Genomic DNA, 288,358 nt, shown 5'->3' on the forward strand with positions numbered 1-288,358 from the left:
GCATGATAATTAAACACAACATCAGATCTTAGATGGGCTCTTGGAACAGAAAAAGGACATTAGTCAGAAAACTAGTGAAATTTAAATAAAATGTAGAGACTGGTTAATAGGAATGTACCAACAATGATTTCTTAGTAATGTAAGATGTTCACACGGGGAAAGAAAGTGAGGAGAATATGTGAACTGGCTGCACTACTGATGCAATTTTTCTATAATTCTAAAACTATTCTAAAATGCTTAGAGGCATCAATATAAACTCACTTTTAACTTAATATAGATACACAAGGATAGTTATAGAAATGCAAATGTGTGTATATGCACAGCTTAATTATATATACATTTGACCTTTCATATCCACAGGTTCTACAACCACAGATTCAGCCAACCTCAGAATGAAAATATTTGGGGAAAAAAATTCTAGAAACTTCCAAAAAGCAAACTTTTAGTTTGCTGTGCTACAAATTTTTACATAGCATTTACATTGTAGGAGATATTATAAGCAATCTAGACATGATTGAAAGTATGTATAGTATGTAGAAGGATGTGTGTAAGTCATATGCAAATACCACACCACTTTTATGTAAGGATCATGTGCATCCTCAAATTCTGGGATCTGCAGGAGTCCTAGAACCAATCCTAGGCAGATACCAAGGGATAACTGCATATATATTTCCTTGCTGTGTCTGCTGAAAGAGTTAGAAACAATGATATCTCAGTAATGATGAGCATACCCAGTGTTCATTTTTATTATTTATTTTAAAATAATTTATTATTTAAATTTTATTAAATTTATTATTATTAAAAAAGAAAGGAAGAAAGAAGTAAATGGGTTTCTTTGACTAAGAGGCTTTGAGCTTCCCAACCTATCCAAGCAGCAGTCCAGAATTATCCAAAATTGGACACAGACTTGTAGGGGAGCAAAATTTGACACCCCAAAATGTCTCTTCTGCATGTAGATTACTTCCAACTGAAAAAATTAAGGCCTTGAAAGACTCGAAATGAAACTTTGACTTTCACCTTAAATGCCTAAAAGAATTTAGTTCTGTTCCCAGAAAAGAGCTATCACTAGAGAATACTGCAAAAATATTATCCAGGGGTGGTGGGGAACCTTTAAGCAGGACCCAGAGTTTAGAGCCCGCTCTGTGTTCCATCGTCTCTGTGTGGGTCCAGCCAACATTTATTTACCAAACGTTTGCCTTTTCATTGTCATGTGCATTACCTTCTTCTTATCCAAATTTCCAAACCACTACCCCAAAATCATCCTTTGTCTTTAGTCGAAGGTGATATTTAAGGGCTATCAGCCATTTTCTGGGCTCTCCCATGTATACATGTTATTAACTTCTGTTTGATTTTCTCCTGCTCATCTCTCTCATATCACTTTAATCCTTAAGTCAGAAAAATCTAGAAAGGCAGAGGAAATTTTCTTCCTCCTGGACAAATTTAACTAGCTCTCCCTGTGTTTAAGTAGCAGGCCTTATCCACAGATGCCTAAAGGGTGTAAAACACTGTCAAGAAACACAGAGCTTTTTATGGAGGGACCCTGACTTGGCCTTTTGCTCCAAGGCTATGTTGAAAGTAGGTCTAAATAAATTATTTCGCGCCATAGAGATAAGGACCATGCCACCTGATTCCTGATAAACCGGCGGTTCAGCACTAAAGTAGCTGAGAAAATGAATTCATACCCTTGTGAGTGCAACAGTAGAATCTGCTGGACTCCTTGATCCTGTGTGTTTTCTTGCCCTGCCTCACACTGTATCATGCCCACTGTAGCCTCTTACCCTCCTTGCAAACAATACTCTGAAAGTAACTGGCAACCCCCTGGCTTGAAGTAGGTACCCCCGCTATCCCCGGACAGACCTCCACTGTTGCATCCATGCACGATCCCTCAACCTAGCTGTGACTCAAGATGGAGCTTATGCATCTTAATTATTAGGCCCAGGGCATAATAGGTTCTCAATAAATGCTTAGTGAATGAATAAACCAAAGAATGAATGAGTAAACCTTCCAAACTGCAAAGGGAAAGGGCTCTGGAAATGTAATTAAACAAAGTAGTTTATACAGACAGAATGCCCAGCTCTTTAAAAATGCAGTTTCCCAGACATGGAGAATAGATTTATGGACATGGGGAGAGGGGAGGAGAGGGTGAGATGTATGGGAGGAGTAACATGGAAATTTACACTCAGTGCAGTTCAGTTCAGTCGCTCAGTCATGTCCGACTCTTTGCGACCCCATGAATCACAGCACGCCAGGCCTCCCTGTCCATCACCAACTCCCGGAGTTTACTCAAACCCATGTCCATAGAGTCGGTGATGCCATCCAACCATCTCATATGTAAAATAGATAGCCTATGGGAATTTGCTGTATGGCTCAGGAAACTCAAAGAGGGGCTCTGTATCAACCTAGAAGGGTGGAGTGGGGAGGGAGATGGGAGGGAGGTTCAAAAGGGAGGGGATATATGTATACCTGTGGCTGCTTCAAGTTGAGGTTTGACAGGAAACAACAAAATTCTGTAAAGCAATTATCCTTCAGTTAAAACATAAATAAATCTTTTAAAAAATAAAATAAAGCTGCTATAAACATCTGGAGGGAAAAAAAACTCAGTTTTCTTCTTTTGCTTCCTCTCTTTCATCTCTCTGGCCAAGGTGCCAAAGTTTCTAAAAGGAAACAAAGTGAGTTCTGAGCAGAGATTACTTTGCAACTGTGGTTACAATTTAATCCTGTCACTCAACCACCACCCATCAGTTGGGATTATGTGAAGCTTAGTATGGGTCATGCTGTTCTAGGTAGTGATCTTGTGACTGATAAATAAAAATACACATTTTGATCTTCCTCCATGTCTGGCATGGAGCTTCTGAAACCCTTGGAATTTCAAGTGATGAGTGGATAAATATGTCTTTTGTTATTTTTCACAAGCCTCTTTCAAACTACACTACCAATAACCTCAGATATGCAGATGACACAACCCTCATGGCAGAAAGCAAAGATGAACTAAAGAGCCTCTTAATGAAAGTGAAAGAGGAGAGTGAAAAAGTTGGCTTAACACTTAACATTCAAATAACTAAGATCATGGCATCCATCCCCATCACTTCCTGGCAAATAGATGGGGAAACCACGGAAACAGTGACAGACTTTATTTTCTTGGGCTCCAAAATCACTGCAGATGGTGACTGCAGCCATGAAATTAAAAGATGCTTGTTCCTTGGAGGAAAACCTATAACAAACCTAGACACCATATTAAAAAGCAGAGACATTACCTTGCCAACAAAGGTCCATCTAGTCAAAGCTATGGTTTTTCCAGTAGTCATGTAGGGATGTGAGAGTTGGACCATAAAGAAAGCTGAGTGCTGAAGAATTGATGCTTTTGAACTGTGGTTCTGGAGAAGACTCTTGAGAGTCCCGTGGACTGCAAGGAGATCCAACCAGTCAGTCCTAAAGGAGATCGCTCCTGGATGTTCATTGGAAGGACTGATGCTGAAGCTGAAGCTCCAATAATTTGGCAAAGAACTCACTCATTAGAAAAGCCCCTGATGCTGGGGAAATTGAAGGCAGGAGGAGAAGGGGATGACAGAGGATGAGACAGTTGGATGGCATCACCGACTTGATGGACATGAGTTTGAGCATGCTCTGGGAGTTGGTGATAGACAGAAAGGCCTGGCATGCTACAGTCTATGGGGTCACAAAGAGTTGGATATGACTGAGCAACTGAATTGAACTGAACTTTCAAACTACAGCTGAGTTTGTGTTAATGAGATGAATTTTGGAAAGCCCCAGGAGGTGGTGGGGGGTGTGGAATTAACCAGGGGAACCAACCAGGATCAGAAGGTTAGAACTGTCAGCCCTACTCCCAACTCCAGACCTCAAGGGAGGAAAGAGGGCTAGAGATTGAGTTCAGTAAGCACAGGCCAATGATTTAATCAATCGTGCCTATAAAATGAGCCCTCCGGGGGAAATCCAAAGAACAGGGTTCAGAGAGCTTCTGGGTTGGTGAACACCAGCGGTCCTGGTGGCAGAATGGTGCGCCCCGCCCTGACAGGGCATGGAAGCGCCATGAGCTTTGCCGTATTCCTTGTCCCTTGCATCTCTTCCATCTAGCTGCTTCTGGGTTATGTCCTTTTATAATAAACAGGCAATCTAGCAAGTAAACTGATCTCCTGGATTCTGTAAGCCAATCTAGCAAATTAATCAAGCCCAAGAAGGGTTCAGGGGCTGTCTGAGGTGTAGCCAGCAGTCGGAAGCACCGGTGCCAGCGCGGGGGACGTCCTGTGGGACTAAGCCTTGACCAGGGGATCCCACACCACCTCCAGGCAGGGTCAGAGCCGAGTGAGATCCACCTGGTGCCCCAGAATTACCTGGTGTGGGGAAACAACCATGCATTTGATGACAAGAATGGAAGCATTCAGAGCACGGTATGGGATAGAGTGAAGGAAATCAGTGAGTGTTTTTTCTCTTTATAAGCATAACACACAAAAACCCTCTAATGGTGTCTGGGATCTTTACATAAGCTGAATCATTCCAAAGCCCTTTTCTTGTGTGGTCATGCTTGACACTAAAACAGGCACATCACATAGTCCGAGGACAAACAGTTATCAGCATTTTACCGAGGGTGACACCGCGGGTCAGAGGTGGTTGCCCAAGATGAGGCAGCCACGAGGCTCAACTTCTGACCCCAACCTGAACTTTTGACTCCAAGCCCACGATTCCTTCCATGAATCTGCTTAAGCAGACACAGGGGAAAGACCCAGAGGGCACAGTGCTACTGGCTGGACTAGTGAGGGGGGCTGCAGAGGAGAGGAGCCGGGCCTGGGCAGAGAAGAGGCCTTTCAAGGCAGAGGGGACAGCAACATCAGAGGAAGGAAACAGGACATCCTGGGGCCTCGTGGAGGCACCAGAAGGAAGCCAGGTAACAGAGATGGTGGCATGACCCTGCGCATTCCTGGGGGCGGGGGGCTCGTCTACTTGTCAACTGGGATGTACAAATCTTCCCACAAAAGCAAAGCTGAACTCCAGAGCCAAAGCACCTTTGACCAGCATGAGGTCTCAGCAATGGTTTTACCCTCTGACATATTGCTGGGCTCAGATCATTTCAAGAATTTACTAAGATTATTAAGAAGAACATCCTACATTATAAATGGAAAAAAGTAAGATTGAAAAAGAGGTTAAAATGATAAGAAAAGGATAATGTTGCACACTCTAATGACTGAGTCCTGTGACAATAGAAATGAATCCCCAAATTGAAGAAAATTCCACCATGTGTGAGGTGTGGGAACATTGCAAATGTCTGACAACCAGCAGGACCTGAAAGGAGATGAATAAAATGGCCAGCTTCTGAACACACAGCTTGAAGATTAGCATGAACTTAATACACCTTAATAAATGAACAGTATGAAATGGGAAAAAGATATGACACTGAAAGATGAACTCCCCAGGTCAGTACGTGCCCAATATGCTACTGAAAAAGAGTGGAGAAATAACTTCAGAAAGAATAAAGAGGCTGAGCCAAAATGAAAACAGCGCCCAGTTGTTGATGTGACTGCTGATGGAAGTAAAGTCTAATGCTATAAAGAACAATATTGCATATGAACCTGAAATGTTAGGTCCATGAGTCAAGGTAAATTGGAAGCAGTCAAACAGGAGATGGCAAGAATGAACATTGACATTTTAGGAATCAGTGACTCTATAGAGTCAGCAAAAACAAGACTGGGAGCTGACTGTGGCTCTGATCATGAACTCCTTATTTGCAAAATTCAGACTTAAACTGAAGAAAGTAGGGAAAACCACTAGACCATTCTGGTATGACCTAAATCAAATCCCTTATGATTACACAGTGGAAGTGACAGATTCAAGGGATTAGATCTGATAGACAGAGTGCCTGAAGAACTATGGACAGAGGTTCATTACATTGTACCGGAGGTGGTGATCAGAACCATCCCCAAGAAAAAGAAATGCAAAAAGGCAAAGTGATTGCCTGAGGAGGCCTTACAAATAGCTGAGAAAAGAAGAGAGGCAAACGGCAAAGGAGAAAAGGAAAGAAACACCCATCTGAATGCAGAGTTCCAAAGAAGAGCAAGGACAGTTAAGAAAGTCTTCCTCAGCAATCAATGCCAAGAAATAGAGTAAAACAATAGAACAGGAAAAGCTAGATATCTCTTCAAGAAAATTAGAGATACCAAGGGAACATTTCATGCAAAGATGGCCACAATAGAGGACAGAAACAGTATGGACCTAACAGAAGCAGAAGAGATTAAGAAGAGGTGGCAAGAATACAATACAAGAAGAACTATACAAAGAAGATCTCCATGACCCAGATAACCATGATGGTGTGATCACTCACCTAGAGTCAGACATCCTGGAATGCGAAGTCAAGTGGGCCTCAGGAAGCATCACTACGAACAAAGCTAGTTGAAGTGATGGAATTCCGGATGAGTTATTTCAAATCCTAAAAAGATGATGCTGTTAAAATGCTGTGCTCAATATGCCAACAAATTTAGAAAACTCAGCAGTAACCACAGGACTGGAAAAGGTCAGTTTTCATTCCAATCCCAAAGAAAGGCAATGCCAAAGAATGCTCAGACTACCACACAATTGCACTCATCTCACATGCTAGCAAAGTAATGCTCAAAATTCTCCAAGGCAGGCTTCAACAATACGTGAGCCGTGAACTTCCTGATGTTCAAGCTGGATTTAGAAAAGGCAGAGAAACCAGAAATCAAGTTGCCAACATCCACTGGATCATTGAAAAAGGAAAAGAGTTCCAGAAAAATCTACTTCTGCTTTACTGACTATGCCAAAGCCTTTGACTGCATGGATCAGAACAAACTGTGGGAAATTCTTAAAGAGATGGGAACACCAGACCACCTGACCTGCCTCCTGAGAAATCTATATGCAGGTCAAGAGGCAACAGTTAGAACTGGACATGGAACAACAGACTGGTTCCAAGTTGGTAAAGGAGTATGTCAAGGCTGTATATTGTCACTCTCCTTATTTAAATTATCTCCAGAGTACATCATGCAAAATGCCAGACTGGGTGAAGCACAAGCTGGAATCAAGATTGCCAGGAGAAATATCAATAACCTCAGATATGCAGATGACACCACCCTTATGGCAGAAAGTGAAGAGGAACTGAAGAGCTTGTTGATAAAGGTGAAAGAGGAGAGTGAAAAAGTTGGCTTAAAACTCAACATTCAAAAAATGAAGATCAATGGCATCTGGTCCCATCACTTCATGGCAAATATGGGGAAACAATGGAAACAGTGACAGACTTTATTTTCTTGGGCTCCAAAATCACTGCAGATGGTGACTGCAGCCACGAAATTAAAAGACACTTGCTCCTTGGAAGCAATGAACGTGAGTCTGAGCAAGCTCTGGGAATTGGTGATGGACAAGGAAGCCTGGCATGCTGCAGTCCATGGGGTTACAAAGAGTCGGACACGACTGAGAGACTGAACTGAATCCACCTTAGACTAAAGTAATTAGATGTAGACTAGGACTTCCGTGGTGGTCCAATGGGGAAGAATCCACCTCCAATGCAGGGGACATGGGTCACATCCCTGGTCCAGGAAGATCCCACATGTTGTGCAACTAACCCCATGAGCCACAGCTCCTGAGCCCGCGTGCTGCAACTACTGGCACCCAACCACCAGGAGCCTGTGCTCTGCAACAAGAGAAGCCACCTAAATGAGAGACCCACGCACCACCACGAAGAGCAGCCCTGCTCTCTGAGACTGAGAAAGCCTGCGGACGGCAGGGATGATTCAAAATATTTTAAAAGTAAGTTAGTGGTTCCTTATTCAGTCACCCCACAAATATTTGTTGAGCATCTACTATGTACCAAGAGCTCTTCTCGATACTGGGGGTAGAGCATCGAACAGTTAAGCCCCTGCCCTCTGGAGCGTTTAGCTAGTAAGGTGAGATGAATGACAAACATACATATCAGGTGTTGTTAAGTATTATGGAGAAAATCAAGAGAGCAGCTGAATCAGGCAGTAATGGTCTGCACAGAGCAAAGACTCGTGGGTAATCAATCAGAGGGCGGGAAGACCTCTCAGACACGGTGGCTTTGATCACAGACCTAAAGGAAGTGAAGAAGTGATTGTTTGAAATCTACAAGTTTAAACACAAGAAAATGCTGCCAATAAAACTTCTTGAAATTTAAAAGCTTAAACTAAGTTTTCACTAAATTTTGTGAGGTTTTTATTAGTTTAGTTGGGGTGGGTGGGTAGTGGACTTAGGCTGAAAGACACAGAAGTCCAGTAGGTTCAAAGCCCCAGGAATGTTGTCACATCAAAAAGACCTAAATAAACCACAACATGGGTGGACCTAGAGAATATTATGCTTAGTGAGATGTCAGACAGAGAAAGACAAATACTGTATGATGTCACCTACATGTGCAATCTAAAAAATACAACAAAATAGTGAAATAGCAAAAAACAAGCAGACTCACAGACAAAGAGAACAAACTAGTGATGACCAGTGGGGAGAGAGGAAGGGGGAGGGGATTAAAAGATACAAATCATGACGCACAAAACAGATGAGCAACACGGATATATTGTACAGCACAGAGAATTATACCCACTGTCTTGTAATAACTTCAGCTGAAGTATAATCCATGAAAATAGTGAATCATTGTGCTGTACATATGAAACTCATACAATACTGTAGGTCAACTATACTTCAGTGAAGAAATAAAAAATGACCTGTAAGCAGTGGTATGGACATGATAGCTGCCAGAGTTTTCTCACGTTCACAGAGATTCTCAGGGAGCAAGGGGTCTGACTTGCTTTGCTTCTGCTCTGTCCCACTGCCAATAATGAGCAGAATCAGGCTGGTCTGGAGAAAAGCAGCACAATGATACAGCCATCACTGAGATGACAAGTGTATCTGATTTTAAAGCTTAAAATGAACTCACATTTCCATCAAGTGCAAACCATCTGGGAAATAACAAACAGAAACACCTTTTGTCACTTTCTCCAAAACCTTCGTCACTGAGAATGGTAAATGGTGATAATTTCTTTCTTTCTCATTTAGTCTGCAGAAAACAGAGGCATCTGCTTTGCCTTACAGGGGTTGCTGATAAACCTCAAATGTTGGTGTTTTCTGGAGCATCCCGTGAGCCCGACGTGCCCTAAATGTAGCCCATAGGGAGAACTCCCTCCAATCTGGAGAGGGTCTTTATCACGCTTCGTGTTACAATGCTGACAGCAGCCTGCTGTAGTAACTCTCATAACTCAGATCCGGTGGCCTTGTGTGACAAGGCAGCAGCAAAACAAGCAACGCTCAGAGGGAAAACGAAACCAGCCCAGCTGCCAGCCCAGATGACCTGACTCACATCCTTCATGCCCAGAGCAAGTTGGGTTGGCCTCTCACGAACCTCTTACAGGCCAAATCAAGCTCTCTGAGCTGGACTGTTCGGGGAGGAAACTGGGAGCTTGCCCTTTAATTACTTAATATCCTACAAAGCTCCAGAATCCAGGTACACGTCACAGTGCAGCCCCGAAGAGTCACCTCTTATGCCGAGAATGCCAGAAAGCACAACCACCCTCCACGGCCTGCGTGTGACGGACACCCGTCTAATCAGCCCAGGAAGGCCAAGGTGCATGCATAACTAAAGTACAGCATGTTGCGGTGACGAATAGGAAGAGGCATCAAGAGTTGTGACTTCCTGGGACTTCCCAGTGGTTAAGACCCTTCCATTGCAGGGAGCAAGGGTTCAACCCCTAGTCAGGGAACTAAGGTCCCACATACTGGCAGTGCGGCCAGGGGGAAAAAAATGAGAGTTCCTGTCCAGACAGTGGCTCTAATTAACTGAACTCAAGCAAATATCAAGCTCTCTGGACCTTAGTTTCTTCATCTATAAAATGAAGAGATTGAACAAAGTGGTCCTTAATGTCTCTTCCAGCTTTTCATTTTAAAAGTCCTAGAGAAAAAATTCTAAAGACCAAAAGAGCTATGCTTAGTTGCTTAGTCGTGTCCAACTCTTTACAACCCCATGGACTGTAGCCCGCCAGGCTCCTCTGTCCATGGGATTCTCCAGGCAAGAATACTGGAGTGGGTTGCCCTGCCCTCCTCCAGGGGATCTTCCCAACCCAGGGATCGAACTCAGGTCTCCTGCATTGTATTCAGTTTCTTTACCACCTAAGCCACCAGGGAAATTAACTGTTACTCAGCCATAAAGAAGAATAAAATAATGCCATTTGCAGCAACATGGATGGACCTAGAGACTATTATATTAAGTGAAGTCAAAGACAAATACCATATGATACCGCTTAAAACATGGATTCTAAAAAAAATGACAAAATGAACTTATAAAACAGGAAAAGACTCATAGAAAACAAATTCATGGTTACCCAAAGGGAAAACAGGGGTGCGGGATGAATTAGGAGTCTAGGGTTAACAGATACACACTATTATACATAAAACAGATAAACAAGGACCTACTGTACTGCACAGAGAACTGAATTAATAACCTATAATGGAAAGAATCTGGAAAAGAATACACGTATTCCGAATCACTTTGCTTTGTGCCTGAAATATTCTAAACTTACTATACTCATATAAAATATATGAGTGTATATATATATATATATATATTTTTTTTTTTTTTTAAGCATTATGCTAAGTATAAGAATCTAGATGCAAAAAAAAAAAAAAAAATGTTTAGCCGTTTGAAAGCCTGAAAATGCCAAATGAGAAGGCTAAGGTATCACAGAGATAACAAGCGCAGATGTAGTCAGCCCCTGCGGTGGGGAAGCGAGAAGTGGGTGTAAAGGCTGAGATGCAGACGCGGAGGAGCGGCGTTCGAGGCGGGGCCAGGCCTCTGCGGAGAGGGCGCGGACTAACGCGGGCTGACGGCCGGGCAGGCAGGCGGGCGGCCGTGAGGCTGACGGCGCGGGCATCAGGAGCGCTGCCAGCTGGAGTCGCTTGCCGCTGTTGGAATAAACCGGCCCTGGCTGGTGGAGAGGCAGCAGCGCTGCGGCAATTCTGAGAGGCAGCCAGAGGCAAGCAGAAGGGCCGTGTCTGCGTCCCTTCCACCTCTTCCAGTCTGCCTCCAGCGCCCCCTACCGGCGCTACCAGCCGCGGCTTTGCAGAAGGTGATTTTACAGAGCCCCAGTGTCGGGGCCAAGTATAGAAAAGTGTACTTGAAGCTCGGAGACAATAGGTTAATAAGTGACACAGTATTTTGAAACTAAAAAAACACTGGGTTTGTAATCTATTATACATAATGAACTTTTTTTAAACTTCTCCATTGAGAAACCTAGAGCATCTTTTATTTATCTTTAATGGATCTGAGTTCTTACACTTAAAGTTATGCTTTTAAGACCAGTAAATAAATGCTCCCATAATACCCGGAAGGTGTCTATTTATCACATTTCATTCAGTTCAGTTCAGGCTCTCAGTCGTGTCTGACTATTTGCGACCCTGTGGACTGCAGCATACCAGGCTTCACTGTCCATCACCAACTCCTGGAGTTTACTCAAACTCACGTCCGTCGAGTCAGTGATGCCATCAAACCATCTCGTCCTCTGTCATCCCCTTCTCCTCCTGCCTTCAATCTTTCCCAGCATCAGGGTCTTTTCCAATGAGTCAGTTCTTCACATCAGGTGGCAAAAGTACTGCAGTTTCAGCTTCAGTGTCAGTCCTTCCAATGAATGTTCAGGACTGATATCCTTTAGGATAGACTGGATGGATCTCCTTGCAGTCCAAGGGACTCTCAAGAGTCTTCTCCAACACCATAGATCAAAAGTATCAATTCTTCACTGCTCAGCTTTCTTTATAATCCAACTCTCACATCCATACATGACTACTGGAAAAACCATATCTTTGACTAGATGGACCTTAGTTGGCAAAGTAATGTCTCTGCTTTTTAATATGCTGTCTAGGTTTGTTATAGCTTTTCTTCCAAGGAGCAAGCATCTTTTAATTTCATGGCTGTAGTCTCCACCTGCAGTGATTTTGGAGCCCAAGAAATAAAGTCTGTCACTGTTTCCACTGTTTCCCCATATATTGGCCGTGAAGTGATGGGACCAGATGCCAAGATCTTGTTTTTTGAATGTTGAATTTTTTTTTGAATGCTGAATTTTAAGCCAATTTTTTCACCCTCTTCTTTCACTTTCATAAGAGGCTCTTTATAATCACGTTTCATTATGTGCCCAATTATTCTGTCACCCAGTAAAACTATTTGAGCACTTATCCTGTGTCATCTGTTATTCTGGGTCCTGCGTTCTTAGTTATGTGATTTTGGGTTGCTGTTATTCAGTCACTCAGTCATGTCCAACTCTGCAATCCCATGAACTGCAGCACTCCAGGCTTCCCTGTCTTTCACCATCTCCTGGAGCTTGCTCAAACTCATGTCCATTGAGTCCATGATGCCATCCAATCATCTCATCCCCTATAGCCCTCTTCTCCTCCTGCCCTCAATCTTTCCCAGCATCAGGGTCTTTTCTAATGAGTCGGCTCTTCACATCAGATGGCCAAAGTATTGGAGCTTCAGCTTCAGCATCAGTCGTTTCAATAAATATTCAGGGTTGATTTCCTTTAGGGTTGACTAGTTTGATCTCTTTGCTGTCCAAGAGTCTTCTCCAGCACCACAGCTTGAAGGCATCAGTTCTTTGGTGCTAAGCCTCTTTTGTGGTCCAACTGTCACACCCATACATGACTACTGGAAAACCCATATGAATCTTTGTTGGCAAAGTAATGTCTCTGCCTTTCAATATGCTATGTAAGTTGGTCATAGCTCTTCTTCCAAGGAGCAAGCCATCTGAAATGGAGTTCCTCTGGTTGGATCATGAAGGAAAGGGTAGTTTCTCCAGAAAATATAATTAAAATGTTGACTTGAGCTGGCATGTTGGTTTGTCCTCTACCCCTCTCCCAACACTATCCACAACCCTTTCCTCATATGGCCCTTACATTCACATTCATCCACCCGCAAAACAGCTTGTGGGAACAAGAGATTCGAATATACCCATGTCCCTAAGTGAAGAAAGCAAGGTTAATGCAGCTTTGTAAGAAGCTGAGCCATTAGTATTTATACCCAGGTGCTCTGATTTAATGTTCAGGAGTCTGCCCACCACGCCAGGATGCCGTTTACACAAATGACTTCATCAGATTGGCTGATGGTGTAGACTTCCTGGGGTAAACTCAGAAATTATTCTGTACAGACCCCAAGCAGGCACAGGGCACCTGTAGCCCCACATCAGTGCACACAGCCAGGCAGGCCATCTCTCTTGGCTGCAGACAGATGGCATCTCACCGGAAATCCTGCAGGAAGGCAATGCTGGGCAGCCTCCTAGCAAACTAAGGACAACAGAGAGCCTCACCATGTTCACGATGAAGAAAATCTGAGAACTCTCTGAAAGAACACCCAGGCTTCCTTGTATCAACAATGACACTACTCAGCCAATAGAAACAGTAAATATATATACATATATATATGTATATATATATGTGTGTGTATATATTGTATAGATTATATATGATATAGATTATATGTATTATATAATGTATAATGTATAACAATATAATATATATTATACAATATATATAATCTATATCATATATAATCTATATATTATAAATGTACATATGTAATCTATCTAACCTTGGGCAAGTAAGTGCCGTGGCTTCTCAGAGATGCATGGAATTCTCCCAAGCATTGGCCTCAGAGGTGCAGACCCATTCATTCCCAGACTGGTTTCTTGAGAGTTTAACTTTGGTCCAAATGCCTTGCTCAGATTCACAGACTCCTCAGAGGACCATTCACTATAGCATTTAATTTTGACCTCTTTATGTTCACTATAGCACTGAATTTTTACCTCTTTAGAGTTGATAACATCATTTTTGCTCTGTGTTTGGTTTTTATCACACACCCGAACACCAGCACACACACACACTTGCCCCTAGCGCTAGGGACTCCCATGCATTGACTATTACAAGCTCTGAATGCCATGAAAATACAAAGAAGAGCACTCTAGTCCTCTGTTTCTCACCCCGTATCCCTCCATGGCACCTCACAGTTGCAGAACCAACTAACAGAAAAGGGGATTGGCTCAATGAAGAAAGCCAGAGCCCGTGAGAAAACCCAGATGACCCCCGTCTACACTAATGAACGAGATGACTGTAGAGATCCCTCCCATTATACACACAGGGCACAGGGTTCAGCAGTGGGGATAGCACACCTCTGTGTGGTGTCACACATCTTTGATGTTCACAGATTCTTTAATTGCCCTGCATCCCCAATAGCAGACAAACAGATCAATGAGAACTGGCAAAACTCCTTGAAAAATGGGCCATTGCCTTTCATCTCATAAATTTCAAAGACCCTTTGCAAACGTTCATTAGGCCCAACCCCATTCCATAGGCAGCGGGTGGAAAACCCAAGACAAGCCATAAACTGAACTCTGTATCTCTTCCAGCCCACTCACACAATCACCTCCTCCCAGTAGGATCTGACTAAGTATTTTTGTCTACTCCTTTACTGTTTCTTCTTTTCAGCCCTCAGGGGAGCTAGCCAGGTGCCATCTTCAGGAAGCAGCGTGGTCCTGCGGAGTGGCCTTCTTTTCTAAGGAGTCATCCCAGGGTGATCTGTGGGGGAGTAGAAGCGGACTCAACAGGAAAAGTAGCAGATACCGACGACCATGCATCAAATAGGCGGACAGCAAGGCCCTGCGGCACAGCACAGGGAGCTATGGTCATATCTTGTAGTAAATGATACAGAAAAGAATATGAAAATGTATATATGTGTGTGTGTGCGTGTATATACATGCAACATTATAAATCAGTTATGTTGTTGTTTAGTCACTCAGTTGTGTCTGACTCTGCAACCCCATGGACTGCAGCATGCCAGGCTTCCCTGTCCATCACCAACTCCCAGAGTTTACCCAAACTCATGTCCATTGAATCAGTGATGCCACCGAACCATCTTGTCTTCTGTCGTCCCCTTCTCCTCCTGCCCTCAATCCTTCCCAGCATCAAGGCCTTTTCCAGTGAGTCAATTCTTCGCATCAAGTGGCCAAACTTTTGGAGCTTCAGCTTCAGCATCAGTCCTTCCAATGAATATTGAAGATTGATTTCTTTGAGGATTGATTGCTTGGATCTCCTTGCAGTCCAAGGGACTCTCAAGAGTCTTCTCCAACACCACAGTTTGCCAATTTTGGGGCACTCAGCCTTCTTTATGGTCCAACTGTCACATCCATACATGATTACTGGAAAAACCAAAGCTTTGACTATATAGACTTTGTCGGTAAAGTAATATCTCTGCTTTTTAATATGCTATCTAGTTTGGTCATAGTTTTTTTTCCTAGGATCAAGTGTCTTTTAATTTCAAGGTTGCAGTTATCGTCCACAGTGATTTTGGAACCCAAGAAAATAAAGTCTGTTTCTATTGTTTCCCCATCTATTTGCCATGAAATGATAAGACTGGATGCCATGATCTTTGTTTTTTGAATGTTGAGTTTTAAACCAGCTTTTTCCCTCTCCTCTTTCACCTTCATCAAGAAGTTCTTGGGTTCCATTTCACTTTCTACCGTAAGGGTGGTGTCATCTGCATATCTGAGGTTATTGATGTTTCTCCCAGCAATCTTGATTCCAGCCTGTGCTTTATCCAGCTTGTCATTTTGCATGATATACTCTGCAGATAAATTTAATAACCAGAGTGACAATATACAGTCTTGACGTACTCCTTTCCCAGTTTTGAACCAGTCCATTGTTCCATGTTCAGTTCTAACTGTTGCTTCTTGATCTATACACAGATTTCTCAGGAGGCAGGTAAGGTGGTCTGGTATTTCCATCTCTTTAAGAATTTCCCAGTTTGTTCTGATCCATGCAGTCAAAGGCCTTAGCGTAGTCAATGAAGCAGAAGTAGATGTTTATCTGGAATTCTCTTGCTTTTTCGATGATCCAACAGATGTTGGCAGTTTGATCTCTGATTCCTCTGCCTTTTCTAAATCCAGCTTGAACATCTGGAAGTTCTCTGTTCATGTACTGTTGAAGCCTAGCTTGAAGGATTTTGAGCATTACCTTGCTAGCATGTGAAATGAGTGGAATTGTGCAGCAGTTTAAACATTCTTTGGCATTGCCTTTCTTTGGAATTGAAACAAAAACTGGCCTTTTCCAGTCCTGTGGCCACTGTTGAGTTTTCCAAATATGTTGGCATATTGAGTGCAGCACTTTCACAGCATCATCTTTTAGGATTTGGAATAGCTCAACTGCAATTCCATTACCTCCACTAGCTTTGTTCGTAATGATGCTTCCTAAGGCCCACTTGACTTCGCACTCCAGCATATCTGGCTTTAGGTGAGTGATCACATCTTTGATAAAAAACAAAACAACTTTTAAACAGAGTAGCACAGACAGGTGAGTCTCTGGCTTTTATCTTCAGAGCATTTGTTCACCCCCCAAGGCTAAGGCAGCATCAACCTCACCACACTCTGTATATTCTCTTTCTCATGGTAAGTAACTCATTTTGAATACCTACTGTGTTCTCGGTGCTTTGCACACTTCATTCCATTATCTGGCTAAGAGTTTACCTCTGGAATCAGAAAGATGTGGGAACATGCGTTTTCCTCACAAAATAGCTATAGCTAAAATAGGTATTTGACCTTAAATAAGATTAGTTGCCCTTGGAGCCTCAGTTTCTTCATCTGTAAAATGGAAATAATAATCCTATCAATCACAAAGAGTTGTGAGAATTAGATGAGTAAACTCATGTGAAGCAGTTAACATATGCCCAGCACCATTTAGATGCTCAATAAATATTAACCAATATTAAAGTTCACCACAACACCATGAAACAAGTATCTGAGACCACTCGGACTTCCCAAGTGGCACAGTGGTAAAGAATCTGCCTCCCAATGCAGGAGACACAAGAGATGTGAGCTCAATCCCTGGGTCGGGAAGATCCCCTGGAGAAGGAAATGACAACCCACTCCAGGACTCTTGCCTGGAAGATAACATGGTCAGAGGAGCCTGGCGGACTATAGGCCATGGGGTCACAAAGAGTCAGACATGACTGAGGACAGCACAGCAGCAGATCCTCTTTACAGATGAGGAAATAAGATTCAGAGATCAAGTCATCTACCAAGGCCACCAAATGTAAGAGACAGAGCCCAGACTCGACAGACCTGTGACTGACCCAGATCCATGCTGGTAACCACTGCCCATATGGAGGGGCTCACGGTCACCACCCCAAACTGGCCAGGCCCAGCCTTCCCGGGAGAGACGTGCAGGGCACACTCCGGGCAGTGGGAAGCAAAGGCGAGCAGACGTGGTTGGCCGATGCATGAAGCTCATGGTCACAAGTCCTGAACATCTCGCAGACACTTGGGTCTTGTTTTCTTCAAGATCTGGAACAGGATCCGTCCAGACTGTTGAGGGGAGAAGTGCATTTCAAACACCATTTTATGCCCAGACATGAAGCTAGCTTCAAAGTTCATCAGGAAGACGGGTTTTACCTTGTGCTGAATGGCCAAGGCCTGGCTCGGGGAGGTTTCCCAGGGCACCTTCTCTTCTCCCTCCCCTCCCCTCTTCCACCAGCTACACTCAATCTTTCCTCCCAGACAGCAGGAGGAAAACAGTCTCCCATCTCTTCACAGCATGGGTGACTCCCACGACCGCTCACTGGGGACTGGCACTTCCTAGTCTCCACTTAAAACAGAGAGACTAAGAGAGAGAAAATTAACAGGCAAAGCCATAGAGACAGAGCGGAATAGTGGTTACCAAGGACTGGGGCGAGGACTGATGGGGAGCTACTGCTAAATGCATATGGAGTTTCAGTTTGAGGTGATGAAAAGGTTCTGGAAGTAGATAGTGGTGATAATGGCAATGGCTGCACAACAGTGTGAATGTATTTGATGTCAGTGAGTTGCTCAGTTCAAGTGGTTAAAATGGTAAGCCACTGTTATGTAATGTACTGTACATTGTACACAGCAATGTTATGTACATTGTACTACAACTTAAAAATGCATCGATTTAAAACCTCATTCATTAAAATACATTATTAATTTGAAATAATTTTATTCAACTCAGCACTTCCTGGTAAGATAGTACCTTGGCGCCAGTAACAAGAAGACCACCTCTTCACTATCTGGGCCATAGGAAGGAAGAAGGCAATGAGAGAGCTAAGCCTCTGGATTCCAAGATATCAAGCTGGTGGAGGGGCAAGTGCAGAGAACTTGTTCTGCTTTAAAGGACAGAAACTAGGGAGAAGCACTCTCAAAAGAGTTAACTCCTTGTGATGTTGTAAGTAGGCATAATGCCATCCTGTTAGCATGACATCTTAAATCCCAATGGTACTTCTCCAGCTTTCCTGGGAGATAAAATATGGCAACTCATCCAACCAAAACACTGTCCAGAAGAAGCTGTTACCACCACAAACCGAATCCAGCCCAAAGGGAAGCATGATAAAACCCATCAGGGCCTTCCCTCTAAGGACTAGTTTGGGCCAACAGAAGCTGGTCTATTGATGACATTTATATAAATTCCCCTTTGCCCTTTCCCATTTGAAACAAACTGGGCAAGCATTCCTAGAGCTAGTCAGGGTCTATGCTAAGCCCTGGGCTGCATTATGAACTAGTCTTGCCCTCGTGTTGTTTACAGTCCGTTGATACTCAAGAGCTCTAATGCCCCGAGTCTCTGGCCTCAAAGCTCTTGTTCTCAGGTCGATTCTCAGGACCTGTAAAAGGCATTTGGGTTTGGTGGTGTAGGCTGAGACTTAGAGCAAATGAAATCTGAGTTCAAATTCCATCACTTCCCAACTGAGCTACTTTGAACAAATGTCTTAACCTCCCTGAGTCTTTCTCATCTGCAAGATGTCGATGGCAATCTCATTAGCTACTTGTGGTTTCTGGGAGAACTGAATGAGGTCGTATATGCAGAGTATTTTATATGGCGCTTGCCACTGATTGGAGTAGGAAATGGCAACCCACTCCAGTATTCTTGCCTGGACAATCCCTGGACAGAAGAGCCTGGGGGGTGCAGTCTATGGGGTTGCAAGGAGTGGACGTGACTGAGGGACTGAGCATGCACACCACATGCCTGCTGTCAATAAATGGCCACTGTTACTGCCAATGAGAGTAATTTTGATCCCCTAACTGTGAATCTCTTTGGAAAGAAGTAAGGCCCAGTAGGAGATACAGACCTAGGTGTCAGGGAGTCCCAAGTATGGTCTCCAGCTGCATCTTCAGATGTGTGTCAATCTTATGACCTCGGTCTCACCAGATATAGAATAGAAACAACACTTGCTATCTCCTAGAGCTCTTGTCAGGATATATTAATTACTTTTTGCAAGACCCCTTGAAGCTGAAAGTGCTGACTAAATATTCCAAGATAGAAAATTGAAAAGTATAACATTTGTAATGAATAAAGAAGATGTGGTACGTATATGCAATGGAATATTACTCAGACATTAAAAAGAATGAAACAATGCCATTGCAGCAACATGGACCGACCTAGACATTGTCATACTGAGTGAAATAAGTCAGACGGAGAAGCAGAAACATCGCTTGACATCCCTTATATGAGGAATCTAAAAAGACATGATACAAATGAACTTGTTTACAAAACAGAAGCAGACTCACGGAATTGCAGAATGAACTTACGGCTGCCAGGGGAAGGATGAGGGGGAGGAGATAGGGAGTTTGGGATGTACATGTACACACTGTTGTATTTAAAATGGGTAACCAACAAAGACCTACTTAGCACCCAAAGTTATGTGGCAGCCTGGATGGGAGGGGAGTTTGGGGGAAAATGGATACATGTATATGTATGGCTGAGTTCCTTTGCTGTCTGCCTAAAGCTACCCCAACATTGTTAATCAGCTATCTGCCAATACAAAGTGCTATGCTGAGTCACTTCAGTCACGTCCGACTCTGCAGACGTGGACTGTAGCCCGCCAGGCTCCTCTGTCTGTGGGATTCTCCAGGCAAGAACACTGGAGAGGGTTGCTATGCCCTCCTCCAGGATGGTCTTCCCAACCCAGAGACTGAACCTGCGGCTCTTATGTCTCCTAGCAGGCAGGTTCTTTACCACTAGGGCCACCTGGGAAGCCCCCGATACAAAATAAAAATTTAATAATAATAAAAAGGAATCTTTCTGGAATGAGCAGTGCCTTTTTTTAAAAAAAAATTATATCATTTCTACCAAAACATTTCTAGGCAAATGCTTCTAGGCAAACATCTCTAGGCAAAATATCTAACTGGTGCCTGCCCTTGTCACCAGGGATATAGCCCCTGCAGCAACATCCCTCTTTGACTAATGCTAAGTGAGATCAATTCAAATAACACCACAATCTTCCCTGGTGGCTCAGACTGTAAAGAATCTCCCACAGTGCAGGAGACCCAGGTTTGATCCTTGGCTCGGGAAGAACCCCTAGAGAAGGGAATGGCAACCCACTGCAGAATCCTCACCTGGAGAATCCCATGGACTGAGAAGCCTGGTGGGCTAGAGTCCATGGGTTTGCAAAGAGTCGGATACGACTGAGCGACTAACAACATATGACACACTGCCATCCATCGCTCTCTTCCAGCTCAGGTGCAATGAGTATTTCAAACAAATTTTTTTCAATGTGCTTTCAACTTTTGGCAAAAATAAAAGAGTGCACATGCATCCTAATATACCCATGGCCATATTGCAGTGAGTGCTCTATTAGGTCAAGTTTCTCCAGAGAAACAAGACAAACAGGAATGCCTAAAAAGAGAGAATTCGCTCACATAATTATGGAGGCTTGGTAAGCCCTGAATCTACAGGGTGGACTGGCAGGCTGGAGATCCAAAGAAGAGTTACAATTCAAGGCTGAGGCCATCTGCTGACAGAATTCCTCCTTCCCTCAGAAAGACTTTCAGCTAATCAGAAGAGGGTAAATACCTGCCAATGCAGGAAAATTAAGAGACGTGAGTTCAATCCCTGAGTCGGGCAAATCCTCTGGAGGAGGACACAGCAACCCACTCCAGTATTCTTGCCTGGAGAATCCCATGGACAGAGGAGCCTGGCGGGCTACAGTCCATGGGGTTGCAGAGTCAGACATCACTGAGCGACTTAGCATGCACGCACCCACATTATGGAGGGTACTCTGCTTTACTCAAAGTCTACTGATTTAAATGTTGTTATCACATGAAAAAGCTCTTCAGATTCTCCAGGGTGGGGCTTAGCAATCTGCTTTTTAAAAGCCTATCAGGGGATTCTGACACACACTCAAGACCACTGGCTTAAGAGCAGAAACAAGTCCAACAGGTGCCATAGGAAACAAGCTTCTGGGCCCAGCATTCCGCTTGTTTTCCAGATACACTCTGAACCATCTAGTGAATGCCTGTGAGATTCCACCTATGAAATTTCAGGGTTGGTTTCTCAGCAAACCAGAGTTTTTCAAAATGTGAATCCCACTTGCTATATACCAGGTACTCTTCTAAAGTGGTTTTTTTTTTTTTTTTTTTTTGGAATAAAGTGTTTTAATGACATGCGTTCAATTTCATTTAAAGTGATTTCTTCCCCTAAGTTTGTAGTATTTATCTTTGTGAAGACAATATGGCTTAAAACTGCACTAAGACATTTGGAACATCCCCTATCAGCTCCTTTCATCCTTATAAATCCCATAAACCAAGTATGATTATTATTGTCACTATTTCAAAGATCAGGAAACTGAGATTCAAAGAAATGGAGACATTTTCACGGAACCTGGCTCCAGAGTCAAACCCCCACTACCATACTGCTGGTGGGGCCTTCTCTTAACTTATGAGCTGCTTGGGCCTCAGTCCTGAAGGCTAACTGGACCCACGATTGACTGAGGTGTCCTCCAGGGACCATCTAGCTTCACTGGCCCCCACTGGCTGTGGCTTGCTGGGTATGTTTGCTTCCAGAGTAATTCCCCCAGGGCCTGCAAGCCCTCAGAGGTATGTTGCCAGCATCACTAAACCAAGTAATTTGGTCAAACTATTTCAGCAGCTCCCACCTACACTGATCTAAGAGGTCAAGGGAATTGTGGATTGCTTTTAGAGTTTGCATTGACCCCACTTTCCAACCTTGTAGAACATGGTACAAAATATTAACTATTAAGCTAATATTTAGTAGCATTTAGTACAAAGCATAAGCAATCACCACTGTTCTCACTAACCAAGAGGTCTGGTTCATGGAAAATTGCCATATGTCCTATCCACGGATAGTTCATTGAGAAAAATTCCAGAATCATAAAGCATATATTTTGGAGATTTGAAAGAGACCTTCTGATTTAAGTCAACACACCTTCCCTGGGTCGTCTGATCATGGTCTTGGTCAGTCATTCATTCAGACATTGACTGATGGGAATCCATCCCCACGGTTGTCCATTCCACATCAGATACTAGAAAGATCTTCATTCTTATGGGCCAAGGGCTATCTCTCTGAAGCCTCATCCTTTGACCCCTGGGTTTAATCTGTCCTTCACTCTCACACACTCAGGTGCTTGAAAACAGTGAGCATGCCTTCCCCAAGCCTTCCTTCCAACTCTCAGCTCTGCCATTCCTTCCGCCAGCTGAGCATCGTCTCCAAGGTCACCCTCTCAATGTGTGGTAACCAAAACTGAGTCCATATTCCAGGATAGGTCTGATCAAGAAGAAGAACAAAGCAATCCCCTCCCAGCTGATGGACTGGGATACGAATACAGTTAATGCCATCACGATGTGCTTTTATAGGCACAGAAACAGAGTTCATTTTTTTTAACTTTTTTTTTTTTTTTGGCCATACAGCATGTCATTCAAAATCCTGATTCCCCAATCAGGGCTCAAACCTGTGCCCCCTGCAGCGAAGGCATGGAGCCTTAACAACTGGACCACCAGGGACGTCCCCAGAGTTCACTTCTGAATACACACATATAAATAAACTCTAAATACACAGAGTCTATTAAATGGTAAAAAAAAATTTTTTAATAGTCAAAAAAGCTTTTTTAGACAATTTAAAAACACATGGCTTTTCCTCACCTTTCCCAAGCTCCTCCCTGTCTTCCATTTCAGTTCATGTCATGAGCATGGCAGCAGCTGATTGAAAGAGTCTGGGATTCCAGAGACCCTCAGGGCCATGACAGGAGCTGCCCCAAGTCCTCCTGCCTGAACCCAGGGATGTCCCTCCCCACTGGGGTACTGGGCTGGGAGGCAGGACTTGCCTCACTCTGTGACACAGAGTAAGGACTTTGTGTAGATGAAGCAGCGACAGGACTCAGCCTCTGGGAGCAGGCCCTGAGCTCAGACCTCCTGGGCGCTGGCTCAGCCGCTTTGTGAAAACAGAGTCCACTCTCCTCGGGGGAAGAGGGCAGGGAAGGAGCATGTGCTGAGCTCTAGTGTACAGCGGGCACTGTGGGGCTTCCGTGCCTTCTGTCTCCTAGAGCCCCCCGCCGACCTCTGAGGGGTGCATGCCGTCCTCAGAGGGCTCGAGTGGGTATGTGAGGCCAAGGCCCTGCAGCTGGTTAGAAGCAGGTGAGAGGAGAACCCTGCTGCCCTAGGTCACGTCTTCCTAAGACAGGCCCACCAGGGAGACTGGGTGGTCAGCACTTCCCATGGCAGCCTGCGCTGAACCTTGTGCTCTGTGAGATAAGGCTGGGGTGTCTAGTGGGAACCTCCAAACAGGCCCCTTCTCAGGGGCAGAGGCCCTGAGGCCCAGGAATCCAAGGACCCAACAGGGTCTCAGCCCTGCCCTCGAATAAATCACTTTTCTCCCCACCTTGGGAAATGGGTCCTCGGCTGGCTCACAGGTGTCTGGGTTTTCTCTGTGGCCTGGGAAAAGCTTGCACCACTGCTAAGTCAATCAGTGCTTATTAATTAACAACAGTGAGCATTTTTCTCTCCCCCTCCCCACCCCTTTGCACTTAGTGAAATGCCTGGGATTAAGGAGATTATTCATGATACATAAAACTGCCACTTTTCAAGTCAGATCTTTCTGAAGGTATGTCCCAAGAAGGTGGATAAGAGAGATTCAAATCACTTTCAGGAGTTCTTCAGAGTCCCAAGGCATTAAAGGTCTCTTGTGGGGCCAGCCTGACGGGTATAATGTCTCTTGTCTGCATGGGGAGCTAAGATGCAGTTAAATAAGTTAAGAGGGGCATCTCCCAGTGTGTTCGAAGGAAAAAATACCATTAATCATGATGGGTATTTACATGGGGCCTTTAATCTGTGCCTCTCAAAGTATCTTAATCACTATTAATTATACCTCCCAGTATACCTCTGAGGCAGGTGAAAACTAATATACCCATTTTACAGGTGAATAAAGGACTACCTGGGGAGGAGGAGCAAATTATCTGGGGCCACACATAAGTCAGTGGCAGAGTAAGCAATTTCAGCCCCAGGTCAGGACGTAGGCTACCCTGTTTTCATTGGCGCTTCCCTCTGAAGGACTGGGCTCTGGGAGAGAATCAAAGATGCTATTGTGGTACCACTTCTAAGGGCCAATGGGATTGATTGCTCTTAAAAAAGAAAAGTGCCCTCTTTATGGAAAGCATAAAAGCAGAATATTATCATGCTTTGGACATTGTCCCTCAGGCTAAAGGTGGCCAGTGACTGTCGGAACGTTTGAGACACATCTTAGACTATGACTCAGTTGTCCTGAGCCATGACAAAGATGCTCCTTTCAATGGAGTCACAGCATGGGGTGTCCAAGTTGATCTGAACAAGCAGATGTTCTGTAGCAGCTCCTCCTTATGTCCAGGGCTCCCTCTTCTCCCTCTGTGCTCCTCAGCTTTGGGTCCCCAACCCCACACCATAGGAGCACATAGCAGGGATGTCTGATCTAGCCTTGGAGACTGAAGGAGAGTCCAAACGAAGAGCATGAGCAAGTCGGCAGAGGGGGTGGGGAGCACTAGACTTGCGAGAGCATGAGTGTGAGGAATGCAAGGAGCTTTTTCTTCTCTGGTGCACCAGGTGTTAGTTGCAGCATGCGGGTGCTGTGGTGGTGGCACGTGGGACCTAGGTCCCTGGCAGAAACAGATCCACAGACATTGAGAACAAACTTATGGTTACCAAAGCAGAAAGCGAGGGACAAATGAGGACTATGGGATTAACAGAATACACACTACCGAGCATAAAAGAGATAAGCAACAAAGACTTACTGTATAGCACAGGGAACTATATTAAATAGCTTGTAATAGCATATAACAAAACATTGTAGGCAAAATCCCAAATTTCTGGACCATAAAGAAGGCTGATCACCAAAGAATTGATGGTTTCGAACAGTGGCCTGGAGAAGACTCTTCAGAGTCTCTTGGACAGGAAGAAGATCAAACCAGTCAGTCCTAAAGGAAATCAACCCTGAATATACGTTGAAGGACTGATGCCAAAGCTGAAGCTCCAACACTTTAGCCACCTGATGTGAAGAGCTGACTCACTGGAAAAGAGCCTGACTCTGGGAAAGATTGAGGGCAGGAGGAGAAGGGGATGACAGAGGATGAGATGGTTGGATGGCATCACCGACTCAATGGACATGGGTTTGAGCAAGCTCCAGGAGTTGGTGGTGGACAGGGAGGCCTGGCCTTCTGCAGTCCATAGGGTCGCAAAGAGTTGGACACGACTGAGCAACTGAACAACACCTGAAATAAACACAACATTGTATATGAATTATATTTTAATTTTTTTAAGTAGGCTTTCTTAGAGAACTATATAAACTGTGTCTTTTCAATGGGACTAGCATGATACCTCGCACATAATTGTTTGAAAGAAGGAGGAACAGAAGAAGGAAGGGAAGGAGGGAGGGAAAGAGGGAAGGCTACCTCCCTGGGCCCAGTCACAGGGCTGTTACCACCCAGGGCCAAGTCACCACCTCGTTCCTGGATTTGGTCACAGCCTGCTAACTGGTCTCCCAGTTTCTGTCCTTGCACCCTATGGCCTATCTTCAGTGGGCACCAGATGACTCCCGCTGAAATGGAAGTCAGACCCCTGCTCCTCTACTGGAACCCCAGCAGCCCCACATCACTGACAGTGCAAGTTGGAGCCCAAGCTGGCCTCCGAGGCCCCACTTGACCTCGCCCCGCCTCCTCTCTGCCCTCCCCTCCCACCCGCTCCCCTCACTCAGCCTTCTGGCTATTCTTTTCTCAAGCAACCCTGCTCGCGTGTCATGGCCTGCTCCCTCACCAAGCTCTAAAATATAAGGTTAATGAAAGCAGGATTCTTACCAGTTAGCTGTGTTCTCTACAGTGGAGCAGGGCCTAGTACATACTGGTGGTCAATGAATATTTTTTTTTAAAAGTCACTTAAACAGTGCCTTGTGCAGGGAAAGTATTAGCTAATTAAAACTGATTCACAAAAAAGATATAAAGATCATTATTGAACAAGTGGGAAATCTTGAATATGTATTCTGTTATATAATATTACTGTACCAGTATGAAATTTCTTTAATGTAATTATGTGAGTTATATAGGAGAATGTCCTTGTTCTTAGGAGACAGAGGCTGAGTGTCATGATATCCACAACTACATTCCAATGTTTCAGCAACATATAAATACTGAGATATGAGTGGATCATAACAATTAATGAGTCTAGATGAAGGGCAGGCTGGTGTTCATTGTACTGTATTTTAAAAATCATCTTCACTTTGAAATTCTTTAAAACAAGATGTTGATGTGTTTGGTTTGTCATGTGCCAACTTGGCTCAGCTGAACTATATTTCCCAGAAATCCTTTTCCCGTGCGATCCCAGTACGGACGGGCCACAGGGAGACTCCGGTGCACGACATGGAGGGTGGTGGTGAAGCGGCGGCCGTCTCACACTTGCCCTCCTGGTCACTTGTCTGTCGGGTCACCACACTGGTGTGAGGCAGCAGTGTCAGCTGCTCCGCCAGCCCTAGACTCCCTTAAGATTCTCTGACTCCTGGGCCAGGTGTGTGGTTTGGGTCCATGAAGAAGAGCCCCAGCTTCTGCAGGACATCCATGCCATAGAGACCAAAGGCAACAGGTACTCCATTGAGCAGTCCCGCATTGTGGGTCCAGCTTCTGTGAGTGCCGGCCTTTTCCCCCCGCTTAAATCCATCTGCCTGTCCTCCCTGCCTGCCCTGAAGACTTCAAGCAAGAGCATCCAAGGCAAAGGATCCTCACAGACGTCCTTACAGGGATGGCTTAACTAGCTCCCACAACTGCATACAGTCATGTTCATACAACAGATTCCTTACACACACACACACACACACTCTGAACTTGGTATCAGGAGTAGGGTTTACTCCATTAGTGTAAAAAGCCACACTCACAAATCTCTTTGAGATGAGTTCTTTATCTTTGGCTTCTATTGAAACCATTGCACAACCATACTCTTAAACTTCCTATTGTTTGGTTGAGAGGATCTGTAAGGCACACTCTCAGTCTTTCTAGAGGGCCTTTGGCTTGATAAAAAGGTACTGTGAGGCCCCACCTTTGCTGTTTCTACTGCCATAACCAAAGTTTTATGGTCACACCCTTGGCTTCACCATCAGGTTTTCCTGGCAGTGTCCTGGATCTGATCTCTGCCTAGAAGCCATTTCTTAGCTTTAGCACCATATGACATCTGGAGAGGCTGAGAATCTTCCAACCCATCACATCCCAGCTTTTTTGGCCCTAATAGTCCCTCCCCTGATTTTCCCCTCTCCTCAAATTTCACAACAAGCAGCCAGGAAAAATCAGGAGACACATCCCTCTCTTTACCTAGAAATCCTTGAGTAGATCACCTACTTCATTAAGTATATTTACTAGTTTCCACCTTGCTGCTGAAAACAGTGTTGCTAATGATTTCTGCTACTACATAATGAAAATCTCCTTTTCTCTTTAAGTTTTCATAAGATTTTTCTTCGTGTGCCCACTCATAAATGCACTGAAGGTGCATCACTTCTGTAATATTAATGCATAACCCGCTGAATCAAACCCAGATGGAGGGATATTCTACAAAATGACAGCCAATATTGTTCAAAAGTGTCTACGTCATGAAAAACAAGATAAGATTGAGAAATAACAGGTAAATAAGACTGAAGAGAAATAACAGGTAATAAATGCAATGTGGGATCTGGACTGGATCTTGGGGCTAGAAGAACATCAGTGGGAAGGGCTTAGAGTTTAATTACTGGTATTATAGCAATGTTAACTTATTTCCTGGTTTTGATCATTGTATTATGATTATATAAGTTGTTAACATTGGGGGAAGCTAAGTGAAGACTACTTAGGAACTGTTTTGCAAATTTTTTGTAAGTCAAAAATTATTTCCAAATAAAATTTAAAAATCTCTATGCTTGAAGAATTCTCAAAAAAAAAAAAAAAAAAAAAAGAAAAAGACTTTCCTTACTTTAAGCCCTAAATTCTACAAGTTGTGTGCACCTAATGTTTCACTAACATTCTCTTCAAAACCCATAGCCTACTTCCAAAGGCACATCCATTGTAGGGCTTTTTATGGCAACACCCCATTCCCAGGAACTAAAATCTGTATTCCTTATCTACTGCTTTAGAACAAATTACTGCAAATCTCAGCACATTAAAAAATGAGCGTTTATTATCACACAGAGTTTCAGACTGTCAGGAATCTGAAAGGAACAGGGTCTCTCGCAAGACGCTAGTTACACTGAAAGCCCAGGCTACTGTCACCTGACTGGCTGAGGCTGAACTGGCCCCCAGGTTCATTCTCATGGTTGTTAGTAGACCTCAGCTCCTCACTGGCTCCTGGCTGGACGTTTCAGCTCCGTGCCACCTGGGTCACTCTAGAAGGTATCTCACAGCATGGCAGCTGTCTTTTCTCAGAGTAAGAGATTCAAGAACGTGAGGTGAGGTGGAGGAAAACAGAGTCCTCAGATTTCCTCCATCCAGCTAGTTTAAGCAGAAAAGAAATGTTTGTTACAGAATGACTTATAGAGTTATTTCAGGGAGACATAGAATTAAGCCTGACTGCTACAAATTCAGGACAAGTCATCCAAGAGATACACACAACTACAACGTGAGACTATTCTTGTAGAAACCCCACTGTTGCTTCTGCCTGCCTTTTGCATCTATGGAGCAGGGACCAGAGAACAGATGCTCCACCACAGTGTCCAGGAACATCCAGCCTCTCCACACAGCATCCTTCATCCAACACACGCATTCTTCACCCACGACCCATGTCCCTCACCCACCGCCCATGTCCCTTACTTGCCGCCTGCATCCCTCACCTGCTGCCCGCATCCCTCACCCACGACCCGCATCCCTTACCCACGACCCGCATCCCTCAACCACGGCCCGCATCCCTCAACCACCACCCACGTCCCTCACCCTCCGCCTTCATCCCTCACCCACCACCTGCATTCCTCATCCACCACCTGCATTTTGTCATCCAGGTCTCTGAAGGCATGTCTAGGTCACAGGCAGAATCCTAACTACAGAGAAGTCTGTAAATTACTAGTAGCAGAGTCACTGCTGCTAAACTCAGAATCTATGTCTGAAGAGGGACAGAATGATGAGAGACGTCAGCAGGTGCATTCTATGACTGTGGGTGTCTGAGACTTTGAATATTCCAAATAGAACACCTTTGAGCCACGAAGTCAAGAGACCCTGGAATGAAACACAGAGGGCAATAGAAAATTGGAGGAAGGCAACACTTTAAAACAGAAAAAGAATTAAGGACTCTTTATACTCATATGAAGGGTGGCCCATTTATAGGGGAAAAAAACAACAGTAAAGCTAGAATGTTCTCAATTCTTCCCAGTTTCAAATATTCTCTCCCATAGTCAACATATTACACATACTCTTTGCAGACATTGTGCCCTAGTTGTTTTAATAATATTTTTACACCTCCAATTTCTACATGGTAACCCTGCCGCTACTCTTTGGGGCAGACTCTCTTCTTTGAATTCTTCAGAGAATGAATCTACAATCTTCCTCACTTTGTGGATGCACCTGGAATCTAACTCCTGCTTAAACAAACTCGTAGCCAATTCTCCAATGCTTAGCCTCACATTTACCCCCTCTCTCCAGAAGGACTTGGTGCCACCCCTGTCTGAGTCTGTAAAGGCTCCCAAGGTGTAAATAAGCCCTTGACTTTTCCCCAGAATTTCTCTTCTGCTCACCCAGAATTAGACCCATTCCATTCCATCTTCCAAAATTTTGCTTCTATCATCTCTTTTCTCCTCTATTAATCCTTAAGAGTGTATGCTTTTTTAAAAAATCCTCGTATCATTGTTAATTTAGAGAGGTTTCAAGAGGGAACAGATCTGAATGGGTATGTTCAACCTGCCTCCTTCAATCAGAAGTCCAGGCCTTGGGTTTTGCTCCCCATTTTAAATAAACTTCAATCACTTTATCACTTCTGGTTGAGCATGAGAGTGAAGTGATAAGCGTTAGTCACCCAGTCATGTCCAACTCTTTGTGACCCCATGGACTGCAGTCCACAAGCCGCCTCTATCCATGAAACTTTCCAGGTAAGAATACTGGAAGGGGTAGCCATTCCCTTCTCCAGGGGATCTTCCTGACCCAGGGATCGAACCCAAGTGTCCTGCATTGCAGGCAGACTCTTTACCATGTACATTTCCTTAAACTTGTCTAGGAGTCTTTCATACTCTAGACCTGGGTTTGGAAGCAGAATGGATGGTGTTCATCATCTGATAAATGTGACACCTGTCTCCACCACTTTCCATGAGGATTTCAGGTGTTACCCCAAAAAGGACTTGCCTTTAATGGTCCGCACTTTGGAAAAATCCTTTTTAGGCTAAGTATCTGTCAAATCCATGTTTAAGCACAATACTTATCAATCAAATGAATGGATTGAATGAGCAGTGAAGAGTGGGACTCGGTTATCTCTCTATGGGGAGTTGTCTAATGCAGAGACTCAACACCCATCCACAAGTATTTCTGCCAATTCACAACAAAACAAGAAAAATAGGACATTGTATTAATGTCTATTCAGTGAAATACATTCAATGTATAAGGCTACTTTGTTGTTAATCCTTCCCACCTTAATGTTGAATTATTTTAATGCCATGCTGGAAAGAGTAGATTTTAGAGTTTATTGTTTTGCTGATTTTTGTTTCTCAGCAAAATAAAACATTGTTGACCTTCTGTTACTTAATTGTTAAAATTTTCACATTTCCATGAAATTCTTGAGCCTGGGAGCTCTGGGTGCAATAAGAGTTCTCAGTGGAAAGGACTTTTGGAACCATGGAGGGGCATGAATGGGGCCAGCAGCAGGTGAAACAGTGGCGTCAGTGAGCTGTGGTTTGAAGCCTTCCCACAGCTGCTCATTCTTCTTCTCCACTCCCATGCACCCTCTCTGGGGTCACACCAGCTCTAAGCACCTTACACACCACACTGTCCAGACTGAGAACTGCCTGCCTCCTGTGAACACTGTGGTATGTTGAGGGGTGTTCCGGGAAAGAGGCTGGGGGGGCCACTCATCACTGTGTGTCAGGTTTTATTACCTGGTCTCTCACGGGGGTGTTTTTGCCTCATCTTGGCCCCACATTCTGGGACTTCCTTTCTACATATGACAACTTGACACATTCTGGCTATAAAAGGCAATGTGACACAGGAGAAGGAACTCTGGACTCAGAGCCAGAAACAGGACCACTTTCCAGTCATGTGACGGGGGCAACCTCTCTGACCTAAGTTTCCTCATCTGCAAAATAAACATAATGATGCCACCTTCACAGACTTGTTGCAGGAATTAATTATTTTAAGATAGGTTTTAGTCCATTTGGGGGGCTATCGCAAAAGTACCATAGACGGGCTTGAACAACAACCATTTATTTCTCACAGTTCTGGAAGCTGGTTAAGCCCAAGATAAAGGTATCAGCAGATTCTGTGTCTGGTGAGAGCCTCCTTCTTGGTTCATGCATGTGTGTGCTCAGTCACTAAGTCATGTCCAACTCTTTGCAGCCCCGTGGACTGTAGAACACCAGGCTCCTCTGTCCATGGGGTTTTCCAAGCAAAGAATTCTGGAGTGGGTTGCCATTTTCTTCTCCAGCAGATATTCCCAACCCAGGGATCAAAACTGCATTTCCTGCATCTCCTGCATTGCAGTTGAATCCTTTACCACTGAGCCATGGTTGCCTTCTTTCTGTGTGCCCTCACATGGTGGAAGGGGCAAGGGAAATCTCCGGGGTCTCTTTTATAAGGTCACTACTCCCATTCAGTTGGGCTCCACCCTCATTACCTTGTCACCCACCTCCTAACACCATCACATTGGGGGTCATGATTAAGCACATGAATTGGGAGGGGGCACATACACTTGGAAGGAAAGTTATGACCAACCTAGACAGCATATTAAAAAGCAGAGACATTACTTTGTCATCAAAGGTCCGTCTGGTCAAGGCTATGGTTTTTCCAGTGGTCATGTATGGATGTGAGAATTGGACTATGAAGAAAGTTGAGTGCTGAAGAATTGATGCTTTTGAACTGTGGTGCTGGAGAAGTCCCTTGGACTGCAACGAGATCCAACCAGTCCATCCTAAAGGAGATCAGTCCTGGGTGTTCATTGGAAGGACTGATGTTGAAGCTGAAACTCCAATACTTTGGCCACCTGATGTGAAGAGATGACTCATTTGAACAGACCCTGATGCTGGGAAAGATTGAGGGCAGGAGGAGAAGAGGACATCAGAGGATGAGGTGGTTGGATGGCATCACCGATTCAATGGACATGGGTTTGGGTGGACTCCGGGAGTTGGTGATGGACAGGGAGGCCTGGCATGCTGCGGTTCATGGGGTTGCAAAGAGTCGGACATGACTGAGCAAGTGAACTGAACTGAACATACATCAGTCTATAGCAGGTTGTAAAAGCAAGCATGGTCTCTGGCATCTCAAAAGTGCTCAGCAAATGTTATTTGAATCTGATGGTAAGAAAATAAGAGCTGAGAGCAGTCTTCCCCCCACATTCCAATTCCCATAGGAGGGAATATTGAGGCAGAAGAAGTAGCTGCTGGTGAAGCTGCGAATGTGGATTGCATGTTGCTACTAGGGAGCTCTGAAGCAGATCCTGACTCCTCAGCTCCTGCCCTTCAGCCAGGCCTAGTGTTCCCACTCTCTGCTCACAACCTCCTCACCCTTGAATCCCTCAGTCACTGACTCAGTTGGCTTCCCTCTCAAGTCTCATTCCTTGTTTAAAATATATATGTGTGCATATATTTATGTATTTGAGTGCACAGGCCTTACTTGTGGCACGTAGGATCTTCGATCTTCAGTGTGGCATGTGGCATCTTTAGTTGTTGTTGCATGTGGGATCTGTTTTTTAAATGCAGTGTACAAGATCTTTAGTTGTGGCATACAAACTCTCAGTTGTGGCATGTGGGAATTGAACCCAAGCCCCCTGAGTTAGGAGAGTGGAGTCTTAGCCAATGGCTTGCCACGAAAGTTCCTTTAACACTCATCCTTATGTTGTAACACCCGGGATTTAATAACTGGATCATGGAGCTGCTTGAAAACCCACTGGGCCTTGCCTCTGTTGTTCCCAGAATCCCTGGGTACCACATGTCTACTCTGACCCACCCAGTCTCCCCTCTGCTCCCCATCCACACCCTATGAGAGCAGCTGAACCACACACACATGACAAACCCAAGTCACCAGCCGTCTGGGGGGTCTTCCTGCCTCCACACCCAGCAAAGCCCTTCTTTGGGGTCAAGTAGGGCCTGTCCCCAGGCTTTCCAGGTGGCACTAGTAGTATAAAGAACCTCCCTGCTAATACAAGAGACATAAGAGACTCAGGTTCAATCCCTGGATTGTGAAGATCCCCTGGCGGAGGGCACGGCAACCCACTCCAGTACTTTTGCCTGGAGAATCCCATGGACAGAGGAGCCTGGCAGGCTACGGTCTGAAATGTCACAACAGTTGGACACAACTGGAATGTGTCCAAACGCTGACCCCACCTCAGAGAGCACAGCGCAATGCAGGGTCTGTCCCCAGGTAAAGCTGACTCTGTCAGACAGCACTGCCTGCCCAAGTGAGTCTGGTCTGATTCCTCAGTCTACACTTGAGCTATCACAACTAGCTGGTGAGGAAGATTTATCAGTTTTAGGAACTAAAAAACCATGTCTTCTTAGCACATCTCATGTAGCATGAAAACGTTGACCCCACCTCAAAGAGATGGTGGGTTATTCACTTACCACTGCCTCTCCTACTGGACCTTGTCAGTTTTTCTCACTATTGCATTCCCAGAGACTAGCACATAATAATAATTAAAGAATTTTTTGAAGAATGGATAAGTGAACAAAAATGAAAGAATGAAAGTGGGGGGTGAAAGAAAAGACATCTCTTCTATCAACAGCATCATGAGAGGAGAGCACAGGGCGATAGGTGGGAATCTGGGCAAATTCAAAGGGACAGAGCTAGGAAGCAGAGTTAGTCTCCACAAGATGTCTCTTTCTTTATCTTGAGTTGGGGGTGAGGGGTTATCTCCTGAAAGGGAGGGGTGGCAAGAAACAGAGAGAGGATTGCGGACAGAAGGGAAGGTTTGAAACAGTTACTGGGGGGAGTGGACTAAGTGTCCACTAGAGCCTCGTGGAGGGGTTCCTGGGCAGCAGGGAGGCCTGGCCAACTGTGATGCCATGGCAGCAGATGCCATCAGCCCCGAAAGGGAACAGAGGGGACAAAGCCTAATTCTGAGAAGAGTAATGAAGGGTAAGACCTGCAGATAGAGCTAGTCAACTCAGGTCAAGAATTTGTGAGGCTCCTACTGTGTGCTAAACCTGCTCACTGAGTACAAAGGAAAACTGGAGAGCTCTAGACTTGGAAGAGCTCAAAAATGCTTCAAGTACGGGGGAGTCATAAATGCCTAAGTAAAACCACAGGAAGTCTCAGACTGCAGCTCCATCATGAATGCAAAGGATGCAAAGACCAAAGGTGTTTTCTCTTCTCCCTTTTCATCCTCCTTTTAAACCAAAACTCACATCCTTGTCTTCATGTCTAGAATTCTTTTTCAGCAAATATGACCGACACTCAGTAGTCCTGGAATGCCACCTGGTGGGATTTCAGTGTACAGTGTTCCTCACTCAGTTGTGTCCAACTCTTTGGAGCCTACAGACTGTAGCCCACCAGGCTACTCTGTCCATGGAATTCTCCAGGCAAGAATACTGGACTGGGTTGCCATATCCTTCTCCAGATGGGATTTCAAGGTATTATATATTTAGCTTCCAGAGGAAAAGGTTCTATTCATAATTAAAAGACCAGGAGAATAAAAGTTCAGCAATATTTATTCCCTACAACTCTGTAACAGTCACAAGAGATACAAACAGGTACCTTCAAGTTTCTTCCAACTTAATAAGAGGAAAATGTAATAGCTTATTAGGACTTATATTAATTTATAAATTGAAAGTGTATATGAATTCAAATTTAATAAGAACTAAGACCTGAAGACCTGATGACTGAATTATGATTCCTTACAGAAGACAACACAGTGTCCACTATTAAACAGAAAATAAAAAGTCTAGTCCATCCATGTAAACCGGTTTGGTGTCTGAGCCTGCTCTCATCTCCTCCGGCTCCCCAGATTTCACTCCAGCCAGATATGACAAAACCCCACATCTTCAAAGGTGCTGACAGGCGAGGCAACTCTAGGCAGAAGAAGGAGAACCAACTGAAGTTAAAAGTCCTGAATTGAGCTAAATAGAGAACAGTGAGCTGGAGTAAGTCTCTTTCAGCTGCCCTGAGTGCCACTGTGACTGTGGGCTCAGTAGTTGGGCATTCGGGCTTAGCTGTCCCCTGGCATTTGGGATCTTAGTTCCCTGACCAAGGGTTGAACCTGTCTCCTGTACTGGAAGGCAGATTCTTAACTGCTGGATTACCAGGGAAGTACTGAGAAAGTCTTTTTATGTTTCTGAGCTTGGATTCTTATTAGTGAAATGAAAATTAAAATATTTACTTTTGGGGATGGTTACAAGGATTAAATAAGGTCATAAGGCAGGAAACACACTTCAAAGTGCTTAAAATTTGCTTCATTCCATAAAGGAAAAATGCATCCCTTTCTCACTGACAAGCTATCACTGACCCAGATAAATGAGGGAAAGATGAGGTCAATGCTGTGAACATCTTATCAAAGATATTTTGCTAATTTATTTAGTTTAATTAATTAATTAATTTTGACTGCACTGGGTCTGTTTCTGCTCAAAGGCTTTCTCTAGTTGCAGCGAGCAGGAGCTACTCTTCATTGGAGTGCATGGGCTTCTCATTGCTGTGGCTCTTCTTGTTGTGGAGCATGGGTTCTAGGGTGCACAGGCTTAGTAATTGTAGCACATGGACTTAGTTGCCTCATGGCATGTGGGATCTTCCTGGACCAAGGAGCGAACCCATGCCCCTTCCATTAAAAGGCAAATTCTTAACCACTAGACCACCAGGGAAGTCCTAAGAATGTTTGCATTTCACACAAAAAAATCAAAACTACATAGAAAAATTCTATGTATGGCAGGCAGATTCTACCTTTTATAATCACATCAAAAATATGAAACACCTGGGAATAAATAAAAGTTGTGCAAGGTTTTAACAAAGAAAATTACCAAACTTATTGAGACACGTTAAAGATAATTGAATTAAATTAAGATAGATCATGTTCATGGATTGGAAGATACAATATTGTAAAGATGTCAATTCTTTCAAATCAGCTATAGAATTGATGCAATTCCAGTCAAAATTACAGCAGGTTTTTTAATAACATTTGACAAGTTAATTCCCAAATTTTTGTGGAGATGCAAAGGGAAAGGGACAGGCAAGATGCAAGAAGAGGAAGGAGGAGGAGGAGGAGGACAGCAAGAGCAAGAAGAGCCATAAGAGGGAAAAATGGAGGGCTTGGACTACCAAGTGTCAAGGCTTGCTGTGAAGCTATAATGTTTAAAACAGTATGGATTGGTACGTGGGTCACCAGACAGACCTATACAATAAAATCCAGAAAAAGGACTTTATATTATATGAGCACTTGATACATGGTAGAGGCAGGCAAAAGACAGTTTTTCAGTGAGTGCTGCTGGGACAATTAACTCCCCATATAGATTAAAGGTATAGATTGCACTTCCCTGCTGGCTCAGCTGGTAAAGAATCTGCTTGCAGTGTGGGAGACCTGGGTTCGATCCCTGGGTTGGGAAGATCTGCTGGAGAAGGGAACAGCTACCCACTCCAGTATTCTAGGCTGGAGAATTCCATAGACTGTATAGTCCATGGGGTCACAATGAGTCAGACATGACTGAGCAACTTTCATTTCATAGGTTAAACAGAGATCAATTCCTGGTGTATCCAAGTCCTTAAGGTAAAAGGCAAAACTATAAAGCTTTAAGAAGATAAAAATAGGAGGATAGCTCCATGACTCTGGAGTAGGAAGCTTTTTAAAATAAGTATAAAGTAGGTGTGTGTGTGTGTTAGTCACTCAGTCGCGTCCGACTCACTCTTCATGGCCCCATGGACCACAGCCTGCCAGGCTCCTCTGTTCATGGAATTCTCCAGGCAAGAATACAGGAGTGGGTGACCATTCCCTTCTCTGGGGAACCTTCCTGACCCAGGGATTTAACCTGAGTCTTCTACATTGCAGGCAGATTCTTTACCATCTGAGCCACCAGGGAAGCCCTAACTGTTAAAGAAAGCACTGATAAATTTTGACTATCTCAGAGTTAAGAAGTTCTATTCATCAAAATATACCTTAAGAGAATGAAAAGGCAAGCCACAAATATAAGACATACATAACTAACGAAAGGATTCATATTCAAAATAAAGTACTCCTTCAAATCAGTGAGAAAAAGAAAATCCCATAGAAAAATAGTAAAGGTATTGGTGTGGAATCAGTATTTTTAAATATATATATATATATATATTTAATAACATTTACAGGGAAACCCTAGATTATAATGACAATGATATAATACTACAGACCCACCAAATAGGCAAACATTTCTAAAGTTGGTATTATTCAGTGTTGGGGATGTATAGCAACTGGAATTTTCATACACTGCTGTTGGGAATACAACTGGTACAACTGCTTTGGAAAAATGAGTTATCTACCAAATTTGAATGCATGTATATTTTATTGTATATCTAAATTTGAATGTATGTATATTGTCTTGGCAGGAAAGTTATGACAAACCTAGACAGTGTGTTAAAAGCAGAGACATTAATCTGCCAACAAAGGTCCATATAGTCAAGGTTATGGTCTTCCCAGTGGTCACATACAGTTGTGAGAACTGAATCATAAAGAAGGCAGAGCGCTGAAGAATTGATGCCTTCGAACTATGGTGCTGGAGAAGACTCCTGAGAGTCCCTTGACTGGAAGAAGATCAAGCCAGTTAATCTTAACGAAAATAAACTCTGAATATTCATTGGAAGGACTAATGCTGAATCCGAAACTCCAGTATTTTGCTCACCTGATGTGAACAACTGATTCATTGGAAAAGTCCCTGATGCTGGGAAAGATTGAGGGCAGAGGAGAAGGCCTCAGAGGATGAGATGACTGGATGGCAGCACCGATGCAATGGACATGAACTTGGGCAAACTTCGGGCGATGGTGAGGGACAGAGAGGCCTGGTGTGTTGTAGTCCATGGGGTCGCAAAGTCTCCCATGACTGGGAGACTGAACAACATGTATATTTTCACTCTTAGATAAATTTCTTAGAGAAACATATATACAACTTTAGCAGAAAACATGTATAAGAATATTCACAGCAGCATTTCTCAGGAGTCAAAACACTGCAGACCACTCAAATACCCATTAAGAATGTAAAAGAAAAGTAAATGATGGTATATTCATATACAGCTAGGTTCAGAAAAACATTTCCTGTGAAGGGTCAGAGAATAAACATTCTAGGCTTTGTAGGTCTGTGTCTCAAAGTCTTAGTATTTTTCTCCCCAACTTTATAAATATAAAAAAGCATTCTTAACTCATGGGCCATGGACCATAGGTTGCCAACCCCTGATGTAGAGGAAAACTACACAGCACTGAAAATAAATGAACTACAGCTATCTGCAACCCTGTGAATGATTCTTACAAACATGACACTGAGCTAAAGAAAAACACAAATATGCACATATATACAAATCATATATAGAAAATCGTAAACAAAACCTACAAAAATAAACTTCGGTTCACATAAAACAAGCACAATGAGACTATAGGATTTAGAAATGCACGAAGAGGCCTTAAAACCACAAAGAAATGCAGGAAAGTCATTACCATACACATCAGGACCACGGACACTTACACGTGAGGGAGGGAATTAAGACCTGGAAGGGGCCTCTGGGCTCTGCAAAAATTTTATTTCTCAGCCTAGATGATGGTGACAGAGGTGTTGGCCTTATCATTATGTGTTAACTCATGTGTTTGTGTTTGTTAATTCTCAAACTGTGTGCTTATGTTTTATGCATTTTCCTGTGGATATTGTGTTCAGACAGTATCAACTGAGCTTGAAGTTGAGGTTGACAAAGACAACAGTACAGGAAAGAATCAAAGAGAAACCTACAGTCAGATGACCTACTGCTCAAGCAACAAGGAAGAGGAACTGAGAGGAAGATGTCCCTGAGGAAACAGGAGGCTGGCCGTGTCCAAACGTATGGAATCCAAGGGTCGGGTATCCATTGGGCCAGAGAAGCCCTGGTTAGAAGCAGCACTGGGCGGTGGCAAGAGGGCTGCCTAATTTTTCTGGTCCTGATGGGAACTGGGACTGGAAAGTCACTCTCCAGATTCCACCAGTTACAGACAACAGATGGGCTGGAAGGGCCACTGGAAGGAAAGAAGAGGGTGGGACAAGGCAACTTGGAGCAGCCTGGACAGTGGGAATGGTGAGCAGTTTGTACACTCTCTGTGCCTCACTTTCCACATTCCCTCCTGGGCACAGGGAAGCATGCAGGAGAGCTTGTGCAGAGGGACAAACATTTTAACATGCATACTCTTTTCTTCCCTACTTTTGGATGCATTGTGTAGCATGTGGCTCTTAGTTCCCTGACCAGGGATCAACCCCATGCCCACGGCAGCGGGAACATGAAGTCTTAACACTAGACTGCCAGGAAGTCCATAAAATACATGTGAAAGTGCAAGTGTTAGTTGCTCAGTCATGTCCAACTCTTTGCGACTTTTTAAAAATACACAACGGAATATTACTCAGCCATTAAAAAGAATACATTTGAATCAGTTCTAATGAGATGGATAAAACTGGAACCCATTATACAGAGTGAAGTAAACCAGAAAGATAAACACCAATACAGTATACTAATGTATATATACGGAATATAGAAAGATGGTAACGATAACCCTACATGCAAGACAGAAAGAGACACAGATGTATAGAACAGACTTTTGGACTCTGTGGGAGAAGGTGAGGGTGAGATGATCTGAGAAAACAGCATCGAAACATGTATATTATCATGTATATTATCAAACATTATTATCAGATCTCCAGTCCAGGTTGGATGCATGAGACAAGTGCTCAGGGCTGGTGCACTGGGATGACCCAGAGGGATGGGATGGGGAGGGAGGTGGGAGGGGGGTTCAGGATGGGGAATACATGTAAATCCATGGCTGATTCATGTCAATGTATGGCAAAACCACTACAATATTGTAAAGTAATTAGCCTCCAACTGATAAAAATAATTGGGGGAAAAATAAATAAATAAATGCACTAAAAAAAACCCTACTTTTAAAGTTTGTTGTATAGATCAAGAAACTGAGAATCAGGGAAGTTAAGAGATGTGTCTAAGGTGACAGATTAGTAAATGGTACAAATGGGATTGGAGACTAGGACCTCAGCTTATCAATGCTGTAGTCAGCATTCCTCCATGCCCCCCACCAAAAAACAAAACAGAACAAATAGGGGAGGGAGAGAGACAGAGACAAGGACAGAGAGACACAGAGGGACAGAGATTGATTTTAAGGGCCCTGGGGCTGGATGCTCAAGCAGGATTTCTGTGTTTCAATATTGAAGCAGAACTGCTTCTTCAGAAAATCTCAGTATTTGCTCTTAACGCCTTCGACTGATTGTGTGAAGCCCACCCACATTGTGAAGGGCAGTCACCTTTACTTAAAGTCAGCAGGTTATAAGTGTCAATCACTCTCACAGATACCTTCACAGTAACATCTAGCTTAGTATTTGCACAAGCTGGCATCATACTCTGGTGAAGTTTTCTGTGGTTCTTTGGTTGGGGAAGCGTGCTCTATGGCTTGTGGGATCTTAGTTTCCCAACTAGGGATTGAAAGCCCTGAGTCCTAACCACTGGGCTGCCAGGGAAGTCCCTGTAGCCTAGTCACATAAAATTAAACATCACAGCTGGACATGAGTACCCTCCACTGACAGACTGGCCTAACATATGGTGATTGAGTTAACTTAGGCAGGTGTCTCAGGTAGGAAGCATGGCCACATTAGTGTTCCCACCATACAGCCAGGAAAATGAGGCAAGGCCGTATTGACTGACCTGTCCCAGTGAATTAGCATCAAGACTGGGTCTGCCCCTGTCTCCAGATTCCCACGCCTGCCTCTTTCCCTCCAGCCACACCCTTCTCTGTAACTGCTCCTCACTTTCCCTCTGCTCTAGGGTGGCCCAGGCACTAAGCCCAAGCTTGCCAGATGTGGGCCTTGCAGCCCTGACATGTTTCACCCTCCTAATGAGAACACTGAACTGTGTTGGAAATTAATTTATTTTTACTAGACCATTCAGCAGAACTATACTGGGGATGTTTAATGGTAAAACAGGCAAACTCCTGTACCAAAAATGGCCTCCCCTCTCTCTGGGCACAAAAAAACCACCAGTCATCCTGTGGCTCGAAGGTCTGCAGAGAGAAGCCTTCTCTCCCACTTTTCTCATGGCCTGGTGAAGGACAGGGGAGCCTGGTGTGCTTCAGTTGATGGGAGTCACAGAGTCAGACACAACTGAGCAACTGAACAGCAACCTGTGAAGGAGAGTCCCTTGCTTAGAAAAGCTAAGCCACACCCACTTGTGGGTTCAAACCTAGCAAGCATGTTTGGGCCACTGTTGGTCAGGGACCAATTTCATATCAGGAACAAACTGCATCTTGGGAAACGGTTCATCCTAATAGAAGAACCCCTCATATTTGGGGGCAGGCGGTTCAGCAACAATGGAAAGAGACATGAATCTCAATGTCGGGTGACACCTACCTCTCAGATCGTACAGTGGGAGCTGTGATGAGGAGTGTGGACCGAGAAGCCAGTGAGTGTTGTGTCTAATACCCCTGTAGGACATCTGCTCTGTGGCCGGTGCAGGAAATGCCATGCAGCGCCAGTGGGAGTGAGATGTGCTTGTCCTCTTGGAGTGAGGGCCACAGCTCTTAAGGGCATGAAAGAGAAAAGGTGATCGATGGTCTCTTCCAGAGAGAGATGGCTAGAAAAGGTTAGTGGCTCCCAGGTCAGTTCTGATCAGATCAATTCCCTTCTATGTACCAGCCCCGGAGGCACACAGATGAACAAGACACAGCCCTTGTCTTCTCAGAACGGAAGGACTAGTGGGGGATATAGACAATATCAATAAGAGTAAGTGCTGTGAGAGAAACATACTCAGGGCGCCATAGGAGCCTGGTGGGGGACACCCCATCCCACAAAGGGGTCTGGCTACCGGAAGGAATTGACACTTGAGCTGATTAAGTATGAGCAAGAATTTACTCTTGGAGAGCTTCCCTGGTAGCTCAGTGGTAAAGAATCTACCTGCCAATGCAGGAGACATGGCTTTGAGCCCTGATCTGGGGAGATCCCACATGTCATGGAGCAGCTAAACTTGTGTGCCACAACTACTGAGCCTGCACTCTAGAGCCCAGGAAGCACAACTCCTGAGTTCACATGCCGCGACTACTGAAGCCTGTGCACCCTAGAGCCCACGCCCTGCAACAAGGGAAGCCTCAGTACAGAGGAACCCACGCCCTGCAGCGAAGAGGAGCCCCATTCTTCGCAACTGGAGAAAAGCCCGCGCAGGAGTGAAGACCCGGTGCAGCCAAAAATAAATTAATTAATTTTTTAAAAAGAATTTACTCATGGAAGAAAGTGAGACAAACAACGGTGTAAGTGAAGACCCAGAAGCATTAACAGCAGGGGTGAGTTAAGGAAACAAGCTGAGAGTTCATAGGTCAGAAAATAGGAAGATAGAAGGGCAAGGAGCTAAGGCCAGTAGTGAGAGGGAGGGGCAGGCTCTGTGATCAAACTAGTAAACAGGTTAGATTTTATTCTATAAGCTATAAGGAGGCCCAGCAGACTTTAAGGAGGAGTATGGCCCATTTATAGAGTTCCAAATTGCAATAGGTATCAACAATTTCTATATGAGCGCCTTCAAACCACTAGGTTCCAGAGTGGTCTTTCTAACGTACAAATCCAATGACATAGTATGCATGAGTGAATGAATGAGAAGACTTATTCTAGAACAAAGTGAAAAGTTGTCAAGCTACATCAAGGATCCCGCTGAGATGAGAAATCATGAATTTGCAACGGCGTCAACCTACACCGCTGTGTCATTTTCTCTAGTAAGAAGCAGAAAAGTCACATCTGTGAGATGGATACAGAGTCGGAATTTTGCCATGTCAGACCTGAGAGTGAAGGGTGTTGCTGACAGAGTAACTTTAAAAAAATTTTATTGATTTATTTTATTTATTTTTGGTGGTGCTGGGTCTTCATTGCTTCACGGACTTTTCTCTAGTTACAGAGAGCCGAGGCTCTAGCTGCCACGTGCAGGCTTCTCATTGCGCTGGCTTCTCTTGTTGCCGCGCTGGGCTCTAGCGAGCTCAGGCTTCAGTAGTTGCGGCCCGTGGGTCCATAGTTGTGGCTCCCGGGCTCCAGAGCACAGACCCAGTGGTCGCAGTGCTCGGGCTTAGTTTCTCTGCCTTGTGGGATCTTCCCAGACCAGGGATAGAACCTGTGTGTGTCTCCTGCGTTGGCAGGCGGATTCTTCACCACTGAGCCACCGGGGAAGCCCCTGTGAGCCAGTAACTTTGAGGACTCACCACAAGGTGCAGGTTGGGGAAGAGGGAGCTTAGCGCAGCGCCTGGCACGTAGTGGGGCTCAGTACATTGCTGCGGAATGGTGAGTGGAGGGGTAAACGGGTTTAACTCCCAGGGACGGTTCCCCTTCTTCTAGTAAGACACGCCCACTCTCCCACAAACGTGACCACGTGATCTCAGGCTGACCAATCAGTGCTCCCCAGCTCCCTTACGCAGGGACACGCCTGAGACGGCCACGTGACCACAGCAGGCCTGTCGGTGCTCTTCCCGGGCTGAAGCGGGGTGGCTGGAGGCTGGCCTCAGGCCTGTAGAGTTACGCCGGGAGGATGAGAGGCTCGGGCTCCCCACAGCCGTCTTCCCCACCACACAGAGAAAGCCCCTCGACAGCAGTGGGGACAACAAAGCAGAGCTGAGAGCCGAGTGAAACACTGTCCAGGGAGAGCCAAGACTACACAGCAGCTTCGTGTGAATTAGGGAAACGCACCTTTACCACGGGTTTAAAGAGCTCTTTGTACATCCGAGTCCAGGGGAATCCCTGGTCGTCTAGCAGTTAGGGGTCAGCACTTTCACTGCCGTGAGCCTGAGTTCCCCTGGCTGGGGAACTAAGATCCCCCAAGCCTCGCAGAACTCAGCAAAAATAAGCAAATAAATAGATATCTATAGATATCAATACATAGATACCGATATCAGAATACAACCTGAACAACCCTAAGTCATAGGCCCTGGAAATAGGAACAAAGGTGAATGCCCTCTGCCGTGCTCAGGAAGCCTGGTCGTGGCCACTCTGAAGGAATGTTCCAGGCCCAGTGGTCTTCCTGCCGTCTTAGGAAGGCTGAAATTGGAGAGGAGAGGGACAGGAACATGCCGCTGAGAGTCACAGGTGAGAGAAGCAGCCGTTGAGGAGGCAGGGAGTGGTTGGGTTAGGGCACAGATTGCACTTGTGTGCACATATTCTCCTGAGCTTGTCAGGGCTTCCTATGCCAATGTGGCTTTATTAAAGAGGAGATTCTCGCTCACTGCTCCAGGACTCAGCTGAAACTGTCTCACCTACCTGCAGATCTTATATAGGTGAGTATGTGAATGACATGTGTTTCACATACAATGCCATGGGGATGGTGCTTCCTTAAGATGTGGTGCCCTTGTGCAGTGCACAACCTGAACAACTGTATGCAGGAACCCTGAGTCTGACAAATTCCTCTGACCCTATTGTACCTCTGCCATTTCCAGTTTTTAAAAAAAACATCAAAACTTCTTCTCTAAACAAGCATAAAATGGGTTCCTACACTGGACAAGCCCTATTGATACACACTGACAAACGAAGTGTAACCGAGAGATCGGGGCCAACTGCAGGCTCTGGAAGTAAGAAAGTCATTTAAAATGTCAGAGGTAGAGTTGGTCTTGGTGACAGCAGAGTCAGAGATGGGCCCTGGGAGTGGAGTCTGAAGCAGATGGAGGGAAGGGAAGAAAGTTAAGCTTTGAGGCTGGGACACGCCCACAGATACTGAAGTTCCCCAAGTGGATTGCCTGCAAGAGGTAGAAAACCACCTCAGAGAATTATGAGTAATGTTTTTTTCCCTCAAACCCCTCCCCACTCTCTCCCACTTAAACTTGATTGGTTGGTTTGTCCCTAAATGTGCCTGGAAGCCCAGCTGCACGATCTAATGAGGATTTCCTACTCTTTCTATCTCTGGGGGTGGCAGGAAGCCAAATAAAATCCAATATGTTAACTCCCAGGGCTTCCCTGGTGACTCAGGGGTAAAGAACATGCCTGCAATGCAGGAGACCCACCTTCAGTCTCTGGGTCGGGAAGATCCCATGGAGGAGGAAATGGCAACCCACTCCAGTATTCTTAGTTGAAGAATTCCATGGACGGAGAAGCCTGGTGGGCTACAGTGCATAGGGTCACAAAGAGTCAGACATGACTGAAGTGAGTTAGCATGTGCATAGTATTATGAGGAAACAAATACAACTGGGCTTAGAGTAACTGATATTGCAAACAAGTTTTAAAAATTATTGCTTTTGGACAAGGGGAGACTGGAGTTTTCAGACTACCCCCAAAGTCTATATTTGGCTTGGTAGAGTATAGACTAGGGATGGCAGCGCCCACATTTGCCACATGCCTTGACCTTGGCAGATGTTACTGCTCAACTACCACCCTGCTCCCATAGAGCCAAGATATAGCCTCATAATCCCTTTCATCACTCTAGATTCATTAATCTTCAATCAAGTTGAGATAATGGGGTTTCCGTGGTGATTCAGAATGGTAAAGTAGTGGTGAAGAATGGTAGCATAGTGGTAAAGAATCCACCTGCCAACCCAAGAGTCATGACTTCAATACCTGATCCAGGAAGGTCCCACATGCTGTGAACTGAACTAGGCCCGTGTGCCACAACTATTGAGCCTGAGCTCCAGAACCTGGGAACTGCAACTCCTGAAGCCCGGGCTCTGGAGCCAGTGCTCCACAACAAGAGAAGCCACAGCAATGAGAAGCCTGTGCACCACAATGAAGAGTAGACCCTTCCTGCTGCAACTAGAGAAAAGCCTGAGCGGTGATGAAGCTCCAGCATAGCCAAAAATAAAGAAAGAAAATTATGTTTTAAAAAGTTGAGATAAGGAATGGACTTCTTTACATCCTTGTTCTAGAGCAATGGTCCTCCACCCTGGTACATGCTGGAATCACCTGGGAGGAGGGGTAGGCAGATTTCAAAGATAGCCCTCAATGAGCCCCACTTCCTGGTGGGCATGTCCCCCGTAATCCTCTCCCTTCTACTGTGGGCTGGACTAGGTAACTTGTTTCTAGTGAATAGAATATGCAAAAATAATGGAGTGTCATTTCCATGAATGGGCTAGAAAGGAGCGTGACTTTCGTCTTGGAAGTGGACATTGCTCAGCTGAGCTTGACTGAAGCCTTCTGAGAGACTTTGGGCCAACACCTTGGTTGCAACTTTGTGAGAGACCCTGGAGCGGAGGCTCCAGCTGAGCTATGTCTGGACTCATGAATACAGACACCGTAAGATAATAAATGCATGTTCTTAGAAACCACTAAGTATTGGGGTAATTTCTTATACAGCAATAGATAGCGAAAACAAGTGGGAATGGTTTTTTTTTTTTTAAATACATACTACCACTAACTAGTTAAATCAGGATTTCTTAGAAATTTCTCCAAAGAAGACATATGGCCAAAAAGCATATGAAAAGATGCTCTACATCACTAATTATCATAGAAATGCAAATCAAAACTACAAAGGGGTACCATCTCACAGCAGTCAGAATGGCCATCATCAAAAAGTCCACAAACAATAAATGCTAGAGAAGGCATGGAGAAAAGGGAACCCTCCTACACCATTGGTGGAAATGTAAATTGGTACAGCCACTATGGAGAACAGTATGGAGGCTCCTTAAAAAACTGAAAATAACGTTAACATATGATCCAGGAATCCTACTCCTGAGCATATATCCAGAGGAAACCATAATTCAAAAAATACATGCACCCCAATGTTCATTGCAGCACTACTTACATTAGCCAGGGCATGGAAGCAACTTGAATGTCATCAATAGAGGAATGGATAAAGAAGATGTGGTACATATATACAATGGAATATTACTCAGTCACAAAAAGAATGAAATAATGCCATTTGCAGCAACATGGATGGACCTAGAGATTATCATACTAAGTGATGTCAGACAAAGAAAAACAAATATGGTATCACTCATATGTGAAATCTAATTTTAAAGTGTGAAATAAATGAACTTCTTTACAAAATAGAAACGGACTCCCAGATATCAAAAACAAACCTATGGTTACCACAGGAGAAATGTGGGTTGGGGGAGGGGTAAATCAGGAGCTCACACACTGCTCTCTGCAAGTTAGATAACCAACAAGGACTTACTGCAGAGCACGGGGAACTCAGTAGTCTATGATAATTTATGAGAAAGAATCTGAAAAAGAATGAATACATGCACATGTGAAACTGAAATACTTTGTGGTACACATGAAATTAACATGAAGTTGTAAATCAACTATATTCCAATAAAATTAAAATTTAAAAAATAGGATTTCTAAGGTTAGGACCCAATCATTGGTAGTTTTTACATCTCCCCATGTGATTCTAATACATGCCCAGACCCCACTGACTAGGCTTCTTCTCATACAGTAAAGTGCAGAGGAGTCATCTAAATATTTTGTCAAAATGTACACATAGGGTGGAGCCTAAGGTTTTGCATTTCCAACAAGCTCCCAGGTTATGCTGATGCTGATGGTCCCCAAGACTACACAAAGCAGCAAGGCTCTAGAGACTCTAGACACAGGACAAGACAGGCCTGGGCTCAGCGTATGGCTCTGGAAATAGTGTGCAGCATGAGGGTGCGAAGTACATGAAGAGATGTTCCTCAGGTCTTGGCAATCAACTGGGCTTGGAGGGTGGAGGCAAGGGGGGTAGCTATCTTAAGCTTTGACGTCCAGAGGACTGGGAGGAAGCTGGCATTTTTAGGTGAGATGAGAAATTTTAAAAGAAGTCTCTTGAGGAGAAAAAAATAATCCATGATGGAAGCAATCTGTTAGAGATGATCAAGACATAATTTATGGGACCCAGTATAAAATGAAGATGTGGAGCCCCTTGTTCAATATTATTAAGAATTTCTGCAAAATCTAAAATATGACACAATCAAACTTATCTGCTAAACAGAAACAGACTCAGAGACATAGAGAACAGATGCATGATTGACTGGTGTGGGGGTGGGGTGGGGGGAGGAAGGATGAATTGGGAGTTTGGGATTAGCGGATGCAAACTATAACATTATATATGGAAAGGATAGACAAGGTCCTACTGTATAGCATGCGGAACTATATTCAATAACCTGTAATCATGATGGAAAAGAATATGAAAAAGAATATAAATATATATGTACATATATAACTGAATCACTTTGTTGTATACCAGAAACTAACACAGCATTGTAAATGAACTACACTTCAATGAAATTTTTTTTTTTTTAATTATTGAGAATTTCAAGGGATTTCCCTGGTGGTCCAGTGGCTAAGACTCCGTGCCCCAAAGCAGGGGACCCGCGTTTGACCATGGTTGGGGAACTAGACCCCATATGCTGCAGTTAAGACCCAGTATAGCCAAATAAATAAATAAAAATTTTTTTAAAAGTTCCAAGATGGTGAGAGCAGAGCATTAATTCAAGGGTGGGAGGCCCTCTGAACATGGGTCATACACCCTGGGACAGATTTGTCAAAAGCAGGACTTACCTCCTCCAAGAAACTCTCTTTGGTGACCTTGACACCCCCGTCCCAGCCCCTCTGCCTTGCTCTGTGCTCGGGGCTCCCTCCCACCTTCTCCTCCCACAAGGCACTGGTCTTGCTGGCTCCTGTGGCTGCTCCTCAGTGAGACTGGAAGCTGATGGAGGGCAGACACTGCCTTGCTATCCACCCCACCCCCCCCACCCACCAGGTCTCATAGCAGACTGGGAGTGGCTTGTTCAGTCCCGCCAGGGTGCTAGCCTGGCCTGGGTCCCTGTCCTGCACCTGCCTCCCCTGTGCCAAGGCAGATCGGTGCTGCCTTGAACTACAGCAGCCTGCTTTCCCTCCCTCGGTGCCCTCCCTGGATCTGTGGGCCTCTCCCAGATCAGCCAGCCCAATAACAGGCTACGAACAGAGTTCACAGCCTGTAGCTCCAAGGATGTTCCTCAATAGTTATTTTCAGCAGAGTGTTTATGGTTTATATCAGAAAAGGCTGTTCCCAGAGGTAGGGGGCTGGAGAATTGGATGAGGTAGTCAAAAGGTACAAACATCCAGTTATAAAATAAGTGTTAGGATGTAATGTATTATTATCAATGTGCTGTGTTGTGCTAAGTCGCTTCAGTCATGTCTGACTCTTTGCGACGCTATGGACTGTAGCCCACCATGCTCCTTTCTCCATGTGGATTCTCCAGGCGAGAATACTAGAGTGGATTGCCATTTCCTCCTCCAGGGGGTCTTCCCGACCCGGGGATCAAACCTGCATCTCTTGTCTCCTGCATTGGCAGGTGGGTTCTTTACTACCAGCGCCAATACAGCATCACTAATATAATTAGCACTGCTCTATGTTATATATAAAAATTACTGAAAGGGGAAATTCTGAGTTCTCATCACAAGGAAAAAATATTTTCTCTTTAATTTTATATCTGTTTGAAATGGTGGATGTTCACTACACTTACTGTGGAAATCATTTCATGATGTATGAAGTCAAATCATTATGCTGTACACCTTAAACTTATACTGTATGTCAATTATATCTCAATAAAACTGAAAGAAAGAAAGAAAGAAAGAAAAGAAAATAACTGTTCCCTCCCTGAGGCTCCTGGTTGATCATTTGACATCAATTGTTTTCCTGTGGTTGCCTGAGAATTGCTTACAATGCTAACCTGGACACCCTCATGATCAGATACCACTCTCAGGCCAGCCCCTAGATTTGCCTTAAAAGGAACTAGGAACTCTCCTTTTGGGCCAAAGTATGAACAAAAATTCATAATGTACTGGAAAAGTATGTAATCAAACTCATCTACTTGGCAAACTTACTATCCTGCAAGTGCTTAAATCAGGTCTCATGAGATGCAAGAAATTGAAATGTCCAGAAGATGAAAATAATGCAGTGTAGCAGTCTATGGTCTTCTCTGGTGGCTCAGATAGTTTAAAAAAAAAAAAAAAAATCCACCTGCCAATGCAGGAGATGCAGTTTTGATCCCTGGGCTGGGAAGATCCTCCGGAGAAAGAAATGGCAACCTACTCCAGTATTCTTGCCTGGGAAATTCCATGGACAGAAGAGCCTAGCAGGCTGCAGTCCATGGGGTCGCAAAGAATCACACATGACTAAACAACAACAACAAATCACAGTCTACAAAATTCCTTTGAATTTTACCTGCTGCAACTTTGTGCATATGGTCCTGAAATTATAAGTAAATGGTGAGATATTTGGCATCTTGTTCTGTGACTTCATACTTAAGAAAGAAGGACATGAATATTTACTGTGAAGCGAGTATGAGTCAGATACTGTGCTGGAACTAGATCCCACATGCCACAACTAAGAGCAGGCACAGTCAAACACATAAATATATATTTTCAAATGTTTCTTATCTGTGAACCAGGGCTTCTCAGGTGGCACTACTGGTAAACAACCTGCCTTCCAGTGCAGAAGACTTAAGAGATGCAGGTTCCATCCCTGGGTGGGGAAGATCCCCTGAAGGAGGGCATGGCAGCCCACTCCAGCATTCTTGCCTGGAGAATCCCATGGACAGAGGAGCCTGGTGGGCTACAGTCCACAGGGTCGCAAAGAGTCGGACAGGACTGAAGAGACTTAGCACATATCTGTGAAATGGTTTGAATGATAACAATAGTATTTTCCTCATGGGGTTGATGAACTGACTAAAGAAACAAATCAATTATTATTTATAAGGCACTTAGGACAGCACTGACTTTCCATGGTTAATAATCTACCTTTATATTGTACAACCTTGTGAGGTAGTGTGATAATGCTCAATTTATAGATGAAGTAACAGAAAATCAGACATGAAAACAATTTGCACAAGGTCACAAAGCTAATGTTGCCAGAGCTGATATCTGAACTCAGGAATGCGCCAAGTACAGCTCAACACTGAAATTCCTGGCATTATTCATTTCCGGAGCGCCTGTCATGCATCAGGCACTGCAGATAAAGTGGAGAACAATGCTGTGTGTGCTACGCTAAGTAACCTCAGTCGTGTCCAGCTCCTTGTGAGTGGGCTGCCATTTCCTACTCCAGGGAATGGCAACCCTACAGAAAAAGTGGAGAACTGGAAGAGGTTTCAGCTGGGGGAGAAGAGAGGAGGCAAACACCACCAACAGATGAAGAAGGCAGTTTCAGGCAGTGACAATGCAGTGAAGATAGTGAAACAGACTGACGTCAATAGGCATAGACTGAAAATAACCTATGTGGTGAATGAAGACACAAATGGCAGTAGACCCATACAACGTGGCATATAGGTCACCTTAATTTTTTTTTTAATACGATGGCAAACCATGATTTTTAAAATATGACTACTAAGTTTTCATCATACCTATTATATTTTTTAAGTTTTATTTTTTATTAATCAATTTGTTTACTTATTTATTTACTTATTTATACAATTTATAAGATCCAGCTATACCAGATCTTAGTTGCAGCATTTGGAACCTTCAGTTGTGACTCATAGGATTTTTAGTAGCAGCATGTGAACTCTTAATTGCAGTATGTGGGATCTATTCCCCTAATCAGAGCTCAAACTTGAGCACCCTACATTAGGAGCACAGAGTCTTAACCAACAGACCACCACGAAAGTCCCTCATCATGCCTGTTTTAATTTCCTTCATTGTGGCCTGACTTTGTGGCTTTTTCATTGACTTTTATTGAAATTAGACTTGACTAGGTCAATTCCCATCCTGTATGTGAGATATCCAGCTCATCCTGGTACCTAACAATGATGTTAGATCCTGCTAGTCAACTAGCTCAAAAATGCTAACTAATTCAGGAAAGCTGTTATTTGTTTGTTTTTCTAATCTATGTGTTTGTTTTGTTATTTTTGACTGAAAACCTCCTGCAGATCATATTCTGGAATCAAGCACATGGCATCTGCTCCAGACCTTGTACTCGATGGCTAACCCTTCATTTTTACCAGTGAAGGAACTGAGACCCAGAGATATGAAATCATTTCTGTAATAGAACCGCTAAACTAGGATCAGACTTTTGCCGTCCACCACATATCTGTTGAACACCTTCCTTATACTGGGTGCCATGCAGGAAGAGACAGCCCAGAGAAGATGTGGGAGAAATGACCTCTGCCTTTGAGGAGCGTTAGGCAGTTAGAACAGGAAAAAGGAGTATAGAATGGTGGTGGCTAAAAGACAAAGAAGGGCAAAGCCTGTGAAAATAGAACAAAGGACGGTCCAAGGATCGGAGTGAGAATCTGAGGTACAGCAAACACCCTCCTGGCTAGCCCGCTTTACATAGGGCAGGCTCAGGGGGAGGAGAAAAACATAAAAAGAGGAGCCAAAATTGGGCTTCTTGCTTCTTTTCTCTTCTCTTCATGTCTCTTGGGTCGGCCCGCCCTCATGCCTTGAGGATGTATTTTCCTTTGCTTACCAAATAAAACTGAGCTGTAATACCGAGCTGTAACACTGATCCATCCGTCACTTCAAATTTTTGCTGCGGCAAGACAGAACCAAGGAAATTACACCCTCCCCCGACAAGAAGTATAGTCTTAGAGATCAAGACTAAAAAGCATGAACCCACCAGAGAAACGTGTTCAGTGGCCAAGCACCTATCATCACAGCGCTGCACGCTGGACGCGGTGATAATAACTGACGTGAATCAGGGGCTCCCCTGCAACCATCCCACTTCCCGGCTGCGTTTTATTTGACTCTCCCAGCAGCATTACTGAGTACGAATATCAGAATCCCATTTTACAGAGAAGGAAACTGCTGGAAAGAAATTCTAAACAGCTTGCCTGAGGTCACACAGCTAGAAGTGGAAAAGCTGGGCTTTTCCTGCATCTGTCTGACTCCAGAGCCAGAGTTCTTACCCAGTGCTCCCCAGAAGCACTATTATCATGTAGAAGAGATACTAAGAGATTAAGTTTCGGTATTCATCCCTAAGGGGACCATAAGCTAACAGGGAACAAGGCTTGTCTGCATCACAACTCCACAACTCCTTGTCATAGAAGCTAACACAAGCTGTGTGGTATAGGCAGTTTGGACCAGCCAAGTTCTCAAGGGAGAAAAAGAATTTCATTTTGGATCTACCCTCTTAAAAGTCTTGGCCTACATGGGGCTTCAGGATGACACGGGGAATACATATCAGCTCAGCTTAGGAAGCTTAAGACACCATAAAAGCTCAGCTCAAAGCAACCAATTTTAATAAAGATTTGTAGAGGTCTTTCATACTGCAGCATTCAACACAATTCCCTCCCAGCTCAACCACCTGCCTGGCACCCTAATACCATGTACACAATAAACAACAATATTTTCAAAGCAGACCAAAAAACAAACAAACCCCAGAACTTACAGGTTATCTGAATGTGATGACCAATTTTTCAGAGCCAAACATGAAGATATGCGGTCTCACAAATTCATATGTCCTTACAGGAACAACAGAATAGTATATTAAAAATCAGATCTATCTCTGAACATGAGAATTGTTTGAGGATATATGGCTGTCATAAAGCTAGGTCACTATAAACACACATCATTTGCTTCTCCTGGAAGTGAAGAACGGCTCCTAAGATTTTGAGAAAATAAACTTTGGTGGGTTTTCTTTTTAAACCAAGTGATTGATTGGTGAGAAGAATTACCAAATACCTGAAGGATAAAGTATATGTCAAAGATCGCAAAGGAGAAGACTACATTTCATATTCACTATGAATCTTGAATTATATCCTTATAGAAAAAACAAGTGTCCTCAGTATTGGTATGTGTGTGTGCCTAGTCTCTTCAGCTATGTCTGACGGTTTGACTGCCAACTGTAGCCCACTAGGCTTCTCTGTTCATAGGATTCTCCAGGCAAGAATACTGGAGTGGGTTGCCTTGCCCTCCTCCAGGGGATCTTCCTGACCCAGGGGTCAAACCCATATCTCCTGCATCTCTTGCATTGCAGGCAGACTCTTTACCACTAAGCCACCTAGGAATCCCCCAGTATCAGTATATAGACCTCTCAAATCTTAGTCCCAACATGCTTTTCTAGTTTTCTTCCCTATTCTTCCTCTCTGCCTCAACCAGATTTATTGCCATGCCTGGGACCTTGTAGGCACTTAACTAATAATTGTAAAAGGAAAAGAAGGTAGGGAAGGAGGGATGGAGAGAGAGAATGAACAAATGAAACAGCAGATATAATCATGGCTTAAATGAACTCATGCTATCATGCTCTTCCCCTCTATGAAATCCTACTCTAAGTAAAGGATCTGATAGATTCAGATCAAAGTGTCATTAAATATGACACAAGAAGCTTCTAACTAACCTAGAGCAGTGGTTTTCCACTCTGGCTGCACATTAGAATCATCCAGTGAACTTTCAAAGAACAGTAATGCCGGGGCCCCACCCCAGAAAATATGATTGAATTGAACTAGAGTGAGGCCCAGGTCGTAGTGCTTTTTTCCTACCTAATGTGCAGACAGGGTTGAGCATTTCTGCTACAGCCTGACCCCTCCGAGGGGCAGAGAGCAGATGTTACCTCTCCATGACCAGAGAGCTGGTGGGTGACAGAGGTAGGACTGGAACTCAGAGCATCATGAGTCACTCTAGCCTCAATTAGCCCTCGATCTAATGACATTCTTCCCTCTCTCTTATATCTCTCAGACTGCAATTTTTCTCATTCATATTAAGCACCAGCCATGAGCTAGGTGCCAGGTAAACGGCAGTGAACAACACAGCCAGTCTGCTCCCATCTCGGCCTCAGAAGGAAGAGCTCATCTATCTGGAGGCCTTTCCCAGTCTGGATCATACTGTCTACTTTGAGTTTCTCAGGACCAGGAGCCATGAGTCATTCATCTTTGGAGCTGCAGGGCCTACCACGTAGCCTGGAACAGGGGCAGAGGTGATGGAAGTTTAATGAATAAGTAAATGAACACAAGTGATGCCTGAATCCCCTCACATGGAATGAAAAAGAACAGAAAACTGTCAAGAAGATCCCTTGTATGAGTCAGGACGATTTAAGTTTTATGTCACAGAAATCCAACATTAATTTTTTGAGGCAAAAGAGGGTATTTATCTGTTCATAACTGGCAAAGGCAAGTGTGTAGAATCCCAGAGCTCAAACCACGTCACAGGGCCTCTATCTCTCTTCTCAGCTCCCACCTTAGTTTGTGCCATCTTGGCTTCATGCTTAAGTCAGGGCCTTTCCAATATTCCCAGCATTCCCAGGTTCATATCCTCTGATTTTAACAATCCCAACAATGACCACATATCATTCCCACGAAAGACTCTGAGGGCTCAATTCACCCATCCCTGCACCAAACACTGGTTGGTTGAAAGTATATTCTGATTGGTCAGCCTGGCTCACAAGCCCACCCAGGGACAGTTGGCAGGGAACCACAACGGTCAGCCTCACCAATAACATGTGAAACGGGCGAGGAATCCCCCTTAGGAACCAGAAGAAGGAGATAGGAAAGTGTGCCAGACTGCCATGGTCTTCTATCTTTCCATCTTTTTGCTCCATCATCGTACTTGGCAAGATGGCTTTTGTCCTCATCCATGTAACTTCACGGCGGCTTCTCAGTAAGGAATCTGCCTGCAATGCAGGCAGGTAATTATTCTTGCTCTGAGTCTGTGTAGCCTCCTGGGACTCCTGTGTCATCAAAGACACAAATGCTCTGTACAGCAATTGTTTGTTTTTCTAGCTCTTACCTCTTGCTAGGATTTCTAAAGACTTCTATATTGTTCATGGTTGTATTCCCAGCCTTTTGCACACCATCAGTGTTTTATGAGTATTTACCATGTGTTAATGAGTTTTAGTAAACTCCGGGAGTTGGTGATGGACAGGGAGGCCTAGCATGCTGCGATTCATGGGGTCACAAAGAGTTGGACACGACTGAGCGACTGAACTGACTGACTGAACTGACCACGTGTTAGGCCCTGTGCAAATAAATAGGTTCTCGGTGAACACATCTTGGATGCATGGATGAATGGAGGTGTGGATGGTGGCTGGATAAATAGTGGATGGAAGAGTGGCGGGTGGGAGATGGACAGATGGATGGATGGTGCTCAGATGCATGGACGGTAGCCGGTGGACAGCTGTCACCACTGCCCAGCGGCTCCACCCAGAGCAGCCTGAGGCTCCCTCATCCTTTTCTCATCCCTTTCATTCCAGACTGTCATTCACTTTTCTGAAAGCCGCCTCGTTTCACATGGAGCCATTAGACGGTCCCTCTAGGCCCTCAGGCAACAGCTAATAGTTTCCCTCCCTTCTGCCGCCCAGCTGAATCCTGAATCAACACCAGTAAAGTGGGTGTGAACGTAAGGAGACTACATAATTTGCTATGATTTACCCCGAGTGTGTGCATTCCTCTCCTCCTTCCCTCCCCCCTCGCTCCTCTTCCTTGCCCGCTCCCAGGGAACTGGTTCAACCGGAGCACGGCCAGAGCCCGGCATCTGCCTCCGGGGCCGGCGGGACGCAGCCGAGGAGGCGGGGCGCGCGCGGGCCGCGCCTTCGCGCCCGGGACGCCGGTGCGGGGCGGCCGGCGCGCTCATGAGGCCGCCGCCGGGCGGGAGGACGCGGAGCCGCGGCCTCTCGCTGGGAGTCCTCGCCCTCTGCGTGGCCGCCGCCCGCTGTCTGCAGAGTAAGCGCGGGCCGGGCCGGGCGGGCCGTCCCGGGTGGGGGTCGCGGCCACCGGCCGGCGGGGCGGGGCGCGGCCTGGAGCGGGGAGCGGCCCCGGGGCGCGATCGGAGCCGGAAGCCGCCGGGGGAGAGCCGGCTGCCGGTGGCCGTCTCCGCGGCTGCGTTCTGTATTTTTCTTGGAAGAACCCGGCTGCGGCCCTGGCATCCTTGACCCCCGGCGCACGCGCGCCCCGCCCCTGCTATGGGGGCCCCTCTCCCTCCGCGCCTTCTCGGGTCCCCAGCGCTGGTCCCTGGTTCTTTAGGCCCCCTACCTCTTAGAGGAACCCCCAGCAGACCCTCTCAGAGAGGAAAGGGGTTCGGGGCTGGGGTTGGGGTCCGAACTCCTCAGGCTGTAGATGGCCCTCGCCGCTCCTCCGCGGGCGGAGGGTTCGGATGGCTGCACCCCGGAGACCCAGACCACAGATCAGAGCGCAGCTGCACCTTCTCATTTAGTCATTCCCCTTATGATCACTCCCATTTTACAGATTACTCACCCGAGGTTTCCAGAATGACCGGCGCAGGGCCGCGGGCGGGGGAGGACCTCTAGGCAGAGCCGGTGCTTACTAAGCATCTTTGCGCTCACTGTCGCCAGGGCTTGACGGCACGTCTGTCATTGAATCCTCAGTGCCACTCGTCTTATTTTCCCTTGATTTTCACTGGAGTGTAGTTGCTTTACGCCGTTGTGTTAGCTTCTGCTGCGCAGCAAAGGGAATGAAAAAGTGCCGCTCTCATGCCTGTTTCACAAGTGAGGAAACTGAGGCACAGCTGCCGCCACCTAGGCAGTAATAGAGTTAGTATTTAAACCCGGGTTAACGTGGCACGGTTGACCCTCCACCTCTCCGGCTACAGCCCAGCTTCGAACGCTGCGAATCCCAGGAACCCACAAAGACCAGTAGGGGCCGCGTGCCTCTGGCTGTCTGTGGAGGAGGAAGCAGGTTAGTCCATCAGATGAGTGGGTGCGTCTGGCGTCGCAGTGACCTTTTCTATCATTTTGCACCCCTCCAACATGTTTCCAACCAGACATTCTCATGTAACATCTGTACAGCTGTCCCTGACGTTCAGGGCTCAGCCGTTCACCGCAGTGCGGAGTCCATTTATTCACTCATTCATTCACGGCCCCCTCTGCTTCCAGGAAGCAGGCCACAGCGGTACTGGGGGTTCTGTGGTTCACAGTGTTGCTCTCAGACAAGCAAACAGGAGGGCTGGCTGGGAGTGGCCAGTCCTGAGAGGCAGGGAGTGCCAAAGTTCTGGAAGCTCTAGAGGCTCAGATCCCAGACGTGGGGAATTAGACCAAGGCTCCCAAAGGGAGCTGTGCCTACCCAGTGACAGATGGACAGACCGGCCGGGAATGGGAAGCGGGACACAGGCATCCTAGATGAAGGGGAAACGGATGCAAAACCGGGAGGAAGGGTCAATGTTTTGCAGTTCTCCACTGAGGAGCGACTCCTGCAGAGCTGTAAACTGCAGGAAGGCAGGTCCCTAGCACTTGCCCAGTGCCGGCGCTGTCTGCCCTGTGCCCCTGCCTGAGGGGGCTATGTTTCCAGGCCAGCCCCCATGACGCGGGGAGGGGGGCTCTGCCCTCTCACCAGCTCCCTCCATTCTCTTCTTCTGCAGCCTCTGTTCAAAGCCTCCACCCAGAAAGCCAGATACGCATCACTGACACTGAAGCCTGCTCACACACACACACACACACCCTGCACGTGAAGCCTTTTCTCTGTGAATGCACCGTTATGGACTGAATGCTTGTGTCCCCGAAATTCCCATATTGAAACCCTAACAGCCTTTGGGAGGCATTAGGTTTAGAGGAGGTCATGATGTTGTGGTCCCCACCGGGAGGAAGAGTCACCGGAGAGCCCCTCCTCTCTTGCTGCCTCGGGAGGACACAGCGAGACGGCAGCTGTCTGCAGGGAAGGAAAAAAGTCCTCCAAATCTGCCGGGACCTTGATCTTGGCTGTCTCAGCCTCCAGAGCTATGCTCCTTAAGCCACCCAGTCAATAGTATTTTGTTACAGCAGCCCAAGCTAAGACAGAAGTAAAAAAGGGCTGATGTCATAAATACCTCCAAAATGTAGAAGCAGCTTTGGAACTGAGTAATGGGGTAGAATTCTGGACGAGTTTTGAAGTACATGCTAGAAATACAGACTCTAAGTGCTGTTCTGGTGAGGTTGGAAATGAGGAACAAATTATTGGACAATAGGGAAAAGGTGATCCTTGTTAGCAAGTGGCAAAGAACTTGGCTGGGCTGTGTTCATGGTCCAGAGTTCCCATTGAAGGTGGAGCTTGGGAATGATGAAATTAGATAATTAACTGAGGAGATTCTTTTTTTTTTTTTTTAATAATGTATGTGTCTAGATGCATTTTTTTTTTGTATGTAGATGTCCGATTTTTCCAGGACCACTTGTTGAAGAGACTATCTTTGCTCCATTGTATTGCCTTTGCTTCTTTGTCAGTGATCAGTTAACTATATTTAAAGGGATATATTTCTGGGCTTTCTATTCTTTATTTATTTATTTATGTTACTTTACAACATTGTATTGGTTTTGCCATATATGGCGGACTTGAATCTGCCATGGGTGTACATGTGTTCCCCATCCTGAGCCCCGCTTCCACCTCCCTCCCCATCCCATCCCTCTGGGTCATCCCAGTGCACCAGCCCAGAGCACCCTGTATCATGCATCAAACCTGGACTGGCGATTCATTTCACATATGATAATTTACATGTTTCAATGCTATTCTCCCATATCATCCTGCCCTCACCCTCTCCCACAGAGTCCAAAAGACTGTTCAATACATCTGTGTCTCTCTTGCTGTCTCACATACAGGGTTATCGTTACCATCTTTCTAAATTCCATATATATGCATTAGTATACTGTATTGGTGTTTTTCTTTCTGGCTTACTTCACTCTGTACAATAGGCTCCAGTTTCATCCACCTCATAAGAACTGATTCAAATGCATTCTTTTTAATGGCTGAGTAATATTCCATGGTGTATATGTACCACAGCTTCCTTATCCATTCGCCTGCTGATGGGCATCTAGGTTGCTTCCATGTCCTGGCTGTTATAAACAGTGCTTCGATGAACATTGGGGTACACATTTCTCTTTCAATTCTGGTTTAGCTGAGAAGATTCTTAAGCGAAGTGTTGAAGGAGCAGCTTGGTTCCCCTTGTCTGCTTAGAGTAAAATGCAAGAAGAGAAAAATGACTTGAAGAAGGAATTCTTAACAAAAAGGAAAAGGAACTTAAAGATGTGGAAAATTGGCCACCTGTCTGTGTTATAAAAAAGAGAGCATGTTCAGAAGAGAACACAGAGACTGTGAAAAACCACTGTTTGATAAGATTAGCCTGGGTGTGAACCATGGGCCTAATCAGCCCCCCAGCAGGAACAACTCCAGAGGGAAGCGAGGGGAGGCCGTCAGACTTGATGGATCCTGCAGGGCTGACAGTATCGCTGTCTGGCTGTGTATGCTATTTTTCAGAATAAGAAAAGAATGAAGGCAATTCAGTCAGCATCAGAGTTGTCTCCTTGGTTTCAAATGTGGGGTGAGGGGGCGGGGTATTGGTTTCAACAGGCAAGGCAGAGGCTTTGCTGAGCCCTCCGGAGGGCCTGGAGATGTCCAGCAGAGCTGCAGGGGTGAGGTGACCCCTGCCTCAGTGGGTCCTGAAGGCAGAGCCTGGCACCACAGAGGATTATGAGTGAACCTTAAGGGCTAATGGATTTATCTTACTAGGTTTTGGACTCACCTGGAACCTGTCACTCCTTTCTTCCTTTTGATCTTTCCTTTTTTGGAATGGGAGTTTATATCCTATGTTTGTTCCACTGCTGTGTTTTTGGAAGCACATAACTTATCTGGTTTTACAGGTTCTCAGCTGAGAATAATTTTGTTTCAAGAAGAATCATATCTCAAGTCTAACCCAGTCTGATTTATTATAGATGAGACTTTAGATTTGAAGGAGAAATGAGTTAAGACTTTGGGAACTGTTGGGATGGAATTGATATATTTTGCATGCAGGAGTTCATTGCATGAATTTTGGGGGACCAGGGACAGAATGTTGTGGACTAAACGTTTCTGTCCCCCCAGAAAGCCATTATGTTGAAGCCCTAACTCCCAATGTAATGGTATATGGAGGTGGGGCCTTGAGGGGGCAGTTAAGTTTAGAGTTGAAGTCATGAGAGTAGGGCTTCTGTGAGGGGTTGGTGTCTCTCTAAGGAGAGAGAGACCACCGATCCCGCTCTCTGCATATGACAGCGCAGCAGGAAGGTGCCCGTCTACAAGCCGGGAGGAGGGCCCTCAGCGAGAACTGAGTCTGTTGGCACCTTGACCTTGGGCTTTCCAGCCTCCACAACTGTGAGGAGTAAATGTCTGTTGTTTAGGCCCCTAGTTCATGGTATTTTGTTATAGCAGCTCAAGCTGACTCAGACAGGGCCTTAAAAGCCTTGAAAGCTGGCAGGTCACCTGCACCTGGCCAGGTAGAGTGCTTTTCCAGGACCTTGTTCATCTCCTTTCTCAGCTCTCAGCACCGGAAGTTAGCCATCAGGCCTCTGAGTATCAGTGCCTGCTCGTCTGGATGCAGATAATCCAAGACTCAAGTAGGGATGCCTTGGGTTTTTTCGTTGTTGGTTGGTTGTTTTTAATTGAAGTACAGTTGATTTACAATGTTTTGCTAATTTCTGCCATACAGCAAAGTGATTCGGTTTATACATATATATACATTCTCTTTTAAATATTCTTTTCCATTGTAGTTTATCCTAGGATATAGACCTACATAGTAGGGCCGGTTGTTAAGTAGAACAATTTAGTTGGTGGCCTGAACCAAGTCAGCTTGCTGCCTGCGTTTCAACCCCAGCTTCTAGAAAGCAGCCTGCTCCCCTAGCACGCACCCACACCCACTCACACATGTGCACACATGAACATACACACAAGCATTTCGTATCCCCGCTTTCCCAGGGTGGAGCCGGGGTGGAGGAGCTGGCCCTGCTGAGTCGCTCCTGGCCAGAGCCCTGGAGAACGGAGGAGCAGCAGGGGCCGGAGCTCGGCCTGGGGACCGGCGGGGAGGCCGAGGCGGCCACAGCCACATGGAGCCATGGTTCCGGCTTAGCTGGAGGTGGCGTGGAGCGGGCAGGATGGGAGGGCCGGCCCAGGGAGAATCCCCTGGGGAGACCCTAGGATCCACCGCAGGACACGGCCCCGCTGGCAGCTGTTCGGCCGTCCGTGTTGGCACACAAGTATTGTTACTGAGCACGTAAGGTGCGCCCCACTGACCCAGGCAAACCTGACCGATGAGGTGTGGGCTCTCAGATTTATAGACAATGGTCTTGCATACCTATAAACATACCCACCCACAAGAGTGGAGCTTTGGTATGCTTTTAAAAAATGCAGTAAAAAATGGAATCATGCTGTGCTTGTTACTCAGCAGCTTACTTTTCACAGCAATCTTTTTTTTAGCTCTGTCCACGTTGATAGCCGAGATCTTGCTCATTCCTCTCAACTATTAACACCATACGTATGTCGTATCCATATCTACTTTCTCCTTAGCTAGCCCGTCCCGAGACATGGCATCTTGCGGCTGGCAGCCCTTCCCGTGGGGAGAGCAGAGCCCTGTTACAGGGTGGATGCGGCGCTGCTGACGTGACATCATATGGAGGGTGAGCCGGGCTGACAGTGCCCTCTCCTCATGCGTCCGCTGGGGGTGGTGCTCAGAGATGCCTGGGGCTTACACTGCAGTTGTTGAGGGAGGGGCAGCGTCACCAGAAAGTCACCCTAATGGCTTCATCCCTGGTCTCCAAGAGAGTCCTGAGGCTACTCCATGCTGGGCTGGGAAGGGGCTGCAGTCAGGAGACCCTCCTCTCTCCATCGTCCCCGGGGCTTCAGGCCACTTATTTCCTCCATCTGCTCTCAGGCTTTTCTTCCTTTCAGTATTCTGATGTATCTAAACTCACGGTGCATATTATAAGTCAGTAGCTTTGCTGTAATCTCTGTGGGCCTGGACTGAAGTTGAGTTCTTCCCAAGAGAATGCGTGTTGCTTCTGTCCATCACGGTCGGCAGGAAGCGTCCTCCTCTGTGGAGGGTGGGATGGAGAAGCTGAGGTTGGGTCTTGAAAGATGAGCAAGTGCATACAGCAGGACGGGGTGGAGAAGAGAGCTCCAGGCATACAGCAGGTGCTCAGAAGCTAGGAGGACGATCCTCATGGAGCCTGACACGGTCTGGGCATGCCAAGTGACAGAAGCAGTAAGGTTGTTGCCTCAGCAAGCACTTACTGGGGATTTAACTGGTCCCCCATCCGAGACCCACTGATGCTGCATCCCCATAGCCTGTGCTCTCAGGACCCTCGTCTGCCTGCACCTGGGTTTTTCCTAGAACATAGGCTCGGGTTAAGAAAGTATTTATCTATCTGGCAGAAATGGGAATAGGAGAGAGGCACAGTTGGCAAGTATAACGTAGGGCAATGATTTTCTTCTGTAACTGGTTTGCCGGGCTGGGAAGGCACCGGTCAGCCCTGTGGGCAAAGGGGAAGGGACATGCCAGACCATCAAATGAGCACAGAATATTCCTGCTGCTCTCTGTGGTTCAGGAAGCTCAATGGCCTGCCCCTGCGGAGGCACATCCCTGGGGGCAGCTCAGGCTGATACCATCTGGACCCCAGAGGAAGCCCACGGCTCTGGAGCCTCCAGGAAGTCCCCTGCTGGGAAGGGTAGGGCCGGAGATCTGGTCCCAGTGCTGGCAGTAAGCCTTGTATATTGGGTCACCTTCCTTCTCTGAGCGCACAGGGCCAGGAGGGTGGGTTCCCAACCGGGGTTGCACATAAGAACCTCCTGGAAGGCTTGTAAGACCTACAGATGCCTAGGCCCCCCCCTTCTTGTCTCAAGGAAACAGCCTGGCAGGAAGTGTGTGCCCCTCTCCCACCTTCCATTCTCAGAGCATCTACCACTGTGGCAGGAGAGTCTTGCTTCTCCCTTACTGGTAGTGTAATCCTGACAAACCCACAGACACTCTGCCTCCAGGCTTAGGTCAGGAGACTTTCGCTTTGAAGTTTGGTTTGGTTTAGTAAATGGTTGCTGAACACCTAGTGAGGAGGGGGCACTGTGCCAGGAGCCAGGGACAGCGAGCATGGTCCCTGCAGCGGGAATCATGTGACCCGGCAGGGAGGGTCGGGTCCTGCCGGGATGATCAGCGGTCAGATGCCCGGGGAGTATGAGAGAGGCATTCAGCTGAGAGCTGGAAGGAGGCTTCTTGAAGCAGCAGCCTCGAAGTCACAGTAGGAGGAAGCCAGGCGAGCGGGAGGAGCAGGTTCTGAGCAACAGGAATAATGGGCGCAGACACGGCAGCACCGTCTTCTCGTCCTTGGGGCCAGTAGCCGGTGGCAGTGCCTTAGTTAAACCAGGTTTTTCAGCCCTGGTCAGTTTCTTCAAATTCAGTCTGATAAATTTTCTAGAGAAATGGGATTGGGAGAGTCTTGAATCTTGGGTGCCAGAGTAGTTCCTCTGAGAGACTTACAGCAATGCCAGGGGTCAGATGTGAGTCCTCCGCAGCGGACCAGCCAGGGACCCCGTGGGGCGCCCCGGCGGTGTGCCGTCGGGCCTGTGGCAGCGCTCCTGGCCCAGGCTCACTGTGGGGCTGGGGTGCATTCCTTTTGAAAGCCGGTGCCCAGAAGCGGGGCACCAGACCCTCTCTCTCACCATCAAGCAAGCCCTCCACATGCTTTGGGATGGGTGGCCAGGAGTCCTTCAACCACCTTCAACCAGAACTGGCTCCTTTATGCAGGTAGACTGTCAGCTCAGCTCGAGCACCTCAATCTGAGTGAACCGTCCATCACGTCGCACCCTGCCGGGGTGCCGGCGATCCAGACCGAACTGCATGCTCGCCTGCTCCTTCCAGCGGGGGCACTCCCTCTCCCGGCCTGAACAGAAGGCCCACTGGAAGCTGCGCTGTGTGGGCTGATTGGGCCTGGCAGAGGAGGGGACAGTCAGAATGGACCCTTCCAGTGAGCAGAAACCTGAGTACAGGGAGGGTGATATCAGCCGAGTTACAGAGGCAAGGCTGCGGGGGGAGTGGGCCACAGTCTGTGCAACAGCAACTGGGGAGAGGTGACGAGTCTTGGGCAATGGGGCAGGAAAAGGGGGTGAGGCCGGGTTTCTTGGGTCTTTCAGAGGAGACACAGCCAGGTGGCTTTAGAGAGATTACTAACAACAGCCTCCAGCCAAGAAGAGAAGAAAAACCAGTACCTCCCAAGTGTTTACAATTGTTTTTTAACAATGAGACCACAGGCGCCATACCTGTGACTATTTATCGATCACATACTTTGTGCCAAGCACTGTTAACTGCTGCCTTCCATGCATGCGTGCATGCATGCTAAGTCACTTCAGTCTCATCCGACTCTTTGCCACCCTACTGACTCTACAGCCCCCCAGTCTCCTCTGTCCATGGGGATTCTCCAGGCAAGAATACTGGAGTGGGTTGCCGTGCCCTCCTCCAGGGGATCTTCCCGACCCAGGGATTGAACCTGTGTCTCTTATGTCTGCTGCACTGGCAGGCTGGTTCTTTACCACTAGTGCCACCTGGGAAGCCCTCTTCACAGTAATCCTGCCAATGGGGACTATTATAGATGGGGAAACTGAGGCTCAGAGAGACTGAGGGACTTGCCTAACGACCTTCATTCTTTCATCATGTGTTTATGGGAAGTCCGCAGTGCCAGGTACTGTGCCAGGCTTTGGGGATCCATGGAAAACAAGGTAGACTAACCCCCTGGGTTTGTAGCTGACAGCTGATCTAGGAGGATGGACCATTAATCAAGAGCAATTACAGTGGGGATTTCCCTGGTGGCCCACTGCAGGGGGCGCAGGATCGATCCCTGACCAGGGAAGGTCCGCATGCCATGTGACGTGGCCAAAAAAAAAAAGAAATTACAACGGACTGGGTTAAGTTGATAGAGAGTAACACGGAGCTGTGGCAAGCCAGAGCTGGAGCCCCCTGGTGTTGAGCGACTGCAGAAGGCTCCCTGGAAGAACTGATGTTTAGGACCTGTGGGCTGGAGAGGGGCTGGCCTTCAGTCTCACTGAAGGAGAAGCTGTGTCCTCTCGCCAGAGTACCCAGTCACTCGTGCGTCTGAATTGTCTTTTGATCACTCTGCACCCATCTCTCAAGTGCCTTCAGGCATCCTGGGAAGTCCTCCCGGAAGAACTGTTGGAGGTCAGCACCTCATTTCTGCCTTCATGCTCCTGTTTGCACACACGTTTCCACAGAAGTGTCCGAGGAGGCGCCCCGCTCCCAGTTTCCCAGGCCGGCCCCTGGCTCAGGCCCACTGTAAGTCCTGCAGCCCAGCTCTGCACCTCACTCTCCACGGCTGGGCAGGGGCAGGCAACACCTCCGCCATACCTGGCTTTCTTGACCACCAAGTAGAAGCATAGCAGTGATGTGACTGTAGCCTGTGGCTGTCCCAAAAAGTGTTCAGTTTTCCAGCAAGGGTGGCTCTTGCTTAAGTTAAAAAAATTCCAGAAGGAATTCCACAGGGAGGAAATTCAGGTCACCCAATTCTTGCCACACTTCTGCAAGTGAATCACAGATTTACAAATGTTGATTCAAGTTCTAAACTTGTTATGCAATTTGGGCTGGAAGAATGAGCCTCCTTCACTCAACACTCCAGCTCCCAGCCTCAGCTTTACTGCTTCAGTCCCTGGTACAACTCCAGTTTCTGTTTACATACCCCTGAGGATGGGGAGCTCACTACCTCAATAAGCAATTCAGTGCATCTTCAAAGAATTCTCTTTAATAAAAGAGAAATTATCGTTAAAGAAGATAATATTCACTTTAATATTATTGAATCATCACCAAGTGTTAGAAACTATGATAAGCTCCTTATATGTATTGACTCCCTTAAACTTCATTCAGACTTCCCAGGTGGCTCAGTGGTAAAGAATACTCCTACCAATGCAGGAACAGCAGGGGACGCAGGTTTGATCCCTGAGTCAGGAAGATCCCCTGGAGGAGGAAATGGCAGCCCATTCCAGTATTCTTGCCTGGAGAATCCCATGAGCAGAGGAGTCTAGCAGGCTACAGACCATACAGTCGCAAAGAGTCAGAGTCGGAAGAGACTTAGCCACAAACAGACGTTGGGAACCTTTGCTTTACAGAGTTGCTTAGCTCACCTGCTCTTCCTTCCTAACCCCAAGCATCTCTAGAAATAGGACTGGACACAATCAAATTTGACTGATGCCAGAAAGAGTCCATTTCCCCCAGAAATCTTGCTGAGACTGTCACGGGGTCTCAAGCATTCCTTTTCACACAATGGCCCTTCATTCTTTTGGTTTAGGCATTGTTAATGCCCGTAGGAAGTGGGTCTGCACTTCAGCTGCTAAGCCTTTAGTGTGGATTCGCTCAGTGGTTTTCAGTTTTGGCTGCACTCTGGGATCACATAGGGACTTTTAAAAAGCACAGAGGCTTTGGTCTCACCCCTAAAAATTCTGAAATCATAAGTCCAAGGTAGGCTTTTTAAAAGCTTCCCCAAATGGTCTAATATTCACAGATTGATAATAACTAGATTAGATCAGGTGGTTCACCTGGGTTCAGCCTCCTGTGACAGGGGAAGTGGGTTTGCAGGCCCTCTCTGCGGGGCTCTGAGAAGAGGTTGGGTGGCGCTGTTTGGATGCAGAGTAGTTGATTAGCCATGTAGCGAATGGTGAACTTGGGTGTGGCGTGTGTGACTCTGGGTTGGTGCTCCATCAGTGTTAGACCCCTTCACTTCCTTCCCAAATGCTTGTTGAATGAGAGGAGACCGGATTAATTTTGGATGAAAAATCACAAAAGGGAGCTCCCCTGCACCCATGGGATTATTCCTGGTGCTCAAGCTCCCTCAAGTGTGTGGGCTTTTTAAAAGACTGAAGCATGTTGTGAAGTGATTGGCCTCCAACTAATAAAATAATATTAAAAAAAAAAAAAAAGAAAAAAAAAAGAAAAGACTGAAGCACTGAAGCCAAGCCGTGATGATCCTTAGTTACAAATGAGGAAGGGATGCTCAGAGAGGGAGGGGATTTGCACAGTGGCCCAGATAGGGCCTGGCGCAGCCAAAACAAGACTGGGGTCTTCAGATTCCAGGGCTTCCCCAGCCAGTCTCTTGCACTCCTCTGCCACCCTCTGCCCCCACAGGCAGGTGCGCCTTCTGGGCATCTGGAGAGAAGGGCAGCATTTCCACTCTGCAATCAAGATGGAACTGAGAAGAGCCGCAGGTGAATACAGTGGCCCAGAAGCCACAGGGCATTTCAAGCAGGAAAGGGTGTTCTGCAGTGTCCCAGATGGACAAGGTTATCTGCTGGGAATGAGGAGGAATTTGGAGGTCTGGAGAGATTGGGGGAACCTGCTCATAATAATCATAGAGAAAGGAGGCGTGAATTTACATGAGAAGTGCAGTAAGGCAGTCTGGAGGGCCGTCTCGAGGGTACACTGTGCTCCGTTGCCCTGGAGACTGTCTGCTGTGGACTCTGTCCACTGTGTTGACTGCTCAGGCCTCAGTCTGGGCAGAGAGGAAGTGAAGAACGGTTGATCCAGGGTGGGGGTTTTGCCAGGCACAGGTGATGAAAAGAGAGAGGCCGCTAGAGTTTGAAGAATCTCGGCCGAGGAAAGGGAGGAGGTTCTTGTAGATGAGGGTGCTGGAGGCATGGGGGCTGATGCCGGACCTCGCAGCAGATTTCCGTCTGCTGGAAGAATGAAGAGGAAAGTCTGGGGGAACAGAACACTCACATTGATGAGGGTGGACCAAACTCAAAGGCATAGGATTTTTCTGGAGAGGGTGGAGGAGTGATGGTCTAAACCAGTGGTATCCAAAAAAATTATAATGCAAGCCGCACACACACAAGCCACATATGCCATTCTAAATTTTCTGGTGGTTACCTTAAAAAAGAAAGAAAAAATAAGAAACAGGCACAGTTCATTTTAACAATATATTTTGTTTTACCTAATATGTCGAAAATATTATTTCAACATATAATCAGTATAAAAATTATTAATGAGCTCTTTTACATTTTCTTTAACATATCTTAATACATTAAACAGAATCTTCAAAGTCTCCCAAATCTGGTGTGCATTTAACATTTAGAGCACATCTCATTTCAGACTGGCTAATTTCAAGTGCTCAGTAGTTACTGTGACATGTAGCTCCTGTCTCAAAGCCCAGGCCTGGACTCCTGCTTCTCGTTACATCTGCCTCCTAAGTCTGTACCAGCACTGAGTGATGTGCTATGTTGGAAAACGAGAGAGTGAAAGCCTCCACCTCCGTAGCCCAAGTGCCTGATCTTATTAGAGTAAGCTGTGGAGCAGTGAAGGGAGGGCTGGGCTCCAGTCCCAGCTCTGATCTTCTACTTCGCAGGAATTTGGACACATAGCATGCCTCATCTTTTTCTTTTTAATGAATAAATGTACTGCTGGTTTAATAAAATTCTGCTCTAAAACATTCTGATCACAGACTGTCTTTTAAATTGAGGTATAGTTGATTAGTTTCAGGTATTATGATTCAAAACTTTATAGATTATATTCCAATTATAGTTTAAAATATTGGCTGTATTCCCTGTGCCGTACAACCTATCTTTGTAGCTTATTTATAATAGTAGGAATTGTATCTCCCCTACCCCTGTCTTGCCTCTTCCCACTTCTTATTCCCACAATAACCTCTAGTTTATTCTCTAATATCTGTGAGTCTATTTCTGTTTTGTTATATTAACTAGTTTAAGTTTTTAGAGTCCATATATAAGTGATAACATACAGTATTTGTCTTTCTCTGTCTTACTTATTTCACTAAGCACAATACTTTCCAAGTTCATCCATGTTGTCACAAACGGCTAAATTTCATTCTTTTTCAAGGCTGAGCAATTTTCAATATAAACTGTGTTTATACCACATATTCTTTATCCATTCATCTGTTGATAGATACTTAGTTTGCTTCCATATTGCACATAATGCTTCAGTGAACATGGGGGTACACATATCTTTTCAAATTAGTGTCTTTTTTTTTTTTTTTGATGCATACTCAGGAGTAGAATTGCTGGTTCATATAGTGATTCTATTTTTAGTTTTTTGAGGAACCTCCATGCTGTTTTCCATAATGGCTCTACCAGTTGACATTCCCACCAACACTGTACAAGGGTCCCCTTCTCTCCACATCTCACCAATATTTATTTATAGTTTTTGATGAGGGCCATTTGACAGGTGTGAGGTGGTAGCTCATTTTGGTTCTGATTTGCATTTCCTTGATTAGCCATGTTGAGCATCTGATTTTCATGGGCCTGTTAGCCATCTGCCTGTCTTCTCTGGAAAAATGTCTATTCAAGTCTTCTGTATACTTTTTAATTGGATTCTTTGGGTTTTCTTTTTACAGTGAGTTGTGTGAACTGTTCATACATTTTGAATATTAACCCCTTATTAGTTATATCATTTGCAAATATTTTCTCCCATTCAGTAGATTGTCCTTTTACTTTGTCAATGGTTTTCTTTGCTGTGCAAAAGTTTTTAAGTTTTATTAGATCCTATTTGTTTATTTTTATTTACTTTACCTTAGATTAAAAAAATGTTGCTACAATTTATGTCAGAGTGTTCTATGTTTTCTTCTAGAAGTTTTATAGTTTCAGGTCTTACCTTTAGGCGTTTAATCCATTTTGAGCTTATTTTTGTGTATGGTGTGAGAAAATGTTCTAATTTCATTCTTTTACATGTATCTGTTCAGTTTTTCCAGCACCATTTACTTAAGAGACTGCCTTTTGTTCATTGACCATAGGTGCATGGGCTTATTTCTGAGCTCTCGATGCTGTTCTGTTAATTTTTGTGTCTATTTTTGTGCCAGTACTACACTGCTTTGATTACTGTATCTTTGTAGTATACTTTAAAATCAGGGTGCATGATATTTCCAGTTTTGGTCCTCTTTCTCGAGATTGCTTTGGCTCTTCAGGGTCTTTTGAGTTTCCATACAAATTGATGCTTTTGAGCTGTGGTGTTGGAGAAGTCTCTTGAGAGTCCTTTGGACTGCAGGGAGATCCAACCAGTCCATCCTAAAGGAAATCACTCCTGAATATTCATTGGAAGGACTGATGTTGAATCTGAAACTCCAATACTTTGGCCACCTGATGTGAAGAACTGGTTCATTTGAAGAGACCCTGATGCTGGGAAAGATTGAAGGCAGGAGGAGAAGGGGATGACAGAGGATGAGATGGTTGGATGGCATCACCGACTCAATGGGCATGAGTTTGAGTAAACTCTGGGAGTTGGTGATGGACAGGGAAGCCTGGTGTGCTGCAGTCCATGGGGTCGCAAAGAGTCAGACACAACTGAGCGACTGAATTGAACTGAACTGAACTGATCTGAACCAATTTTAAAATTATTTGTTATAGTTCTGGGAAAATTGCCATTGTTTTGACAGGGATTGCATCGAATATGTAGATTGCTTTGGATAGTAGGGACATTTTCATAATATTAGCTCTTTCAGTCCATCTTATGATATATATCAAAAGATATTTGATAGGATTGTTTCCTTAATTTTTCTCTGATAGGTTGTTGTTAGTATATAGAATTGCAACAGATTTCTGTGTATTAGTTTTGTATGTGCAGTCTTATCGGATTCATTAAGGAGCTCTATAGTTTTCTTGGTGGCATCTTTAGGATTTTCTATGTATAGTATCACATCTTTTGCAAACAGTCACAGTTCTGCTTCATCCTTTCCACTTTGGATTCCTTTTATTTCTTTTTCTTCTCTGATTGCTGTCACTAGGACTTACAATAGTATATTGAATAAAAGTGGCAAGAGTGGACATCCTTGTCCTATTCCTTATCTTAGAGGAAATGCTTTCAATTTTTCATCGAGTATGATTTTATTTGTGGGTTTGTCAATGTATGACCTTTTTTATGTATGTATGACTTTTTTATGTTCAGGTTTGTTCCCTCTATGCCCACTTTCTAGAGAGTTTTTATAATAAATGAATGTTGACTTTTGTCAAAGCTTTTTCTGCACCTATTGAGATGATCATATTTTATTCTTCAATTTATTAATGTGACATATCATACTGATTTTCTAATGTTGAACTGTTCTTATATCCCTGGGATAAATCACAGTTGATCATGGTGTATGATTGTTTTAATATATTGTTGGATTTGGTTTGCTAGTATTTTTTTTGAGGAATTTTGCATCTGTGTTCTTCATCAGTGATATTGGCCTGTTTCCTTTTTTTGTGGTATCTTTGTCTGGCTTTGATATCATGGTGGTGCCTGCCTAGTAGAATAAATTCAGAAGAGTTTGTTCATTTGCAGTTTTTTAGAATAGTGTCAGAAGGCTAGATGTTAATTCTTCTTTAAATGTTTGGTAGAATTCACCTATGAAATCATCTGGTTCTGGACTTCTGTTTGTTGAGAGTTTTTTAAATTAATAATTCAGCTTCCTTACTGCTAATTGCTCTGTTTATATTTTCTATTTCTTCTTGTCTCAGTCTTGATTGTATGTTTCTAAGAATTTGTCCATTTCTTCCAGATTATCCATTTTGTTGGTATATAGTTGTTAGTAGTAATCTCTATGAGCCTTTATATTTCTGTAGTATCAGTTGTAATTTCTTTTTCATTTTTGACTTTATTGATTTGGGCCCTCTCTTTTTTTCTTGAGGACTCTATCTAATGGTTTATCAATTTTTTTGTTTGTCTTTTTAAAGAACCAGCTCTTAGTTTCATTGTTTTGTTTTTTTTCTATTGTTTTTTTAGTCTCTATTTCTGCTCTGTTGTTTGATTTTTTTCCTTCTAATTTGGGAGAGGGTTGTTATTCTTTTTCTAATTCCTTTTGATACAAGGTTAGGTTGTTGATTTGAGATTTTTTGTTTGTTTGTTTCATTGTTGATTTGAGATTTTTTTTCTGTTTCCTGAGGTAAGTTTGTATCCCTATAAACTTCCCTCTTAGAACTGCCTTTGAACTGTTAAAAAAAAAAAAAAAAAAAGAACTGCCTTTGCTGCAACCCATAGAATATGGATCATATGTTTTCTTTTTTTTTTTTTTTGGTTTTCGGGTTTTTATTTCTTTGATTTCTTTAGTGAACCATTGGTTGTTTAGTAGTGCATTGTTTAGCCTTCATGTGTTTGTGATATTTGCAGTGTTTTTCACATGTTGTTGATTTCTAGTGTCATAGAGTTGTACCAGAAAAGATACTTGATAGGATTTCACTTCTCTTAAATTACCTGAGGCTCATTTTGTGGCCTAGCATGTGATCTATCCTGGAGAATGTTCTGTGTGCACTTGAAAAGATGTGTATTCTGCTGCCTTGAGGTGGAATATTATTTATATATCTATTAAGTCCCTCTGATCTAATGTGTCATTTAAAGTCAGTGTTTCCTTATTGATTTTCTGTCTGGATGATCTGTCTATTGCTGTAGTAGGGTTTTAAAGCATCCTACTATATTGTGGTACTGTCAATTTATCCATTTATGTCTGTTCATATTTGCTTTATATTTAGGTGCTCCTGTGTTGAGTGCATATATTTAGTGATCAAATAAGCAAGTACCTGTGAAGGAAAAAGCATGGATCCTTTACCCTAATCCCCTGCCTGCCTCACAGGTTGAGATAGTGCTTGTGAAGTACTTTGTGAATTGTACTAATATAAATGTGAATTGCTAACATTTTCAAATGTGAAAGATCTGGGACTCTGACCCAATCTTGGCATGCATTTTGTTTATTTATTGTTTTTATTTAAATAATACATATGCTCACTAAAATATTCTAACTGTTCAAAAGGATATAAAGTGAAATGTAAAGTTTTCTCCCATCCCAGACACCCAGTCCTTTCCCTGAGGACAACCAAAGACACCTGATTTTTAGAATACTCTTGGGGGATATTTGTGCATGTTATGGATAAATGTGCATATCTGTGTGTGTGCACATGTGCATATATACATATCATTGGTTTACTCAAATAGAACCATTTGTACACACTGTTCTGCTCTGTGCTTTTTCATTATTTTTGAGATTATCTAACGTCAGTGCTTACAGATCTATCTCATTTTTAAAGTGCTGGTGTAATATTCCAAAGTATGCATACTGATGATTTACTTAATCAGTTGTGACATAAGAAGAAATACGTATTTGTTTTCTGCTTCTGATTCTTGAACATCTAGTAATTTCCTGGGTGAGATCAGTGACAGAAACTTCTGTTTTTTTGCTGTACCATATGGCATGCAGGATCTTACTTCCACGACCAGGGATCAGACCCATGGCCCCTGCAGTGGAAGTGCAGCGTCTTAACCACTGGGCCAACAGGGAAGTCCCAGGACCATTTTTGTTACCATGTTTGGTCTATTCTCTGGTTCCTGACATATAAGCTTCTAAGACCCTTGGATTCTCTAGAGTCATGAATGCTTTTTTGTTTGTTTGTTAATGATGCGACTCTTGGAAGATGAGGGCTTATTGGCAGGGATTAGAAAGTTGGAACTTTCAAGGCTTCCCTGGTGGCTCAATGGCAAAGAAGCCATCTGCCAATGCAGGAGACAGGGGTTCAACCCATGATTCGGAAAGATCCCACATGCTACAGAGCAAGTAAACCCATGTGCCACCACTACTGAACCTGTGCTCCAGAGCCTGGGAGCTGCAACTCCTAAGCCCATGTGCTACAGCTACCAAAGCCTGTGTGCCCTAGAGCCTGAGCTCCACAGCAAGAGAAGCCACCACAATGAGACGCCTGCTTACCACAACTAGAGAATAGCCCCCCGCTCGCCACCGCTAGAGAAAGGCCCACGCAGCAACAAAAACCCAGCTCAGCCATAAGTAGTAACTTTAAAAAAAAAGGAAAATCTGAACTTTTAGCCTCTACCTCTGAAGGAAGAAATGCTGGGGATTAAGTTAATCACTAATGGCCAATGATTTAATCATGTTTACGTCAAAGTGAGAGTGGAAGTCGGTCAGTCGTGTCTGACTCTTTGTGACCCCAGGGACTGTAGCCTATCATGCTCTTAGTTCATGGGATTTTCCAGGTCAGAATACTGGAGTGGGTTGCCATTTCCTTCTCCAAAGGATCTTCCCGACCCAGGGATCAAACCCAGTTCTCCTGCATTGTAGGCAGACGCTCTACTGTCTGAGCCACCAGAGAAGCATGTCATGGGACCTCCCCCTAAAACACTAGCTGAATAAGTTGGAAGAGAAGAGCTTCTGTGCTGGTGGACAGATGTACGTGCTGGGAGAGTGGTGTGGCCAGAGAGGATATATGAGCGCTCCATGTCCTCCTACATACCTTGCCCTGTGGCATCTTTTCCGTGTGGCTGTTCCTGAGTTGTATCCTTTATAATACAGTGCTCATAGTAAGTAAAGTGCTTTCCTGAGGTCTGTGAGACGTTCTAGCAAATTATCAAACCTGAGGAACTGTGGAAACCTCCAGTTTACACCCAGTTGGTCAGAAGTCAGGAAGCCTGGACTTGTGATTGGTGTCTGAAGTAGGGAGCAGTCTTGTGAGACCGAGCCCTTAACCTGTGGGATCTGCACTAACTTCCGGTAGTAAGTGTCAGAAGCATTCTTTGTGGGGTAGGAAACAGTTTTCCTCTACTGGTTCCTTACCAGCTAACACATACGTTGTCACCAGTCTTTTGCTACTGCAATTGACTGTACTATGCTTCAGTGACAATATCTACACTTGTATCTTTGCATCTCTGTGCCCTTAATACTTGTAGGATAAGTTCCTAGAAATAGATTTTCTGGGTCAAAAGGTATGTACTATTTAATATTTCTATAGGTTTCACCATGTTGCCCTTCAAGCAGGTCACGCCCACTTATAATCACCACAGTAATGATTCGGTATAACTTCTACACACTCCTGACAACACAATGTTATCAAACTTTCTCACTGTTCCTAGTCTGATAGCAGCCAACTCAATCAGCTTTCCCAGCCGAGGTTTCACTGGACTGTGATAAATGTATATGATAGGTGGTACTTAATGAGTGTTGCCACTAGAAATGGTGGCTCTTGCTGTTTTGGAGTGATTTTTCTGGTTGGGGTACAAATACAGGAATCTGAAGGAAAGCAGCCTGCCAGCCTTGATCTCAGCTTGCATCTATTTTGTTTGGGCTTGGCTGACATCTGGGTGAATTCCCAAGGCCATTCTATAGCCATGTCAAGGCGATGGGAGGAGCTCCCTCAGGGAGGAGCTGAGCTTTGGTCTCTGAGTAATCAGGCACCAAGCTGGGGAATTACTACCTGAGCTAACAGGAGGGATAGGTACCCTATAAATTATGTGTGGATGTCAATCATTAACACCATTCAGGGCATCTAAACCAGAAAGCCAGCATTTGGGGTTGCTGTGTTGGCCCCTTATGAAACTATGTTTCTTAAACTCCAGGCTTGCTTGTTTCAAGAATGAAGGGGACATGCATATTTTAGTTCCAACTTAAAATTGTGCTATTTCTTGTCTTAGCTATTTGACTCTAGTGGGGAAAGGAGTCTTGTCAGGATCTCCCTCAATCAGAACTGTTACCTCCTTAGCAAAGGTCCAACCCCACACTCTCCTGATCTTTCCAAATGGGCAGCAGTTCAAGCAGCAGGGCATGTGTGTTTATTTATCCTTTATTTGTTCTTTCCTACGAGTATATTGTGAGAACCTACAAAGTGCCAGGCCCTGTGCTGGGCACTAGTATTTCTGAAATGAACTGGAGATGAGTTATCCCAGCAGAGGTCTGTCCAAGGCAGCTCTGTCCTGTCTGCATGCACTTCCTGCCCCACCCCCACTGCTGTCTCCCCAGTCCTGGTCAGAGGCGGGTCCAGGTCTATCCACCCTCAGCATTGCAGGGTGCTCCCAACTGGGCTCCAGCCACGAGTTCTCCTGAAGGTGCACAGGACAGGAACATGTGGTGGGCCCAGGGCAGTGCAGATGAGGTGCATAGATGATAAGATCGTGGATTCTGCAGCCAGATTGCCCTTCCTGGAGCCCAGTTTAGATATGTCATGCAGATGGCACTAGTGGTAAAGAATTTTCCTGCCAGTGCAAGAGACATAAGAGATGCAGACTCAATTCCTGGGTTGGAAAAATCCCCTGGAGGAGGAGGTGGCAACCCGCCCCAGTATTCTTGCCTGGAGAATCCCATGGACAGAGGAGCCTGGTGGGCTACAGTCCAGGGGGCTGCAAAGAGTCAGACACGACTGAGCAACTGAGCACACATTTCCTCTTGAACACCATCCTAGGGCCTCACTGCCTGCAGATAACACATGCAGTTGATCCCAGCCTGTGACAAGATTCCTGCTTCTTATTCACCAGGCCTCAAACATAAGCACCCATCATGCCCCTCTAGGTGGGCTGTTTTCTCAGCTGGGATTGCCCTTCCTCTCTTTCAAAACTTTAGTCTTCAAGTCTCAGCTTTAATGATGTCTTACCTCTTCCCAGCTCCTGCAAGTACCCTGACTTATTACCAGGACAGTTGAAGAATACCCCAGATTTCCATCTCTGCTCTGACACTTAAACTGATATTGCACAAATTACCTAACTTCAGTGACTTTCCTCCTCTTTAAAATGGGGATGATGGTTATCTTTCCTCCAGGCCAACACCTACGAGCCAGTGCCCGGCGGTGGAGGGGGCATGGGGAGTGCAGGGCTGGGCTCGATCACTTAAAAGGAGATGCAATGAGATTGCTAAGCCGTGGAGATGCCTTTGGGAGACAGAGGTTACCGAAGAATGACTTGGGACTTACCTGGTGTTCCAGTGGCTGTGAACCTGCTTCCCAATGCCTGGACGAGGATTTGACCCCTGGTCATGAACTGAGAGCCCACGTGCTGCAGGGCGGCTGAGCCCACGTGCTGCAGGGCGGCTAAGCCCACGGCTTCAGCTGGAGAAGCCAGGGCACCACAGGTACTGAACCGTCGCATCTGGGGCCCACGCCCCGCAGCTCAGCACGGCCGAGAGAGCATAGGGCAGAACGACTCTGTCCTGCCTGCCTAGAGCTGGCTGCCCTGTACCCACTGTCGAGCCCCCGTGAGCGCCTCGGGAACCAGCGGCTGTCTGTCTGGTTTACTCTTCAGTGTTTCTGTGAATCTCAGATAGGGTGACCGGCTGTCCTGTTTTGCCCATGACCATCCTGATTTTAGCCCTGAAACTCTTGAACCTCGGAAAACTTGTAGCCCTGGGCAAACCAGGAGTCTTGGTCACCCAAGGCCATTGACCCACTGATGGGGAGGGGAGGGGCTGCTGCAGGCTCTGGGCAGGCTCCATGTGCGGAGTCCAGCTGGGCCTCGCCCATGCTGTGCTGCCTCATCCTTGCAGCCCTCCTCTGGAGGTGTTCCAGTCCTCATTCCACAGCAGAGGAAGTGAGGCTCTCAGCAGTGAAGGCTCTGTCTGCAGGTCTCACAGCTAGGAGGTCCCCGGGGTGAACTCTGTAGACCCGCCCACGGCAGGTGTCTCCACCACACCTCACCACACCTGGAATGACCTTTTCGTGACAGGACTCATCACTTCACCACCCTGCTCCAGTCCGTCCAAGTTAGGACTCCGAGACTTGGCTTTCTGACTCATAGTTTAGCTGCATACAGTCTTTTTTTAAATGTAATTTTATTTATTTTTAATCAGTTAGTTTTAGTGTTGCTGGGTCTTCACTGCTGCATGGCTTCCCATCGCAGTGGCCTCTGTTGTCGTGAAGCGCAGGCTCCAGGGCACGTGGGCACAGTGCTTGTGGCTCCCAGACACCAGAGCAGAGGCTCAATAGTTGTGACACATGGATTGGTTGCTCCAAGGCGTGTGGGATCTTCCTGGATCAGGGATCACACCCATGGGTCCTGCAGTGGCAGGTGGATTCTTTAGCACTGAGCCACCGGGGAGGCCCCTTAGCTGCATACGGTCTTGATGAGGAGGCTCATGACGATGATGCCTGTTTCCTGGGTCTCTCCTGGTGATCACACTGGCTGGACAGGTGGCTTTCCAGATGAGTGAGGTGGAAATGAGCTGTGGTGATTAAGGCACATCCTCCGTAACGGGTAGTATGTATCTCCCCATTAATTCATGTTCTTATTTCCCAAAACTGTGGCCCAAATACTAAACAGCATTATCCTGTATTGTGATTTGGCTTGGCTTTCTCACAAGGAGGATATATTTAAGGGGATATATCCTCCTTAAGTAATCGATTTTTAAAGGCAGCGAAGCACCACCGCTGTACTTTACTGGTAGGAGAAGGGTCCCGTCCTGCGTGTTATACTCCAACCTGCTGTTCGGTAGCTGGTGGCGCCTGCCTGGCGCTTTCTCTGGCTGGTCTCCGGTGGGCGTCAGCAGCTCGGGACACCAGGTTTTCAGGGAGCCCCTCGGTCCAGGTTCCAGTGGCTTCTGTCCTGCTGATGTCTTCAGTTCACAGCCTCTTCCTTAAAGGGAGCATCTGCATCTATCTTGGAAATCGGTAGAATATAGTTCTTTTCTTCTCTCCATATAGAATTTGAGTAAATATGAAGAGCAAGGTAAACGTTTAAACTTTGCTCACCAGATTGTTGGGTCTAATCAGGAGAACTTTAAAAGATTTCTTAAACATTTTGTTATGAATTTAATTCGTGTGAAAATTAAAAATGATATAAATGTACAACTTTAATTTTCTGTTGCCATCCAATCTCTAGTGCATAATCCCTATTAAGATAGCACCTATTACTCCAACATTTTTCTGTACAGAATATATAAATATTAGCACTTATTTGTGCATATGTAAATAAGATCATAGCATAAAAGAGCATTTTTTTGGCTGTGCTGGGCCTTCACTGATGTGCGCGGGCTCTCTCGAGGTGTGGTGGGTGGGCTTCTCGTTGCTGCGGCTTCTCTTGCTGCTGAGCATGGGCTCGAGGGCATGCGGCCTCCGTAGCTGTGGTACTCAGGCTCAGGTGCCCTGAGGCATGCATACTGTTCCCGGATAAGGGATGAAACCGTGTCCCCTGCATTGGCCGGCAGGTTCCTAACCACTGAACCATCAGGGAAGGCCTATAAATTTATTTTTTAACTGAATACCACGTCATAGATATCTTCCTTGGTCCACATAAAATTCATTCTTGTTCATGGCTGCCTGGCCTCCATTTTACAAGTGAAATCTGATTTACTGCATCAGCTTCCTTGAGTAGAACATTTGAGCCAGGTCTGAATGTTGGCCTGGCCACTCAGTTCCTCTGGACTTGTTCTGGAATGATTTTGGCATATGGTGCAGGGGTGGTTACTCATTAATTCAACTTTTTAAACAATTGACAAACAGTTTGCCTTTAAACACTTAGAACTATTAATTTTCCTATTAATCTTTGCCATAGACAGTTTATTCCTAATTCTATGTATCAGGAAGTGGAGGAGCTCTTTGTTCCTTAAACCTAATTAAATGCCTGATTCATTTGTCAGATTAGGAGGAGGTTTCTCTGGTCAAAAAAAAAAAAAAATACAGAAACTAACAAGGACCAGTTGGCCAGTTTCCACCTGCGTCAGCATCTGAAAAACTTGGGCTTACTATTTTTGTTTTTCGGTTTTGCTGTTTCTTGAGCCAAAGTAACTGAAAGGCTCAAAATGGAGGTTCCTGAGGTCCCTATTAAAGCGTTTCCCAGGTGACTCAGATGGTAAAGAATCTGCCTGCATGCAAGAGATCTGAGTTCGATCCCTGGGTCTGGAATATTCCCTGGAGAAGGAAATGTCAACCCTCTCCAGTATTCTTGCCTGGAGAATCTCATGGAGAGAGGAGCCTGGCAGGCTATAGTCTATGGGGCCAGCAAGAGTTGGACACAACTGAGCGACTAACACACTTCACTTTTTTTCTATGTGTTTAGAAGCTCTTGTTTGTTGCTGTTGTTTAGTTGCTAAGTCATGTCTTTTGTGACCCCTTGGACTGTAGCCCACCAGGCTTCTCTGTCCATTGGATTCTCTAGGCAAGAATACTGGAGTCGCCAATACTGGAGTTGCCATTTCCTTCTCCAGGGGATCTTCCCAACCCAGGGGTCAAATACGTGTCTCCTGCATTGCACACAGATTCTTTACCACTGACCACCAGGGAAGCCAAACCACCCAAGCAGCAACATTTCTATGAGAACATTTTAACAAGGCTCACCTCCTTGTTCACATAATTATTAGTCGTTCACTTACTCATTCAACAAACATTTATTGGCCAACTGCTGAGTGTCAGGCCTTATGCTGCGTACAGGGAATACTGAGATGAAGAAAGCACTTACTTCCTACCCTCCAAGGGCTGACTGGAAACTTAACCTCTGTTTCCTTCCTGAGAGAGAGAGAAAGTGAATGTGGCAAAATGTTAGTAATTGGTGAATTTAGTAGAGGGTGCATAGATATTAATTATACTTGTCTTTCAAACTTTCTGTGAGTTTAACATTTTTAAAAATGAAGTTGGGGAGAAAATATTTTTCTGTTACTTGGCAGCTGTAATTTTTAAAAGCCATTATTACCTCCCGGTTTTTCAGTGTGGATCCTACTGATTATCCCCAGCCACTTGGCGAAGATTTAGGAGAGGAATGGTAACAGGATATTCTGGGGATATGTGTGCATGTGCTAGGTTGCTTTGATCGTGCCAATTCTTTGCAACCCCATGGACCCCATGAGCCGCCAGGCTCTTCTGTCCCTGGGATTCTCTAGGCAAGAGTCCCGGAACGGGTTGCTGTTTCCTACTTCCTACTCCAGGTGATCTTCTGGACCCAGGGATAGAACCTGAATCTCCTGTCTCCTGCACTGCAAGCAGATTTCTTTACCCACTGAGCCCTTGGGGAAGCCCATATTCTGAGGATAGGGGAGGACGATGAGAAAAGTCTGGATACGTAACAGATGTGGTTACCTGGAGCCACACAGCAGGAGCCCTGAGGCAACTGGACACCCAACAAGGAAAGGGGTTAAACAGGAAGGAAGTGGAGGTGGAAACCCAGGCATGGGCTCCAGGCCCGAATCCTGCCCTACCCCCTCTCCAGCAAGACCTGACCGTTCCGTGTGTGTGTGGTTGGTGGGGAGAGGAGGCTGGTACAGTTTTGTCACATTCTGTGCCCTCCACTGGCAACCACTGACCTTTGACTTGAGCATAGAGGTTAAATATTTGAGCTTTGGAGTTGGCAACCTTTGTGAGAATCTCAGCCTTGCAGGGTGAATGGGACCAGCTAGTGAATCCTGTTACAGCCTGGATAGACTTGCAGGGGGTTATGTGATGCTTTAAAGACACAGCTGTGTGTGAAGCAGTTAGCACAGGGCCTGTGCATGGCACCTACTTAATAAATATATCATGACATGTACCATCCTAGCCAGTGATCAGCTGTTCATCTGCATACTCACGCAGAAGTCTCTGCTTGATGCCTCTTTGCCTCACCCACCCCACAGCTGTAATCAGCAGGTTCTGTCCTCTGCTCCCACACACATCCTAAGTCAGACCCCCTCATTCTCCAAGGCTGTCTCCAGTTTTAGCTGCTGCAGCAGCCGCCTGACTGTTCTTCCTGCCCGCACACTGGCTCCCTCACCCCCAGACGTTCTCCATGGTGGGCTTTCTCAAGCTCAGTGGAGAACGTCACCTTTCTTCTCAGCCTTCTCGTGGCTTCCCATCACCCCGACTCTCACATCATGACCCAAGTCCCGCCCAGCCCTCCAGCCTTGCCTCCTAAACCCCCCCAGCTCCCTGCGCTCTACATTCTGACCTCCCTTCTGTCCCTGCCTTGCCGGTTCACTCTCACTTCAGTCTTTCAGTTGCCCTCTCTGCCTGAAACACGTCTTCACATGATTGCCTCCTTTTCCTCTCTGTCCTTTGGGTCCGGTTCGTTTCCCCAGAGAGCTTCTCTCTGGCCATCCTGCCTGATGTTGTGTACCACCACCGTCCCCACCTACCTGTTTCATTATCTTTAAAGCATCTATAAAGTGATCTTGTGTGTTTATTTAACTCTTGCATGTCTCCCTTATACAATGGAAACAGAGTGATAACCTTGTGTTTTGTTTAGTGTTCTAGCTTGGGATGCCATAACAAAATATGGCAGACTGGGGAGTTTAAGCAACACAGATTTATCTTCACAGTTTGGAGGCTATGAAGTCTCGGATCAAGGTTTTGGCAGGGTTTGGTTTCCAAGGAGACCTCTCTTCCTGGCTTGCAGACATCTGCCTTCTCACCGTGACCTCAAATGGTCCTTTCTCCATATGAGAGAGAGACTGTTCTTATAAAGACACTAATCCCTGAGGACTTTCCTGGTGGTCTAGTGGTTAAGATTCCACACTTTCAATATAGGGGGTGTGAGTTTGATCCCTAGTAGAGGAAATGAGATTCCATATATCATGTGACATGGCAAGAAAAACCCCCAAAAGCCAAACCGCTAATCTTACTGGAGCAGGGCCCCACACTTATGACCTCATTTAACCCTAGTTACCTCCTTAGAGACACCACTTCCAAATATAGCCACCTGGCTGGGGCGGGGAAGGGGACTATAAACATTCAGTCCATAATATTCACCTCTGTAGTGTCAGCATTAGAACCCAGAAGACAGCCTGACATGTAATGTGTGCTAAGTCCCTTCAGCTGTGTCCAACTCGTTGTGACCCTATGGACTGCATGTAGCCCCCCAGGCTCCTCTGTCCATGGGACTCTCCAGGCAGGAATACTAGAGTGGGTTGCCATACCGTCCTCCAGGGGATCTTCCCAATCCAGGGATTGAACCCATGTCTCTTATGTCTCCTGCACTGGCAGGCGGGTTCCTTACCACGAGTGCCACCTGGGCAGCCCTGACACGGAACAGGCGCTCAGTAAATCCTTGAACGGACGCAGGATGAAGCTGACTTCCCTGCGAGCCGTGTAGGTGGCCCACCTCTAGCGCTCCATCCTGCAGGTCAGGGCGTATCTCTGTACATTCCCCAGCCAGCCATCAACGCCACGGTGGAAGAGGACATCCTGCTCTCAGTGGAGTACTCCTGCGACGGGGTCCCCACCATCGAGTGGAAGTACACGTCCAGCTGGGGCGTGCAGAAGATCGTGGAGTGGAAGCCGGGGACTCAGGCCAACATCTCGCAGAGCCACAAGGACAGGGTGTGCACCTTCGACAATGGCTCCATCCAGCTCTTCAGCGTGGGCGTGCGGGACTCCGGCTCCTACATCGTCACGGTGACCGAGCGCCTGGGGAGCAGCCGGTTTGGCACCATCGTGCTGCACGTCTCAGGTGAGACGCTCCCGGGGACCCCAGTGCCTCTAGAAAGTTGGAGTGTGTGGGAGGCCAACTTGATATTCAGGGACGTTATCTACCCCCGCCCCCAACCCTGTAGAGATCCTCTATGAAGACCTGCACTTTGTCGCTGTCTTCCTTGCTTTTCTCGTTGCTGTGGCCGCACTGCTGATCAGCCTCATGTGGGTTTGTAATAAGTGTGCCTATAAATTCCAAAGGAAGAGAAGACACAAGCTCAAAGGTAATTCCCCGGGCCTGTCACCTTCTTCTCCCCAGGAAAGCACCCCCACTGAGTGGCAATTCACAGTCAATGTGTCTTTTGCTTTGCAGAAAGCACAACGGAGGAGATTGAGCTGCAGGACATAGAGGACATAGAGTGTTAGCCAAGGCCAGACCCAGTGACATTCCTACCTCAAGAGGAAGATGTGATTTTCTCACGAAAGGAAGACATGCGGCCTGTCCCGCCCGAGCCTCTTGTTCTGCCGTAGCCACCCGTTGCTGCTGGGGTAGCTGCATGCTGACGAAGCTGACTGCCTGGAGCTGGACTCTGGATTGGACCACGTTAGTCCCAGTGGCATGGAGGTCAGCGAGGAGGAGGGTGGTGCTGTGGGCCGGCGCCGTGCCCAGCCGTGGGGCCGCAGCGGCCCAGTGCCCCATCTGCTTCCTCACTGCACTCTGCTCCGGTGGGGCGGGGGGCAGTGGCGGGGTCCCTATGCCTGTGTGCCCTGTGCTCAGGCATGTCTGAGTCTGTGACCCCGTGGACTGTGGCCCACCATGCTCCTCTGCCCATGGGATTCTCCAGGCAAGAACACTGGACAGGGTTGCCATTTCCTCCTCCAGGGGGTCTTCCCAACCCAGGGGTCGAACCCAGGTCTCCTGTGGCTCCTTGCCTTGTGGGTGGGTCCTTTACCTCCTGAGCCATCGGGAAGCCCCGTAGCAGAGGCGGGAGTGTTTCCAGACCAAGCGTGCAGCGCTGTAACACGCTCTCTGTGCCCTGGTCTTCTCTGCCTGTGGCCACTTCCAGCTTCTCCCTTGGGGACTGCTGTGAGCACCTCTCAGAGCAGGGAGAGCACCCCCCTCCTCCCTGTGGCTTGGAGCTTTAGGGAGAAGAGCTAAATTTGTTCTGGGGGACCACCATTGGGAACAAGGGACAGGGAGAGAATCGCCTTTCTTTTCCGCTCTCACTCCAGCGTTAATTAGACTTTCCCTCCTGAGGCCCCAGGGGAGGCCACTGTGAGGAGAGCGGCTCATCTCCACGCGGGCAGCCCCCTGACAAGCTGGGGATGCCGCCTATGTGAAGGCTGTGGCCGCAGGTTGGGCAGGAAGTCAGCGTGGGCTTCGAACCTGCCCCCTCAGTCACTCAGGCTTCCCGGCACGCCAGGGCCTCACTGGCTCCCAGCGGGCTGGGGAAACACCTGGCCCTCAGCTACCTCACCCTCAGAGTGTCAAGGGAAGCCCACAGTAGCACAGAGCACTCCGAGCAATTAAAGGAAGCTGTGAAGACTCTTCCAGAGCCTAGGATGCAATGAGCGCTATGCCGGGTCCTGGAGAAAGTCAAGCGCCCTGGAGTACCGGGGCTCCAGGTGCCACTGGGGATTGGTCACAGCTGGCCCCGGCCCTTAGCCTCCGAAGTCACTGGCCACCGTGGGTACCTGTATCTCTCCATGCCAGCTTCCTTTCAGCAAGCTCTAAAGCAGGCCTGAATTTATCTTCCATTCTCCTTTTCCTCTCCAATATTCTTAGCTACAAATCAAAGGTACCACTCCATTTATTGGTGGAATTTGACCTTAGTACCTGTGTCCCCAGCCCTTGCTGCAGATTCACCCATGCACACATGAAGGAGACCTAGAATATTGTCTTCTCCCTCCCTCCAAGTCCCCAGTGTCCACATCACTTCCAGAAAGTTGCCTGGAGACATTAGTATGAGGCTTTTGCCTACACACTGTCTCCAGGGTTACAGGAAGGAATCTTTTGGGGTTACAGGAGCTATCATCTATCCAAAGGCATTACTTGATTCAGAATGCCAGAGAGCAGCTAATCTGCATGACTGGCTTGTAGCTCAAGTGCATGACAGACACGGGTCACCTCGGGCCAACTCTCAGTCACAGAGGTGTACACAGACACACCTGTGCCCTTTCCCCATGCAGCAGCCTGTGGAACCAGACCTCCACCATGGAGAATGGGTTTCTTGTACTGGTCTCCAGCACCATTAAGAAGCAGGATGAGACATGTCAGAAAGGATCAAGGATAACCTGACCTTTTTTTTGCACAGAGAGCCCATCAGCAGGAAATCAGATTAAATCTAGTTAGCTGCCAGAACCTCTGTCCTCTTGACACCTTACCTGCTTTCCAGAACTCTGCCTCTCAGCTTCTCAGAAGTCAGGGGTGGTAATCTTAATAAAAGGAGAAGTGGAAAAGAATACCCAGCGAGAGGTACCAATCCAGATATAAATTAAATTTGCTCCCCTGCCTCAAATCTTCATCAAAGGTTGTTCCTTCAGCTTTCCATGTCTAGTTTGCACTTTGAAAGCTCCGCCCAGTTTGAATATTCCTGTGGAAAGTTCTTGAGCCTGGGAGTTCTATTTTCCAAAAAAGAAAATAGTAAATCATAGAGGTTTAGCCACTGAACATGTTAAACTGTAAGTTATGTTTCAAGCTGTGAAAAAAAATAAACTGTTTTAAAGGCTGAAATAAAACCTGAAAATAAAGCTCTGATCCTTTATTTGTGAGCCTAGCCCTGCAGAGAACTCAGAGGCCTGGAAGAGGTTTCTGTCAGCTGCAGACAAGCAAAACCCTCAGCCAGAGCCAGGGGTCTGGCAGAGTTTTAAATGACAGTGGAATTAATCACATTGATTCTAACCATAAACATTTTTCAGCAAGTCAGAAAAACACCATTATTCTCCCCTACGTTATAACCAGAAGACTAATTTGAAGCTCTTGCTTCCAGAATGTGACTTACAATTCAGTAGAGCCCTTCCTGCTTCTGGAAGGGGCCAAATCGTGGATGTGACAGGTGTATCACCCAGTCAATGGTACGTAGGATGTGGGACAGAATGTACGTGCTCTGTGGACAGAATGTCCTGTCTGAAACTGTGATCTCGGAAACCCAGAAAGCTTGTGCGCTTCTCTCATTTTATGGTGTTCAGGTGGGCGAGGGTTGCTGCAAGAGAACCTCGGTCCTGTGGAGTCCGAGGGAGATACTAAACACCCCGCCGGACTTCATGCTCCTGAGTTGAAATCGAATCACACACAGCTGAGGAGCCCAGACAGTAAGAGATAGGAGGGTTATCAGCATGTCTGGCTCAGTTCAGGGATACAGAGACAAGGACTGAGAGAGGATCAGGTTCAGAAAGGCTAGCTGTCTGTAATGAGGGCAGAGAAGAGGTGGCAGACTAGAATGCTAGGAGATGGAACCACGAGGAGCTGATGTGATGGAGTGAAGCTGCAGGGCCCTTGGGTGAAGGAAAACCTTCTCTCCATCATCAGACTTTATATATCCAGCTTGTTTCCAGGGAAGATCAGATGCTTCTAGTTTGCTGAAAGATATGTCCTTGTGATTACGGGCAGTGTGTCTATCCACAGCTCAGCTTCTGATAAGGAACGACGTGAATCTCCAGCACGTGCGCCAGCACATCAGCTGTCCCCACTGTAAGCTTTTCCAACCCTTGAGAACACAGTTACTGTGTCCACTATTTATACTGCTTTTAATTAAAATAAACTTTTTATTGTAGTGTAGTGATAGCTTACAGTGAACGATATCAGATTTGTGATCTTCGAAGATTTAGCTTCGGGACCAGGGACCAGGCTTGATCACTCAAGAGCTTTTGTGTAGCAGAGTTTTATTAAAGTATAAAAAGGCATAGAGAAAGCTTCTGACATAGACACCAGAAGGGGGATGGAGAGTGCCCCTCTCGCTAGTCTGAGCAAGGGAGTTATATACTTTTTAATTAGCTATTACAGTAAATAAAGAGTGTCTCAAGGTTGTAAAGATCTTACTAGACCCACTCCCATAATTTACATTTTGAGAGAACAGGGTTAGAGGAAGGAGGAATTGTCCTCAAGCAGGGTACATTGTTGCTATATCATCCTTAGTAGACTTTAAACCGAGTTGTTTGTTGTGTAATCATCAGTTCTGTGACTAAGACTAAGGAATGTAGAGGGGAAAAAAAAGATGTTTGTCCTTTCTTCCTCCTTGAGAATTCCAGACCCTGTGTCCCCCAGATCCCTCTCTCCTCCTCAAGGACTCCAGACTTCTTGTCAATCTGCCTAGGAATTGACTCTCTCAGTAGTTGATTTACAATGTCTGGTTAGTTTCAGGTGTACAACAAAGTGAATCTGTTATGTATCAGTTATATATATATACATATAGTTGCTCTCTTTGCGACCCCATGGACTGCAGCCCGCCAGGCTCCTCTGTCCATGGGATTTCCCAGGCAAGAATACTGGAGCAGATTGCCGTTTCCTTCTCCAAGGGATCTCTCTGACCCAGGGATTGAACTCTAGTCTCCTGCATTGGCAGGCAGAGTCTCACAGGTGAGTGTGTGTACGTGTGTGTGCGGGCGTGCGCGCTTAGTCACTTCAGTCATGTCTGACTCTTTGTGACCCCATGGACTGTAGCCCACCAGGCTCCTCTGTCCATGGGCTTCTCCAGGCAAGAAGACTGGAGTGGGTTGCCGTGCCCTCCTCCAGGGGATCTTCCCAACCCATATTCTTTACCATCTGAGCCACCAGGGAAGCCCATATACATATACACCCACTCTTTCTCAGATTCTTTTCCCATCTACGCTAGTACAGAAATTAATGGGCTCCCTGTGCTGTACAGTAGGTCCTCATTAGTTTTTTATACACAGTAGTGTGTGTATCAGCTTCCCTGATGGCTCAGATGGTAAAGCGTCTGCCTGCAGTGCGGGAGACCTGGGTTCCGTCCCTAGGTTGGGAAGATCCCCTGGAGAAGGAAATGGCAACCCACCCCAGTACTCTCGCTTGGAGAATTCCATGGACGGAGGACCCTGGCCCATCTCCTAATTTATCCCTTCCCTCTACATTTCCCCTTTGGTAACCATAAGTGTGAGATTTATGAGTCTGTTGCTGTTTAATAAATAAGTGCACTTGTGTAATTTTTGAAATTAGATTTCACTTGTAAGTGATATCTCCACTACCTTTAAAGCATTAGGTAGGTAGTTCACAAAGGAGATAAAGCCTTTAAAATTAAAATGATATTGAAGTCCATATATAAAGAAAAAATCAGTCCTACTCAATAAACTCGTGTATTCTTCTAGACCTGCTATATATGAACATATCTGTCTATATATACACATACTACAGTATGCATATTTAAACTATTTTCTCTTTAGGCAAGTGGAATTCTATTATACACATTACCTTACAACTTGCTTATTCTCCTTTAATCTTTCTTGGGCATTATTTCATGTCTCTACCTATTCCTAAATATTCTTAACTGCCTCCACAATGCAATTCGTAGCATGGATACATTATAATAGTTTATTCACTTAAGAATTTTTATTTCAAGTGGTATATACAAAATTAATATCTGGGGCAATCTATTATATCAGACTTGTTCCTTCTGCCGAGATGGCTTCCTCTTGTTAACTAAGGTGTTCAACTATCACCTATAAATCACTTCCTCTTAGGAAATTCAATTTTTTATGATTAAAAAAAATTTTTGAAGTATAGTTGATTTACAATGCTGTTAGTTTTAAGTGTACATCAAAGTGAGTCAGTTATACACACACGCACACATATTCTTTTTCAGATTCTTTTCCACAATAAATTGGGTATTACAAGAAATTAAATACAATTCCCTGTGCTATACAGCAAGTCCTTGTTGTTTACCTATTTTATATATAGTAGTGTGTGTTTGTTGTTGTTTCTTTTTAGTAAGTAAGTTCATTTGTATCATATTTTAAAGTCCACATTTATGATACTTTTCTTTGTCTTATTTCACTTAGTATTATCTTCAGGTTCTTCCATGTTGCTGTAAATGGCATGATTTCATTCTTTTTTTTATGACTGAGTAATACTCGGGTGTGTTTTACGTGTGTGTCTATACCATAGCTTCTTGATCTATTCACCTGTTGATGAACACTTAGTTTGCTTGCATGTCTTGGCTATTGTAAACAGTGCTGCAATGAACACTGAGGTTCAAGTGTCTTCAAATTATGATTTTCTTCAGATATATGTCCAGGAGTACAACTGCTGAATCATATGGTTAACTCTATTTTTAGTTTTTTAAAAAACCTCCCATACTGTTCTCCGTAATTTCCATTGGCTGCCCCAATTTACATTCTCATTAACAGCATAAGAGGCTTTTCTTTTCTGCACACTCTCCAGCATTAATTTACTTGTAGACTTTTTGATGATGGCCATTCTGACTGGTGTGAGGTGATAACCTCTTTCTAGTTTTGATTTGCATTTCTCTAATAATTAGTGATGGTGAGCATCTTTTCATGTGCCTGTTGGCCACTGGTACATTTTCTTTGAAGAAATTTATTTAGGTCTTCTGCCTATATTTTGATCAGGTTGCCTGTCTTTTAATGTTGTCTAATATTGGTGGGGTTTCTGTAAAATTTAGCAAAGATTGAGTGTTGGGAGAGAGAGAAAGAACACTACTAATGTAAAATCAAAGGATTTAGCTTCAGATTTGACCTTATCAAGTGCACCCATAGGTCCGTTGATACAACAGACCAGTGGTTGTTCAGGAAATTCTGTCTCTAAATATGCTAAAAGTACTTTTCCCTCAGGTACCTCACAGTTTGAAAGGACTTTTTCTCACTAAAGTGAACTTATTCAATAATTCAGTTTTCTGTTTTTATTCAACAATGATATACAAATGCCAATTAGAATTTCTGGTCAGCATGAAATTATCAGGACTCTTCACTTTGATTTCATGGTGTTCTGGCAAAGAAATCTGATGGTGAAGTTAGAGGATAAATGTACGATTTCTGTGGCTGGTTACCACAGACCACAGCTCTCTCCTTGGGTCTCAAGGGAATCAGGATGGGACTATGTGTACAGAAGGTTAAAAGAGAGGTCATGAATCGAAGTGAGTGGAAGAAGAGCTCATGCCACTGGCCTCATCTTGGTGTATCACTAAGTCATCAGGAAGTTTTCCAGATTGTATGTTACTTTTCTATCTCAAACTTCTCCCTCATCTACCAGATTTCAGGTCAAGTATAGCCTAAAACAATAGCTCAAAATCACTAAATCGGGAAAGGAAGACAGCATAACATGGAAGTTTCTCTGGTGCGGAAGCAAGGGAAGTCAGAACATCAGCAGGAGAAAAACTCCTCAGTCATTCAGTACAAACGAGTGCCTGCCTTTGGGACCCCTGTACCATAATTTTAGTCATTATTTCCAATGTTTACATTGGTCTCAGTTTTTCACTTTTATAGACTTCCTGAACGATCTTTAATGATCTTTGTGAAGTATGACTATAAACAAATTTCTGGAAGTGACCATGCAGATGGTTAACAGCAAACTTCAGGGCAAAACCCAGCTCTGGTCACTGACTTTTGAGTATCACTGGAGTTACTGTGTGTTTTTTCCAGTAATCATGTATGATGTGAGAGTTGGACTATAAAGAAAGCTGAGTGCCAAAGAATTGATGCTTTTGAACTGTGGTGTTGGAGAAGACTCTTGAGAGTCCCTTGGACTGCAAGGAGATCCAACCAGTCCATCCTAAAGGAGATCAGTCCTGGGTGTTCACTGGGAGGACTGATGCTGAAGCTGAAACTCCAATACTTTGGCCACCTGAAAGAAGAGCTGACTCATTTGAAAAGACCCTGATGCTGGGAAAGATTGAGGGCAGGAGGAGAAGGGGACGGCAGAGGATGAGATGGTTGGATGGCATCACCAACTCGATGGACATGGGTTTGGGTGGACTCCAGGAGTTGGTGATGGACAGAGAGGCCTGGCATGCTGTGGTTTATGGGGTCGCAAAGAGTCAGACAAGACTGAGGAACTGAACTGAACTGTGTTACTGTGCTTGCTGCTTTGAAAACACGAGAGCTTTCTCTGTGGTGAACAGATTTTCATTCCCATCCTAAAGTGAGATATAAAGAGAGTTGACTTTAGCTCCAAGTATTTAAGGCATCAACACAGAGCAGGAGTAGGAAAGTAAAAGTCAATGAAAGACCAAGGCAGAGGGTTGTGAGGAGAGGTCAACCAGAGAGATGGGCTTTAACAATGGACATGGAAAAAATAAATCTTCCACCCACAAATGTGCTGTCTTTACCGTCTAGAAATTTTTCATACAGGACATGCTAAAACGCCTAAAACACCTTCTCCTACTGATGAGTAAAATTAGAACTGGTTATCTGTACCATCCGACTTGTAATTGCTTTCGGGTGGCCTCGGCCTGCAATGGCTTGAAGCAGGGCCTGGGTTCCCGGCCAGAGATCGAGGCTGGGTTGCAGCAATGAAAGCACCTAACCTAGCCATTAGATCAGTGACCAGTGACAAGGGCTCTGGCCCTGAGGCTTTGCAGAAATGAATTTCCACAAAGAAAGTAGTGAAGCAAACGAAGTATTTATTAGGAGGAAAAAGAGTACAGTACTTGTGGATAGACACACGGGCAGACTCAAAGGGAGAGTCCCTGAGTTGTGCCCTCACTTATATGAGATATTTCTTACCATTTTCCCTTGGCCAATCATTTTGATTTGCCTCATTTACAGTCCCTATCTGGTATATCTCAGGATCCTTTTGTGTGTACACATCTCTTAGCCAAGATGGATCCTACTGCAAAGGCATTCAGGTAGAGCATCCCTTGACATTGTAACCCCCTTGGCTTGCAAGGAGACTTTCGGTGCATGTGTGATCTGGGGAAGTCTTCTGACTTCGTGAATGAGAAGTATGTGGTCTGGGCAGGGCCCAGCCTCCTCCGTTAATCGTCGAGCTGCTCTCATCTTGGGAGTTTTGGTCAACAGGGGATGAACCTCCAACTGCTTTACCCTGGCGGGGGAGGAGGGTACATCTGCCTCCTGCCTCATAATTAGTTGGATTTTTACAGTTGCTTCATGTTTTACATTTGCACATCTTAGAGTTTAGTATCTATCACCAACCATAACTAAGCTTTTGAACCACCCCTGCGGTTAGCAGAGGCATTCCTCCTTCCCATTTTATGTGCATGGAAACAACTCAAGAGAGGATAACACTGGCAGGCACACAGCTAAACAGAAGTAGAGCCAATGTTCCAACACAGCTCTTTTGCCAACTGTTAAACACTTGGTGAGGGGCTAATTGGTTTTCTCCAACCTCTCCCCCTAAGATCACAGCACATCCTTCCAACTGTGGGTAACTCAGGTTGAAACACTGCTGCCACAGCAACTGACCAGCCAGCCACTTTCCCATGCTTACCTTAGCTTCCATTCCTCTCAGTCAGGAAGTGACTGATCTCTGAACGTGCCTTAAAATAACGGGGCGAGAAAGGCCTTTGATCACCCCTGTCCATTCTGATGACGTGTACGTGACTGGGTGGTAATTATGCACGTATTCTCATCCGTTCTACTCCAAGACTGGTCCTTTTACTGGTTTGTGACAAGATAATCATAGAAACAAAATAAAACATTCAAACATTTTTATATTTGACATTCAATTTATGTCCATTATAATAAAGAGGGGGCTTTCACCTTGTATCTTTTTAGATTTGTCTAGTTAATTCTATTTTTAATAAACTCTCTATATATATTTGGCTGCACTAGGTTCTAGCTGGGGCTCACAGGCTCTCTCCAGTTGTGGCACGTGGGTTTCTCTTGCTGTGACCAACGGGCTCAGCTGTGGCACACAGGCTCCGCAGTTGAGACACATGGGCTTAGCTGCCCCTAAGGATGTGGGATCTTAGTTCCCTGACCAGGGATTGAACCCACACCCCCTGAATGATTCTTAACCACTGGACCACTGGGGAAGTCCCTCCAGTAATTCACTTTACTGTATTTTACCAAAAGTATCAATCTGCAAAGGATGGAAATTAAAAAAAAAAAAAAAAACAAACTAGTCCTTTGCTGAAAGTTGAGATTCATTGCACTGCACTTTGAGCCTTCATAAAAGACTCCATATGTGAGCACATGTGTACCGCTTACTACAATTTACAAAGCAACTTTTGGGATACCATAACTTAGGAAGCACTGGAAATTTTTAAAATACTTGCAGATTAACATTAATCTTTTAATTTCCATGGACAGAAAGATGCAGAAGCTTAATCAGAAAAGGAAAAAAGCACACAAAAACACAAAAGTATTATAGTATTGCATGGCTTACAAGTTCCACTTACCTTTTTTTTTTTTTCCTCACCAATTTTATTTACTTATTTTTTTTTCAGTAGGTTTTGTCATACATTGATATGAATCAGCCATAGAGTTACACGTATTCCCCATCCTGGTCCCCCCTCCCACCTCCCTCTCCACCCGATTCCTCTGGGTCTTCCCAGCCCACCAGGCCCGAGCACTTGACTCATGCATCCCAGAGAAACACAAAGGATTTTTAAAGTTACTTCAGTAATAAATTATTAAGATACTCATCTTTTAAAAATTGAAAGCCTTCCTCATAAGGAAACTATAGATTACTTAGATTATTTATAGTGGCACCAAAAGGCCCATAAGCCCAAATTTCTTATTAAGGGAAGTTCTTCAGACACGTTTTTAGGGCTGGATACTATTTCTAAATTCACGTTATCTGTTCTTTGCAAAATGTATCTCATTAATCCATTAGTATTTTCCCTGGGAAAATGCAGAGACCTAGTGAAATAAGATGGAACAAATATTTAATCAGAAGAAGCAATCCAGGGTTGCTGGCTGAGGCTGGGGACTGCCAAGGTCAGGGTAAGGCAGAAGCGCGGCAAGGCAAGTGAGGTCCTTCAAGGGGGAAAAAAGACCAAGGAGATACCGAGGAAACCCTAAAGATACAATACTATCTGCCTTCTAAGCCTTCAGGTGGAGCTCTAAGGAAATTCTCAGCGGACATGCATAACAAAGACAATCAGAGGGAAAAGTACTTTATCCACTAACACAAGAGCTGGCTTTAATAGGTGTGGTGGGGAGGGCAGGACAGGCTCCACTGGTTGGAAAGTACTTTGTTGCACTTAAGAGAAAGGATCTGCTTCTCTCATTGTGAGGGAATTCCTGTATGAAAGCTGGGTCTTAAGAGTATTTAAATATTCTTAAGCAATAACAAACAATGGAATGATATGACATATTTCATTTAGGTTAAGAGTTCAGAGTGTCTGGAATTTTTAACCATACTTTATTTGATGTCAAAATCAAAGGGATATTTTAAAAAGCAAATGTCAATCCATGTTAGTAATATTTCAAGTCAACTGCATAAAAAAAGTACATCTCTCCATGTTTGTATACCCTATAACTGTACATAAAATTTTGCATTTTAAAGCACTTGTCACTTATAAAGTGAAAGGTTTCAAAATGCTAAGTAAACATTTGCTAATTATTACTTTTTAAAAACAATATTCCTTTAGAAGATTACTCTTCTTTGTGCTTATCGTTGATCTTCAAACATTCCTCAAAGTTTCTGGAAACTTCTCTGGGGGAAAAAAAATCTGGAAACTGGTCCAGAAAAAAAATCACAGTAGACAAGGACTAAGTGCAGACATAAGCAGCTCCATTTTATAAACAAAGTTTCGGCCTTCCATTTTATTCCACTGAACTTCTTTGAATGGACCACGAAGATGATTCCATTTGCTATCTTGTAAAACATCACTTTTTGGAAGGTCTTTACACTGGTTACGGGGAAACTGAACCATAATCTTGCTGCCACTTTCAGGGCCATTACGAACTGTGGAGCAAAACCAAAATATCAATATATTCATTTTCCAAGCTAGAAACAACAAAGATCACACAACTTCACTTTCCACGAGCATAAAAAGCCTTGTTTGTCTACCAACTTGAAAGTGCTTATTTAAAAGTACTTTTCAGGTTCAATATGCTAAAATAAAATTTACTAATTTATAGATATTGTGTGTTTTTGTGTGTGTGCTCAGTAGTGTCTGACTCTGCAATCCCGTGGACTGTAGCCAGCCAGGCTCCTCTATCCATGTATAGTTTTCCAGACAAGAATACTGGAGTGGGTTGCCATTTCCTACTCCAGGGGATCTTCCCAACCCAGGGATCAAACTCAAGTCTCCTGCACCGGCTGCACTGGCAGGCAGAGTCTTTACCACTGTGCCACCTGGAAAGCCCCTTAGAGATACTAGGCTGGTATAAATATTTATGAATTAACATTTGCAATATAAAAATGTGGCAAAGATGAGTGTTGGTTTAGGAAAATCAAATGTTCTATATACTTTCAGATCATCATTTTTTTTTCTAAAATACTTGATAACCTAGTCATTTAACAACTTCGTTAATATACACCCACAATGTGAAGAAAGTCAAACGTTCAAAATCAGAACTGGAAGGGATGGATGAAAGATTATTCTGAATATGAACTTCAGGTTTTAATGAGGCTTTATAACTCAGGCAAGAAGAAAGGGTATTTAGAAATTCTTATCAATAAAGGTCTCACAATGATCAAGCCTACAGATTCACAAGCTGTGATCCTATGGGGAAGAATGTCTAACTACCTACTCTTTCAAATATTTAGAGCAAGTATTAAAGAAGATCACACTGAAATGATACATAATTGTCAACAAGACAAAATGTATACACGCCTATCAAAGTGCCCCATTCATGGTAGGTGCTTCTCAAAACACCTCTCTGTTCTATCCCTTGACCATCTTTAGGATCAGATACTATTCTTCCTGTATGTTTGCAGCAGTATATTTATAAACTTAAAAAAAATTTTTTTGGCCCCATCATGCAGCATGTGGAGTCTTAGTTTCCTGACCAGGGACTGAACCTCGGTCCACAGCAGTGAAAGTGAGTCCTAACCACTGATCAATCACCACGGAACCCCCCAGCAGTATATATTTTAAAAAGCATTTATCCACTGAAAGTTCTGAACTGCAGGAGTAATAATGCTGATGGCATTTTTCAGCTAATCTCCTAGGAAAATGTGTTGCCAAGCAAACATCTTTTATAACTACTATAAAAAGACGTAATAACCTGTTGCTCTGAATATTAGCTATGATGAGATAAACACTCCACATAATTAATAAAGGAACTCACCTACTACAGAGGTTAAGTTACTCTTAAGTATGGTAACTACTAAAGTTAAATGAAAAGGCCGAACTCCCAAAGGTCTCTTCACATTCAGAGCAGCAGAACGTACCTGAGATAGCATAGTCACCATTCGGGGAGGCCACGGTTATGGCGGAGGCATTGCCAATGCTCTCTACAGGCCCCAGTCCCACGTGATTACTGAAGCTCAGGACCTGCCAGCCCATAACCTTGGCTAGCTGCTGAACTGCGTGCACCTGATGCTGTGACATCTGTGAATGAAAAAGGAAACTTCACTGACAATCAGAACAGGTATTTACTCGGCAGTGACTTGACATCATGACTGTAAAGTGAAATTTCGTTGGGGATTTCACTGCCTAGCAAAGGAACCCTATCTTATGTTTGAGGAATTCTCCTCTGTGTGGGGCAAGGGAACAAGATCCCACCTTCCACTGCAGAAGCTAAAATAGCCTGATACTTGCTTTCCTGTACACTGGCAGCGGGAACACAGCCCACAAGCTAAACTTGGCCAGCTGGAGCCTCTCACCTAGATCACTGAGTTTGGAGGAACATTAAAACAGCAGCAGGGTGTGTGGCTGAGTATCTTCCACTGGCCCCATCAAGTCCACTCTCCACCCCACCTTGTTCTGGGAATCTGTCACACTAACAGCTTTTGTATCGATCCTTAGTAAAGAGACAACCCTGAAAACACCCTGAAAGACCCTGACTGATACACAGGGCAATTCAGAGTGCATCTGCCACCAGCAAGGAGGGTGGTGGTGCTGGGATGGCAGCAGCAGGGGCCCTGCCCTGCCTGTGGTTCTTACATCCAGCTTCCTTTGATCCTGAGTCATTTGCAAGCCTTATTCTCTAGACTTCTTAGCAATTCTGGAAGCTCTTTAACAGGTTTTCATTACACTTCTGCATGTGTGCAAACCAAAGCTATTTTAGGTACAATCAACCAAGAGGTGCCATACCTCACAAATGCCCTTTAAATAAAGGCACCATAGAGGCAAATCAGTGTAATAGATTACTGCTTCTGAGATGGAAAGGGTCAGTATTTTTGTAAAAATTTATGTGAAATGTGTTTCATGTGAAAGATATATTAGCATTTCAAAAATCAACCCTTTATCCCATAACTCAGTATTTCAATGGATCATCACAACTCCATGAAGAAGGTAGGAAAAATACTGTTCTTACTTTATAGATGAAAAAAAAAAAAGGTCAAAATATTTGTCCAGTGTCACAAAGCAAGTCTGTGGTATTAGCTAGGTACTAGAACTCAACATTTTCCATATTGTCCCTTACTATGAGGAACACTGCCTTAGGGCTTACGCATAAAGTGTTCCATTCATCATTATGGAGCATGGATACTATAGTTTTGTATTTGACCATCCTTTCTCTGGTTTTCTTGGATTAATACTTCACGTTCATGTGGTCCTGGAGGTGCTGTAAATCTCAGCTAACAGGAGAAATAAAAAAAGTTTGGTAGTCTCAGAACTGGTCATGCATCTTAAATACAAACCAAGAGTAGAAACAAATCTAGAGATCGCTTCTCGGCCTTTTGGCTAAGATCAAGTGTAGAAACAAATCTAGAACAGTATCAACATTTTCTATTAGTCAAAAGGTGGTAAATGTGCACTAGAAATCATTGTTGTTTAGTCACTCAGTTGTTTCTGACTCTCTGTGACCCCCTGGACTGTTGCCCTCTAGGCTCTTGTCCATGGGGAGCCTCCAGGCAAGAAGACTGGAGTTGCCATGCCCTGCTCCACCGGATCTTCGTGATCCAGGATCGAACCCACATCTGTTTGTGTCTCCTGCACTGGCAGATGGGTTCTTTACCACTGAGCTACCTGGGGAGCTCTGCACTAGAAATTAGTTGGCAGGAAGAAACGGCTTTTAAAAAGTAATGTTACTTCTTATTGGCTTTGTTCTTTCAATGGGTAGAGTGGAAGGGGCTCAGGAGCTGTGTTACCTGGGATAGAAGGAAGTCCTGCAGCTCCTGGCCCTCATGAGACAGTGTGATCACCCTCCCATCTCTGTGCACGACCCGGATTTGCTCAACTCCAATATTCAACTGCAGCTGAATGGACCTTTATAGACAACACACACTAAAAATCAGAAATGTCCAAAATTACCTTATACAAATATCAAGAACCTTTAGAGCAAAGAAAAAGAATACAACAGTTTTGATAATCTACACCAAGACCCATGGGGGGAGAGTTTCCTCAGGTTCAGTGAAAACTATCAGACTCACTGAACTACTGACACCATAGGCCACGGAGCGCCAGTCTACTCAGAAGGATGCGGGGCAGGAAGCACAGCTTGTCACCCTGCCAACAGCACCTGCTCCTCTTCTCCTGAGGGCCCTGAGGCTGTCAACACAGCAGCCACACACCTGTGTTAAACAAGAAGAGATGTGCGCTGAGAGCATGTGGGGCCTGCCCCGACCCAAAAACCTGGGTCCTCACAGGAGCCACGCACTCTTGTAACAGCTTCACAGGCCCACATTCCAGGGTCCCCGCAGGAGACTCGGCCCACTGATAAAACTCACCCACCCTGGGACATCCAAAGCCACCCCCAGCAAGGGCTTGTAATTTCTCCCAGACCAGAACCATGTTACCAACTGGGGATCATTGTTGCCATAAGCAGTGTTGCCTAGTAACACACATGGCATCTTTCCTTATCAAGTTACTAGGTAACTAGAGAGAGTTAGCCAAAGGTCAAATTCTCATATAGAAAGGAAAAACAGTTAACTTTTCACTCTCTTCTGAAATAATCAGCTAAGAAGTCAAAATACATATGCTCTACTAACTCAGCTTAGGTCAAACAAACTCATAAAATAGCCAATGAATATATATATACAGGTCACAAATCTCTTCCAAGTCAGTTCACAAATTTTTAGCATATGACATGTACAAGAAACACAAAACTCCTCAAATAATCCAGATGAACAAATGCAGAAAAAAACAGCATTATAGCTTTCCACATCTTATAGTAACTCTTTTTTCCTAACTTTGCTTTTACAGCAAATATTTAAGAATAAAAAATTTTGGTAACTATATAAAACTGTAATTTTGATGAATTAAAGTTTATATATTCCTTTTGAAGGAAAAACAAACAAAATTCATAAGGCTTACAGAAGAAAAAGACTTATAAATCTAACCACATTTCTGAATTCTCCTTTTTTAAACAAAGGTATAAGGAAAAAGAAATTTGTATCACTATTGGTGGGCGCATACATATGGCAATTACTCTGAAAAGCAAATTAGGGGACTTCCCTGGTGGTTTAGGGGTTAAGAATCTGTCCTCCAATGTAGGGAACTAGGGTTCAATCCTTGGTCAGGGAACTAAAATCCCACACGCTGTGGGGCAACTGAGCCCACGCACCACGACAGGAGAGAACCTTGCACACCACCAGTACCACCACAGAAAGGTCCTGCGTGCCGCACAAAGGCCCCAAGGGCCACAACTAAGACCCAACGCAGCCAAAGAAAATTTTTAAAAAGGAGGAAGAAAGAAAAGCAAATCAGTAACATTAATCAAAATTTTAAATGTCCTTATCTTTTGACAAAGCAATTACACTTGGAGGACTTTATCCTATAGACATGTTTGCACAAGTACAAATCACTGTTCTGGCATCCAACTAAAATAAAATGTTCAATGACAGGAAGTTGGGGGGGTTCTAAGAAAGAGAATTACTTTCAATTTTAAAAAGTGTAAGATGAAAAAAATAAAAATAAAAAATAAAAAGTGTAAGATGACCCTACCAGCTACAGAAGGTGGGTAAGGACATTCTATACTTTCTTCTACTTTCTCTCCTGTCCTGACACTGACCTCTCTTCACAGAAGTTTAAAAGGTGTATGCTGGATTCAATGCCCATAATCCCACAGTTTTTTCATCTTAGTTGTAGATGCAAACAATTCTAAATTGATCAATTTTTTCTTTTCCTCTCTTTAGTGCTGTACCTTTTGACCACCTTCACCAATATCCCACTACTGAAAACCACCAGTCTACTATCTGTGTATTAACTTGTGATTTATGAACGTAAATCAAGTAGACAGCTTCTCCAGGAATGCTGGGGACAGAAGTCATTAAGGGCACAATCATGAATTCAAATAGACACAGGGGTTGTTTTAGACTAAACATTACGGAAAGTATGGGCTCTAATATAAACGACCCTCTTCACTTCAAATACCCCAGACTGGCCATGGCCTCCAGGCAAGAACTGAAGTGGATCAGTGTCTGAGGAAGCATGGCAGCTTTACAGTCAGTGCTGGGGTTCACTCCTGACCACAGCTCAAATATGCAGCATTTACGTAGAGACTATGTAAATAGTCTCTATGACTAGAGACTATGTAAATAGTCTCTATGACTAGAGACTATTAAATAGAGACTATTTTGGACATTCTTACCTGTCATTTTCTCTTTTCTTTCCTGTATATTTTGGCCTCACCACGTGGCATGCGGGATCTTAGTTCTCCAACCAAGGATAGAATCCATGACCCATGCAGATTGGAAGCATGGAGTCTTAATCACTGGACTGACAGGGAAATCCTTATCTCTTACTTTTAAAAACACTCTACAGCTCAAATAATTTACTGGAATGTTATGCTTCCCTATCAAATAAAACCCCAAATCTTGATGTAATCACTCTACAAACATCAATACATAAAAAGCAACTTAATGTATTAAACAACTTCTTTTCAATACTTACTTGCAAAAAAAAAATACTTACTTGCATATCTGTTCATAGCCTTGGGATGTAATTAAGACTTTCACACTAGATTCATAAACATCATTAATATTTGACCAATGAGCCTGTATCTGAGGATCTTCAATGCGACTTGCTAAGCTGTCAATGGTTGCAGCAGTCCTTTTAAAGCAGAGAAGTTAAAATTTTTATAGTCACCATATAAAATAATAAGGTAAAAAACTGCTTATCAGTTTTATGGCTATTTGAAAACAGATGGTGACTTTCTGAAAATACTACTATTTGAAAAGCAAAGATTTTAAAGAAAAGTCAGATGTAGCTCTGATGTACTGGTTCTCAACTTCACATTACAACACATTTTCAGGTCACACTGATTTCCTTTTAACTTCATTTGTTTTCTGCCACTCAGAAAATCTTACCAGAACATAAGTAAAAGGCATACTTCTAGTATACTAATCTCATCTCTAAAAAGAATAAAAATTATTCATAAATATCAGTATTTGATCCCTGGTAACAAATAACTTGGGACATACCCATATTTGAGAACTATTACTGTCATGGAATTAGCATTTTCAAGAAAAGCTAGGGAGATTTACTGTACAATTAAAACCTATACCCCAAGAAAGAAAAGTATAAGTGAGAAATAAGATTTATCAAGTGATGATTATGTACCAAATACTATATAATAAGTGCTTTCATGAATTATTTTAACCTTACAAACAACAAAAGTAGACACTACTATTATTACCTCCATTTTTCAGAAGGAACAAAAGCAGTTTAGCAATGTGTAGTGACTTGCCCAAAGTTTGAAGCTGTTTGGGGCACAAAACCTGGAAGTCTAACTCCAGAGCCAATAATCTTTCCTTTACATTTTATACACACTAATGAATAGCCACTGCCTAGAAACAAAGCATAAATTACAAATCAACAAAACTACTGAGATCCTCAGTGTCTAAAATCTGATGTTAGCACTTTATTGAGAGAAGGAAAAGGCATGAGGAAATGGAAGAAATGAGAATAGCTACTGAGGACAAGGGATTTTTATATCAATTTTTATATGCTCTTGTATCCTGCTTCTGCTCTAGTACTGATTTCTTTCAGTCCATTTTTAACTTTCCCTTCTTCTTTTGTGATTTGTTTCCCTGGCAGTGCTTCAAGAATTTTTATGGCAGATAAATATGTGAGAGTTTTCACCTCAGTATTAACATATATCAACAAATTAGAAATAAAAAGATATATAGCAATTGAGAACTGGTAAAAGAAATTATGGAATATTCACACAATGGGCTATCACATAGCTATTAAAATATCTTTGAAGGCAGCGTTTAAAATTTTATGATACCGTATTTATTAGAAAAAACAAAAACAAAAACACCCTGACACATATACTGTTGACCCATGAACAATGGGTCTGAACTGCACCTGTATACTTAAAAGAGCTTTTTCACAAAATAATTACTACAACACTGCACAATTTGTGGTTGCTTGAATCCAGGAATGGCAAATCTGGGAAATGGAGGAACTGCCTGTTTGGTGGCTGAGCACAAGTTATACTTGGATTTTCAATACAGAGGGTTGGTATCCCTAACTCCTATATTGTTCAATGGTCAAATGTATGTAAAAATATATGAATGTTAACTGTATGGAATCACAGATGGGTCAATACACTTAGAACATTATTTCTATACCTAAGGGGAGAAAAGGGAACATTTTTTAAAGTTTTGCTGCTTCCAAGATTACAACTACTATTCTGAAACTTTTGTTAGCTGCTCACGCGTGTCTGACTCTCTTCGACCCCATGGTCGCATGGACTGTAGCCTGCCAGGCTCCTCTGTCCATGGAATTCTCCAGGCAAGAATACTGGAGTAGGTGGCCATTCCCTTCTCCAGGGGATTTTCCTGACCAGGAATCTAACCCAGGTCTCCTGCATTGCAGGCAGGAAGATTCTTCACTGCCTGAGCCACCAGGGAAGCCCAATTCTGAAATAAAATCGTTCTAAAGATAACTTTTCCCATGCCCCTCATTTATTTCAGGGAATATTTACCTTTATGGTTAATCAGAAAATTGCAACATTAACAACATACTCAAATTAATTAATAGCTTTTATACTTGAAATGTACAAATGGAAAGTAACAAGTCATCTAACATAGTATTCCTACTGTTTATAAGGAACCTGGGTATCCACTATTCAATTTGACCAGAGTCCTTTAACCCCACAATTGAGAGAGGATTAGATATTAAGTAACTTGCCCAAAATTACTCAGCAAGTGGCTGAGCCCTGGCAGAAGTGTATCTTTCATCGTGAATTCCTTACTCCTTTCAATGTATCATGCTGTTGTCTCAACATGTCTTCCTAATTCATTTTACTGAAAGTTTCCATCCTGAGACCAAAGACTAATATAAAACCATGACAAATAAAGCTATAACTGTATTAACAGGAAAAATAAATTAAAATTCAAAGTAAAATGTCATCCACAAAAACAGTGTGCCCTCACCTGCTGAGTACCATCAAGGCACAATCACTGAAAGAAGTAAAAACAAACCTCTTCGCCAACTGCCAATAATGAAACAGAAGGGCACCCTGTGGCATTTGGAAAAGACTTTGTTTAGGTCCAATCATGTCAAGTTCTTTAGTAAATGATGTATGGAAGAAAGAAAATGAGAGGGACAGTTCCAAGATGGTCGAGGAATAGGATGGGGAGACCAGTTTCTCCTCCATAAATTCATCAAAAGATCATCTGAATGCTGACCAACTTCCACAAAGCAATTTCTGAATGCTGGCGGAGGACCCAGAAAGGCAGCCCATTTTCACTTCAAAAGGAGGCAGGACAAAATATAAAAGACAAAGAGACAAAAGAGTTAGGGACAAAGACCTGTCCTGGGGAAGGAGTCGTGAAGGAGGAGAAGTTTCCAAACAGCAGAAAACCCTCTCACCAGCGGGTCTGTGGGGAGTTTTGGATGTCAGAGGGCAACATAACTGGGAGAAAAAAAAAAAAACCACAGAATACACACCTAACCGCAACTCCCAGCGGAGAAGCAGCCCAGATACTCGCCTCCACCACCAGCGAGCAGGGGCTGGATAGGGAGGCGCGGGTTCTAACCTAAGGTGCAGCCTGGCCTGCTCATAGAACAAAGGACTGAGCGATCACCAAAGGAGAGCTGGCTGGCTGCAGACCGGCCTCTCCCCGCCCCAGAGGCAGAGAGGCAGGCGGGCGACAGTCAGAGCCAGAAGCCAAGGGGCAATCTCGGCCCCAGGCCTGGCATCCTAGACCAAATTGTGAGCCGGCTCCCAGTTGCTAACCATGTCCTCCTGGGGTCCTGGATGGCTGACACTTGACAGGAGGGTCGCAGCCTGAGATTAGCTCACCAGACGACACACACAGCACACCCAGGAAACTGAGCGTCCAGGACCGGGGAGGTGATTAAGACACACGGCCCACCTGGTGAGAGTGTGCTCACCAAGCATCTGGTCGCCAAAGCTGCTCGGACCTGGGAAGGGCACAAAACGCAGGCACAATCGAGTCTGGGCCCTTGCAGAGTACCCAAGAACCTGAGCAGCTTAGACCTGGGAAGTGCATGCAACCCAGGGCCTGTGTTAGACTGTTCCCCTGCAGAGCACCCTGGAGCCTGAGCAGTGTAGACGGGGAAAGCACACGCCATGAGCGGGGGCACACCCAGTGTGGTCCACACACTGCACGCGCTCCCCACACACGCCAGTGATATCTGTGTGCAGCGTTCCTCCCTTCCCGCAGCACAGTTGAACAAGCGAACCTAAACAAGGGACCACTTTCACCCCCTTGTGTCGGGGCAGAAATTAGACACTCAAGAGACCTGCAAACAGAGGAAGCTAAATGAAACAAAGAGGAGGGAACCGCTCTGGAAGTGGCAGGTGCAACAGACTAAAACCCTGTAGTTAGCACTGACTAAGAACTGGAGGGGGCCTACAGACCTTGTGAAGAAGCACAAGCTGTAACAAGAAACTATCTGAAACTGAACTGACCCCACACTGCCCCCAACAGCTCCAGAGAAATTCCTAGATATATTTTTACTATTATCCCTTCTAAAATTCTTTAAGTTCTTTATTGCTCCTTTAATTTTCATTTTTATAAACTACTATTACCTTGCAAAAAAACAGACCCTATTTCTAAAGCAAATTTCATACATATATTTCTTATCATTTTTTGATTGATTTTGTTTTGTATTTTTAATATTGTATTTTTGAGACTCTAAACTCTACTCTAGATTTTTAATCTTTGCTTTTAGGTATTTGTTATCAATTTTGTACCTTTAAGAATCTAATCTCCAGTATCCATTTTCACTTAGGGGGGGTGTGATTACTGACTTGATGGCTCTCTCCCCTTTTGACTCTCCCTTTTCTCCTCCTGGTCACCTCTATCTCCTCCCTCCCTCCTCTCTTCTCCATGTAACTCCATGAACCTCTCTGAGTGTTACAGGCTGTGGAGAGCACATAGGGAACTGATTACTGGTTAGACTGCTCTCTCCCATTTTGATTCCCCCTCTTCTCCGCCTGGTCACTTCTATCTCCCTCCTCCATCTTCTCTTCTCCATGTAACTCTGTGAACCTCTCTGGGTGTCCCTCACTGTGGAGAATTTTTTCACCATTAACCCTGATGTTTTATCATCTGTGCTGTATGGATAGAGAATTCTTGAGGCTACTGTAAAAATAAGACTGAAAGCCAGAGGCAGGAGGCTTAAATCCAAAACTTGACAACTCCTGATCCAAGGGAACAAGAGCTCATCCAAAACCCTCCATACTGACACTGAAACCAAGCTCCACCTAAGAGTCAACTAGTTCCAGAGCAAGACATACCATGCTAATTCTCCAGCAAAGCAGGAACACAGTCCTGAGCATTAAAAGACAGGCTGCCCAAAGCCATGCCAAACCCACAGATGCCCCAAAACTCACTACTGGACACTTCATTGCACTCCAGAGAGAAGAGATCCAGCTCCACCCACCAGAACATAGACGCAAGCTTCCCTAACCAGGAAACCTTGACAAGCCACTAGTTCAACCCCACCCACAGGGAGGAACCTCCACAATAAAGAGGAACCACAAACTTCCAGCCTACAGAAAGGGTACCCCAAACACAGCAATCTAAACAAAATGAAAAGGCAGAGAAATATTCAGCAGGTAAAGGAACATGATAAATGCCCACCAAACCAAACAAAAGAGGAGAAGATAGGGAGTCTACCTGAAAAAGAATTCAGAATAATGATAGTAAATAAATCTTGTAAACAAAATGGAGTTACAGTTGAATAGACTAGAGACAAGGATTGAGAAGATGCAGGAAATGTTTAACAAGGTCCTAGAAGAAATAAAAAAGAGTCAATCAATAATGAATAACACAATAAATGAGATCAAAAGCACTCTGGAGGTAACCAACAGTAGAATAACTGAGGCAGAAGATAGAATAAGTGAGGTAGAAGATAGAATGGTGGAAATAAATGAAACAGAGAGGATAAAAGAATTAAAAGAAATGAGGACAACCTCAGAGACCTCTGGGACAATGTTAAACACCCCAACATTTGAATCATAGGAGTCCCGGAAGAAGACAAAAAGAAAGGCCATGAGAAAACACTTGAGGAGATAATAGTTGAAAACTTCCCTAAAATGGGGCAGGAAATAACCACCCAAGTCCAAGAAACCCAGAGTCCCAAACAGGATAAACCCAAGGCGAAACACCGCAAGACACATATTAATCATATTAATGAAGATCAAACACAAAGAACAAATATTAAAAGCAGTAAGATAAAAACAACAAATAATACACAAGGGGATCCCCATAAGGATAACAGCTCATCTTCCAACAGAAATTCTTCAGGCCAGAAGGGAATAGCAGGACATACTTAAAGTGATGAAAGAGAAAAACCCACAACACAGATTACTATACCCAGCCAGGATCTCATTCAAATACGAAGGAAAAATCAAAAGCTTTACAGACAAGCAAAAGCTGAGAGAATTCAGCACCACCAAACCAGCTCTTCAACAAATGCTAAAGGATCTTCTCTAGGCAGAAAACACAGAAAAGGTGTATAAACTTGAACCCAAAACAACAAAGTAAATGACAGCAGGATCATACTTATCAATAACTACCTTAAACGTAAATGGGTTGAATGCCCCAACCAAAAGACATAGACTGGCTGAATGGATACAAAAACAAGACCCCCATATATGCTGTCTACAAGAGACCCACCTCAAAACAAAGGACACATAAAGTGAAGGACTGGAAAAAGATATTTCATGCAAATGGAGACCAAAAGAAAACAGGAGTAGCAATACTCATATCAGATAAAATAGATTTTGAAATAAAGGACGTGAAAAAAGACAAAGGACACTACACAGTGATCAAAGGATCAATCCAAGAAGACTTAACAATTATAAACATATATGTACCCAACATAAGAGCACCAGAATAAGTAAGACAAATGCTAACAAGTATGAAAGGGGAAATTAACAGTAACACAACAATAATGGGAGACTTAATACCCCACTCACACTTATGGATATATCAATCAAACAGAAAATTAGCAAGGAAATACAAACTTTAAGTGATACAATGGATACAGTTAGACATAACTGATATCTATAGGACATTTCACCCCAAAACAATGAATTTCACCTTTTTCTCAAGGGCACACGGAACATTCTCCAGGTTAGATCACATCCTGGGCCATAAATCTAGCCTTGGTAAATTCAAAAAAATTGAAATCATTCCAAGTCATCTTTTCTGATCACAATGCAGTTAGGTTAGATGTCAACTACAGGAAAAAAAACTATTACAAATACAAACATAGGGAAACTAAACAACATGCTTCTGAATAAACAACAAATCACAGAAGAAATCAAAATATTCACAGAAACAAATGAAAACACGACAAACCAAAACCTATGGGATTCAGAAAAAGCAGCGCTATGGGGAGGTTCATAGCAATACAAGCTTACCTCAAGAAACAAGAGAAAAATCAAATAAATAACCTAACTTTACAACTAAAGCAACTAGAAAAAGAAGAAAGGAAGAATGCCAGGGTTAGTAAAAGGAAAGAAATCATAAAAATTAGGGCAGAAATAAAAGAAAAAGAAATAAAGGAGCCTATAGCAAAAATCAACAAAACTAAAAGCTGGTTCTTTCAGAAGATAAAATAGACAAACTATTAGCCAGACTCATCAAGCAAAAAAGGGAGAAGAAGCAAATCAACAAAATTAGAAATGAAAATGGAGAAATCACAACAAACAACACAGAAATACAAAGAATCACAACAGACTAGTATCAGCAACTATATCACAATAAAATGGACAACTTGGAAGAAATGGACTAATTCTTAGAAAAGCATAACCTTCCAAAACTGAACCAGGAAGAAATAGAAAACCTTAACAGATCTATCAGAAGCACAGAAATAGAAACTGTAATTAAAAATCTTCCAACAAACAAAAGCCCAGGACCAGATGGCTTCACAGCTGATTTCTACCAAAAATTTAGAGAAGAGCTAACACCTATCTTACTCAAACTCTTCCAGAAAATTGGAGAGGAAGGTAAACTGCCAAACTCATTCTATGAGGCCACCATCACCCTAATACCAAAACCAGACAAAGATGCCACAAAAACAGAAAACTACAGGCCAATATCACTAATGAACATAGGTGCAAAAATCCTTAACAAAATTCTAGCAAACCAGAATCCAACAACATACTAAAAAGATCATATATCATGATCAAGTGGGCTTTATCCCAGGGATGCAAAGATTCTTCAATATTCAAATCAATCAATATGATACACCACATTAACAAATTGAAAGATAAAAACCATATGGTTATCTCAATAGGTGCAGAGAAAGCCTTCGACAAAATTCAACATCCATTTATGGTAAAAACCCTCCAGAAAGTAGGCATAAAAGGAACATACCTCAACATATTAAAAGTCATATATAATAAACCCACAGCAAACATTATCCTCAATGGTGAAAAACTGAAAGCATTTTCCCTAAAGTCAGGAACAAGAAAAGGGTGCCCACTCTCACCACTACTATTCAACATAGTTTTGGAAGTTTTAGCCACAGCAATCAGGAAAAAAAAAAAAATAAAAGGAATCCAGATTGGAAAATAAGAAGTAAAACTCTCACTGTCTGCAGATGACATGATCCTCTACATAGAAAACCCTAAAGACACAACCAGAAAATTACTAGAGCTAATCAATGAATATAGTCAAGTAGCAGGATATAAAATTAATATACAGAAATCCCTTGCATACTAACAATGAGAAAACAGAAAGAGAAATTAAGGAAACAATTCCATTGACCATTGTAACAAAAAGAATAAAATACTTAGGACTAAATCTACCTAAAGAAACAAAAGACCTATATACAGAAAACTATAAAACACTAATGAAAGAAATCAAAGATGACACAAATAGATGGAGAAGTACACCAAGTTCATGGATCAGAAGAATCAATGTAGTGAAAATGAGTATACTACCCAAAGCAATCTATAGATTCAATGCAATCCCTATCAAGCTACCAATGGTATTTTTCACAGAACTAGAACAAATAATTTCACAATTTGTATGGAAATACAAAACACCTCAAATAGTCAAAGCAATCTTGAGAAGGAAGAATGGAACTGGAGGAATCAACCTGCCTGACTTCAGGCTATACTACAAAGCTATAGTCAACAAGACAGTATAGCACTGGCACAAAGACAGACATATAGATCAGTGGAACAGAATAGAAAGCCCAGAGATAAATCCTCGCACCTATGGACAGCTTATCTTTGACAAAGGCGCCAAGAATATACAATGGAGAAAAGACAATCTCTTTAACAAGTGGTGCTCGGAAAACTGGTCAACCACTTGTAAAAGAATGAAACTAGAACACTTTCTAACACCATACACAAAAATAAACTCAAAATGGATTAAAGATCTAAATGTAAGACCAGAAACTATAAAACTCCTAGAGAAAAACATAGGCAAAACACTCTGACATAAATCACAGCAGGATCTTCTATGACCCACCTTCCAGAATATTGGAAATAAAAGGAAAAATAAACAAATGAGACCTAATTAGGCTTAAAAGCTTTTGCACAATGAAGGAAACTCTAAGCAAGGTGAAAAAATAGACTTCAGAATAGGAGCAAAATAATAATAGCAAAATAATAGCAAACGAAGCACCTGACAAAGAATTAATCTCAAAAATATACAAGCAGCTCATGCAGCTCAACACTAGAAAAATAAATGACCCAATCAAAAATTGGGCCAAAGAACTAAACAGGCATTTCTCCAAAGACGACCTACAGATGGCTAACAAACACATGAAAAGATGCTCAACATCACTCATTATCAGAGAAATGCAAATCAAAACCACAATGAGGTATTATCTCATGCTGGTCAGAATGGCTGCTATCAAAAAGTCTACAAACAATAAATACTGGAAAGGGCGTGGAGAAAACGGAACCCTCTTAAACTGTTGGTGGGAATGCAAACTAGTACAGCCACTATGGAGAACAGTGTCGAGATTCCTTAAAAAACTGGAAATAGAACTGCCATAAGACCCAGAAATCCCACTGCTGGGTATACACACCAAGGAAATCAGAACTGAAAGGGACACGTGTACCCCAATGTTCATCGCAGCACTGTTTACAACAGCCTGGACATGGAAGCAACCTAGATGTTCATCAGCAGATGAATGGTTAAGAAAGTTGTGGTACACATACACAATATTGGATGTTGGAATATTAGTCAGCTATTAAAATGAATGTATTTGAATCAGTTCTAATAACACGGATAAAACTGGAGCCTACTATACAGGGTGAAGTAAGTCAGAGAGAAAAAGACCAAAACAGTACATTAATGCAATTATATGTAATTTAGAAAGATGGTAATGATGACCATATATGCAAGACAGCAAAACAGACACAGATGTATAGAACAGTCTTTTGGACTCTGTGGCAGAAGGCGAGGGTGGGATGATTTGAGAGAATAGCATTGAAACACGTATATTACCATATGTGAGATAGATCACCAGTCCACTTGCGATGCATGAAACAGGGCACTCAAAGCCAGTCCACTGGGACAACCCTGAGGGTTAGGGTGGGGAGGGAAGGGGGAGGGCGGTTCAGGATGGGGGACACATGTACACCCGTGGCTGATCCATGTCAATGTATGGCAAAAACCACTAAGATGTTGTAAAATAATTAGCCTTCAATTAAAATAAATAAATTTTTTAAAAAAAGAACAAAAATGAGCTTTGAAGTTAGGCCTGAATCCTGACTTTGCTAATCTTTAGTTGTATAACCTTGAGCAAGTTGCACAACTTCTCTGAATCCCAGTCTTACCATCAGTAAAAAATGTGCTCACACGACCTGACCCAGAGCTAAGGATTAAATAAGTCAACATATAGGAAAGTGCCTTCCAAAATCCTAAAATGCGGGACAACCAAAAAATATATGGAAAGTTTCAAAAAAGGTTTCAATCAGTTCAGGAAAAGTAGCTCATGGATGGGTTATCGCAGAACGTTTGGTGTTCCAAGTCACATTCCTAGTCAGCTGTCTTTCAAAACTTTAATGCCAAGTGTTGGAAATAAAAAAATTACATGGGCAATAGATCTAAGACTTCCCCAAACTTGACAGGGCCATCTACAACCATAAACTCTTATACCGCAGTCACCTTCCTCTCCCTGGGAAAAAGGATTAAAGTATGCCAAAAATAATGTCCATAAAGTAACATAAAGAAAAAAAGGACTGCAGTTTTAAAGAAAGATAGTAACTTTGTCCTTACCTACTCCTCAGAAATATATGCTTTGCTTGTTTAATTATTTTTTCCAGAAGTCCTTCACTTGACTGTATGGAATTAATTTCATTTTTATCAAAAGCTTGAGGACCAGAAAGTCTCATTCTCTTGTGGCCGAAAGGTGCACTTGCTGGATGTGGCATCATAATGGAACTCAAGGTCTGTTTATGAAACTGTAACAAGAACAGCCATTTTCAACAGCCAGTACCCATATATTAACTACACAATGCTCGATCATGGCTCACAGTTTGGAAGCATGAAAGCAATGGATTGGAAGCACATATAAAGGTAGTCTAGGCACACAGATAACATGTTAACATCTACTGCTGCTGCTGCTGCTAAGTCGCTTCAGTCGTGTCTGACTCTGTGAGACCCCACAGACGGCAGCCTATCAGGCTCTGCCGTCCCTGGGATTCTCCAGGCAAGAACACTGGAGTGGGCTTAACATCTACTAGGCTATGCTAAATGTAAGTTAGTAAAGAAAAGGTCTCTCTCCAGCTGTCGTTCATTTTTATGTTAAAACTTTAATAAAAAACAAAAATAAATATTCTTCAGTAAGTCCCATTGACAGAACACATGCAATCAGTAGATACTTATCCTACCATATCCTGGATTAGAGGTTCTAAAACCTGGGTACAACAGAACCACCTTAGGAATATAAAAAAATACTGATCCTTGAACCATCACAACTAACTAGACCAGATCTGGGGGTGAGGCATGGGCGGTTGGAATATATATTCCTATTAAAAGATTCTCAGGACAGTTCTAAATGACCTGTAAGTAGAATGTATCCTGAAATAATTCAAGTAATCCTATTCACAGACACTGGCAAGACATTTTCCGATTACCCAATCAGAATCAACCTTTAGCATGTGTTTCTTACACCTCTCTATAAAACCTGTGTTAGAATAGAAGCTATGCTTGGTCACAGAGACTATACTTAGATTTTCTCTGTATTCCCTGAGGCCATAACAAGATCTTTCACAGCACAACTAGTGAATGTCATTGCTTTATGAAAAATGAGGACTCAGCAGTGGGGAGGGTGTGTACTTTCACTGCTGTAGGCACGCTAACCACAATGCAAAGAAAACATTTATTACATTACCTCTCTAATCAGTAGATGCAAATTATGCTCTAGAACATAAAGATGGTCCTCTGGACTTTGCTTCTCGGTAGTAGATTTGGGGGATTTCTTATCATTTGAAGAATGGCACAAAGAAATAGATAACTGCAAGCCTATTTATAAAAATAAGCAGGACAGACATAAATAACCTACAATATGGAAAAGCACAAACTATTTTCATAAAGTATTACCACAGCCCATTCTCAAAAGATACATTCTGAACTCAAAGAGGAGGTTTTTGTGATTAACATTTTTACACCAAAATGACTACCCATGAATACGATAAACTACCATGCATTCAATTTCTATTGACTTACAATGAGGCTGCTGACCTTCAGCTATGGCTAAAGACAGGTGAACAGAAACTGTAATTTGCTACTTCTAGATTTTAAATTAAAAAACAAAACAGTTAATATCTGGTATTACTGATTAGAAGACGTTCCCTGTTCCCATGAGAATCAGGATGAAAATTTTTCACTCTAGAAACCCATTCTCTTAGCAAGATCGAAGAAGATACTCAGAATTTATGTAAAATAACAAGTGGAGCTAATTAAAAATTGATCTCTTGGTAAATCTAACTGCTTCTGAAAAATATTTTAAATCCAATTTCCACAAATTTAGGATATTATGGATATTTAATTAAGCATTTTCTAAATAGAAACACTAATTGAAAAAGATACATGCACCCCAATATTCATAGAAGTATTATACACAATTGCCAAGGTATGGAAGCAACAAATGAATAGATAAAAAACATGTGGTATATAAATACAATGGAGTACTACTCAGTCATAAAAAATGACATTCTGCCACATGCAACAACATGGATGGACTTAAGAGAGTACTATGCTAAATGAAATTAGAGAAAAACAAATACTGTATGGTATCACTTACAAATGGATTCTAAAAAATAAAACAAACTATTGAATATAACAAAAAAGAAACAGACACAGAGAACAAATTACTGGTTACTAGTGGGGAGAGGGAAGCAGGGAGGGGCAACATAGGGGCAGAGGATTAAGAATACACAAAAGACCTTGAAGGACACATCGAACGGTAAAACTACTTGTGATTATGAAACAGTTTTTTGCTTCTTGTCTTTTTTTTAGTTTCCTATTATGCACATCTTAATGTTTAAGAACTAAATGTTATTTTTAAAATTTAAAAAAAAGTAAAAACTATGTATAAAATAAGTTACAAGGATCTATATTTTATAATAACTATAAATGGAATACAACTTTTAGAGTGTAAATCACTATGTTGTACACCTGAAACTTACACATCAACTATACCTCAATAAAAAAATTTTTTTTTAATTAAGCATTTTCTAATTGACATCTCATAAGAGGACCTTAGGAAATCTTCTACAAATAGTGTTGGCATAGACACCTCAAAGCAACTGTTACCTAATAACAGGTTTGCCAGGGCAAACTTCAACAGATATTGTTTAAAGCCCAGGAGTGACACCACTGAGGACACAGGACAGTCGGCAGTGCAGACTGGGCTGCACGCTTTGCTGGCTGTTATGGCTGTTATTAGGGACTGCACGCTACTTCTCTGCTGTTACCATTCCTTCAACACACCCAAACAGCTACCCTCTGTGTCCTGGCCCCCAAATCACAAAGTTTTAATTATCACTCAATAGGGTAGGCTGCACTTACTTGGGAAGGGCTGAGAGATAATCTGATTTTTCACCACAATGTGAGGGATCTGTGATTTAATTTGAACAGCTTCCCGGGAGAGCTGTGCAAAAATTTCTTTACATAAGAGAACATTTTGTGCTGCTTCTAATTTTGTCTGCCAATGTGGGGAACCTGAAAGACAGGGAACACGCATATATATTAATTACCTAGTTGTTATTACTTTTTTAAGATTTTTGTTGCACTAGGTCTTTGTTGCAGCTCTTGGGCCTAGCTACCCTACAGCATATGGGATCCTAGTTCCCTGACCAGGGATCGAATCCGTGTCCCCCCTACTCCCTATCACTGAACCACCAGCGAAGTCCCTTAAACCTAACTATCTTAGGCATTAATTAGCTTAAATGATGGTCTAAATACATACAACAAAAATTCAGAAAACTAGGTTATTACAGCATACCCTTTCCAAAATATAGAATTTTTTACTTCTTCAACACAGAGAAAACTGGTAAATAAGTTCAACCTTTCAAAAAAGACTGCACAGGAATTCCTTTGTGATCCTGTCATGAGGATTCTGCACCCTCACTGCTAAGGGCCTGTGTTCGATTCCTAGTCAGAGAACTAAAATTCCACAAGGTGCATGGTGTGGCAAAAAAAAAAAGACTGTACAGCTATTCACTAATAACTGATTAACAAATAATAAAGTCATATTTCCAACTGCTCTTATTTAAAGTACCTATTTTTCCCAACTATATTTACTTTTAGTCAGGGCAGACAAGACCAGAAGTTAGAGAACAGAACTATACCTGGTTTGGATTTAGGCAAAGGTCGTTTGAAGAGGTTAACTGTGCCGAGGTCACCTATGTCTGGAGCCTGTTTTTGAATTGAAACCTATGTGAAAATTATAACACAAAAATACGTTAGCGAATTAGCTTCTGGGCTATTAATAAGAAATTACTTGAAAAATACTTAGACAAATACCCTGATATATGCAGACCCTTCTAAATCACTAGGAATCTGGACATCAAGGGGACAGTAATCTTCAGGTATCTTCTTGTCTAGATCAATATCTGTATTCTTTATTACTTCAAATGTACCATGATGGGGAAACAAAGACCCTAATGGGATATTAAAAACAGGAAAATCAAAACAGTTAACATGCTTATTCAGTTAACATGCTTATCTCAGTGAAGCATACATTAAGTTCCCACCAAAAATGTGTATTTCAGCGGGGTGGGGAGGGAGAGGCATGGTAAGCAAAAAGAAGAAAGGAAGCAGGAGAAAACAGCTATTTACCTTAAAAAAAAAATAACATGTCTTAGTCTAATGGTATCATTATATCCAAACTGTTTTATTTCAATGGAGTTTTGATAAAATGAATATAATTCTAGACTATATATATATATATATATGTATATTCACAGTAATATAAGTAATATAATCTACTTACACAGATTTAAACCTTGGAGACTAAACACTTCTGGAGCTCAGCCTCTGTAATAAAGGTTGCGATTGAAGGATTCTGAATTCAACAAGAGAAGGACAAAAAGATAGCATATACACCACTTTTTGTCAACCAACTCCTAAACCTTATGTGATGTCTTTGTATGTAGTACATAAGTTTGAGATAGCTGCCCTGGGCTGCTGAATTACTTGAGGAGGGCGTAGATAAATGTAACTGCTATGTGATAACAAGAAAAGATGCTCAAGATTTTCTTGCAATTAAAAGCATTATGTAATCAAATCTTCTTATATCACACGTAACCATTTTAGGTAAAGTTCTTATGCATAATTATTTGTTGAGAAGAGCTTACAATGTCCAGAGCCAGAAAGTACTGCTTCTATAAACTATCTATTAAAATGTAAAAATGTCTTTGTCATCTTAATTCATCTTTTGATGGAACTTTACCATTAGAACTCAAAATTTCCCAATTCACATCAATACTAAGGCATGCAGGTCCTTGAGTTAAACCACTGCAAATTATATTCCTTTAATTTGAAGATACTCATGGCTTGCTCTGGCAACTGAATCCTTTTCAAAATATCACTCCACTACTGTTATCTCAGTAATTACAGCCAGGGCTCCTTGCTTTTTTTTATCCCTTGACACTGAAGAGCTTTTACCCCACTGAGCTGTGAATCTTACAAACTTTTACTGTATAGATCCTCTGAATATACTTCGGCAGCTTAAAGACATTGCCACAATTGCTTTGAGAAACCTGCTATTACATATTATAGCTCAACAACAAAGAATTTATACCAGAAGATGTGAAGTCAAGACATCCAACTTTGTTATATACTCCAACAAAATATATTCCTTAAGTTAAGGTTGCAGCCCTGGATGAATGGAAAAAAGGTGAAGAGTTTTCACCATTGTATCTCTTTACCCAGGAGTTAACAACAGCTTACCAGATTTAAGGAAGAAAAACAGAATAAGAAAGAATAGAAATGCTTCTTTTTTTCTTTTATGCTCAGTGTTTAAGGGACTGATCAAACTTCCCAACTGAGGAGTCCAGTCCTGCCTGCTTATTTCTGACTAAAACATCTATTATGGTTCAGGGTGTGCTAGCACATAAACTCTATCACTGAACTTTCTGTTAAATGAACCTAAATTTTTTTCAAATTAACTATATATCTTTATATACAGCTGACTTTCCAGGTGGCGCCAGTGGTAAAGAACCTGCCTGCCAATGCAAGAGACGCAGGAAATGCAGATTCGATCCCTGGGTCAGGAAGAACCCCTGGACTAAGAAATGGCAACCCAATCCAATATTCTTGCCTGGAAAATTTCATGGACAGAGGAGCCTGGTGGGCTATATAGTCCTTGGGGTTGCAAAGGGTCAGGCACATATAAAACAATCGACATTTATAGTTTTTAACAAACTATTGTTAAAAAGCAGAGTTTTTAACAGTTATCTATACCTGCACTTCTGTAGCTCAGATCTCCAAGAATTTTATCTCCAACTTTTCTAAGCTTCCAGTGTTGCCTCAATCTCAAAAGCTCAGAGTTGAAGTCTCTTTGTAGCTTATTTTCTTGGTTTTCAGTGACTGATTTTGTCAGTCTCTCTGCTCCCTTCAGTAGGATCTGTGCTGCTCCAGCAAGTGACTTCTTTTTAGATATTAACTGCAACGTCTGAGGATTCTATCACAAACAATCCAGAAGTGTAGGGCTGTATTATTTTTAAATGATTTTTTAAAATGATACATTTCTTCAACAAAAATACCTACTCAAGGGAAAATTAGAAAAGGAGAGGGGAGAAAAGCACATAATAATGTTTAAAAGAATAATAACCTTAACCCATTTCTTTGGTCACTTGATAAGAGACTTATGCTAAACTAAAACACTACACCATCAGAACTTAACACTGCATAAACCTGGCCCAGCCTAGGTTAGGCTCCCCTCTCTGCACTGCCATTCCTCTCCTCATGTATGCCACTCTCCACGTCACCCACAAGAACACCCTTTCAAGGCACTCATTTATACTTCAGAGAAAAGTCTATAATTGGAAAACTGATGAGAAATCAAAACCTGTGTATTATATATACATACATAAATATCCATAATCACTATCAATTCATGTACTATCAATTCCAAAAAGCCAAGTTTAGTAAAAGTTTTCTGGCTGCATAAGAATCAAAATAATAAAGGTTCATAAAAATGTCACAATTTTTGATCACATTACAGAACACAATTTTGAGTTTTTGGAGAGCTTTAAGACAGTCTATAAAACTTCATGTGGACTTAATTTTGCATCTAAGGAGAAGGAAACAATACACACAGCCTAAAAGATGGTACTGAGACTTAATAAAATGGCACCATTATTCAATCAAAGCCCACAAATACCTGTTTTGGAGGAAGTGCATCCTGAGAGACAGGATCAAGAGTCATAAATTTTTTATCCCTAACAATACTAAGAACATCATAGAGAACACACATCTCTGTCAGGGCACTTCTCAAATTGTTCCTCACTGAATCCCAAGGCCAAAGGGAGGGTTGAAATTTCACCAATCCTAAAAAGTGAAAGAAAAAAGTAAATACCCAATATTAGTTATAGAAAACTCACTTAGCGATTCAAAAGTACTAAAAAAAAAAAAAGAAAAAAAGTACTAAAAGAAGAAATAATGAATTCTTTTTCAAATTGCTCCCTCTTTTATCCCATTCACTCCACCCTTTCTAGAATCTTTGTTAACATTTAAGTTGGCATTCCTACAATGGCAAAACAAATACGGTATCTAATTTCCTAGAAAGTTAAATCTAACATTACAGCATGATAGTAGTCATTCAAATCTTTAAAATCTAAGCAAGCCTTCTTAATAACCCTTTTTCCCTTCCAGCTTTTAAAACCTGAAGAATTGTTGAGAATTTTCAATACACAGAAAAGTACAAAACTAAAAATGACCTATAATGGCAGCATTCTGATAGTAAACACTATTATCTTGCAACCTCTTAACCACTTTTAGGAATTAAATTTCACCATAGAGAGTTCAAACAACAGAAATACAGAGTAAAAAGTGAAAGCTTTCCTTTATTCGCCACCCCTAATTCTCTCTCCTCCTGAAAGGCAATCACTAGTAACTGTTGGGGTATCCCCACCCAAATTTTTTTTTATGTATTTATATACATATACTCCCAATTTTCCATTACTTGCTTCCCCCGCCCCTCAATATGTCTTAAAGACACCTTCACATCAGAATATAGATCTACTTCATTCTTTTAACACTCTAAGATATTCTGGAGCATGCACTGTGTTCTCAGTTGCTCAGTCGTGTCTAAAGCATAGATATACAGTAAATTCAAGAATTCTCTGGCAGTCCAGTGGTTAGGACTCTGCTGTTCCACTGCAGGGGGCCCAGCTTTGATCCCTGGTAGGGGAACTAAGATCCCTGCAAGCTGTGCGATGTGACCAAAAATAATAATAACTGAACAATGTACAGTAAGTTTAACCATTTGTGTGTAATGGGCACATAGACTGGTTCCAACAATGCCAGTTTGGGCCTATTTTTTCAAAGAACTGTCTTCTTTTCAGTTTGAAGGAACTCTGAATATGAGGGCTATTAACCGTTTGTGTGTCATATGTGTTGTATATACATTCCCCAGCCTGTCATTTATCTTTTTACTTTGTCTGTGGCATCTTTTTCCATTGCTATTTTTAAATTTTATGCAATTAATACACCTATCTTTTCTTTCATAATGTCTGTGTTTCCTATCTTGCTTAAGAAGGTCTCTCCTGGAATTTCCCTGGTGGGCCAGTAGCTAAGACTCTGCATTTCCAATGCAGGGGGCTTGGGTTTGATCCCTAGTTAGGGAACTAAATCCCACATACAACTAAGATCCAACCCAGCTAAAAAAGTAATAAATATTGGGGGGAGGGGGAGAAAAAGGTCTTCCCTAGTGCCAAAGTTACATGATTATAACTTCTTGCCAATATTTTACCTTATTTTCTTCATCTTCATTTCAATCCTTGTGGAAATATTTCTGTGTGAGGTCTGAGGTAGTATTTACCAAATGGATCCCTATTTGTCCTAACACAGCTGGCTTGAAATGCTATCTTTAAATTCCGATTTACACAGGGTTTGTTCACATAACTAAATCAAGAACTGCTGGATTTTTTTAATTTACGACACTAAGAATCCAAAACCACGCATACTTTTTCTATAGCTCTCTCCTAACTAGTTTTATTTTCCCTATAATCCATTTACTATACATATAGCATCCAGCGTTATCTTCTGTAAACAAAATCACCTGTCTACTTGAAATCTTTCAAAAGCGTTCAGCTGTCCTTCTAATAAAAGGCAAACGCTTACCCTGGTTGACTGATTCTACGTGATTTGGCCTCTGCCTACCTTCTAGACCTTATCACATACTCCTGTCAACATAATCTCTCAGTAGGAGTTAGTAACATGCACCTTGCACATGGAAACACAGTGATTAGTTCAAAGTCACATAGCTAATACACGGCAGAATCGAGACGCGAACTCGATGGCTCCTAACCAGGGTGCCACATAGAGATGTTCTACTGAAAACACACACACTCCCCCAGCGACAGGGTCTCACAGGCTGTCTCTCAAGGAAACCTGCGCAGACACGAGTACTGAGAGGCGAGCAGCGCCCGAAAGTGTCCGGACGCCGCAGGCCCGCGCGGCCACGTTCAAGGCGCCTCACTGGGCGCGCCCCGCGGCCTCACCTTCCTCGTCGTCCTGGTCAGCGCTGGACCCCGCACCCGCCCAGTCCTGAGCGTCGCCCTCGGCGCCCGCCGCCTCCTCCTCCTCGGAGCCGGAGCCCTGGCTGAAGTCGATCCGCTGGGCCAGACGCGCCAGGTTCTGCGACATGGATAGAGGCTGCAGGTACGTCTCGGTGCCGTCCAGGCCCACCTCCTGGACCTGCTTCTCGCAGGCCGACTCGATGCTGATCCGCACGGCGCGCACCCCAGACATGCTGGCGGGGGCGGCGCGGCGCCCGCACCGGGCGACCACCGAGGGAGGGAGTGGGAGCGCCTCGGGGCACCCGGAACCGCGACGCAGCGGAGGCGCCTGAGCAGACGCAGTGCGGCTTAAGGCCCGGAAACAAAGGCCACACTGGACGCTTTCCCACAATGCACTGCACGCCCCGGCCCCTGGCCCGGCTCGCAGTCTCGCGGGAGGAAAGCGGCCGGCGCGGGGCCCACACTTCCGGCCGCGCGCCTGGGTTGAATCCCGCTGTGGCGCGCCAAGAGATTCTAGGTCTATGAAAGCCATGGCCGGTCGCGGGAAGGCGGGATCCCTGCGGTCTTCCTCCGTTTTAACTGTTGTTTGTTGGAAAGTGATGGAGGAAGGCAGGAAGAAGTCGGCCGAAAAGGAGTAGGGAAAAGGAGGTGAATGGGTCCCTGCATCTTAGCAACTAGAGGCCCTCCGAGAGTGCGGAGCTGTGAGGGGAACGACGAATCTGAAGACTTGTAAAATCTCATCAGACAAGTCTAAAGAGTTATAAAATAAGGGCGTAGTTTGAGGAAAACAATGAATTGTGCTTAAAGCACAGTTATTTATAAAATTATACTGCATAATTAGTTTATTATCTAAACTCCCATAGTAGTAAACTCTAGGATGGCAACAATCTCTGGCGTGTAATATGCGCATAATATTAATTTCATGCCTGACTGAAAGTAATATGTGTACGGTTAACAAGCAGTGATGTAACTTAAGTCTCCGAGTTCCTAAGAAAGTATTTCATCAGTAGTATCTCCACTGGGAATTTTGAAGGGGGACAGGGAATTCTTTTGTTACAAAACTCTATTTAATTGAAGGAATTATATATATCATTTATCACGGGCCTTTCCAAGTTTTGTGCTAAGTTTAAGTTTTTAAGTGTTTAAGTTTTAAACTTTTTCTAAGGTACTTAGGAAAACACAGTTGCCATGGTATCAGTCTGCCTAAGCAATACATGTGTGTGTTTGGGGGTTCTGCGACTTTTCAAGGGAGGAAACTATTTTTGCAAGCTCAACTGATTTTGCTGGACAATCATGTTTGAGAATTACTGTGCTTACTCTTTATACATAGTTTGCAAAAGGTTTAAATACTTTGTTTACAAATTTGATTAATATTTATCATGGAATCTATTTGTGCCAGTAACTGTGCTAAGTGTGTTAAACATATTTTTCATTTAATCTTTATAAGGTGCTCATACTTCTGCAGTTTGGATGGGGCAACTGCTGTCTCAGCCGAACTGGACCTGAGGGTCCCTTGATCTAGGCTGGGCTCAGCTGGTTGGTTTTGTTAGGGGAAGCACATTGATTGAAACCGCCCACCCTGGCCAGGCACCATAGTAACAATTTGCATGAGTTGTTTTGGGACAGGAGGTCTTGCTAAGGAACACTGAACTAATAAGCCGCCACCACCAAGAAAAGTTCAGGAAAGGTTGAAAGGAGACACCACATGTCCAACTGAAGGAGGAAACAGACAGAGCTGGACTCCATCTTAGGCCAGGCTGAGAACATTAGGCTACACTCAAGGTCACCCTCCAGTGGACTCTGAAGTTTGTGCCCAGTGTCTATAGAAATGGCATGCCAATGGAAAACCAGACCCCGGGATGAAAGAGCCTCAGGACTTGTACTTGGACTCTCGGTTGCCTAAAAGAATATGCTAATTATCTCTGTAAGAGAACAAAGTGATAAATTCCATTATGTTTATCGGGATATGACCACAGGCTCATTGGTAAATATCCATTGTTTATCTAGTTTTGTGATACATGAATCAGGGATTAACTTTGATCGTATCTCTCTTTTACCTTGTCCAGACTAGTTTCAAGGAATTTGGGGAGGTGGGTTTGAACAAGTACACTTAGGGTATATAATGTTTTCACAAAAACTGGTCAGGGTCCTTGGCTAAGAGGAGACTCTACCTTGGGCCCGCTGGTGTAATGAACTGCACTCCACTATCTGCATTGTCCTCCTGAGTGAGTTTGTTTCCCAGAATGCCTGGCTACAACACAGCCACCTCCCAGAATCCTCTCTGGCATCCATCTTGGCCAAACAAGGCGTGCACCATCAGGAAGGACTCTGAGTCAGAATGATTGGCTAAGGACAACCCAGAAAAAAATCCCATGACCATAAGACCCGAGGCTGCAAGCCATGTGGCAGAGCTGTTTTCTTGGGTTCCCTTACCCTACTGCTCTCCATCTGGGTGCCCTTTCCCAATAAAACCTCTTGCTTCGTCAGCACATGTGTCTCCTCGGATAATTCATTTCCGAGTGTTAGACAAGAGCCCAGTTTTGAACCCTGGAAGGGGTCCCCCTTCCTGCAACAGTTCTACTTCCAGATATACATCTACAGATTATTTGGAAGCCTTTGTGCCATATGTCTCTCATTCTCGTACTAGCAAGCTGGTCAGAGTATGTTTTTTTCATGGAAACGGTAGAGGTACAAGATCTAAGCCCTGCTTCCATTATATGTCTAAAATCCACAAGTACTATGACCAAACCCAAAAGTCAAGGATGGGAGAGGACTTATGTTCAGCCTTTTTAGTTGCAGAAGCTGAAGAGTTACAGAGAAAAGGATGTGGATAATGGGAGGAGCAGGGCCAACAGCCTATCACATATGGAAAATAATACAGTTGCACCCTTATGTTGAATACTAAATAAAATTAAATTCCAAATGGATTAATGAGTTAAGTGTGAGAAACAGTGAACTCTTGGAACTTCCCTGGTGGTGCAATGGTTAAGAATCCACCTGCCAATGCAGGGGACATGAGTTTGATCCCTGGTCCAGGAAGATTCTACATGCCACGGAGCAACTAAGTCCATGCTTCACAACTACTGAGCCTGTGCTCTAGAGCCTGAGAGCCACTACTACTGAACCCCCGAACTGCAGTTACTAAAGCCCACAGCCTAGAGCCTGTGCTCTGCAAAAAGAGAAGCCACAACAATGAGAAGCCCACACACCACAACTATAGATTAGCCCCCAATCTCTGAAGCAAGGAAGCCCAATAGCAGCAAGGAATACCTAGCACAAACAAAATTATGATTAAGTTAAACACACACACACACACAAAAACAGTGAAGTGTTCTGCATATTCGGATACATATGAAACTAAGATCTGCTTAAAGGGATGTATATTTGTCAGATTTTGAGGGTTCATGGAACTCGGATCTTCCAAAGGGAACCCCCTACCATTTTTCAGGACTGAAGAGGGAGAGATTGCATTCAGATTTAGCCTGAATTTTATTTAAAAGGAAACCTGGCCCCACCCCAATGGATCTCTGATTATAATCAGTCTTTCATCTGCCTAACAAAGGTGGAAATCCTCACTGCTGGAAGATTAACTTAGTAGTAGTAATTCGTGAAATAGTGGCTGAAACCAAAAACAAAAACCCATAGTCAGGAACATATTCATGAATGATCAAAACATTGGAGATGGGAGGCAAGGACTTTAACAGATTAGTATGTTAAAGAAAATAGAGGAAAATAGACAAAATGAATGAAAAAATTGGGTTTCAATAGAAAAATTTGTCTATTAAAAAAATCAAACTATACATTCTAGACTAAAAATAACGTTTTATTTTTTAGTGTTTTTTTTTTTTTTTTTTTTTTTTTTTTTTTGCTATGGATCATTTTAAAAGTCTTTATTGATTTTGTTACACTATTGCTTCTGTTTTTATCTTCTGATTTTTTGGCCAAGATTATGTTCTGGTGTTTTGGTCACAAGGCATGTGGGATTTTAGCTCCCCAGCTTGGGACTGAACCCACACCCCCTGCACTGGAAGGTGAAGACTCAACCACTGGACCACCAGGGACATCCCCAAAGTAACTGAAATTAATAGCTTATAAGGTGGCACTTTAGTAAAGAACCCACCTGCCAATATAGGAGACCTAAAAAGACTTGAGTTTGATCCCTGGGTCCGGAGATCCCCTAGAGGAGGGCATGGCAACCCACTCCAGTGTTCTTGCTTGGAGAATCCCATGGACAGAAGAGCTTGGTGGTGCATCCGTGGGGTTGCAAAGAATTGGACACTACTGAAGTGACTTAGCACAAGATAGGTTTACTAAGAGATCTGACATAGCACAGAACAAGGTTAGTGAACTCAAAGTTCAGTCAATGAAAAAATCCAAAACACAGAACAGAACAGAATGTAAGATAACTTGGGATACACTTTCAAAATTCTTACAGATGTTAAAAGGCTAATAAAAAAATGACTAATAAGAGAATATTGTGAATAGCACCCCTTTTCCTTCTTCTTGCCACAAATACCAGATTTTCTTAGTTTTAGTGCCCTCTAATATCCCAGACTGTAATGTAGTTCTTCACAACTGGGGCCACCCTCCGTTTATGAAGAACTACATTTATCTTGAAGAACCAAGAGAAAAGAGAGAGAAAAATGGGGCCCCAAGAAGTCCATTTCCTAATTCCTCTGGAATCATTTTTCTCTTGCTGTTTTTGGTAACAGCTCCACTAAAACCACTGATGCAGTGGTGCTGCTCGGACTGCACTGGGGCAAAGCCTTTGGGCAGAGTCAAGAGATGGAAAAGGAACAAGAGAAAAACGGAGACTTTCACACTGTGGCCTGCTGGGGCCCCCTTTACTGCTTCTCTAGCCAAAATGAACTGTCTCTTGGGAGTTTTTTCTTTCCATGCCCATTGCATTGTTCTGTGACCCAGTCTGCCTCAGATAAAAGAGGAGAGAAAAAGCAGGAAACTCATCATCAGTATTGTTCATTTTTCAAGTTTGGACTTCCTTCTTCAACCATTCAGTCAAAATGGTTTCATTTTCAACAGTCTTCTGGGAGTTGCCATCTGCATTTTATCCAAAGCTTTGTATTTTGTAATTGTTGAAGAAATAGGCTGCTGTGGGCTTATTCCATCTTGGCCAGCACCAGAAATTCATGTGTTCTTTAGTAAATTTATTTTTGTGTTTGTGAGATGAAGTTTCCTCTATAATGTACAATACATTACAGAGTAATACTAATAGGACTTACCCTATTTTAACTATTTGTTCATATATCAGTCAGTGTCTGATCCTGCATCCCTGGTACAGTGCTTGGCATGTGGATGATGTTCGTTAAACTGACATTGAGTGAGCAATAGAACATGACACACAGAGGCTTCATAGAGAATCTAAAAGGAAGTTGGGCTTTTAAAACCAAAAGCAACTGAGTGTCTGCTTTTAGGTATCTGCTCTAGTGGCACATATTAGATTGTTAAGGTAACTAACCCAAGCATTGCTTGCATGCTAAGTCACTTCAGTTGTGTCCAACTCTTTGCATCCCCATGGACTGTAGCCCGCCAGGCTCCTCTGTCCATGGGGATTTTCCTGGCAAGAGTACTGGAGTGAGTTGCCATGACCTCCTCCAGGGCATCTTCCCTGGAGGGTAAGTTCGAACCTAGGGATCAAACCCACGTTTCCTGCATTGCAGGCAGATTCTTTACCACTGAGCCACTGGGGAAGCCCAACCCAAGCATTATTGTAAACTTAAAGAAATTAGTTTTTCTTGCCACACTTAATACACACTACAGAAAAACACAATGTTTCAGACAAATGGGACATATCAAGGGAAATGGGCCATAAGTAGAAGTTCCAGGAATACTAACCATGTATTTGACCAATGAGTGGATATACAAGATTTTCTGTAGAAAACTCAGTACTTAATATTTTATTACTTTAGTCACATAATTGCCTTTATAGCTGTCAGATTGTGTTTTTATTTTAAGTTTGGAAAGGTGATGTAAATGTATCTGATCTCCAAGCTCTTTGAATTGAAAATCACAAAACTTTTTAGCTGAAACCCCTGACAGAATGTAACTTCAGAAATGTATGCAATAACAGAAATTAAAAGGATGAAATAAAATATGTAAAGGCATTCTAATATTCCTGTGCAGCTTGGGGTGTCCTTTGCAGTTGCTGTGGTTCTTGCACCCCTCTTTGGAGAGCACTGATGGAGAGGGAAAGGCAGTTTTCACACACTCATCAGGGGAAGAGTCTCTGGACCCTTTCAGAGGACAACTCCCTGCTCCTGCCCCCATGCCATAAGGAATCTGATAGGAAGCAGCTTGGGAGTAGGACTGAAGCTAATTCACTCTAGAACTGTTTTAATATTGCAGGAATTCTCAATTCGGGTCCCTAAGGCAAATCTAGAACTCCTCACCCGGCAGGCCTGTAGGATAGTTCAGTTCTCCCAAGGGCTGTAATGCCTAAGTAACTTAACCCCCCTCACAGCTTTGTTAGAACAGGTTCTTAGCGGTGGTGCTGTTCCACACTTCACTGTTCTCACTCACTGCATATAGAACCCCCTGCTTCTTAATCCTCTTCTTTCAGGGCCAAATCCTCTTTACCCTTTATCTACACTTCTTTTGAGTTTTTATGTCACTGCATCAGGACAGACACTTAAAAAGCTGACTCGTCATTTCATTCATAATTTGTCCCATAGGAATTCATTGGTATCTAAGACCCATTGGTATATCATAATCCATTCTTACTTAAAACAGATATTCCAGTACATTTCATAGGAAAACATCACATAGTATATTGTCATTGACATTTTATCGGTCTTCCTAAGGCAAATAAAATATTCTTACCCAGCATAGTCCTCTCTCCCTATTACTGTCCACCACTTCCCACATGTCATAAATGCAGGCCACTGAACATGCAAATGATAACTCCTTTGGGGAAAAAGTCATATATAAGAATAGGACAGCAATATGTCAGAAAAAATCCTAATCCAGTCAAGAAAACAAAAGGGAAGTATTTAATTTGAAAATAATTGAATATTAATTACCAAATCACCATAATTCTTTAGTATAAACTGAGAAATATTTTAAGAAAATGTGTGAAAAATTAAATACAAAAGAAAATACTTCTAAAACAGAGATTCACAATACTATGTCCTTAACTTTATATTTGTCAAAAAGAAGATAACAACAAACACCTGTGTTTTCACACCCAGTTTAGTAACGATTCCTGATATAGTTGAAGCTCTTTTGTGCTCTTCCTAGCTCACTTCTACCTTACTCCTAGAAATAACCACTCCTTGTCATTTCTTTGTATTTTTTTTTTTAAATTAGTCACCTACTGCTGTGTAACAAAGCATCCCAAAAGCCACAGGCTTACAGCAGTAATCACTCATACTTGAAGATTCTTTATGTCCTGAGGATTAGCTGGGCTTCCATTCTCTCCCAGATACTGGCCTTTCTTGTTAACTCTTCAGTACCTTCAAGAAGATACGTTTTATGTTTTGAAACTTTTAAGATTATCTTTAGTGAGATGATTCATCTGAGTTACCTAATCCATTATTACTGGAAATAGAAATCTTAAATTTAACAGTGACCTCTGGGGACTTCCCTGGTGGTGCAGTGCTAAAACTCTGCACTCCCGGTGCGGGAGGCCAGGGCTCGATGCCTGGTTGGGTAACTGGATCCCACATGCATGCCACTGCAAATAAAACTGAGTGCAGCCAGTGGCCGTTGGTTTTTCTGCCAAATACCAGTTCATAATTTCAGCCTATTTTTCTACTGGAAGTTCCTCTTTTCCTTACTGACGTGTAGATGTTAATGCATCCTGAACAGTTCAGTTCAGTTCAGTCACTCAGTTAAGTCTGACTCTTTGTGACCCCACGGACTGCAGCACGCCAGGCTTCCCTGTCCATCACCAACTCCCAGAGTTTACTCAAACTCATGTCCATCTAGTCAGTGATGCCATCCAACCATCTCATCCTCTGTCGTCCCTTCTCCTCCTGCCCTCAATGTTTCCCAACATCAGGGTCTTCTCCAAGGAGTCAGTTCTTTGCATCAGGAATTTAATCAGCTATATTTTGAAAATATGTTCTCCTAGTCTGTGGTTTGTTTTCTTCCTAAATTACCATTTGACCAACAAGTGTTACATTTTAATGTTGTCAGATCAGATTTATTTATCTTTTATATAGTCTGTGCCTTATGTTGTTTAGAAAATCTTTTCATGCCCTTAGGTCATAAAGATACCTCCTATGTTTTCTTTGAAAACTTTAGAAGTTTTCTTGTTCACCTGTAGATCTTTAATTTGCCAGGCATTGAGTTCAGTCTGGTTTGGTTTCCTCACATTAATGACTGGTTGTGCCAGGACTCTATGGACACATTCTCCTTTCCCCATCAATCTGCTGTGTCAGAAAAATCAAGCATCTGCACATGTGAGGACCTGCTTCTCCTCTTGGTTTGACTGTCCCCACTGTACTGAAACCATACTGTCTTACTTAAATAGCAAGTTTACAGATGTTGCTATCTTTCAAATATCCCTGACCTTGCTATCTTGAAAATTGTCTTTGCTTATCTTGGCCCTTTGCTTTCCCATATATTTTTAAATGAACTGGTGAGGTTCTATCAAAAGCCCTACTGGGACTAGACTGACATTGAATTTATAGATTTGAGAAGAGCTGATACTTCTAGAGACTACATCTTCCTAGATGTAACTGTTTGTTTTTATTTCTTTGTGTTTTCAACAAATTTATAATTTTCTCCATAAAGGTTATATATAATTTTTGTTAAACAAAAATAATGCTGTGTACTTTTAGTAACATGTAATTGGTATCCTTTTCAAATTTACTTTTTTGTTTTGGCTGCACCACTGCTGGATCTTAGCTCTTCAACTAGGGATCAAACCTGGGCTGTTGCCACTGAGAGCACGGGGTCCTAACTACTGAACTGCCAGGGAATTCCTTCCAAATTTATATTTTTAACCATTTTTTTTTGTTGGTATGCAGGAATACAACTCATTACTGTGTATTGATTTTTACATTTGGAAACTTTATTTTTATTGAAGTGTAGACACAATATTGTATTAGTTTCAGGTGTACAGCCAAGTGATTTAGTTATATACATTTTTTTCTCAGATTATTTTCCATTATCGTTCCCTTTGTTATACAGTAAATTCTTGTAATCTATTTTATGCGTGTGTGCTAAGTCATTTCAGTCGTGACTGACTTTGTGCACTGCTATGGAATGTAGCCTTCGAGGCTCCTCTGTCCATGGGTTCTCCAGGCAAGAAAACTGGGGTGGACTGCCATTTCCTCCGGCAGGGATGCTATGCTCTTCCCCACCCAGGGATCAAGCCCTGTCTCTTACATCTTCTGCATTGGCAGGCGGGTTCTTTACTGTTAGTGCCACCTGGGAAGCCCGTATCTGTTCCCACGCTCCTACTTTATCCCCCTGCCCACACCTCACCCCCAACTCCCTTTCCCCTTTGATATCTGTATGTTTTCTATGAGTCTGTCCCTCTTTTGTACATAGATTTTTGTATTACTTTTTAGATTCCACATTTAAGTGATATTTAGTATTTGTCTTTCTCTGGCTTATTTTACATACTATGATATTCTCTAGGTCTATCCATGTTGCTGCAAATGGTAATATTTCATCTTTTTTATGGCTGAGCAATATTTATATTTGGACTTCCCTGGTGGCTTGGTGGTAAAGAATCCACCTGCCAATGCAGAAGACATGGGTTCAGTCTCTGGGTCAGGAAGATCCCCTGGAGAAGGAAATGGCAACCCACTCCAGTACTCTTGCCTGGAAATCTCCATGGACAGAGGCGCCTGGCAGGCTACAGTCCATAGGGTCGCAAAGAATCAGACATGACTTAGTGACTGAACAACAACAATGTTTATATTTAGGAACCTCTTTGAACTCAGTCTGATAATATAACTATAGATTCTCTTGGGTTTTCAAGAAGTCAACCATGTTTTCTGCTGAAAAACTGATTTTTTGCTTCCTTTTCAGTTGTTATACCTGTTCTTTCTTGTCTTTTTTCCTAGTTGAAACTCCAATAGTTAATGATATTGGGCATCCTTGTCACATTCCTAAAGTGAATATGGTATTAACATAATTTTGCAAATACCTATATCTAGCTAGTATTTTAAAAATCGCTTCTCAGAATATGCAGTAGATGTTAGCTTCATGGAGTTCAGGTGATCCTACTTTGTTCACAATGATCTCTTTGCTGTTTCTTGAAACTACCAAGTTCTCTTCTGGCTGAAACTTTAAATCTGCTGGAAAGGATGTTTCTACAAATAACCTCATGGCTCACTCTCTCATTTTTTCAGGACTTGGCTCAAATGTCTCTTTATCAGCGGCTTTACCTGATCCCTCTCTATAAAATGTGTAAGTCTGATTCCACTTCTGATGTTTGATTGCCGACAGATGTTAAGCCTTGCCCCACTCCTTCCTCCCCTTCTGCCCCACGTTTGTGTGATAAGAAAGCCTGGCTGTGGGCTTCCCGAGTGGCTCAGTGATAAAGAATCCTCCTGCCAATGCAGGAGACACAAGTTCGATCCCTGGTCTGGGAAGATCCCACATGCCGCAGAGCAACCAGGCCTGTGCACCGCAGCTATTGAGCCTGTGCTCTAGGGCCCTGCAGCTTCAACTACTGGGCCCATGTGCGGCAACTGTGGAAGCCTGTGTACCCCAGAGCCCATGCGTCACAAGAGAAGCCACCGCAATGAGAAGCCAGACACTGGAACTGGAGAGTAGCCCCCGCTCGCCACAACTAGAGAAAAGCCAGCACAGCAATGAAGACCCAGCACAGCCAAAACTAAATAAATAAATAAAACAAATAAAATTATTATTATAAAAAAAAAAGCCTGACTCCTTCTTGCTTTGACACCTGTGGAAAATTCAAACTGCATGCACAACCATCACCCTGACCCGACCTGCTAACCATCTTAAAACCCCCAAGCCAGTCTTCTCTCCCTGTTCTCTCAGGCCATTTTTGGACTTGCTTGGGAGCTGCCCTGCTACCTCATTATGGGAATCATGAAGTCTTTCGGACCCCCTTGGTGTGTGTGACTTCATCATTCTCAACGACTGAGATGGGTGTGGAGTCCACCTTTTCTCAGCATGGGATGCCCACAACAAAACAGATCCTCCTTCAGCCTTTCATTTTTCTTCAGAGCATGAATACCACCTGATATAATATGTATTTGCTTATTTGCCTTCTCCTACCATGTAAAGGACTGAATGATCAATCCCAGCATCTAGTGAAGTATCTGTCATAATCATTTATCCATTCATTCAACAAATATTTATTGTCTACTTTGGGCAGATTCTGTTAAAGGCACAGTGTATATGGTGATCAAAGCTCCTGCCATGGAGCCTACGTTTCCAGAGGATAGGCTATGTTGTTCATTCAGTATGTATTTGTTAAACAAAAGAATACTAATATTATTTTTGTCTGGAGGTAAGATATTAATACGAAACACAGGGACTCCCTGGTGGTGCAGTGGCTAAGATTCCAAGCTCCCAGTGCAGGGGGCCCGAGTTGGATCCCTGGTGAAGGAACCATATTCCATATGCCACAGCTCAGAGTTCCCATGCTACAACCAAAGATCTGCCATGCTACAATGAAGATTGATCTCCAGTGCCTCAACTAAGACTCAACACAGCCAAATACACAAATAAAAAAATAGAAACACAGTATCATATTATGAACATAAAATTTTTATTCATTTTTTTGTTACAGACTAGTGTTTATTTAAAAGTAATATTTAGGGATTTATACATAGGACACATTATAGTTAACATCCAAAAACAATCAAAACATATTTCCTGATGATTTATTATATGCTTAGTACTAAAAAGCTCCTAAATCTGTAGTGTTGGTATTACAAGATTAGAGAGTTGTTTTTGGCAAATGATTATTATAGAAAAACACTGAGGAAAATCTCAACCATTATAATCAGTAAAGTATAATTTTATATTTCACAAAGGACAGTAGTCATATTTAGCAACAGCCTCACTTATAAATTATACACACTTCAAAGTTATATTTCGATGCTTTTTTCCCCCTTCTCTTCTTGCAAATAACCAACAAGATACAAACTGCTTCCAACTGACATTTGTGAAAGGCAAACTGCAAACTTCTAATTATGGTTCAACTTCACCAAAAGAAGTAAAGGTGCTCCCTCTGACTGCCTTATTCCATGAAAAAAAAGTGTACTCTGACTTCTAAAATGGATTTTTAAAATTCACTAGAAAGATTTAACAATAACCAACATTCCAACACTGATTTTTCTAATACCCAGAAGCATCCACTTAGCAGTTGTGAGACTAATTTGAAAAACTGAATAATGTTATACAAATGTAAATTACTATTAGCTAATAGGAATAATTACTTGATTCTTAATCATGTTTATACTTAATTATAAACATAAGAATGATTTTTAGAATAAAAATAATGAAGAACATCTCCATCACGTGTCTTGTGTTCCCAATAGTCCCTCTCAGATAGATATGTGAAATAACACAGAACCCAATGTCAACATAACTTTCATTTCAAAGGCCCCCAAAAATAGGGCTGAAGTAGTGAGAGCATTTCTATTAGACTTTATATTAGTATCAATTAATGAGTTAATCAATTAACCTTAGTTAATTATTACTTTTTCTAAACAAGTACCAGATGATTTAATCTCGCCCAAATGAATGGGTCTCTTTTGGTTGATCAATACGATAGAGAAACTCAGCAGGTAAGAAGTATCCAAGGTACTCCACTGTATCTGGGGTGGTGTCGTAATGGTAGTGTCCACCTTCTCCATGATGACTGAAACAATGAGTGTGCTCCAACCGCAAATCAAATCCCTAGAACAGCAGAGAAGCCATCTGTTAGTCTTCCAATTATTTGGCATAGAACTTAGGGGATAGGAGGCCTTTTTAATTTAGGCTACAGTAATTTTTTGGGGTAGGTAATACAGTCACATGAATCAAAATTCAGAGGGTGCAAAAGTTTATATTCAGTAAAATGTATCTTTCCAACTCCTGCTGTCATCATTCCTTTCCTTAAAGGCAACCACAGTAAGCAGTATCTTCTATATCCTTCCAGAAAGATCTATATTTTTAATTACTCATAGGTAGTATTCTGCAGGTACCATGTTATATGTTGTTTTCTTAAATTAACAATATAGCTTTCAGATCATGAAGTGAAGTCACTCAGTCGTGTCTGACTCTTTGTGACCCCATGGACCGTAGCCTACAAGGCTCCTCTGTTCATGGAATTTTCCAGGCAAGAGTACTAGAGTGGGTTGCCATTTCCTTCTCCAGGGGATCTTCCCGACCCAGGGATCGAACCCAGGTCTCCCACATTGCAGGCAGATGCTTTACCGTCTGAGCCACCAGGGAAGATCATGAGAGCCACCTAACTCTTTCCAAATGATATTTAGATTATTTCCAGCTCTTCCGCTATTACAACAATGATGTCATGAATAACCCTTTTCACTAATCATTTTATCATGTAAGCATATATTTAATGATTAATTCCTAGACATGTAATCACTAAATCAAAAGATATAACTAGTCAGTATAGCAGTAGATATTTGGTTTGAATTAGATTATATTATTTTTCAAGGGTAGAAAACTAGAATATAATGAATAGTATGAAGATTCAAATAGATCTGAATCCTATCCTGATTATACTATTTAATAACATAACTTTGGATGCTATTTAAAATGTTTGTGCCTTCAGTTCTCCAAAGGTAAAATCTACTTTGCCTAGATCTTAAGTAGTTAGCTACTTGCTTCCTTACCTTTCAAGGTAATTCTAGAAATTATTCTAGTTCTTAATTAAGAACAATTTTCTAAAAATCAAGCATTACCACTGTAATATCTTGCAATGTAAAAAACGGACATAGACTTACGGGGTCTCTGGAGACAAAAACTGGCAGACAAACCAAAGGAGCCTTCATCTCATAAAAACGCAACCATTTATTCACGTCTTCATCAGAGTTCAGTGGACAGGAAGAAAATTCTGCAGGCTATAATGAAAGAACATTAAACATGTAAACATACTGAATATTACCGAGCTAAAAATTTATAATTTCATTGTTAAAAGCTTTAAACTTTCTTATACATTCTACTGCAATTTTTGGCACCAGGAGATTCATATACCCTAGTTTTCAAAAGGACCGCCAACCAGTGTGTACACACTGAAAGATATGAATGAATAAATAAAGGAGTCTATTGCTGTATTTTTATTTTTCATAGCCTCTCAGCTTTCCTATGAGCATATCCTCATCCCAGTCTTAAATGTTATTACTGCTATTGCTAGATGGGAAAAAAAAAAAGCAAGGCATTGAAAGTGGAGTAGAAGCATCAAAAAGAATAAAATATTGAGGAATACACTTAAGGAGGCTAAAGACGTGTACACTGTGAAGTGCAAAGCATTGCTGAAATGAATTTTAAAAGACTCAAGGAAAGGCATCTTGTGCTTATGGATTGGAGAATTTAATATTGTTGACATGTCAATACTATCAAATATGATCTCCAGATTCACTGCAATTCCTATCAAAATCCCAATGATGTTTTTGCAGAAACAGAAAAATCCACCGAAAAATTCATATGGAATCTCAAGGGGCCCTAAATCGTCTCACACTTCCTGATATCAAGCTTACTGCAAAGCTGTAGTAATCAAAACAGTGTGACACTAGCATAAAGACAGGCATACAGTTCAATGGAACAGAAGAGATCCTAGAAGTAAATCCTTGCATATATGGTCAAATGGTTTCTGACAAGGATGCCATGACCATTCAATGGGAAAGGACTATCTTTTTATCTTTTTAACAAACAATGCTTGGAAAACTGATGTCCTTATGCAAAAAAAATGAAGTTAGACCCTTACTTCATACCAGATACAAAAACTAAAAATGGATCAAACACCTAAATATAAGAGCTAAAGCTATAAAGACTTTTGGAAGAAAACACTGGGAGAAAGTTTTAAGACACTGGGTTTGACTTTTTAGATTTGGCATCAAAAGTACAGGTAATAAAAGGAAAACAAGTGGGATAACATTAAGCTAAAAAGCTTTTGTATAGCAAAGAAAACAGTCAACAAAATGAAAAGGCAACCTATGGAATGGGAGAAAATATCTGCAAACCATATATCTGATAAGGGGTTAATATCTAAAATACATAAGGAATTCACAAGCAAAAAAAAAAAAATTAAAAGAATGATCAAAGAACTGAATTAGACATTTTCCCAAAGAAGACATACAAATGGCCAACGGGCATATGAAGACACTCAGTATCACTATTCATTTGGTAAATGCAAATCAAAACCATGAGACATCAGTTCATTTTAGTGAAGATGGCTTTACCAAAAAGACAAGAGATAAAAAGTGTTGGTGAGGATGTAGAGAAAAGACAACCCTTGTACACTGCAAGTGGGAATGTAGAACCATTATAGAAGTTCCTCAAAAAATTAAAAATAAAACTACCATATGATCTAGCAATTCTATTTTTAGGTATATATCCAAAGTAAATGAAATCACCATCTTGAAGAGATAACTGGACTCCTATTTTCATTGCAGCATTATTCATGATAGCCAAGACTGGGAAACACAACCTAAGTGTCTGTCAATGGATGAATGCAGCCAGGAAATTAAAAGACGCTTGCTCCTTGAAAGAAACGCTATGACCAACCTAGATAGTGCATTAAAAAGCAGAGATATTACTTTGCTGACAAAAATCCATAAAGCCAAAGCTGTGATTTTTCCAGTAGTCATGTATGGATGTGAGAATTGGACCATAAAGAAGGCTGAGCACCGAAGAATTGATGCTTTTAAACTGTGGTGTTGGAGAAGACTCTTGAGAGTCTCTTGGACTGCAAGGAGATCAAATCAGTCAATCCTAAAGGAAATCAACCCTGAATATTCATTGGAAGGACTGATGCTGAAGCTGAAGCTCCAATACTCTGGCCACCTGTTATGAAGAGACAACTCATTAGAAAAGACCCTGATGCTGGGAAAGACTGAGGGAAGGAAGAGAAGGGGGCAACAGATACTGAGATGGCTGGATGGCATCACCAACTCAATGGACATAAATTGGAGCAAATTCTGGGAGACAGTGGAGGACAGAGGAGCCTGGTATGCTGCAGTCCATGGGGTGCCAAAGAGTCAGACACAACTTAGCAACTAAACAATAACAACAATAATGGATGAGTGGACAAAGAAATTGTTACCTATCTTTCTAGTTGTGATATATATGAAATATCATTCAGGCTTTAAAAAGCAGGAAATCCCACCATTTGTAACAATGTAGATGAACTTGGAGGATACTATACTGAGTGAAATAAGCCAGTCCCAGACTAATATTGGGTGATATCACTTGTATGTGGAATCTAAAAAAGTCCAGTTTAGAGAAACAGTAACGTGGTGGTTGTCAGAAGATGAGGTAGGATGGGAGTGAAATGAGGAGATGCTGATCAAAGGGTACAACCTTTCAGTTGTAAGATGAATAAGTTTAAAGATCTAATGTACATCATGGTAATTACAGTTCATAATAAAGTATTGTTTATTTGATTTTTTTAAAATCCTATGATCATTTGGTATTTACAAATGGATTGACCTATAATTTTGTTGTAAATAATTTGGAAAAGTAATTAAGTAGTTTCACAATATGTCTTTATATGCAATATCAGCTGGTTTGCCATTTAAAATTATCAGACTAAAAACTTTAAAACAATGTATTTTGTGACAGCTTCATTGTTAAAACAAAACAACATTAAAGTGCAACACTTTTACATTTTGTTCATCATTGACTCAATGGACATGAATTTGAGCAAACTCCGGGAAATAGAGGACAGAGGAGCCTAGCATCCTGCAGTCCATGGGATCATAAAGAGTCTGAAATGACTTGGGAATGAACAATGACATTTCATTCACTCACCTACCAAAAATTATTTTTTAAAATTATTTTGTTGTTTATTTTGTTTTTGGCTGTGTTGGGTCTTTGTTGCAACATAAGGGCTTTCCCTAGTTGCTGAAAGCAAGGACCACTCTCCAGCTGTGGTGCGTGGGCCTCTCATTTGCAATGGCTTCTCTTGTAGCAGAGCATGGGCTCTAGAGTGTGTGGGCTCAGTAGTTGTGGCTCATGGACTTAGCTGCCCTGGGGCATGTGGGATCTTCCAGGACCAGGGATCGAACTTGTGTCCCCTCCAATGGCAGGTGGATTCTTAACCACTGGGGCACCAGGGAAATCCCAAAAATTATTTTTGAAAATCCTAGATGACCTGGTCTGTCCTCGTATGGTATTCCATCATTAATATCTTATAAATATATTCTTTTTTTTTTTTTTTTTTACAGTTAGTCCAGTTCAGTTCAGTTCAGTCACTCAGTCGTGTCCAACTCTTTGCAACCCCATGGACTATAGCACTCCAGGCCTCTCTGTCCATCACCAACTCCCGGAGTTTACTCAAATTCATGGCCATTGAGTCAGTGATGCCATCCAACCATCTCATCCTCTGTCGTCCCCTTCTCCTCCTGCCTTCAATCTTTCCCAGCATCAGGGTCTTTTCTAATGAGTTAGTTTTCACATCAGGTGGCCAAAGTATTTGAGCTTCAGCTTCAGCATCAGTCTTTCCAATGAATATTCAGGACTGATTCCCTTTACGATGAACTGGTTGGATCTCCTTGCAGTCCAAGGGACTCAAGAGTCTTCTCCAACACCACAGTTCAGAAGCATCAATTCTTCAGCGCTCAGCTTTCTTTATAGTCCAACTCTCATATCCATACATGACTACTGGAAAAACCATAGCTTTGACTAGATAGACCTTTGTTGGCATAGTAATGTCTCTGCTTTTTAATATACTGTCTAGGTTGGTCATAACTTTTCTTCCAAGAAGCAAGTGTCTTTTAATTTCATGGCTGCAGTCACCATCTGCAGCGATTTTGGAGCCCAAACAAATATTCTCTCACCATTTCCACTGTTTCCCCATCTACTGGCCATGAAGTGATAGGACCAGATGCCATGATCTTAGTTTTCTGAATGTTGAGCTTTAAGTCAACTTTTTCACTCTCCTCTTTCAGTTTCATCAAGAGGCTCTTTAGTTCTTCTTCGCTTTCTGCCATAAGGGTGGTGTCATCCGCATATCTGAGGTTATTGATATTTCTCCCAGAAATCTTGATTCCAGCTTGTGCTTCTTCCAGCCCAGCATCTGTCATGATATACCATGCATATACATCAAATAAGCAGGGTGACAATATACAGCCTTGATGTACTCCTTTCTCAATTTGGAACCAGTCTGTTGTTCCATGTACAGTTCTAACTGTTGCTTCCTGACCTGCATACAGGTTTCTCAAGAGGCAGGTCAGGTGGTCAGGTATTCCCATCTCTTTCATAATTTTCCACAATTTGTTGTGGCCCACACAGTCAAAGGCTTTGGCATAATCAGTAAAGCAGAAATAGATGTTTTTCTGGAACTATCTTGCTTTTTTGATAATTCAACAGATGTTGGCAATTTGATCTCTGGTTCCTCTGCTGTTTCTAAAACCAGCTTGAACATCTGGAAGTTCACGGTTCATGTACTGTTGAAGTCTGGCTTGGAGAATTTTGAGCATTACTTTGCTAGCGTGTGAGATGAGTGCAACTGTGCGGTAGTTTGAGCATTCTTTGGCATTGGTTTTCTTTGGGATTGGAATGAAACATGACCTTTTCCAGTCCTGTGGCCACTGCTTAGTTTTCCAAATTTGCTGACATATTGAGTGCAGCATTTTCACAGCATCACATAAGATTATAATTTTCATAATGAATTTTTTCCCTTAAACCACAACCATTTTTTTTTGACAACCATCTTAACAGTAAACTCAGTATACTGAGGTTAGGATTCTAGCAATGGAAACGATTAGTTTCTAAGCCTGGGATGGCATCAGGGCAGGAGAGCCTGCCCCCAAATTAACTTTGGGCTTCCCTGATAGCTCAGTTGGTAAAGAATCTGCCTGCAATGCAGGAGACCCAGGTCCGATTCCTGGGTTGGGAAGATCCCCTGGAAAAGGGAAAGGCTACCCACTCCAGTATTCTTGGGCTTCCCTTGTGGCTCAGCTGGTGAAGGATCCACCTGCAATGCAGGAGACCTGGGTTCAATCCCTGGGTTGGGAAGATCCCCTGGAGAAGGGAAAGGCTACCCTCTCCAGTATTCTGGCCTGGAGAATTCCATGGACTGTATAGTCCAAGGGGTCACAAAGAGTCAGACACAGCTGATCGACTTTCACTTGCACTTTCAAGGCTTACACTCACAGCTATCTTGACCTCTGAAACAAACTAAGAAGAAAGTTCTAATATTATTAACATGAAGAAAGGACTCTAGCAGGACCTTATCATATAACATGCTTTACAGTATTGTCATTTAAATTTTAAGGTAACACGATTGTAGTAAAAGGACTTGTTCAGAACGTCTTTAAAGGTTAAATTCTCAATGTATATTCAAATCTCCTACAATCTTAAGCACATGCAGACACACACACACACACACACACACACACACACACACACACACGTGCAGAGGCCTTTACCATAATGTGAGTCTTCACTTTTCCCTTCTGAATTATGAAAGCACCTCCCATTCCTACAGGCTTATCTCCATAATGTTTTTCAAGAGTCTGCCTCATACATGTCACAAAGTTAAGTTTTCCAGTTCTTCTTTTGACTTTCACCTCAATGACCTAGAGAGAACATACATACCATTGTTGTAAGCTGCAAAATATTATGCAAATAACTACCAAAGTGAAACATTATATAATTCAATGCCATCAAGCAAATATTCAATTGTTTGTTTTGAGCACCCAGGTATTAGCAGAAGTATCTGAGTCCTCTAAGTCTTAATAATATATATGTATATGTGAGAGATATCATTTACTCTAATAATATCTTATTCATGTTTTTTTGGACTGAGAAAGAGAGTTATAGCTTAATTTATAAATTTATAGCTAAATTCAACACTGAACTCTTGAGACTCTTACTATATGTCAATATGGTAAAAGATTGAGAATTCTTTGATTTAAAGGATTAATTTCTGATAACTAGAGAAAAAATGACTATATTTTCTCATTTCCTTTAAAATTCTGGACTTCTGTTACCCCCACTTTAGTAGGTATTTTTGCTTCACCACCTCATTCCTCAAAGTGGCTGAAGTAGTTATCTCTTTATAAAATTTGAGAGTTCTCACAACTGCTAAAACTGAAATCATCTTAAAAAAAATAAACAGCTTTACTGGGGATACAATTCACATACTATACAATCCACCTACTTAAAGTAAACAATTCAATGGCTTTCAGTATATTTATAGAGTTGTGTGACCATCATTACAATTATGGAACATGAAATCATCTTTTTTTGGTACTAATAGGAAATAAATATGAAGTGGGGCATTAATTCTCCTTATATATTCTTTCTATAATTTCTATAATCTATAATATAATCCCCTCATTTCTAGATATCTCAATCAATGTCTGGTCAGGAATGAGCAAGTTACATATGTACTAACTGTAGGCAGACATTATCAACTTCAGCTGCATGGTTCATCTATTTGACTAACTCACTCCCCACAAGAATATCCTATTACCTTTTAGTTCCTTGGATAAACACTATTGTTTACTAGTATTATTCTTAACCTTAGTTTTAAATGAGACTTTCACTCTGCCTGCAGTACTTTATGAATCTTTCATAACTGGATTATTTAAAGAGCTTTGACTTGGGTATCTTTGGATTTTCTTAAGAAAATTACAGTAGCAATAAGCATTCAGATTTTTAGCTCTCTGAGAAATTTTGGAGAATATTGCATTTTTATGAACAAAATCACCTTCCCAGGTTGGCCTTCACTGGCAAAAAGATTAGCCAGTAACGCACACCCAAAATCATGATATTTCTCACTGTATTTCTCCAGTAGACACCCTCCATCTGCAGGGTTAACCCGAGCAAAGTAACTTCCATTCACAGGAGGTCTGTGTTCACTTTCTGTTTGAACAAGTAGCATAAACTGAAAAGTAAATAAGGTATTTAGTCAATTATAGAATCTCTATGCAAAACAGAATATCTTGAAAATGTGACAAAATATTTTGCCCTACACTTTAAGACATTTTATTTCAAGATCTAATAATAAAACATGAAAATAGAATATTTAATGTTAGATTAAAATGTTAAAGATTTACAAAAATCAAAAACTGGAAAAAACATTTTATAAAATGTTTACAGTATTTTGGTGTTTCTAAGAGATTGTGACATTTGCTTTTTAATTTCTCATTTTAAATTTTAAACTTTTATCTTGAACACTAGCCAATTTATATTAATGTTTCTGTAAAAGGACTTGTATGATTATTGACTAACGGTCACATCTGTAAGAGGCAGTGAGAAAGAATGTGCAAACTGAGGAGGTTATTCACTCTCTGTTCATGATATTTTTATGTTGGAAATGCGTTGACATATCATATATAACATATGATAATATGCTGACCTCAGAATTGAATCCAAGAGTCTGAAATGGGCCTGCTCCTGCTCCAAGAATAAAAGCTCCAGGAAGCTGGATGTCTTTTGCAATCTTATTTAAATCATAAACCTAAGTAAGAGAAAACGCATATTATTTAAAACTGACTTACATAAATTCCCAGGTTTACTTTTTGTTACTGAGTCCATTAACATTTGCTTGTCACACTGGTCAGTGGGTCTTCTAAGAATAAAAATAGGAATCAATTTCCATAATCTTCATGTGAATGTGAAAAGTAAAAATACACTTACTTTTTTTTGATTTGCAAGAGGCAGTAAGTAAGGCACACCTCCTACTTCTGCAATTCTAGTCTTTCCACAGATGCCTAAAAAGAAAATACACCTTAAAAATAGGTGAACATCTACATCTAAGTATAAAATACCAGAAGACACTTATTAAGAGTATGTATCTTTTAGAAGAATTGATGCTTTCAAAGTATGGTGCTGGAGAAGACTCCTGAGAGTCCCTTGGACAGCAAGGAGATCAAACTAGTCAATCCTAAAGGAAATCAACCCTTAATATTCATTGAAAGGATTGATGCTGAAGCTCCAATACTTTGGCCACCTGATGTGAAGACCCAATTCAATGGAAAAGACCCTGATGCTGGGAAAGATTGAGGGCAGGAGAAGGGGACGACAGAGGGTGAGATGGTTGGATAGCATCACCAACTCAATGGACATGAGTTTGAATCAATTCCAGGAGATGGTGATGGACAAGGAAGCCTGGCATGCTGTATAAGGTCCATGGGATTGCCAAGAGTAGGATACAACTGAGCGACTGAACAACAATAACTTTTGGGGCTTCCCTGGTGATCCAGTGGCTAAGATTCTGAGCTCCCAATGCGGGGGGGTCTGAGTTCAATCCTTGGTCAGGGAACTAGATCCCATATGCTGCAACTAAAGATTCTGCATGCCACAACTAAGACCTGGTGCACCCAAATAAATGAATGAATAAATAAATATTTTTTAAGAGAGTATACACATTTTACTCTATATCCTGTGATAAATCATAATGGAAAATATAAAAAAAGAAGGTATATGTGTGTATAACTGAGTCATTCTGCTGTACAGCAGATATTGTCACAGTTGTAAATCAACTATACTTCAATTTTTCTTTTTTTACATTTTAAAATTTTTTATTTGTGTTAAAAAATGTTTGTACACCAGTGTTTAAAATCATTGTAACAAAAAGGAAATGGCACTCCAAACTGCACTTCAAAGACCAGAGGACATCTTGGACTAGCTTGCTTTTTACTCTAGAGTTCACTGTCGTCCCACCCCGCTTCCTCCTTCACCAACAGTTTTTTTTTTCCTTCCCAGTCAGACAAGCAGATGAGAGAGGCAGGCCATGGCCTACACATTGTTAGAGTAGTTCTCCTTTCTCTTATGTAAAAAAGGTTGGCAGTCATTTAATCGATCCAACCTCTTACATCGTACAAAGCTAAACATCTAAAAGTAAAATAAGAAGGCAGTGCTTGTGGAATGTACAGTGCATACTGGCAGTGCATGCTTCATTAGGATTCGCCTGCTTGCTTCACCTGTTCAATAGTTTCTTTTGAAGGCAGTGGATTTTTCTCTTGCGTTTCTGTTTTCTTCAATTTCGATTTATCGAACTTTTCAATCTCAGTCATATCAGGTTTGTCAGACATAGTTACAGAGGGAGTAGAGACAGCTGCAAAGGAGAGGAATCCAGTTTGCGATGGCCGATGAGTGCTCTACTTCAATTTTTTTTTTAAAAAGTATATAAGTTTTCCATTCTCATCATTTTACAAATAGTAGGGGTCAGAATCTGTATTGGGTTCGCGAAAAATTTCCTTCAGTTTTTAAAGTAAAAATAAAACACACATTTTTCATTTTCGCCAAGAATTTTATTGAATAAAGTATTCACCATTTTGTTTCACTGCCTTCTGCCATTTTTCAGCTAACTTCATAATTCCATTTTCCCAACACTTTCTATCTTTTTGAGCAAAGAACTGTTCTCAGTGCCTTTAACAGTCTTTCAGGGAACTGAAATGTTTTCCACGAAGAAAATCTTGTAAAGACCAAAATAAATGGACATCCAAAGGTACAATGTCTGGTGAACATGGCAAATGAATTAGAACTTCCCAGTCAAGCTACAACAGATTTTGCCTGGTCATCAAAGAAACATGTGGCCTTGCATTATGGAGGATTATGCATTTTCTGTTGACTAATTCTGGATGCTTTTCGTCAAGTGCTGCTTTCAGTTGGTCTAACTGGGAACAATACTTTTTGGAATTAACTTGTTTGATTTTCCAGAAGGTGCTCATAGTAGAACAGACTCCCTTCCAATCTCTCCATATTCACAACATCACCTTCTTTGGATGAAGACCAGCGTTTGGTGTGGTTGGTGGTGGTTCATTTCACTTACCCCACGATCTCCTCCATTCCACATTGTTGTACAGTATTCACTTTTCATCACCCATCACAAATTTTTTTTAAAGAATGTTTTCATGTCATTTAAGTAGAGAATCGCATGTGGAGATATAGTCAAGAAGGTTTTCTCTGCTTAACTTATGTGGAACCCAAACATCAAAGCGATGAATATAACCAAGTTGCTGCAAATGATTTTTAGCACTGGATATTTTGAATGTGTCAGCAGTCTCTTGGATGGTATAAGTTGATTATTCTCAATTAATGTCTCAGTATGTTAGCTATCAATTTCAACTGGTCTACTCAACTGTGGAGCATCATCCAGCATATCTTCAACAGAAAACTTCATAAACCACTTTAGACACATTTGTTCAGTCATAGCACCTTCTCCACACATTGCACAAATCTGTTTTTGGGTTTCAGTTGTGTTTTTACCTTTCTTCAAGTAATAAAGCATAATATGCTGAAAATGTTGCTTTTTTCCCTCTATCTTCAATATTAAAATGGTTATACAAAACTTGCCCATTTTGATAAGTTTTTTAAAAATGTATGCTGATATGACAGCTGTCACAATATAATCTAACAAAACTGTTCTGAATGAAGCTAAAGACAACTAAGTGCTATTAGAGCCATCTTAAGGAAAAAAACTAAATGAATCTTTTGGCCAACATAAAAGTAGCTAGGACCCCTGTCCTATTCTAACTACCTGTGTTTTTTTTCTTTTTTGTTGTTATTCTGGCTGTGCCACTTGGCTTATGGTATCTGAGTTCCCTGACCAGGAGTGCTAACCACTGGATTGCTGAGGAGTTCCCTACTTGTGTTTCTAATACTGTAATAACCAAGTATAACTTGATATAGTTAGTAACATAAAGGCAATGGAGTTGATGGTAAGGCAAGGGCTAGAACTGGGTTGGGCCAATGTCTGGATTGGATGAAGTTTCTATATTAGTCTATAATGACTTAGTCCTTTAAAAATCTTTTTTTGTGTGTGGGGGTGGAGGGCTTTAGCTAAAATTATATTTTAAGGGGACTTCCCTCATGGTCCAGTGGTGAAGACTCCACATTCCCAATGCAGGGGACCCAGGTTCAATCCATGGTCGGGGAACTACATGTATTCCACAACCAAGAGTCTGCATGCCACAGTGATGATCCCACGAGCCACAACTAAGGCCCAGAGCAGCCAAAATAAATAGTGTAGCCTTGGAGCAGGTTCTTCCTTAAGGGTTACCAGTTTAGTTCAGTCGCTCAGTCGTGTCTAACTCTTTGTGATCCCTTGTACTGCAGCACGCCAGGTCTTCCTGTCCATCACCAACTCTTGGAACTTGCTCAAACTCATGTCCATCGAGTCGGTGATGCCATCCAACCACCTCATCCTCTGTCATCCCCTTCTCCTCCCACCTTCAATCTTTCCCAGCATCAGGGTCTTTTCGAATGGGTCCTTCCAGTAAGGGACATACAGAATAGTATTCTTGAGCTCTTCTCCAGAACTAAAACCCCCACCAAATGAAAGATGTTAACTACTTGATGAAACATTCTTCATTCTAAAGAGAAAATTACAGTTCAATAACCTTGAGAACCACAGATCATAGGACCGCTTGAGACAATCTCTATACTGAACAAATGCAAGCCTTGAGAGCACCCTGATCCCAGTGAGAAACCCCTCCCATGACTAACCCCTCCCTGAGACTCCCCACAACCCCCACTTCAGTTTGGGACCCATAGTTTTGAGAGCATTAGTCTGTTATGTCCCCCTTTGCCTGGCAAAGTAATAAAGTTATTCTTTTCTACTTCACGGAAAACTCTTAGTCTCTGAGAGTCAATTTGACGCTGCTGCACAGAGGCTGTTTCAGCATCAATATTAATGTCCCTCCTCACTTTGAACATTGGTAACCAGTTGACAAATTTGTTGAAGGGATGTAAATATTTAATAGATGATTCAAATAAATACAAGGCTTTTAAGATCCCTTCTGATATTGAATAAGTAAAACATAAAAATTATAATAAGTTTCCATAACAGTCACTTGAACAATTAAAAATAAAATTTTGATGTGATATCTGAATGCCAGTCTACTGAATAGCTATTATATAACCTATGAAAGTTATAAAAGTACATAAAACACCATGTTTTCCTACAAGGGTATAAAATGAAATTTGACCAATATTAGAAAACACAGAAATGAAGCACAATTTAACCTAAAAGTTGGGGCAATATCCTTTATTTGGAGATAATTTAAGATAATCCTTAAAAATAATTTTGGTTTCAGGAAAAGATTCGGTCTGAAAAGGAAAAGCTAATTGCAAAGATTGCTTACCTTTTATAGGAAAGGTAAATGGCTCCTTAGTTAAATCAGGGCAATCAACTACAGAGACCTGGACTTCAGCAAAGTTATCTGTTAGCCCCTTCTGCAGAACTAATGAAGACAAGAAAAAAGCTTAACATTAGGTAGAAATTTGCCATCACATATCAAATCTTCCCTCAATTGTTTTGTGTGTCCTACTTCCAACCTAAACTTGTGTAATTTTTTTTTTTTTTTTTTTAAATTTCTGGCTGCACTGCCCAGCATATGGGATCTTAGTTCCCAGAACAGGGATGGAATTTTTGCCACCTGCAGTGGAAGCAAGGAGTCTTACCCTCTGGAGTGCCAGGAAGTCCCTAAACTTGAGTAATTTAAAAGGAGCCTTGGGGGCCAGCAGTTAAGACCCCATGCTTCCACTGATGGGGGTGCTCCTGCATGCTGTGCTGCCAAAAAAATCATATAAACAAACAAAAAGAGCGGGGAACAATCTTCTTAATGAACTTATTGAGATATTAGACACATAATTAATCACAAGATATGCATACTAATTACATAAATAATTCCATAAATACCACTGTAAGCTGTAGTGATTATAAAGCACTGAAGATAAACACTGCACTCATTTTCTTTTAGGGAAAGGATTCCAGGAATTGAAATGTAAATATTTACACAGCTAGAAAGTAAGCAGTTACATGCAACACCTTCATTTTTTACAGGCAAAATGTTTAGCAAAAGAGGACATGAAAGTATGTGCTATATGACTTCACTTATGTGTATTTCAAACAAAGGCAACTAATCTAAGGTCACAGAAGTCAGAACAATGGTCACTTCCTGGGAAAGTGATATTGATGAAGAAAGTGTGAAGAGTCTTCTGGGATACTGGAAACAGTTTATACTTTTTTTTTTAAACTTTAATATTTGGCCATGCTGGGTGGTATGTGGGCTCTTAGTTCCCCAAACAAGGATCTGTGCGCCCCTCCAGAGTCTTTTTTTTTTTTTAAACATTTATTTATTTGACTGCACCAGGTCTTAGTTGAGGCATGCAGGATCTATTTATTTTTTAATTGGAAGAAAATTGCTTTACAATGTTGTGTTGGTTTCTGCCGAACATCAACTTGAATCTGTCATAATTATATATATATATATATATATATATATATATATATATATATATATATATTCCCTCTCTCTCCTAGCTTCACTTTCTTTTTCTTATCTATTAATAGATCCCTTCCTTTGAATTAATCCTGTGACACTGACTTAAATTCTTGCTCAAATAAGGTGAGATACCTAAAAATATATACAGACAGAAAAACCTAAGCAAGGTTCACTGACAGTCTGTCATATCAGGAGAGGGGGAAGAAGTAGTAGATTGGGAACATGATTAATGTATCACAGTAGATTATTTCAAGAGTACTGCAACTGGTAAAAAGTTAATAAAGCAAAACTGTGTACTCTTCGGGCACCACACACATTTAAATCTTGGATTATCATATTCATTTTCATTCTATAAAGTTAGTATCTCATCAAGACTATTTGAACGGTGAATTTAGGTTTTTTTGAGAGGTAGAGATTTGGACTCTCATTATCTTAGAATGTTTTATTTTTATTTTTTTTCCTTAGGATAATAAAAAAGACTCAATATAGTATTTACCTCCAACAAGCTCCTCTAGACTTGGCACATGAAAAGAATATTCAGCACAAGCCATCTTCTTTCTTCCTTAGGGAACAAGGCACAACCTTTAAAAGAATAACATAGCTGTTGGGGAAAAACTAGTCTGAACCAACTAAGTCCAAGATGGCAAAAGATTCAACTTCCAGTAGACCTTGAGCCTCGTTGTAAAGCATTAGCATCTAAATGGAACATCCATAGCACCATAACCATAGAAGGCCAAAAAGTGGGTGGTGGCCTAATTCCTGAAAATCTCTGCCCCAAATAGTTGGAATAATCCTCCCACTTGTTAGCCTATGAAGTTACCCAGCCCATAAAAACTAACCACCATACATTTAGGGACCTCTAGCTTTCTGAGCTGGGCCACACTGCCCGTCTTTCTTCCAAGGCCGTCTTGTTTTTTCAGACAGACGGCATTCTGTTTATGAAATTAGTTCAGTTCAGTTGCTCAGTCGTGTCTGACTCTGCAACCCCATGGACTGCAGCACGCCAGGTTTCCCTGTCCATCACTGAATGTTGAGTTTTAAGTCAACTTTTTCATTCTCCTCTTTCACTTTCAAGAGGCTCTTTAGTTCTTCGCTTTCTGCCATAAGGGTGGTGTCATCTGCATATCTGAGGTTATTGATATTTCTCCTGGCAATCTTGATTCCAGTTTGTCCTTCATCCAGCCCGGCATTTCATATGATGTATTCTGCATATAAGTTAAATAAGCAGGGTGACAATACACAGCCTTGAAGTATTCCTTTCCTGATTTGGAACCAGTCTGTTGTTCCATGTCCAGTTCTTACTGTTGCTTCTTGACCTGCATACAGATTTCTCAAGAGGCAGGTCAGGTGGTCTGGTATTCCCATCTCTTGAAGAATTTTCCACAGTTTGTTGTGATCCACAATCAAAGGCTTTGGCATAGTCAATAAAGCAAAACTAGATGTTTTTCTCGAACTCTTGGTTTTTCAATGATCCAATGGATGCTGGCAATTTGATCTCTGTTTCCTCTGTCTTTTCTAAATCCAGCTTGAACATCTGGAAGTTCACAGTTCATGTACTGATGAAGCCTCAATTGGAGAATTTTGAGTGTTACTTTGCTAAGGTAGTGTATGAGATGAGTGCAATTGTGCAGTAGTTTGAATATTCTCTGGCATTGCCTTTCTTTGGGATTGGAATGAAAACTGACCTTTTCCAGTCCTATGGCCACTGCTGAGTTTTCCAAATTTGCTGGCATATTGAGTGCAGCACTTTCACAGCATCACCTTTTATGATTTGAAATAGCTCAACTGGAATTCCATCACCTCCACTAGCTTTGTTTGCAGTGATGCTTCCTAAGGCCCACTTGATTTTGCATTCCAGGATGTCTGGTTCTAGGTGAGTGATCACACCATTGTGGTTATCTGAGTCATGAAGATCTTTTTTGTGCAGTTCTTCTGTGTATTTTTGAAATGTCTCTGTAAATAAATCTACTTCATATCACTTTGTCTCTCACTGAATACTTTCTTTAGATAAGACCTAAAGACATGAGCCTCATTAAGTCCTGAGTGTGTGATCTCAAAAGACAGTGGGTTCAAGTCTCAACCTGAGCTGTGAGGTTTCATGAGGATTTACAAGATAAAGCAAGTGTAGATTAATGATTGCAAGAGTTCACAGTGCACCAAGCATGAACATCTAAAGCTCTGGAAATGAAAGACTTCAGTTATATAAGGAAGGCAAAAGGGCACTTAGGTGTCTGTCCTCACAGAAAGGCAACCACAGCTTTTAGTATTTAATAATCAAAGTGAGAAATGTTCAAGTAACCTCTTTTAATACTAACACCTTAAATAGCTGACATTTAAATAGACAAAAGGAATACCAAACCAAGAGGGCACATGATGCATTTTTCTCCAGTCATGTACCTGGACTGAACATGCAGCTTTCTAACAGTTGGTTTAAGGAAGATAGATGCTGAAGCAAAGGTAGTTAGTTGCTAAGGTTTATGAGTAAGTGTTTAAGTGGTTGTAGAATAACAGTTGGTTGTAGGATGCTCAGGTACTTCTATAATAGATCATTTACTTGTATTTTCTATTCTGTATTTGACAATTAGGCTAAAAATTACCTGAGTTTCTTACACTATCACTTTTACAAAAGAAAATTTAAATTACTAACAAAAATGGAAATTTCTACAAATGATTACGTTTTGATATTCAAATCATTTCATTTACAAATAAACATTTTATTTTTGGTAAACAGCTTTAATGTTCAATTATTCTGATAACTAATGAAGTATAATTTGATTTTTAAAAAATATATGCTAAGCATTTTACAATAATTAGACATTTATGCAGTGATTAGTACCTTACCTCAACTGTACAGGTGATGAGGTGCACAAGAAGACAGATTAAAAAAAAATGTGAGCCAAAAAGCACAAACAAACAAAAGTAATACTAGGTGGGTGGAGAAATCCCACTCTAGGCCAATCACAGCAAGGAATAAAGATAAAACTCTTAAGGGTGCTTCTAAGAACACTGTTGGATTTCTCACTAAAATTGTTACTGAATACCTCACTAATCTGAATAATCTCTGGCATATCATTACTTACTAAGTGAAAGGTAGTACTTTGGCAACATTTGAAATACTCTTCCAAATTTTTTTTTTAATTTTCCAAAGATTCATAATTTTCTTAGAAACTGGATTTCTAATTTTGACAGTAGTTTCAAACAACACATCCTTCACAAACATACATATAAGACCCAACACTTCTTTAGTACTTGATCAAATACCAAAACTTATTACCCTGTTCCTCTGTCCATGGGATTCTCCAGGCAAGAATACTGGAGTGGGTTGCCATTCCCTTCTCCAGGGGATCTTCCCAACTCATGGAAGGAATCTGGTCTCTCACACTGTAGTCAGATTCTTTACTGAGTTACCAGGGAAGCCCTTTATTTACTTAATATGCATAATTTGGTCTCCCAAATAAAATGTAAACAACTAATACTGGGCCCCAAACCCTATATCATCATATTTTAATTACCTCAAATGTTTTTTTTTTTTTTGGCAGTGACATGCCACTTGCACAATCTTAGTTCCCTGACCAGGGCATCAAACCTGAGCCCTCAGCAATGAAAGTGAAGCTTGAAGTCCTAACCACTGAACCTCCAGGGTGGTGGTTAGGTGTGTGCATGCTCAGTTGTGTTTGACTCTTCTGTGACCCTGTGGACTGTAGCCCACTAGGCTCCTCTGTCCATGGAATTTTCCAGGCTAGAATACTGGCATGGGTTGCCATTTCCTCCTTCAGAGGAATCTTCCTGACCCAAGGATCAAACTTGAATCTCCGGTGTCTCCTGCATTGGCAGGTGAATTCTTTACCTCTACTGCCACCTGGGAAGCCTGTGGACCTCCAGGGAATTCCCTCAAATATATTTTCAAATTGAAATAAATTATAATTGTTTAGGAATAGCCATTTTAACTTTTGAAATAATTTCAGATGGACAGAAAATACATACAAAGAAAGAAAGTACATACAAACAATCTTGTATACACTTCATGCAAGGGCTTCCCAGGTGGTGCTAGTGGTAAAGAACCTGCCTGTTAATAAATTCAGGAGACACAAGAGACATGGGTTCGATCCCTGGCTTGGGAAGATCCCCTGGAGAAGTGCATGGCAACCCACTCCAGTATCCTTGCCTGGAGAATTCCATGGACAGAGGAGCCTGGCGGGCTATAGTCCATGGGGTCACAAAGAGTTGGACACGACTGAAATGACTTAGCACACATGAACAAGCCACAGAATCTTAGCTCCCTGACCAGGGATAGAACCTGAGCCCCCTACAGTGGAAGCATGGACTCTTAACCCACTGTGCCTCCAGGGAAGTCCCATCATCTTATATACATTAAAAAAAATTTTTGTTTTTCTTTTGTTTTGCAAATTTTTTTCTCTGTATAATAGGCTCCAGTTTCATCCACTTCATTAGAATTGATTCAAATGTGTTCTTTTTAATAGCTGAGTAATATTCCATTGTGTATATGTACCACAACTTTCTTATCCATTCGTCTGCCAATGGATATCTAGGTTACTTCTATGTCTTGGCTATTATAAACAGTGCTGCAATGAACATTGGGGTACACGTGAAGTAAGTCAGAAAGAAAAACACCAATACAGTATACTAATGCATATATATGGAATTTAGAAAGATGGTAACAACAACCCTATATGCGAGACAGCAAAAGAGACACAGATATAAAGAACAGACTTTTGGACTCTGTGGGAGAAGGCAGGGGTGGGATGATTTGAGAGAATAGCATTGAAATATCTATATTATCACGTGTGAAATAGATCACCAGTCCAGGTTTCATGCATGAAACAGGGCACTCAAAGCTAGTGCACTAGGACAACCCTGAGAGATGGGATGGGGAGGGAAAAAGGAGAGGGCGTTCTGAATGAGGGACACATGTACACCCATGGCTGATTCATGTCACTGTGTGGCAAAAACTACCAAAACATTGTAATTAGCTTCCAATTAAAATAAATAAACTAAAAAATAAATGAAAAAATTTTTAAAGTGCAAAAAAAATTATTTTTCTTGCCCATCATTTATTTTTTTAACATTGTTTCCTTTTACAATATAGAATATTTATATATACACATTAACACACTTATACATACTTGGAAATAAGATATAGTGACACTTAAATATTTTAATTTAATTTTATTTAGCAAATATAGCATTATTAAATTATGAATATATATATATATACATACACACACATATCAGATGATAGCCAAAACTTTCTTTTTTTCAAAACTTTAATTCTCTGTATCCAGGAGCAGTTTACTTGGTGATAATAATTAAAATAAATGGCTACCATACAGAATTAAAAGATTTATTCTAAAATGGAAAGCAAATGTCATTTTATTTTTATTTTTTTCTAAAATATTTATTTGGATGAGTTGGGTGTATGCAACTAAGCATACACCCTAATCTTGTCAGCAAGATTTCTGAAACCCTTTCTGAAACTTTGCAGAAGAATGCAAAACTGTTATTGCCTTAATATAACAAGTCACATACTCCTGACTTGACTACATTGTGTGTTAGTCGCTCAATCAGACACATTGCAATCCCATGACTGTAGCCCACTCAGCTTCTCTGTCCATGGACTTCTCTAGGCAAGAACACTGAAGTGGGTTGCCATTCCCTTCTCCAGGGGATCTTGCATAACCTCTCCCTAATACCAGGGAGAGGAGCACAGTTCTTGAGGCACTAGCCTACTGTGTTCCCTCTCTGCCTGCCAAAGAAAGCAAGCCTCTATTTCCTTCGCCATAACTCTGTCTCCGTGTTTCTGGTTGGCATCAGTGCACAGAGAGTCAAGATTTTGGCAACAAATTCTTGCTTCCCATTCACATAAATCATTTAAGTCCTGTGAATGTAAAATGCTTTTGGACCCACAATCCAAGAGAGTTCACTGAGAATCAAATTGCCTGGATTCCATGGAGTCGGTAGAATGAGCATGCATCAAGAAGTAAAATAATACAGAAGTTTCATCAAGAAGTGAAATAAAAACAGGGGTGTTGGTTTTGTTCAGTGTTAGAGTGAGAACAAAATACATAAGCCTGTATGAACTACACAGTATGAACTGTGAAATTTCAGTGATTCTGCGTATAAGCTAAATCTTATGTTTGTATTTAAAACTGGTATTACACAATATAGAGTGGTAAATCTCGTGCTAATGAATCAACCTTTTAATTTCTTTTGACAATAAAGAGCAAATTAATGATAGTATTAATAATATAATTAGTGATTAATAATAAAATAGCATGATTAACAATGCCCTTGATAATAATAGCAAGTTAATGCTATTAGTTAAAACATCATGACAAGTTGAAAGAGATACTACAGAAGAAATGAGACAGCTTATATCTTAGTAGCTTTAATGGCACTTTCCCATTGCATTTTGAACAAGGGACACTGCATTTTCATTTTGTACTGAGCCTCACAAATTACAGAGGCAAGTTCATTCTGGAAATATGGCAGGGGATAAGGCATGTAATCCCTGCTCTGGAACTTACTGTACTTAACAAACCCTACAAGACTTGACTATCTGTGCCTGGAATTGTTCAACATTTAGAGCAAAATTGATTAAAGAGGCTAGATTACCTTCCAAGTCTATTCAATCCCAACATGACACTATCCACAAAATAAGACTAGACTGCTTTCCTGGTTTCATTATATGATACAAGAAGTTGAGGATTTGATTCCTGGGTCAGGAAGATCCCCTGGTGGAGGAAATGGCAACCCACTCCAGTTTTCTTGCCTGGAAAATCCCATGGACAGAGGAGCATGGTGCTACACAGTCGGTGGGGTCGCAAAGAGTTGGACTAGAGATCAAGCCAGCTCATTCCTTTTTTTTTTTAATTAAAAAAATTTTTTTTCAGATCATTCGTTTTTGTAAGTACTTTGGGAAAAACAAAAAACACCAAAACTAAACTAGTTTAAACGTTTAGCTTTTTAACACAGTAACCTTCAGGAAAAAGTGGAAACAGTGGCTGACTATTTTTCTGCAGATGGTGACTGCCGTCATGAAATTAAAAGACGCTTAGTTTTTGGAAGGAAAGTTATGACCAACCTAGACAGCATATTAAGAAGCAGAGACATTACTTTGCCAACAAAGGTCTGTCTAGTCAAGGCTATGGTTTTTCCAGTAGTCATGTATGGATGTGAGAGTTGGACTATAAAGCAAGCTGAGTGCAGAAGAATTGATGCTTTTGAACTGTGGTGTTGAAGGCTCTTTGAGAGTCCCCTGGACTGCAAAGAGATCCAACCAGTCCATCCTAAAGGAGATCAATCCTGGGTGTTAACTGGAAGGACTGCTGTTGAAGCCAAAACTCCAATACTTTGGCCACCTGATGCGAAGAACTGACTCATTTGAAAAGACCCTGATGCTGGGAAAGACTGAGGGCAGAAGGAGAAGGGGACGACAGAGGATGAGATGGTTGGATGGCATCACCAACTCGATGGACACGGGTTTGAGTAAACTCCAGGAGTTGGTGATGGACAGAGAGGCCTGGTGTGCTGCGGTTCATGGGGTCGCAAAGAGTCGGACACGACTGAGCGACTGAACTGAACTGAACCATTCAGGAAACTGAGAAAACAAACAACAAAAATCCGCCGCGTGTGTCTCCTGTGATCTGTTAAGCAACTCCTGGGAGGCTGAACCTTCGTTCTGAGTGAGTGTAGGTAAGAACACAAGTTTGAAAGTGGAGCGGGGAGTTGGAAGTGCTTGCGTAACAGAGGCTTCCAGTACAAAGGTTACACATTTTGAGTCACGGTCAAGGTACGATCCTGTCACAATTTAACGGAAAAGCGATTTCTGAAGGCAAAAGTGGACACAACACGACAAAACACACCTGGCCAGAGACACACACTCGCACATCCCCCACCACAATACCCGCGGTGACAAACTCTAGACAGTTACAGGAAACCTCAGCAGAGGTGAGGCCACTGGGAGCAACTCAGGCGGGGTGCCTGTTTCCTTGCAGTTCACGTGCATTCCACCCTCCTGACCCCACAATTTATTCCCGAAACATTGGCCGAAACGTCCTAGGCTATTCCACTTACCTAGTCGGTTAGAGCAGCCTACACCAGACTCCTGCTCTCACCTCACTCAACTCCACCTCTTCAGAAGGGTTAGGGCGTCCAGACTCCGCCCACTGGACTCGGCCCTCCCCTCGCGGGGATAAACATGGCGCCCGCGTCGCATCACCTCCCAGCTCTCCCGTTCATCCCGGAGTCCAGTTGTTATCGCGAGACTTCCGCCCCACTATTAGCTTGGGCGCGCCGCGCGCTCAGCCTTTCCTCCCGCGCGGCGGCGGAGGCTGGCTGCTCTTTGCTTTTCCGAGTGCTGTGGCCTGTAGGTTGTTGTCGGCAGCAGGAGCCTGTGTCGAGCCGGCGCAGGTTAGTATACGCCGTCCGCCTCTGGAGGGGTCGGAAAGAGGACGCGGGCGTCCGGGCCTTGCGGGCGGCGGAGGGGTCGCTCTTGTGGCTTTTTCCGGGCGCGGCGGGGCGCAGCCCAGGGAGTTGGGGCCTGATGGCTGGGGGCCCGCGGTGGTTGTGGACTGCGGGCCTAGGGCTGCATTGCGGCCGTGGCCCGAGCGTGGCCCGTGAATGTTACAGTGGAGCATAAATAATGCTCATTCTCTAAACGGCGGTTGCTGACGCCATCCTTGCCCGAGGTGGGCGCCTCCTGGAGACGCTCGCCCCAGGATCGCGCAAGGCGCCGAGGGCGAGTTGTTCGCGGTCACGTGGTACGGTCAGAGTACCCGACTAGGAAGCAGCGCTTGCACAGGATTGCTTTCCAGATTCCGGAAAAGATTGTGTTAACTTTAGTTTTGCTAATACGCTCAGGTACACCGTCGCTGTCATTGGATCCACTTTTCGATTAACTTGTTTTTAAGGGCAGTTACTTCATGGCTTAGATTTTGCAAAGCTTGAGATCTGTGACCTGTTGTTTTCCTGTATTTGAAATATATCGCTCTTAAAATGCTAAAAACTAATAACAGTGGGAGAATGATGGCACTCTCTATAAGGGAGGTTGAGAAGTAAAAGACGTTATCTTTTAAAAAATTTTGCCCAAAATACTGTATCCACGGAAGTGAAAAAAAGACAACGGACATTGTCGTAGTCTGTAAGCCTTTTATTGAGAATTTGGAGAATTTACAACTTTTAATACCCTAATAGTAAATCTCAGACCAGGAGTTTGGATTGAGGTAGTAAGACCTAATGATTATTTCTCCTGTTATACTAAGGCCACACATAGTAGTTAACTTCTGTTGAACTCTGATACTCTTCATTGTACATTACTATGACTTAGGGTTAAAATTAACATTTTTTCCTGCTGGGAAAGTTCCTTGATACTGTTGGAAATTACCTACTCTTATGGAATCTTATTCCATTGGACAGATGAAGGAGGCAGAACAAACAGAACCCGTGAATCAAATCTCTAGGTTTTAGAATTGATCTAAAATTACAGTTAACAACCAGAAAATATTAGAGGCTTCATAAGTGATGTGGCCTTAGTTTACATATTATTTACATAACTCACAGCTATATCAATATTTGCATTACTTTGATTACTAACTGTTGGCATTAATTTGTTCAGGGAAACTACACCACATTTACCAGATTTTGTACGGTCAGAAATCTATTGAAAGCAAAAGATAATTTGAGAGGGACTTGGATCAAGAATGGATTCTCTTAACTATGCAACGGCACCTGATTCAGCTGTGGAAACTGAGAATCAAAGGTAAGTAAGTGCCTTTTAAAAAAAAAAAACAAAAGCCACCAGATTTTTCCTAGATAAGAGACTGGATGGTAATATTTACTGTATTTGAATTACTGGGAGGGCATAAATCATCAGTAATAAGTGGTGGTAAATGTAATTTTCAAGAGTTGGAACAGAAAAGGAAAACTTGGTTTGGACAGGCCTTTGAAGTTTTGAAGAGGGGTATTAGTGAATCTTGCTTTAAAATCAACTTGTTCTCATTAATTCATGTTAGCAAGGCTGCTGACTTATGTATTATGAAAGGTATCTAGTCTAAATCATTGATCTCACTGGTATATTTACATCAGATACCTCTCTACAAGATACCCTTGTTTTATTTAGAGGAGGCTTTGTCTTACTTAGTTTAGGATCTAGCCGTGAACAGGATGCCTTTATGGAACCTGTGTACATGAAGGATCACCATGGGAGTGGCATTATGGCCCACTTTGGCAGTTTGTTAGTACGGAGCCCATCTTTTAAGAAATTATTCTAAGCATGTTTTCCTGCTTTGATTTTAAAAAAATATATTACTGGTAATAAACAGTCAGTAATTTGAGAGGGTGCAATTAATCTTTCCCTGTTTTCTAGTGACAACTCTTCCTCTGGTAGCAGCTTATTTAAAACTCAGTATGTTCCTGTTCCACCTAAACAGAAGCAAAGAAACACTACTAGAAAATTCGTTCACATACCCAAAAGTACTCAAGCAACAGAGTCATCTAGTGACTCATCTATAGAGCCAAGACCACTGACTTTAAAGGCTATTTTTGAAAGATTCAAAAATAAGAAATGGAAACGGAAAAAGAGGAAATACAAGCCAACGGGAAGATCAGCAGGAAGACCAAAAGGAAGGAGAACCACGAAATTCTCACAAATTACTGAGAAACAATTTAAAGACAAAAGACCTGGTTTCCCATTTTTAGAATCAGAAAATGGAAGAAAAGCATTACCTTGGAGAAAAATTTTAACCTTTGAGGTAATTATTTATATATGCTAATCACAGATTAAATGTGTGAAATGAGTTGTTGGTCACTTTTAGAATTTAGGTAACACCTGGAGCATGCAGTTTGCAGTTTTGGTAATACTTCTTTATCCTGACTATACTGCCACTTAAATGCCACCTCCATCCTTCAGTTCAAAGTTGACCTGGGCTTCTGGATGTAATCTTTACTAGTATATTGGGTGGATGTATCTGCATGTAAAGTGCTCCAAGGACGTTTTTATACCTTGCTCTTACCCAAACAGGTTTTAAACATCATTGCTAAAACTCAAATAATGCCTAGTTGTTTTACTATAACGTAAGTCAAACCCACACCTGATTTTCGTATTCAGTGGCTTTAGTAGATGTCATTTCTGACAGAATCACCGGACAGATCAGCCAGTTCATAGCAGTAGACACAAATATTTGAATTTTAAGTGACTGCATAATTTGTAGTCACTTGTTCTAAAATCTGATTTATTGGAAAGGATTAGTAATTATTAACCTTTTATGTTTAAAAGTGACTAAAACAGACATTTCAATTTGCATTAAAAAAGTCTTTAGAAGTCTTTAGTATCAGAAAATGGAAGAAAACCATTACCTTGGAGAAAAATTTTAACCTTTGAGGTGAGTATTTATATATGCTTATACACAGCTTAAATGTGTGAAATGAATTGTTGGTCACTTTTAGAATTTAGGTAACACCTGGAGCATGCAATTTGCAACTTTGATAATACTTCTTTATCCTGACTATACTGCCACTTAAATGCCACCTCCATCCTTCAGTTGAAAGTAGTACTTGGGCTTGTATGTATATGGTCAACAAGATTTATGCTTGTTGTGCTTGTTTTTCTTGGTGTACCAACTTTGGTAACTCAGTATAACAGTGAATTCTTTAAGCAGTGTTGGATAGAGGTGATTGTCATATGGCAGAGTTAGAGCTTCCTTGTTATTTTAGAACATAAGCATCTATCTGCTAAGCTGTGGCAGAAAATTTTTTTCCAAGTCCGTGACTTACAACAGGATGTTCTGGTATATAGCAAGCAGTGGCAAGAGGATTTTTTAACTACCTTGAAAAACTGAAGTATGAATACTACCTCAAGGAATCCTTGAAGCAGATGAATGTTGCTGAAGATTTAGAAAAAGAAGACCTTGATAGTCGAAGATACAGATACTTGGATGATGATGGATCTCTCTCTCCTATTGAAGAGTCAGCGTAAGTTCAGACATTGGAACAATTTTGAACATTGTTGGGCTTTTAAATTTTAATGTTGCTCCACATTATATCAGTTTGTTTCAATTTTGACTTAATAGTTTTAATGTTTAAAATTCACATTAAATGTTCAGTTCAGTCGCTCAGTCATGTCTTACTCTTTGGGACTTCACCGACTGTAGCATGCCAGGCTTCCCTGTCCATCACCAGCTCCCAGAGCTTGCTCAAACTAATGTCCATCCAGTCGATGATGCCATCCAACCATCTCACCTTCTGTCATCCCCTTCTCTTGCCTTCAGTCTTTCCCAGCATCAGGGTCTTCTCCAAGGAGTTGGTTCTTTACATCAGGTGGCCAAAGTATTGGAGTTTCAGCTTGAGCATTGGTCCTTCCAAGGAATATTCAGGACTGATTTCCTTCAGGATTGACTGGTTGGATCTCCCAGTGCTCAGCTTTCTTTATGGTCACTCACATCCATACATGACTACTGGAAAAACCATAGCTTTGACTAGATGAACCTTTATCGACAAAGTAACATCTCTGCTTTTTAATATGCTGTCTAGGTTGGTCATGGCTTTTCTTCCAAGGAGCAAGCATCTATTAATTTTATGGCTGCAGTCATTTTGGAGCCCAAGAAAATAGTCTGTCCCTGTTTCCATTGTTTCCCCATCTACTTGCCCTGAAGTGATGCCATGATCTTAGTTTTCTGAATGTTGAGTTAGTTTTAAGCCAACTTTTTGACTCCTCTTTCACTTTCATCAAGAGGCTCTTTAGTTCTTTGCTTTCTGCCATAAGGGTGGTGCCATCTGCATATCTGAGGTTAATGATATTTCTCCTGGTAATCTTGATTCTAGCTTATGCTTCATCCAGCCTGGCATTTCTCATGATGCACTCTGCATATAAATAAGCAGGGTGACAATATACAGCCTTGACGCACTCCTTTCCCAATTTGGAACCAGTCTTGTTCTGTGTCTAGTTCTAACTGTTGCTTCGTGACCTGCATACAGATTTCTCAGGAGAAATTCATTAATTAAGGATTAAATGTTACTTAATATTAAATATTCATACTTAATATTTAATAGTGATATAACTGGTATTGCTGGTTCAGTTGTATGTCATAACAGTATGCTATGAATTTATTGTCATCTGAGTAATGTTTTTAATATTACAGAGCAGAGGAGGAGATTGCAGCAAACCTTGAACATGATGAATGTGATATTAAGTTGGTGGTAAGTGACATTTTTATTCCATTTCATTTTGGGAGGGCAGGAGTTGACAAAGGGAGATTTTTATCCTGTAGTGTTACTGTCGAATTTTAGAAAGGCTCAATGCCCTTGGTGTAAGAATGTGAGGATAAAAATGAGAATTTTATATTAGCAGTACTATGTCAATAAAAGTGTCAATAGTATTGTAAATTTTAATGTGTTTTATTGTTACTAGGATATCAAATGAGAAAAAATCCAAATGTAATTTTCAAGTTATTTTAAGTAACTTAGTTGTATGTAATTACTAGTGCAGTAAAATTGGTTATATGTCTTACCAATACTTCCTATGCAGGAGAATAGTTATTTCATAATAAGTTCTGAATTTCCAAAGAAGAAGAATGTGTATTTGGATCAAGAGGAATATACTGCAGAAACTGCTTTGCTTAAAAAGAGAACATCAAAATCTAAACACTGGACAGAGGACAAAATGGGCTGAAGAGAGATAGGATTATAAATGCCAGACAAGGTAAACAGAATAAAAGTGAAGATGATAAGTATGAATGTATATGCCAGCCTTAGAAAAAACCACCCTTAGAAAAAACCACCCTGTAAGAAAATAAAGAATACTTAAAACAGATTTGTGAAACTCCTGAAGTAGTAATTATAATAAAAATTATGTAGAAAAAATTGAGGCTGTTAACAGCAGAGATTGACTTGACAAATAATAAACAAAAGTCATTCTGTTTTTGCCTATGATGGTTTATTTCTAGGTAAGAGAACTTAAAGGTACCATTTGAGCACTGAATCAAGTAACAGATTGTAATCTTGAAAAGTCTGCATAAACTGATTTTTTTTCTCAGCTACCCTCCTTACGGTACCTACAACTTCCTGTTTTTGTTTTACTTAGACAAGTTTATGTGAAATGCTGAGTACTGTAATAACTTAATTTTCCCTTCCTAACTACCTGTATTTCAATATCATTTCATCACCATTGTATATAATACATTTTACAGTAGCACTTGTGTTTGTTTTTGTTTAATTTGTGGACAAAGACTTACAGACAAGTGCAAAAGTAAGTCCTCTTTTGCAACCCACAACTCATTGTTCAGTATGAGTTTTGATACAGATAAGAAGGAACATGATCCATAAAATGGGTGTGTATTGATGAGCATAAAGATTGCTTCCAGGGCTATAAAGTTAAGCTTTTAAATTACCAGCTGTATTGATCCTAGTACTCAGTTTTAATGTTGACATAAAACAAACAAAGATGGGCTCCTTTTTTTAGGCTTTTATCTTCGGAATACAGTGTCTGGATTTTCCAAAGGTATGTCTAACGCTTTAGGTGAGTTTGGTTCAGATTTGTGTAAATATGATACATTGTCACAATTTCTGCAGAGGTTTAATTTTTGAAGGCATTTTTGCCAACTTTAAATTTCTATTCATTATGTAATTTCAGAAAATCAGTCTCAGGATTGATATGTTTTATTAGCGACATTGTGCCAGCTTTACTTTGCTGGCAGGAAAGGGTCCTAGAACTATAAACTATCAGAATCTTGCCTATCCCCTCTTGAAGCATATGTATTTTTAATCCCCTAACACCCTCTATATAATTTATTTTAAAAAATTTTATTGAAGTAGAGTTGATTCACAGTGCTAATTTCTGCTGTACAACAAAGAAGTGACTCAGTTATATGATTTTTCTTTATTTTTATTATTTTTCTTTATGATCTATCACAGAACATTAATTCCCTGTGCTATATATAGTAAGCACTTGTTTATCTTATGAGTTTGTATCTGCTAATCCCAAGTTCCCAGTCCATGGCTCCCCCACACCCCCATCTCCTGTCCAACCACAAGTCCATATCTGATTCCACATATAAATGATACCTATTTCTGACTGAGTTTGCTTTGTATATCACTAGGTCCATCCATGTTGCTGCAAATGGCATGATTTTCATATTAATGGCTGAGTAATATACCCACCCCTCCCACACATCTTTATCAGTTCATCTCTCAGTGGACATTTATGTTGGTTCCATATCTTGGAACAGTGCTGTAGTGAACACAGGTGCCTGTATCCTTTCTAACCATATTTTTCTTTGCCTGGGATTGCTCATCATATGGTAGCTCTACTGTTTTCTGTAGTGGCAGTACCAATTTACATTCCCACCAACAATGTAGGAGAAGGTTCCTTTTTTTTTTCTCCAACACTCTCTGGCATTTACTATTTGTAGACTTAAAACGATGGCCATTCTGACCAATGTGAGATGGTACTTGATTATAGTTTTGATTTGCATTTCTCTAATAGTGATGTTGAAAACAGAAACCAAAAAAAAAAGAAAACAGAAACCACACCCCCTGCAGTGGAAGTGCTGAGTCTTAACCAGTAAACCACCAGGGATGCATCCCACAATTAAGGGATGCATATACTAAAATGAAGTAGAAAATTTAATAGTGCAATGCTAGAAATGACTACACAGGACATAAAATTTCATAAATTTGAATGATACGCTAATGCCAAGTTTGTCCTCAGTGATCCCCAAATGGTCAGAACATCAGGCATATTAACATTCTGTATTTTCATAATTGTTATCAATGAGAATATTTTGTATCACAGTTCTCAATTTAAAGCCAAAAATTCTTTTAAATAGTTTTGCAGTAATGTGGGCACTGCAAGGTTAAACACATTGTAGTAATAAAGTTCTTAATAATCAAGCTTAAATTTACATATGCAGTTTTTTGGTTTAGCTGTAATAGCTACTTGGTACTTTATACTATACTTTATACTCCTAAGCATTGATTTAAAACTACATATCATGTGATTAATTCATGGTATTATTTCTTTAAATTACTTTAAAATTAATTAAACAATGATTAAGCAACAGTTGAGGTCTATCCCGATGGGGCTTTTTCTATAAACCTACGTCGTTGGAAACGCCTCATAGAGTAACTATGTAGTTTCCTTTACTCATAGAACTACCTGTTAGATCTGTGGGAAAGAACTACAAGACATAGCTGCCAATTAAACTATGAAAAACCTCAATGATTTTTTTTTTATCTTAGGTATTGGCATATCCCAATGATCTCTGTCAAGTTTTAGGGTGTGATAACTTAGGTAAGTTTTTAGTTAGTGACTATAATTTAGGGGGGGGTTACCATTCCAGTTCAGATGATGAATTTAATGTTCAACTGCTGAATGATACAGATATGAATTAAAACTTAATTCTGATAGAGCTGAGTATAACAAAATATTTAAATAAGCATATATTTTAAGTTTTTGTTTTTTAATCATGAGTAAGTAACCCATAATCTTTTATTTGGTATCTGCAGGAATTAATATGATTTGAACTTGATAAGCTTTTAGAGGTAAGTAGAATATTTAATTTCTATTCAAATAGGATTCAGAAGTTCTAAAAACAATGTAAATTTTGAGTATGGCATTCCATTACTATTGTGACTGCTAGTTATTTAGGTGTAAAACAGAATTATCAAGATTTTGGCCAAAAATTTGCTGTAATATTTGTACTTACAGAATTGGAAAAAAATGAAGACACAGCATGTGTAGGGCATGGAAATGCCCTGGTTGCTTGCACATTTTATTCAACTAGCATGTAAATATCAAGTATGATTGGATAGTTTCCTATGTAACTTTTATAAGTATAGAGAGGGTAAAAAGGTAATACTAAGTTTATAGTTTAAGATAAGAGTTAATGTAGTTGCCTTGCTGGAATGACAAATAGGAAAAAGTAAGTTTCTCAGAGAGTATCATTACAGAATGAGGTTCGGGTGGCTCCAGTTCAATCATAACTGCACTGCATGGTATCTGCATTCAGCAGTTTGTTCCTGCTGGCTGTTCAAAAGACAGTGCGATATAAATTCAGTATCTGGCATCGTTGGTTTTTTTGCTTTGTGCATGTCAGACCTGGTATTTCTACTGATACAGTATCCTTTTAGTTTCTTATACTGTTCAGTTTGACATAATCTTCAATAGTAACTAATACTTTTTTTTTCTATGGTTGTCATGAAGAACTAGACATCCCATCTCCTGACCCTAAACAGGTATTTCGCTTTTCACTCTGTTGCTTTTAGCAGCTTTCCTTTACTGATAGCATGCTTAGCAAAACAGTGGAACTTCTATACGGGTGCTACTGCTGCTGCTAAGTAGCATCAGTCATGTCCAACTGTGCAACCCCATAGATGGCAGCCCACCAGGCTCCCCCGTCCCTGGGATTCTCCAGGCAAGAACACTGGAGTGGGTTGCCATTTTCTTCTCCAATGCGTGAAAGTGAAGTGAAAAGTGTGCTCAGTTGGGTCCAACTTTTAGCGACCCGATGGACTGGAGCTGTACAGGTGCAGAAGAAGCCTTTCACACATTCTCTTAAGCTTGGGAAACTTACTTATAAAGCCTCATTCTACTGAAAATGGGCACTTGTTCATGGTGTCCATAAACTGTTAATGTGGCTACATTGAGAAGACAGGTTTTGCTTCCATCCCTGTAGTTTTATTGCAGTGGTGACAATGAGACCTGTAACATTTTTTGCTAGGCTCGTGAGTAAAAACTGGATATAATATGGCTTTTCAGTATTAGGAAAGATGAAGGAATAAACACCAATGTACTTGCTATATTTAACTTCTAGGATCCTATAGTGAACTGCTTGAGGAAATTGGATCTTAAAGATTACAGGTAAGATTTTCATTTTTTTTCCCCCTTGTATTTAATGGGAAAAAACTAGACGTTTAAACAGCCCATTGGGTGTTTTTTCTGTTTTTTCAGTTGATGTTATGATGATGGGCAAATTGTTCAACTGCTCTGAATAGGCTGAGTGAAAATAGCCTTTCTGAACATCCATATTAAAACTATATTTTAATCTTAGTTGCCTGAAGACATTAGGTATGAATGAAAATGGAACTGAATCAGTCCCAGTTATTAAAATCCTTTTCTGTAGGTGGCAAACTTTGAAGTGCACTCCACCGAAGATCAAAGAGGCCCAACTAAAATGGCTGTGGCAAGTAATTTGTTGTATCTGTCAGGTTTTGATGGTCATTACCAAGGCTTTTAGAATGCAGTTTCTCATTTGCTGTGGAAATGACCGTAAAACAAAATCCCAAGTAGGTTTTTCTTCCTGCTACTTTGTTAGCATTCAGCCTGTTGGGAACATTTTATTAGCTTTAATTAACACTTGTGAAGGTTAGCACTGTTCTAGTACCCAGACATTGCTAGCCTATGCCTAGCATGGAACAGTCTATGCCTAGATTTCTGGAGTTGTTTTCTAGTTTACTGGGGTAGCTGGCTTTACATGAGCATCTCTGAAAATGAAACCTTTAATATTTCTGTTATACAGGCATCACAGCTGTGGATTGAGCAGAACTTTTTGTAAGGTATGTACACATTAGAGAAAATAATTTTTGTAGGTCATTTCAAAGAGGGCTGATGGGACCAAATCCTAGAGCCCTTAACGCTGTGACCAAAGATTGAATTCTCCATTGGATATAATAGTCACTTGATAGTGCTGTGTTTTCCTGATGGAGATACAAGCCACTTATATCCATGACTGGTGATGTGGGAAAGTAAAATGTAAATGTCTTCCAAATTTAACCAAATTTAACTCTTCTTCAGGGCTGCCTTGAAGATGACAACTTTGGAGGAACTATGGTGACTGGCAGTGGAAAGAATCAGGACGTGTGAAAATCCTTAAAAATTTATTGACTTAAATAACTTTGCCTATGTTATGAATAAAGAGAAACCTTTGTGCAGAAAGTCAGCATGTATTTCTGGCTCGAAGCTTCTCTAATGTTTTCTGTGGAGGAAATAATATCAGTTATTAATATTAGGCTCTGATGTGCCTTAGACATGAAAAGTTGGGGTATGTATGGGATGCTGCTTACCTTATGAAATTCTTTTGTCTTTGCTCTGCTTTGGGCATGTACATCTTGCTTTGCTTTCTCTTCCTTCTGCTTTTTCATTTCAGCTAATTGAAGGTATAATCTATAAGAAATTTGTATGGAATTAAAGACAGACACTTCATGTACGTGTTTAGTCACTAAACTTGCATGTGACTGTGCAACCCCATGAACTCTAGCCAAGGGATTTCCCATGGAGTGGGCTGCTATTCCTTTGTCCACCAGATAATATAAATCCATATACATACCCTAGTGGCCTTTGGTGCGTATGGGGTTGTGCAGTCTTTTTATCTTCAGGAAGAGACACCTTAACTTTACTCATACCCTTTAGGTGACTTACAAATGAACCTGAGTGGAGAACAAGCCACTGAGTAAAATATGTAATGCCCCTGAGTAAAACCACTAAGTAAATACATAGTTCACTTTGATAACAGATACCTGTAGTTTTCTCCGTTATTGTTTTGGTTTGAGAATTTCCAGAGGTGTGAACTTTATCCTTTATCTCTTTCTGTCTCTGTGAGGATCTCTCTATAAATGTCTTTTTTCTTTTTATGAATGCTTCTTGTAAGCTCTCTGGTGCAGCTGTACACCTTGAAAAGGTTTCTGTTTAAAAGTTTTTTTTTTAAATTACGTATGTCAGCAGTATACAAATTCAAGTTCTCATGAATGGGTGTGGGTTCACCAATCTGATGCACATACCTGCACACACATTTGGTTTCTCCAGTGGATGTTCTGACATAGCTGGATAATCTGAGTTTTCTGTTTCTGACACAAGAGGCAGAAATTCACTCACCTAATTGCAAGAAAGTCATAGAAGACTTTACCACTTCAGAGAAGACTTTTACAGACTTAAAGGCTCTAAACTTAAACCCTAGTTCTTTTGGAACTGCCTTTCAGAAAATTCAGTTAATTCAAAAATAACTTTAAGACTGAATTTTCCAGAAAGGATGAGTCAAGCAAGAACTGAAAAATGTAAAGGAAAACTTAGAAAGCAAGAGCACTTAGTGGCTGGATCCATTGACCACAGCCTTGTGAATGAAAGGCTCAATGAAACTGAGCCATGCCCTCTAGCGCCACCCAAGATGGACAGGTCATGGTGGAGAGTTCTGAGAGACCGTGGCCCACTGGAGAAGCTTAAACAGTATGAAAAGGCAAAACAACACAACACTGAAAGACGGAACTCCTCAGGTCAGCAGAGGAGAAGGGGCCAAAGTGAAAACAGTGGTAGGATGTGGCTGGTGATGGTCCAGTACTGCATAGGAACCTGCAATGTTAGGTCACGAGTCAAGACAAAGTGAAAGTGAAAGTGGCAAGAGCGAACATCATCATTTTAGGAATCTAAATGGATTACAATGGACTGGAATGAGTAAATTTAACTCAGATGACCATTATATCAACTATTGTGGGCAAGAATCTCTTAGAAGAAGCCCTCATAGTCAATAAGAGTCGGAAATGCAGTATTTGAGTGCAATCTCAAACAACAGAAGGATCTTGTTTCCAAAGGAAATTATTGACTTATCACAGTAATCCAAGTCTATGCTCCAACCAATAATGCCGAAGAAGCTGAAGTTGAACAGTTCTATGACAAGCTACAAGACCTTCTAGAACTAACACCCCAAAAAGATGTCCTTTTCACCATAGGGACTGGAATGCAAAAGTAGGAAGTCAAGAGATAACCTGGAGTAATGGGCAAGTTTCACTTTGGAGTACCAGCAGCAGGGCAAAGCCTAACATTTTTGTTAAGAGTACAGAGTACACAGCAAGCTTCCCTCATAGCTCCTGCAGTGCAGGAGACCTGGGTTCAATTCCTGGGTTGGGAAGATCCTCTAAAGGAGGAAATGGCAATCCACTCCAGTATTCTTGCCTGGAGAATCCCATGGATAGAGGGGCATGGCAGGCTATGGGGTTGCCAGAAGTAACTACACCACCACCACACAGCAAACACTCTTCAACCCTAACCCTACACAGGAGATGACTCTACACATGGACATCACCAGATGGTCAGTAACAAAATCAGACTGATATCCTCAGCAAAAACAAGACAGGAGCTGACTGTAGCTAGCTCAGATCATGAACTCCTTATTGCCAAATTCAGACTTAATATTGAAGTAAGTAGGAAAATCACTAGAACCCACTAAATCAAATTCCTTACAGTGGAAGTGACAAATGGATTAAAGGGATTAGATCTGATAGTGCCTTACAGAGATAGAAAGGCAAAGGAAAAAAGGAAAGATATACTCATCTGAATGCAGAATTCTGAAGAATAGCAAGGAGAGGTAAAGCCTTCCTAACAGATCAATGCAAAGTAACAGACGAAACCAGAAGAATGGAAAATGGAAAAGAGCTCTTCAAGAAAATTAGAGCTACCAAGGCAACATTTCATGCAAAGATGGGCACAATATAGGACAGAAAACAGTATGGACCTAATAGAAGCAGAAGATATTAAAAAGAGGTGGCAAGAATACACAGAAGAACAGTATAGAAAAGATCTTCATGACCCAGATAATCACAATGGTGTGATCACTCACCTACAGGCAACCACTCGAGTGCAAAGTCAAGTGAGTCTTGGGAAGCATCACAAAGCTAGTGGAGGTGATGGAATTCCAGGTTGAGCTATTTCAAATCCTAAAACATGCTCTTAAAGTGCTGCACTCAATATGCCAGCAAATTTGGAAAACTCAGCAGTGGACACAGGACTGGAAACAGTAAATTTTCATTCCAATCCCAAAGAAAGCCAATGCCAAAGAACGTTCAAACTACAGCACAATTGCACTCATCTCATGCTAGCAAAGTAAAGTGAAGTTGCTCAGTCTTTGCGACCCCATGGACCATCTACGCCAACATTAAGTCTACTGCTAGCAAAGTAATGCTCAAAATTCTCCAAGCAAGGCTTCAACAGTACACGAACAGAATTTAAATTCTAAATCCAGAATTTAAGCTGGATTTAGAAAAGCCAGAGGAGCCAGAGGTAGAATTGCCAACATCCATTGGAGAAGGAAATGGCAACCCACTCCGGTATTCTTGCCTGGAAAATCCCATGGACAAAGGAGCCTGACAGGCTGCAGTTCATGGGGTCGCAAAGAATTGGACACGACTGAGGCACTTCACGTCACTTCACTGGATCATAGAAGAAACCAGAGTTCCAGAAAAATATCTGCTTTATCGACTAATGCCAAAGCCTTTGACTCTGTGGATCACAACAAACTTGTGTACAATTCTTCAAAAGATGGGAATACCACACCACCTAATCTTCCTCCTGAAAATCAAGTTAGAACTGGACATGGAACAATGGACTGGTTTGGTTCCACATTGGGAAAGGAGTAAGTCAAGGCTGTATATTGTTACCCTGCTTATTTAACTTATATGCAGAGTACATCATTCGAAATGCCAGTCTAGATGAAGCATAAGATGGAATCAAGATTGCTGGGAGAAATATCAATAACTTCAGATGTGCAGATGATTACCACCCTTATGGCAGAAAGTGAAGAGGATATGAACAGCTGCTTGATAAAGGTGAAAGAGGAGTGAAAAAGCTTTTAAAACTCAACATTCAAAAAACAAAGATCATGGCATCCAGTCCTATCACTTAATGGGAAATAGATGGGGAAACAATGGAAACAGACTTGATTTTCTTGGGCTCCAAAATCCCTGTGGATGGTAACTGCAGCCATGAAATTAAGACGCTTGCTCCTTGGAAGAAAAGCTATGACCAGTCTAGACAGCATACTAAAAATAAAAAGCAGAGACATTATTTTGCTGACAAAGGTCTGTCTAGTCAAAGCTATGGTTTTTCCGGTAATGTATGGATGTGAGAGTTGGACTATAAAGAAAGCTGAAGAATTGATTCTTTTGTACTGTGGTGTTGGAGAAGACTCTTTGAGAGTCCCTTGGACTGCAAGAAGATTCAACCAGTCCATCCTAAAGTAAATCAGTCCTGAATATTCATTGGAAGGACTGATGCTGAAGCTTCACTACTTTGGCCACCTGATGCAAAGAACAGACTCACTGGAAAAGACTGATGCTGATGCTGGGAAAGACTGAAGGCTGGAGAAGGGGATGACTGAGGACAAGTTGGTTTTATGGCATCACCAACTCAATGGGCATGAGTTTGAGCACGCTCCAGGAGTTGGTGATGGACAAGGAAGCCTGGCGTGCTGCAGTCCATGGGGTCACAGAGTCAGACAACTGAATAGCACTTTGTTAGCACTGTTTTGTACCATGTAATTGTGCTTCTCTGATAGCTCAGCTGGTGAAGAATCTGCCTGCAATGCAGGAGACCCTGGTTTGATTCCTGGGTTAGGAAGTTTATGTGGAGATGGGATAGGCTACCCACTCCAGTATTCTTGCCTGGACAGAAGAGTCTGTCCTCAAGGACAGAGGAGCCTGGTGGGAGTCGCTCAGAGGCAGACATGACTGAAGCACCAGCAGCAGTAGCCCTATCCGCTTACCCACTGTCAGTCTCTACTGTCAGCACATTCAGACAGTGATACTGTAAGAAGAAATGCCATGTACAAATCAAAGTAAAAATACCCTTATCCCCTACATTTCAACAATGGGTTGCTATGTAATTGAGGTTTATTAATGAGAACTGTGAAATTTACCTGAAAACAGCTCTTTGCCTCATTGTCTCTCTTTTCTTCTAGGGTTAAGTTTGCAAAATCCATTTCAGCAATACTGATATCACTGGTGCTTGTCAATGTAAGTTCTGGTTCTTCCATTATACCATGGCCAGATTCTGTTTCCTGTTTAACAAAAGGGAAATCACATTCAACTACGGACACCAGAGAAGGTCTACTCCGTATATCATAAAGCCAAATGCTTACAGGACTAAGTGGCCAGAGTGAGTAGGGGCTGTACAGAATCAGAGTCTGCATCCTATCTACATGGAGCAGTGGCTGGCTACTGGGCTGCAGCCAAATGTAGGTCACTGCTGCTAGAGCACCCTTTGTAAGGGAACAGCCTTTAAATACTCAACAAGAATACAAGAAGATCCAAAAGGTGACCAAAACACCTTATTTTCTGCTTATCTGTGGCAGGACAAACAGTACTAGAAGGTAAAAGCTATGTTCAGGTGACTGCTGAAGCACAGGCTTAGCTATCATTTTTCAGGTAAGCTGGAGAAGAGAAATGTAAATTGGAAAGAAATAAATGTAAAATTCAGAGGGAGGTCAAATTGAAAAATGTGTCATTTCTACATTTCACTGGAGATTTCCAATGATATGAGACTATCTCAGATAGGAATGTGAACAAGTAGCTTTGTTGCATGTCCTGCAGTTTTGTTTTCAAAGTCTTCCCTGAAAATGTATTCAGGTATACAGCACAGATTTCACTTACCCAGACTGGAATAGATCTCTGTAATGAAAATGATCCAGAATTTACAAAGAGCTCTGATTGTGCAAGTTGAGATGGGTTTCCTATGATTGTTGGAATTCCTGCCATAGTTGAATCCTGAAGACATTTTTCATTCTGAACTGTGAGTGAATATGGTATCTGAATTGAAGTTCCCATCTCTACTGTCCTTACACATAAATGAGAGTCAATTTCCTCGATGTGTGGATTTAAATCACAGGTTTCTTTTTTATCATCAGTGAATCCTTGACCTTGTAACACTGTATCAAGTCTTTCTGATAGTTTTTCAAAGCCCAGTCTTTCTTTTCTGCCTTCTGGTTGGTCTTTTATTGACCACTCACTAGAGGTAGAACCACATGGAGTGATATGCTGTAGATTTAATTGATGAAATACATTAGCCTCAGCAGATGAATTGAAGACCAAACTTTGCAAATTTCCTACTGAGAGCTGGAAATGAACACTTTTTTGCTGATTTTGTAACAGTTCATTTTGTTCAGAGGAACAGTTCTGATTTTCCACACCTTGGGAAGAAGCTCTCGCTTCAATGCTAAAAATGCTTGGTAGATCGGCATGCTGGCTCCCTTCCTGTGAAGAATATTCTGGTCGAAGTTGTCGAAAAGATTGTTCAGACCCTGTAAGAGATCAGTTGATCATAATTAGATGTTGTAAAACTTGGATATAATCTCTTAACAATTTCTGAGAAAATTATAAATAAAGCCAGGTTACTTATAAAGTTCAGGAACAAAACCTGATGTACACAAACAAGAATAGGAAGCTAAAGGACGGTCACAGTGATTTTCAAATAATTACTGCTCACACCATGGATTTTCTCCTATAATATTTAATAAAGGAAATACAGCTATTAGACCACAATGAGGACGTATCCCCCATAACAGAATATTGACTTTATAACTGAAAGACAGACTAAAACATTCATGCATGTCTCACAGATGGGTATGTTGTGATGTGTGCATATACATATATATACATAATTTGTATAAAATGTTTTAGAAGGATACTTTAACTGTAAGAGCTGAGGTAGGGAAGCTGAACAAGAGGCAGCACTTACTACCCTCAAAAGGAATAAGGGTATGAGTGGAGACAAACCAAAAACTACTAGGCGCAATTTCCAAGGAAAAATGATATAAACAACCATGAGAAACTATTGAACTTTATTTAACTTTTCCAAACTTCTACATACCCTCAATATCTTCTGCTGCAAAACTCTGAGCTGCATCACAAGCCATGTTAGGGTCAGGCTGCTGGTTCAGACTGGTGTTAGAAGAATGCAGGCTGGCCCTCCTCAGTGCTGTAAAAGAAGCCACACTTTTGGGGGATGGAGTAGCATGGAGGCTTTCACAGGAAGAACCTGACCTCTGACAGGAAACAGGGAAAGGCTGTGTTATCAGTTGCATCAACAAATCCTCATGTTTGCTATTGCACTTCCTTAATTACCACTTTACTATCACATTAACAACTTGCTTATTCAAACCCAATTCTTTAACCTTAGGAAATATGAGAGACTTTTTATTTAGAAAACAAACTGTGTATTAACTAACAAGACACAGTTCAGAACATGATTGAATCATTTTCTGTTAAGCAGGAACTATGCAGAGCTGCCTGGAAACAGAAAGACCCAGGTTTGAATCTTAGTTCCTTTACTCTGTAGGAGGAGACTCAAAATTTTGCAACATTCTATTTACCTGACTATTTAAGACTAAATCCCATCAAAGTAACCCTTGCCCCCAAACCCTGAAAACTAACTATAAAAATGTTCTCAAGTTTTCATGGAGTGACCCATAGCTAGAAATAAAGCTGTTGGGACCAAATTCTAATGTACCTATTTTCAATCTTGGTTCCACATTATAACCATTTTATCTGACCATTCCTAGATTTTCTGATTTAATTGGTCGGAGGTACAGTCTGGGCCTGTCAGGCTATATATAGTCCATGGGGTCGCAACAGTTGGACACGACTTAGCAACCAAACCACCACCACCACAGTCTGGGCATTGGTACCTAAAAGCTCTCCAGATGATTTTAGTTCACAGCCAAGGCTAAGAATCATTCTAACAGAAGAAAAAACAGACTTTTTTAAAAAATTCACTGCAAAGAAGCATCTTCACTGCAAAGAAGCATCTACTTTACCTGGTTAAAGTCTTTGCTGTCTTGAGAAATCCCAGAGAAACTTGAAAACAAATCAAAATCTGGACGTGGTTCTAAGGGTTTAAATAGCTGACGATGCAAATTTGGAAAACTGTGCTCCAATTCTGGAAAGTCAAAATCAACTGTTGGAATTTAAGGAAAAAAAAAAAAAAAAAGACATTTATCTTAAAAGTAAAGCCTAGAAAAGTAGTACTAAGAACATATTCATAAAGGTTATTTTAAGGTAACTGCAACTCAACAAAATTACTCCTATTCCTCTCATTACCAGCAGATGCTTTCAAATTAAGCCCTATCATTATTTCTGATGCAAAAGTATTTCTGATGCAAAAGGGGTTTCCAAACCCTTTGACACATTTACGTTTCCATTTCTACTAGCCTCAAAATCTTTATGGGGTTACTTAGGAATAAGATGCCATTAGGATCACTGCTTTGCTACAATAAGCTTTGTTACTCTCAGATCACTTGGGGATCAATTACTTAAGAAAAGCTCACTGTTACTGAGTGCTACCATGGGCCAGACACTGTACTTAATGTGTTTTACTTCACTTTATTATCTCCAACACCTCTTCTACAGAGGATGAAGAGTAAGCTGCCTGTGGTCTCAGACAGTCATAGGGTCTGTATGACTTAAGTTTACGTGCTCAATACAGGCAGTACTGCCTCCGCTGCTACAGGTAACTTTGCAAAGGTATGGAAGACCTGCTCATCTCTTCCACATGGTCTTCAGTCTGATTTCAGAGCTCTTTTCTCACTAAGTGCCCTCCTCAGTGTTTTCCATGTTATAATTGCTACAGCAAGCCATCAAACACACAGCTCAGACAATCACTACTTCCAACTAAAAAGGATGATAGGTTAAAAGACGAAGAACACTTAGTTTACAGACTTATTAAAAAAGTCTTACTTTTAAATAAAACTTACCCTGAAAGTCTGTTTTTTCAGTCATCAAATTTGCTTCAGTAATGTACTTGTCTCTCATCTGCTGAATGTGTGTCTGACCTGATGTCACTGTTTCCACTGCACATAAAAGAGGTTTATGGACATCCTGAGGGTCCTGTCTTTGATAAATATCTTGTGTTGAAGGAACCCTAGAACTTAAAACATTTGTTTCCTCTTCTTTACTGGCAGGAAGTTCTTGTTCCCTATGGTCCACATGCTCTGGGACTGACTCTGAAAATGGGGTTTAATGAAAATACTGAATGGCTGGCTACTTCCTTTGAGACAGATTTTAGCAGACAGACATAGCAACATACATCGATAAGGAATCAGTACAACCAAGAAACGTGCTCGGTAGTTCCCACTGATACTAGCAGACCCTGCTCAATGTGCTACTGGAGATTGATAGAGCATAACTGTGACTTCCAAACATGTTTAGAATAGCATATTGTCCAATATTCTAAAGGCATGATTACTTTACTTCTGAGACTTAAAGAACAATCCCTCTCAGCACATTCTGAAAAACAATGTTAGCTCTCATCACTGTACTGCAACTCAACTGGTGCTTGACTTTCAATTTGTTTATAAACGTTTTGATACTCGTACCTGGCTCTGTAAGGCTCAAATCTATGTTTTCGTAACTTAAAAAGCTCCCAGTGGAAACAGTTATTGAAGATAACGGCTCATGATAAACTTCTTGTATTTCAGCCTAAAAATTAAGGAGAATATTAGGCCACTGTGTAGGAAGAAATAGCTAGAAAAAACCCAAACTGCCAACAGTAGCAGTTATTAATTCTGAGCTCAGATCAAGTGTAGAAACCTTCATAGTTATATAAAGTTCTGCAGTAAAAACTTTTCATCATTGCTCAGAACTGATCAGCCTTTCATATATTTACACCCACAACCAACTCTCACTTACCCATCAATAAGCCCCTTAATTATCCAGTCACCTTTACACACACACACACACACACACACACACACACCCCTTATTTTAAATTGTTTTGCTTCTCAGAACTACAGAGATCATGCATCAGGTACACTGGGTGGTCTTCTGATGCTCAGATTTGGCTACTTTCATCACTGATCCACTTTAGTAAGAGCAGATCTCAGAGAACACAGATGAAGCCAAGCAGCTCTAATGATACAGGGCACATCAAGACATTACTAACCTTAACATCTGACTTCACATTTGGATTCAGGTACATATGGCCTTCTCTCTCCACAGCGTAGCTTAATACTGCATGATTCTCAACCACAGCCTCCTTGGCTTTGACTAAAAGGAGGAGGGAGGAAGAAGGACTAGATTATGACAAATCAAATTCTTAGCACCAGAGGGCATAATTTCCTGCCTTCCTACAATTCTCTCTTTTTGACTGAGAAGAAAAAACAATTCACGTTATTATTCATTAATATTTATAGTTAGCACATTATACTTTTTCATGGAAAACTGTAGTTGTCATTATTATTCTATGAATAAAAACCCTTTAGAAAAGAGCCAGTGTGATTCGAAATACTTCTATCATCATTTTAAGTGAAGAAGAATATTCAATCATAAGTACAGTGTGATCTCAAAGTTGAGAAAAATGTACATAATAAAGAAAGTGCAACCAGTGGTAGGACAAGGAGAAATCTGAATTCTTTTAACTTGCAGTGTTATCTAAAATCACAGGAGCATGTACTGCTTTTACTATGAATTATCATTCCTAATTACATCTGACATACTAAAAACACATAGAAATTATACTATCTCACTATTAGTAATTTGGGTATTCTGAGTTAGTTTTTTCCTTACTCTCAATTGCCAGTATTTGTGAGAAAGCTGGCCAAAGCATATGTCATCTGTGGCTCTGAAACAGAATAAAATTAAAACTGTTCCACCAAATATAAAAAAAAATTTTCATCTCATTATCACCATGATATTAAGAGATCAGGCTAATTAAATGTTTCTTAAGTGTTTATGTAAGAAATGTTGTCTAAGAGGTCACATATCCCAGGCACGTATGAATCTATATATGTGTGTAGATAGATATTCATAAAATGATATCTATATTATGGATAATTAAGTAAAACTACAGAAAATATATTTAAATATAATTTGTTTTTAGATACACATTTTTTGGCTTCTAGTTGAATTGAAAATATTGTGACATAATTCAACCATTAAACTGTTACTTGGCTGCTTCTATATACACTAAGATTTTAAGTGAAGAAAGTAAGAAACGTAATAGTGAGTTTTTTTTTTTTAAGCAGCTCATCTCAAAAGCCAGTTTTGAGAAATTAGGGATTTTTCATTTCAGAATCACAATTCTCTAACTGTTATTATCTATAACAAACCAAAGATTCCCCCAGAGTGGGGGTTGGTCCAGGGTAGCATTTGGGTAATGAATCCCAAAGAAAGGCAATCCCAAAGAATGCTCAAACTACCACACAATTGCACTCATCTCACATGCTAGTAAAGTAATGCTCAAAATTCTCCAAGCCAGGCTTCAACAGAACATGAACCATGAACTTCCAGATGTTCAAGCTGGATTTAGAAAAGGCAGAGGAACCAGAGATCAAATTGCCAACATCCGATGGATCACTGAAAAAGCAAGAGAGTTCCAGAAAAACATCTATTTCTGCTTTATTAACTATGTCAAAGCCTTTGACTATGTGGATCACAATAAACTGGAAAATTCTGAAAGAGATGGGAATACCAGACCACCTGACCTGCCTCTTGAGAAATCTATATGCTGGTCAGGAAGCAAGTTAGAACTGGACATGGAACAACAGACTGCTTCCAAATAGGAAAAGGAGTACGTCAAGGCTGTATATTGTCACCCTGCTTATTTAACTTATATGCAGAGTACATCATGAGAAACCCTGGGCTGGAAGAAGCACAAGCTGGAATCAAGATTGCTGGGAGAAATAACAATAACCTCAGATATGCAGATGACACCACCCTTATGGCAGAGAGTGAAGAGGAACTAAAAAGTCTCTTGATGAAAGTGAAAGAGGAAAGTGAAAAAGTTGGCTTAACGTTCAACATTCAGAAAACTAAGATCATGGCATCTGGTCCCATCACTTCATGGCAAATAGATGGGGAAACAGTAGAAATAGTGTCAGACTTTATTTTTCTGGGCTCCAAAATCACTGCAGATGGTGACTGCAGCCATGAAATTAAAAGACGCTTACTCCTTGGAAGCAAAGTTATGACCAGTCTAGATAGCACATTAAAAAGCAGAGACATTACTTTGCCAACAAAGGTCCGTCTAGTCAAGGTTATGATTTTTCCAGTGGTCACGTTATGGATGTGAGAGTTGGACTGTGAAGAAAGCTTAGCGCCGAAAAATTGATGCTTCTGAACTGTGATATTGGAGAAGACTCTTGAGAGTCCCCTGAACTGCAAGGAGATCCAACCAGTCCATCCTAGAGGAGATCAGTCCTGGGTGTCCACTGGAAGGACTGATGCTGAAGCTGAAACTCCAGTACTTTGGCCACCTCATGCGAAGAGTTGACTCATTGGAAAAGACCCTGATGCTGGGAGGGATTGGGGGCAGGAGGAGAAGGGGATGACAGAGGATGAGATGGCTGGATGGCATCACCGACTCAATGGACATGAGTTTGAGTAAACTCCAGGAGCTGGTGATGGACAGGGAGGCCTGGCGTGCTGCGATTTATGGGATCACAAAGAGTCATACACGACTGAGCGACTGAACTGAACTGAAGAATTGAAAAATAAAAATGAGAGAGAGAAGCAAGGTCGAGTTACTTAAGATGCTGAAGAATTCAATGGATAAGGTCCCTGAAAGTAACTGGAAGAGAAGTATCACTGGTTTGAAAACAGCACACTGATAATAGGGATACAGTGGGAGGTTCCTAAAAAGGGGTTACATCATTAAAGCAATGCCTTAAAGAGAGTAATGTTCCCATACTGCTACTGGAAGGCAACATTTTCTGCTTTCCTGAGAAGCAAAGCACCATTTCCTGCTTTCCTACAAAACCAAAGGGTACAGAGTGCAAAGCTAGGGAGTACCATCTAAAAAGCTGAGAAACCAAGGTGAGGTGATGACCTGAATCAAGCGGTAGAGAGGGGAAAGACAGTAACAACACTAAGACCCTCCCTTCCAAGGTAGAAACAATACCACTCCAGGATGATTGTGAGAAAGAGACAAGCAGCCTCTGACAGCCAGGAGCAAACCTGGCGCTACTGGCTATGCCTTGGAGTTCTCCTGGTAACAAATACTGGAGAAGGCCACTCTGTGACTATGATGGGTCAAAACAAAAATCAGACCATCAGTTCTCATGTCTGAACATAGACAAAACCATGAATACTGTCAAACCACAAAAAAAAACCATCTCCTTATCCTGGCTGACATGAGTGACTGCTGCTTAACCAATTACAGCTTTACTTAGCCTAACTCCATTATTCCTACCTCCTAGATAAGAATTTTGTAGGTATCCAATAATAGAATCACACTTGCTTCCTGGTAATATCCAATGCGAATAAGCAAAGCCCTATTTCCTTGAACCCTCCCCAAAATCACCTAATAAAAGCCCAAGTCTTACAGTAAGTCCTTTCTGATACCCTCTCACTAAGTCACTTTTGGTTCCCCTTGGTGTGCATGCTCTCTCACTGTAGCAAGTCAAAGCACACAGCTTTCTTGTGTAGAGGTGTGTTCTCTGGTAGTCTTTGGCTAGAGGACATTGACAGGTAGAATAAAAAGGAATGCAAGTATTCACTGAGTGAGTGAAAGTCACTCAGTCATGCCCGACTCTGCGATGTAATGGACTATACAGTCCATGGAATTCTCCAGGCCAGAGTACTGCAGTGGGTAGCCTTTCTCCACGGGATCTTCCCGACCCAGGGACTGAACCCAGGTCTCCCACATTGCAGGCAGATTCTTTACCAGCTGAGCCACCAAGGAAGCAAAGAATACCAGAGTGGGTAGCCTTCCCTTCTCCAGCGGATCTTCTCGACCTAGGAATCAAACCTGGGTCTCCTGCATTGCAGGTGGATTCTTTACCAATTGAGTTATCAGGGAAGCCCTTAAGTATTCACTGGCTAAATCTAAAAAAAATGGTAATAGTTTTACTTTAAAATTTCAAAAACTATAATTCATTGGAAATTGTATCTGTAGCTATTTCAATCTCCAATTTAAAAAGAAGATGCTGAAGTCAATTCCTCTATAAGCTCCTGTGTAGAAAATAAGTCTCACTCTTCTCTCATTCTATTAAACACTACGTACAACTAGGGCAATAGTTATCCAAGTGTAAGTGATAGCTAAAATAAGAAGAAATCTGGTTAGCAAAAGGTAACTTTTAAAAAGATACTGTAGAAGTAATGAAGCAGTACTGGAACTATGCTTTGTAGAGTCAATATTATACATGAAACACAGCCTGTTATAAACATGCATAAATTCAAAAGCAAGAAAACATCAGTTGTCTTTGCGTGGCAGATTTTAGTCATTTAAAAATTTTTTTTTGTAACTTGTTCTTTAATACTTTCCAACATTTAAAATTAAACATAAAACAGCTCATTTAGAATGCCACAGATGTGAAATTACTTATTCTCTAAATAAACTTCACTTTCCTCATTCAACTTTTTGCGTATGGAATATCGGCTTCTTATGGGAAAAAATTTTACAGTATGTAAACACAGAAAATAGAAAGTGAAACCCAATCTCCAACAAGGGTTAACCTGTACCAACACGTTGGCTCTTATTTAAGATAGTTTTCAAATGCACGAACAGACTTTTCTCCTCTCATTTAACACTTTCACAAAACTGCAGTTTTACCGAAGTTATTTACCATATTTCATTACAAGCAACACTACAATAATTATCTTCTGCCCACAAACTTGGTGCACAGCAATTCCACTTTTGATTCCTTTCTCTCTCACCTGCTTTATCAGAGTCATCACCACAGATGTTCTCCTGGGCAACTGGGTGAAGATGACCAAATGGATCATGGTCCAGAGGGCTCCCAAGAAAACTTTGTTCTCGGCTTATTGAGACCCTCAGGGGGTCTCTGTCTTGATAAAGATCAGGTTTACCTGGGAGGAAAAAAAACTGACGTACTGGATTTCCACTTATCTTTCTACTTGAAACTAAAAACGGTAAAAATCTAAACTCTTAAAGGTTTGATCAATGTATCAAGAAAAAATAACTGCTTAACTTTCACACAGCCTTTACACTGTTTTACTTCAATTTTACTAAGTTTTTAATATGCCTGGAGAACTTACCATTAATATTGTAAGATGTAATACATAATGTAAAATTCAAAAACAGTCACAGCTAATCTGTGATATAAGGTACCAATCCAGGTGTTTACCCTGGGGAGAGGAGGAATAAGAGTTAATATCAAGGGTACAAAGGAAGAGTTTATGGAGTTCTCTAACATTCCAATTCCTGAGCTGGATGGTGTCTACCTGAGGGTGATTTTCAAAGTACTTATTTCTGTAAGTAAAATAAATACTTATGATTGAAATAAACACTTATGAAACAAAGGAATGGGAGACACTCAGAAGTAGAAGCTAATTTACTGGGGGCAACTCCAGAAAAACTTGAGAATTAACAGGCAAGATGTATTACAAAATGAAGGTGTGTATTAGGGAACTGAAAACAGGTAGAATGTTTCAAAACATGTACTTGGAAAAGAGACCTCCCATCACTTGAGATTCCTGTCTCTCAACATCATCCCCCAGAGAAGACGAAAGGTTTATTCTCTGGAGAAATGGAATCCTATACGCTGTGATCAAATTTATCACAGACTCTCAAACTGGAAAAATGTCAAAGGGTCACCTTCTAAGGGGGAAAGCGCCACAGCTGATAGGATTCAAGCCTGTGTGGGGAGACCCCAATGGATTTCCAGTCTGTCCTCTTGGCCATGTGGCTGCAGCCCCACTCTGAAATCAGGGGCATCAGGCACAGAATGGGGCAAGGGTGGAGGGAAGGAAAAGAACGGCATAAAGAAATCAGGGGTGTTGAAAGAATGTCTACATCCTTTACTCAGGTCCCTCAGGTCTGCCTCAATAGCAGCAACAGCCAGGCTTGTATCAAAGCTGGAGGATCTTTCTTTGAAGAAACTGAACTGTAAATTGCTCAGGGAAAAGAACCACAGGTACTAAGTTGACAGTCCTCAATGAAAAACCACCTTTTCCAATGAAATCCAGAAGTAAATAAGGTCCCCATCTATAGAATTTCCAATTAGTCATTCAGTGTTCCACTGAAATATGCAAGATTTTAGATTTTAAAAATTCTAAAATTTCACACAGGAGAAAAAAAACAAACAAGGAAGGACCTAGACAGAAAATACAGGAACCTAAACTAACAAAAACCTACAAATATTCAGTGTAGGTAGTATCTTGCATCCACGAAACAAGAGCAAGATGCTATGAAAAGAAACAATCAGAAAAGAGGACAAGCTTTTAGAAACCATACTTTGAGAGCCAAAATAAAAATTTGTAAGAAATGTTAGAAGAAAAAGCTGAGAAAATGATCCTAGAAGGTAAAGCCAAAAGAAATAAACTATAGAGAAGAAATTTAGCTCAAATTTTCTCAACTTTATCATCACCCACCTAAGGAGCCTTTTAAAGACTTTTTCCCTAATGGCTTCCCAACTCTATGAAATTTAATAACTATATATATCCTGTAGATCATTTTTTGGGGTGGGGGGGAGAGTAAGCATTTGGAAACTTTAATACCAGTATAACATTGCTTTGACATTCAACTGCATGGTCTGTAACTTAACAAAATATTGGTCTGAAAGGATTGGAGAACACTCTGGTCCTTCAAATACAGTTTCAGAAGCTCTGTTTTCAAAGACAAGGGATAGTATCCACAAAGTATGAAACTACAAAAGGTGACAAATATTAAAATGAAACTATTTTTACAAATGCATGCATTATCTACAAATAAAAGTAGAAATACATTAACCAAAAATAAAAAGATTAAGTAAATAATTATACCATATATCATTCTATGTATATTTGTGCTTTGATACATAAAAAGTAAGACTTTTTCATCACCCCTAAAACCAATTTTCACCCCTTTTGGAGGCAATAATAGCCTTGTCAAGAACGTATCATTCATCTCAATGGTGAAAAACTGAAAGCATTCCCCTTAAGATCAGGAACAAGAAAAGGGTGCCCACTTTCCCCACTATTATTCAACATAGTTCTGGAAGTCCTAGCTATAGCAATCAGAGAAGAAAAAGAAATAAAGTGAATCCAAATCAGAAAAGAAGTAGTCAAGTTCTCAGTCTGCATATGACTTGATACTGTACATAGAAAACCCTCAAGATAGTATCAGAAAATTACTAGAGCTAATCAGTGAATTTAGCAAAGTTGCAGGATACAAAATCAATACACAGAAATTACTTGCATTTCTATATACTAACAATGAAAAATCAGAAAGAGAAACTATGGAATCAATCCCATTCACCACTGCAACAAAAAGAATTAAATATCTAGGAATAAACTTACATAAGGAGACAAAAGAACTATACACAGAAAAGTATAAGACACTATTGAAAGACTTCAAAGATGACATAAACGGAGAGATATTTCATGTTCCTGGGTAGGAAGAATCAACGTTCTGAAAATGATTATACTACCAAACACAATCTACAGATTCAATGCACTCCCTGTCAAATTACCAATGGCATTTTCCACAGAGATAGAACAGAAAATTTCACAATTCATATGGAAACAAAAGACCCTGAAGAGCCAAAGCAGTCTTGAGAAAGAATGGAGCTGGAAGAATCAACCTTCCTGACTTCAGGTTACACTACAAAGTTACAGTCATCAAGACAGTATGGTACCGGCCCAAAAACAGAAACAGGCCAACGGAACAAGATAGAAAGCCCAGAAATAAACCCATGAACCTATGGGTACCTTATATTTGACAAAAGAGGTAAGAATATACAATGGGGCAAAGACAGCCTTTTCAATAAATGGTGCCGGGAAAACTGGACAGCTACATATAAAAGAATGAAATTAGAACACTTGCTAACACCATATACAAAGATAAACTCAAAATGGATTAAAGACTTAAATGTAAGACCAGAAACTGTAAAATTCTTACAGGAAAACATAGGCAGAACACGCAATGACATAAATCAAAGCAAGATCTTCTGTGACCCACCCATCTCCTAAAGTAATGGAATTAAAAACAAAATTAAACAAGTGGGACTTGATTAAACTTAAAGCTTTTGCACAGCAAAGTAAACTTTAGGTAAGGTGAAAAGACAACCCTGAGAACAGGAGAAAATAACAGCAAATGAAACAACTGACAAAGGATTAATTTCCAAAATATACAAGTAGCTCATACAACTCATTACCAGAAAAATAAATTACCCAATCAAAAAGTGGGAAAAAGACCTAAACAGAAATTTCTCCAAAACAGACATACAGATGGCTAACACACACATGAAAAGATGCTCAACATCACTCATTATTAGAGAAATGCAAATCAAAATGACAACAAAATATCACCTCACACCAGTCAGAATGGCCATTGTCAAAAAGTCTACAAACAATAAATGCTGGAGAGGGTGTGGAGAAAAGGGAACGCTCTTGCACTGTTGGTGGGGATTAAATTGATACAGCCATTATGGAAGAAAGTATGGAGATTCCTTAAAAAAACCAGGAATAAAACCACCAATGACCCAGCAATCCCACTCCTAGGCATATACCCTGAGGAAACCAAAATTGAAAAAGACACATGTATCCCATTTTTCACTGCAGCACTATTTACCATAGCTAGAACATGGAAGCAACCTAGATGTCTGTTGACAGATGAATGGATAAAGAAGTTGTGGTACACATACACAATGCAATATTACTCAGCCATAAAAAGGAATGCCTTCGGGTCAGTTCTAATGAGATGGATGAACCTAGAACCTATTATACAGAGTGAAGTAAGTCAGAAAGAGAAAGATAAATATCGTATTCTAACGCATATATACGGAATCTAGAAAAACGGTACTGAAGAATTTACTTATAGGGCAACAATGGAGAAACAGACATAGAGAACAGACTTATGGACATGGGGAGAAGGGAGGAGAGGGTGAGATGTATGCAAAGAGAAATATGGAAACTTACATTATCATATGTGGGGTGGATGGCCAATGGGAATTTGCTGTATGGCTGAGAAACTCAAACAGGGGCTTTGTGTCAACCTGGAGGCGTGGGATGTGGGGGAAGGTTGGGGGGGAAGTTCAGGGGGGAGGGGATATATGTGTGCCTATGGTTGATTCAGGTTGAGGTTTGACAGAAAACAACAAAATTCTGTAAAGCAATTGTCCTTCAATTAAAAAAAAAAGAATGTATCTTTCAATTTCCAACTAAAAGGTGTTCCCATAAATAGAGAAAATGATGTGATCTCAAATTATGTTTACTATTTGGCTTAGTTTTTACTAAAATCCATTGCCAACTATAGAAGCAAACACAAGAAGAAGTACCAAGGAGGCTTGAAAAGTGACTGTGTCTGCCAAGTAGGATTAAGGGGTGAGGGGTGTGTAGGGGCAAGAAGAAATGCTGTTTCATGCTGTAATCTTTTAGCACTATTTGCCTTTAATTATGTGATTAAATTATTGCCCAAAGAAGTGTGATAAAGGCTATGACGAAAGCTCCCAAAGAGCACATGAGAAGGACACATGATAGTCCAGGCAAAGTTTATGCCACAAAGTGGCACCAAACTCAACCCTGAAGGGAGGGGGCATGATCATGACGGCCCTGATGGATGGCTAGGGACTTAAGACTTAGTTCAGACTTACCCTCCAGTCAAGGGGAAACTACCAAAGAGTTTTAAACACAGGGCAATAGAGGCAAATTACTCTGAGTACACAATGGAAAAATGAATGAAAGTAATGCTAGGCTAGAAACAGGGAGACATGGAGGTTTGCAGCAGTCTTTTAAGAAAGAAATGACAGCCTGAATTAAAAGGGTAGTAGTGGGAATGGAAACAAGTGAATCAACTAGAAATGGTAGTGGGAGTGGAAACAGAGTCGATCAACTAGAACTGAAAAGAACTGGTAATCTGTTGGGTGTTGGAGAGGTACAGACAAGGAAACTGTCAAGACTTACATCCGGGTACTTTTCATTGAAAAAGGGCTAAAGGATAAGGAGGTGTAGGTGAGGGAAGATGACATTTTTGAAATCTCAAACACAACTCATGAATTTATAGGAATCAATGGTGAGAAATTCCCAATGCTCAATCTGAATCAGGGAAATCACCATTCTATTCCTAAATAGTTGTGTTTACCAAACAGTGCAAAGTGAAGCAAAGCTTCCGAAGCCTAGTAATAAACAGAATACTTACTTTATATTATAAGTTCTGTAAGACATAAGAAGAAAACAAAATGTGTAATGATTCAGAATCTACCTTCTTAAACTCTTTTAGCCAGAAACAAAAGTACAACGTTTTATGGCCTTAAGACCTAAATGGGCTTCCTTTGTGGCTCAGCTGGTAAAGCATCTGCCTGCAATGCAGGAGACCTGGGTTCAATCCCTGGGTTGGGAAGATCCCCTGGAGAAGGGAAAGGCTACCCACTCCAGTATTCTGGCCTGAAGAATCCCAGGGACTATACAGTCCATGGGGTTGCAAAGAGTCACACACGACTGAGAGACTTTTGCAAGACCTTAATAGCTGGTATCAATAGTAAACTTCCACGTACCTTGCTATTAACAAAGCTTATTTTCCCCCTTCAAAGGGTCTTCAAATTGATAAATTTGATCAATAAAACTATCTGGTTGAGTGTAAAATCTAAAAACAATTGTAAAACAAAAATAAAGCTTTTATTAAGGATCACCAGAAGAAATTTTTCTAGATAACTGGATCTCTGAAGAAGCACAGAAAAGAAATATACATATTCTAACAGTTCTTAGAGTCAGGATTTTAAGTACCATAATTATCCTGTCAAAGATACAGGAAAAGAGCAGTGAAGGTACTGAGGTGAAAGAGCAATATGGGAAAAGAGAGAGAGGGGAAAAAAACAAAAAACGAGTTATATCCTAAAGAAACTGGTTTAGGAGGAACCAGAGGGAAGCAAGAATGTCAGAATAAGGAGAACAAAGAATTTTTGTCTACAATAAATTGCTTTCTCCCATATATAAAGAATTTAGTTACCTAATGATGTATTTCTTAAGTCCACATTTTGAATACTGTTTATATAAACCACTTTTTCCCCTTCATGAGTACTCACAGTCTAGGTTTCTTCAACAGCCTCAAAATATTCAGCATCCTGAAATAACTATAGAAAACTAGCAAACTATTAAAAAATAGTATTTTATCAAGCCCTCTCTTTACCTAGTAGAGATGTTCTGCCACTTGTTGGTGACTCTGCCTCCTGTATGGCACTAAGTTCATGTTGGTTCAAATCCAATCCACCTCTTACTTTTGCTACAGGTGGTTTTGAGGATTTCCTACCCAGTTCTTTGCCCTGACGCACACCTATCAAGTCAAAAGACAAAGTCAGGCACAATACAGATCTGTTAACACAATGAAACTTCTTCAACGAGCAAGTACAGGAGGTGAAAGCAAAGAATCATCATCAGGATAATGAGTACAACAGAATATAATTATTAGTATCTTACCACTTTGCTTGGCATTACTACCTTCTGAAAGGAGCTGATGATCATCACAGTTGCTCCTGTCTGCAGGACCAATGTTTTCTTGATCGTGGAGATGAGGAAGCCATTCTCTGAGTGTCTGGGTTTCAAAATCATTCTCAACTGTGGGCTTACTTCCCTGAAAAAGTAGATAGATGAGGGTGGGGATGACACAGGATGAAGGATCATGTGAAGAAGTTATTAGATCTATATCTCCTTTCTTCAATTAGTACCTCAAGCAAACAAACAGTTCCAATCACATTAGTACAAACTTATCTATAGATTAAAAAATAATGAGAAGTACTTCTAATATTTGAAAGGGTAGTAATTCCACTGAAAAGAACAACCAGTCACAGCCTTGAACCTCAAAAACAGCCTCCACTGCACCTTTCGAGATTAGATTTGAGTATCCCTAGACCTCACATTCTCATGAATTCAAATTTCTCCTGGGCATCAAAAGATCTGCAGAATTCTGTTCAGGTTAACTCATAAATTTAGGAAACGGCCACACATTCATATATAGGAGGATACACTGTCTCCCATATACAGAAACTATGAATAGAAACCAGAGTCCTCTCAACAATTCAGTCACAAGCAGCAGGTCCAAATATCCATCAGCCTAAAATCACACCACTTTTATACCAGGTGTTAGTACTGTCACTTCAAGAAAAAGACAGTACTCATTTTGATTATATACAAATGTCAACAAAGTGCTATAGAGAAAGCACGAAGTCTGCTATTTGTCTAAGAGAAATTCTGCTAACTAGTTATTTTATAATTTAATCTTGTGGTAAGCTCAAAACTCTTTATAACAAAACTTCAAAACACAGCCTACATTTTTACTGATATTTTCCATATGGTTGTATCAAACTACTGGCTGAAATTAGTTGGGCTTCAAATAACTATTAACCTCATAAACACCATGCAAGGTGGATGAATTTTTATTTTTTAATTCCCATGTTATTTAAGGTAAAAAACTAAAGCACAGCTAAGTTCAAACCACTTGCTCTCAATAACTAAGAACTTATTTCCACCTAGGAGTAAAACAAGTATTTAGTTTGGCTGAGTTACCTGAGTCATCGGGTTACTGGTGATGTTTAATTCTTAGATATTCAAGTTTAATACATACCTGGCTGTCTTTGAAGAAATCCTTCAGAGTCTCCTGATGTTTCTGTGTCTGCTGCTGCAAGGCTGTCTGTCTCTGTACAAGCAATACTTCTTGGGCTTTCCGACTAAAATGCAGAACTTCTTTTTGTAGCTCCAATTGCTTCTGAAGTCCCCAGTTATCTTGCTGAGCAAAGATGGGTTGTGAAAAACTCAAAATTCTATCTTGAAGTCTTGGACTTACAGAAGCACTAGAGGGAACTGCACAATCAATCTTGGCTGAATACAATTCACAAATGTTTTGAGATTTTACCTCAGCAAAAGGGAGTGGAATAAACGAATGTTCTCTTTCCTTGGGTAAAAACAAAGAGGGAGCAGGCTGCCCAGAAGCATCACCTTCAATCAGCTTTGTCTGATTGTCTCTAAATCTAAGCCGTTCTTCCTGGGCTTTTTCACTAAAACGCAGCACTTCGCCCTGCAAGCCCAACTGTGTGGACACGTGGTCCTGCTGAGGCAGAATAGCCTGGGACAAATGCAGAGGCCTCTCCTGAGATCTCAGAATCTCAGGATGACTTGAGGAAACAGCAAGGTCACTTCTGGCTGGAAAAGACTTTGGCATTCTTTCAGAGTCAGCAACAGGCAGTGCTATGTGGGATAAGGATGAAGAGGCACTGGTCTGCTCAGCTGAGATCCCTTTGTCCAATTTACTTAGTGTTTGCAAAAGGAATTCTTCTTGGACTTCCCTCTGTATATCTAACTGCCGTTGACAGGCCTTTAAATCACCATGGTGAGGTTGGAGAAAATGCTCAGGTGACTTTCCCTCAAGTGTATACTGTCTGGGCAAAACCAACTCTTTTTTGATTTTCTCACTACATGGAAGGGGGTTAGTCTGGGCATACAAATGTTCTTGTTGAAATGTGACTGGATAATCTTGTTGAGGCAAAATAGGCTGTGGTAAACCTAAAAGTCTATCAGGCAACCTTGGTATCTCAGAATGACCCGAGGAGACTATATTCTCACTCTTAGTTGAACAAGGTTCTTGGATTCCACCTGCGTCACTAGCAGATAACGAAGCAAGAGGAGGCTGTGTGACTTGGGGTAGGAAGGAGGAGGGGCCAACCTGCTCGGGAGATACTCTTCCCTTCCACTCACCCTGTCTGTGCAGAAGAAATTCTTGCTGAGCTTCCTGTCTAGACTGAATGATGGCTTCCCTCTGTGTAGCTAACTGTTCTTGGAGTGACTTCAGGTTATCTTGCTGAGGCTGGATAAGCTGTGATAACTTCCAAAGTCTATCCTGCAATGCTGGGATCTGAAAACGGCTTGAAGGAGTTCTACTCTCACTCTCTGCTGAAACAGGTTCCCGAGATTCAGCAGAAGGCAATGGAGTGAGAGACAGCTGCCCTAACTGGGGTGTGAACGAGGGGCAAGTCTGTTCAGAAGACACATTCCCTTGGGATCTCTGGCTGAATTGAAGGGCCTCCTCTTCTCTGTCTAACTGTTCTTGCTGTCCTTCCAAATTACCTTGCTGTGGTTGTGTATGTCGTGAAAATCCCAGAAGTCTTTCCTGAGATCTTGGGATCTTCCAGTGGCTCAAGAGAACAGTACTGTCACTCCTGAATGACATGTATTCCTGGCATCTTTCAGATTCAGCTCCCTGAGACAGAGATAAAGAGGTGCCGGTCTGTTCAGAAGGGAAAATTTTTTCTAATTCACTTTGTTTGTGTACAAATTCCTGAGTTTCTTGCTTATTGCCAAGTATTACCCTCTGAAGGTGTGACTGATCATGGAGTGCCATTACATTTTCCTGCTGTGGCAGACTATATTGTGGAAAACTAAGAGATGCATCCTGAAATGCTGGCACTACCAAATTACTTGAGGGAATAACACTATCCCTCTCAGAGAAATAAAAGTTCTGAATTCTCCTAGGCTCAGTTTTAGCTGAAACTTGTGAAGCAAGTGAATGTTGAGTGACCACTGGCAGGAATGAAGAACTCATCTGTACAGACTTAGCGTCTTCCAAATCCCTTTGTTTACATGAAAGTAATTCCGCTTGGGCTTCATGCCTGGCTTGGAGAGCATCCCTCTGTGTAATCAGCTGTTCTTGGAGCAACTTCAAACAATCATGCAAAGGTTGGAACTGTTGTGGGAAACCTAAAGACCCATCCTGAGATGCAGGCATTTCAGTCTGAATTGAGAGACGCTCCTTCTCAGTCTTAGATGAATACTGGTCCTGGATTTTTCCAGACTGAGGACCAGCAAAAGGCAGTGAAGTAAATGTATGCTGAGCTACTTGAGGTGGGAGAGAAGAGGACCCAGTCTGTTCAGCCCACACTCTCCCATCCAACTCATTCTGTTTATGCACACATAATACTTCCTGGGCTTCCCGCCTCGCCTGAAGGCTGTCCGTCTGCATTTTTAACTGTTCTTGAAAACATTTTAAATTAAGCCTATCCTGAAGTTGTGGGACCCCAGGATGGCCTGAGGAAACTCCAATCTCTTTCTTCGTTGGAGAAGATTCCAGGATTCTCCTTGACTCAGCTTGGGCGGAAGGCAGTGAAGCAAACGAATTCAGAGGTACTAATGGAAGGAATATAGAAAGGCCAGTTTGCCCTTCCAACTCTTTCTGCTTACACAAAAGCAGTTGTTCCTGAGCTTCCTGTCTTGTCCGAAGAACTTCCTTCTGTAGGTCTAACTGTTCTTGGAGAGCCTTCAAATTACTCTGCTGTGCTGTGATATTTTCTGAGAATGGCAAAGACTTATCCTGCATTTGGCCAGCTACAGAAACTACACCTTTGCTCGCAGTTGAAAAGGGTTGCTGGATTTCTCCAGACTCGACTTTAGTAGGCAGAGAAATAAAAGAATGCTTAGCTGCCAATGGTAGGAATGAAGAAGGTTCAATTAACTTAGAAGACACACTTTTGTTCTTCTCTGAGAACACCTGTTGGGAGTCTAAACTTTGAAAAGCTATTGCCCCAGATGTTTCAGCTCTTTCTCTAGCATCCTGTATTGTCAGTGGCTTATCATGTGATAAAGCCCTTGCAAGCGTTTGAGAATCTTTAGCAACCAATTGGTAGTCTCTCTGTTGTACTTCAGTCTGTGAGAGCTGCTTTCGGGGTTCTTGTGATTCCAAAGCTTGCCTGGCTAAAACATCTGAAGTGACTAACGCTTCCGTTGTCTCTACTAGTCTCTGTGGAAAGCGGTTCTGTCGTGAAACCTGATAATCTTGCTCTAATCTGGAGACCTGTAGAGGTGGTACAGGTTGTTTGTTAGGACTCAGCTTGGGTCTCTGACCTTGACCCTCCTGTCCTGAGGGAGCAGCGGGTCTTTCAGATGTCGGCGGTGGCGCTGATGTAACAGAAGCAGGTATCACTGGGGTAGCTGACAGGGATGGGCACTTTCCTCTCAACATTGTCTGATATTCGAGCAATCGCTTCCTGGCTGTTTCAACAGACTGCTTGTGAAACCTACCCAAAACAAACAAACGTTACTCTTTTTTGATGAAAACAAAAACAGCCTACATTCTCAAGTATTTATACATTACATTCAATCTAGGAGTCGCCATAATCAAGGCAGAAATGGAATAATGCTATTAACATTGCCCTTTGAGAAATCTATATGCCATAGTTCTAAAGGGAATCCTGGTAAGATCTTCATTATAAACCAAACAATAAAGCCTGAAAATGTAGCCATGCAGTATCACGTAAGAACTGTACCCTAATTAATACCTGTTTTGCTGTAATAGCTGTTGTTGATAAATACGAATCATCTGTCTGTGCCTATCTTCATCAGAACGTATGGTGTATGATGCTGGAGCAGTACTGACCTAGGAAAAGACAAAGCTACTAATCAAAAGGCAAATACAGAAACAAGTACTAAAGTATTTTACATAAACTGAAGTTCTGTAACTGTAAACTTCCATATAGCCTTTTTTTTTTTTCCTTAAAATAAAAAACACTGGCACTTCCATTGTTGAGAAACGAAGTAATCTATCACTCCTGCTTAGTGTCAAGGAAGTTCAAGAGTTCAATATACATACTGCATACAATTCATGGTCATTGTATTAGCACTGTCTAGAAACTGAAAGATGAAAGTCATCAGGTTTGCATAAACTTATTTATATGTATATACATATATTTCAATCAGGTTTGTATAAACTTATATATATATATACATACACATATATATACATATATATCAATCACGTTTGTATAAACATATATATATATAATTTTAAAGATAATCAAACACAAATTAGAAAGGCGTTTTTCTTTTCTGAACACTAAGACTGACTGTTCTTATCCTCCATCAGTCTACATAGGGATGAGATTTCCTGCATCCTACCCCAGTCTGTTGAGTTTTTTTTCTTTTTTCTTCTTCCAGCTGAGCTCTGAAGCAATCCATTTCTAATCTTAACTTCTGTTGTTCAATCTGTTCAAGTAATTCCAACTGTTTTTGCTTCTGTTCTTCTATTTCCATTATCTAAGTAACAAAAATACTACTGATCTATTAACAACAAACTCATACCAAAGTTTACAGCATTACACTGAAAATAGGCCTCATCCCCAAGAGTACCAATTCTCCAAGAAGAAAGTGGTGATATTTTATCTGTCACTGCCACTGCCAGAGGGAGGAAGGAAGCGAGACAGGGAAAGGGGAAAGGAGAAGGGAGAGAAGTAAAAATAAACATGTTAACTATTTTTATTTCCTGGGAGCACAGGGAAACCTTGATCACCACTGAAGCACCACCTCCAGAGAAGTAGCAAATTCTGTGCTCACATCTTTAGCTCTACCTTGTTCTCAGTAAGGATAATGCCTAAGAAATTAAATATCAAGACCTCTCACAACACTTCGATTTCGTAGGCATACTCGTAAAAGGGTGCAGTTATCTAGAAGCTAAGTAACAGTAGAGTGAGCAACGTTGGGTCTTTACCGTCAGGCATGAAACAGATGGGAAGACAATGGCAGAGGGATGATAAACTCTAAAATTATACCAACACACACATACAAATCCAAGAAATAAAAACATCTATGTTAAAGTAACTATGATTCATGAGGACAAGGACTAGTCTAACTGGTTGCCTGCTAAATTCAATACCTTCTAGTCCTTTAAACATACATAAGAAACAAGGAATAAACAGAAAAGGGAATCTATGTGAAGCTTTATTAAGTGGCACACTTCTGCTAGAAATAATGATCTAATTTTCAAAATTAAAAATGTCTCAATCTGATACTACCTATTCCTCATCAAGCAAGAGTGACTATAGCTGAGTTCCTGTCTTTACCTTCCTTCAAAATGGCAGTCACTAGCTACATGTGACTATTAAAACTTAGAGCAATCCAAAACAAAATTTAAATTTCAGTTTTTCATTTGCACTACCCATATTCAACAGCCCACATAGCTAACAGTTACCATACTTGACACAGATATGGAAAATTTCCATTACTGTAGAAAAATCTATTAGACAACAGTGCTTTACAACACAGATTAGAAAGCATTTATCTGAGAAAAAACAATGGCTCTTAAGATTATCAACCCTCAGATGTATTTTTATAAAAGCTATGACTATAAACTGATTGGCTTAATAACAATTAGTCTCTATCAAGTTAATCTGTATTAAGAAAAATCTTTCATTAAAGTAGAAGGGTCCAATATTAGAGAAGCTGAATTTAAAATTTTTCTTTGAAATATGGCCTTTCAAAAAAACTGTTGGGATCACAAAGTCCAAATGTTTAACATTATGACAGGGACTCATTTATTCAACAAATATTTATTGAGTACTTATACTATGTACAAGGCATTGTACAAGAAACTATGTAGGGTTAATTGACGTTTTAAAAAAAAGATAATCTTTGCCTTTCTCAAATGAATGTGTAAGGTAGAAGAAATGGTATCAAAAGTAGACAGATTTTAAGACAAATCTCATTGGTCAAACAAAACTATAGTACCCAGGGGAAGAAAGAAACCTTTAAAAATAAGAATTTCAAATTACCTGTTTCTGCCTCGCTGCCATTCTAATTCTGACTGCTTCTTCCTGAGGATGAAGTAGAACTGAACTCGGAGCTACAGCTATAATAGGCTGAGTGGTTTTCATTTCTAAGAGAATTCCCAAAGCAAAAATTAGTTTCACTAATTTAGAATTTAATACAACTGTAATGTCCTTTGTTAATTTATTACATGTAATTTTATTAGGAAAAAGATGTGATGAATTAAGTTCGTTTAAGAATGTGAAAAAAGAAATACCTTGTTCCTTTTCAGAGTCTGTACTAAAGGAAAGTGGTTTATCTTCACTAGTAAGTGGTCCAGAGTCAACTGTTAGCATGTCACTTTCAACAACTGTAACAGATATATTATTATTAACATATTATCACTGTCAAAATTAAATCTGAACAATGTAACAAAAATCTACATTCAGATTATCACTGGTCCACCTGAATGTCTTAGTTAAGATCCAGCCACCTTCCATATGATCATATTTTATCTGATAAGCTCAAGTCTAACACAAAAAGAAAATAAAGAAGATACAAGGAGATATAAGACTAAAATTATAAACAAAAGGGAAAAGATGAAAGACAACTGACTTAAAAGACAGGCTTACAGTTTCAAACACAATGGGAAAGCATAAAAAGAATAGAGGAAGTAAGGCACCAAAGTGTAAAAAAAGAAAAGATAAATTTAAATGTATCTTCAACATACTTAGATTTTAGGATTTTTATTATTTATGAAACCAGAGCAGAAAAAGTTAAGTTAAAGCAGTATACGTTGATCACCTCAGGGTAGCCAGAAACTCTGCACAGAGTATCACCCACTCACTCATGCAGCACCTACATATGTGCTGCATGCACATGTACCACAGTCAGGAAGGAAAGGCCTCAAAGTGGGTTTTATGGGGCAGGTGGGAGCAGAACGTTATATAATCATCTTAGAAAAAAATTATAAAATTAGAAACAGTGCTAAGTACTATACAAGAAAAAAGAAAAGAGGGCTTATACAAGAGAGTATTTCAGACAAATCTGAATTAGACTAGGAGCTCAGATGAGACTTCCCTTAGGAAACGGCACTTAAGTGGACATTTGAAAGGTAAGGAAGAATCAACCAGGTAAAAAGTGTGGGGATGGACAGGAGACCTTTCCAAACAGGTCAGCAGGCATTAAAGACCCTGTGAGGATTAAAAAAAAAAAATAACTTGGTTTAGACAAGAGGAAGAATGCAGTCAAATGAGGCTAGAGAAAGATTATTACCCACGGCCTTTTCCAACATTACTTGGTTATGGATTAAAGATGAAAGTGTCACCTTGTATTAAGTGCCAATGCCATATTCTCTCTCCTACTTCTCACTCCTTTTTACTGCTTGCCCCTTCTCTAGCCATCTTCTAAATGCCTGAGTTCCTCAGATGTCTTATAAGCCCTTTTCTCACCAAATTCTTTCCACTAAGAGTTCTTCCATGCCCATGTGCTTGAATATCATATGTCTGACTTCCAAACTTGTCTCTCTCTGCTTTAAGCAGGTCAATTAAGTCAATAAATATAAACTGAGCACCTTTTATGTACAAGGCACTAGTCTAGACTCTGGGGATAGTGCAATGAACAAAATTAAGTCCTACATTCCAAGACTGGAGGATGAGCAAGGTGGAGAGGGGTAGGTGTCAAGACAAAAAGCAAATGAGCAAGAAAGAAAATTTACGGTCCATCAGATGCTAAGAGTCATGGAGCAGAAGTGACAGGAAGTGAGGATTATGGGGCTGGGAGAAGGTATAGGAGTTTGACATTTTATATAGAGTGGTTGAGAAGGTTTTATTGAGAAAGTGGTATCTGAGCAAGTATTTGAAAGAAGTGACAAGAGTGAGCCATAAGAATACCCTAGGGGCATCTCCCTCCCCAACCAAAACCAGCACTTGCAAAGACCATATGACTTGTATTTGCTGTGTTGGAAAACTAGCCAGGAAGCCAGTACCTATGGTGCAGTGGTTGGGGAAAAAAATGAAGTCAGAGGCAGAGTAAGGGAAGTAGGGGGGAGGGGTGTGTGGGAGATCTGACGCCACTGTAAGAAAAACAGTTTTCCTGAAGGAAACGGGTAGTTATTGGAGGGCCTCCCCCAAAGGAATGATGCAGCTGACATGTTTTAACAGGGTGACTCTGGAAAAAGATTACTATAGGAAGGTGCAAAAGCTATGGAGATAGAAGACCAGAGAGGAGGTTAGTATAGGCAAGAATCTACACTAGAGAATGAACATTACTTACACAAGGATGGTAGCTGTAAGAAATGGCTAGACTCTGGATATATTCTGAGCATAGGATCAACAGGTTTGATGATGATTTGGATGTAGAATACAGAAGAGACGAACCAGAATGACAAGCTTTTTGGCTTAAGCAAGAGAATTTTCTGCCACTAACTGAAAAATATGATCATAGGAAAAGTAGGTATAGGGCAGGAGGGGATATAAAAAACTTAGCTCTGGAGAAGTTTAAGATGTGATTCGATACACGAGTGTGTGTTAGCTGTTTAGCTGTATCTGACTCTTTGTGACCCCATGGGCTGTAGCCTGCCAGGTTCCTTTGCCCATGGAATTCTCCAGACTAGAATACAGGAGTGGGTTGCCATTTCCTTCTCCAGGGGATCTTCCTGACCCAAGGATTGAACCTGAGTCTCCTGTACTGCAGGTGGATCTTCACCATCTGAGCCACCAAGGGAAAATATCAAATAGACATTTAAATAAAGAAGTGGAGTTCAATGAAGAGGCCAAGTCTGGAAAGACACAGGGAAGCCATTGGCGTACAGATTGTAAAGTCAAGTCCTCACACTGGAGACCAACTAGGGAGTATCAATACAAAGAGATTGTGAGAATCAAGTTCTGGGGGCAATAACTAGTGGTTGTTGAGATGAGAATAACTAGCAAAGAAAACCACGATGGAGGAGTCAGCGAGGTAAGAAAACCAAGAAGGTCAAGTGAAGAAAGTATTTTCAGAAGGATTCCTGACTTAATCAAAGACTTAAACAGGAACTACAAGCCACTTCTTTCAGAAGGTTGGCAGCAAAATATTTCCACATAAATCTAATTACTTTGTTTGAAAAAAATCTAGAAGATAAAACTCAAAGAAAAAAGCAAATCAAAGAAGAGTTATATCATGATTCTTGTTTGCTAGTATGTAATTCAAGGAAATACTACTGGTTTGACTTTAGTAACTTCTGGAAATATATTTAAATAGCCCTATCTACCAAAATTTTTGTTAAAAAATTAACAAGGAATCAAATCTCTGGTGGGAAAGTAAAATAAACACACAATACTGTACATTCAAAAGCTGTTAATGTGTTCATATCCTTTGATTCAGGAATTCTTTTCCTTTGTTCCTATGGAAATAATTAAAGATATAGGCAAAGACTTTGCTAAAATGATGCTCATTACAGCACAAAAAAGTAATAAGAAACATTAGAAATAGCCTGTACATCTCAACGTAAGAACAGGCTAGCTCTGGTTCATCAGTGTCTTTGTAAACGTTATCTATGAACGATTCACTGCACTGCAAGTGCTCTGGGAGGGGATCCAGTAAGGTTTCCAAGGTTTCTAAGACTCACTGCCTGTAAGTGGCAGCATTATGGGCTTTGAAGTGTTTTCTTCCTTTTGACCTCTGTTCTTAGATTTTTCAGAAATGAGCCTATCTGAACAACTTAGAAAGGGTTTATGTACTATAATATGAGACTGGAGAAAACTACCTTGTTCCTGCCCAGAGGATGATGTTCTGTCTTCACTCACAGTTGCTCCTGATTCAACTGTCAGGGCTTTACTTTCAGCTTCACTGACAGTTGCAATCATTTCACTTTCCTCTTCAGACATGGATTGAATTGTCCAGAGAGATTTCTGGCTTCGGATCTTATTTAATAATTTTTTAAAAAGAATTTTTGAAGGAATCTGGTGGGTCTTCACTGCCGAAGGAACTAAAAGAAAAGAAAAGGAAATAAAATTTGTTCAGCAACTACTACAAATAAGGTAAATTATTCTATCTTTACACTTAGTTACCACAACCACCACTGGTTAAAACAAAAGCACAACTGTATTTTCCTCAGTATTTACAATTTAACACAACTTCGTAATAAGGTATAATTTTTTTCAACTTAGATTTAAATAAGGACACCAAAATTCAATTACAGCTGACCCGTGAACCTGTATTTGAACTGCATGTGCATGTATGCTGGGTCACTGCAGTCATGTCTGACTCTTTGCGACCTTATGGACTGTACCCACCAGGCTCCTCTGTCCATGGGATTCTCCAGGCAAGAACAGTGGAGTGGGATACCATGTTCTAAGGGATCTTCCTCAACCCAGGGAGCAAACCCATGTCTGTTTCGTCTCCTGCATTGACAGGTAGATTTTTAACCACTAGCACCACCTGGGGTCCACTCATTTGCAGATTATTTTCAAATAAACATGTTATCACAGGACTACACGATCCAGGGTTGGTTGAATCTGCAGGTACAGAACACTGGATACTGAGGCCCAAGTTACATGTAGAGTTTGGACTGTATGGAGGGTCGGCACCCCTAACCCCTTGTTCATGCATCAACTGTATTTTTCAGCGATCGGCATGCAGCAAGCTTAAAAATGTATCAGGAAGATGCTTATTCCACTTGCTAAATGATGACAGAATGTGTATCTCTTAATCTGTGGTTAAGACCAGCATTCAAAATATGTGCTATAAGGTTTGCAAGAAAATAAAAGATTCTGCAGAGGCCAGAAATGAAGTTTAAAGGGGAATTCATAGTAATTGAGCCCTGAATCCATTTTTCTGAAATTTATGCCAAATCATAGTAACCTTATACTTTGTTCGGACAGCAGTGTGAACAGAGGCAACAGGGATAATGCCTACAGCCCTACCCCAAGGAGTCTTAGAGGAGATCCACATAAAAAGGGAACCCCCAAGGACTACCTATCCACAGTGTCTGGTGAAGATGAAAAGAAAGTCTGAGTGGTTTTGAACAAAGGCAATACTCATAGGAATGGGGAGAAAAGAAGTCAAAAGGAAGAAGACCTGGTCTCTAAGGAGATGTGTAGTAAGAGACAGCTTTGTCTTTTCAGAAGTATTGATGCCTCTCATAGCTTCAGCTTGGATTACTGCAGACTGTGGCATCATCATTAACATGAGGAAGACAGAAGGACAAGGTAGGAGAAGATGAAAAATGTACTGTTAGACACTGTCAAGTGAAAAAATTCAGAAGGTGGAGACAGAGATGAAGTTTAGAAGAAACCAAAGTTTGTGCTGTTCATCATTACACATCAAGTGCCTAGAAAGAAGCACAGTAGGGTGCACAGCAGAAGCACAAAGTCTAAAACAAAAACCAAAAAATGCTGACCTTTCAAATGAATTCAAAGTGATCAAATAACCTAAGTAAACCTAAAAAATCTTCATGTATAAAAAACATCCCTCCTATGTATATGAAAAGGATCTTTTTTTTTTTTTGAAAAGGATCTTTAGTGATGAAAATCTGAAGTTTCCTCCCCTCATCACTCCCATTAGTATTAGGCACTGTTGCTGGTTAAATTAGACCAGCCTTTTCTAAATGCTGGCAAAAGATTAACATTTTTTCCTATAAAATAAAGCAATATTCAGGTCAGAAGTTTTTACCGTCTGCTTCACTAGAATGTACTGTTTCAGCTTCTGTCATTGGAATGTTTTCAGCCTCTCCTAAACTTTCGTGTTCCATTGAGAGGTCCAGTTCTTCATCTTGGATCTGGTCAATCACAGCAGGCAGAGGCTCTGGTTCAAGATGCAAAATCAGGTTTCCTTTCACCTCTCAATAAAGAAATACAGACATGTTTCTATTCCAAAATGACTAAAAAGAACTTGTGCGTAAAATTTTAAAGATCATCACAGTTTCAAGTTTAAAATATGAGCACCTCTTTCAAATGAGAACTCCTTTCAAAACAAAAACTGCTTCATCAAGACAAATGTATTTTCCCACAAAAACATTTAATAAGTAACATTTTAATGACATTTAATAACATTTCAAAGTAAGCTTTGAAAGTTTACTGAAAATATCTTACTCCTGTCGGCATTGTACATGTCTTCAAAGGCAAATTCTAGCTCTCTCTGCCAATCTTCTTTCATTTCACTGCGTTTGTATGGAAGTTCCACTAGTTGTGGTGGCATCCGTGCTACCATCAGTCTCCTGCGTGCCAGGTCCTCTTGCTGGAGCTGCTGGAGTTCTTTCATTAGTTTCTCTTGATTCTTCAAGAATAAAGGGAAATAATTAACAACTGAGTCACACACTTCGGATAATAACATTCATAGTGAGGAAATCATGAAGGAAATTAAAAGTGGAGAAATCACGAAGATAGGGGCTGTAGTTCCATCCCCTCCTTTACCATTGATCAAATGCCACAAGACACTACGAGTTGGCCCTCCATATCCGCAGTTCTTCCAAATCCGCAGATTCAACCAACTATGGACCGTGAAGCACCACAGTATTTACCATCGAAAAAATATGCAGGTGTAAGCTGACCCACACACTTCAAGGGTCAACTGTATTATGCTGGCAAGTAATACAAGAAGATGGTTTTAGTTAGGCCACAAAGCTTCAAACGTGTCTGTCAGGTCTCCTTCCTCAGGACAGTCACAGAGCTACACTCCAATTAAGGTGCCACTGCTCCTGCAACGTACTTTGTTTCAGTTCTCCACACTGCCAGCAGCAGACACCATTCTCCAATGAGCACCAAGACTCACGGTGACTGTGGCTTAACAAATATTTCCTGTTACTCCACACTATACTTGTGATTAAACAGCTAAGTAGTGAAGAAGAGAGGAAAACCCTGGGAAGACTGACCATGTAGTCCACTTTCTTCACCACTAAACACTACTAATTTATGCAAGAATATGCTCAGTTTATATTACTTTCCATGTTTTTTTCCCTGTAGGTTTAAAACTTAGATGAAATTCATCTTTTACCTTTTATAAACTAGGGGTAAGTTATGATTATCACGATGATCATAACTGACTGTAGTCTCTCTCCATGGAATTTCCCTGGCAGGATTACTGGAGTGGGTAGTCATTCCCTTCTGCAGAAGATCTTTCTGACACAGGGATCCAACCCAGGTCTTCGGCACTGCAGACAGATTCTTTCCTGTCTGAGCCAACATGGAAGTCCCAGTGATAAAAACTAAAAATTTAAGGGGGGAGGTCCTAATTCAGTTCAAATTATACAAACTTTAAGACATCTAATTTTGTGGCATCTAATTACCATAGAAGTGCATAAAAACTCATTCTTCAGATGAATGTTTAAAAATCCAAACATATTAGTCAAATTCAGGAAAAAAATCAGACTTCTAAGAAGAGGAATTGTTTCTATGCTGTTTCAAGAATAAACACTGAACAATAAGCATGACAGATGCAATGCTGTAACTACAAAGCCAGTTTTCACCATACATATTTTACAGCTCTGCAACGAAGTTCAATGTTTCTTGACAGCAAAGATTATGACTATTTTTGAATCAATATTCTGCAAAGGCAACAAGTCCTTTGCTTGGTAAATATTTAATGAATTGAATCTGAAAATCCACAGAGCACAAATGTAATTCAAATAACTAAATTAGAAAAGTGATTAATTTCTTCTTGGTCTATTTTTAAACTGATTAATACATTAAACTTTTAATATATTCGTTAGTACAAGTTTTAGAAGAAAAATGAGAACAGTTTCACCCAACCTGAATTTGAAACGAGGAGGTAAAAACAAGTCGGAAAACTTAGAATGACATGAATCAGAGACAGTATTTTCCCATTCTTCACGACTCTGTCCTTTGAGACTGTTCACTATCAGTTAAGTCCTACGGTGCCATCAGTAATGCCATCAGTAGTGGTCACAGCCAGAACTGAATGCTTACTTGAGCCAAATGGATCTTTTTCATTGCTTGGAATCCCCGGGCATGTGCCTTCTCACTCTGTTCCATTTTCTCTTGTGCTGCCTGCTTCTGTAGTTCTTCTAATCTTTTAGCTTCTTCTTCAGCAGCCAAACGAGGATCTGGCTAGCAGTCAATCAATAACATTTTAGACAAATACAGTATGAAACAAAGTGGTAACTGAAAAGCAAAACAACCCTAAAATCATGTTTTTCTATTTATATTAAATTAAATGATAACCAGTTATATATTTTTTTTCAAGTTATATTTTTAAATGCCCACAATTATCAACAGCATGTATATATGAAAAAAGTCAAATTGTTAGTGTAAACAGTTTTACAACTTGTTCATTTTAAAGGAAAGTATACTATACTCATCCAAATACATTCCTCCATCATACTTTTATTAAGAAATTCTACTAAAACAACAGTGCTGAAAGGTAAACAAAGAGTTAAGAAACCACAAACATCAAAAGTCATGAAAGCCATTAGCACTAAGATTTGCCTTTGGTTTTCAGCCAAAATTTGCTGCTTGGCTTGCACCTTGGGAAGGCCAAATCACCAAACACCTCCTTTAACATAATTTCTGGCTTCTAGAACTTGTGCATAATCAATGATCATGTGGTTGTACAGTGAGCCATTATTTCATTAACATAGCAATATTAAATGTGTGTATGTGTGTTGGGGGGATGTGGAACACAACCCGGATTTACTATTATACCTAAACATTCACTTTCAAATACAGGTAAGCATTTCAAGTATAACTTTAAGTAAAAATATTTTACATTTAAGTAAAAATGTTTTATATGGTGATAATCTATCAGTCAATGAAACAACAACCACAAAAGCTATTAACCGCATATTTACAATTATTTATAACTCTCAAGTAGTGAGATAAATAGGTAAAGAGATAGCTAATGAATTAAGAAAGAGTAGGGAATTCCCTGGCAGTCCACTGGTTAAGACTCTGCCCTCCCACTGCAGGGGATGTGGTTGGATCCCTGGTTAGCAAATTAAGATCCTGCAAGCTGCTTGATGCAGCCAAAAGATAAGAAAGAAAGAAATAGTGTACTGGTCAAATAAGTGTATGAAAAATATTATATTCCTTTTGAGCTAATAAATATTTATGTAAATCCTTATGTAACAAAGGTCAGATTAAATCAAAGTTATAATCTATATAAAATTATTCAGTGTATTAACATGGAAATGAATTAAATTAAAATGAATTTTAGGAGCAACATTTCGTTTAGGCCATGAGGTTTTTAAGAATAAAAGTTATTTGGGAATTCTTCACATCATGTGAGGGTGAATTAAAAGCCAGAATGACATCTGTGATAAACCAAAATTTCAAGAGAAGGAAAAACTTCAAAACACACCACATGTATAATAAACAGACTAAGTCCAGATATAAGAAGAGATATAAAGAGTATCAATGAAGGGTCAGAGAAACATTAGACATGCCAAACAAGTTTTAATCTGACTGCTGCTGCAGCTGTTCAACTGCTAAGCCGTGTCCAACTCTTTTGAACTGTAAGCCTGCTAGGCTCCTCTTGTCTGTGGAATTTTCCAGGCAAGAATACTGGAGTGGGTTGTCATTTCTTTCTTCAAGGGATCTTCCCGATCTAGGATTGAACTCACATCTCCTGCACTGGCAGGTGGGTTCCTTACCATGTAATCTGACCACTCAAAAACAAGGTTTTACAAGGAATTGTCTTCTTTAAGACAATCCGCTAAAACTCTGTGTCAATGCAATGAAAAATTTAAACAAATATCTGGTTGAAATTGCGAGATTCTATTTTTACCAGCGGAACTCAAAAGATATAAGTGAAATTTGCAAAAAGTGTGAATCCCAAGCAAAACTACTTTTCAGAAAATACGTGTCTGAAAACATCTTTCCTGTGAATAGTAATCTGCAGTGCACAAAACAATAACGCTTTCTTAATTGGTGGCTGCTTTTAGGCCTACTATGGTGTTGTTGAATGTTACTCTCTAGTCAAGGTTCTATCTGTTTCTAAAAGGCTGTACCTTTTTAGATTAACTTTTAAAAATACAGTGGGATTTATTTGGATTCTTTGGTATTTTTAAAGCTGAACTAAGATTTCATTTTCTGGACAACCAGCTATCACCAGGCTCGTTAGGTGTGTCACCTCTACTTACAAATTTTCTCACTATTTTGCCACATAGATGAGTTGGTTCTTGATAAACTGTTCATAAGTAGCTCGGCTGGTTTCGGGATACTTAGCGAAAATTCATTTTGTTAAGTCTTTACTAGTTAACTCATTATGCAAAAGGTACAAGGGGTAATCTTTGCTTTTTTGTACTTTAATTTTTTTTTCTTTCATCGTTCCCTTGCAGTACTTTCTCTACAGCGTCATGCTTAAAATTTCTATCTCCTATACTTTTAAGTGATAAATAAATGCTTTGTTTTATTTTATTTTTGGTGATTTATGGGAGTGGGGTTGTGGGTGAGGTTTAGTTCAAGATAATCATGATATGTGAAACCTTCTAGGTGTAAACTAGGTGCTTTGTTTAAGCTGTGTCTTGGTTATCCGAGCACACTTTCCAGTATGCTTACCTTGTTACGACCTGTCCCCTCTCACATGGTTAATACGTATGAAGAGGTTTAAGTGTACTGTGCTTATTTGAGGAGGGTGACGGGCAGTGTGTGCATGCTCCATGGCCTAGTTCAACTAAGCACTCTATTCTTAGTTTACTACTAAATCCTCCTTTGGTTATTAGTTTCATAGTAACTTCCCTATTGGGTTTTCTTAAATTAGGACATGTAGCCCATTTCTTCCCACTCTATAGGTTACACCTTGACCTAACGTTTTTATGTACTATGATTGTGCTTACTTTTGTTTCTTTTCAGGGTTTGCTGAAGATGGTGATGTATAGACTGTATTAGCAAGGACTGGTGAGGTTTATCGGTATTTACTGATTACAGAACAGGCTCCTCTAGAAGGGTATAAAGCACCGCTAAGTCCTTTGAATTTTAAGCTGTTGCCGCTAGTACTCTGGCAAACAATTTTGTGTAATTACTTGTGTTTAGGGCTAAGCATCGTGGGGTATCTAATCCCAGTTTGGGTCTTGGTTATCGTGTGTCAGCGGCCATACAGTTACTTTTGTTGTTTATTTTTGTTATAATTATGCCTTTTTACAGCTTAATTAGAATTTAACTTTATTTGGTGTAGTGCTTTAACACGCTTTACGCCGTATCCCTATTAACTTGGGTTAATCATATGACCGCGGTGGCTGACACGAGATTTACCAACCCTGATCAATGTAACTTAGTCAAATTTTCATTTATGGCTTAATTTTTACAACTGCTGTCTCCTGTAGGGGTGTGGCTAAGCAAGGTGTCGTGAGCTACACGTGTGTGCTTGATACCAGCTCCTCTTAGTCTTATTAATCTAGGGGGCATTCTCAGTGGGGTATGGATGCTTGCATGTGTTAAGTCTATTAAAAGTCAACAGGAAGGCTGGGACCAAACTACGTGTTTATGGAGTTGATGTACTCATCTAGGCATCTTCAGTGCCTTGCTTTAGTGTTTAAGCTACATTAACTATGCATCATAAGGCGGACCAGGCACTTATATACCTACAAGTGATTAAATATGCTACTTCTGCATCTTCTACCCAAAACATATAGACGGAAATCTTTTCTGTTTGTCTGCTGACATTTCTGGATCTTATAGCAAACAATACAGTGGATGTGATTAGAAAAATATTTCTAGGATGAAAAATCCATTTTAACAAGTGCTATGTAACAGTCATTGACAAAGGAACAAATCAGATGAAAACATCCTTAGTATAAAACAACTTTTTAATACTAAAACTAAAGGATGAAGAGCAGGAGTCATTTAGGAATTTCAAGCATATGAAGTTTTGTTTATGTGTACAGAATGTAAATGTAGCACAAAATTCAGAGAATAACTGGCTCTAAATACGAATATAGCAGGTCAATGTCATCATTTTGTCAAAGACAAACTTTATAACATGCAAGAGACTCTATCAAGTAGATCCACTTTATCAAGATATTCAAACAAAACATGATAGCAACTCTCACATGCTAAAAGACTCACTGAACAAAATGAAAGTCCTTATTTGGAGAAAGCAGCTGAAGGAATAACTGAAATATATGCCAAGAATGCAAGTAGTTTTTATATGATACCTCCTATAAAGATCCTATCATTCTACTCAAAGAAAGAGTCTACGTTATTGCACATGTGAAATAAGCTTAGATGCAGATAAAAACAGAGATTTGTTTTCTGGGAGATGAAGTACATTACTGCGCTGTCACACTTTAAACCCAAGGTTTAAGGGCAGATTTTTCCTAAGTGATCGTGCAGGGAAGGAAATATCAGAATGCTTTAGTTTGTGGGACACTTTTTATAAAACTGCATTATAACTACTAATCTAATCTTCAAGTCCAGAAACTGAAGAGAAAGTAGGTCTTTTAGTTACTGTCAAAGAGAAAAGTTTAAAAACTTACTATGACATCATCAGTGATACCCTATATGACAGCTAAAAACAGAAATGTCTTTCATCAATCTTAGTATAAAAAATATATCTAATACTAATATAAAGTATTGAAGTTATAATAATATTTTACAATTTTAAACAAGCTTTAAGATTTATTCCTTTCTTAGAAGTTAACTTTACGATGCTAATACTCATCTTGTGTCTGATCAAATATTGATTTTAACATTTGCCATTACAGAATTTGTTGCATTCTAACCTCCACATGAATGCTACACTGTGAAATAGTGTATATATCTAGTAGATAAATATACCTAACATGAAAATTCACTGTTACAAAGAAACAGCAATTATAACAAGGAGTAACAATCATTTGTCACTTAACACGGACAATTAATTTTTAAGCCATATCATTTCCTACAGACAAGGGTATGATATGCGTGTGTGTTAGGTCACTTCAGCTGTGTCTGACCCTTTGCGACCCTAAGAACTATAGCCCACCAGGCTCCTCTGTCCATGAGATTCTCCAGGCCAGGATACTGGAGTGGGTAGCCATTCTCTTCTCCAGGGGATCTTCCCCACTCAGGGATCGAACCAGGGTCTCCTGCATTGCAGGCGGATTCTTTACCACTGAGCCACCAGGGAAATCCATGGGTATGGTAAGACGGCCATTTTCACATGTTGCAGTCACTTTTTAAAAGAAAGTGTAAAGATCTATATCAAGTATCTGTGATAATGTTATACACTGTGGAACCGATAATTTCTCTTTTAGACATTTATTCTAAACATACAATCAGAGCTGTAGACAAAATGTACACAGAGTGGCTTTATTGGTGGTCCTGTGGTTAAGAATCTATGTTGCAATGCAGGGGACACTGGTCTGACCCCTGGCCCCGGAGGATCCCACATGCTGTGAAGCAACTAAGCCCAGGCACCACAACCTGACACGCACGGGTCACAGAGTCCACGCTCCACAACCGGAGGCCACCGCCACAAGAAGCCAAGCACTGCAACTCGAGGGGAGCCCCAATGCCTCACAACTAGAGAAAGCCAACGGGCAACACCAAAGACCCAGCGCAGCCAGAAATAAATAAAATTTTTTTTTAAAAAGCTATAAAAAATGTACAAGATGATTATGTTTGCATTATTTACGAAGCAAAAAAAAACTCTCCAAAACAGAATGGTTAAATAAACTCTAAAATGAAATGTTTAAGTAGCTATTAAAAATCATGTTTTAAAAAGCATGTGTATATGTTTATACACAAATAATGAAAATGTATTAATTAAAAATACTATAATGAATCCATTAATGTATTAACCAATTACTTTTTGGTGATGAAAACTTAGGTGTTTTTCCCATAGTGTATAACAGTATCTAGTTTCAAATTTTTAGAGTATATAATATTTTTATGTCAAATAAACTTTTATGGTAAGAAAATTAAATATATCCATTTAAGTAGCCAATTCCTTTCATTCATATTATATCAGCATTCCAGTCACATTCAACACGACATTGTAATTCAAAACATATTTAAAAGATTTTTTAATCACTCTGACCCTAAGACAGTCAGTATAGCTGTTCAAATTTTGATACCCGAGAACAATATATAACTCAATTCAATCGACAGAGAAATAATAAAGTGAGAGTCATGAAAAAAGTCAATCACCTGCTTTGTGTCCACCTCTCTACTCACAAAAGTACAAAGATGATGGTAGGTAGAACTGTTCGTCTTCACATTAGTTTTCTTTACTTCAACATTCTGAAAAATGAAACAGAAAATAGACTGTTAGGTTGAAAGTGTTCATTTTCATTTGAAGCAGCATCCAATGAAAAAAGTAATTCCGTATTTTAATCAGTTATTCTTTATTTTTTTTCTTCATGAGAGCGTGCACGCTATTTCCACTAATCCGGAATTTAGGTTTAAAAGTCAGGTTATTACTTCAGTAAGAATAACGAACAGGTGATGCTCTATAGCTTACTGTATGGCATCAGGAGGCACTAATGGCAAGGTGTGCCTCTATTACTGATTTTAAGTTTGCTTTTGGTGGTGATGTTTCATAATCACTGACAACAGAAAGTTCTCTTTTGTCGAACAGAATAGGCCAATGAATAAACGTAGAAGGATGACTGATACTTGTGATGCTAAGTATCATCTCCAGATTACTTGGCAATTGAAAAGAGAAAAAGTTACCAATATAATTGAGATCTCCTGTAGCCACGTAACCAAATCAGACAAATACAGCATACAAGAAACTAGTCTACTCAAAGATTCTGAAATAAAAAAGTTGGCCAGGGTTGGGGAAAGAATGTCTTACTTTGCAAGAGACCAAGAGACAAAGCAAACAGAAGCAAGAGGTAAACCTTGCCTGGATCCTGGTTACTTTTCTTAGTGTGATACTGCGGCCACATAGGAAAACGCCCTGGACTACCCTGGAGGCACAGTGGGTAAAAATCTGCCTGTTAATGCAGGAGATACATTCAATTCCTGGTCTGGGAAGATTTCACACGCCACGGAGCAAGTAAGCCTGTGTACCACAACTACTGAGGCCGTGCTCTAGAGCCTGGAGCCATGACCACTGACTCTATGAGCAGTAACTACTACAGTCCACGCACCCAGAGCCTGTGCTCCACAACAAGAGAAGTCACCACAGTGACAAGCCTGCGCACTGCAACAAAGACCCAGCACAAGAAAAAATAAACAAACGTAAAACACAGAAACAAGCCTAGAGCTTCATTATAAAGAAAGAGAATGTCTTTATTGTCAGCAGAGGTATGCTGAAGTATATAGGGTGAAATGTAACCTATAAACCTACATTCAAATGTATATTTATATATTCAAATGTATATACAACCATTTGAAATCTACACATAATGCAAAATGAAATCTACACACAAGCTATTTCTTATACTCTTCTCTGTATTTAAAATTTTTTCATAATAAAAATGTTGGGGAAAGAAGTACCACCACAGTTTAACATGTAATTCATATCTGCCAAATCACTTACACAGACAAAGTTTTGGTCAGTTTAAAGTTTTGACCTTGACTTGTTAGGGCTTCCCAGCTGGCTCAGATGGTAAAGAATCCGCCTGCAATGCAGGGGACCTGGGTTTGATCCCTGGGTTGGGAAGATCCCCTGGAGGAGAGAATGGCAACCCACTCCAGTATTCTTGCCTGGAGAATTCCATGGGCTGTACAGTTCATGGGGTCAGAAAGAGTTGGACAAGACTAAGCCACTTTCACTTTCAGCTTGTTAGAAACATTAAGAATTATGACAAAAGTAATAATAATAGAAAAAATGGGTATATACTCCCTGCCTTTTAACAAGGTACCGGGGGAGTGGCTGAAATCTGACTTCTCTGTTTGGATCTTACTGGATCAAATGTCACATGGCAGATGTCTAACGTAAAAGTAGGAAGTCTGATGAAACCAGAGGCTTAAGACAAGACTATCTCGTCGTACTGAGGCTGATCACACATACATAAAATACATCTGTCTATACAACAAAATAATATATCCTGTATTTGTATTTTTTAAATTTCTGTTTAACTTTTTTGATAAACACATCTACGTAATTTTGATAATCATCCAAACGAGCTATTTTAATAACCAAAACAAGATAATCTGAACAGGAGAAGCAATGCCTTTCAAAATTAATTTCTGCTTAATAAGTTAAATGTTTTTTTTTTTTTAAAAAGCTTCAAATCACAAAATCACACATTTTACTCTCATAAAGAAACAGACTTTTCTTACCATTTCACATATCTTATATGAGTTTATTAACTTATCTGGACCTCATTTGTGTGTCTATAAAATGGTTAACTATTTACAATAGTCAAATCTTGAATGTGGGAAAATCTTTAAGGCAAATAATCCTTTTCTTTCCCAATAAAATAAAAAAGGTTACAGTTTTTCAAACAAAAAAATCTCTTGAGAGAACTGGAGAAAACTGAACACAGACTGGGTATCAGATTATACTGGGAATAACATTATATTAGTATTGTGCATTAAAGTTCTTAAATATCAGAAATACAAACTAAAGCATTTGTGGGTAAAATGCTATCTAGAATTATTTTTAAATATTCTAGATATGTAGTACCTGTAGTTAAAAACTAAGTTCAAACAAAAGGTATTTGGACGTGCACTGAATTCTAAAAGTAAAGAAGAATTACTATATCTGAGCTCCCATACCCAGAGTAATTCACCTCAAAGAGAGCTGGAGGAGGGGGTGGCAGACTTGCGATTTTGGCAGATCTCTCCTTTTCCACAAGTAGGGCTTCTTTTCGAGCTTTTATATGCCTTAAAAAATAAAAGACATCATAAATTAATCTCTCAAATAATGTTACAGTACAACTCAAAGTTAAAAATATAAGTCATTACAATCTTAAGAAATCCTCCACAGCCTGTTCCCATAGGCTCAAATGCTATTTAATAGAGAGTGCATACACATGTGAGAAAATAAGAGTAGAAGAGGTGCAGCTAGACTTAAAGCTCCACAATGTGGACTGACCCAGAAAACATCGTTCTTTAGAATAATCTGGAATTAAAAAACCTAAAAATGATAAAGAGGGGCCACTGTATAAAATGACCACTTCTGACTAGCTAATAGGTTCTTTCATTTTTACAATATGCAAAAATCTCATCAACGACTTGCAGAGTCTATAGCCTCTTTTAATGTTCGTCATTGCACTGATTTTTTTTTATATCAGAGGCAGACAGATTTTGGTTGACCTGCATTCTAAACTAGTAATACATTTCTTCAGAAACTCTGTAACTGCTGCTAAAGTCAGAACACAAAAGAAAGTTCACTTGTTAGAACGTACTCCCCCCAATGCATTATTTTAAGCCAAGTGTAACAAACACCATGGATACACTATATAGCTTTTAAAAAGTATCCAATGTACCCTTTAATTCCAGCTATATCAGTTTCAGTGGAGAATACAGTAAAAATTACTATTACATTACCAGGTTTTTTTTTTCATTAACATTTCTTTTTGATTTTTCTGTACTTTCAGGGCCTCTTTATGTCTCATTTCTGCCTTTTTTTTCCTTTCTGCTGCCCGGTGTGCCAGAGCATTTAAATCAGGCTCCTAAAAACAAATATTACTTAAAATGTCATGTTAAATAAGACTAAAATGGCAAATATACAATAATATGTGTGATACTCTGCCAGGGAAAAAATCATGAAGATATATTCAAATGAAAAACTGTGCTATAGCACAAAATTAACGATGACATAAATAAAGCTACAAAAATCTGATGTCAAAACTGAAAGCTATTAACACTAAAAACACAAACTAAAACCAGGGACCAAGAATATTTTGATTGACACATTCTTTAAAGAGTTCTTCTTCCTGACTAAAAGTTTGGTGACAAAGACATGCATTCTTGGAATCCAGCTTGTTTATTTTGTGTGACTATCTCTGGGACCACAATCTAGGATTTTCCAACCATAAATCAGAAGAAACAAAACAAGGTCAGGGAGTAGCCTTAAATACTGAGTTAAGTACTACTTTGTCTTTGTGAAAGGATGAACTCGAGTGAATACACATTCAACTACACATTTTGGAGGTATGAGGAAGGAGTGATAATGAAAATGAAATCAGAAATCTGAATTCATCCCACCGAACTTGTCCCAAATGACTGAAATGAATAACAACTTCTAATTCTGAAGGTTACTATTTTATTTACCCAGTTGTTAAGGACTGGAAAAGAATAATGTTTGATTTTTTTTTTAATGAAGTATAGTTTGATTTACAATGCTGTGTTAGTTTCAGTATACAGCATAGTGATTCCGTTATACATACACATATATACCTATTCTTTTTTGGATTCTTTTCCCTTGTAGATTATTATGAAATATTGAGTATAGTTCCCTGTGCTCTACAGTAGGTCACTGTTGGCTATCCATTTTATATATAGTAGTGTGTGTGCTAATCCCATTCTCCTGATGTATTATCCCTTACCTCCCACCTATGGTAACCCTAAGTTTGTTAGAGAATAATAGAGAATAATAATAATAATAGTGAATAATAATAATTATATTTATATAATTATAATTTATATAATTATAATAATAATAAAATAATAGAGAATAATAACTCAAACATCATAGAAAACAGATTTTCCTTGACATGCCTCTTACCAGGAAATCAATCAAGTAGGATTCTTAAGTTACAATAAATTTACAAAAACATTCAGGCTGCCCACAGCAAATTCTACACATGAAAACATTTTTAAAACTAAGACCATGGCATCTGGTCCCATCACTTCATGGGAAATAGATGGGGAAACAGAGGAAACAGTGGCTGACTTTATTTTTCTGGGCTCCAAAATCACTGCAGATGTGATTGCAGCCATGAAATTAAAAGACGCTTACTCCTTGGAAGCAAAGTTATGACCAACCTAGATAACATTAAAAAGCAGAGACAACTTTGCCAACAAAGATCCATGTAGTCAAGGCTATGGTTTTTCCAATGGTCACGTATGGATGTGAGAATTGGACTGTGAAGAAAGCTGAGCACCAAAAAATTGATGCTTTTGAACTGTGGTGTTGGAGAAGACTCTTGAGAGTCCCTTGGACTGTAAGGAGATCCAACCGGTCCATCCTAGAGATCATCAGCCCTGGGTGTTCACTGGAAGGACTGATGCTGAAGCTGAAACTCCAATACTTTGATCACCTCATGCAAAGAGTTGACTCACTGGAAAAGACCCTGATGCTGGGAGGGATTGGGGGCAGGAGGAGAAGGGGACGACGGAGGATAAGATGGCTGGATGGCGTCACCGACTCGATGGACATGAGTTTGAGTGAACTGGAGTTGGTGATGGACAGGGAGGCCTGGCGTGCTGGGATCCATGGGGGTCGCAAAGAGTCGGACACGACTGAGCAACTGAACTGAACTGAGTAACACCAATCTACTTTTAACAAGTATCATTACCACAGACAGGCAGTCAAATAAGTGCTCACTTACGTTTTCTTTGGCTTGTTGATGCCCCTCTCCCATATTTCTTAAACTTGCCAAATACAGTTTTTCCAAGTTCTTTATTTTCTGAGTTTGTGATTCCTCCCATTCTGTCCTTAGTTCCTCTGCCAAACGAGTGAATTGCTGATTTCTCCTCTGTTTTATATCTTCTCTTATCTGTAAAGCAATATCTCTTTCTTGTTCTCGAACCTATAGGGAGAATATTTAAAATTATATGAAAAGAGGCTTACTTCAACTTTTTGGAAAAGCTCTTTGGAAAGAGGATCCTAAATGAATCTGATTCAGGTATTAGATATATCAATTCTCCAGAGTCTTCACAAGATATTAGATAAGGCCTATTTAAAGCAGAAAATCCAGGTGATGGAGGAAAAAACAAAAATCTCAAAACTACTTACAAAGTTCCCTGATAAGCCATTGTTTCCTCCCCAGCGACCTAAGGGGACTGCCATTACCATTCTGATAACATACAAGAAGCTAAATTGGTAAGTATGATTCACTGAAATTTATAACCCAGATAAATACAGAAAGATTTAGATGAGAATGATGTTATATATCACCCCCAATTCTGGGGAGAATGGGACATAAAACGTTTCACAAGGACTTAACTATGTTACTCTAAAAAGACTTCTAGACAATAATCTATAACTTCTGAATAAATTTACTTCAGTAGCTTTCCAATAAATCTTCTTCAAAGTCATTCTAATAATCTTCATCAATTACATGATTTTAAAAATGAATTATTTTCAACAATGGAGTTGGAGGGGTCTGAGTGTTTGACATGTTTTTGTATTGATTCGTAGGTTTTTTTGTTTGGGCTTCTTTTTTTGCCTTTATGCCAGATGATGCATTTTATGAATTTGTTTGAGAGAAGATCTTGGGAAATAAAAATTGCATACATTATATATAGAGAGAATAAATAAAAATACCATCAAATATTTAGTAATCTCAAAAATGAACTATTTTATAATAATTATTGATTCAAATAATCCTTATTCTGAAACTCTTCAATTTATTTACTGTTTCAGTGTACTTCTCAAGTTTTCCAAAACTAGTTAATATGTAAGAACCAGGGCTCTCATAAAGCCAGAAGAAATTTTTAAATGCAATATTTTACTTAGAACACTCTAACGTAAAAAAACCTAACAGAAGTAGAAGATATTAAGAGGTGGCAAGAATACACAGAATTAAACAAAAAACATCTTCATGACCCCGATAACCATGATGGTACGATCACTCACCTAGCACCAGACATCCTAGAGGCTGAAGTCAAGTGAGCCTTAACATCACTACAAACAAAACTAGTGGAGGTGATGGAATTCCAGCTGAGCTATTTCAAATCCTAAAAGATGATGCTGTGAAAGTGCTGCACTCAATATGCCAGCACATTTCGAAAACTCGGCAGTGGCCACAGCTCCAAGAATTGGTGATGGACAGGTAAGCCTCGCATGCTACAGTCCATGGGGTCGCAAAGAGTCAGACACGACTGAGCGACCGAACTGAACTGAACTGAATGTAAAAAATGGGCTTCCCTGGTGGCTCAGTGGTGAAGAATCCACCTGCTAATGCAGGAGATGCAGGAGAAAGAGCAACTCAGCCCAATATTCTTACCTGGAAACCCCCCACGGAAAGAGAAGCCTGGCAGGCTACAGTCCATGGGCCTCAAAGAGTCAGACACAACTTAGTGACTCAACAACTACAATGTAGAAAATACTAATAATTTGGGGACACAAAGAAGTTGACACTATGTTCCAAATACATCTCACCTGCAGCAATCTTAATTTTCGTCTTCTTTCATAATCTTCCTTTAAAATGAAGGCTTCCTCATTAGGACTCAATCTCAGCTTGCCAGCATTCACTCCCTTTCTTTTCATTTTCATGTAGTACTTTAAATATGAAGGTTCTACATAAAAAAATACATATATATATATATCTATTAAAATAAGGCAGTAAAGGTTAGAACACTTTTTAAAGGGCTGTAAACATGAAGCAAAATGATTTGGGTAAACTAAGTTCAAATTATTTATAAATAGCAATTATTAATTCAGCATTTCTCAGATGGGGAGAAAGCAGTTTAGTTGTGAGTAAACCATTTCAAGCATTACTTGAAAAAAATGCTTCCTCATCTGTGGCAGATTATTGTTTACCTATAACATCTGGAACCTGACTAACTCCTACTTGAGATTTCCAGAGTTTACCCAGCTTAAACATAGAAAACCACAAAGATTTCAAAAGGTGTGTCAGCACAGAATAAATGCTTCACAATTACAGTTTAACACTAGAACTCTGATAACTTGTTCATAACCAGCGAGACTACTGCACTGCAAGGGCTTCTGGCTCACATTTCAGCTGCCAGTCTGTGATATAACATGATCACCAAGTGCCATTGTATCTTAGGGAATCACATTAACCCCTCTACAATAAAACAACTCTTCAGTAATTGGTGGTGTGATTTTTAAATGAAATCATTAAACAAAACACCTTCTAGAACAAAGTTCTGTTTTTAGGTTCAGTCCAGGGTTTAAGATTCCTAGATTTAGTCTTCTATTGCTCCTATTTACACTCAGGTGTTCTCAATTAAGTCTCTAGATTATAACATGCCCCAATTTGGGAAAGTCTGGTGGGGAGAAAATCAAAGAATTTAAGAATCTATAGTTTTTATAAAATTTTAAAACCCTCCCCAGGTGACTCTGTATCTCCTTGTTCCCATTATTGCCATTTTCAAAAATTAGACACTTCAGATCAGTACATAACCATGATTTCATCTGAGATCAGTCTCTTTACAATGACCAGGAAGGCAAATATGGTAACCAAACACTTAAATCTTTCTGAAGATAGTTTTTTTTGTTGTTTTTGCCCCACTTGGCTTGTGAGAATCCTAGTTCCCTGAGCAGGGATCAACCTGGGCCCCCTGCAATGGAAGTGCAGAGTCCTTATCACTAAGCCACTCGGAAGGCCCCTTCTGCAGCCAGTTTAAGCACCACTTCCCTGTGAAACTGCCCTCCAGTGATTCTTGCTCCGCCCACCTGCCACTCACTCCTGACCTACCTGTCCATAAGAAATGTTACCTTCACATTCATATGGGGACTAACCGATGCTGTCTTGATATTACCTTCCTCTAGTTTTTCATCAATAACTTGCCCTTTCTAGTTAGATTCCTTAACAATAAGGACAGAGGCTCTGGTTTTGTTTTGTTTTAAATATCCAAATTAACCACGAATAACAACCACCAGGCAGTATTTCACATACTAAGCATAGATACTGTTTTCACTCAGGTGTACAAATAGCGGCCAGAATTTGGGGTTATCTAATAGGAACTAAGGGCTTCCCTGGTGGCTCAGTGGTAAAGAATCTACCTCTCAATGCAAATACCTGGGTTCGATCCCTAGGTTGGGAAGATCTCCTGGAGAAGGAAATGGTAACCCACTCCAGTATTCTTGCTATTCTTGCCTGGAAAATCACATGGACAGAGGAGCTTAGCAGGCTACAGTCCATGGAGTTGCAAAAGAATTGGTACATGACTTATCAACTGAACAAACAAAAAAAGGAACTAAAACTTTTTCAGTGAACTCTCCATCAAAAAGAAGGCAGGAATGATCTTATTCATGGTTGTATGTGCAGAGCCTAAAAACTGCTTAGCTCCTAAGTAGGTCCTTTAGTGTGTTGACTGAATGAATGACTCATTCAATGAGTTAATTCATATAAAGTGCTAGATAGGTATATGTGGTCACTGTTACAACCTGATGACAAAAAGAAGTAACTGCTTACATGTGAAAAATCTCTTCCAGCTGCAATCCACTCAGCTGATATTCACAAGGCTTTGGTAATACACTCTGTGAAAGTGCCAACCAACCATTCTCTTTATTTTAGACAAGAAGAATCAAAGGCCACTTAGGTGAAAGGACTTGACCTGAGTGACAATATCTCCTGGCAGAGCCAAGAGAAGAATCTGGTGTTTCTTATATATGGCTCCTAAATTTCTGAAATGCTAAAATATAGGTAGTGAGGAAAATTTTGTTTAAGTCAGTATTTTTTGCAAGAGGGGACTGAAAAGAACTAAACAAAGAGAAATCAAGTAATCCTGTAATCCTCAATTTTCTTTCCTAGAGGATTACAGGAAAACAAGCATACATTTGCTATTTTTACCTAAGATGTTACAGAATAACTGTTTTCTCTTGTGTAGTATTATCTTAATTTTTACACTTGTTTGGAAATAATCTGATTTAGTATTCCCAGCTTCTCTAAATGTCAACCACAGTACAACAATCAAAACCAGGAAATTAACACTAGCACAATACACTAGCTAATTTACAGACCTTATTCAAATTTCATCAATTGTCCCACTAATGTCCATTTTCTGGACCAGGTCCCAAGCCAAGGAAAACATATCCTTTGACTGCTGTGTCACTTTAGGTCCTCAGAGCAGATGCCAAAATGGCATGAAACCCACGAGGATTTTATTAGGGGAAATGCCTGTGTGAGGGAAAATGGGGAGGGAGCTGGTAAAAGTTAGGAGTGTTTCAGACTTTCATGCAAATCTGCCATTGAGTGAAGGAGGAAGGCAAAGTTGGGTAGATGACCCTTGAACTGTGCAGTCTAAGGAAGCTTCAGGAAGACTTCTGGGGAGTCCTTCAGCCAAAATCCCTTGTGTCTCAGGAACAGGCCTGCCTTCACAACCACCCCATGCTCAGTTATTAACTAGGAGCAGTCTATGGGAGGCATCCAGGTAAACAGATTTCAACACAGCAGCTGAGGGTCTGTGAATCATGTTCTAATGGCTAGGCAGTTTTGTCTCCTTCAACTCCTCTAATTTGAGATGTTCCTCAGTCTCATCACCCCCTCCCCCGTCTTGACATTTTAAAAAGATACCAGCCAGTTATTTTGCATAATGTCCCTCTATCTGGATGTGTTTAATCCCTTCCTATAGTTAGACTGAGATTATGCATTTTTGGCAAGACCACCACAGAAGTGATGAGATACTCTTCTCAGCGCATCACACCAGAATGAATTTTGATCCCTTGATTAAGAAGGTGCCTAACAGGTTCCTCCACTATAGACACTATTTCAAGTATTCGGTGGAGAGATAATTGAGGCTATGTAAATACCATGTTCCCCACCATATTTACCAACTAAATTTAGTATCCACTGATGACCGCCTGAAACAATGTATTTTCTACTTAAATTATTCCTTCTACACTTACCAACTGGAATCCTACTGTAAGGAAGTTTCACCCATTCCTCTCTTTAGTATTTATTCATATCAATACAGGTTTTCAAATTCTAAGTGCTGTTACTGACAAATAACAGAGGTGATACTACTTATCTTGCAAGACTGTCCTGAAGGTTAAACGGCAACGGGCACCTCTTAATCACCTATATTAGGAAGATTTGGCTTCAAGGCCCAATTCCACTTAAAGCAGGAAGACACTTAAAATCACTTTGGTCTCACTTCCTTTAAATATATAAGCAGAGTCATAATATCTTCTCCAACAGGTTGTTCTGATTGTGTGTCTTAGTAAATATAAACTGCCTGATACTTTCTAAAATTTAATGACTCTACCGTTCCCCATTGTTTTATAAAGCAGACGTTTGCAGCAGAACTTAGTATCTAAGAAATTAAAGGTGAGAGACACCAAAAGAGAGCATGCTCTGTGCATGAAACGATTCCAAGCTGGTCTCTTAAACGGCTCCCAGGAGTGAGGCCGCTCCGCGGGTGACCTGGGAGCAGGACGCACCCAGGAGGTCTGCTGACCCTTCCGCAGAGCCTTCCACCCCGCAGACCCTTCCGGCTGCCCCGACTTGGAAGCTCACGGCCCCCGCGAGGCCCGACCCCACGGGAACGCGCACGGCGCCGGGGAGGCCTCTCACACGGCGCAGGCGAGCCCGAGAGGGGACGCGCGCCCCTCCGGGCGCCCCGCGGCCTCGAGCCCATGAAGGGACGCGCGCCCCGCCGGCCTCCCGCCCGGCCTGTGTGTCCCCCGCCGCAGCACACCCCCGGCTCCCCGCCTCGCGAAGAAGTGCACCCTCGGGACCCTCGGGAAGCCAGCGCCTCCGTCACTCACCCGGGAGACGAGAGCCCGGCCTCAGGAATCGCGGCTCAGACACAGAAGGCCCGGCGGCCCGCCCCACAGCAGCCTCCGAACAGCCCTTCGGGCGTGAGCGGGGCGGCCATCTCCGAGCCGCCGTCACTTCCGTCATTCAAACCGCTCGCCAGTGGCGCGGCCGGACCGCGGGAAGCGCCGAGCCCCGCCCCGCCCCGCCCCGGGGGCCGCCGGGACGGCCTCGGCGGAAGGACCGTCCGGGTCGCGCGCAGGCCCTACGTGGGGCCCATTATTTCTCGTGTGGGGCGTGGCTCGGGGTTTTGCTTCACGACTCCCGACGGGCTCGTTTACAAATCCGAGACAAAGGTCCAGGAAGGGAGAGATACTTACCACAGCCTACTTGGGAGGCTTCAGTCTCAAGCGTCTTTATGAAAGACGCCTTGGGAGGTGCAGCCTTTCTTGTCTGAGGACACAATTCGTTTGGTACTTTCCTCACGCTGCAGTTATTTTCTGATAGTTTTCAACTCACACAACAGCGAACCGTACCGTAATGCTGTGCCTCCAGAGGGCCGCACCACCTAGAACATGTCAAGGGTTTATCCGCTGTAGATAACCTACAATCAGAAAGGGAGCGAGAGCTGGTTCATATTTACTGAGCCCCTATTACGTGCCAAGCACGGTGTGCTAGGTGTAGGGGAAACCAGGGTGAGTGGCTTACGGCCCCATGCTAAATTTTGTAGTCCAGAGCAGGGGTCTCCCAACAGGTTTGTGGCCTGTGAGGAACCAGGCTTAAGAGCAGGAAGTGGGCAGGCGGTGAGGGAGTCAAGCTGCATCTGTGTTTATGGCAGCCCCTCACCGCTGAGAGTACCGCCTGACCCTCCATTTCCTGGCAGCCCTGGGTTGGAGCCTCATAGGAGGACTTGAATCGTACTGAAACCATTCACTGTTTCTCCTACGTCTGTGAAAACACGTCTTCCATGAAACCAGTCCCTGATGCTGAAAAGTTCGAGAACTGCTGGTCTAGAGGGTGAAACATACCAAGAATCAAAGCATTACAAAATGAGGAGTGGGTGAGAGGGAAGTTACTGATACAAGTAGCTCTGGCTTCATTGTAGAGAAGAGGTCAGAGGAAGTTAAAACTTAGACAAGGCACATAAACCAATTAGAATTCGGTTGCAGGAAATGAAAGATGATTACAAGAGTGGAGAGAAGTGGGTAGATTTAGGAGGCAAATCCGGAATTGGTTTTTATCTGCTTATGGAAGGCAAAAAGTAGAGGGAGAAATAAATGGTGATGCTGAAGTTCTCTATTTGGCAACTGAGTGGATGTGGATAACTTTCTCCTAGAATACACAGAAAGAAGATCAGGTTTGGGACGGGGAAGTCGAAAGTTAAGCTTTGAATATTTTAAATTTGATCTGTTTCTGGGATATCTTGACAATATCCAGAAATATTTAGGAGGCAAAATTAGCAGTAGTTAACAATTGCTCGTAAGGTTGAAGGAAAAGGGAGAATGAAATTAACTTCACAGGCTTGTGGAGCACTGTTGATGGTAGTGCCAATAACCAAGGGAGAAATAGAAATGGGAGTCAGTTTAGTAGGCAAGGCAATGAGCTCTGCTCTGAACATGTTCTGCTTCACGTGCCTGTGGAAAGATGTGCAGTAAGCAGAGGAATACAATGGTAGACAGCCCACAGAACTGGGCTAGCGTATAGACTCGGGTTTCATTTTCATATGGGTTATAACCAAAGCTATGAAAGTGGTTGAGATCACTTAGAATTAAAAGAGTGAGAAGAGCAATGAACTAAGGACCAAACTTGGAGGAACATCAAAACTTAAAGGAAGTGGAGAAAGGAATTGTCAAGTACACAAAGAAGAAATAGTGGGACCAACCTTGGATGAGATGGTTAGCTAGCATCACTGACCCAATGGACCTGAAGATAGTGAAGGAAGCCTGGTGTCCTACAGTCCATGGGGTCACAAAGAGGTGGACACGACTGAGTGACTGAACAACAACGACCTTGGTTTTACAGACAAAGAAGCTGCATTACAGGGAAATTCAGTGACTTGGCCAAGAGTACATGTAAGGGAAGGGTGAAACCAAGACTAGAATTCATGTATTTATACCAAATACTGGGGTTCTTCCTTCATGCTTCCCTGTCCATGATCACATTTATCTTAATAATTGTACTTACTCTAAACAAACCTCTTCAACATCCTCAACACAGACTCATAGGTACTATCCCACACTCAACAAAAGATGTATCCATTACTTCATGCTTTAGGCTAATTTTGGTGCCCACTGTGTTTTCCGAAAGCACCAAGCACATTCCCCGTCATAGCACTTATCAATCCTTATTGAAATGACCTGTTTATTAGGCTCTCGGTTGACTAGACTGAATTCTGAAGAACTGGAGTGCATTTTGTTCAGTCACCTGTCACTTTGAGCTTCTCAAATGTTTTTTTTTTAAACTGATGAATTTTTATTTTCTGTTTAGTGGCGTACAGTTGCTTTACAACATTGTATATTTATGATTTTTTTTCCATTTATTTTTATTAGTTGGAGGCTAATTACTTTACAATATTGTAGTGGTTTTTGTCATACATGAACATGAATCAGCCATGGATTTACATGTATTCCCCATCCCGATCTCCCCTCCCTTAAATGTTTGTTGAATGAACAAATAAATAAATGAATTATATGCATCACTTCCCCAACCTGCATCCTGGGCAGAAATCTTACAATTGGAGATTTTGAATTAAGACTTGTTATTTGTTTTTTTTATTTTTTTTTGATAGGAGGCAGTGAGGAATCAAAGAAAACCCAGTGGGCTTAGAATCAGAGTCTTTGGTCTACTATCACAACTCTGAGACTTACCAACTGTTGGACATGAAGCCAATGAGCCTTGGTTTCTGGTTTGTTTCACTATTATTGCCAACCAGACCACCTCAGAGTGTCCAGAATGACTCACTCATTATGACTAGCAGTTGATTCTGATTGTCAGCTGAAACGTTGCTGGAACTATTGAGTGAAGTGCTGTTACCAACCAGGGTTATTGGCCTCAATCAGTTTAAATTATCAGAGGCCAGACAAGAAATTCAGGCAAAGCTCTCCTGGGGTCCCTTTTGCAGCAGGGTGGAGTGAGAACAAACAGCCGGTTCCCTTACTTGGTCACTCTTCAAGGAGGGTGAGCTTGTTCCTTATGTGGGGATGAGGGTAGGGGTGTATGTGGGGGTCAGGCTAGAGGGATGGCTAAGGTGGTTTGCACAGCACTTTGTGGTCTTGTGTGCAGGGGGCATGCACAGTACTATGCTTTTGCTCCAGGCTCTTCAAATATGGCAGTTCAGGGACTTCCCTGGTGGTGCAGTGGCTAAGACTCTGTGCTCACAATACAGTGGGCCCAGGTTCGATCCCTGGTTAGGGAACTAGATCCCACGTGCCTCAACAAAGATCAGAGATTCCATGTACCGCAACTAAGACCCAGCACAGCCAAACAAATAAAAATAAATATATAGATATTAAAAAGAAAATCACAGTTTGGTTTTTTGGTCTCTTTGCATCAGTTCATAATTTTGCCCCAACTGTGTATGCATGCAGTTATTTTTAGTCCCATACAGTTTCTTTGTATTTTGTTGCTCAGGGAGGTATTTGTTCAGGGACAAATATTTCAGCACTGCAGCAAAGGGTCCCAGGCCCCAAGCATATCTCAGTGCCTTCAAGCAGCCTCTCCATGTGGGTTGGAATTCTTACTAGCTGAAATTCAAGAGAGAATGTCCAAAGAATGAATATTTCCAGGGCAAGAACATGAAAGCTGCAAATCCTTTTAAAGGCAAGGCTGAGAAATAGCAAGTTTTGCCACACTGTCTTGATTAAGTATCTTAGGGCCAGCCCAAGTTCAAGTGAAGGGGAAACAAAAGTCATCTCCCAATGAAGTGACAAAGAATTTGTAGCCATCTTTAATTCACCACCATTTCCTTAGTAATACTTGACCTGCTCTCTGCACAGGCTGCTTGTGAAACTCAAAGTCATGAATCATAAAGAGCACATATGAACTCCAAAACCATGTTAGATACATTCAGTTCAGTCACTCAGTCGTGTCTGACTCTTTGCGACCCCATGGACTGCAGCACACCAAGCCTCCCTGTCCATCACCAACTCCCAGAGTTTACTCAAACTTATGTCCATTGAGTCGGTGATGCCATCCAACCATTTCATCCTCTGTCATCACCTCCTCCAGACTTCAATCTTTCCCAGCATCAGGGTCTTTTCAGATGAGTCAGTTCTTCTCATCAGGTGGCCAAAGTATTGGAGTTTCAGCTTCAACGTCAGTCCTTCCAATGAATATTCAGGACTGATTTCCTTTAGGATGGACTGGTTGGATCTCCTTGCAATCCAAGGGACTCTCAAGAGTTTCCCCCAACACCACAGTTCAAAGACATCAATTTTTCGGCACTCAGCTTTGTTTATAGTCCAACTCTCACATTCATACATGACTACTTGGAAAACCATAGCCTTGACTAGACAGACCTTTGTTGGCATACATTAGAAGTTATTATATATATAGGCATCTTTGTCTCCTCTTCTTATTACAGAACCAGCCCTCCAGGCCACAGGGGCAGGCATGTGACCCAGACCGGGCAAATCACAGTTCTCTATCTCCTTTGCTATTGGGATTGACCCAAGGATAGGAACATGTTCTAAACTGAATCTTTTGTGGCTTTTATTTTAATACACTCACTTCAGACTGCAGGAGACAAAACCAAACCAACCAAACAAAAAACACCTTTTAAATGTGTTTATTGGTGTTCAGTGTTTAATTTTTAATTGGGTCCCTTTGTACGCTATTGGCCTAGGGCTAGGTGTATAGGCTTAGTTTCTAGTGTTGCTACCCAACTAGGAATGAACATTAACAAGCAATGATCAAGAAGAATAATTTTCCCTAGGCAGTAACAACACTAGTGTGACTGGCACTATGCAATGCTGCCCCTCAAACTGCAATGGAAGCCATTCAGGATTGGAGCAGTTTAGCATGTTTCTCTGATGGGGAACAATTTCACTGCTCTGAGTCCCTTTCATCTTTATGCACATTCAATATGAGAGATTGGCATTAAACTCAGGGTGGCGGAGGACCCTCAATAATTCTCATGTATAAAGTCCAGATGAAAGGGAATCACTGCAAGAACAGAAGTAATCAGATTTCCATCTGACCATCTGCCAACTGGCCTTTCTCTCTCTCTGGCATAAATACCAAAAGGGCTTAACAAGTGATAGGATCTGAGGGTAATTTACAGCTGCTAACAGAAGTGAGATTAAGAGTACCCAGCAGGAGAGGAAAGATGGGCTGGGAAAGGCTTTTAAAAGCTATAAATATTTTTTGAAAATGTGTGTGGGTAGATCCAAAGGTGGGGAGGAATTGGACCATTTATTTAAGGAGAGTGAAAATTGAGAGGAGAGAATAGGAAATGAATTGATTTCGTTTCATCTTTTAAATCTGTTTCAGCTAATATGGTTTTTATTAATATTACTGATATTTATTAAGCAATGAGGGTGTAGACCGTGAGTTATATACTTAAAAAGACACGGAAGTCCGGAGACTTCCTGGTAGTCCAGTGATGAAAACTCTGCCTTCCAGCATAGGGGACATGGTTCAATCCCTGGTCAGGGAACTAAGGTCCCATATACCATGAAGCATAGGCCCCCCCAAGATAGTAATCATCCAGTTATAACCATTTGGCTTCATCGTTTTCATTCGTTCATTGACTATTCATTGAACAATTACTAAGTGCCAACCAAACACTTTGGCTGAGGATACAGTGATAAACCAGATATTGAGGATATAACAAATGCACAAGACAGACGCGATCCTACCCTCAAAAAGGCAGTGCAGACGTGTGAACAGGCTCTCACAATACTTCACAACAACAGCCTGCTTGTTCTTTACACGTTTTCATTCCTAGCCAGAGCTCTGTCTGAGCCAAAAATGGGGCTGCCACGTAACTGGTGAACTAGTGAGGCAGCCATCAGAAGTCTGTGGGATTCTTGAGGCTCAAATTAGCAGAAAGAATTAGCAGAAAGAAGGAAACAATGACTCCTGAGGATACAATTGATGTGTCTGCTACCCCAGAGACCCAACACATATAGTAAGCACTCTATGCTTTCCAGAGAGGAGGAACTCCAGCTATAAATCTTTGGCACCAGGAAGAAGACAGGTGGGAATCTAAGATATTCTAGCAATTTTAAAGGGAGCAGTGTATTGATAATATAATGCATATGGTGTCACTGTGTGTTGATGGGGTAAAATAATTTAAATGCTTGTAATGTGGTGAAACAGGCATATTGAAGGGAATTCTGCACTTCTATAATACTGCCAAGCACAGCTGAGAGAATAAATTTATGCTTGCTTCAGTCTCTGTATATTTGGACTTGTTTTTTTCCTCAGCATTCTAGAAAATGGTGACACGGGGCAATCTTTTAGACCAACAGCCTTCTATAAGCATTCCTGCCCTGCTTGAAACCTACAGTGGTTCTCTTTATAGAATACATCAACGCTAATGTCTCTTACTAGCTCTCCAGAACCTCCAAAATATGGCACTAAAGAGAGCAGAGCTCAGGCTTTCAGTTTATCACTAATCACTTTGCGCCTTGGTTTTTTTTTTTTTTTCCTTGTAAAATAGGAATAATGATATCCACCATGTCGAACTCACAGGACTGTGTCAGTGTTGAACAAAATGATGCATCTGACAGCACTTTGCAAACCACCAATGTAGTGTTACTGTGCAAATGTGATTATTATGATGTTGGTGCTATTATGATGTTGGTGCTTTGAGCCATCCAGCATTATTTCATGTCATCCTTCAACTGGACCACAATGTGCTGTGATCCTTCTTGTCTCTGATTTGGGGCTTATGCGAGTCCCTAGCCTGGTGGGGAGGAGAGCAGACCCTGAGGCCAGACTGCCTGGGGTCTGGGTCAGCACTTGCCCTCGAGGCTGTAGTGAGGATTAAATGGGCTCCTGGGGTAAAGCCCTTAGAATGTGCTTGGCACGTCACCACTCCCAGCACTCCAGCAAGTACTTTTCATACTTGACCACATCTTCCTGTTCTAGCTCACGTCCTGTCTCATTCATGAAGTCTTCTCCCCTGGTTTTCTCCTACCTGTGAAATGTTATACCTAGAGTGATGTCACACAGGTTAACTATTTATTATTTCATGATATGATTGTATTACCCAGTTATATGCATTAACTCAGCATTTAATGAACACCTGCTATGACCAGGTTCTTTCTTGTGTTTGTGTTAAGTCACTTCAGTAGTGTCTGACTCTGCGACCCTGTGGACTGTAGCCCAACATGTGCCTCTGTCCCATGGGGTTCCTTAGGCAAGAATACTGGAGTGGATTGCCATGCCTTTCTTCAGAGGATTTAGACCATGAGAATAAAGGAATACAAGATGCAGGGCCCATCTGTGGTCAGATGACCAAGCAGACAGTTGAGCTATAAACTGAATGGCTGTGTCCCCTGAAAATTCATATATTAAATGCTAACCTCCACTGTGGTGGTGTTTGGAAGTGGAGCCTTTGGAAGGTGATTAGATCATGAGGACTCATTGACACTTCTCCTTTAGAAAAAGCCCCTTGGGGACTTCCCTGGCAGTCCAGTGGTTAAAAGACTTGGCCTTCCAATGCAGGGGGTGTGGGTTCAATTCCTGGTTGGGGAACTAACATCCCACATTCTTTGGGGCCAAAACATAAAACAGAAGCAGTATTGTAACTAATTCAATAAAGGCTTTTTAAATGGTCCACACCAAAAAGTCTTTAAAAAAGGAAGAGCCTCTGTCCTATTTCTGTGAGTTGTCTCTCATCTGCAACAGCCTTTCCCAGATTTCAAATCTCTGTGCTCTTGCCCCCACCTTTTCTCTCCCTCCCCTCCCACCTTTGTTCCTGTGACTTCACTGCTAGAACTCCACAGCTGGAACTTCCCTCACACCTTCCATTAAGTGTCTACTCATCCTGCGCTCTCTCTGCGGCTTTTACGAAAGAGCCTGATGACTTCATAATTCATGCCCTGATGTCACCCAGCCCAGGTCAAAAGAAAGATGTCTTTTTACGTACATATGCCATTTTCACCTTCAACACCAGTTCTAGCATGCCTTGTTCAGGGAGACTTAAAACTATTGCATCACCTGTGGTTAGCGTTCTGCTGAGAGCAGAATTATCAGCATCATGTCCATGCTACAGCTGACACTCGTGCCTGTATTACACGTCTTGTCTTCTGTTCTTCACATTTGGAACAGCCGGGGTACGCCTTCACGGCTCACTTTTGGGCTTACTTCCCATGGAATTTCCTAACCTCATCCCTCTGAGTCTCATTCCTCAGGCTGGCTTCATTCAAGCTAAAGGATCCCCTCCCAGGCAGAGGCACGGGTGTGCGTTTTCAGAAGGACCTTCAAAGTCTTAACACAAGGAAGTGAGCGATGGGGCTACTTTTAGTCACTTTTCTTTCTTTACATGGCGGCGGCAGGACCAGTAGTGAGAGGTGAGGCGACACCTCAGATGTTTTCTGTGTCAACTCCACTTGGGGGGAAGGGTGGAAATTATCCTGTCTACCGCTAGAGGGCAGACTGGTCAAATTTAAAGTGCGTGCGGCCATTGAGACGCTGTGGGGACTTTTTTGCTTCACGTCCCCTCCACCCCCCGACCCCCCACCCAAACCCCATTAGACAAGAGAAGAGGGACCAAGGTCACCAGAAATAGGAAGCGCAAAGGCAGCGCCACCGCTGCCGGTAAGAGCCGGCCGCCCTCCTTGCGGCGCGTGCCGCGAGCGGGGCTGGCCCAGGGCCGCAAACGGAGCGTCCGCGCGATCCTAGCTCGGTGTTCAGTGCCTGTTACCAGGCGCCTGACTAGACATTTTACCTACTGCGCCATCTGTGGGCCTCACAGTGGTCTTCTGAGGCACATGTTTAAGATCACGACAAGTGAAGAGACCTGCTTGTTAATATGTTGCTCAAAAGCAAGTAAATCATAAATGACAGATACCGAGTTTGAACTGACGTTTGTGAAGGAAGGGGTCGATGGGAAAAGAGGGGGGATCTCGAAAGGGCCTGAAATTAAGTGGTTAATTACCATTCAAAGCCTCTAACAGGGCTTCAGGGCTGGGTACTGTCCTCTGCTAGCCACTGTAGAGTGGAGAAAATACCTTTAAAACAAATTATGTATATTCACCGTAAAAAAAAAAAAAATCAACAGAGACTATCTAAAGGAAAAAGCAGAAACTGCCTTCAAATCTTATTGCCTAGATAAAGCATTTTTAACCATATTTAGTTAGGCTCCTATGGTATTGTTTTTATTTTGTTTTATGAATTTTTTTATGGATCCGTGTAGCTACATGTGTACATTATCATGTAAATACAGAATATATACTATCAATTTTAATGATTGTGTTTTATTTTATTGTACTTAAACTCCTTAAATCACTCTAGTTCCTATTCATAAACTTTTCATTAATTTTCAGTTTTTTCCATTAGAACAATTTTGTAGCAAATTCTTTGTGTTTGCCTCTCTCCAAAGCTCCCCCTTCTTTTGTTAACTGGATCCCATCTCATCTCCGTAAATTCCTTTGTCTTTTTTTCCTTTCTGCTATACTGTTTCTTTAGCGAACATACCAGATTATCTCTCCCATCCTAAAAAAAAAAAAAAAAAAAAAACCAACTTTCCAGATGTCACTCCATTTTCTTTATTCCTCCAGACACCTAAATTCTTGAAAGAGTTATTTAGACTCATCAGACTCACTTTCTCTCCAATCAGGTTTTCACTCACAGTCCTCCACAAACTGTTCTTGTCAAGGTCACTGTGACTGTCATGGTGTCAAACTCAATGGTTACCCTTCATCTTCATCTTTCTTGCAGCATTTGACATATTGGCCATGCCTTTCTTTTTCAGAATTCTTCACCTGCCTTCCACGAAATCACTTTCTTGGGTTTTCTCCTATTTCATTGGCTGTAGTCCCCTTTGCTTGTCTCTCCTCGTCTTCCTGATCTCCAAATTTTGGAGCATCCCAGTATCCAGATCTTAAACCTCTTCTCTCTCATTTGGTTTCAGGACTAAATACTATGTGTATGCCCAGACTTCCTCCTAAACTGCAGATTCAGAGCCAAGTGCCTTCCTGACAGTTCTACTTTGACATTTAATAGACATCTCAAACCTGACAAGTTGAAAGCCTTGGGTTCTCTGACCTCACTTCATCCTCTTCCTACAAGCTTCCTCACCCCAGTAAATATCTAACTTCTCAGCCCCAAATCTCAGTCATCCTTGATTCCCTTATTTTTCTTATGACTCACATCTGCTCTTCAGGAAATCCTGTTGGCTCTACCTTCAAAACATATCTAGCAGTCAACCACTTCGTGATCCCCTCCCCCATTAGTTCCCACCTAGAATACTGTAACCTCACCCCAAGCGGTCTTCCGGCTCAGGCTTGTGCCCACTTCCAGCCTTTTCTCCACCAGCCGCCAGAGAATCTTTATAAACAACCACCACTGCTCTGCTCAAAGCCCTCCAATTCTGACTGCTTCACTGACAGCCAAATGCAATGGCTTTATAGTGATTGACAAGGTCCTGTGTGGTCTCAGAACACAATCCCCTTGGCTTCCTCCACTTTACCCAACCCCACACTCAGCTCAGTGTCACTGGTCGCCTCCCAGACCCCACCCTCTGCCTGGAATCATCTTTCTGCAGGTGTCCTGGGCCCTGCTTTCCTGCTTCCTTCACATCCCTGCTCAGTGTCTTTTTGTAAGTGAGGCTTTCCTAGTCACCCTGTTGGGAGCAGCGTATTTTGTTTTCTATTGCCTCACTCTGCTTTATTGGCCTTACCATCATCACTGCGTGTGCGCATGTCTGCATACACACACACACACACACACACACACACACACACACAATTTATTTGTCGCTTGTCTCCCATGACTATAATGTATGTTCTGTAAAGGCAAGCACTGTACTTGCTTTCTTTTCAGTGTACCCCTAACTCCTGAACTAATGCCTGGCACCTATCAGGGCTCAGTACAAATCTGTTGAATGAATGAATATTCATTTTCCAGAGCAATGATCTCCAGGTAGATTTCTAGGAGGGGAATTGCTGACTCCCAGGTTATGAATTTTAAAGACGTATTTGACACATTTGACAATTTATATTCCCACCAGCAGAGTACATGGCGGTGCTATTGACCAATGCTCACCAAAAGGGATTTTGTCAATACTTTTCATCTTTCGTCATCTTTCAGGCAAAATATTTTCTTTTCATTTGCATTTTGGGATTATTTGCATGTTTTCATGCATAGGCTTATTGACCATTTGTACATGCATTATTTGTGTGGATCCCCAGATTAAGTTTTTTGTCTACCTCTCTGTTATGATTATTTCCCTTATTGATTTGTTCTTTGTGTATTCAACCTTTGTTTGAATTGCCAATATTTTCCCCAGTTTTTCATTTGTCTTTCAACCTCATTTTTGATGTTTTTGCAAAAGAAAATTTTAAAATGTATTATGCATTCAGATTTATTCATTTTCCCTTGGTGATTTCTTATTTCTCCAATAAGAATATAGTTATATTGAGCTTTCTCAGGCTTTCTTGGACATGTCTACTAAGTATATTCTTTTCTTGTGGATAAATTTCCCACCAAAGCATTATATCATGGGTCCAGGTAGAAGGAAATGGTTTAGGACTACCTGGCCCATCAGACGTCAGATTCCAGGAATCTGGCTATTGGAATGTTGTACCAAGGCAAAATGCCACAAACTCAGTTCCCCGGGAAGTTCACAGAAGGACGAGCTGACTACAGCTGTTAAACATCTATTCATAAAGCAGGTCTCAGAGAGAGAACACTGTATAGCTCCTGGAAGCTGTGAGCTCACATAGTTCTGCTCCAAGGAAAGACATGCAAAGGAACAGAACCACACAGTTCTGGAGACTCAGAAAGGGTTACTTTGACAGGTTTCCTTGCTTGCAGGACCATTTAATCACCAGTTATTTCCCTTCCCTTGTCAGCAAGCGGTATTGGCTGACATATGCCTCAACACAAAGTGGTGCTGTATTTATTCACAGAAGCAGGTGTCTCCCTATCTACCCTCATCGTATGTGCATAAGGCACTAAAGATGTCCCCGGGGCAGAGACAACACTGGTCCCAATATAAATGATGAGTTCACTCATCGTGAGCGAGGATGGCAATTCACATTCATTGTGCTGCAGATGTGCTGAGGTGTCCTGAGGTGTTTATTCCCTCCTGGGCCGGGCTGCTGGTACAGTGCCTGGGCGGGGCTGAGCCCCCAACTCTTATGCCTCAAATAATTGTCCATGGACAAGCAGTATCTTCTGGGAGCTGCTGCATTTCAGCCTTCATCTCAGAATCTGCGTTTTCACAAGATGCCCTAGTGATCGTCTGCTCATTTAAGCCTCAGAGGCTGTGCACAATGGACTTTGGTTTTGAACAGTCCTATCCTTTATCACAATAACTCATGTATAAAGATTATCACTGTTTGTTTTTTGCTTGTGAAGACATTTGGAGAGCACTGGTTATTATAATCAGAGCTAGAAAGAATGTTAAATAATGTTACTGCTGCTGCTGTTTTTGAATGGAAAGCTGTGACTGTGACTCAGCACCTGATTTTGTTGGCTTTGTCCCCAACTCTGACTGTTCATGTTTAATATGAGGCTTGTTCCTTTCCAATGAGACTGTAGGATCTTAAAGGACGAGGATTATTTCACCTTATAACTCTTCCCTACAATTTGTTTCAGTGCCGTAAAGCAGTGTTTTGCAAACTTTGTATAGGAATCACTGGGTGGATGGTGGGGAGGGATGTCTTTTTATAAGGCAGATTCTTATTCAGTGGTTCTGAGATTCTACTTTTCAAGGAAACTTTCAGGTGATTCTGTTACTGCTGGTCCATGGACCATACTTTGAGTATCAAGGTTTTAGAGTATTCATTTAACTCTCATAACAACCTTATGAGATACCTTGGCTAGATGTCATCCGCATTTTATAGCTGAGGCATTTGAGGAGCAGGCAGTTAAACTATTATGCCTGAGATCCTGCCACTAGTCAGGGACGGAGTTGGGTTCCCCGTGGTGTTCACCTCTTGAAACCCTTCTTTCTTTGTGCAGTAAGAGAAGAGCAATGGAGACTGGCCCCATAATGAATGGTTAGAGCTGTCTCAGGGTTCAGACCAAAGTTTTCTCTTTTCTCTTTTCATGGCCATTTCAGTACACTGCAGTCCATTCAATAACCATAGATTAGGTGGCTTATAAATAACAGACATTTATTTCTCATAGTTCTGGAGGTTGGAGGGTCCAAGACAAAGGTGCCAGCAGATTTGTTATCTGGTGAAGTTCCTCTTCTGCTCATAGACACCTGTTTTTGTGCTGTGTCCTCGCACTGTGGAAGGGGGCAAAGGAGCTCTCTGGGGCCTCTTCTTTCAGGGCACTAATCCTGCTCATGAGCGCTCCACCCCTGCGAGCAAATCATCTCCCAAAGGCCCACTTTCAAATACTCTCACCTCAGCAATCATGAATTTGAGGAAGACATAAACATTCATTTACCATCAATGGTGATTAGGAGTTTTATACTTGGGATACATTTTGACATTTTCTCAGTGGCTATAAAGTAAATTTCATCCAATATGTTAATTACTTTAGATCCAATGGCTCTCAACCCTGCCTCACTTTTGGGACTTTAAATACACAAATTCTTGGGCTCCACCTTACAGATACTAAAGTCAGAATCTTCAGACATGGGAGCCCAGACCATCTGCGTTTGCTGAAGCACCATAGGTGATTATAAGGGGCTTTCTGGATGGCTCAGATGGTAAAGAATCTACCTGCAATGTGGGAGACCTGGGTTCATTCTCTGGGTTGGGAAGATCCCCTGGAGAAGGGAAATGGCTATCCACTCCAGTACTCTTGCCTAGAGAATTCCATGGACAGAGGTGCCTAGTGGGCTATATAGACCATGGGATCGCAAAGAATCAGAAATGACTGAGCAACTAACCCTTTCACGATTCCACAAGTGAATATAATGAATGATCAGAATTTTAAAAAAACACTACTCTCTGCATCTTTCCACACTTGCCATGCCAATTTTTTCTTCTAGTTTTGCTGAGATATATAGTTGACATACAGCACTGCATAAGTTATAGCACTGTATAAGGTGTACAGGATAATGATCTGACTTACATACATCAGGAAATGATTATCACAATAAATTTATTAATTATTGACTTTATTAGCATATAGTTGCTTCACAATGTTGTGTGAGCTTCTACTGCACATATGGATCAGCCATACATATACATACATCCCATCCCTTTCGGATTTCCCTCTCACTTAAGTCACCACAGTGCAAAAGTAGTGTTCTCTGTGCTATACAGTACGTTCCCATCAGTTATCTATTTTATATATAGTATCCATGTCCATGGGGTCTGCAAACATGATTAGCAACTGAGCAACAACAATCAGTAGTGTATCTGTGTCAATCCCAGTGTCCCGATTCCTCCCACCCACCCCTTTCCTCCTTGGTATCCATACATTCGTTCCCTGTGCCACTATTTCTGCTTTGCAAATAAGTTCATCTATACCTTTCATGAGATCCCCCATATACATGTTAATATATGATATTTGTTTTTCTCTTTCTGACTTACTTCATTCTGTGTGACACTCTCTAGATTCATCCACATCTCTGCAAATGACCCAATTTCATTCCTTTTTATGGCTGAGTATTTCATTGTGTATATGTACCACATCTTCTTTTTAAAAAAAAATATTTTTTATTATTTGGCTGTGGTGGCTCTTCGTTGTGGCAAGTGCGGTGCCACAACATTCTTGTGGTGCCTGAACTTCCTAGTTGCAGCATGTGGGCTTAGCTGCTTCACGGCACGTGGGAGCTTAGCTTCCCCACCAGAGATCAAACCTTCGTCCTCTGCATTGCAAGGCAGACTCTTAACCATAGGAGCACCAGGGAAGTCACCCAAATCTTCTTTATCCATTCCTCTGTGATGGACATTTAGGTTGCTTCCATGTCCTGGCTATTGTAAACTGGGGGGGATGTGTCCTTTTAAACTATGGTTTTCTCTGGGTATATGTCATTGGGGAGCATGTGTCCTTTTGAATTATGATTTTCTCTGGGTATACGTCCAATACAGTGATTGCTGGATCGTATGGTAGTTCTATTTTTAGTCTTTTAAGGAGACTCCATATTGTTTTCCATAGTGGCTATATCAATTTACATTCCTACCGACTATCACAATAATTTTAGTGAACACTCATATAGATGCAAAATTAAAGAAACAGAAAAAAATATATTCTCCTTTGTGATGAGAACTCAGAATTTGCTCTTTTGACAGTTTTCATACATAACATACAGCGATGTTAATTATGTGTATCGCATGGCACATAACATCCCTGGTACTTACTTACCTTATAGCTGGGAGTCTGTGCCTTTTGACTGTTTGCCTTTCTCTGTACCTCACCCCGGTAACCACAAAATCGGACTTTGTGTTTGAAGTATAATTGACCTACAATGACGTATCACTAGTTCCTGTTACACAACATAGTGATTTAACGTTTCTGTACATTTCAAAATGATCACCAAAACGATAGTTATGTATATCAACATATAGTTACAATACATCACTATACAAAGATATTACACAGTTATTGACTGTATTTCCCACACTACACATTTAATATCTTTGGCTCCTTTATTCTGCAAATGGAAGTTTGTACATCTTAATCTCCCTCACTATCTCTTTCCTTTCTCTTTATCCCTCCCCTTTGGCAACTACCTGTTCGTCTGTGTTTATAGCTCTGTTTCTGTTTTGTTATGTTTGCTCATTTGTTTTGGTTTTTAGATTCCACATATAAATGAAATTTGTCTTTTTCTGTCTGATTTATTTCACTTAGCATAATACCCTCTTGGTTCATCCATGTTGTTGCAAGTGGTAAGATTTCTTTCTTTTTATGGTCAATATTCCATTATATATATATATATATATATATATACATACATATATATATATATATATATACCACTTCTTCTTTAGCCATTCACCTATTGATGGGCACTTAGGTTGCTTCCGTATCTTAGCTACTGTAAATAATGCTGCAATGGCCTTAAGGGTACCTATATCTTTTTGAATGAGTATTTCATTCTCTTTGTGTAAATACCCATGACTTACACAATTTATGGTAGCTCTATTTTTAACTTTCTGAGGAATCTCCACACTCTTTTCCATAGTGACTGCACCAATTTACATTCCCACCAGCAGCCCATCTGTGGCAGAGTCCAGAAATCAACATTTTAACTCACCCATCTGGGGGATTTTGAGGCAAGTAGTCACAGAGCATAATTAGCAAAGCACTAGCACTTTACTATACTTTCTTTATTTAATTTATCTTTAGTTGTCTATTTTTCACTTATTTTACTATGCTTTCTGAATGTACTTTTGGGGGAGGAAACTACCCTGTATTTCCAAAGCACTTCAAAATGCATACTGGGTTGATAGTAATAAAGACTTTCCCTACCTCATTGGACCCAGATCCCCTGGAAGCCCCTGGAACCCATTCCAGAACTTTGAGAGAGAACATGCAGGAGTCCCACCACAGGTGGATAAGGGTTGACTGAGTACCAGACAGATCCTGAGGCCAGGTAAGGGAAAGACCCAGAATCTATTTAAAAACAAACCCAAAAGCTTGTTATTTTTCACAGTCTACAAAACTGAATGCAGGCAGGGATTTTGGTTACCTTTTAGAATTTTTATTATGATTTCATGCATAATTTAGATCACTGGATGACTGTAACTCTCGCTAATAAATTGTGTACACCCTGAACACAAAAAAATCAGTCAGCACAGCAGAATCAGTCTGTTCATTGCTGAACCCCCTGGGGCATGGCAGAGTTAAAGAATGAACAAATAACCAGTCACAAGATGCAGCAGCTCTCACCTCCCATTTTATTTCAACAGGGTTCATTTTTGAACATAGGTATGTTTTTGAAATACACTCTTCTTCCAAAGGCTCAAGGTGTAACACACACACATACATGCATGCATACTCACTTTCCTGTTATTTGATCACTGCTACAAGTGAACCTAGGGTAGATGTATGAACAGAAAGGAAACTAAGAAAAAGAAACTGGAAAGAATAAAGAGTAGTGAATTATTTGTAACACTCTCCATTAAAATTTTTATTCACTTCAGTTGCTCAGTAGTGTCTGACTCTTTGCAATCCCATGAATTACTGTATGCCAGGCTTCCCTGTCCATCACCAATTCCCGGAGCTTACTCAAGCTCATGTCCATCCAGTTGGGGATGCCATCCAGCCTTCTCATCTTCTGTCGTCCCCTTACCTACTGCCATCAGTCTTTCACAGCATCAAGGCCTTTTCCAATGAGTCAGTTCTTCGCATCAGGTGGCCAGAGTATTGGAGTTTCACCTTCAGCATCAATCCTTCCAATGAGAATTGAAGATTGAGTTCCCTGAGGATTGATTGCTTGGATCTCCTTGCAGTCCAAGGGACTCTCAAAAGTCTTCTCCAACACCACAGTTCAAAAGCATCAATTCATTGGCACTCAGCTTTCTTTATGTCCCAACACTCACATCCATACCTGACTACTGGAAAAACCATAGCTTTGACTAGACGCATCTTTCTTGGCAAAGTAATGTCTCTGCTTTTTCGTATGCTATCTAGGTTCATCATAGCTTTTCTTCCAAGGAGCAAGCGTCTTTTAATTTCATGGCAGCAGTCACCATCTGCAGTGATTTTGGAACCCCAAAAATAAAGTCTCTCACTCTTTCCATTGTTTCCTCATCTATTTGCCATTGAGTGATGGGACCAAATGCCGTGATCTTAGTTTTCTGAATTTTAAGTTTTAAGCCAACTTTTTCACTCTCCTCTTTCACTTTCATCAAGAGGCCCTTTAGTTCTTCTTCACTTTCTGCCATAAGGCTGGTGTCATCTGCATATCTGAGGTTATTGATATTTCTGTAGCAATTTTAATTCCAGCTTGTTCTTCATCCAACCCAGCATCTGGCATGGTATACTCTGCATTTAAGTTAAATAAGCAGATTATAATATACAACATTGACGTACTCCTTTCCCAATTTGGAACCTGTCTGTTGTTCCATTTCTAGTTCTGTTGCTTATTGATCTGCATACAGATTTCTCTGGAAGCAGGTAAGGTGGTCTGATATTCGCATCTCTTTAAGAATCTTCCATAGTTTGTTGTGATCCACACAGTCAAAGGCTTTGGTACCATAGTCAATAAAGCAGTAGATGTTTTTCTGGAACTCTCTTGCATTTTCAATGATCCAGTGGATGTTGGCAATTTAATCTATGGTTCCTCTGCCTTTTCTAAATCCAGTTTGAACATCTGGAAGTTCACAGCTCACGTATTGCTGAAGCCTGGCTTGGAGAATTTTGAGCATTAATTTTCTAGTGTGTGAGATTAGTGCAATTGTGTGGTAGTCTGATCATTCTTTGGCATTGCCTTTCTTTGGGATTGGAATGAAAACTGACCCTTTCCAGTTCTGTGGCCAATGCTGAGTTTTCCAAATTTGCTGACATATTGAGTGCAGCACTTTCACAGCATCATCTTTCAGGATTTGAAACAGCTCAACTGGAATTCCATCACCTCCACTAGCTTTGTACATAGTGAGGCTTCCTAAGGCCTACTTGACTTCACATTCCAGGATGTCCGGCTCTAGGTGAGTGATCACACCTCATGGTTATCTGGGTCATGGAGATCTTTTTTGTATAGTTTTTCTGTGTATTCTTGCCACCTCTTCTTAATCTCTTCTGCTTCTGTTAGGTCCATACTGTTTCTGTCCTCTATTGTGCCCATCTTTGCATGAAATGTTCCCTAGGTATCACTAATTTTCTTGAAGAGATATCTAGTCTTTCCCATTCTATTGGTTTCCTCTATTTCTTTGTATTGATCATGTAGGAAGGGTTTCTTATTTCTCCTTGCTATTCCTTGGAACTCTGCATTCAGATGGGTATATCTTTCCTTTTCTCCTTTGCCTTTTGCTTCTCTCCTTTTCTCGACTATTTGTAAGGCCTCCTCAGACTACCATTTTGCCTTTTAGCATTTCTTTTTCTTGGGAATGGTCTTGATCACTGCCTCTTGTACAATGTCATGAACCTCCATCCATAGTTCTTCAGGCACTCTGTCTACCAGATATAAACCCTTGAATCTATTTGTCATTTCCACTGTATAATCATAAGGGATTTGATTTAGGTCATATCTGAATGGTCTAGTGGTTTTCCCTATTTTCTTCAATTTACGTCTGAATCTGGCAATAAGGAGTTCATGATCTGAGCCACAGTCAGCTCCCAGTCTTGTTTTTGCTGACTGTATAGAGCTTCTCCATCTTTGGCTGCAAAGAATGTAATCAATCTGATTTCAGTATCAACCATCTGGTGATGTCCATGTGTAGAGTCTTCTCTTTTGTTGTTGGAAGAGGGTGTTTGCTATGACCAGTGTGTTCTCTTGGCAGAACTCTGTTAGCCTTTGCCCTGCCTCATTCTGTACTCTAAGGCCAAATTTGCCTGTTACTGCAGGTGTTTCTTGACTTCCTACTTTTGCATTCCAGTCCCCTATAATGAAAAGGACATCTTTTTGGGGTTTTAGTTCTAGAAGGTCTCGTAGGTCTTAATAGAACCATTCAACTTCAGCTTCTTCGGCATTATTAGTTGGAGCATAGACTTGGATTACTGTTATATTCAACAATTTGCCTTGGAAACTGACAGAGGTCATTCTGTCATTTTTGAGACTGCACCCAAGTACTGCATTTTGGACTCTTTTGTTGATTATGACAGCTACTCCATTTCTTATAAGAGATTCTTGCCCACAGTAGTAAGTATAATGGTCATCTGAGTTAAATTCACCCATTCCAGTGCATTTTAGTTCACTGATTCCAAAAATGTTGATATTCACTCTGCCATCTTCTGTTTGACCACTTCCAATTTACCTTGATTCATGGACCTAACATTCCAGATTCCTATGCAATATTGCTCTTTACAGCATCGGACTTTACTTCTATCACGTCATATCCACAGCGGGTTGTTGTTTTTGCTTTGGCTCCATTGCTTCATTCTTTTTGGAGTTATTTCTCCACTGATCTCCAGAATCATATTGGGCACCCACCAACCTGGGGAGTTCCTCTTTCAGTGTTGTATCTTTTTGCCTTTTCGTATTTTTCATGGGGTTCTCAAGGCAAGAATACTGAAGTGGTTTGCCATTGCCCTCTCCAGTGAACCATATTTTGTTAGAACTCTCCGCCATGACCCGTCTGCCTTGGGTGGCACTACACAGCATGGTTCATAGTTTTATTGAGTTAAACAAGGCTGTGGTCCATGTGATCAGTTTGATTAGTTTTTGTGATTGTGGTTTTCCTCTGTCTGCCCTCTGATGGAAAAGGACAATCAGCTTATGGAAGCTTCCTGATGGGAGAGACTGACTGTGAGGGAAACTGGGTCTTGCTCTGATGGGCAGGGCCATGCTCAGTTAATCTTTAATCCAATTTTCTGTTGATGGGTGGGGCTGTGTTCCCTCCCTGTTGTCTAAGCTGAGACCAAACTATGGTGGTCTCAGGTGGACCCACAAACTGCAAATAATTATACCAAATAAATCCTCACACTATTAAGAAAGTTCTAGAATGAACACAGATTTCCCAACCTGGGGATCTGGCAAAGGGACTGGGAACCCCCAGGAATTTGACTTTGGAGACCAGTGGGATTTCATTACAGAACTTACACAGGACTGGGGAAACAGACTCTTGGAAGACACAAACAAAACCTTGTGCACACCAGGACCCAGGAGGAAGGAGCAGTGACCCCACAAGAGACTGAGACAGACTTTCCTGTGAGTGTCCAGGAGTCTCGGGCAGAGGTGCAGGTAGGCAGTGGCCTGCTGCAGGGTCTGGGGCACTGAGGGCAGCAGTGTGTGCGTGGGACCTTTTAAAGGAGGTCGCCATTACGTCTTCATTATGTCCACCATAGTTTGGTCTCAGCTGAAATAACAGGGAAGGAACACAGTTCTACCCATCAACAGAAAATTTTTTCCTAATTTGACTTTTATTTTATATGAAAGTATAGTAGATTTACTTGTTGTGTTAGTTTCATGTATACAGCAATGTGATTCAGTTATACAAATTCAAAACAACAGAATGGTAAAGACTAGAGATCTTTTCAAGAAAATTAGAGATACCAAGGGAACATATCATGTAAAGATGGACTCGATAAAGGACAGAATGGTATGGACCACAGTAGCAGAAGATATTAAGAAGAGGTGGCAAGAATACACAGAAGAACTGTACAAAAAAGATCTTCACGACCCAGATAATCATGATGGTGTGATCACTCACCTAGAGCCAGACATCCTGGAATGTGAAGTCGAGTAGGACTTAGAAAGTATATCACTATGAACAAAGCTAGTGGAGGTGATGGACTTCCAATTGAGCTATTTCAAATCCTGAAAGACGATGCTGTGAAAGTGCTGCACCCAATATGCCAACACATTTGGAAAACTCAGCAGTGGCCACAGAACTAGAAAAGGTCAGTTTTCATTCCAGTCCCAAAGAATGCTCAAACTACCACACAATAGCACTCACCTCACACGCTAGTAAAGTAATGCTCAAAATTCTCCAAGCCAGGCTTCAGTAATATGTGAACCGTGAACTTCCAGATGATCAAGCTGACTCTAGAAAAGGCAGAGGAACCAGAGATCAAATTTCCAACATCCACTGGATCATAGAAATAGCAAGAGAGTTCCAGAAAAGTATCTATTTCTGCTTTATTGACTATGCCAAAGCCTTTGACTGGGTGGATCACAATAAACTGTGGAAAATTCTGAAAGGGATGGGAATACCAGACCACCTGATCCACCTCTTGAGAAACCTGTATGCAGGTCAGGAAGCAACAGTTAGAACTGGACATGGAACAACAGACTGGTTCCAAATAGGAAAAGGAGTGTGTCATGGCTGTATATTGTCACCTTGCTTATTTAACTTATATGCAGAGTACATCATGAGAAATGCTGGGCTGGAGGAAACACAAACTGGAATCAAGATTGCCTGGAGAAATATCAATAACCTCTGATACGCAGATGACACCACCCTTGTGGTGGAAAGTGAAGAAGATCTAAAGAGCCTCTGGATGAAAGTGAAAGAGGAGATTGAAAAAGTTGGCTTAAAGTTCAACATTCAGAAAACTAAGATCATGGCATCTGGTCCCATCACTTCATGGCAAATAGATGGGGAAACAGTGGAAACAGTGTCAGACTTTATTTTGGGGGGCTTTAAAATCACTGCAGATGGTGACTGCAGCCATGAAATTAAAAGACGCTTGCTTCTTGGAAGAAAAACTATGACCAAACTAGACAGCATATTAAAAAGCAAAGACATTACTATGCCAACAAAGGTCCATGTCATCAAAACTATGGTTTTTCCAGTAGTCATGAATGGATCTGAGAGTTGGACTATAAAGAAAGCTGAGCACCGAAGAATTGATGTTTTTGAACTGTGGTGTTGGAGAAGACTCTTGAGAGTCCCTTGGACTACAAGGAGATCCAAGCAATCAATCCTCAATGAAATCAACCCTGGGTGTTCATTGGAAGGACTGATGCTGAAGCTGAAACTCCAAAACTTTGGCCACTGATGCAAAGAACTGACTCATCAGAAAAGACCCTAATGCTGGGAAAGACTGAAGGCAGAAGGAGATGGGGACGACAGAGGATGAGATGGTTGGATGGCATCACCAATTCTATGGAGATGAGTTTGAGCAAGCTCTGGGAGACGGTGATGGATGGGGAAGCCTGGCATGCTGCAATCTGTGGGGTCGCAAAGAGTCGGACACAACTGAGTGACTGAACTGGTGTATAAGTGATATCATGTAATGTCTGTCTTTCTCTGACTCCCTGTTTTGAATCTAATCATTCATTATTTTATTTAATAGCCTATATTGAGCATCATTGACTTCATGAAAATGAATTTGAGCAAGCTCTGGGGGTTGGTGATGGACAGGGGAGCCTGGTGTGCTGCAGTCCATGGGATGGCAAAGAGTCAGACACAACTGAGTAACTGAACTGAACTGATTGAGCATTTATCACATACCAGGCCGTTTGGTAGGTATTTGAGTCTATCATGGCTTCCATCCTCAAGGTACCACAATCTCCTGGGAGAGAGGGGTGAGGATATGAGGGAAAACAAAAATAAACAATTTCAGCACATTCACTTAATGAAGGAAATCCTTCCTGCTAATATTTCTTCCTGGAATATATCTGTCATCAATAAGCAAGAAATCCAGGCCCTGGAAAATGTGCTGTGAGCAGCCGTGATTTGGGGAAAGGCTACTTACTCACGTCAGCCACTCCTCGCAGCAGTACCGTATCTGCATGGCTATCCCAGACACACAGACAAGGGGGGAAAGGCCCGAGATGGTGCGGGCGTTCCCGAGGTCACATTGGGGGAAAATGGCATAATCAGGTCCTATCAATGCATTTATCAGACCTGAGAGCAGAACTCTCTTGACCTTGCCACCTCATTTCCGTCATTGAGAAGGTGATAGAAGAAAGGAAAATCCATATGTGAAGAAAGTTTGAAAGAGTAACACCTCTAATTATTACTGCTGTGGTTTTAGAAATTCAATTCAATAGTACTGGATAGAGTTTAGTAACTTTCTAGGTGTGTAGATGGCCTGGGCAAGGTTAGATGGGTGATTCCTCCTTATAAAGCCTGAAAGAAACCCTGTAAAGAGATTCCACTCTAGCCTTCTCAGATTTTAATGCTTAGTTTATCTAAAGGGGACCCTGGTAGCATGTAGGATGCTAGATCCAAATCTAGCAGGTTGTAGATTTTTCTTTGGAGGGGGGGGGGGGGGAGTTGTGTTTAGTTTTTACTTTTTGGCTGCAGCATGTGAAATCTGAGCTCCATGACCAGGGATCAAACCCTCGCCCTGTGCATTGTAAGTGTGGAGTCTTAATCACTGGACTACCAGAGAAGTCCCTCGGCTGCTAGATTCTGGGATGAGATTTTGTTAGACCTTAAACCCAGAAGCACTGATGGCATCAGGGGACTCAGAACACCACACCTCCCTCCAGGGCTGAGCTGTCACGGAACACCGAGTGTGCTGTTTTCCCCGGCTGCTGGGTCTATCGTCCCACTCGGAACCTTACGCTGTGTCGGCGCTAGCATTAAATGTCTGTCTGTCTGTCTGCCTGAAGTTGGTGAAAGTGTTAGGAATCCAAGGATATGGGAATCAGAATCTGCCTGCCAATGCAGGAGACACAGGTGCAACCCCTGGGCTGGGAAGGGTTCGACCTCTTTTCCAACGAGTCATGTCACATCGTACATGACTACTGGAAAAACCATAACTTTGGGTTTCCCAGGTGGCACTAGCAGTAAAGAACCTGCTTCCCAGTGCAGGAGGCATAAGAGATGCAGGTTTGATCCCTAGGTTGGGAGGATCCTCTGGAGGAGGAAATGGCAACCCACTTCAGTATTTTTGCCTGGAGAATCCCTCAGACAGAGGAGCCTGGTAGACCACAGTCCATAGGGTCGCACAGATTGGGCATGACTGAAGTGACTTAGCACATGCTACACACAGTAACAAATAAGACTAACAAATTTCAATGTTTATGATAATAAAGACTTATTTCTCACTCCTATGTCCCAAAATGACTCAACTGCCAATTTGTTCCATAACTTCATACTGAAACCAGATTCTCCAGGGAAAAGTCGTTTTCTGAAGTAGCCTCTCCAGGGAATGTTTCAGGTCAAGGAGACAGAGGGAAAGAAAGATGGCAAACCATGTTCTTAGTGTCACTTCTGCCCACTTCCCGTTGGCCAAGGGGGCCCATAGCTGCTCTGGAGTTCAACAGGACAGGCTTTTATAATCCTCTCAGGGAGGAGGATCAGAATATTTGGTGGTGAGTAGATCAGTCTACTACAATGAGTCAAGACTTCTAAGGGACATATTTGGGTCTAAAATCAGAAGCCACGTGCAGTGGGTAAAAGTGGAGGCTGAATTAGCAGGGAAGACCAGTGAAGCGGGACTCCACCAAAACTGGAGGAATACAGGAACTCAGAGCAAGGGTGACCCAAGGGTGGTGGCCATGGATACCCTGGGTGGTTTTCATCCATTGACCAGTGACTGGCTGGGACATGGATGAACTGGATGAATGTGCAGCCTGGGGAGCAGAACTCATTAGGGTTCATCAGGGCAGTGTGAGCCACCCTTTTTGCTGGACTGGATCAGAATTGCCCTCACACTGTCTTGTCTTCAACTCTGTAGACACTGGTCACCCTGAAGGAACTGAGGCAGCACGCTGTTACACTAGTGATGGGTTCTAGAACGCTTCCTATGTCTACAGCCTTAAAGTGTCCTTTTAGAAACTTAAATCTTTTTTTTTTAACTTTATACATCATGTTAGCAGTAACATGATGTATAAAGAGAGCTCCAACTCACTTTAAAGGGTTTTTGATAAAGTGAAAGTGTTAGTTAGTCCGTGTCTGCCTCTTTGCAACCCCATGGACTGTAGCCTGCCAGGCTCCTCCTCTCTCTTCAGGCAAGAATACTGGAGTGGGTAGCCATTCCCTTCTCCAGGGGACCTTCCTGACCCAGGGATCAAACTGGGTCTCCTGCATTGCAGGCAGACTCTTTAACATCTAAGCCAGCAGGGAAGCCCAAAGAGATGGTGCAATTAGGAAAGACTTGTAGATAGTAACATGTCTGTGATAAATAATGATTTACAATGACAGTAATCAAGATTGTTAGCTTTGTTTACTTTTCCATTACCTAGAGCAATAGGAAGGTATACTCTGCTCAAAGAAGAAAAGGCAAAGAGGGAGTCAGATCAGAGAGAGAAACACAGGATCTAATGACTGGCCTTTCAGACCTTGAGAAAAAGCAGAAAGTGAGTTTGGTTCAGCACTGTCCACCATTCCTGCATTTAGTGTTCATCTCACCAGTCGGGGACACGTTGCCCGCTCCCCCAGTGCCCTCTTGCGTCCCCTGCAGCACTCATTCAGACCTGCTGGGTGGAGTAGACCCAGATTAGACCCTCTCAAGCTAGGGTCTCAGTCTCTAACATTCTCTCTTCTCCACTATCAAAATTTCCATTCAGTTCCCTTGTTTGGGGACTTTGCTTAAGAACAATACCCGAGGAATCTGTAGATAGACTAATTCAGACTAAAGTATAAAAGACCATAATCGGTCAACAGGTTAACCTTTTCCAGGAATATTTGCATTTTAAAGTTTTCCCAGGAAAACACTTTGACTAAACAAATAGTGCCATAATAGTGGAATATAAGGCAGAGTGGCTTGCCTGTGGGGGAACTCTTTTGTTAGGGGGTCTTTTCTGGATCATTCCCAGTCCCTTCTAAACAACCTGTGTTTATCACATCCTCATTTGTTGGCACCCAGCTTGATACACAATTCAAGCCGCCTGGACGCTGATGGCTTCTGCACATTACGGGGCTCCTTCCAGCCAGACTCTGAATTTCAAGTGCCATTGCCAGGAAGAAACTAGTAATTATAACTCCACACATAGCATCAGGCTTCACAACAAGAAAATCGTGATCTCTTAAGCACTTTCTTATGGATTAGCATGTTAGTCGCTAAGTTGTGTCTTTGTGATCCCAGGGACTGCAGTCCGCCAGTCTCCTCTGTCCATGGGATTTTCCAGGCAAGAACACTGGAGTGGGTTGCACTTTCCTTCCCCAGGGCCTCTTCCAGACCCAGGAAGAGGGTGGAATCTGTATCTCCTGCACTGGCAGGTAGATGCCCACCTGGGAAGCCCATGGATTAATATAATTAATCCTTACAAAGTCCACGATGGGGGCAGGTCAGGTTTGTTGCTCCCACTTAACAGAATCAGGAACTGAGATTCAGAGACGTTAAGTAACTTTTCTAAGGTCACACAGCCAGTCTCCCTATGCCTATGCCAGTTCATGTCCTTCATGCGATGCTGCTCTTTCAGCCTCAAGCACTACCTGGACTTCACGTACTTGGGATTTGGGTCGAGCAGGGCCAAGTGCAAGACGGTAGGGGTGGTGTCATCAGCCAGAGTCCGGGGTGTGTGGCCCCACCTCCTCTAGCTTAGCAGCGGGGTTGGCGGTGGAGAGACAGGGACCGCTTTCTATATTGGTTTTCTGCATCTGTGTGGGTATTGACTTCCTTCTCAAAGGGTTCCATCTGCCTTCTACCTAATTATGTTACTAATCTTCATCCCAGTCCTTTGAGGATTTTTATCCCCGTTCTATAGAAGTGCATGTTTCCAGGGTTACCAGAAATCCAGAGGTTGAAGCCTTTCTCTGGCTTTCTTGTAAAAGTCCTTGTCAGTGGACATCTGACTTTTCTCCACTTTTGTTTTCTGGATGGTGTGTCTCTCACCACTTTTCTGTTTTATTTGTTCTTGCAATTAATTTGTTAAGAATAATCCCTGAGAAGCTGTTTTGTGCAGAAGAGATTGTAAAATAACTTACAGGCCCTGTGTCCTCAGTGACTCTTAAAAAAGAAAAGCCAACAGCTCCTACAGCAAGGGCAACATCACGGGCGGGGGTGGGGAGCACCCTGCTCTTGCAATCAGCAGAGTGGGGGGCGGAATTAGGTCTCTGTTTCTCAGTGACTAGCTGTGTGGTCCTGATATAGTTGAGTAAAGACTTCCATCTGAGTCTCAGCGGCTTCCTCCGTGTGATGGGGAAATAGTAACAGCCACTTTGATCTGGGAGGATGCGAAGGGAGGCTCCATCATGGGGGTTCCTCAGACCTCAATGTGTTTAAGAATCACTTGTGGGAAAGGCAGCTGAAAATGCAGATTCTGAATCACTAAGTCTGAAGTGAAGGCTGAGAATCTGATTTCTACCAAACTCTCAAATGGTGGGACCCAGGCTGAGAACCACTGTCTGCAGAAATCTAGGACCAGCATGTGGCCACAGCCACCCGTGAGTGTCCGAACGCTGAAGGGTGAGAGCATCATAGCAGCATTTGTAAAGCTTCCTTGATTCATATGTAAGACCTGCCGCAGAGCAGTGTTTAAATAGATTTATTTTTTATATTTTCTTATTACAGAAGTAATGAGTAATTTTTTTCCACTGAGCAAAACAGCCTTGTGTTTCCTCCCACATTCCAGCTCCCCACTTCTTGTAACATCTTTTCCAACTGAGAATCAAGGCCCAAGGAGCTGACCCACACTGAGAACAAGGCAGGAGCCAGGCCAGAGCCCTCAGGGCCGAGCTCTAGACCAGCGGCGCTCCCGGCGCGGGCGGAAGCACTCAGCCTAAGACAGCAGAGGCCACGGGACGGAATCAGGAAGAAGCCCTGAAGCAGCAATCGAGAGCCACACAGAGTCAGCTCCTCCCAGCAACTTGGTGAGCACAAGACCTTCGTGGCTCCAGACACCGACACACTTCTCAGCCATTCCAGGGCTCAGGGTGGCATTTCCTGCTCCCTCCTCCGAGCAGGGCATCGGTGGCTGGCTGGAGGGCAGGATTCCTGGGGCAGCACTCATTACAGAAGGAATGAGTATGTTCTTATTATAGAAGTACATGAGTTGTGGACACAAGGCTAACTCACACCCTAGCACTTCCCTTGGCTGACACTGAGACTGATTTATAGCGCTAGGGGCTAAAGGTTTGACAATATCCTAGCATCCTACCACACAAACAGTTAAATTAAACTCAATCCCCAGGACTTGCGTGACTAAAACAATTAACTATTTCAGTCTACCTGGAAGACCTGTCAGTACGAAGTAGTAGGAAGTAGACAAATTTGGGAAGTGGAAACTGTATTTCAAAAATAAGTCCCACTGAATGTAAATTAGTACAGCTCTTATGGAGAAAAGTATGGAGGTCCCTTAAAAAACTAAAAACAGAGCTACCAAAAGTCCCTGCAATCCCCCTCCTGGACATATATCCAGAGAAAGACACAGTTTGAAAGGATACATGCACACCAATGTTCATTGCAGCCCGGTACACAATGGCTAAGACGTGGAAACAACCTGAATGTCCATCAGCAGAGGAATGGCTAAAGATATGGTGCATATATACAACGGAATATCACTCAGCCATTGAAAAGAATGAAATAATGCCATTTGCAGCAACATGGATGGACCTAGAGACTGTCACACCGAGTGAAGTAAGTCAGACAGAGAAGGAAAAATATTGTATGGCATCCCTTATATGTATGCTCTAAAAAGAAATGATACGAATGATCCTACCAAGCAGAAAGAGACTCACAAACGTGGAGAATTAACTTATGGTTGCTGTGGGCAGGGATGGGGTGAAGGGACATTTAGGGAGTTTGGGATTGACATGTACACACCGCTATGTTTAAAATGGATAACCAACAAGGAGCTACTGTACAGCACATGGAACTCTGCTCAATGTTGTGTGGTGGTCTGGATGGTAGATAAGTTTGGGGGAGAATGGATATGTGTGTACGTATGGCTGGGCCCCTTCCCTGTTCACCTGAAATTGTCAGAACATTGTTTATTATTTGACTATACCACAATACAAAATAAAAAGTAAAAAAAAAAAGTCCCACCAACTGTTTACATTATCACATAAATTGTTGCTTGGGATGGCGAGAAGTTAGCTGTTTCTATTTGCCATAAAGTTTGATGGATTTTTGGCCTAGAGAAAAACTTTCTCTTTCCTCATTTGTAGGAAGCAAGCAAAGTTCTCATTATGATCAACATCATATTCATTTGTATTCCACGTCCAAATTCTCCATCCCACCCCTAGGCATGGGACAATCTTGGGAAGGGTTGTAGACCAACCATGCTGCTAATCCCAGGCTCTGTCATCTTCAGAATGATAAGCCAAAATTGCACAGTGCTTTTTGGTTTAAAAAGCACTTTCATTTTACATTCGATCATTATGACTCTGCTTTAAGCCAGATAATATTATCTTCATTTTCAGTTTTGGAGAGCTTATGTGATGTGTCCAAGATCATACTGACAGGGACAGATCTCAAAGGCAGAACTGTCTTTTGACCACTTTTTTATTGATCTTTCCACAATAATATATCTGCCCTTGCTCTAGCAGGATATCTTTTCAACCCTATATTCACATTAGAAGTTTTTAAAAATTACTGGTGTCCAGGTCCTATCCCAGATCAACTAAGTCAGAATCTTTGGGATGGAGCCAAAATCCATCTGCATTAAAAAAAATTGTGAGAGTGATTCTAATGTGCCTCCAGAAGTGAGAAGTCACTTCTCAGGAATAAGTTTTGGGAACTGCTAGAGGAAATATATATATTTTGTCAAAAAGAGATATCTGTTTATGAAGGGATAGATACAGTCATAGTACTTGGTTCTTTGTATGTGCGATTTCTGGTACCTTGTTCAAGGCCAGGTAGAGGGGTGGGAAACCGAAGTCACAGCATCCCTGTTACGGTCAGTTGCTCTGTTGCTCATCTGACTGCCTTATACCTCGATAAGACAGGTATTACTAATATTATGTCATTTGACAGAGGAAGGCATTGAGACATACCAACGTTAAGTAATTCTTGCAAGGTCACACAACTTGTAAGTATCAGATTTGGGATCTGAACCCGTATCTGTCAAGTGTATGCATGCTAAGTTGTATCTGACTCTTTGCAACACTATGGACCGTAGCCCACCAGGCTCCTCTGTCCATGGATTTCTCCAGGCAAGAATAGTGTAGTGGGTTGCCATGACCTCCTCCAGGGGATATTTCTGACCCAGGGATGGAACCCAAGTCTCATGTTTCCTGCATTGACAGGTAGGTTCTTTTCCACTTGCGCCACCTGGGAAGCACCTCTAGCTGTCAGTGCCAAAGCCCAAATGTGTTCTGCCATGCTGATGGTTCTAAACCCTGGCTGACATTTGCAGCAATGTGGATGAACCCAGACAGTATCGTACTAAGTGAAGTAAGTCAGACAAAGACAAATATCATATGATGCCACTTATATGTGGAATCTAAAAAAAAAGGTGCAAATGAACTTATTTACAAAACAGACTCACGGACATAGGAAGCAAACTTATGGTTATCGAAGGGGAAAGGGGATGGGAGAGGGATAAACTAGGAGTTTGGGCTTAGCAGAAACAAACCACTATCTATAAAACAGACAAGAAACACGGCCCTGCTGTAGAGCATAGGGAACTATTGATACAGTCAGTATCCTGTTATAAACATAATGGAAAAGAATACGAAATAAGTGAAAAAAGCCTTGACTGAGATTCTGATTATCTGGACTGGAGTAAGGGCAAGACATCAGTATGTTTCAAAAGCCTCCCAGGAAACCCTAATGAGTAGTCAAGGTTGAGAGTCACTGCCCAGCACTATCCTGCCTTTCCAAACGCTCAGAACACATTCATTGAACTTGAGGGTATTGGGGAAGAACTACATCCATCCACACACATCTCTCCCCATCCCTCTAATGCACGCTAGAAGGGAAAAACACTGTCATTCCATAGTCAACACTTTTTAGAACAGGGAATCTAGTCATTTAAATGTCCATGTCGAGCCTTTCTTGAGAACTTGTGCCCGAGGGCCTGTATTTCCGGGTGACTGGTCAGAGGGAGGTGGCACAGAGTGGGGAGGAGAAGCTCAGAAAGCTGGGCCGGGGGATCACAAAGACAAACTTGGACGTCTTTACAGTTTTACCTGGAGTCAGTCTGCAGTAGGAAGCAGTCAAGTCTTAGCAAGCAGTTGTGGTCATTCAGGCCAGACTGTATAGGGGGTAGCCTTGCAACTGGGAGATTATTAAGAAGTTTTTGTTGTTCAATCATTAAGTTGTGTCTGACTCTTTGTGACCCCATGGACTGCAGCACATCAGGCTTCCCTGTCCTTCACTGGCTCCCAGAGTTTGTTCAAACTCATGTCCATTGAGTCTGTGATGCCATCCAACTGTCTTATCCTCTGCCATTCCCTTCAGAGGTTTGAGCGCTCAGTCGCTCAGTCATGTCTGACTCTTTGTGACTCCATGAACCATTCCCACCAGGCTCCTCTATCCATGGGGTTTTCCAGGCAAGAATACTGGAGTGGGTTGCCATTTCTTTCTCTACTGAAGAGGTTAAAAGCACCTTCTGTTCCCGAGTCCTAGCCTGACCTCTGGGAGGATGGATCTGTATGCTGAGGGGACACATTCCCCCTCGGATGGCTGCTGGCTCCACTAGCCCTCAGCGAGGCCCGCGTGCACATGCAGCAGTGCAGAGGCTTCAGTCTCAGGAAAACTGATTGCTGGGCACTCGCACTGCTTCCAAAAGCCACGACCAAGTTATCAGTGTTATTTAAGATGACAATTAAGAGCTTCAGAATTATTCCTGTGAGGGAAGACATGGGGAGAGACTCGCATCGCTCTATGAGTATTCCGACCATGTTAGAAGAAAACACAGTATCAATTTTTACATCAATCTTTGAAATTTTTCCAAATACAAAATTCTTAGTCTGTTGCCGTCAACTGGTTGCTCTCAATCTTCCTTGAACCTGAGACTCCAACCTTTCAATATCAGATTAAGGGTCTTAGCTCAGTGACACCAACCTTGAGAAAGGAAACCTTAAGATCTGGATTAGACTGGGTCCAGGTGAATTTGTTTTTAGCCAAAGATTATATGCTGCAAAGATTATAAGCAGAAGGAGAATCATACTTCAGTTAAACATCTTGGATCTTGTAAGCCAACATTTTAGGAAGGTCCCTTAACCCCTGTGGATGACGTTTGAACTGAATTCAAGAACTGCTGCTGAAAGAATATTTAACTACAAGATGCAAAATGGAGTAAAAGTGAAAGTGATAGTCACTCAGTCGTGTCTGACTCTTTGCGATGCCATGGACTATACAGCTGATGGAATTCTCCAGGTGAGATTACTGGAGTGGGTAGCCTTTCCCTTCTCCAGAGGATCTCCCCAACCCAGGGATCGAACCCAGGTCTCCTACATTGCAGGCTGATTTTTTACCAGCTGAGACACAACAGAAGCCCAAGAATACTGGAATGGGTAGCCTAGCTTTGCGCAGTGGCAGTATCGTAGCCAATGAGGTTTATCCAAGGCGCGATTATTGCTAATTGGAATGGGTAGCCTATTCCTTCTCCACCAGATCTTCCTGACCCAGGAATCGATCTAGAGTCTCCTGCATTGCAGGCAGATTCTTAACCAACTGAGCTATCAGGGACTAATCATATGTTCATCAAACATTAATCAAGCTGTTACTCTGTGCTAGGTTCTGACCTAAGGTGGGGGTATGAAGATAAGTAAGTTGCTGCTACCTTCATCCCAGAGGTGTCTAATCCAGTGGGAAGACTCGAAATGTTTCCTCAGCCTCCCCTGAAAAATAAGAGCAGTGTTTCCACAGCCATTTATCAAGAGAAAGAGGAGGTAGCTGACATGCATTTTGTTAGCTCTCTATGACTCCTTCCTCCTGAGACCTGAGCCACACAAGGAAGCAGATTGCAAGAAGCCCAGTTTATTGGTACCTCCTGACACTGAGAGGGTTTAGCTACAGCACTTCTGGGAGCTCTTCAAGGTAGTGATAATGCTTGCTGACTTCTGTGGTGTTCTCTGGGTTCACTTTATAAAGAGGAAGGGGAAGGGGCTCGCTCTGATATAGTGACCCTTTAATTTGGCCCCTTAGAGTCACAGACATCTCTTCTGGATCATATGCCTTACAGGCACTGTTTGGGTCATTTCACCTAGGTGAGGATAATCCATCATAGCAAGAGGAAATCTACTGTTTCCCTGTTTTTCCATTATTATAGTGTAGCTCACTTAACTGGGGAAAGAATTTTGGGTCTTGACCTTCCACTCAATAAGACATAGAGTAGGACTCCATCAGGCCAAGGGAAGGGTAAAACCTGGAACATCTGGGTCTAGGCATTAACCTAGACTACTGGGTGAGGGTGAGCCAAAGACCCATGGGAATATATCAGTGGACAGAACAGAAAGAAGTCAGGTGACTCAGAAGTCTAGGAGCCAGGGATCAAATGGGTTAATTTTCTGATCAGAAATAGGCTAACAGTGAGAGGGCTGGGGATCACAGAGAGCCATGACCCTCTTAGCTGCCGAGGTCAGGGTCAGACAAGGAGTTCAGAGAGGTGAGGGATCTTGGCAGCTGGCTTTCTTTTTATTTTCCCACTTCCCCTTGGCAGCTGTCTTGATAGGAATAAGGTCAACATTTGGGTGTGTGTTTGAGCCTAGATTCGAGCTGAGAGGTAAGAAGGAAAAGTCACTGGTTAGGGAAAGGAAAATAGAGGCTATGGATTCTTAGCAAGCTGTTTCTATGTTTTAAAGCAGAGTAAATCCTTCCATATATGTTCTTAGCCTTATTATTAGATTAATCTCTGTGTGTGTATGTGTGTATATATATACATGTACATACATACATGCTGCTGCTACTGCTGCTAAGTCGCTTCAGTCATGTCCAACTCTGTGCGACCCCACAGACGGCAGCCCACCAGGCTCCGCCGTCCCTGGGATTCTCCAGGCAAGAACACTGGAATGGGTTGCCATTTCCTTCTCCAATGCATTAAAGTGAAAAGTGAAAGTGAAGTCGCTTAGTCCTGTCTGACTCCCAGCGACCCCATGGACTGCAGCCTACCAGACTCCCCCGTCCGTGGGATTTTCCAGGCGAGAGTGCTGGAGTGGGTTGCCATTGCCTTCTCCACATACAAACATAGATACATGTAATTTTTTTTTTTCATATTACCCACCGAGCAGACTTGGAGGCTTCCAGGGCAGGGGCTGTTGGACACACAGTAGGTGTTATTTGCTTTATCCAGCTCCTAGTGCAAGGTTCTTTACTGACCCCTGAGGTGTCCACGTGGAAGTGCAGACACATAGAAGTGACATCTCTACAGTTACCCAGGTGCTTTTTGCGCCCGTGCCTCTGACGCCAGGGTCACAGTGGCTTGCAAAGCAGTGTACAATGCTAGAGACTTTGCTTATATGTCCCACCAAAGTGTCCTAGGGAATAATATTTACTGAGAACTGTGGCAGGTTTGACCCTGTACTCATGCTGCTGACCTCAGTGAAAAGCACCATCAGTGCCGCAGATTTTACAAAAGCAGCCCCAAGGACGTGCCTCTCCTCCTCCCATTGGTGATGAGTTGTTCTCTGGCAGCTCCTGGTATTCTGCTCCAGGCCTTTTATTTGGATTTTTCCACTGGGCTGTCAATCTTCTAATGAGGCACGACATTTACTCTTCCTAATTCCCCAATCGCTGTGATATGTGAAGCACTCTTAATTGGCTGCTCCGTCTTTATAGTTTTTGTGAAGAAGGGAAAAAAGGGAGGGAGGGTAGGGAAAAAGGAAAAGATCGGGGTGCATTAAGGGAGAGAAATGAAAGTAAAAAAATAGAAGAGAAGTGAGGGAAAATAAGAAAAAAATATGAAACTGTTGACAATTCGAGTTTTCCCTTATTCAGAAAGTGGTTTAAATCCTTCGGAGCTTCTCTTTCAAGCTAGTCCCCTGTCAGAACTTGAAACAACTTCTCTTCCGCCTGGGATACAAGTTGTAGGAAACTGCAAAGACACAAAGGTACGTGCTTATTAATAGAGTCTTTTCCTATTTAGAGTGCGTGTGCTATGTGTCTGTGTCTTTCCCTTAGCAGGGCTGTGGCAACCACTTCTGAGTTTGAAAACCAACGATGAATTCTCTTTCTTTCTCCCCAAACACAGGCTTTGCTTGTAGTTTGTTTTTTCACTGTGATGGCTTCGTGGGCTGGTGCAGAGTACAGCAACGCAGTCATTTATTTCAAGCCATTGGTCAGCCAGGGGCAGGGGAAGGGAGATGACTAGCTTTCGCATTTCTACAACTGCTTTGTAAATTTCAAAACAGAAAACAAAAATCGTCTCTTCTCCTTTCAGCCCTCCTGATCACCCATGGCCCCGCTCTTCCCTCTCGCGTTCCCGCCCGCCGCGGCTGGCGGTTGTGCCCCAGTCCTGCTCCACGAGAACTGTGCTTCCCCACCAGAGCGGCTTTCTTTTCTGTCAACTCAGCGGGCACCTGCCAGGCAGGTCCTTCTAACTTCCCTTCTGATGACTCTTCTAGTGATGCTACTGGCAAAAGATGAAATGAAAAGCCAAAACCTAAGGTTCTTAGAAGACGAGAAGCAAAATTCTCAACGGTGGGATCTTAACTATCAAGCATTAGTGTGTGTGTCTGTTTAGGAGTGTGTGTGTGCGTGTGTTTCTGTTTAGGAGTGTGTGTGTGTGTGTGTGTGTGAGTGAGTGTGTGTTTCTGTTTAGGAGTGTGTGTGTGTTTCTGTTTAGGAGTGTGTGTGTGTGTGTGTGTGTTTCTGTTTAGGAGTGTGTGTGTGTGTGTTTATGTTTATGTTTACGAGTGTGTGTGTGTGTGAGTGTGTCTGTCTTTTTTTTTTTTTTTTCAGTGGGTTTTGTCATACATTGACACGAATCAGCCATAGAGTTACACGTATTCCCCATGCCGGTCCCCCATCCCACCTCCCTCTCCACCCGATTCCTCTGGGTCTTCCCAGCCCACCAGGCCCGAGCACTTGTCTCATGCATCCCACCTGGGCTGGTGGTCTGTTTCACCACAGATAATATACATGCTGTTCTTTCGAAACATCCCACCCTCACCTTCTCCCACATAGTTCAAAAGTCTGTTCTGTACTTCTGCATCTCTTCTTCTGCCCTGCATATAGGGTTATCATTACCATCTTTCTAAATTCCGTATATATGTGTTAGTATACTGTAATGTTCTTTATCTTTCTGGCTTACTTCACTCTGTATAATGGGCTCCACTTTCATCCATCTCATTAGAACTGATTCAAATGAATTCTTTTTAACAGCTGAGTAATATTCCATGGTGTATATGTACCACAGCTTCCTTATCCATTCATCTGCTGATGGGCATCTAGGTTGCTTCCATGTCCTGGCTATTATAAACAGTGCTGCGATGAACATTGGGGTGCATGTGTCTCTTTCAGATCTGGATTCCTCAGTATGTATGCCCAGAAGTGGTATTGCTGGGTCATATGGCAGTTCTATTTCCAGTTTTTTAAGAAATCTCCACACTGTTCTCCATAGTGGCTGTACTAGTTTGCATTCCCACCAAGAGTGTAAGAGGGTTCCCTTTTCTCCACACCCTCTCCAGCATTTATTGCTTGTAGACTTTTGGATAGCAGCCATCCTGACTGGCGTGTAATGGTACCTCTTTGTGGTTTTGATTTGCATTTCTCTGATAATGAGTGATGTTGAGCATCTTTTCATGTGTTTGTTAGCCATCTGTATGTCTTCTTTGGAGAAATGTCTGTTTAGTTCTTTGGCCCATTTTTTGATTGGGTCATTTATTTTTCTGGAATTGAGCTTCAGGAGTTGCTTGTATATTTTTGAGATTAATCCTTTGTCAGTGTGTGTTTCTGTTTAGGAGTGTGTGGGTGTTTCTGTTTAGGAGTGTGTGTGTGTGTGTGTGTGTGTGTGTGTGTGTGTGTGAGGGAAAGATGTGGTGACAGAGAATGAAGAGGAGTCAGTGCTTGGATCTTCCTGGTTTTTTATTTTTCCTGATGGTTTAAGTTCTTCCTCTCTGTCCCTACCTAGAGTGACCTTTTTTTAGTGACAACTCTATTGATTCATTTTAGACTGTGCTGAGTTTTTCTAGTTGCAGCAAGCAGGAGCTACTCTCTAGTTACAGAACTCGGGCTTGATTGCCCCCCAGTATGTGGGATCTTCCCAGACCGGGGGTTAAACCGGTGTTCCTTGCATTGCAAGGCAAATTCTTAGCCCCTGGAGCACCAGGGAAGCCCCAGAGTGACCTTCTAACCTTCCTTACCTGCCCTCGCTTGCTTCCTTCTTTAGCCCCAGGATGAAGATGAGGTAAGGAGCGGCTGCAGATACCGTGCCTTTTCAGTGGCTGCGGAGGTGACATGGGAGGAGGAGGGGAGAATGTGGGTGGGATTCCGGGTGGGCTTCAGACACAAGCTAGATCTGAATCCCTGTGTTAGCACACGACAGCCCTGCAAGCACTTGTGACAGTGAAGGTGTTAGTTGCTCAGTTGTGTCTGACTCTTTGCAAACCTAAGGACTGTTGCCTGCCAGGCTCCTCTGTCCATTGGATTCTCCAGGCAAGAGTACTGGAGTGGGTTGCCATTTCCTCCTCCAGGAGATCTTCCCAACCCAGGGATCAAACTCAGGTCTCCTGCATTGCAGGTGGATTCCGTACCATCTGAGCCACCAGGGAAATCTTCTCTTATTACAGCACTGACATCTGAAATGGGAAAAAATTATATTATCTATTCAGAGCACTTAGAACGCTATACATTTAATAAAAGGTCAATAAAGGTAAATATTATTGGCATTTACTGCCTGGTGGGCAAGAGCTTTGAAGGCATGTTTTTCATTTAGAGACACATGAGCAATGGTTCTGAAGAAGAACACTAGACCCATGCACCCCCGACCCCCTCCAGGCTGAGGGCAGACGTGAGAGAAGGTGAACAGGTTGCCTCCCAGTCCCAGGACTCCAGTAAGGCCTGTGGGAGATGCGGGTAAACAGCTGTCCAGGATTCCATTAAAAAATCAGGTTTATGTCTCATCTTCAATTAGGTGACTCTCTAGGTCTTTTAAAACCTACTAAATCTACAAATAAGTGCTGGAGAGGGTGCAGAGGAAAGGGAATCCTCCTACACTGTTGGTGGGAATGTAAATTGGTACAGCCATTATGGAGGGTAGTATGGAAAGACCTTAAAAATTAGAAACAGAGCTACCATTTGATCCCTAATCCTACTGTCAGGTGTATATCCAGAGAAAACTCCGATTTGGACAGATACATATGCCTCAATGTTCATTGCAGTGCTGTTTACAATAGCGAAGACGTGGAAGTGAACTAAATGTCCATCGACAGATGAATAAAGAAGCTATAGCATATTTATACAACGGAATATTGCTCAGGCATAAAGAGACTGAAATATTGCTATTGGCAGCAACGTGGATGGACCTAGAGATTGTCAGACTAAGTGAAGTAAGTCAGAGACAGACAAATACTACATGATATTGCTGATATGTGGACTCTAAGAAAACAATACAAATGACCTTATTTACTATGCAAAACAGAAACAGACTCACAGACATAGGAAACAAACTAATAGTTAGCAAAGGAGAAGAGTGGTGGAGGGAAAAATCAGGAATGTGGGATTAACAGACGCACACTCTGCTGTGCTGTGCTTAGTCACTCAGTCGTGTCCGATTCTCTGTGACCCCATGGACTGTAGCCCACCAGGCTCCTCTGTCTATGGGGATTCTCCAGGTGAGAACTCTGGAGTGGGTTGCCATGCCCTCCTTTACTACTTATAAAATAAGCAACAAGAACCTATTGTACAGCACAGGTTTGTAACAACCTCTAATGGAAAAGAATATGAAGAAAATGTGTAACTAAATCACTTTGCTGTACACCGGAAACTAGATGCCAAGGGAGCATTTTAGGCAAAGATGGGCTCAAAAAAGGACAGAAACGGTGTGGACCTCACAGAAGCAGAAGATGTTAGAACACAGAAGAACTGTACAAAAAAGATCTTCATGACCCTGATAACCACAATGGTGTGATCACTCACCTACAGCCAGACATCCTGGAATGTGAAGTCAAGTGGGCCTTACAAAGTATCACTACAAACAAAGCTAGTGGAGATGATGGAATTCCAGTTGAGCTATTTCAAATCCTAAAAGATGATGTTGTGAAAGTGCTGCACTCAATATGCCAGCAAATTTGGAAAACTCAGCAGTAGCCACAGGACTGGAAAAGTTAAGTTTTCATTCCAGTCCCAAAGAAAGGCAATGCCAAAGAATGTTCAAACTACCACATAATTACACTCATCTCAGACGCTAGCAAAGTAATGCTCAAAATTCTCCAAGCCAGGCCTCAGTAATACGTGAACCGTGAACTTCCAGATGTTCAAGCTGATTTTAGAAAAAGCAGAGGAACCAGAGATCAAATTGCTAACATCCATTAGATCATTGAAAAAGCAAGAGAGTTCCAGAAAAGCATCTACTTCTGCTTTATTGACTATGCCAAAGCCTTTGCTGTGTGTCACAACAAACTATGGAAATTCCTTCAAGAGATGGGACTACCAGACCACCTGACCTGCCTCTTGAGAAACTTGTATGCAGGTCAAGAAGCAACAGTTAAAACTGGACATGGAACAACAGACTGGTTCCAAACAGGGAAAGGAGTACGTCAAGGCTGTATATTGTCACCCTGTTTATTTAACTTATATGCAGAGTACATCATGTGAAATGCCTGGCTGGATGAAGCACAAGCTGGAATCAAGATTGCCAGGAGAAATATCAATGACCTCAGATATGCAGATGACACCACCCTTATGGCAGAAAGCAAAGAACTAAAGAGCCTCTTGATGAAAGTGAAAGAGGAGAGTGAAAAGGCTGACTTAAAATTCAACAGTCAAAAAGCTAAGGTCATGTCATCTGGTCCCATCACTTCATGGCAAATAGATGGGGAAACAATAGAAACAGTGACAGACTTTATTTTGGGGGGCTCCAAAATCACTGCAGATGGTGACTGCAGCTATGAAATTAAAAGACGCTTGCTCCTTGGAGGAAAAGCTATGATCAACCTAGACAGCATATGAAAAAGCAGAGACATTACTTAAAGGTCCATCAAGTCAAAGCTATGGTTTTTCCAGTAGTCACATATGGATGTGAGAGCTGGACTATAAAGAAAGCTGAATGAAGAACAATCGATGCTTTTGAACTGTGGTGTTGGAGAAGACCCTTGAGAGTCCCTTGGACTGTAAGGAGATCCAACCAGTCAATCCTCAAGGAAATCAACCCTGTACATTCATTGGAAGGACTGATGCTGAAGCGGAAACGTCAATACTTTGGCCACCTGAGGCGAAGAACTGACTTGTTGGAAAAGACCCTGATGCTGGGAAAGGGTGAGGGCGGTAGGGGAAGGGGACGACAGAGGATGAGATGGTTGGATGCCATCATCGAATTGATGGACATGAGTTTGCGTAAACTCCAGGAGCTGATGGGCTTCCCTTGTGGCCCAGCTGGTAAAGAATCCACCTGCAATGCAGGAGACCTGGGTTCAATCCCTGGGTTGGGAAGATCCCCTGGAGAAGGAAAAGGCTACCCACTTCAATATTCTGGCCTGGAGAATTCCATGGACAGTCCATGGGATTGCAAAGAGTCAGACATAGTGAGTGACTGAACTGAACTGAACTCCTGAAACTAACACAGCATTGTAAATCAACTGTACTTCATTAAAAAAAAACACACACACACTATTTTAAAAAATGATATAAAAGCAAAAATGTATGAGAGGATTTTTACATCTCCATCCCAGTCTTGGTTCCTCTCCCCAGGGGCCATCACCATAACCATTTTCTTATATATTCTAAATGTTCTAGCCTATGAAACCCCGTTCATAATATCCCCTTGTCCTTTGAGCCTGCATTAAAACATAACTGAATATGTAGCCTTTTATCCTGTTTTTGGGACAGCCTCCAGGACTGTCACAGCGAGTCGGATGATGTGTCTGCCAGCTGCTCACAAGCAGGGGCACATCCAGTGCGAGATCTTGAGCAGCAGGAACCTACAGGAGGCCGGGGCGCGGGGCGGAGCAGAGCGCCCGCTAGCGGGCGGACCGCGGTGAGGCAAGGTAACGCGGAATCAGAAGAGCGTAACACGCTCCAGAGTTAATGGTACAGAAATGGAGTACAGAAATGGAAGGAATCGTTCCTTCTGTCCAAGAGCGTGCAGCAAAGGTCTGTAAGGCAGGAGGAAACACCCAGCTAGAAAGTAGCAGGGTGACCAACAGAAGCCTATTTTACAGCACATGGAACTCTACTCTATGTCATGTGCCAGCCTGGATGGGAGCGGGGTTTAGGGGGCAATGGATACATGCATATGTGTGGCAGAGTCACTTCACTGAAACTATTACAGCATTGTTAACAGGCTGTACCCCCACACAAAATGTTTTTGGTGTTAAAAAAAAATAAAGTTAATAAAAAGAAAGTAAAGGGGTACCAGGGATAGAGTGTCACCTACGTTGGTGAGTTCAAGACTAAAACACAAGTGCTTTTTCCTCTCCTGTTGCTCCCAAACTACCTCATCTCACACTCTTGCCAAAGGCGCCTTCATTCCTTCTGGGTCCCATGTGCATTGTCCCGGTCCATTACACAGCCTTGTTGCTGATTGTTCATTTTGCTGAGAAGCCCTCACTGAGCCGCTCAGCCCTAGGTTTTACAGCATAGTCTGATTTCATTAATTTAATTTTATTTTTTTAAAGGTTCTTAAAATAATACTTATTTCTTAAAAGTTAACATGTGCATAACAGGAAACCAAAAAACACAAAAAAGAAAAAAACAAAGTCATCTATAATTACAAGCAGTTTATTGTTTGATGTGTTGTTCTAGGTCTTATTTGTGTATTTACACAACTGAGCATCCATTATTATGTAATTAACAGCAAACAGTTATGTATCATACTTTTTCACACACCATGAATATTTACCATTTCAAAGTTGATTTCACTAATTTTATAAGGTCAACTTACTAGAGGCAAGTTGGGGTGCCCCCAGATAAACAAATAAATGGTTTGCTAAGCCATTCACTTTAAACGACAATAATGAAAATTTTAATAAGCAGCGATATTTGCAACTTGGTTTATGATCATTTTTAACAAGCAATTCTGCTGTGATCTTCGAATGATTTTTTTTAATAGATAACCTCCCTGTTGTCAGATTTGATCTTAACTCAATGTGTTTATGCTACCCTACCACATGTGTGTTTGAGTTAAAAAGCCTCTTGGCTGAGTTCCACAACTGAACTCATGAGTCAGACTCCTTATGGATTTTTATAAGTGATGGTCACTACTCTGCATGAGTTGGGATGGAAGTTTTTGGTGATTTAAATCGTAGAATTAAAACCCACTTAGATAAATGACTAATTTAGGGCCAACATCTATTTCCAGCGCAGAATTATCTGGATTGTGTCTCTGGACAACTACTAACTAATTACTTAAAATACTTTCAACATTATGTTCTGCTCTTTAAACATTAAGTTAGGTCACAAAATTCTTAAGAACAGACTGGATTGGGTAACCAAAAGGCTTTATTCACTCTGAGACTGTTTCTTCATCTATAAAATGGGAGTGATAATAACTGTTACTTCCCAGAGTTATATACAAGGTATACATGTATATGTATGTGCACATATATATATATATATATCTTATTTAAATAAGATCCTGTACCCAGGTGGCGCTAGGGGTAAAGAACATACCTGTCAATGCAGGAGACATAAGAGACACGGGTTCAATTCCTGGGTCAGGAAGATCCCATGGAGAAGGAAATGGCAACCCAGTCGGTATTCTTGCCTGGAGAATCCCATGGACAGAGGAGCCTGGTGGGCTATATAGTCCACAGGGTTGATATTTATTTATTTTATAATGAAATAATAAATTATTTATGTATTATATTTTATTTCTTTATAAGTTTTATAAATTTTATTCTTTATTTTATAATACAATACTTTCATTTTACAATAAAAATGATTTTGAGTGTTTTCTGTTCTTTACAAGAACAACAACAAAATCCCCGATAAGCCAGACCACAAAATTTTTTTAATTAATTAATTAATTATTTCTGGCTGCACTGGGTCTTGCTGCTGCCTGCGGTCTTTCTCCAGTTTCTGCAGGCAGTGTGTGGGTGGTCCACAGTTCTGTGGCAAGCTTTCTATAAGAGGTGCAAAGTCAGGAAATGTAGAGTAAGCTTATTTTTATACAGTGAGTCAACTACTTTTTCAAGTAGTATGCTTAAGCTCCAGACATCTTTGTAAATGAAGTACCTCTAAATTTTAAGCAGTGGGGTTTTAAGTGTGGGGTTTCCCTGTCAGCAAGTGATTCTCTTAGATATCAGCCGGGTGTCCTACAAGTTAACTCCGTATCTAATCCTGTCTATCTGGAGATGGTGTCAAATCCCACAGACTAAGGGCTCAGGCCCCCAACAATGTTCCCCTTCTCCTTGGGGGATTATGAGTAGTAGGTCCCCAGGATATCCACAGCTTCCATCAGTCTTGGTTACTAATTGGAGTGTCCCTTGTCCCCTCCTCAGGTTCAATTAATTTGTTACATCAGCTCACAGAACTGAGAGAAGCACAGTTATCAGTTTATTAAAGGATATGAAAAAGCAGCAGTCCCCAACCTTTTTAGCACCATGGGCCGATTTCACAGGAAACAACTTTTCTACCAACTGGAGTTGGAGGGATGGTTTCGGGATGACTCAAGCACATTACTGTGTATTGTGCACTTTATTTCTAATCTAATGCTGCTGCTGATCTGACAGGAGATAATGGTCTGTGGCCTGTAGCTTGGGGATGCCCGTGATAAAGGATCCAGTTGAGCAACCAGATGAAGAGATAGGAAGGGTGAGGTCTGGGAGGGCCTTGAGCACAGGAGCTTCTGTCTCCAGGGAGCTGGAGTTTGTTCCCCTCCCGGTAAGGATCTGTTCCCAGCCTGGAAGTCCCCTGCACCCTATGCAGTTGGGATTTTAATGAAGCTTGCGCACGTAAACACGATCTATTGTTGCTTCCATTTCCAGCCCTTCTGCCCTCTCTGGAGAGAGGGGAAGGGGCTAAAAATTCCAAGTTTCTAATTGTGACTTGATCTTTCTTGTGGCCAGTGTCCAACCAGGAGCCATCCACAAACCCACCCAGAGTCAACCCACCCATTAGAGCACACTATGGACCCATCACTCTGCTCCTTCCCCTTAGGAATTAACGTGGAATTTAGCAGCTCTACATCAGGACAGGGTCAAACACCAAATACTAGAACATAAGATGCTCCCAGGGTTCTTATCACTTAGGAAATTAATTACAAGGGTCTCAGGAGCCCTGAGTCAGGAGCCACGGTTCAATTCAGTTCAGTTCAGCCACTCAGTCATATCCAACTCTTTGTGACCCCATGAACTGCAGCACATCAGGCCTCCCTGTCCATCACCAACTCCCGGAGTTTACTCAGACTCAAGTTCATTCAGTCGGTGATGCCATCCAACCATCTCATCCTCTGTCGTCTCCTTCTCCTCCTGCCTTCAATCTTTCCCAGCATCAGAGTCTTTTCCAATAAGTCAGCTCTTCGCATCAGGTGGCCAGTGTATTGGAGTTTCAGCTTCAACATCAGTCTTTCCAATGAACACCCAGGACTCATATCCTTTAGGATGAACTGGTTGGATCTCCTTGCAGTCCAAGGGACTCTCAAGAGTCTTCTCCAACACCACAGTTCAAAAGCATCAATTCTTCTGCGCTTAGCTTTCTTTATTGTCCAACTCTAACATCCATACATGACTACTGGAAAACCATAGCTGTGACTAGATGGACCTTTGTTGGTAAAGTAATGGCTCTGCTTTTTAATATGCTGTCTAGATTGGTCATAACTTTCCTTCCAGGGAGTAAGCGTCTTTTAATTTCATGGGTACAGTCACCATCTGCAGTGATTTTGGAGCCCAAAAAATTTAAGTCAGCCACTGTTTCCACTATTTCCCCATCTATTTGCCATGAAGTGATGAGACTGGATGCCATGATCTTAGTTTTTTGAATGTTGAGCTTTAGGGGAAAAGACACCAAAATATATTTTTATTATCTCAGGTTGTGCTAATTGCTAGGGATGCATATGTTAATAAGATAGAGTCACTGCTCTCACAGAGTTTACCATCTGACAGGGATTAAAGACATTAACCAGGAGATTGCAACTCTTTATAAATAAAAAGCACCTCCTAGGTGCCAGGCCTTCTCCTAGACACTTTACATCCATTGTCTTTATTAAGCAAATCTTGTTATGCTCAGTTTAGGGTACTTAGATGCTTGGAGAAGTTGTTACATATAGATTTGAGATTTGAATCCAAGTTGGCATAATTTGATAGTCTAGACTCCTATGCTATCCAATATGGCAGCCACTAGTCAGGTGTGGTTATTTAAATTTAAAGCAATACATACAGATGAAATCTAAGCATTTAGGTCCTCAGTCACATTGGCCACACCTCAAGTGCTCAACAGCTACATGGAGCTAGTGGCTACTGTATTGGACACTGCGGATTCAGGATATTTCCATCATCACAGAAAGTTCCATTGGACAGCACTGGTCTGGAGTCTTGAAGTCTAAACTCAAGTTCAACTTCAAGATCCTATGCCCAGAACAGATTTTCAAAGCCCAGGAGTCACAATAATTAGCATTGTTTCTTTTCCCTGAGCTATCAGAAAAGAAGCTTCTGAATAGGGAGCTACCCTGGCACACTTTTTGAATGCTGCTGATCTTGGATGTGACCTTAAGGTTCTGTTTATAATGAGAAGTGTGCACAATTTAATGAGATAATAAGCCACACTTTCAGTGGGAAGCCTGACACATAGTAGGCAATCAACCAATGCTCATATAATATTAAAGAGTGTGGAACGTGGAGTCACAACACTGGATTTGAGGCCCAGTTTATCATTTTCCAACCATGTGGCCTGCACAAATCAGTTAGTTTCTCTGAACCCCAGTTTCCTTAATTATAACATGGAGACAACATCTGAACTTGGAAGACAGTAAAGACCATGAGCTAACAGATATGAAAGCACTCTGTTAAGTACAGACTTTGTAAAGCAAGGTATTATTTCTGCCCTCTTTTGGCCCTGAAAAAAATTATTAAAATAATAAATTTCCAATCTTAACTTGTTTACCTGTGCTTTGCCTGTTTTCCCTAAAAATGGAAGACATAAAATATATGGTTTATTGAGGGCCAGTATTAGACGAGATTACCCAAGTTTTACTGCAGTAGAAAGAGGAAAGAAAGAATAGGGGGACAGTGCAAGTCAGCATAAATCTTTGCTAATTCCCTGATAGTCAGGATCAGGGCTGTGGAGATGGCCAGGTGTCTGTGGAGTAGATGCTGTCCTGGGTCTTGCATTAGTGAGTCTAGACAGGACTCAGAGGAGGGCGCCTGGTGGACCCCATTGACCACCTGTGACTGAGTGAGGGTTTATGCCAAGTCCTGGGGAGCAGTGTGCCTCTGGGGCCTCCATCCTCTCCTGAACAGAGCTGTTATGAAAGCATCCAGGCAGCGACTGCCAGACACGCAGGAGAAACAAGGCACCTTAAACCTAGCTCTTTCCATACAGGGAGTGAGGGTTTAGGAGGGAGTTTTAGCCCACTTTTTTTTTTTTTTTTTTTAGCCCACTTTTGAAAAGGCTTATTAGGACAATTTTTTTTTTCTCTCTCACACCTGCAACCCATACTTATAACCCCAAAGTCAAGCTCCTCCCCTGAAGTCCCCTGAGTCACCAGGATCATCGTTTCCATGTTGCTCACCCATCCTCCTGAAGGAAAAGATGGCGGCAGAGGATGGCATCACCGATTCAATAGACACAAGCGTGAGCAAACCCCGGGAGAGAGTGAGGGACAGGGAAGCCTGGAGTGCTGCCGCCCATGGGGTCTCAAAGAGTCAGACGCGACTTAGCGACTGAACAACACCAGCACCATCTGTGCTCACCGCGTCCCAGCTCTGAGGTGGGTCACCTTGCACTGGGTTTACCCAGGGTTCAGGCCTCCCATCGGATGTTGCTGTTGTGTAGGGCATCCCTGAGGAGTACAAGTGGGCATGTTCACCTGCCCTTTACTGTCCAAACCCTTCCCTTCCTACAACATCATCACCCAAGAGCCAGTGAATGGGTGTATCAGACTTCACCTAAGAGCCAGAGTAACTAGAGGGAAAAATAATGAAAGGAGATGGGGGTCGGTGAGGGGAAGGGTCCTAAAGATAACCCTCCACGTGTCTGTCCTCAAAGTCAATGGTGAAGCATGAGCAGAACCCACCCTTCGTAGGGGAACCCCAGGGGGCACACCCAATTCCCAGGCAGGATCGCTGTCCTTGGGAGGAGACATTTTTCCTCGAAGCTCAGAGTGTGTGTACCAGACCATCACCTTTTAGTGGAAATCCTGCTCCCCACCCTTGGGGGTGTTACATAACAAAAGTTCAACTGAGGAAATTTGAAGATTGAATTGGTTTTATTCAGCAACTCATGAACCAAGCAACATCGCATCTAGCAATAAAAAGGAGCTCCAATGAGTGGTAGAAAATAAAAGTTTTCTAAAGGTGGAGAGGGGCAGAAAAGGGAAATTATTGGCCCCAAATGCATTGTTTTAGGCAGAATTACCCTCTGAAGGGAAATGGAAGGGGCCTATTTAGGGCTAACTAGGGTAATTCCAAATAGACTGGTTAAAGGTTACATCTCAAGGGAAGATTGTAGCTGTGGTTAGGTTGGGTATTATGTCTTGGTTTGGTTGGCTGATTTGGGTCCTTAACACAGAGACTCCATTTTTTGTTTACACATATCAATAATTACTTTATTATTATTATTATTATTTTACTAGCAAGTTAAGTGGCACTTTATTTTTTTTCGTGTCATGAATTCTTAATTTTTTAAAAATTTATTTATTTTAATTGGAGGCTAGTTACTTTACAATATTGTAGTGGTTTTTGTCATACATTGACATGAATCAGCCATGGGTGTACATGGCCCCCTCCCACATCCCTCCCCACCCCATGCCTCAGGGTCAAAGAGATTCCATTTATTTTGAGCCTGTTGGGTTTTTTTTTAGTCTGTGCTGTGAGACATGTGGGATCTTAGTTCCCCAACCAGGGACTGAACCTGTGTCCTGGGAATTGGAAGGCAGATTCTTAACCACTAGACCAGCAATGAAACTCCTGTTGGTTTGTTTAACAGGGAGTTCTCTGGCCCTAAACACTGGGAACACAGAAATCCCATTAATCACATTTCACGACGTCTCTGAGCTGTACCAACTCGTCTCAAACTTAACAGAATAGGTCGGGGCTGGCTTTAACTAGTCCCCTTTGAAGTCTCTTAGCTGAGGCAAGGGGCACGTGGGCCTCTTCAGCATTCTCAGTGATTCTAGATGCAACCATCAGGGCACTTGGACACACTGGCACACACACACACACACACACACACACACACACACACGTTATAATCTAAATCCACATTGAGGAAACACGTCTCTAACTTGCAGCATGGTCCAATGAGGTACTCTTGCCCCTCAATGAAATAAAACTAGCCTGAAGGCAGGACTAGAAAAATTTTAAACATAAATTCTCTCTGCTTGTTTGGACCACTATCCCTCTCTGGTGTGCATAATGCACCTGTGTTCACTTAACCAGATGTCTTAGAGGACACAGGAATGCCTCCTTGATTGACAAGAGCAATTTTCTTCTGGTGCCAGCAAGCTAATTCTTTAGGAGAGAGCACTCTTTGCTCAATCCTGTAAGGCCCAACCTTTTTAGCACCAGGGATCTGTTTTGTGGAAGACAGTTTTTCCATAGCCTGGCCGGGGTGAGGGGTTGGCAGGGGATGGCTTGGGGATGATTCAAGCACATTATATTTATCGTGCACTTTATTTCTTTGTTTTAAATTATTACTTTGTTTGCTAGGTCTTTGCTGATGTGTGGGCTTTTCCAGTTGGGGCACACGGGCTCCGTGTGGCGGCTCCTGGGCCCGAGGGCCCAGGTTCAATAGCTGAGGTGCAGGGCTTAGCTGGTACCCGGAGAGCAAAATCATCTCGGCCCAGGGATCATTCCGCTGCTGATCCGACAGGAGGTACTAGTCCAAGGCCCGGAGGTCGGGGAGCCCCGCTGTAGGGGGTCAGAGTGACCCACTTCGCACCCGGCACATGCAGGTCTGGGCTCTACGCATTGTCAGCATGTTATTCTTATGGGTAGCCCTTTGTCTCAAGGAGGCGTATGAGGGACTTCCTTGGCGACCCAGTGCTTAAGGGTGCACCTTCCAGTGCACGGATGCGGACTTGACCGCCGGTCTGGGAGCTGAGATCCCGCGCAGCGGGGCAGCTAGGCCGCCGAGCCTTAACTACACGTGCTCCGGAGCCTCCTGCTGCAACAGAGACTACCTGCGCAACTAAGACTCAGCCTAACCGAAAAATAGAGAATAAATATTTAAAAAAAAAGAAAAAAGAACACGTGTTAAGACTGTGCTTTGACCTCTAGTGGGTGGAACAGTCCTTGGAGTTTTCTGTCTCCCGGGTTATAATCCTTGGGTTTCCGTGAATAAAATTCTGTTTCTTTCTTGCTCTATTAACTGATATTTCACTGGCCATGACAGAAGGAGAACATTATACTATCATGCAGAGTTCTGTCAGTCTCCCTAAGCTCCTTTCCCATACCTTCTTGGTGTGGGAAACTGACTCATTTGGACCATCTATCACTTGGCCACTAAAAACATCTTGTCAGGGCTTGAAAACTAAAGTTGTTTGTTCGGTTTTTGGTGCTTCCCAGGTGGTGCAGTGGTAAAGAATCTGCCTGCCAATGCAGGAGATGCAGAAGACGTGGGTTTGATCTCCAGGTTAGAAAGATCCTCTGGAGTAGGAAATGGCAATCCACTCTAGTATTCTTGCCTGGAAAAATCCCATGTTCAGAGGAGCCTGGCAGGCCCCAGTCCGTGGAGTCCCGAAGAGTCAGACACAACTGAGTGACTGAGTATGCACGTTCAGTTTTCCCTTTTGGGGATGCGTTAGTTTGCAAGGACAGCCATAATAAAGTACCACAGCCTGAGTGGCTTAAACAACGGAAATTTATTTTCTCACCATTTGAACCCTGGAAGCCTGAGATTGAGGTGTCATCAAAACTGGTTTCCTCTGAGGTATCTTTCATTGGCTTATAGACTGCTGTCTTTTTCTGTGTCTTCACGTTGTCCTTTCTCTGCGTGTACCTGTAAGAAACTTTGCAGGAAATCAACTTTGGCAGGGAAGCCCCTTTTCCTGTCACTTTCGCAAAGCTATACTGTAACCAACTTTTAAACCAGGCACCCCCAGGCTCTCCTCTTTTCTGGCCCAAGTGCACCTTTCAAATCTTTTAATCCCTCAGTACCCTGCCAAACTTGTTGGTTCTTTCTGTAAAATCAGGGACATAGAAATGAAGAATAAGTAATCAACAGATGACTAGATTTCTTTCCTAGTTTCCCCTTCAGTAACCTCTCGAGCAAATTGTGTGACCAAACTGTGAGCAAGATAACATCTAGACGAAGATTACAAGGAGTCAACAAACCTGCACACAGTGGGGAATGGTGATGAGTCTGACCCCCCATTAACTGAGATGACTTCCCTATTCCTCTTCAAAACCTTCAAGATGAGCCGAATCTTCGGAAGCAGTTTTTGGGAGACGCTGAATCCACCCCAGATTGCCAGCATTCTGATCGAAAGCACCTTTCCTTTTTGCCCTTTGTGAGTGTTGGTTTTGTAAGTGGTGAGCATCAGGGTTGATTCGGTAACATCCAAATCTCTTCCTACAAGGACACCAGCCATATTGGATCGTGGTCCACTCATAGGACCACATTTTTACACAACTTGTTCTTTGAAGAATCTCCAAATACCATCACATTCTGAGGCTAGTGGAGGTTAGGTTTTCAACATATGAATTCTGGGGTAGGGAGTGGGGGGTGGAGGTAGGGACACAATACTATTTTTTTGCTCTTCTAATAGATTTTATTTTTGGAGCAGTTTTAGGTTCACTGGAAAATTGAATAAAAGATACAGTGATTCCCCATGTATCACCTGCCCCAGTACATACATAGCATGCCCTGTTATCAACATCCCCCACCAGAATGACACATTCATTATAATATATGAGCCTGCATTGACACATCAGTATTACTCAAAGTCCATAGCTTACGTTAGAGATCACTCAGTATTGTACATTCTGTGGGTCTGGACAAATGCATAATGACATATATCCATCATTACAGTATCTTACGGAGTTGTTTCATCTGTCACCTTAAAACCCTCTGTGCTCCATTTAGTCCTCCTTCCCTCTCCCTAACACCTGGAGGCCTCTGACCTTTTTATCGTCTCCACTGGCGTGTGGCTAATTAACAAAGCTGTGACAGTTTCGGGCGACCACAAAGGGCCTCAGCCGTGCCTGCACCAGCATCCAGTAGAGACTCCGTGCTGTGCTTTGCTGCTCGGTCGTGTCCGACTCTTTGTGACCCATGGGCTGGAGCCCACCAGGCTCCTCTGTCCATGGGGTTCTCCGGGCAAGAATACTGGAGCAGATGGCCATGCCCTCCTCCAGGGGAACTTCCCAACTCTGGTGGTCCAGTGGTAAAGAACCTGCCTTCCAAGGCAGAGGACACAGGTTTGAATCCTGGTCAGGAAACTAAGGTCCCAGATTTCGTGGGGTCTGTCAGTCTGCATGAAAATTAGAGACACAATTCTGTTCAAAACGGGATGAGATTCAATTTTCAGCCTGGGTATTTTTCAACCTGTTCTGAAATCTCGGTATTCTGAAGGAAGGCAGCAGGAGGTGCTGTGTTCCCCTGATCCTAGTGACCCCTGGGGGTACAGATGGGTTGGAAAGGGATGGACTTGCTCTGATGCCTACACAAGCAGCTAATTCACTCCACACAGAACGGCGGACAAACCCTTGTTCTTACCCACAGCGTACCACTGGATGCCTCTCCTCCGAGCATACCAGAAAATTCCCTGTGATCTTTAACATCAATTTAAACTTGGGTAATGAGTTTTCCTCTCTCTCCTTTTTTCAGACACAATGCTCTGCATACTCTGACTCCTTAATAAAAAGAGTTAAACAGAAGCTATTGTGATAAGACTTTGGAAATCGAAAGGACCTGCAGAAGCTCCACGCCACCCTGCCCCCTAAGAGTGTGGTGCCTGTGTGCTCAATCCTGTCCAATGCTTTGCAACCTAATGGACTGTAGCCCACCAGTCCCCTCTGTTCCCTGCAAGAACACTGGATTGGGTTGCTGTTTCTTCCTCCAGCGAACCTTCCCAACTCAGAGATCAAACCTGTGTCTCCTGCATTGGCAGGCAGATTCTTTACCACGGAGCCACTGGGGAAACCCCTACTAAGTGTGTGTGTGGGAAGGGAGGGGGTTAATTTATTCAGCTCATTCCACAACCATTTACTAAGCACAGACCTTATGCCAGGCATGGTGCTAAATTTGAGAGCCTCAAAGATGAATAAGATCAAATTCTTCCCTCCAGGGGTCTAGTTGAGGTCGATCAGAAAGTAAACAAATGATTAGCATACAGAATAGAATAGCAGCTGTAATAGCCTTAACCACTGGCTGGCTGCTATGGGAGTTCGGAGCCCAGGGGAGGGAGGTCAGGGAAAACCGCTCTGAGGTGATTACTGAGTGATCCCAGAGGAGAAAGAGAGGATGACCAGATGGCTACAGACGGGTGATTCCAGATGGAGGTGCAAAAACCATCCCTAAGGTGGGGATAGAGCCACCTAACTCAGAGATCTACTGTGAGAATCGATGAAAAATACATGGATAAAGTGTCCAGCCCAGTCTGTAACGCGTGCTAACCAAAGGCAGTTCAGAGAGCCCATTCTGTCCTCTCAACTCTGGTATTCTCTCCCCTTGTTTCTTTTTGTGGCAAAACCAACCTGGCACTTAGCAAGTCTTCCCAAGAACAGGTTGAGTTTAGAGGCTGCCAAAGATCATTCCTTCTCTGTTATGTCAAAGCTACCCATAGTTTGTTGTTGTTCAGTTGCTCAATCATGTCCAACTCTTTGCAACTCCATGGATGGCAGCACACCAGTCTTCCCTGTCCTTCACCATCTCCCAGAGTTTGCTCACGCTTATGTCCATTGAGTTGGTGATACCATCCAACCATCTCATCCTCTATCACCCCTTTCTCTTCCTGCTTTCAATCTTTCCCAGCATCAGGGTCTTTTTCAATGAGTCGGGTCTTCACAGCAGGTGGCCAAAGTATTGGAGCTTCAGCTTCAGCATCAGTCCTTCCAATGGACATTTAGGATTGATTTCCTTTAGGACTGATTGGTTTGATCTCCTTGCAGTCCAAGGGACTCTCAAGAGTCTTCTCCAACACCATGATTCGAAAGCATGAATTCTATGGCACTCAGCCTTCTTTATGATCCACCTCTCACATTCATACATGACTACAGGAAAAACCATAGCTTTGACTGTATGGAGCCATAGTTTATGCATCTTAATTCCAGAAGTTGCAAGGGGATTCAGCCATCTTCTTGATGGAAAATAAGGAAGTCCAGGAAGGCACAGAAAGAAGTCCAGTGGAATGGTTGGAGAGTGTTGATGCATGCCTGACTTATTCTCTGCGTGATCATTTCTATCACAGTAATTAGACTCTGTAATTAAAAATCACTAATGTTTCATGACAGCCTGCAGTTGGATTTGGGACACAAAGGAAAAGGTTGGGGGTATGCAAGTATGGGGAGAGGACACCAAACTCAGAGATGTCATGCTGGGAGATGGTGTCATTCGCTCAGGGTCATTTCCTAACAAAAGGTCTTTCGTTTATATCTGGAAATAATGAGGCAAAGGAGCAGCTTTTAAGAAGAAAAAAGACAGAAGGGGAGATAAGTAAAAAATGACAGATCACTTGGAAAGCCACAGTAATTTACCTGCCTGCGTTCCTTTCCTGGGAAGGTTTTTATCTGCCCGTACTGTTGTGAATTACTTAGTAAAGCTGAAATCAAAAGTGGTTTCCAGCTTCTTCCACTGCTATTTGACCCCTGTGTAAACAAGAAACCACATCAAGTTTCTTCATATTCTTAACTATGTAACAGCCCCCAAGAAACCAGGATTTCTGGTTCCAATCTATTGTGACCATGGGGCTAACAGACCAAGGATGGCACGGAATCAAAAGTAAATTCCCAGTCCTGCCATAGAGAGCTTCTCCAGGTGGCTTAGGAGCAGGGCGCCTACTGGGTTCAGCGGGCCTGTCCTTGGTACCCCTGACACGCGCAAAGTATCCAGAAGGAGGGGAAGCTTGGATGAAAGCTAGTTCCATTCTCACCCTTGTCGGAAAGGGGTTTTTCCTCCGGCCTCCAAAAAGCTCCGCATCCTGTGAAAGTAAATTAGGTAGAAAATTACTTTTTCACAAACTTGACTGAGGCTGTGCAAGTCGTTCTGCCTAAGTTTGAAGAGTGATTGGAACTGAAGGTTTTTTTTTTGTTTTTTTTTTTTTAATGATTCATTCCTCTTTCCTCTTTGAAAAACAGATTGCCCCTGGGGAAAGAATAGGAATTCAGGTAGATGGTGAGTCCTTTTCCAGTGTGTCTGATTCTGATGGGGAGTTCTTATCTTCATTTGCATGTCAATACCCAGGGCCTTCTTGGATTTTTTTAGGTATTCTGGAGTCATCTGTCCAATTTTCTATTATTTCTCAAGGCAAATGTATCACGTTTATGGATTAAGCAGCCTTTCCTACTAGCTTTGGGGGAATATAATCATCACATTTAAGCTGTTGTGTCTATAGTTATTTGTCATCTATTGCTGCATTACTAACTCAACAGACATGAATTTGAGCAAACTCTGGGAGATGGTAAAGGGCAGGGAACACTGGTGTGCTGCCGTCATGGGACTGCAAAAAGTTGGACACAACTGAGCGACTGAACAGTAACAACAAATTGCTGGTTAACAAAGCACCCTAAAACTTACTTAAACTTTAAACAGCCGAGATTTCTTATTTTCCTCAGTTCTGTGGGCTGACCGGGCAGTTCTTCAGCCCCACATGGGGTCAACTCAGCAAATGCATTCAACTGGCAGATGGGCTGCTCAAAGGTCCACGAAGGTCCCTGTCTCTCATATCTGGGGTCAGGGCATGCCGACAGTCAGTCGGGGTACCTCCGTTCTCCCTGCGATCTATCTCTCCACACAGGCTCTTCCTCCAGGAAGACAGTCTGGACTGCCTTCCAATGTGGCTACTGGCTTCCAAGAGCATGAAAGCAGAGTGCCAGACCTTTTAAAGTCTTAAGGGAAAGGCCCAGCACTGGCCCAGTGTCACTTCCACCATATTCTGTTGGTCAATGCAAGTGACATTGCCAGCTCAGATTCAAGGTAAAGGGAAACTGACTTCACCTCTTGGTGGGAGAAGAATCATTGCACAATTAGGACAGTGTGGCTTCCTCAGTGGCTTAGATGGTAAAGAGTCTGCCTGCAGTGCAGGAGACTCAGGTTCTATCCCTGGGTTGGGAAGATCCCATGGAGAGGGAAAGGGATGCCCACTCCAGTATTCTTTCCTGGGAAATCCCATGGACAGAGGAGCCTGGAGGACTACAGTCCATGGAGTTGCAAAGAGTCAGATATGACTAGGTGACTTTCTTTTGGAAATGTCTGTCACAGTGGTAAAAGGCACCCTGAACTGATGCTTGAAAACATATTCTGGGAAGTTGAGGGTTGTCAGTATTGCTGAATGGGTGCTAGAAAACTGATGCTAATTATAATGATAAAAAGTGAAACTGCTGCTGCTAAGTCGATTCAGTCGTGTCCGACTCTGTGTGACCCTTTAGACGGCAGCCCACCAGGCTCCCCCGTCCCTGGGATTCTCCAGGCAAGAATACTGGAGCGGGCTGCCATTTCCTTCTCCAGTGCATGAAAGTGAAAAGAGAAAGTGAAGTCGCTCAGTCGTGTCCGACTCTTCGAAACCCCATGGACTGCAGCCCACCAGGCTCCTCTGCCCATGGGATTTTCCAGGCAAGAGTACTGGAGTGGGTTGCCATTGCCTTCTCCAAAAAGTGAAACTACTATTCACTAAACATCTCCTTTCATGTATACAGGGTAGGGTGTTAGATGCATTATCTCTATCTTCTAGAAAACAACTTTAATTGAGTGGTACTGTTATATCCATCTTACATATTAGAAAACTGGGGCTTAGAGACTCTGTAAATGGGGGCTCCTTGCAGCGAGCCATAGAGATGCTAGATGGGGCCACTGCCTCTGTGTGCCATTCCCCTCCTCTCATGATCCGGGAGGGCCCCCCTCGGCTCTTTGCCAGCCTGGGCCACACCAGTCAGACACCCTGACTCCTCTCCTTGTCTGAAGGTGTGTGATGATAAGATTCTATCCACATGTGCTTTCTGTTCAGTGACAAAAGGTGTTGAAGAGTTTTTAGGTAAGCCTGTTCCATCAAACATGTTATTCCTTTAAGTTGTCAGCCTTCAATCACCTAGCTAAGTGTTTTTTCCTTAAAAAGGCACTTAGAAGAGTCAAGAGATTTTTGAAGCATTTAGAAAGTACTTGCTCTATAACTATTAAGACTTATTATGAAGCTATCTTAACCTGAAAAGGTAGTATTCATGCCAAAATAGACAGAGCGGGCAGAGCAAAGAGCTGATGCTCAGCCCTACACACACACAGAATCACGTGTAGAAGAATGGTTATAGCAACAGGGTAGAGTATGAGTGAAAGAAGAAATGGACCCTTCAAAGGATGGGTCCTCTAGATAACCAGCCTTTTGAATGGAGAGGTACAAAATTTGATCCCTACTTCACAACATGCACAAAAATAAATTCCAAGTGGATAAAAGGTCTATTTGTAAACAGGTGGAAAAAAAGATGTGACTGTTTCCAGAACACTAAGTGTAGGAAAAAATGTCTTAAAAAAGACACAAAAGTTCAAACCATATTGAAGAAAATGGCTAATTCAAATGACATTGAAGTGTAGAATGTTTGTGAACCTGAAGATGTATATACATTATAACCCTGCTATTTGAGTTACTGGTAGATCTAGAGAAACTCATGTAGGCATGAAGGGGAATAGAAGGTTGTTCATCGAAACAGCGTGATGTAAAAAATTAGATAGAGTCTAATTGCTCCTCAGCAGGGAAGTAGCAAAATAAATTGTGGTTTATTCATATAATGTAATCATATTAGCAGTTAAAATGAATAAACTAGATTTATATTTAGCAACATAGATAAATCTCAAAATCATAGTGAATGAAAAAAGCAAGTGCAAAAAAATATGTATGGAGGACTTCCCTGGTGGTCCAGTGGTTAAGAATCCACCTGCCAATGCAAGAGACATGGGTTCTATCCCTGGTCTGGGAAGATTCCACATGCTGCAGAGCAACCAAGCCTGTGAGCGGCTGCTACTGAAGCTTGCGCGTGCTAGAGCCTGTGCTCTGCGGTAAGAGAAGCTACTTCTCATTGAGAAGAGATAGCCCTCACACTGCAGCTAGAGAGTGGCCTCTGCTTGCCGCAGCTAGAAAAAGTTCACACATAGCAACAAAGTCCCAGTGCAGCTAAAAATAAATAAATAATAATTTAATATATACAATGGAATTATGACTTTTATGAAAAATTTTAAACATAGGAAATTATATTGAACTTTAAAAAATATAGCTACCTACATATATCATTTTTGTTGTTGTTGTTTAGTTGCTAAGTCTTGTCCAACTCTTTTGCATCCACTGGAACTGTAGCCCGATGTAGATAAACATAAAATATGCCCAGAAGGATACAGACCAACTTCAAAAAAATGGAAAAGAGGAAGGAAAATAGAATTGTACATAAGGTTCTTCAAATGTTTCTTTATGATTTGTATCATAACTGTGATCATATTTAGGGGGCTAAATATGGTGAAGTATTAATGTGCATCAAATCTAAATAAGGGTAACATGTGCTTTTATTAAATTACTATATTTTTCTTATGTTTTAAAAAGTTAATGTTTTTAGAGCCCCTAAAGAATGATAGCAAGGGGACTTCCCTGGTGGTCCACTGGCTAAGACTCCGAGTTCTCAATAAAGGTGCCCTGGGTTTCATCCCTGGTTAGGGAACTAGATCCCACATGTCACAACTAAGACCAACTGCAGCCAAATAAAGAAATAAATAAATATTTAAAAAGAGGCTGTGAGGTCCAGGTCAGTGTGAGAGAGAATTTGGAGGATGTAGACTGCCTGGGACGCTTGTGAAGGGCCTGCTGGCCCGTCAGCCTTCCGTCCCAGGGGCACGTCCGTCAGACTCAGCCCTGGTCCAGCCAGAGCTCCAGCCTGTTTCCTCTGCTGCTTTCCTCTGACCCACTCTCCAAGCTGCCTTGGGGACACCCTCTGCAAGTGGAAAACAAGTTAAGCCTTTGCTTATTTTTACTTATCAATTCCAGCTACGCAAGTTCATTCCTAGTCTCCTTTTTGTCTTTAGATTTTGAAAACCAGAGATAAATAATGATGATGCTATTGGAGAAGGAGAGGAAGTCCAGAAGGCCTTACTTCTTGAAAAATCTTTATGTTTTTCAAAGTTGTGTCATTATTTCAGTGACTTTTCACATCAAGCCCATAGACAGAGCAGGTATTTTTATTCCCCTGTTACTATTAAAGAAACCGAGTCATTGAGAGCTTTAAAATGGGGCTAGGGCATCAAAATGATTGATGAGGTCACTGGACCTAGAACCTGTTCTGAAGCCCCAGTTTAAGACTGTTTGCAATATAATGAGCTGAGTGTGGTATGTGGTATTATAATACCATGGGTCCCATTCATCACAGTAGTAGGTTGAATTGTGCCCCCCTGAGAGATATGTCCTAACCGCCAGTACTTGTGACTGTGACCTTATTTGAAAATAGGATCTCTGCATATGTGATGAAGTTAAGATGAGGTCAAACCAGATTAGGGTAAGCCCTAAATTCAATGGTTGGTGTCCTTACAGGAAGAGGAGAAGGGACACAGACATGCACAGGAAAGAAGGGCGAGTGAAGACAGAAGCAGAAATTGGCGTGATACAGATCTAGCCCAGGAACATCAGGAGTGCCAGAGCAGCCAGAAGCTGGAAGAGAGGCCTGGGGGATTGCGTCTCCTTCAGAGCCTCTAGGAGAGTCAATGAGAATCAATCAGCCCCATTGACACCCTGATTTTCTGGCTTCTTGAACCGTGAGAGAATAAATTTATGTAGGTTTAAGCCACTCGGTTTGTGATAATTTGCTCAGGCTGCCTTAGGAAGTAAACACAGCCTAAGGTTTGGGGTGATTCCAGTGGAGGTGATGTTTCAACTGAGAACTGAAGAGCTCGTGTAGAGATGGTGTCAGGAACACACTCAGCCACAAATAAGAACAGTTCCATCCAAAGTGGCTCAAACAAATAAGGATCCTTTGTTTCCACATGACAAGAGGGTCAGAGACAAGCAGTCCGGGGCTTGTGTAGTTGCCCACGCTATACGGGACCCAGGCCCTTCCTATATTTCCATCCTACCATCTCTAACTTGTTGGCATCTTTTGTCCTCATGCTTATTGCTTCATGGCTGAAGTTGGCTCCTGAGCCCCTCAGCTACATATTTGCATTCTAGACAGAAAGAGGAGGGAGGAAAAAGGAAGAGCCTTTTCCAAAAATCACCAGCAGACTTCTTAGATTTTCATGGTCAGAACTGGTTTACATTTCATGTGACTTCCCCAGCTACAAGGAAGGAACACAGATCTTTATATTTTTTGCTTTCCAGCCTCTAAAATAGAATGTAATAGAAGGACACACCTGAGAAGTTGATAATTGGTGCTGAGTAAACAGTTCTACAATGCCTCTAAAATACCACTGTTTCAGGTCAAATATTAAGACTGGCAGCATTCATTGAGAAAATCAAAATAATAGTTTAAACACATGAGTCTGGATGTAGGCAATCAAAGGCTGGTAGAATCATCACAAGAAAAGATTCCTTTTATCTCTTTTCCTTTATTCTTAGTGTTAGTATCTATCCTCATTGTCAACTCATAAATTATAATGGCTGCTAAAGTTCCAGCCATCACAGTTTCATTGCAGAAAGCAGGAAGGATAGCAAAATAGCATACTCCAGATAATTGTCCTTCTTATGAGGCATCCTCCAAACAGTATCTCCCATTATGTCTCACTGACCAGTATTAGAGAGAAGAGAAGGTGAAAAAAACATTGCTTTTATTGAATAAAAACAAGGCTGTCTCAGTAAGGAAGAAGATACATATTGGGTAGGCAGTAAGCAGCTTCTGCCTCATAGGGCAAGTAAGTTTCATCTCACGTGGCAATTTTATTCTTATTTGTAGTGATTTCCTAGAGCACTGTGTTTAAAAAGATTCTGAGGCAATGATCTGGGCTTAGTGTGTAGAGTGCAATGGCTGATTATGGGTCTTGATCCTGGTCATGAGAGCAACGGGTAATGATCTGTATGTGTGCGTCTTGAATTGGCTATTCCTGTTTATGTTAGCCAATGAATAAGGGAGTTAAGAAAAACAAATCAACAAACACCGGCCTGATCTCCCTCCCCTTCCCGGTGTGTCCCCTGATGCCTCACTGCCCCCTGTAGAGCAGCCGGTTGTTGAATGCATTCCTCTTCCCTTGCTAAGGCAAGAGAAGCTCTTTTGCTGGTGACGGGGTGAGCGCAGGAGGACGTATTCATTTGCTAGGGATGCCCTGACCAAGCCCCACAGACTGGATGGTTAGTAGGAGCAATTTATTTTCTCCTGGTTCTGGAGACCGGGAGTCTGTGGTGTCCACAGAGTTGGTTCCTGCTGAGAGCTGTGAAGGAAGGACTTGTCCCCCGCCTCTCTCTCTGGTTTGTGGACGGCCGTCTTCCCCCAGCATCTGTGCAGGGCTGTCCCTCCGTCTGTGCCTGTGCCCACATCTTCCTGTTCTTACAAGGACTCCAGTCATATTGGAGGATAAGGAAATGCCAGCCCACTCCAGTGTTCTTGCCTGGAGAATCCCAGGGACAGGGGAGCCTGGTGGGCTGCCGTCTATGGGGTCGCACAGAGTCAGACACGACTGAAGAGATGCAGCAGCAGCAGCAGTCATATTGGATCAGGCCTCATCCCGGGAGCCCCATTTAAACTTAAAAAAAAAATTTAACTGAAGGATAATTGCTTTACAGTATTGTGTTGGTTTCTGCCAAACAACAGTATGAATCAGCCATCAGTTCAGTTCAGTTCAGTTCAGTTCAGTTCAGTCGCTTAGTCATGTCTGACTCTTTGCTACCCCATGAATCACAGCACGCCAGGCTGCCCTGTCCATCACCAACTCCCAGAGTTTACTCAAACACATGTCCATCGAGTCGGTGATGCCATCCAGCCATCTCATCCTCTGTCGTCCCCTTCTCCTCCTGCCCTCAGTCCCTCCCAGGATCAGGGTCTTCTCCAATGAGTCAACTCTTCCCATGAGGTGGCCAAACTACTGGAGTTGCAGCTTCAGCAACAGTCCTTCCAGTGAACACCCAGGACTGATCTCCTTTAGGATGGACTGGTTGGATCTCCGTGCAGTCCAAGGGACTCTCAAGAGTCTTCTCCAACACCATAGTTCAAAAGCATCAATTTTTCGGCGCTCAACTTTCTTCACAGTCCAACTCTCACATCCAACATGACCACTGGAAAAACCATAGCCTTGACTAGACGGACCTTTGTTGGCAAATTAATGTCTCTGCTTTTTAATATGCTATCTAGGTTGGTCATAACTCTCCTTCCAAGGAGTAAGCATCTTTTAATTTCATGGCTGCAATCACCATCTGCAGTGATTTTGGAGCCCCCAAAAATAAAGTCTGACTCTGTTTCCACTGTCTCCCCATCTATTTCTCATGAGGTGATGGGACAAGATGCCATGATCTTAGTTTTCTGAATGTTGAGCTTTAAGCCAACTTCTTCACTCTCCTCTTTCACTTTCATCAAGAGGCTTTTTAGTTCATCTTCACTTTATGACATAAGGATGGTGTTATCTGCTTATCAGAGTTTATTGATATTTCTCCCAGCAATCTTGATTCCAACTTGTGCTTCTTCCAGTCCAGCATTTCTCATGCTGTACTCGGCATATAAGTTAAATAAGCAGGGTGACAATATACAGCCTTGACATACTGCTTTTCCTATTTGGAACCAGTCTCTTGTTCCATGTCCAGTTCTAACTGTTGCTTTCTGACCTGCATACAGGTTTCTCAAGAGGCAGGTCAGGTGGTCTGGTGTTCCCATCTCTTTCAGAATTTTCCACAGTTCATTGTGATCCACACAGTCAAAGGCTTTGGCATAGTCAGTAAAGCAGAAATAGATGTTTTTCTGGAACTCTTACTTTTTCAATGATCCAGCGGATGTTGGCAATTTGATCTCTGGTTTCTCTGCCTTTGCTAAAACCAGCTTGAACATTTGGAAGTTCATGGTTCACGTATTGCTGAAGCCTGACTTGGAGAGTTTTGAATATTACTTTACTAGCGTGTGAGATGAGTGCAATTGTGCAGTAGTTTGAGCATTCTTTGGCATTGCCTTTCTTTGTGATTAGAATGAAAACTAACCTTTTCCAGTCCTGTGGCCACTGCTGAGTTTTCCAAATTTGCTGGCATATTGAGTGCAGTACTTTCACAGCATCATCTTTCAGGATTTGAAATAGCTCAACTGGAATTCCATCACCTCCACTAGCTTTGTTCTTAGTGATGCTTTCTAAGACCCACTTGACTTCACATTCCAGGATGTCTGGCTCTAGGTGAGTGATCACACCATCATGGTTATCAGGGTCAGGAAGATCTTTTTTATATAGTTCTTCTGTGTTTTAACATCTTTTGCTTCTGTTAGGTCTATACAATTTCTGTCCTTTATCAAACCCATCTTTGCATGAAATGTTTCCTTGGTATCTCTAATTTTCTTGAAGAGATCTCTAGTCTTTCCAATTCTGTTGTTTTCCTCTATTTCTTTGCGTTGATTGCTGAGGAAGGCTTTCCTATCTCTCCTTGCTATTCTTTGGGACTCTGCATTCAAATGGGAATATCTCTGAGAGGAGCTACTCCACTTTCAAGGTCAGGAGGGGCGGCTGTGAGGAGATATCCCTCGTCCAAGGTAAGGTGCAGTGGCTACGCTTTGCTGGAGCAGCCGTAAAGAGATCCCCCACGTCCAATGTAAGAGAAACCCAAGTTAAGACAGTAGGTGTAGCAAGAGGGCATCAGAGGGCAGACACACTAAAACCATAAGCACAGAAATCTAACCAATCTGGTCACAGGACCACAGTCTTGTCTAACTCAATGAAACTAAGCCATGCCATGTGGGGCCACCCAAGATGGACGGGTCCTGGTGGAGAGGTCTGACAGAATGTGGTCCACTGAAGAAGGGAATGGCAAACCCCTTCAGTATTCTTGCCTTGAGAACCCCATGAACAGTATGAAAAGGCAAAATGGTAGGATACTGAAAGAGGAACCCCCCAGGTCGGTAGGTGCCCAATTGCTACTGGAGATCAGTGGAGAAATAACTCCAGAAAGAATGAAGGGATGGAGCCAAAGCAAAAACAATACCCAGTTCTGGATGGGACTGGTGCTGGAAGCAAGGTCCGATGCTGTAAAGAGCAATATTGCATAGGAACCTGGAATGTTAGGCCAAGGCAAATTGGAAGTGGTCGAACAGGAGATGGCAAGAATGAATGTTGACATCCTAGGAATCAGCAAACTAAGACGGACTGGAATGGGTGAATTTAACTCAGATGACCATTATATCTACTACTGTGGGCAGGAATCCCTTAGAAGAAATGGAGTAACCATCATGGTCAACAAAAGAGTCTGAAATGCAGTACTTGGACGCAATCTCAAAAATGACAGAATGATCTCTGTTTGTTTCCAAGGCAAACCATTCAATATCATGGTAATCCAAGCCTATGCCCCAACCAGTAATGCTGAAGAAGCTGAAGTTGAACAATTCTATGAAGACCTACAAGACCTTTAAGAACTAACACCCAAAAAAGATGTCCTTTTCATTATAGGGGACTGGAATGCAAAAGTAGGAAGTCAAGAAACACCTGGAGTAACAGGCAAATTTGGCCTTGGAGTACGGAATGAAGCAGGGCAAAGGCTAATGGAGTTTTGCCAAGAGAACACACTGGTCATAGCAAACACCTTCTTCCAACAACACAAGAGAAGACTCTACACATGGACATCACCAGATGGTCAACACTGAAATCAGATTGATTATATTCTTTGCAGCCAAAGATGGAGAAGCTCCATACAGTCAGCAAAAACAAGACTGGGAGCTGACTGTGGCTCAGATCATGAACTCCTTATTGCCAAATTCAGACTTAAATTGAAGAAAGTAGGGAAAAACTAGACCATTCAGGTATGACTTAAATCAAATCCCTTATGACTATACAGTGGAAGTGAGAAATAGATTTAAGGGACTAGATCTGATAGACAGAGTGCCTGATGAACTATGGACAGAGGTTCATGACATTGTACAGGAGACAGTGTTCAAGACCATCCCCATGGAGAAGAAATGCAAAAAGGCAAAATGGTTGTCCGAGGAGGCCTTACAAATAGCTGTGAAAAGAAGAGAAGCGAAAAGCAAAGGAGAAAAGGAAAGATATTCCCTTTTGAATCAGCCATAGGTATACGTATGTCCCCTCCTCATTTAAACTTAATTACTTATTTAGATGCTCTATCTGCAAGTATATTCTGAGATACTGGGCATTAGGACTTCAACGTAGGATCCTGGCACATGGTGGGGGTCGGATATGTTCCATTACAGCCCATGACAGAACACGTTCTTTCCCCCTCTGACTGAAGAAAAGTGCATTCTTCAAATGGAAGGGGAAGCAGGAGCTTATTCAAAGGCTGTCACTGAGGAAGCCCCTTCCTTGCCAGAATGAGTGGTGAGGACCGGAAGAATCCCATCCGGCCTGCTACGTCACGTCAAGAGGAAAGAGAAGTTGGTGTCCTGTGATTCATGTGGCATCCCAGCTGGTGAGAGCTGTACCCTGGGCCCAGGTGGTGAGGCTGTTCCCTGGGCCCAGGTGGTGACAGCTGTACCCTGGGCCCAGCTGGTGATGGCTGTTCTCCGGGCACAGCTGGTGACAGCTGTACCCCAGGCCCAGGTGGTGACAGCTGTACCCCAGGCCCAGGTGGTGACAGCTGTACCCCAGGCCCAGGTGGTGACAGCTGTACCCTGGGCCTAGGTGGTGACGGCTGTACCCTGGGCCTAGGTGGTGACGGCTGTACCCTGGGCCTAGGTGGTGACGGCTGTACCCTGGGCTCAGGTAATGATGGCTGTACCCTGGGCCCAGGTGGTGACGGCTGTACCCTAGGCCTAGGTGGTGACGGCTGTACCCTAGGCCTAGGTGGTGACGGCTGTTCCCTGGGCTTAGGGATGGGACTTCTGTCAATGGAAAGGGGCTGAGAGCCAGCCCTGAGAGGCAAGGGCTAGTGGAGGAGCAAAGGCAGGCACCACGGGTTGGAAGACTGAGGAAGACTTCAGGCGCTGGAGGCCACATCAGGGAGTGTTGAAGGGCGGCTTCAGGGTCACATGGATCATCTGGGTTTGAACCCTGACTCTGCTTCCTTCTGGCTGTATCTTCTGGTCAAATGACACAGTTTCTCCGGGCTTCCATTCTCCTCTCTGTGGGACGGGGACAACTTACAGAGTCGTGGGGAGGAAGACAATGTACCCAAAGTATTATTGCAGTTAACACCTGGCACATAGTTAGCTGTTCACTCTGTTGAGAACTGAGGGATCTGGAACTAAGAGCTGTCTAGACCAGGTCCAGGTGGCCTGACTGGAATCCAGCTCCAGAGTGTGGACAACGTCATGGTGGGTCACATGGAGTTTGAAAATACCAGAAGGATTGAGGTCTCACAGCTGTTTAAGGTCTTGTCCAGAATCAGAGGTAGTTTTGACCAGTTTGCCTGAGGGTGGGAATGAAGTCTCTATCTTTTTTCTTTTTTGCCTGTTAAGTCCTAGTGTCTGACCCCTTCCTGATTCTTATTTATTCAACAAATAGTTACTGGGCACCTAATACTTGTTTCA

At 42.0% G+C, this 288,358-nt stretch overlaps 6 protein-coding genes, 10 non-coding genes and 2 pseudogenes across 29 annotated transcripts; 12 read left to right on the forward strand and 6 right to left on the reverse strand.

Moving 5' to 3' along the window:
• The first annotated feature begins 57,007 nt into the window (after window positions 1-57,007).
• Window positions 57,008-86,958, forward strand: VSTM5 (V-set and transmembrane domain containing 5). The gene is made up of 4 exons (XM_065936440.1): window positions 57,008-57,128; window positions 83,941-84,267; window positions 84,371-84,511; window positions 84,601-86,958. The coding sequence occupies exons 1-4, from the start codon at window positions 57,038-57,040 to the stop codon at window positions 84,651-84,653; spliced, it is 612 nt and encodes a 203-aa protein (XP_065792512.1). The 5' UTR covers window positions 57,008-57,037; the 3' UTR covers window positions 84,654-86,958.
• An 8,549-nt stretch (window positions 86,959-95,507) lies between these two features.
• On the reverse strand, window positions 95,508-122,237 carry MED17 (mediator complex subunit 17). 2 transcript variants are annotated; one of them, XM_065936787.1, is made up of 12 exons: window positions 121,854-122,237; window positions 119,513-119,679; window positions 118,591-118,810; window positions 116,650-116,786; window positions 116,475-116,559; window positions 115,693-115,845; window positions 114,014-114,144; window positions 112,897-113,081; window positions 102,134-102,271; window positions 99,370-99,487; window positions 97,507-97,666; window positions 95,508-96,072 (listed from the first exon to the last, which is right to left on the reverse strand). In XM_065936787.1, exons 1-12 carry the CDS (start codon window positions 122,101-122,103, stop codon window positions 95,861-95,863), a joined length of 1,956 nt encoding a protein of 651 aa, XP_065792859.1. In that variant the 5' UTR covers window positions 122,104-122,237; the 3' UTR covers window positions 95,508-95,860. The 2 variants fall into 2 exon arrangements, with proteins under 2 accessions (XP_065792859.1, XP_065792860.1); XM_065936788.1 differs by lacking the exon at window positions 115,693-115,845.
• On the forward strand, window positions 98,943-99,080 carry LOC136170180 (U2 spliceosomal RNA; annotated as a pseudogene).
• Window positions 122,238-133,568: 11,331 nt separating the features above from the next.
• Window positions 133,569-157,458, reverse strand: C5H11orf54 (chromosome 5 C11orf54 homolog). Its single transcript, XM_065936802.1, has 9 exons — window positions 157,331-157,458; window positions 149,733-149,818; window positions 148,094-148,192; window positions 143,643-143,716; window positions 143,362-143,463; window positions 142,711-142,887; window positions 141,425-141,574; window positions 135,779-135,895; window positions 133,569-134,726 (listed from the first exon to the last, which is right to left on the reverse strand). The coding sequence occupies exons 2-9, from the start codon at window positions 149,785-149,787 to the stop codon at window positions 134,553-134,555; spliced, it is 948 nt and encodes a 315-aa protein (XP_065792874.1). The 5' UTR covers window positions 149,788-149,818; window positions 157,331-157,458; the 3' UTR covers window positions 133,569-134,552.
• On the reverse strand, window positions 144,642-145,921 carry LOC136168923 (thymosin beta-4-like). The gene has a single exon (XM_065936661.1). It carries the CDS (start codon window positions 145,037-145,039, stop codon window positions 144,905-144,907), a length of 135 nt encoding a protein of 44 aa, XP_065792733.1. The 5' UTR covers window positions 145,040-145,921; the 3' UTR covers window positions 144,642-144,904.
• A 63-nt stretch (window positions 157,459-157,521) lies between the features above and the next one.
• TAF1D (TATA-box binding protein associated factor, RNA polymerase I subunit D) lies at window positions 157,522-164,769 on the forward strand. Its single transcript, XM_065936803.1, has 7 exons — window positions 157,522-157,666; window positions 158,871-159,014; window positions 159,621-160,005; window positions 161,049-161,224; window positions 162,391-162,448; window positions 162,777-162,950; window positions 163,710-164,769. The coding sequence occupies exons 2-6, from the start codon at window positions 158,956-158,958 to the stop codon at window positions 162,918-162,920; spliced, it is 822 nt and encodes a 273-aa protein (XP_065792875.1). The 5' UTR covers window positions 157,522-157,666; window positions 158,871-158,955; the 3' UTR covers window positions 162,921-162,950; window positions 163,710-164,769.
• On the forward strand, window positions 163,439-163,565 carry LOC136170149 (small nucleolar RNA SNORA40). The gene has a single exon (XR_010663591.1). It is a non-coding gene; the product is annotated as a small nucleolar RNA SNORA40 (small nucleolar RNA).
• A 539-nt stretch (window positions 164,770-165,308) lies between the features above and the next one.
• LOC136170138 (small nucleolar RNA SNORA18) lies at window positions 165,309-165,439 on the forward strand. The gene has a single exon (XR_010663579.1). It is a non-coding gene; the product is annotated as a small nucleolar RNA SNORA18 (small nucleolar RNA).
• A 148-nt stretch (window positions 165,440-165,587) lies between these two features.
• Window positions 165,588-165,658, forward strand: LOC136170163 (small nucleolar RNA SNORD5). Its single transcript, XR_010663602.1, has one exon. It is a non-coding gene; the product is annotated as a small nucleolar RNA SNORD5 (small nucleolar RNA).
• Window positions 165,659-166,232: 574 nt separating this feature from the next.
• On the forward strand, window positions 166,233-166,369 carry LOC136170127 (small nucleolar RNA SNORA8). The gene has a single exon (XR_010663570.1). It is a non-coding gene; the product is annotated as a small nucleolar RNA SNORA8 (small nucleolar RNA).
• Window positions 166,370-166,827: 458 nt separating this feature from the next.
• On the forward strand, window positions 166,828-166,960 carry LOC136170132 (small nucleolar RNA SNORA1). Its single transcript, XR_010663573.1, has one exon. It is a non-coding gene; the product is annotated as a small nucleolar RNA SNORA1 (small nucleolar RNA).
• Window positions 166,961-167,199: 239 nt separating this feature from the next.
• LOC136170126 (small nucleolar RNA Z40) lies at window positions 167,200-167,272 on the forward strand. Its single transcript, XR_010663569.1, has one exon. It is a non-coding gene; the product is annotated as a small nucleolar RNA Z40 (small nucleolar RNA).
• Window positions 167,273-167,462: 190 nt separating this feature from the next.
• Window positions 167,463-167,585, forward strand: LOC136170137 (small nucleolar RNA SNORA32). The gene has a single exon (XR_010663578.1). It is a non-coding gene; the product is annotated as a small nucleolar RNA SNORA32 (small nucleolar RNA).
• A 249-nt stretch (window positions 167,586-167,834) lies between these two features.
• Window positions 167,835-167,961, forward strand: LOC136170128 (small nucleolar RNA SNORA25). Its single transcript, XR_010663571.1, has one exon. It is a non-coding gene; the product is annotated as a small nucleolar RNA SNORA25 (small nucleolar RNA).
• Window positions 167,962-168,107: 146 nt separating this feature from the next.
• Window positions 168,108-222,000, reverse strand: CEP295 (centrosomal protein 295). Of its 13 annotated transcripts, XM_065936797.1 has the most exons (30): window positions 221,873-222,000; window positions 217,577-217,713; window positions 215,802-216,002; window positions 213,796-213,920; window positions 213,036-213,129; window positions 210,499-210,591; window positions 204,340-204,480; window positions 202,507-202,690; window positions 202,088-202,255; window positions 200,181-200,402; window positions 196,713-196,805; window positions 196,462-196,565; window positions 194,813-194,950; window positions 194,197-194,294; window positions 190,497-193,935; window positions 189,353-189,506; window positions 189,066-189,209; window positions 182,657-182,809; window positions 177,945-178,048; window positions 177,379-177,481; window positions 176,758-177,006; window positions 175,822-175,961; window positions 174,876-175,050; window positions 173,660-174,306; window positions 172,927-173,067; window positions 169,025-169,118; window positions 168,764-168,928; window positions 168,574-168,673; window positions 168,311-168,410; window positions 168,108-168,222 (listed from the first exon to the last, which is right to left on the reverse strand). In XM_065936797.1, the coding sequence occupies exons 2-30, from the start codon at window positions 217,688-217,690 to the stop codon at window positions 168,184-168,186; spliced, it is 7,722 nt and encodes a 2,573-aa protein (XP_065792869.1). In that variant the 5' UTR covers window positions 217,691-217,713; window positions 221,873-222,000; the 3' UTR covers window positions 168,108-168,183. The 13 variants fall into 13 exon arrangements, 7 of the variants coding, with proteins under 7 accessions (XP_065792869.1, XP_065792867.1, XP_065792866.1 ...); XM_065936795.1 differs by having other exon boundaries at window positions 168,108-168,410; window positions 189,374-189,506; XM_065936794.1 differs by having other exon boundaries at window positions 168,108-168,410.
• On the reverse strand, window positions 177,569-177,640 carry LOC136170144 (small nucleolar RNA U2-30). Its single transcript, XR_010663586.1, has one exon. It is a non-coding gene; the product is annotated as a small nucleolar RNA U2-30 (small nucleolar RNA).
• On the reverse strand, window positions 177,782-177,861 carry LOC136170146 (small nucleolar RNA U2-19). The gene has a single exon (XR_010663588.1). It is a non-coding gene; the product is annotated as a small nucleolar RNA U2-19 (small nucleolar RNA).
• A 32,855-nt stretch (window positions 222,001-254,855) lies between the features above and the next one.
• LOC136170190 (U4 spliceosomal RNA) lies at window positions 254,856-254,923 on the forward strand (annotated as a pseudogene).
• Window positions 254,924-288,358: the final 33,435 nt, after the last annotated feature.

The sequence above is a fragment of the Muntiacus reevesi genome, chromosome 5 (genome assembly GCF_963930625.1).
Source record: "Muntiacus reevesi chromosome 5, mMunRee1.1, whole genome shotgun sequence".
In the NCBI taxonomy this organism is placed as follows: domain Eukaryota; kingdom Metazoa; phylum Chordata; class Mammalia; order Artiodactyla; family Cervidae; genus Muntiacus; species Muntiacus reevesi.

Excerpts from the sequence above, each read along its gene's own strand:
- LOC136168923 (XM_065936661.1), bottom strand. The coding sequence starts at position 145,039 with ATGTCTGACAAACCTGATATGACTGAGATTGAAAAGTTCGATAAATCG.
- TAF1D (XM_065936803.1), top strand. The coding sequence starts at position 158,956 with ATGGATTCTCTTAACTATGCAACGGCACCTGATTCAGCTGTGGAAACT. Across the intron at positions 160,006-161,048 it reads GAAAAATTTTAACCTTTGAG|CAAGCAGTGGCAAGAGGATT; the intron begins GTAATTATTTAT and ends TCTGGTATATAG. Across the intron at positions 161,225-162,390 it reads TCTCCTATTGAAGAGTCAGC|AGCAGAGGAGGAGATTGCAG; the intron begins GTAAGTTCAGAC and ends TTAATATTACAG.
- C5H11orf54 (XM_065936802.1), bottom strand. The coding sequence starts at position 149,787 with ATGGCTTGTGCTGAATATTCTTTTCATGTGCCAAGTCTAGAGGAGCTT. Across the intron at positions 141,575-142,710 it reads GTGAAGGCCAACCTGGGAAG|GTCATTGAGGTGAAAGTCAA; the intron begins GTGATTTTGTTC and ends TGTTCTCTCTAG. Across the intron at positions 135,896-141,424 it reads AAGTGAAGACTCACATTATG|CCTGCAGAATTTTCTTCCTG; the intron begins GTAAAGGCCTCT and ends CTTTCATTATAG.
- VSTM5 (XM_065936440.1), top strand. The coding sequence starts at position 57,038 with ATGAGGCCGCCGCCGGGCGGGAGGACGCGGAGCCGCGGCCTCTCGCTG. Across the intron at positions 57,129-83,940 it reads CGCCGCCCGCTGTCTGCAGA|GTCAGGGCGTATCTCTGTAC; the intron begins GTAAGCGCGGGC and ends TCCATCCTGCAG. Across the intron at positions 84,268-84,370 it reads CATCGTGCTGCACGTCTCAG|AGATCCTCTATGAAGACCTG; the intron begins GTGAGACGCTCC and ends CCAACCCTGTAG.
- CEP295 (XM_065936794.1), bottom strand. The coding sequence starts at position 217,690 with ATGAAAATGAAAAGAAAGGGAGTGAATGCTGGCAAGCTGAGATTGAGT. Across the intron at positions 193,936-194,196 it reads CAGCTATTACAGCAAAACAG|GTTTCACAAGCAGTCTGTTG; the intron begins GTATTAATTAGG and ends TGTTTTGGGTAG. Across the intron at positions 177,007-177,378 it reads TTTGAGCCTTACAGAGCCAG|AGTCAGTCCCAGAGCATGTG; the intron begins GTACGAGTATCA and ends CCCCATTTTCAG.
- MED17 (XM_065936787.1), bottom strand. The coding sequence starts at position 122,103 with ATGTCTGGGGTGCGCGCCGTGCGGATCAGCATCGAGTCGGCCTGCGAG. Across the intron at positions 119,680-121,853 it reads TGACCAGGACGACGAGGAAG|GATTGGTGAAATTTCAACCC; the intron begins GTGAGGCCGCGG and ends TTCACTTTTTAG. Across the intron at positions 102,272-112,896 it reads CATATATTTCTGAGGAGTAG|GACTGCTGCAACCATTGACA; the intron begins GTAAGGACAAAG and ends CTGCTTTAAAAG.